At 32.8% G+C, this 226,331-nt stretch overlaps 3 protein-coding genes and 1 long non-coding RNA gene across 7 annotated transcripts; all 4 read left to right on the top strand.

Annotated features, from left to right (window-relative positions):
• The first annotated feature begins 46,961 nt into the window (after positions 1-46,961).
• LOC127716700 (sodium- and chloride-dependent taurine transporter-like) lies at positions 46,962-86,628 on the top strand. 3 transcript variants are annotated; one of them, XM_052222932.1, is made up of 14 exons: positions 46,962-47,341; positions 65,382-65,630; positions 66,330-66,461; positions 68,304-68,580; positions 70,556-70,688; positions 71,625-71,759; positions 72,030-72,133; positions 73,129-73,253; positions 74,167-74,279; positions 75,083-75,220; positions 76,086-76,185; positions 80,441-80,562; positions 83,659-83,838; positions 84,226-86,628. In XM_052222932.1, the coding sequence occupies exons 2-14, from the start codon at positions 65,384-65,386 to the stop codon at positions 84,418-84,420; spliced, it is 2,001 nt and encodes a 666-aa protein (XP_052078892.1). In that variant the 5' UTR covers positions 46,962-47,341; positions 65,382-65,383; the 3' UTR covers positions 84,421-86,628. The 3 variants fall into 3 exon arrangements, 2 of the variants coding, with proteins under 2 accessions (XP_052078892.1, XP_052078891.1); XM_052222931.1 differs by lacking the exon at positions 46,962-47,341 and adding an exon at positions 61,780-61,866; XR_007989085.1 differs by lacking the exons at positions 46,962-47,341; positions 76,086-76,185; positions 84,226-86,628 and adding an exon at positions 61,757-61,866 and having other exon boundaries at positions 83,659-83,807.
• A 15,965-nt stretch (positions 86,629-102,593) lies between these two features.
• LOC127716699 (eukaryotic translation initiation factor 5B-like) lies at positions 102,594-193,497 on the top strand. The gene is made up of 26 exons (XM_052222930.1): positions 102,594-102,767; positions 109,993-110,103; positions 115,970-116,075; positions 116,724-116,888; positions 118,362-118,542; positions 119,824-120,140; positions 120,493-120,568; positions 122,115-122,227; positions 123,271-123,387; positions 124,084-124,234; positions 126,113-126,205; positions 126,741-126,953; positions 129,055-129,254; positions 132,049-132,156; positions 132,704-132,814; positions 133,643-133,710; positions 136,516-136,657; positions 142,090-142,221; positions 144,129-144,311; positions 164,676-164,837; positions 165,525-165,656; positions 166,365-166,496; positions 168,104-168,180; positions 168,829-169,132; positions 181,725-181,886; positions 190,875-193,497. The coding sequence occupies exons 1-26, from the start codon at positions 102,721-102,723 to the stop codon at positions 190,980-190,982; spliced, it is 3,711 nt and encodes a 1,236-aa protein (XP_052078890.1). The 5' UTR covers positions 102,594-102,720; the 3' UTR covers positions 190,983-193,497.
• LOC127716711 (uncharacterized) lies at positions 155,287-157,231 on the top strand. 2 transcript variants are annotated; one of them, XR_007989090.1, is made up of 3 exons: positions 155,287-156,531; positions 156,567-156,637; positions 156,708-157,231. It is a non-coding gene; the product is annotated as an uncharacterized LOC127716711 (long non-coding RNA). The 2 variants fall into 2 exon arrangements; XR_007989091.1 differs by having other exon boundaries at positions 156,567-156,672.
• An 11,036-nt stretch (positions 193,498-204,533) lies between the features above and the next one.
• LOC127716708 (protein sprouty homolog 2-like) lies at positions 204,534-216,383 on the top strand. The gene is made up of 3 exons (XM_052222958.1): positions 204,534-204,656; positions 205,146-205,246; positions 215,110-216,383. The coding sequence occupies exon 3, from the start codon at positions 215,181-215,183 to the stop codon at positions 215,955-215,957; it is 777 nt and encodes a 258-aa protein (XP_052078918.1). The 5' UTR covers positions 204,534-204,656; positions 205,146-205,246; positions 215,110-215,180; the 3' UTR covers positions 215,958-216,383.
• The last annotated feature ends 9,948 nt before the right edge of the window (positions 216,384-226,331 follow it).

Raw genomic sequence — 226,331 nt, 5'->3', positions numbered from 1 at the left:
AGCAAAATTCATACACAACCTTTCAGAGACAACACGAAAAACCATCTAAAGTTCTTTAATTTCAGTTTCAGATATATTGATGATGTTCTGTCTCTCAATAATTCACATTTTAATGAGTGCTTACAACTCATATATCGCAGTGAACTGGAGATTATGGATACTTCCCCAAAGAAGAAGGTCTGCTTCATATCTTGATCTTTTTCTCGATATTGACACAGACGAACGACTTCAAACTAGAATCTATGACAAACGTGATGATTTCAACTTCCCAATTGTCAATTTCCTACTTCTCAGCAGTTACATACTCTCTTCTCCATCGTATGGCGTTTACATATCTCATATAATACGTTACGCTCGTGCATGTTCACACTATACGGACTTCATTAACATGGGTGTGCTCCTTACACCAAAACCGCTCCAACAGAGTTATGAGGGAGAACGAGGGAAATCGACACTACATAAGTTTTACGTTTTATCACGAATTGGTTGACCAATATGATACGAGTTTTTATTGTCTTAGATACCAGTGTAGTCGCCTGATCTGTAATTTTACCGATTGTGCCCTAATCCCGATTGTGACATCTTTTCTGAGTGTGGATTAGCATGGCGGGTGATGCATCTTAGCATGAAACAGAAGCTTGCCCGGTCTCGCTCCTTTTGGAGTTTATGCACTACCCGAAGTTTCTGTTTGTTACCTTGATTTGTCTCTTCCTAATCGATTTATGAGATTTGAACGTCGATACACTACTGTTTCCTTAATTTCTACTTCTTTTGTAAACTTTAGGAAAGAGTAGCATTGTTTTGGGCATTTTAAAAGTCCAAGATCGCATCGCCTACCCAACTGTCACTCCCTTCCTAATAATATAATGTAAGATTTAAGTCTTTTGTCAGTTTGTTTTCATGCCTTTTTCCTTTTTGGAACTAATTTTTGTACTTTGTTGAACGTGGGTTTAAACGACTAACAATGAGGCTACCGCACTGTCGATTGAACGTGCATATATTAATCACTTCATGCCTTGTATAAAATAAAATTGAGAATGGAAATGGGGAATATGTAAAAGAGGCAACAACCCGACCAAAGAGCAGACAACAGCCGAAGGCCATCAATGGGTCTTCAATGCAGCGAGAAAATCCCGCACCCGGAGGTGGTCCTCAGCTGGCCCCTAAATAAAATCGTGTGCTAGTTCAGTGAAAATGGACGTCACACTAAACTCTAAAACATATGTATATATATTTATCCTGTAATCAGCCAACTATTGTACAAATAATAGGTACACAAATTTTTTTTCTTTATTTGTACTTGTACAAATAAATTCTTCTGTTACTCGGCTTCCATATTGAGCAAACAGTAATGTGGATATATCTTTTTGTGTGACAGTTCATACTGGGGGCCTCTTCGCGGTCCGCGTTTAAACTATGTCGATTTCTTTGAAAAATCAGAGACAACTATTTGGATTTAAACAGGATAAAAACAATATATGTACATTGTCGGAAATATAAAATGTATTTGTTCTCGCTTCGAAACAGGAGAAAAGCTCGATGAGCATTGTTTTTCGTCCTGTTTCTGAAGCTCGTACACATAAATTACATATTTTCCGACAATGTACATATGTTGTATATACATGTATGTATATATATATAATGCATGAAACCTTTGTCCTTTGGCGAAAAAAATGAACATCAGGCAATTTAAGAATAGTAATTTCTATAATGTATGATAAAATGGAACTTGCTATTTTGTTCGGAAAGTACCATTAGAGTCAAATTTCAGAACCACTGTCGAATTTTATTGCCAAAGGTAACGGGCTTATACCAGAAACTGAAAAAGAGATGCAAACGAACAATTGAGGACTAATATTACAAATGCATTAGTACAGAAGTCTGGAGTCGGAAAAGCAGTCGTTGACGTAATGAGTCAGGATCAGGGTACGATGCAAAGGATAGGTGTAAATGTAAGACAGGAATTTTGAGACATAGTGTACAGCAGAATAATAATTTTCATGTAAATATTGAAATAATAAAGATAATGTTTGTTTACAAGTGAAGTGATATAAGTTTGAGTCACAAATAAAAATAGTCATGATTTTTTATTGCATCAAGAGACCAAAATATCCATGAAAAACGTTAAAGACATGATACATGCAATGATCTAATGTGAGCCATTATTTATCATAAACAACAGTTATAAATGATAGTAAATTGGAAACACCAAATATTCGTCAAATGAGATTACTCTTTATATCTTACAACAACTAGATATAATGAATAAAAGAAAGATACATTATCATGGAGAATAATGTATGCAATTAGCACTGAATTATGCTTATATAATCTTGGTATAATAAACAATAAAAAGTTAGATATTACACAGTCGATTTTTTAAATGCTATTTTTTATCCAATGAGTTCAAATCGTTAACATGGTGATTATGATTAATCAGTATAGAGGAACTATTGATAAACATTTAAAACAAAAGGTTATTTTTTAAATCATGAACCATATGACTAAACACGATATAGGTGCTAATGAAATACCCTTAAAATACAAAGATTACATGTATTATTTAACCAAATGTTTATTTAAACAAAATCTCTTGATCAAGGATACTATAAAGTCCATTTGGTGCTTATACTTATGAAAACAAAACTGTATCGAAGGAAAACTGCACCTGTCATTTTTAAAATATTCATATTTTTTTTCAATCAAAACATTACAAATGCGAAAGGTATCAGTGATCTCAACCCTCATGAATGTAAAATACAAACCTCCCGGTTGCTCTTTTTAATCGTCTCAATACAAATATATTCCGACATGCATTAAATGAAGCCATTGGGATAATGAACAACTTAAAGAACTAGATCTTCCATCACTGTATTGGATACCTAAATTACATAAGTGTCCTTACAAACAACGTTATATTGCTAGGTCTTCCAGTGCTCCACAAAACCTCTTTCTAAATTACTAACATCAATTTTATCAGCAATCAAAACGGGGCTTTAAAGTTATTGTGAAACTACTTATTCAAGAGGCGACGTGAATCAGATGTGGATACTGAAAAAATCCTAAGATATGTTAGGGTACATACAATCTAAGACTATTTCATCTTGCAATAGTATTAAAACATTTAACTTTTCTACACTTTAAATGAATATTCCCCATTTCAAACTAAAATACAAATTCAAAGAGTTGATCCTGCTTTGTTTCATGTGAAAGAATGACCAACGTAGATACAAGTATCTTGTCTGAGGGAGAGATAAATCGTACTTTGTAAAACATCACTCCGATTCAAACAAAAAATTCTCTGAAACTGACATTATCAAGTTGCTTGATTTCTGATTGAAAAAATATGTGTTACGTTTGAAGGACGTGTTTTTCAACAAACAATCGGCGTTCCGATGGGAACCATCTGTACTCCTCTTCTTGCCGATTTGTTAATCCATTCATATGAAGAAGATAAGCTAGCATTATTCTTTAACTTCACTTTCTGCTATAGAGATGATGTCTCACTCTAAATAAATCAAAGTTTGGTGACTATGTTGAACGCATCTATACCATCGAACTTGAAATAAAGGATACAACAGATACAGTTAAGTCTGCTTCATATATTGACTTACAACTAGAAATTGCCAATGATGATCGGTTGAGAACAAAACTTTACGACAAAAGTGATGATTTCAGCTTCCCAATTGTAAACTTTTCCTTTCTATGTAGCAACATTCCAGCAGCGCTTGCATATGGAGTATATATCTCCCAGTTCATACGATATTCTAGGCCTTGCGTTTCCTATCGAAGTTGCTTTGATAGAGGGTTGTTGCTTACGTGGATGCTATCAAATCAAGAGTTACAAATGATGTATTTGAAATTATCGTTTCGAAAATTTTACTGACTCACGCCATTACGAGTTGGTTGATCGTCACACAGATGACGACGGATATGTTCCAATTGTCGTTACCACAATCCCGTGCTCCTTTCCCCGAATTGGACCTACCGAATTAGACTTACCACCAGGTTTGTACTTACATGAGCAACACGATGGGTGCCACATGTGAAGCAGGATCTGCTTACCCTTTCTGAGCATCCGAGATCACCCCCGGTTTTCGGTTGGGACCGTATGAGTTTGAATGTCCCTCTGGTATCTTTCGCCCCTCTTTTAAAATGATTTGTCAACATTTTATTTGTACAATCATAAACTATTGCCATAGCAGGTGAAAAAACTTTAAAACTTATCTTTATTTTGATGTAAAAAAATCATTTTATGTTATGTTAAAGTGGTGTCCCTAGTGATTTGAAAATTTCCCATGAAAAGATACGTTTTTCCTACATGACTCAACCAAATTCAATGATGACTAGTGGTAGGAAAAAAATCATATAAAGTTCATTATTGGAGTGACATTATTTCGCCATGGCCCATGCTGTTTCTGTATTATTCCTCTTTCTGAGGGTGCAAAAACAAATATTTTAAGTTTACATTTGACGTTTGAATATGGCGATTATTTCGTTATCAAACTTCAGTTCATGTATATATATACGTATATTGTAAAGAACTGAAACCGATATCTATACGACGTACCATATCGGGGAAAGACGGAAAGTGTTTTATGTCAGATAGCATCGAAAACTTTAAAAAATAATAATAATAATAATATTTATCATAATTTGATTATTTTTTAAAATAAATTCATGATGACGAAAATGTTAGATTGAATTAAAGTCCTGATTAAAAATTGTTGAAATTTTAAACTTTGTCCGGATAATTTAAATATATATATAGATCTAAAACACATTTTGTATGACTAGAACTTTGCTAATGAATAATAAAGAACTTATGCCTAATGACAAAAGCCACAATGTGAATTTGAAATACTAAAAATTGGTTTATGTATTAATTCCAAATGCAGAGCATTTGTATATTACTATTAAAGATTTTTAAGGTTCCGGAATATTTAATATTAAGTAATATTTAAGTGTTTTTCTTTCTCTTAAACGCCTATTATGTATAAAACATATTTGATTTATTTGAATAAATGTACAAGTATCGTTTATAGTGTTCTCATGATAACCATATAAAGGTGTGAATTTAAACAACCATCCCGCTGTTTTATCATCTGCCAGCTATTGAATTAATGAAAGATGTAGACCGACATTCATGCTGATTCTCTATATCATTTTACAATATCAAAAATTTAATGAAAACTTAACGGTGGTATACATCCGTCAACTTCTGTACTCTGGGATGTTTATACATGTACATATATAGCTCAGTCTAGAGTGCGTGAGAGATTTAACTAATATGTTGAATGTTGAAATCTTAGATGGCAATATGCCAATTGTAAATCTAGAACATTCAAATGTCCAATGATATAAAAAAAACACTACTTATTTTAACAATAATCTCCGATTGACAGTTAAATCATAACAATAAATTCACAAACAGTTGCACACTCTCTTTGACATATTATTTGATATGTGCAACAGGTTTTCTGATATTTCAAAAATAATATTACTTTGCCTTTCAACACCAGTGAAATCATTTCTATCAGACCAAACATTTTATGAATAAAAGTGGATGTGGGGTATAAGTAGATGAGATAGCAACCCAACCAGAAAAATAATCTAGACATCTAGAGAGCAAAATAACGTCTTCTCCAAAAGACAGGCCCTAACAGGGCAACTTGAATATACAACAATAGGCATGCCTTTATAAATATATCAAGGTTTAAATCGCCCCGGGCAGAGTCTTTAGGTTCAATGTGAATTTTAAAAAATGTACGTGGTGTTTGCTTACATCCTCGTTCTTCAGTCTCTGGTGGATTGTTGTCTCATTGGCAGTCATTCCACATCTTCTTATTTTTTCTTAAGGTCTGTCATAAACACAAACATTCTCCAAATAACGAAAACATATAAGACATGACATGCGACAACTACTTACGAGGTTTCCATGCAAATTTTGACAGGTACTAGTACATGTATATGGAAATATGATCTGGTTAAACTAGCTTTTGTTTCTCAACCCTCCCCCATTTGAATCTTAGTTTAGATTAACAGAACGTGCATAAAAGACAATACAATAAAGACAAGTACTAGAAAAACACTTTACTCTTGTTTGTATAAGGTTATGCTAAACATTCTATTTTTGGTACCGAAAATATGCTATCCTATGCCATTTTTTCACAGTTAACCGTCTAAGTCACAATTGGCTACTTATTGGTGTCTATATAAAAATGACCGCCCAACATGAGTATATATTAAATATTTTTAAAAATCTATTTTGCCTTTCTACCTACCGGGCTATGTGATTACAAAATAACATAAGGTAGACATGTTTTGTTTATGCCTAAGATTAAATGAAAAGTACCCTCATACAATGGTTGTATATAGCAAACCTATGATGCTTTTTCGTATTTAGCGATTTTGCAGGTTAATCTATATGAAAACATGTGTTCTCTTCGTCAATATGAATTGCCTTTTAAACTTGCTTGAGAAAGGACGGAAAATGATCCAGGATACACAGGTGAAGATTAAGCTCTATAGTTTATTAAAAAATTATAATATATATATAAGTTTTTATATGAAATTTTATTGTGTCTTTTTTTTTTGCATATCACTCCTATCCTCTCTTTTTAATATGGGTTTATGTTAAGAATAAACATCATTATCTAAAGGTAATACAGATACAGCAAAAATTGACAAGAAAAAACGTGAGACTGCCTTTTTAATGTACCTCTAAATTATTGTAGCCTTAAAATTGTCAAAACCTATCAAATCGACTTTCTAAAATTGATAGGTTTAGCTTTTTCACCCAAATCTTCTTTAAAGTGTCTTAAAATCTCGAAAATGCATTTTTTAAGATTTGAAAAAACCCACCGAGATTTTAAATAGTTGCGATTTAAATCTTTCTGAACTATATTTGAACATAAATTAAGCCATTGGTTTTCTCTTTTGAATTATTTCTCATTTTGTCATACCGGGGCATTTTATAACTTATAACTTTTTAAAAACATGTATAACTGGGTTTTACTCATTGTTGAATGACTTACAGTGCCCTATAGTTGTTAAAATCCTTGTCTATTGTTTTTTTTATAGATGGAAAGGTTTTCATCATACCACATCTTCTTATTTATAAGCCAATATATCCATTTTTTGTTAGAATTTAGTGGACCCATTTTAAATGTAGGACAGAAAGCCCCGGACACGCAGAAGGTACCAGAAAAAGTCAGGTTTGAGATAGTTTTGTCTCTAATTTACAATGTGAAAAACCTATTTAAAGTTATATTTTTTATTTTCTTGAACATAATATATAAAAACTAATTTGTAAACAAAATTAATTGTAAAAGAATGCATAAGGATCAAGTCATTATTAAGAAAATAGGCTGTGAAAATTGGTTGTAACTTGAATGGCTTTATGGTGCTAAGAGATCATATATCCTTTGCATGAATAAAATTTGACTCGTAAGACTTCATTTATCAATTCTAACGAACATACCCAAAGCTGTTAAGTGAATTTATGTGATAAAAAGAAGGTACTTCAATAATTTCAAGTTCCCTTATATATTCAAACGATAGTAAACAGTTTGAAATATACCCAAAGGAACTTACTTTAAATAAATCAAATTTAAACTGTAATAACTGTCCTTTCCTAGATTTAGATATTTCAGTTTTATACCGGAAACTCCACACTAAAATTTACGACAAAAGGGAAGATTTTTCGTTCCCTATTGTTAATTTTCCCTTTTTGGATGGTGATGTTCCTTTGGCACCATCTTACGGTGTTTATATTTCCTAACTCGTTCGCTATGCCCGTGTCTGTTGTGACGTTTTTTATTTTAACGAACGTGATCTATGTATTACTGGTACATTATTGAGCCAGGGATTTCGTTACCACAAATTACTTAAAACATTTACTACATTCTTCCATAGATATAAAGATTTGGTTTTGAAGTTTGGCTGTACCTGTAGAAAACTTATTTCAATCGGGAAAGCACATCCTCATTTTAAAGGAGATGTTGTTTATCGTGCCAAGAAATTTAGAAACGATCCTGGTAAACTTATCGATCCTTTGAATAAACTTATTCTAAAAGGTTACCTATTCAATACTGTAATTAGATCATTGATTATTGTTTTTATTGGTATTAATATTGATTTTGTTATCAGTAAATTAAAAGGAAACTAAATATTATTTTTATATACATATACACATTCATGGATCTACAATCTATCGATACCTGTATCTTGGCATTGCACAAGGTCATGTTTTTCTCTGACTGTTTATGACGTCTTTAGACTAAATTCATTGGATGTTGGATGTGTACTGATTGATAATTTAGTCTTAGATGCATGATGTTTTATTAGTTGTTAGTGGCTTTGAACTAGCTGTCAGTAACTGCGAGTACTCTCAGATCTGTACTTAGTGCTTTTTGTTGTTGGGATATAGAAGTACCCGGCCACGTCCACTCTGTGTTGTTTTAGATGTATTTCTATTTGTATCCATCTGATGAGTTAAGCCTTTTTCAACTGATTTTTATAGTTCGTTCTTATGTTGTACTGTTACACCACTGTCCCAGGTTAGGGGGAGGGTTTGGATCCCGCTAACATGTTTAACCCCGCCACATTCTGTATGTATGTGCCTGTCCCAAGTCAGGAGTCTGTAATTCAGTGGTTGTCGTTTGTTAATGTGTTACATATTTGTTTTTCGTTCATTTTTTTGTACATAAATTAGGCCGTTAGTTTTCTCGTTTGAATTGTTTTACATTTGTCATTTCGGGGCCTTTTACAACTGATTTTGCGGTATGGACTTTGTTCATTGTTGAATGCCGTACGGTGATCTATAGTTGTTAATTTCTGTGTCATTTGGTCTCTTGTGGAGAGTTGTCTCATTGGCAATCATACCACATCTTCTTTTATATATTTACTATTTAACTATGTTGAATTGTGTGCTATTTACTATCAACTCGGGACTGTGAAAATTACTTTTAATTTTGACATCATAACATTGTAAAGTTAATCGTTTACAGTTTCAGAGGACTATAATTCAGAATAGTAAATGCTTTTTTTACAGAAAAAAGTTTTATTATAATCAAGAAGGACAAAGAAGATTCTCTTGAAAGAAAGATTTGTAATCATGAAAAATGAAAATTTTACGATAAACTTTTTTGTACATAGTAAGTCGTGAATTCTTTCTATTACTGCCCTATTTATTTTTCTTTCCCTTTGTAAAAAATCCACTGTCTTGCTGATAGCAAGTATTAAAAACTATACAAATCCTTGCTGATAGTTAACATGTTAAACGATTCCCACTGATTAATCAATAAACACATTAAGAACATGTAGCGACTTCTATCGAGCGTTGTCTTATCTTGCGAACTGGACACCCGATGAGTCAAGGAGGTTAGAAACCCAGTTCAAAAGAATAACTTCTTAATTTGAGTTATCTCCCTCAAAAGTGTCCACAATTCTTGTACATAAATATGTTTCACTAACATTTCTTTTCATAATTTCTTTGCATTTTTGTAGAATAAAGATAATGTCAGAATCAAATTTTGAAAATATTTCTTTTTTTCAATTTTCTGTATTTTACTGGTAAATGAACTTAGTTTTTTGGCATATTTGTGCTATTTCGTGGCGGTCAGTTTTTATTGGTGCAGGTGGCTGAACTGCCAAGAGAGAACAACCGACTTTCATAATGAAAGCAACAATCATAGGAGAGAAAGAGGGTTCTTTTATGATGTGTTTTTGTCAGGAAATAAACAATTACAGAATATTTGAAGTTTTGTCGGCTACAATGACTTAACATTGTTTCGATGTATGAAGCTCTATGTTCTTTTCGATGAATACTATATAAATATTCGTATATAGTTGTTTAATGATTTATGAACGTCACCCTTTTTGAAATTACCTTTTAGTTCGGTATTTTGTGAATACTTTTTTGTAGATTTTGTGAAAAAGAAGAACTGTTTTGGGCGCTTAAAAAGGCTAAGAGATCACAGCGCCTTATCAACTTTCACTTCCTTTCTAAAGTTAAATTAAAGTATTTTGTCTGATGTTTTCATCCGTTCTCTCATTTTGGAACAAGTTTGTGTAGTTTGTTGAACATGGATATATCAAAAGGTGATAAACGAGTACCAATGACACTATAGCACGGTTGGTTGAACGTTCACATATTAATCAATTCATGTCCTTATGAGATAAACATAAACATCAGTCAATTTAAGGCTAGCAACTTCAACAATGTGTGATAAAATAGAACATGCTATTTTGTAAAGAAGGTATCAGTAGATTCAAATTTTAGGCAAACAGTCGAATTCTGTAGACTAAGACACTCACACCAGTACCTGAAAATGGATGCAAACTAACAGTATCTCAATTGAGTACTTAAATTACAAATGCATTAAATGTTCGTTTACAGGTTAAGTGATAAGTTTGAATGACAAATAAAAACACACATGATTTTTTATTACATCAAGCGAACAAATATATCTGTGAATGACGTCAAAGACATGAAACATGAAATGATCAAATCTGAGCCATTATTCAACATAAACAAAAGTTATAAATGTTAGTAAATGAGCCTTACAATAATTAATTAATGAACACCAGTTGTCATTTTCAATATTCATGGATTGTCAAGATAACATTTAATATAGAACAATTCATGGAATTAGCGCTAAATTATGTCAATATTCTCTTGTTAGAATTAACAATACACGTTACAATGTGAGGTCAAATTGTTACAAGTGATTTTGATTACGCAGTATAGATGAACTATTGATAAAACTTTGAAATACAAAGGTTAGCACGATAAAGATGCTAATGAAATACCTTTGAAATACAAACGTTATATGTATTATTGAAGAAGCAGAAGTTTTAAGTGCATTTGGTGCTTATGATAATGTGTAATGCTTTAAAAAAAATGTATTGAAGGGAAACTGCATCTATCATTATACATATATATATTTATATGTTTTTAAACGAAAACATTTTCTAATCGCGAAAGGGTAACAGTGATCGTAACTCTTACGAATGTAAAATACAAACCTCATGATTGTGTTCTATTTTTTTTATAAATAAAATGGAGACATTGAGATAACATACCCCTATCGTATAGCGTTTGCACGTCTACGTTGGTACGTTAAACGCGTGGATGCTCACATTATACATAATGAATAAACATGGGTGTGTGCTCTTTACGCAGAAAATCCTCCATCAAGGAGGAGGATCGACTGAAATCGGCTCTATATATACGTTTACTGCCAAAATCAAAAATTGGTTTACCGATGCAATGTGTTTGTCCCAATTAAAGGGGAGACATGTTTTCACAGTCTACGATTTTAAGACATCAGATAAAATAATTAAGAAACTAGGGTTTCAAATCCCTCAGGCAAAGTTGAAACTAGATGGATTTGGCAATTATTGTAGAGCCTTTTGGACGTACAGCTCTTTAACTGCTTCGGTTCTTATACATCATTATCATTGAAATATTCAGCTTTGAGCATTCCTGGTGAAGGTAAATCAAGAAAAGCACTTCGGACGCATGGAATTTATAAAGTGTTGTTTTCATTTTTGCCTTCGAGTCATCTGTAAATATACCAATGGTGTCCTAATCGCTATCGTGACATTTTAGATTTTGGAGTTTGGATTTTCACGCAGTAGTTGATGCTTACATTGCTGAAAACGTTTACCTTGTCGACGTACCAGGTTTCTATATTCAAATTAGAATAACGAGTTTTCAAAAGCGGCAAACTAGAGTTACATATACTGTTATATGGCTTTGACACATAAGTCGTGCTCCAGTGGTCAGTTTGGGCTTACGGATTTTGTCTGTTCCTCAATAACATGGTCAAAAAATATTTAGTTCGTGTATTGATTGCAAGAACTATATATGTCTGTCTTTCATATGTATTATATCATTGACCTAAATATCAGACTTGCTTGCTTGGTTGAAAATTGTCTATACATGATTGATAAATAATATTTCGAGTGTAGTTTGGTTGCATGAAGTAGATTCGAGTCTTAATTATATCGTATGGCATTGTCCTTTAAATTTCATATTCCAGTGGTTAGGCTCAATTTTTTGGATGAGATATGTTCCTCAGTAATTATGAATTGTATTTAGAAAGGTAAATTAAAACTTTGTATAAACAAAACTCCCCAATTCGACAAATTATTTGAGACTGTCATCATCAATATGCACTACCTATGATAGACGTGATTTCAATAGAAAGTCGACAATCCTATGAAAATGTTCTGTTCTCCCTTTATCGAGGACTTATTTCTTGTATTCTTACATAAAAGACTTAATAGATGGGTTCTCAAAACAAATTAAAAGACGCTAGCAATTTTCTTTATAACTTCAAGTTTCGCTATTATGACGATATCATCACAATTAATAATTTAAATCTTGGTAACTTTGTTCATCGTATCTATCCCATTGACCACTGGACATTAAGCAAACTACGATAGATCTACCCCGTTGACCACTGGGTATTAAACGAACAACGATCAATATACAAACTACGATCAATATATCCCACTGACTACTGGACATGAAGCAAACTACGATAGATCTATCCCGTTGACCACTGGGTATTAAACAAACAATGATCAATAAATCCCATTGAACGCCAAATAAATGACTTACAGATACAGCTTAGCCTGTTTTATATTTTGACTAACATCCAGACATTGACAGTGAGGGTCATATAACTTAACTGCGAAAAAAGAGAGTATTCCAATATTTCCATTGTAAAGTTTCAGTTTAGTTTTGGCAATATTCCAGCAACATTTGTATTTTGATTGTATGTCATCCAGAAGATACGCTTTTCCATGGCTTTCATTTCCTATCATGGTTTCTCAAATAGAGGACTGATGTTATTCAACCTATGGTTGTTAATGATAAAGTAAGCTCTTCGAAAATTTTATAGACATCATCAGGAATTAATTGACCGTAATCGAATACTTTTGTCCCACATCATCATTAGTATGTTCCAGATTTTTTTCTTTCCATGAGCAACATGACGAGTGCATTAGTTAAATATTACTAGTAACTACTTAATTCTTCCGGATCACATGAGCTTTTCCCATCCGCTGTAATGACGTTCGTATTGCCAAATCACTAGTTTTCTGATGAGAGCCAGGATGACTTATTTATTTGTCTTTTCGTCTTTTTCCTATGGTTATTGTGTTTTCTGTCTTTCGTTGACTTACTGTTTCTTCTTGACCAATTGCTATCTTTACCACCATTTTTATTCATATATGCGCGTCTTGCGCAAATACAGAGTTTCAATCCTTGTATCTATGATGAGTTTATTTCCACTAATATGTGCCAAAATTAAATCCCTCGGATTCAGTCACGTCAAATTTGTCCCGTAAATATTTTCCTTTCTCAAGCATCACTAAAACATTCAAGAAAGATCTGTTGAATAGAGCCGAATAAACAACATGTATTGCTTGCAACAACATCAAACATGTGAAGTCATCTCTAAATATACATGTAGTCTGTTGTTTAGTGTAGTCAAATCAAAACTCTTTCCAATGTATGTTATGGCATAGAACAGTTCCGTTGTAAGGTGTAGCTCTCCAACCCCTAATTAATTTGTCATACTATAACTAGACTAATTCTATCTATCAGATGGAACCAAAATGCGTTAATTTGTAGTGTTTCATTAAAATCATCTGGCAGGAACATTAAATATAATCTGATAAAACTGACAGAAACCATTAAAGATAAGATGTAATTTATTGGTGTTTAAATTGCATTGAACTCATTTTTACACTTTATAGAATTTATTGATGTTCAAGACATAAACTTTAAGTGAATGTTTTTGTTTCATTGAGGTTTGCATTTTCGGAATACAGATGACTTTGATGTAAATTAAAATATATATGATTATGTCTATATTGTCTATTTTTAGAAAAAATCGTGAATGCATAAAACAAAATACAAAAAGCTTTCAAATATTCTGCCAAGTTCTGAGCTTTTGTTTATTATTTCAATTGAATGTTTTACAAACATTCAGACAATGGCATGTGTTTTACATTTGTTTTCTATCATCTCGAACAGCTATTTGAATATACAAGTATATCGTTTGACTCGTACAATATACCCCGTTCTGGATTAAAAAACGGGGGAGGTACCTCGAAGGAATCAAGAACCACAAGTCGAAGAAAGACAAGCAACAGACAAAAACAGTCGACTAAAAACTTAACAGATAACAAATGATTCACAAAAACAGACTCCATAGATGTTACATCAACAGGTGTAGCACTATTACATCTAGCATAATGTGATAATTGAGAAAAAAATCATAATTGATAAAAAAAACCAAACATGAAGATGTCTGATAATTTCTTTAAATGTCCTGTACCAAGTCAGGAAAATGGCTATTGTTATATCATAGTTCGTTTCTGTGTGTGTTGCATTTTAGTGTTGTGTTTCTGTTGTGTCGTTGTTCTCCTCTTATATTTGATGTGTTTCCCTCAGTTTTAGTTTGTAACCCGGATTTGTTTTTTCTCAATCGATTTATGAATTTCGAATAGCGGTATACTACTGTTAAATTGAGAATGGAAACGGGGAATATGTCAAATTGTTCCTTTTATTTAATTAAATTGCCTTTATTTAATTAAATTCAAGATATTAAAACGTGGAAAAATAAACAAATTGATGTTAGTCTTTTTATCAATTTACAATACTTTTGATCGGGAATGAGAAAAAGCATTTGGTGTTTCTCAAGAAATAAGAATATCAGGCTACAAATGAAAATCGTGTCCAATGAGTAAAGTTACTTAACCTGGATAATCACTTCATGAAATCAAATATTCCTTTTTGTAAGTTACAGACCCTCTTCATGCAGTGACAGCTACAAGAGTAGGTCTTCTTTCGAAATTTCAAGTCCCCTGTACGTTATTTAGGACTACTAAATAATAGTTATTATTAGACCTTCTCCGATAGGATCACCAAGCGAGAGAGAAAAAGGCCAAGGGAAGAGGAAAAATATCAAAATTAGTAGGATAAAGATATTATCTGATTGTATGAGTATATTGGGACTCCCAGCAGATATTTTATAATATCAAGGTACTGAAAAACCGAATCATCTATACACATCAGAGACATATAATACCAATGTTTATTTTTCAGATGTTGCAGACAGACTGAATTTTGGAAATTATTTAATGATGAATTATTCGAAACTCTACGGATTTTTCTACTCCTATGTATAAATTGCCTTAGTCGTATTTGGTTTTTAAGGCTCCACAACTTCGTATTTGATTTGGCCTTCCAACTGTTTTATTTCGAGCGCCACTTATGAATCTAATGTAGACGACACGCGCGTCTGGCGAACAAAATTATAAGCTAAGTATCTTTGATGAGTTTTACATGATATTGATGAAACGTCCAGTCAAGTTTCGTATTTCTAGTCATAGTAGTTTTGTCCGTAACCTCTTGTAAACATTACAACTGTAATATCATTATATGGACGTTGCCATTTACCCTTTTTGTCAAGTTTATGTGTGCCAACCTACTTAAAAGTCTTATTGTCATTGGTTTATATATGCAAGCCCCTTGTGTAATACTTCATAAAAGCATTCATTAATTACAATATATATGTTGAAGACCGTACTTTGACCTATAATGGTTTACTTTTATAAATTGTGACTTGGATGGAAAGTTGTCTCATTGGCACTCATACCATATCTTCATATATCTATATATCGTAAGAAAAAAACATGAACACATATTTCATTTGATGTATAATGTCACAAATGACAAAATAATCTACATTTTTATTTTATATGACCATTTGGTGACGCAACTTTATAAAAACACAAAAGCAAAAACGTCGTTACTTCGAAATGGATTACACTAAAATATCTTATCAGACTAGCTTGATAAATCACGTAGGTGTTTGTTTGTGTTGGATACATTTTTTAATCGATGGAATGTACTAGGTCTACTTCATTACAGTTTTGTATAAACTTTTATTGATAACGGTAATTACATTTTAATTATAAATACCAATTAATCATGTAAATGGTGAAATTTGACGTAAAAGCTCTGATAAAATAGTCTTTAAATGAGTCAACCAGCAACCCCATGTGAAAAAATGATGTAATGCTTCAGATGTGAGAGTTTATATGAAAACAACTTTATTTTCCATCATGTTCTAGTCCATATGGATAGGGAATAAATATTCGTTTAAAGAACGTCAATGTTTAAAAGTACAAATTTGAAGAAAAAAAAACACAATGAAAATATGCGGATTGATATGTAAATAGACATTTGGCAATTCTGTATATACTACAATTGAAACAATACATGCTCTTCGGTTTTTAAAACAAATCGTGAGTTCTATCTCGAAAACCTCGAGTTTATTCAAATTGTAAATGAGAGAGATGTACAATGATCTGATGTTAGTCAAATTTCTAACAGACCAAATCAAACTTGGTATTGCATTAAAAGGACGTTGTCAGACGCTTTAAATGGCAAATGTGTCGTTTACGAGCTCGATTTTATGAATTGGTACAGAAACAGTGCCTACACTGGTATTGAACATGCACACATATACAAACCATTCCATAAATGCATGCACATTGTTTTAACAGTTTAATGTGTATAATTTCGGGTGAAATGCATATTTCAGCGGATCCCAATAATCATAATTTGGGACAATTTTAAGAGCTATAAACAAGTGCCTTCCATTCTATTTGTTTTCGATTCCGATCAATACGTGATAAATTTAAATCCAGTGTTGAATAATTATAAAATTTTTTTTTTTTTTTGCTACATTGATAAGATCGACATGAAGTTGAACTCTTAACATTGACGATGAAGTTTCCATCCACAAAAATTGTCTACCATCACAAGAAAATGAGAAAACCAATTTTAAACATATAAACACTGTGAAAAAAAATGTTGTTTTATCAAAATAAGATCAAATAAGAAGGCAAAAAAGCAAATGTTTCCATGTAGTCAAATATCTAGGTGTTTCTATAACATCAGATATGATGTGGATCGGGCACATTAACATTATAAGCATGCAATAAAACCAAAGACAATGAGGTTTTTAAAGAAATATCTAAACATCAAAAACCCTCAAAGAAAAGACACATCCTAGGAAAGCACTAGTTTACCCTGCTGTAGAATATGCCTGTTCGAATTGGGATTTATATCAGAAGGACGATATAAAGATAGTTAATTGAAGGGCTATCAGTTACGTTGGAAACAGATTCCACAATATCTCATCTGTCACAAAAATTCTAGACTAATTAAAATGAGCATCCCTTGAAAAGCAAATAAAAAGGTCTACACTACTACTTATGCACACAAGCGTAAATAGAAATAGTCAACATAGATGCATCAGATATAAAAATTACACCAACAAAATATAATGGAAACATTCATAGTACTAATAGCTCCTTCTGAGTACCATCCTACAGCACAGTTGCTCAGACTGAATCATTCTATCGAAGGACTATTCCAGACTGGAATTATATGCCCACTGATACTGCGATTGCCAAGAGTCTTGAATCATTCAAGAATCGTTTACTTGATAAAATTTAAAACAATTCATTTTACTTGAACATTTGAAATATACAGCCGTGTTTTAGTTTATTTGTTATAAATTTCTTGTAAATACGCGTGGTGTGTCATCGTTCGTTTCATCAGTCCTAATACTTATGACTAGGAACAGGCATGAAGATACCAAAGGGGAAATCAAGACTGTTAACTAAATACAAGACAGAAAGCATCAAGGCCAAAAGATAGTAATATATATATATAAAGAAAACATACAGGCGATTCATTACTGTAAGCGAATAACATAAGAAAAATACGTTTAAGAATATATATTCTGGTCCACTTATATGACATCATCTTTACTAAAATCATTTAATGTGTACAGAACTGCGTTTTTTTCGTAATGGATGTTACTACGTCCTAAGTAACTTACATTTTTATCAGTTACAATGCATCCCAAACACACACAATGATATATGTCAAAAAAGTACCTACTTCGGTGATGTAATTACTAGCGTATCTGCATATTCCTATGCATAACTATTTTGACAGTCTGAATTCGAATCGTGGAGGATGCAAGAATAACAATAGACACTTATCCTGTTGACGCACCCGGCCTCGATTTGTTTGGAGTTAATGCGATCTCTCATGTGTTATTTCCCTCATGCATAGTTCTGATTCCTTGTTTGGATTTAGCTTAACGTTTGGTTCTGTTTGGTGTTATAAGCTCTTTTACGTTTGTATCAGGTTTTGGACTTTCAAATACTTCGGCCTTGAGTATCATTGAAAATACAGTAATTGTCGAAATGCGCATCTGGTGCAGTAAAACTGGTACCGTTCATGTAATTATCTCATTGTTTCTTTATGTATATTTCAAATAGTTTTACTCGAAAACAATCATTCAAACTAATAACGCAGCACTAAGTGATACGAGTAAAATGAATGGCTCTTAAACAGTATAATATGCAAAGTTACAATGAAATATCTCCTGGCAATAGTTATTATCTATTGAACCCGAACATGAAACATCCAGCAGAGCGTGTCCGTCTAGAACATTAAAGGTGGGACTGCCATCATATCAAAAAGATAAATGTTGAAAAACGTTTGGGACATCAAACAACAATCGTAATGTTGTTGTTTTTTTCCGTAAAAGTTTCAATCCCTCCTTTTGGATGCAGTAGAGCATGACCTATCGCATGATTCAATTTTCAACCAAAAAATATACTTCTTCTGGTTTCTGAAATGTTCTTTCAGTTGCTAAAAATAACTAGCAACCATATATTTAGGGATTTAGTAGGGTAAATTAGGGTATATGGTACACTTTTTAAACTAACAGGAAACTTTGTAACTTGCGGTTTACTAGAGTAACTAGTAACCAAATATTTTTGAGATCATGAAGGAACATCCTTTTACAAATTACCATTCTAAACATGAAAAAAGGCCTATTATTTGTTGAACAACATTATTATTGGTTAAATTGTACTTTTGTTTTGTCATCTAATATACTGTCATTCTGTGCTTTATCAATCAGAAAAATCTTTTAGAAGTTTCGAGTCCTCAATGCTCTTCGACTTCGTTCTGGATTTGGCATTTTACCTTTTTTTATTTGAGAGTCACTATTGAGACTTTTGAAAGCGAACCGCACGTCTTGCGTACAAAATTATAAAGCTGGTTTCTTTGATGAGGTATTTCTTTTACCTGGAATGATTCCTATGATCATGATTTAAAGAGGAAGAGTTGGGATCCCCGCATAAGTTTCATGTATCATTTCAAAGTCAGGAACCTCGTAAGTGTTTCTCTATCGTATATTTAAATATTTTGATGTCATTTGGGGAGTAGGGTAATGATGGCAGATCTTTGATAGTCTCTGTTAAATTCATTCATAACTTGCTTAGACTTGGGACGATTAAGAGTTTAACATATTGTGGGGTTCATGTTGCTCAGTCTTTAGTTTTCTATGTTGTGTTTTGTGTACTATTGTTTGTCTGTTTGTCTTTTTCTTTTTTAGCCATTGCATTGTCAGTTTTTTTTTTGACTTTGAATGTCCCTTTGGTATCTTTCGCCTCTCTTTTTGTACAGATACATGTCATTTATTTAAGACCGTATCTTGACCTCTTGGTTTTTTTTAATGTTATGTGTCGTTGAGTTCACCAGAGACCAAAGGACGAGAATGTAAACAAATATATATAGGGCACTGTACGACTTGCAACAATAAACCCATACGGTACAGTAAGCTTTGTTGATCAAAATTAATTTATACAGAAATAATGATTTTATTAGCTTTTAAATGGTCTAATATTATATTGACCTCAGAAGTGTCCTTTTATATAAGCTTTTATCATAAAAATCAAAGAATGGTATAAGCTTTTTTCGCTAAGTTAAACTGAACTGCACTTCTCTTTGTTCCTGATTTCAATCACGGTTTTAGATCATCTGTGAGATATTGTTTTCAATTTGCCGTCCTTTGTTTAAATATTTGTTCACTAACATTAATTGGTCAAATGGATCCAAAGGTTGCTTGGGTTATGCGATGCCTTTTTCCAGTTTTCTGATTAATTTCCCTGCTAAACATCCAACATTACCGTCGTAACTATAAACAAATACATAAGGATCAAATAGGCAAAACACGAAGTTTGAAATCCTATCCGTGTGTAAATTAAGATGATTGAAATGTTATCTGCTTACCCTTCCGGAGCACCTGAGATCACCCCCAGTTTTTGGTGGGGTTCGTGTTGCTTAGTCTTTAGTTTTCTATGTTGTGTCATCTGTACTATTATTTGTCTGTTTGTCTTTTTATTTTTGGCCTGGCGTTGTCAGTTTGTTTTTAGATCTATGAGTTTGACTGTCCCTCTGGTATCTTTCGTCCTTCTTTTATCTTGTTTCAATGCGTACTCTTTCTTATTAGCTAGCGTGTTAGAAATTCGGTTCTGAATATAGATAAAAAATAACACATCCTTCACATGTGTATCACATGAACTTCTACTTTGTCCTGAATGATTGAAAGATTATGAGCTTTGCTTTGATATTACTTTCTACTAGTTAAATCAAGTAATCTTAATAACGATTGGTTTCAGAAAACGAAAAAAAAGATCTGTGTATACAGAGAAACGATAATGATGATCTAGTTATGAGAAAAGAAAAAGACTCTACCATTTATGGTTTAAGTCAATAATTCAATAACATTTCTGCATTATTGCACATTGCATGTCAAATTAAAGCCTAGTATCGTATTTGTGAAAATGTATTCTAGCTAAAACGTATGATACCTGACATATTATATATCAAATTTGTGTCTCGGGTATCTCTTCAAGATCAATAACATATTCTATTGTTATTACCTATGATGTTTATGTCTGCCATATTTCTATCGACTTGAATAAGCTATGACCGCAAAGATGTGGCTGAGTATTTAGGAATTTTTCAAAGCAGGATTTGCTTACCCTACCAAAGCACCTAAGATTATCCCCGGTTTTAATGGGTTTTGTGTTGCTCATGATTAGTCTTTAATATCCTACGTTGTGTTGTGTGTACTGTTATTTGTCTTTTGGTCGTTTTTCGTTTTTTGCCATGGTTTTTTCCTTGAATGTCTCTTTGGTATCTTCGCCCCTCTTTTTCAAATATTCTACTTATTTCGTTAATTGAACATATTTAATATTCACTTCTCCGTTTGCATAAAACACTTCTGTCATTATATTTTGCGAAATTTTTACTACTTACAGCGCCCATACAAAACATTATGTACTCTTTACGTTTTTGATAAAAAAAAAAGTACATTCGAATATTTAATGATATTCGTCTCCAATTTGTCGATTTATATAACACTGTTGGCAAAAGCGGTTTTCTCTTGATACGTTTTGCCACTTTCCTGTTTCAATCGGCAATTTGTTTTAGTCGTTCGAAATCGACAGAGAACAATATAATCATTAAAGACTGTTTTTTTCTGCTTACATAGAATATTCAATGATTCACTGATGGGTCTTATGTAGACAAAACGCGCGTCATGCGTACTAAATTATAAGTCTGGTACCTTTTGATAGCTATTATTTATGTGTGTCTCTGTCCTGTATGTTCTCCCATTTATTTGTATTGTAGTCCTGTCATGTAATCTTGTCATTTTAATGTTATATTTAACATTGCCATAAAAGCGGGAGGTTTGGCTAGCCACAAAACCAGGTTCGACCCACCATTTTTTCTTAAAATGTCCTGTACCAAGCCAGGAAAATGACCATTGTTATATTATAGTTCGTTTCTGTGTGTGTTGCATTTTAATGTTGTGTTTCTGTTGTGTCGTTGTTCTCCTCTTATATTTGATGTGTTCCCTCAGTTTTAGTTTGTAATCCGAATTTGTTTTTTTTCTCAATCGATTTATGAATTTCGAATAGCGGTATACTACTGTTGCCTTTATTTATTCTTTCTTTTTGTCATGGGCCTGTATTATCAATGCATTTTTGTTTTCTTTTTACTTTTCCCCTATCATTTATGTCTGTTAGTTACATAATGAGTCAAAAGTATACCAAAAGCGCAATTAACTAAACATATCATATAATTACATATTAAAAGCGACAAAATGGAACGATCAAAAGGTATCATTTACCTTTAAATTCGTACATTAATGAAGTGTTGTTTTTTCATTTTCTTACAGCACTGAGTCGATACCATTGCTGATGGACTATTAGGTCCCGAGAGCTCAGTAGTCAGTACATCCGTAATTACATGATTGATAACAAACATTTCTTAAATGGTGCGTTTATAATTGTTTTAAATTATGAAGAAACTAAAGTGTCAATTTCTACAGGCAAAGTTTACTTTCAATTGATTAAACTAAAAAATTTAAGTCCTTTTTGGTCAAATAGCTCTTCAATTGTTTCGGTTCTTATTCATCCTTGGCTTTCTAATATTTGGCTTTGAGCTTTGCTGATGAAAGTAAATCCAGATTTTTTTGTGCTTATTGTACTTTAATATTCTTTACTATCGGATCATTCCATGGCCACACCAATGACGAGAAAAAAATTTTAAATGTATATTTGGTGAATCATCTTTACTTCTTTATCTTTTAATTTTGCATTCAAATGCTAAAGTACATGTACCTCGTTATCATTTTTAATCGTATATTATTTGTCAGCAGACGTACTGCTTCTAAATGACGTTGATTTTGTTTTTGATTTGTTGCCATCATTATATGTGACATATAACATTATATTTATCATATTTGTTCCGTTTTTTGTACGTGTACTTTTATTTATGTGAGACAACTTACCTATACGCGTACTAGGGATAGAAGAATTTACAAATCATTAGTTTAATGTGCCCCTCTGCACCCGCTGAATTTAAGTACTACAGGCCATAGTGGATAATAGTGACCTACCTATTGCTCTGATGCTGACCAATTTCTAACACGAGACATCGGATTAAACGTCCGCCGCGATTTCTACAGACCTTAGCTTCGTATTTATACAGCTCGCACAGTCAAATAAACTCCCTTTTTAGCATAGATTTTACTGTCGGGTGGAAGAAGTCCAGAGGTGACCATATTTCTATACACCGGTAATGTCTGGGAATATGTATAATTTTAAAAGATTCAGTATTTTGTCCAACATACGGCAATATCTTGTTGGGTAGAAGTTCCCAAACCTTCCTCAGTACTTTACACAGTTGATTTTTTTTTCGCAAAGAGAATACAACTGACGACTGTCATAGCAGAATGGTTCAATCAAAATTGTGAACGACCCTGGACTAAATATCGGAAGAATTTTTAAGATTGTGATGTTATTTCACTAAACATGGGGGTTTTCAATTCCAAGCGCTACTTCTGAGCTATAGTGGTCATCCTAATGTCTGTTGTCCCAGCTTCGAAGTCGAACGTAATAACATTATTGATTAAAAGCTGAAAAATGATTGATTTACAAACAAAAAGGCATACAACACGGACATGAGTAGAAGTAAACAAACTTATCAGAAGGTAAACAAAAAGACAAACATTTAGTCGATTTATAATAAAGTTTCATCCAGTCTAAACCAGAAGTTTCCAGTTAAATCTGGTGACTTCAGTCAAGATTGACTTTCAAAAATGACGTGTCATTGACGTGAACCAGCATGAAAAATACCTTGCAATTACACATGCAAAGTCGACTAAATAATGAGACATGTCAAATAAGAATGATGATAATTAGAGAAGCCGGAACAACAAACACCAAAAAATAGCTTCTACTCCTTTAAAGAATGGATTGACGCCAATATTAGGATTTTATGATTATCTATCATTATGACTATTAAAACGACATAACTATAAAAATAAAAACAACATATACACCATACTGTCATTAAATGTAATTGAATGTCCTACATGCAGTTATTGTGCTTTGTCCTATGATATAGTCACATTTCTGAAAGCCCATTGAAAATTCTAATGACTTTAATGTGTACGTGTCTCGGATGACATTTATGTCATAGCCTTTTCTCACTAAGAAAATTTTGCTAACAAGGAATATACCTTTAACTCAAAACTACTCTAGCAAGGCTATGAGGAAGAAATAAAACAATAAACTTATACATCAGTTCATTTGCTCAACTTTTTAAGTGCTCTTCTTAAATGTCTTTAAAAAGATTTTCTTTTTCATTTATAGTGTATATTCTTTTATGAGAATGCATTTTCCTGAATTGTAGATAACAAATTCCTAGTATTATTGTAGATATGTAGATTTCCAGTTTGATTTTCTATGCCATAATCTACACATTTCCTTCTCTTGCTTACTTAACTATCACTAACCCTCAAAATCTAATTAGACAACTATCTACCAGAGATCAGATCACGTAGAAGTTAGCAACTATAGGTCACAGTACGGCCTTCAACAAAGATCAAAACACATACGGAAATGAAAGCTTTAATAAAAGGCCCCGACATGACAAATTGTGAAACAAATCAAAAGAGAAAACCAACGGCCTGATTTATGAACAATGCAACAAACGAAAAACAAATATAATAAACAGCAACAAACGACTACAGACTCCGTACTTAAGAAAGGTAACTACAGAATATAGCCGGATTAAACACGTTTGTGGCCGCCCAACCCTCCCCTTGCCTGGGACAGTGTTGTAAAAGCACAACATAAGAACAAACCATAAGAATCTGTTGAGAAAGGCTAGACTCATCAGATCGATACAAAGCAAAAAACAACCAACAAAAGCGCAAAAGACACAAAGTACCGATCTGAATATACTCACAGTTACTAAAAGTTAGTTTTACTTTTTAATTTATTTTTCTTCAGAAATGCTGTCTTTGTAGTTAAATAAGATCATTGCGTTATGACTTCGAAGATTGAATTTGTAATATAAAAAGGCGAAACTATACAAATCTGTTGAAAAGGCCTGACTCATCAAATCGATGCAAAGCATAAAAACAACTAACGAAACCATTAAAGACACATACTGCCGATTTGAGATTACTTGCAGTTTCTAAAAGTTTTACTTTCTGAATTTATTTTGCATAAAAAAAATTTGAGATTTGACAAATGACAATAAGCAAACAACACATTGAAGATTTAATACACGCACGCCATTATAAGGCAAACGATACCTGGTTATCAGATTGAGCAAACTTTCCTTGCTCACCATTCGATGCACGTCGAGTCACACGGATAGCTTAAGTCAGTTCAAAGCTTGGTGGTACACTGCTTCTTTTATATTCCCCAAATAAAACATCCCGTATCTGTCTCAAGTGATTGTAATAATAATCCACTTTACCTGTCGAACTGCGAAATGATGAGTATTTGCTGAGAGTATTTGTGTTGTGAACTGATTCTGAAATTGACATAACCTTTTATTCTTAGGAAACTTAAAGGTGGAACTGTAGTATTTTCTAGACCATGGAGTTAAATGTACTTATTTTATATTTTAACCCTTTCTAGCACGATCACACTTGTCGCAACTTAGGCCGAATTCATACCTACAATCTATGGACAGGAGGACAGCACTAGATTCACCAGAGGTTTGCAAATCGCGCGAATACCGCAGAACCTCCGGCTAATGTTGACTGAATTATTTTCATTAAGATTGTCTTTTGTTAGAAGTATAAATCACATTATATAACTTCGGTAATTTGTTGTGTAAACATATATCTTTGCACTGTTGCATTCTTAGCTGAAAATAATTTTCCCTAACTAAACATAATTTTGTTACATGTTGTGTACATGGTCTACAGTGATGACGTAATTACAACCCGGAAGTATAGTGTATTTCTTTTCTATGTAATTTGTGAAATTAAGAACAGCAACGTTTGCGTTTTAAGATTTTTTAAAATATGTACTTGAGTTTCATATTATCATCCAAGGCCAATTTAGTTGTAAACATAAACACTCATATACCAGGTAGCAATATATGAGATAACTTTTACATGAAGTGAAAACAAAAAGCAAAAAAATAAATCAAATAAAAATTCATCTTCACCACTATACTAAATTCATTATATTCTTATACATCTGATTCATCAGTTAATTTGGAAATGTGTGTTCAGTAGATGTTGTATTTAAGTCGAACCAAAGTGATCAGTTATATATCGACCCAAGTAGGGCACACAAAATAGCGACATTGTTCTCGGAAAATAAAATACTATCGCTCCCCTTATGAGGTAACAGTAGTCTGCCAATCCAGTGTCGAGCATGCTTATCCCTGGCAACAATAATCTGCCAATCCGGCGTCGAACATGCTTATCCCCTTGCAACAGCAGTCTGCAATCCAGTGTCTAACATGCCTACCCCCTGGCAAAAGTAGTCTGCCAGTCCGTTGTCAAATATACTTATCCCCTTGCATCAGTAATTTGCCAGTCCGATTTCGAACATGCTTACCCCCTGGTATAAGAGTGGTGTTAATGAGATTAACTTATGTTTTGTCTTTTGGGCTCTGATCTTTTTCTTCTTGCTTATTCCCATTTCTACTGAATGAATGACAAGTTTTCTCATTCACCCCTTTCTGTGACCTAGCTAGACCTTAACATCTGACATGGATAAAAAATATCATTATCTCACTTTAATCAATAGTTGTACAAAGTCTGATAAAACCTAAATGTAATCTGGGGATGTAATATTCAAACCGTTTTTCAATTAATGTTATCCCCAGACTACAACACTGTCCTTCATCAGAAATATAAAGCACATTATATAACTTTGGTAATTTGTTGTGTAAACATATCTTTCTTTGAACTGTTGCATTCTTAGCTGAAAATATTTTGTCCTTACTAAAAATAATTTTGTTACATGTTCGACATCTTACATATTGTACATCGTCTACAGTGATGACATAATTGCAACCCAGAAGTATAGTGTATTTATATGTCATTTGTGAAATTAAGGTCAGCAACGTGTGTGTTTTTAGATTCGTTAAGTGTCTCCTTGAGGTTCATATTTTCATCCAAGGCCAAGTCAATTGTAAACAAAAACATTCTTGTACCAGTCAGCAATAAATGTGATAACTGGTATTTGTTACGTAATAATTATGTTATTTATATTTTGACAACGTTTGCCGATATTTCCATTTTCATTAGTGCAAGAAAGGCAGAAAATATTAACGTTTTTCTGACACTGTTTCACTGTCCCTGTCTTTTGTTATTATAGCCCACAGTGAGTTTATTAATAACTGTCTCGTCTGTTTTTGTCCACTGATCTCACTCGCTCAATAATTGTTATTTCGATTGATTGATTATATAGGGGGTTTATTGATGTTTGCCTAAAGTCCAACGGCAATTATTTCTAGCAAATTTAGGACAAATTCACAATGAATTTAATACGTAGTTTCTGCGAAGTGGGTCGACCGGAATGCAGGGCAGTTGAATGCATGGATTCCACTGGAAGAAGAGGTAGGTTTGATAGGGGCATATTTTGCCTTTCTTCATCTACGTACCCTCAACGAAAGGTTTTTCTATATTTCTTTTACTGCAAAGAGCGTGGTGCTTTCTTGACAAAAGGCATTGGATTTTCCGCTACCATTCCGCCAGAACGTGGCTCCGTATTCATACATCCCGCATAACAAAGCTCACATCCTTTGTGGGGTATGCGAACCATATTTCGGGAAAAACAAGGACCACAATCTTTACCCCCGGGATGCTCTACAGGTTTTGGTACTTCGACGCTCACATAATATATATGCGATAGATTTATGTTATCCGGAATGTGGTGCACACACTTCAGACATTTTACTTAAATGTTCACTTCACGAGGCTCAACACATTCCTGTATGTAAGACATTTCTATTTGTTTTATTCTCCTTTTGCCGGTTTCCTGGCTTTCGTGCTCGCTCGAATCAAAAATGGATAACACTTGCCGCGCGAAATAAAATGGATAAGATTGGTAACTTGTATTTTAGTAGTGTAAACAATGAAACCATGATTTGTTTCGACTAATGTCGCTTATAAGCATCATTTGGTAAATGCAATTCCCAGAGTGATCTACTGTACATATAAAATTTGATTAGAATATGGTATAGTGAGACGCATGTTAATTTTTAACTTACATTGATAAATTTGAATTTTGTACAATTTCACAATACATTTTGTTCAAACAGGTATTTTTTTGTGATGTATCTATATACGGATATACATTCTGTGTCTGAAATAAAGATGATCTTACTTTATCTTATCTTTACCCTATCTACTATTAATTTGAGAATTTTAAAGTATCGTATTTTCCGCCCTATGACAAAGTCACCTTTGTAATTTGTTATTGAGTGCGATACGAAGATTTGGAATGTACTTGTAAATCATTACGCTGTGAATTACAAACACTTTTTTCTAACTTTAAATGTAGAATTATTGCTCAATGCAAAAAAAGATATGAGGCCAGAGAAATAACAGGAATGAAACAGTATGTTTGTGTGTTGTTACTTAAAACCATCACAATAAAATCATAACCTTTATCAATAAACATGTTGAGCAAGTAAGAAAGAATGAAGGACACATGCTTTGTGAATAATTGTACCGTTAAACGATGAGTGTGAATACATTCTTTTATTGAATTCCAGCAGGTGGAACTATACCTTTTCAAAAAGTCAACATATTTGTAATAACATTAATTAAATGTTTCAAAAAATTATTATATATATATCCTTCGTCTCAAATTTAGCCCAACAATGTTAGCTCTGCAAATTTGCGTTTGCAAATATTAGTTCTTCCTCCAGAGGGATTTGATCCCTGCTTCTGTGACATCGTGGCAAACCGCCTGCACTGTGTCCAGCGCCCCAGATCACTCGACCAACACTGCTTTACATATCCCTTGTGTAACAATGTTTTGTTATAAGGGACATAGTTACAATTATCGATTCTTTATATATAGGTTCAGTTTCCGACAGTGCTTCTTTTATGTCTAATTCTTTGGACAGCCGCCTCGGTGTTCTCGTGGTAGCGTGCTTGAACCGAGTTCGATCCCCTTGCCGGTCGGGTCAAACTTATTTTTATATTAGCTGTTACATTGTGATTTAGCACGTATAAAGTTCGGCTTATCGTGTCGGTCTTGTACAGTACACAGCAGGGTTCATTTTCAGCATGTTCTCGTCCTGAATATGCATTTAATTTGCCACTGAACGTTAAACAGTCATACATCATCCGTAATCATCGTTGGTGCATTGTCTTTCCATTTTTAGTTGTATGTAAATCTTTGCCACTATTTTTTGGTAATGCATTGTCAAATATTCCATACTTAATGTTTTGAAATACATTATGTTGATAAAGATTTTAAAATTACTTATTGCAAAGAACGTTCACATATTGTTTTTCTCAGAAAATGTGTGGAGGAAGGTTGTTTTCAACAGATGCCGAAATTAATCGGCAATTTTCTCAATCAACTTGTTACTTATTCAGTTTTCAGCTTCCCGTTTTTTCTTATTCAGTTATCAACTTCTTGTTCTTTTTTTTATTCAGTTATCAACTTCTTGCTCTTTTTTTTATTCAGTTGTCAATTTCCCGTTCAAGTTCAAGTTTCTTATTTATGCATCAACTTCCAGTTTTTTCGTATTCAGTATCAACTTCCCATTCTTATTTTTTATATAGTTATCAACTTTCCGTTCTTTTTCTTATTCAGTTATCAACTTCCCCATCTTCTTTGCAATTGTTTGTCTGTTTTATCCGGATTTGCTAGATATATAAGTGACCTTAGTATAATGCTTTACATTTGTTTTGATTAAACTACTACCACAATGTAATTTTTCTGATTATCTTTCAATATATTATTTTGTGGAATGAACATTGTGGACCTAAAGAATTGACGGGAAAACTTATATTTAAAGTGTTGTGTGAAATTTTTTATCATCATTTTTACTCGATTTGATGTCTTATTCTTAAATAACACTTTTACAGTAAACTGTATGCATTTAACATTTAGTTAAAAGAAAAGAAATTAAACACAAGGAAGTTAGCGTATCGATTAAAAATGTCATAGTAAATGATCAATGACAAATTTATTGTTTTGTAAAAATTTTGTAGATGACATTCCAAGGATTTAAAAATTCACCACAAATAATTCTTGGAAGGAGTTTTTCATATTACCGTTAAAACATCGCCATCTTCAAATTTGAAAATATGTTAACAACAAACCCAGTGCAAAAATGTAAGTAACAATGTCACAGTGACTTGAATTCAAGTGTCATAATTTTCATATTTAACCAACAAATTTCAATGTAATGAAATTTTGTTGGAAAAACAGTCCAAAAAATATGTTTACATTTAGTCTTGTTAGGGTCATTTCAGAAACTCTCGTAGAATGCACTCGAATCTGAAATTTCGAATGGTAACAACTGTCAATATAATGGAATTCTATGCGACTGTCATACAAGTGAGAGTTTTAGCTAGCTATAAAACCAGGTTTAATCCACCATTTTCTACATAAGGAACTGCCAGTGCCAAGTCAGAAATATTACATTTGTTTTCTATTCGTTTGATGTGTTTGAGCTTTTGTTTTTACCATTTGATAAAGGGCTTTCCGTTTTGAATTGTCCATGGAATTCGGTATCTTTGTTATTAAACTTTTTACTTACATTTAACATCACATACAGATTACATGATCGAGTGGACATAATCAATTGTTTGCCTTGACTAAAAATGATTTAACAACTATTGTAGTCGTGATAGGCCGAAGTAATATATCAAATATTGCTGAATAAACCAACTCAATATAGGAGCATAACTGCTTTGGACGTTCTGATCTCATTCGGCAAAGATCGACAGATTATACAAAGTTTGATGTAAGGTACCAGAATCTACCAATGTTGGCCGATTGGTTTTGATCGTCTCGACGTCATTTAGATCTTCGAGGACGCTGAACATTTATCATGGTCAATAAGCAAGATATGCCAATCAGCAGATGCGTATTTTCTGAAATGAATATGTTTTCGGTCTTACTTGATCTTTTCTTTCTGTTTGCATAATCAGAGATATATAACTTTTAAAACGGTGCTATGATGGTTTTCCATTGGGTATAAGCATAACTTATCTGTTATACTATCCTGATCATCAACTAATTAAAATGTAATCAACTTTTTAATATTTTTCGTGGAATCTGAATAGAAACGATGATTTTTAATATATTTGCCTTCATTTACTTTCGATATGTATTAGTTTTGTATTTGATGTTATTATCACTCCGATGTAGTTTTGTTATCTAATCTATTTTTGTTATCTATAACTCTAATCTCATACTGTTTGTTTTATTGTTTGTTACCTTGATTTGCATCTTCTTTATTGATTGATGAGATTTGAACATTAGTAAACTACTGTTGCCTTAATTTTTGAGTATATGAAGTAAAATAAACTGTATTCAGTGTATTGCCTTAATTTTTGCAATTTTGTCTAAATTTACTTGCTGTCGTTTGGGTGTCTCAAACATTTACTATAGCAATATTCATATCATCTCTCAATGCGGCCAACATTCGACAGAAACAACGTCATATTTATATTTAGTGTCTGTAATTTTCTTCAGCGTCCCGAAATCATATTTTTAAAAAGATTTTGAACTCTTCTGATCTCAATTAATGTTTCACATCCATACTCTATAGTATTAACAAAAGTATCAGGGTCAATTTTAAGTTTGAAAACCCAAAAGCGGTGGGCGAGTGGTAGTTCATCTTCATTATCACAAGCGTGTCAACACTGTGATTGTGTAAACTACTTTCCCCTATTTCATTCAATGTAAAAACAAAACATCAACAATGAACTGTGCTTAATGGAACAAACAATTCAATTTCTGTGTAATACAAAAGTACGCAAACGGTAAAAGAGAGGAGGGGTATATATGTATATATGATTGTCATAAGCTTTGTTATAAAGCATGAACATATTATAGAGACAATATAGTTTTAATTATCATTCATATTGTCATATTTACAAATCAATTGTTAACAAAACTTTGAATTTTTCGAAATACTTATGATTTTCTACCCAAGGAATAGATTACTTTAGCTGTATTTGGCAAAATCTTTCGCAATTTTGGATCCGCAATAGTGCTCTTCAACTTTGTACTTTATTTGGCCTTTTAAAATTGTTTGATTCGAGCTTCACTGATGAGTCATTTTTGCTGACGTACAAACTTTTTAACCTGGTATCTATAGAGTTTATTTCCATTTGTCCCCACAATGAACGGACCTCTGATGAATAATAAAATAACATTCCACAAATGACTAAGGTGTTTATCTCGTATAAACATATCGAGTGCATGATAGTTAGATAAATAATACGTGTATATATATCATCATATCATCACATCATTACATGATCATCAGTGAAGTTTACTTAAATCATTTGTGAAATTAGCACCTCCACTCCTAAAATCAAATTAGATACAATGAAGTGCAGAAGAGACATTTCGTACAGTATTATTGAAAATAAACTCTTCATAGAAACCAAGACCGAAATTTTGTACGCCAGACGCGCGCTTCGTCCAAAAAAGCCTACCAGCGACGCTCGAATCAAGAAAGTTAAAAACAAAAGCCAAACAAAGTACGAAGTTGAAGAGCACAGAGGACCCAAAATTTCCAAAAGCTTTGCCAAATACAGCCAAGGTAATCTATTCCTAGGGAAGAAAATCCTTAGTATTTCGAAAAACCCAAAGTTTTGTAAACAGTCAATTTATAATTATGACCATATCAATGATAATTCATGTCAACACAGAAGTGCTGACTACTGGGCTGGTGATAAAATTATACGAATTGATAATGTAAAATTGAGAATGGAAATGGGGAATGTGTCAAAGAGACAACAACCAGACCAAAGAGCAGAAAACAACCGAAGGCCACCAATGGGTCTTCAATACAGCTAGAAAATCCCGCACCCGGAGGCGTGCTTCAGCTGGCCTCTAAACAAAAATATGTACTACTTCAGTAATAATGGACGTCATACTAAACTCCGAAATATATAAAAGAAACTAAAATTAAAAATCATACAAGACTCACAAAGGCCAGAGGCTCCTGACTTGGGACAGGCGCAAAAATGCGGCGGGGTTAAACATGTTTTTTGAGATCTCAACCCTCCCCCTAAACCTTTAGCCAATGTAGAAAAAACAAACACACAGCAATACGCACAGTAAAACTCAGTTTAAAAGAAGCCCGAGTCCGATGTCAGAATAGGTAACAAAAGAAACTAAACAAAATGACAATGATACATGAATTAACAAAGGACTACTAGCAATTACTGACATGCCAGCTCCAGATGTAGACTGCATGTGACATCTTATATCATAGATTTATTTTCACAATGCATTATCGTTGCACTTTTATTTTTCATATATGATTAATGGCATTTGACAATGTACATTTTCTTATATAAATACCTTTTTCGGTAAATAGATTAACCTTGATGGAAACCGCTAAAGGACTGAAAACGAGACATCTGTAATGGAAAGAAACCAAAACCATCTATATCAAATACTGTTGGGAGAATCAAGAATCTATGTTTTGGTACGAAAAAATATTAGATCAACTAATTTATCGAATAAAGCAAATATGTCTACACAATAAGAGGTTATCTCATATAGAGAATCATTACTTTAGCAAGCCAATCCTTTGTATAAATACATTTTTTATGAAGTACTAAAACTACTGTATTCCCAGAATCCAAAAATATTCTGTGGGGTAATCAAATCAATCATACTGTGTGGTATAAATGTCTTATTCTTGAAATTGAAATGTGTATATAAACTCATCATAGATACCAGGATAAAAAGAATTGTACGCCAGACGTGCATTTCATCTACACAAGACTCATCAGTGACGCTCAAAAAAGCTACAAATTAAACAATACAATTATTCAAAATACTAAGGATGTTCTACCTCATTTATAGATTACCTAAGCTGTATTTTGAAAAACCTTTCGGAATTTTGGAACCTCAATGCTATTCAACTTCGTATTTTATTTGGCCTTTTTAACTTTTAGGATTCGGGCGTCACTGATGAGTCTTGTCTAGACGAAATGCACGTCTGGCGTACACATTTTTTATCGTTGTATCTATGATGAGTTTATATTATATACATATTTCAATATAAAGAATAAGACATTTATACCACACAGTATGATTGATTTGATTACCCCACAGAGTATTTTGGCCGAAAAAAAAAATGAAAAAAACACTAAATTGTATGCGTCCAACGCGCTTTTATTGTCTTACCTTCATTTGGGTACGCTAGCGTTCAAAGCCGGATATTTGAAAGCCAAATCATGATCAGTATACCGAAGTATTGACTACTGAGTTGATGATGCACTTGACTGATAATCTAAGAGCAGCGGTATCGACTCAGTGCTGTAAAAAATGAAAACAGCACTTTATAAATTTCATGCTTCCGAAGCATTAAAACCCGAAAATTTGTACCAAATGCGATAAAGACAATCTATGCCTGCGAGTAGAAAACCTTTAGTGTTTTGAATAATTCAACATTATATAACTGTAATTAATTTACAGAAAATGAACAATTCAATTATATTTCATTTCCACACAAAAGTGCTGTAATAACTTAAGGCCGGTGTAAGACAGTGTTAAATGCTTCAAAAGCATAATATTGATTCATGTTTGGCCATATTCCATCTTCAAATGCATTTTCAAGTTTTATTTCTCTCTGAAAAATATTGGCCAGAGGTGACCAAATATCATCAATATTATCAGTACAAATTCGTACTAAGCTGACGATTTATGGTAACCACCAATTGTCTATAAACTTTTGACGGATTACATATTACAAAGTGTTTCAAGATATCTTTAGTCATATTTCTTAAATTTACCGATCATGTCTTATTCTCTGTCGTGCCATTTTGATTGAGTCTGGATTGGCATGGCGGAAGGTGGTGCATGTGTGAGCCAAAATTTGTTCCTGTGAAAAAAGTTCCAGTGGAACTAATATCACAGGAAATATGTTCTGGGAGAACTTTTTTCATAGATAATTTCCATATAATTTGTTCCATCTCTATAAAATAAGTTCCACACTTTACCTGGTGAAATAAGTACCGGGTTGGTGAAATTTGTTCCTTGCCTAGTGAAATAAGTTCTGGGTTTATGAGATTTGTTCCTTACCTGGTGAAATAAGTTCCTTGTCTGTGAAATATGTTCCACTGGTTAAACAAGTTATTTTATATACTGAGCATTTGTCATCAGTGAGTTTAAAGTTATCATTCAAGTGCATTATAAAAATAAGTATTACATAATATAATAATAAAAAGTGAAATTTGGATCCTGCGGATTATAGCAAATGTTTAATTTATATATACTCCATAAAAAATATCAAAATGAAACTTTTGAGCCAGAAAAGAGTAGAATAAAAAAATCATTCAGAAAAAAAGTATAGTTAATATGAACATATGTACTAATTTGAAAAGGACAAAATGACTCAGATCAATTGTATCAAAAGACATGTAGAAACAAAAGACACACTATTTTAAAACTGTGCCATGACCTAAGTACATGTATGACTAGAACACGTGGCTATGACAGTTAACAGGAACCAAGGAGGAATACCACATAAAACATAAATACAAATTATGATACATTATCATCGCTTTTATTTCTTATCTTCATCCTATATAGTTAGTCATGCCTTCAATTGCAAATGTATCCCATGCAAGCACAATCAGTCATCATTAAGCTTGCGTTATTATTTAAGTGTAACAAAAAAATGTTTTGCTGTGCAATATGCTGCAAAGGTACTTATTTTCTGTGAAAATAGGTTTGAGCGGAACTTATTAATTGATTTCGATGAAATATGTATATGTTTGTTTAAAACTAATATCACAGGAACTAATTTAACTTTTTTTAAACTTTTAATATTAATTGGAACAAAATTCATGGAGCTATGATTTTTGTTCCGGAACTTATTTCGCATTTGGTCAAAACATTAGTTCCGGAACAAATTTTACAGAGCTGGAACATATTTTCTGTGATATAAATTCCGGTGGAACATATTTCCTATGAAATTTGTTCCAGCGGAACAAATGTCACGCCGGAACAAATTTTTTGTTACACATGCGTAGCAAAAGGCACTTATTATGTCAAAACAATCGGTTTCGCTCTGTTTGGAGTTTATGCTATGCCCTCAGTTCCATTCATCTTTTATTTTTATCTTAGTTGGAGTAGTAAAAACGGATTAATGATATTTGAACATCAGTTAAATACTGTTGCCGCTTGTTTCAACTACATTCGATATGACTTATTGCCAGCTTTAACAAAATTGATTGTACTAATGATTAGTCCGTACCGTTCCCGATTTAAAAGGGAGATTCAGCTATGGGTTTTAACTGCTGTATGTTAATAGTTGAGTATTTAGGACCAAACTTCTAAAGTAAAACGTACTGGGAAAACATTTGAAATTGTATTTTTCCGAGTCATTACAGTCTAGAATCTGTCTGATGTCTCGGTAATTGTCTCAAATTATGCGAAAACAGGTGTAAGTGTTTTACACGTTCTGTGGCGAATTACTTCTTTAATAAAATAAAGCAAGAAAATACAAAGAATTAAGTACAGTTTAGACAAAAGAAAATAAGGCATAGGTATACCTAATTCCCTCCTCAAGTCCATGTAGCTGCCATTCTTACGATCTCTTATTTAATGTCAATTCATTACAATACACAGATATAAGTCATTTTCAAAAAATGTCGAATTTTAAAATTGCAAAATTGAATCAAAGTTTCTAATTCAAACAACCCTCTTCATAAGCAAATCAAAACAAACAGTACTTATGGAACACCATATAAAAAGATGTAATCTTGATAATGTTCTACAAGAATATATTTTGTCTCTCCTGTTACCATGTTGAAAAGAAATTTCGGGTTATTTAGAAAAGGTTTCGATAAAAATTTTAAGCTTGTTTTTCATAGCCAATAAGATGGTTTTTAAGAGCAAAAACTTCTATATATTTCATTCTGTGTAATGAAAGAATGTTTATCAATTTTCCATGTTGTACTGAAAAATACCTCTTAAAATTGGTTTTCAACAGTTATAAAAATAACCACCAGCAACGCAAGTCCAAGATAGTAATTCATAATGTTCAGAATTTGTTTTCTCTTTCCAACAAACCCAACATCAAGTAATTCCCTCGTTTACTTTTGTCTTTCTTTTGTTGGTAACAGGAACGTACGTTAACAATATATCACCATATTAAGTTCTATCCTGTTACCCGTTTTGTCTATCCTGTTACCGATAGCAGTATTGCATGTGTATATGCTGAATTGCGAAGGTTAAGACGTTGTAACCTGTAAATGAGTTCAAACAACCAAACATTTCATTATGTGCAAAACTATATGTAATTATAAACTTTTTAAAGACGTTTCTGTCAAATATTGTCTATCCTATTACTGTACCATAGTAACCATAGTTACAGGATAGACATAACAGGATAGACAAATTTCTTCATTTATGAATGCTGTTGTGAAATAACTACTCCCTTTGATGAAGTGATAATGTTTTTCTGCTGTGATTTTGGTTTCCAACACGTAATTGCACTTTTTACAAGTATAATATTGGTGTAATTAATATATATGTTGGTAACAGCATAGACATGACAAAAGGGTACCCATTATTTTTTTTCACTAAATGTCTTGAATTTTCTGTTCTCTACACTGTTATGCAAGAAACTTGCGGTGATAAATTTTTAGGATGCTTTGTGCTTTTGAAATAACCACTCAATAGTTCCATATTCATTGGGGGAAACAATTTAACGCTTAATTTAGTAGCGGTAACAGGATAGACATGCACTTCATGTACGCCGATTGAATTTAGTTTGTAGAAAAAAAAACATTTGAAATGTGTTACCCTGACCATGTACGCACATAAATTACGCAAAAATCTGACTTGAATATATATTAATCTTATCAAAATGGATATAAATTGTGTTTATTATTGATGTTCCGAATTATAAATCCCACAAACTTTCATTTAAACACTTACCACTGCATTTTCTTTTAAAATTAAAAAAGCATAGGTTTACATTTTTTTTAAAATGACCCATATAGCAGTGAAGTTCCTGTGAAGTTGGGCAGTTTATACTAAGTGAAATGATCTCAATGGTGTTTAAAAAACAATATGTATATCTTGACCTCCATCTTTCCTAAGCCTTTATCGGCATCGTCATAATTTGGATTGAATCTACTGTTGAGTATCTTGAGAAAAAAACATAAATCAGAGAAAGTAATATAAAATAATTATATATGTAATAGTATAACAGACACGCTTATCATTTATATGCTGTTTAATCATTAAATGTATATGTTTCAGTAGCATTTCAAAGAAAATTCAATTACAAAAGGCGCTGTAATGTTATTCTTACGATTTCCATCTGATAGTGCTCTTACGACGACAAGCACCACATCAAATCAATGAGAAATCTAAGTATATAACTACATTCACATTAATTAAAAGGTATTGGCCTAATGGTACCATTTTAACCGAAAAACCAGCGGTTTGGAGTGATACTTGTAAACATCTAATGCATTTATCATATACGAAATCCACCTTTGATTTATAAAAGCTATTATATCCGTGCAATGCACTGCTCCCACTATATATAAGTTTCTGTATCAACAGCACAAATGTATTGCATACACATTGATATGTCTAAATCAACTATTCGACGTTATAACAGTTATAACATTCTATTTTACTCTAAGTCCTGGTATTTTGTTCGTCCCCAAAAAACTGTGGAAAAACATAACAATGTTGTGTGTCCCCCATTGTGTTATATGGTTTTAATAATTCAGGTTTGTGATGGACAATTTTTTATTTTTTTTATGAAGTGTTTTATTTTTGATTGTTGATTGTCTTTTCCTCTTTTTTTCTTTTTGTCATGGTAACAACTGTTTTTCTTTTTGTCATGGTAATAACTGTTTTTCTTTTTGCCATGGTAATCATTGTTTTTCTTTTTGCCATGGTAATAATTGTTTTTCTTTTTGCCATGGTAATAACTGCTTTTCTTTTTGCCATGGTAATCACTGTTTTTCTTTTTGCCATGGTAATAATTGTTTTTCTTTGATTTATGGTTTTTGATTACCCTCCTGGGTATTTTCTCTCTCCTGTTAATACAGATTTTTAAAGGGAAAATAATCCTCAACATTTTTTTACTTCGAACACGTCGTCATGTTACCTTCCTAATCTTTTCTTTCTTAATGAACTAATGCGCTTAGTACCTAAGCTTAAATATTTCTTATCCAAAATCTCAGGATTAAATTTTAAGTACAATAATGTCTACAATGGAATACTTACACCAATTTCCCGCCTCAGTCAGATTCATCGAAAGCAATACGAAAACGTAATGCATATGTGTATATCGTGTCCTTATAATGTATATAGTTATTAAATTTCACGTCTTGAATCAAGTTTTACCCCGGAAAAAAACGTATTTTTCACATATATCTAAACAGGAAGATGTGTTTTTTTCATGGCTGATTTTACTCGACATCAATCTTTATGAGACTGGTATGATGCAGTAATTTAATTCTTCTTTTATGGAATTCGTAAGGAAATTTTTGTTGAAATATTCCCTTCCCTTATTCATTTAAAACAAAGAGAATGTGTAGCCTTTTCAAAGATCTTTTAACATCTTTTTAAAAAGAACTATTATTTTCCCAATCAAATACAGGAACAAGAAATGTTTTTGAAACTTAATTTTCTATGGAAACAAACTGTTTCTTCTACTTCCCTTCTATGCATTTTTTCAAGAAATTTAGAATCAAACTAATTAAAAAAAACATAGCCTCCACAGAAAATTTGTTGGTAAAGTAGTTATTATCTTAATAAAAATGCATTGGAATTTAGCGGGTGGTAAAATTAATGCATCTTGCACCTTTTCTTCTCATACTCTATTTGAACAAACTATCTTCATAACCTAAAACTACTTTTTAAGCCATCTGTTCTCGTGGTCCGCTATTTTCATATATATTCTATGCCCTTTTCTTATTTATTCATTATAATCTATATCGTCACGAAATATTTAAAGGGAATATTGACATTATAAAATATAAGTAGTGGTCTTTCAGTTTTCAGACATTTCAGAACTCTGACAAGAATTAATATAAAAAAATGAAAATTTGAAACAAAATGTCATACGAAACAGTTAATAAGCGTCCATGTCATAATGGAAGAAGACCTCTCAGTTGAATTCTTACAAATAAGCAAGTTTAGGATCAAAGCTTCGTTCCGAAAAAAAAACGTTTTCTTTATGAATACTATGGAATACACTGCAATCTTCCCTCTATTTGGATGAATAGAATGTAAAAAAATTCTGTAACAATTCCAAAAACATTCTCGGTTAAAAATCAAACTATATTTTATGCATATAAATCGTTGTGTGCTTTCTGATAACAAAACTTCAGAAAGGTTATGTGGAATTTGACAACGCATATTTGCAAAGATATCTAATCTGTATATGAATTCAAATTCAAAATATTTAATGTAACGAAACGATTAACACAATGAATAAAAATGTATAGAATAATACAATACAAATTGTTTTGATATTGTATATTAATACTTGTAATAATTGTTTTGACAAACTAACTCACAAATGTACTGTTTATATAAGTACAAATATATACTGAGTGCCAATAGAAACCAAACCCTACATGTATTTTCCTTTTAATAAAAAAAACGAACCGACGTATCGTCTGTGGAAATTGACCAATCACATTTCTTACCCCAAAAAAATGAAATTTACACTTTGGATGGCACATTTACACCATAATTAACTCCTATAGCAAAAGTTATCAAAAAGTAATGCAGTTTAACAACCTTATTTGCATTTGGTCCATGGGATCACATTTGAATGACAATTAGTGAGTTTTTATATTGATCCCCGTAGGACTTATCGTATGTTTCTGAATTGAAAAATGTCGATGCTAGACTAAAGTGTTCAAGTAACATGAAGCCAATCATTGATGACTAAATTGAAAGAACATTTCAGTCCTGCTATTAAAAAAGGACAAAAATAAGTGGAAAATAAGTGTTGTGTTTCTAAAGGCACTCAGTATATTTGATTAAATATTCAAATATCTATATATTCAACCCATTCAATTATTCATTGCATATACTTATTTCTTTAATACAAATTTTACTTAAGTCGTAGTCAATACAAATTAATAAATCTACTACGTGTGTGTTGTTACAAAACTTCCGGCTTTGTTGGGTTGTAGACAATAGTGGATAAGTTATGACCACATTTTTTTGCTACGTTGACTAAAGTAAACTAGATAAACTAGAATATTTGATCGTTTGTGATAATATCGACTTTCTTAAAGCTTAGAACAAATATGTTGATAAAAAAGAAAAGCATCCATGTTTTTCTTATTGTTTTATGTTCTTGCATGCGATTCAGAAAATTGAAATTCAGTTTATAGGATTGGCATGGCTAACTTATAATTACAAACATCAAAACTATATGAAAAAAGGACACGAAGATTACTTTGACAAATACTTTTTTAACCCATGCAAAAGGGTAGAACTGATAGATAAGTAGAAAATATATCGATTCACTGATTGAAAGAAAAGGAAGAGGATTATATGACTACAAAATAAGTTGAACTCCGCCACTTGTTTTAAAAAGTGCCTGTCCAAGTCAGGAATCTCGTCAATGGTTTTCGTTGTAATATTGTTTTTTTTTTTTCATTATTATGCCCCACCTAGGGGCATTATGTTTTTCGGTCTGTGCGTCCGTTCGTCCGTCTGTCCCGCTTTAGGTTAAAGTTTTTGTTCAAGGTAGTTTTTGATGAAGTTGAAGACTAATCAACTTGAAACTTAGTACATGTTCCCTATGATATGATCTTTCTACTTTTAAGGCCAAAATAGAGTTTTGACCCAAATTTCATGGTCCACTGAACATAGAAAATGATAGTGCGAGTGGGGCATCCGTGTACTATGGACACATTCTTGTTTCTTTTGACGAAACATTTAGCTTTGAAGGCAGATATTTGGTATTCTATTTTGAATTCATTAATTAATCATGGAAATTTAAACCATGTATTGTCAGTTACTGAAATCCAACTGTTGCTCTTTATAGATGCCATATTATTTGTGAAGAATGTGACGTTCTTTATTTTTAACACAAATAGTCAAATTGACTTTAGTTTAAAAAAAAGAATCGTCAACAAAATGGTCTTTTATAGCTTGCTATGCGGTATGGATTTTGCTCACTATAGAAGGTGACCTATTATTGCTGACATCTACGTCATTTGGTCTCTTTTGATAGTTGTCTCATTGGCTATCAAATCTCCTTGCTATCATACAAACAACTTTTTTTTTCGGAATAAGAAAGTTTACTTCATAATAAAACCTCTAATTCCAATAAAAAATTATCTTTAAAATTGACTTCATAAAAATCTAGTGTGTTTGATTGACAAAATATTCTATTAGGAATGACCATGGTTATGTTAATTTTTTCGTTACATCTTCAATCCTGTACTGTTGCCCTCGCACATGACTGATCATCTGATACATATTATCACACGAGTTTTGTTTCATCATGCAACAATACGACTGGTACCGCTAGTAAGACAGGATCTGCTTACTATCTCAAAGTACCTGAGCTCACACCAGATTTTTAATGACATCTGTGTTGCTCACTTTAACTTCAATAAAAGGTAAAAAAGGATAACAGGAGTCGCCAAAAATACCGTATGGCACAACAGACCACATCAACTACCAGCATCCGACTCCTCCGAAGAAAAACATTCATAAAAAAACAACAAAGAACAACGCAGCTCCCAGATCGCATATCATGGTACCGGCACAAAATGCGGAGGGGTCAAACTATTTAAATGTGCATAACGTGAGGGTACCCAACTTGCACCTATTTTGACAGTTTTTTCACCTACGTTTTTTTATGACCCAGACAAAAGTTTCCATTCTGTGTTTATTTTGTAGATGTATCCTTATTTACTATATAGTTACACCAATTTAATTTTGAATCCATCTTGAATCACAGTAAAATGGGTTTGAACCAACCTCCAAACGATCCATGATTCTGTAATGAGGAGTACCCAAATTGCATCCATGCTTAAATTCACATCCTTAAAAATCGAATTACAGATGTTTTGTTTTATTTCTTCAAATATTCAAAACAATTTGACATTTGTCCATGTTTATTAATCATTTTTTAAGAAATGGATTCTTGTAACATATTTTATTTGCTCATTTTTAAAAGATGACTTTTTGTGGACGTCGCATGGCATCGTTCCGTAGATTTTACTTTTTCTAGTGAATACATCATCTGTTGATATATACTGTGAACGTTTTGTGTATATTCAGATATAGCCTACCTATGTTGAAAGACGTGTATAATGTCAAATCATGAAAATACAAATTGTTAAGCCTCAAGGAAAACTTGTAAGATTCCCGCTGCTATTTTTGCTGAATAGGTGCAATTTGGGTACTCGATGCAATTTGGGTACTCGATGCAATTTGGGTACTCTGACGTTACAAACGTCCCCGTTTGTCTATAACTGTACCTACCTATTTGTCTTTTCGTCTTTTCTCTTGATCAGGGTGTTTTTGTCCTTCTATTACAAACTCTGAAACAATGCCGACGTCGATACGCTAACTAATCAGTCAGTGTCGCGTAGCAGAGACAATGTTACAGCTGTTTCGGAGTTTACTTTGACGAGTGATGAATTGTATTACCACTTACTAATAGAGAGAAAAAAACATCTATACAAAATGTTGTATCAATAGAAGATTTTGACGAAGAAAGAATCATCAAGGTTTCCACAAGAAAGTGTTCGGTGAAAAGTATAGAACGGAGTTCAATGCCATAACACTTCTAAAGAGAAAACTCCCTAAGACGTCATTCTATATGTGAACATTTTTATTATATAGTATACTTAGGCTTTTTAAAATTTTCGTTAAATTGTATGTCTTAAATGCCTTATTTACATAATGAATAAAATAAGAATACAAAATGATTCGTCGGATTTTAACACAACTACCTTGAATTTAAATAATGGCATATATATATAAAAAAAGTATAGGACATATACGTAAATATTCAAATAATGATGATATGATGATATAAAAGATCCGTGCTTAATGTCCTTCACATGCTGGCTGGAATAAAATAAGTTCAGAGAAGTTGTCATTTGACTATTCAAGTGGATAATTAATAGTTGCTAACATTCTATGTCATTTGGTCTCAGGGTGATTGGCAATCATACCACATCTACTCATTTTTAAATAAATCAACTTCTTTAAAAATAATAAATATGCCAACATTGTATCTATTTACTAAATGTCCGCCGATTCAAAATAAACTGGTGTCTGATAACGGATTAACTTAAATAATGATATTTTTGGAACCAAATTACTGGAGCGACTAATTAGTTCTTATATATAATTAATGACGTAGCGTAACAATCCTCATAAGTTTTGAAATTTAATATGTGGGTGTTTACTTGTATTGACAATTGCATACGTACCGTTATTCTGTTCCAAAGGAGAACAATGGCTTAGGTTCGTTAATAAGGCATCGTCTGTTTAAACCTGTATTTTGGATCATTGATATCATTAAATCTCATTTATAAATCTATACAAAGTATTATGCAGACAATGTACTTCCGAATCACAAATCAAAAATATATATCAAACCAAACATAATATTGAAAATACAGTGCAGTCGCTCAGTACTTAATTAGTTTAAACATGTTTTTATTTGCTCAAATACAAATTGGATAAGACACAAGCCAACGCTTCTGAAGTCTTCTCCATTAAGATAATGTATATTACATTTCATATTATTTTACATTTATATAAGTTGGGCAGAAAATCAGTTTGTTAGAAGAAAGAAAGGAAAAACAAAGATACAAAAAAAAGAAGCTTAACTTTGTTGACGGTGTGTATATGTGGTCATGTTTTTTATGGTCTTGATGGGGTTTACAGAATAAAGAATAATGGGCAAAAATATTAAAAATAGAGAAAAACAGGTCAAAAAATTAAGAATGGAGAATAATGGGGTGCTTAAATATAAAGAATAGAGAATAATGGGCAAAATTTATAAAGAATAGAGAAAAATGGCTTAAAATTAAAAAAAATTTAAGGAACCCTAATCCAGACCCTCATGTTTTACCATCTAAATGATAAGGAATCTTTTCGATCCTCTATAATAAACTAAAACATGATTAAAGACATTTTCATTTTGCTCCTGCATAACAACTAAGAGCAGTAAATAGTTTTATCAGTGCTAAACATTTTGTTCTTACTTAGAAAAACGTTGTCGCAGTGATACAAAAATACGTAACAAAGTAAAATTCAACTGAAATAAACTTCGTACCTACGCCAGTGACATTATCTATAACAAAAAGTTCTTAAATTTTCTGCGCTAAATGAAGAAATAATTTAGAAAGTAAGGTCCAACCTCTCAGGCAAAATCAGACAAAATTAAATTTAGATGGCTTTGGCTATTGTACCTTTAGGTTATATAGCTCTTCAAGTTTTTACACATTCTAAACTTTCAAAAACAAATTTCAACCAAATCTCTTAAATACAAAGAAGTGTTTGTTTTGTTCTTTTCTGCATATTAAGTCCGTACCCATTCACTTGGGCGCACCAAAGAAGATCTTGTTTTCCTGCATTTTTGATGGCGTTGCTGTATGGCTACTTTTGAATACATCCGCCGATGTTACACTGTTGGGTGGCATGATTTCATGTCATAATTGTAAGTGCTTCGAACATGCTTTCAATGACTGTAATCTTTCTTTCATACGGTATTGATTTGTTTGTTTTATAGTTGTGTTTTTTTGTCTTTGATAATGCCGATAATATAGGGTTCAGTGTTTTTTTCTGCACTGAATTTAATTGAACGTTTTATTTTTTACCAGGGGGTCGGTTGAGATAAAAAAAAAAAAAGTAGTTTAACTCCTCCCCATGATCATGTTCTTGTCCCAAATCAGGAACCTCGTCAATGGCTGATTTAGGTTAAATTTTAACGTTTTTTTTTATTTGTTTCTTGGGTATTCTCTGTTTAATTAATTCACAATTATCCTTGAATCTAGAGCGTGACATATTGTATAGAAACTTGTCTATTGTTGAAGAACATAACGTGTAAATGATGACCTATAGATTTCTTGTTTTGTGTCGTTGGGTTGCCGTCTCATTGTCGTTTACCCCACATATTATACGTCAAAGACAATTACTGACGGGGGCTCCTAACTTAGGACCTGGACACTGATTGTTGGCGTGGCTATATATATTTTCTTGTAGAACTTAACTTTGCCTTTTTTTTTAATTCAAAAAGCAGAGATGGGCTATCGTATTGGTGTGGCATAGTTCTAAAAGGGGACCATCAATTGATACACCAATGGTTGACGGGTATGTAGAAATATGATCAAATATGGCCGTATTCTTCCATCCGGCAGTAAAACCCATGCCATGTCTGTTCGGAATGGAAATGCCTTATTAAGGAAGAGTGTCACACTCTCTGCACGTTGTAAAAATAATCATTACAATTCTTCGAGAGTCCGTAGGTGGCCTGTTGTAAGGCAACTTGAGTGCCCCTGGCTAAACTAAACTACTTTTGGAGTGGAACGATCCACTTTACAGAATCTACCTGCCGGATGACTGTTAATTGTTAATCTTATGCATACAATATTTGCCGAACGTTAAGCAAACAACATTCAATCAATCAAAGGATTGATACCCTAATATTCGGCTTTCAAAGACCATTTAACTGCTAAGCAATTGATCAAAATCGCTGTCAATCATTTTCAAGACTATTTACGACAAGCGGGCAGCTGGCGGTAGATGCGTATAGCTTAGATAATTTTGAACATATCTTGTTTTAAGCAATGATAGTGTAATGTTTGTGTATGTGAATTTCTTGCTGCCCATTAAGAATCCTTAATTGGAACAATAAACATTCGTATTCTTACTCTTGGTTATGTGATCTGGCATTGAATACAGAAATGTTCCAAGCTAAACCAGTGCAATCCAGTTCGCAAACCAGTATCTCACCAAAATCGTCTGCATTGGATCGATAGTCTTCTTCCGTAACTACTCAGACATTGATTTTGTGTGTTTTGTTGTTTGAATTCGTCGAAATATTGTGTATTTTTAAGAAAATTTTACATTCTTAGTGTTTAAAAAATTATGTTTTGAATCAGTCGACCGTTTCAAAGAGCGTGTCCATGTTTTTCTACCTGCTAAATAATAGCCAATAGCGTTAACTGTCTCATTATCATTTATTAAATGTACATGAGAACACGGATTGTTTGTGAAGGAGCGTTTTTTTTCATTCATACTTTACTGTGTCTCGATAAATTAAACATTTAATCGTTAGAGCAGGCTTTTATTTATTCGGCAATACTAGTTCTGTAGCAACAGACGACTAATTACAAACATACTCGGAGCGGTAAGTGTATTTTTAAGTTTATAGCATTATGTTAATATCATCATGATTTGCTACAATGTAGGGTGAATAATAAGCGATTTTAAACATTTATTTTACAATTTCCGTTCATTTTTCCTCAATTAAATTTAATATGTCGCCATGTCTTTATTGATTAATTAAATCTAAAATGTTACAAAAATCGATTTCATGTAATGAAGATTTCTTCCTTGTAACCTTCCGTAGCTGAATAGGAAATCCCACCTCCCATGTGTTTTGTGTCAGTCAACGTTGAAGGTTATAATAAAGATACCGGCAAATGATCAATCAAACTCGTGCATGTCAGGGCCAGATTGCGGAAGGAGGACCAAGCTAGAAAAAAAACTTAACAATATATGATTTTCACACTTTTTGAAAAAAAAGGTTTAATACCTTTGTATTTCATGTGCTTTTTTGCATGTAGAAAAATAGAATTTTATTACCTTCTTGCCTTCTTTTCCTCGGCCAGGTGGCAAAGACATAAGTCTATATATGTTGGCCTACCGAAAAATAAAACTTTCACGTTCTTTTTGTACACCGCCACGCCACGTGTTTGTATGTGTTTCTCTTTGTTTATTTGTCATTGAAAATATCTGTTTGTTTTTCGGTGTTTCTTTTCATTATTCATTTGCAAATATGTGTGTAATTATTATCTACATGATATTGACAAGGATTGTATATATCTGCATTTTGGGCGTATATATTGTATAAGCTCAATCGGGCTATACAAATTATCTCCCTTCGGAAAAAAAATCATGAAATTTCATTTGTTCGATAATTATTCGGAAATGCAATCTGAAAAGTTACAGTATAAAGAAACAAACTTAAATATTTCTGTGTAAAAAAATCAAGTTGTATCATGACTTAAAGATTATTTACACGGTAAAATTTTTAAAAGTATTTCAAAATTCTATTCAGCGGCACTTTTGAAATGCCTGTATCATGTCTGTGAAGTGTTATGAATCTCTTTCAAATAAAAAGTGAGAAAATAAAACTTCCTTAAAAATTTGATTGAGTTTTTGACTGAGCGAGATATGTATACAAGTTCAAACTGAACTTGATATAGAGAACTTGATTGATGCAACCATTAAGCATACTGTAGTGAACATGTTATCAATATATCATATAGCTAACTTTCTCATACACTATCATAGAGACTTAATTTTTGGATTTTTAAAACTTTTAGAAAATCGCTGACTGGAGTTTTTACCGCAATCTCAATTAAATCGATTACTTGAAGAATATTTTTCCAGGTAAACAAAATGTATTGAAGAGTAATACTAGACTTTGACTAGATAATAGCTTCAGACAGGGGAGGGGGGTCATGGTTTTGAATTCTTTCGTATGTCAGCAACTGAACTGATATTTACAAAGATGAATAGTACCAATGGTTTAGTTTGTTTGGGATAAAGTTTACAAGTTTGAAAAATGACAAAAATATATTCTTTTTTGTTATCTCCTGGAAGACAATTAGAGAAGGTAATGAAGCAAAATCATTTCAATCTTTTAAATTTTTTATAGACTTTAAAGGGAAATGTTCTGAACTTAATCGTACTTTACCTATCATGTTTTGACTTTTAACTGTGCTTAACAAAAAATGTCATTAAAATGTGTTAGGGTAGGCATGAACATTAATATTAGGTAGGAAGTCAGAAAAAAACAACTTAATTTTATGGAGGCCTACTTAGAAGGACATAATCATTTCAATAATAATGCGATAAAGTACAGAAATGAAAATACTATTTTTCCACTTAATTTAGTATAGGTAAAATAGAATAATTGATATTCTACATCATCTAGTGGAAAAATCTACTTCTCTTATTTCGTAATGCACTAGGCAGATTTCATTAATCTCGTCTAACGTCTTTGGGATTAAAGTTTGATAAACCTATTGTTTAGAGCAGATCCTTCAATAGTATCAAACTGGATATATATTGTATTGTTCAGATGTTATCGCGTCAGGTTTAGTCGAGCTGTTTTTGTTGATTCGCGTTGACCGACATAGCTTCACGGTAAATAGTAATGTAGACGTTAAATTGGGTTTTAGTCATTAATCTTTCTAAAATATGAATAGGTACTGTTTTTACCTGGACACCAAATAATATATATTGTATATGCGAATGGAGTCGTTAACAGTGTTAAATGGAGCAAGGCTCGCTTTAAGGATTCTAATTGAACGAATGCTACACATACACTGACATATCGCCGTGTTATTTTTCCATAAAAGCAGCCAAAGAGATGTAAGATGTACTATCAAAACGCAACACAAGGATATCAAAGAGTCAAAGAAAAAATATTAAATAGAAAAACATAATCAAATCAAACGAGTATTCGAGAGTTATCGATTCAAAATCAATAAGGTTTATTTCTAGTGGTACTACAGACGACTGTCAACGTTAAGATAGATAAGATTAGAAGTTTTTTTTTTATTTCAGTTAAAGGGCCCATGAACAGCAAAGTAATTTATTACGATGATTTTAATAATTGAGACAAATAATTTTGAAAATCATATATAAATATGAATGATTAACTAAATTTTAAGATCTTAAACCACAACAAAACCAGAGCCATAAGCATATAAGTAAAAACTTGGCTCTTGTGTTTAACATTTCGAAATTTTTACAACTTATAAAATTTTTATCATAGAACTCTTTTTTCTAGGGATTATAAAGGGGACATTGGCATATAAAATGTACATGTGTACCGCCCAACAGAAGTTCCCCTGGAAACTTATTATAACCATGTCATGATATCTGTTCCTGTTGGAACAAAAATTCTATACAATTTATTCTGTTAGGAATTCAGTGGAAATAATATTCCAGAGTATATATTCCATTTGTAACAACTTATATTTTATGACACTTGTGAAAAAAAAATTCATTATTTTAAATTTGGTCATGCGTTAGCAATTAAACATAAGCCTACGCTTATCTCTTCACACTTACGAATTCTTATTTCTGGAAAGTTGAAATATTTATGATTTTAGATTTGATATAATTATGGTCCTGCGTTAGCCATTACACATTAGCCTATCTCTTTATGACAAACATGTGAATTTTTATTTATAAAAGTTGATTTAACACGTAGAGTTAAATACACATGTTTCTTTTGGAAACATCTGCGTTTTATTGATTGAAACTATCATGATTCAGATGCCCTTTCGCACCTAGCTTGAAGTGACCTATTTCATTTAATATTTTGGCACAACCTATGTTCTGTTTTAGAAATAATATACACGTAGTCGACAACATACGTTCACTAAAGTGCAATTTAGGAAATGAGTAAACGAAAATTACAATTGATTTGAAAGCATTAAAAGGTTTGAGAAAATATGCATACTATTAATCAAGACAATGGACGAATCACGGCATAACAACCCTGGGAATGGCTAGAATCTTAGGATTTCTCCGCAGAAACGTTGAACGTTGTTAACTATCTGGCAATGCCACTGCATCCTGCGTACTGATCGATCAATCGATCGAATACGCCACTACAGGGTATGATCTTGATCAAAGGCCTTAAACAAATAAAGCACATAGCGGTTTGTTTCGTGTTTAACTATATAGTACATGGATTATGAACCATCTCCATTTGGACACCTTACAACAATGGCGAATAAACAGCGACTTTCCTTCCGTTGCAAAATTCAGAACCATCTCGGGGAGATCCACACTCGAATGTAGAGACATTCAGTAGATCGAGGCGAGGCCGTAGACTAAGACGGATATGAGCAAATCCCTTTTCCCGTGTTTTATAAGAGACTGGGACCATCTCGTGACAGTTATGAAATTAAGATTGTCATGGAAATAAAAAGGAGTATGGTAGAAATGAGAGACATCTCAAAGACATATTGCAAGGGTTGCTTTACGGGCAGAAGGCTTTGCATTCTGAACAAATGACACCGGATTTAATTTTCAAATACCGGCTTGCTTAGTATGTATTATATATCTAGCACAATTATTCTGATAAAGCTGTTGAACGGAAATGACTTCATGCGTATTTTAAAAAAAAATAATGTTTTGTGTACCAATATACACTTTTATAGCTGACTATGCGGTATGGGCTTTGCTCGTTGTTGAAGGCCGTACGGTGACCTATAGTTGTTAATTTCTGTCATTTGGTCTCTTGTGAGTTGTCTCATTGGCAATCATACCACATCTTTTTTTATATAAACTGTACAACACGGAGATACGCTTGATTGTTTATCTAGATACCAGTCTTCTTTACGACACTAAAGATTGTTTACGCCAGAGCCATGCTTAATTAATCAATCTGTTATATCCATCAACATTGAACGCCAATGTTTGAAAGCAAGGTATACTGCAATTACCTATATACCCATTATATATTAATGATTTTGTTCTAAGTCATTGAACTTAACTACTAGAGTGTTGTTAGAAATCAAGAAACATAAAAATATATAAAAATAAGGTGCGTCATAAAGAGAACTTGAAAATAAATTCTATACAATATTTAATGGACTGATAATGAGCTAATATCAGTTTTCTATACAAAAAAAAAAACACACAAAAAGCAAAGGACCAGCGTTTTTATTGCTGTTCTTCATCTCAAAGTCACAGTGAGGCTTCAAAAGGTTGTTATTATATTTTGCCACATAATTTGAATGAGATGAAATATGTCGTTTCTCAGAAATTTTGATAGTTAATACAGCTCTTACTGCTCGGTTGAATTATTTATTGAATTTTATAATACCAGCATTGTACATGTTGTAAGTTCTAAGTAACTGATTAACTTTCTTGCTGACTTCACTTCTTTAAATCCAAGTATGCAATTGCGTTTCAACGTGGTCGTAAATAAACTAACAGCGATGCCATGATTCCATCCCACATTCAGACTCATGACGACCTTTCATGGCCTCATGCTTCCATCATTTTGAGGTAAAAGTAGTGTTTGCCATACTGACTCCATTGAACAGTTGACCTTAACAGTAACTGTACAGAAGAACAAGCATCCTTTTAACCTCCAGGAGTCGCAGGCACAATGTCTTCCATTGCAATTTATTGACGCCGAACTATAAATGATATTAAAGGGCCTGTGGGAGTCAATATAGACACAGATGCACATGCAACATAGATTAGCAGGAATCTGCAACCGTCATTTACCTGCCTTATTTCGTCTTCTTTTGGTCTTTGTTGGTTATCGGTTTAGTTGGTAATCATACAATATATAACAAAATTTTGTATCAATCAATTTCTTTTTTTGTTAAACTAGAATACCGGTGTCATCAACTTGTTTGGTGGCACACTTTGATTGAAACCTTTGCTCAGTCTTTGGTTTTCTATGTTATATTTTGTTACTGTTGTTTGTTTGTTTGTCTTTTTCTTTTTTAGCCATGGTATTGTCAGTTTATTTTCGACTTATGAGTTTGAATGTCCCTTTGGTATTCTTCGCCTCTTTTTTGTCGTTGTTTTCGCATGTTACAGAAAATTAGTTGGTTCATTAAAAAAACAGATAAGGAAAGCCAACCAAACCAGAACATACACTTATCTGTTATGTAATAGTTGTCTGTTTTGTATTATCGTTGTTGTTGGTTAGCTGTCTCGTATAATCCATAAGTTTTTTATTCTAGGCAAACCTACGATGCAAATATTTCAACTGTTATCTATTTACTGTAATATTGTCTCTGTTTGTGTTAAGTTATGTTAATAATACAGGAGACATTAATTTATTTAACAGAAAACAAATAGCGATTTGTTACAGTGTTTGACTACCAACATTCATTCAACAATGAAGACAAATAAAAGTAGAATATCTTTAACAAAATCAATATCAATGTACGAGATCCACAGCTGTATAGGATTGTGTTCATATTTACCTTTAAAATATACAATAAAATGTAGAAATCGCAGACAGCCACCACAAACATGTGTTGCAGTACCCCGCAACTTTGTTTTGTGTCTGTCCCAAGCCATGAGCCTGTAATCCAGCAGTTGTCGTTGGTTGCTTTCTGTTATAATTGTTTTTTTGTTTGTTGTTGTATAAATTAGGTCGTTGGTTTTCCATTTTGAATAGTTTTGGACTCAGCCATCCCTGGCCCTTAAAAGCTCGCTCAATGGTACGAGTTAGTTTTTATCCATTGTTGAAGGCCATACGGTTCCCTTTATTTGTTGTCTCATTGGAAATCACCTCACATCTCATTAGTTATATATATGTTACAGGCATTTTCTAAATTTAGGCATTTTGCATAATGACTAATTTTTCTAGGCATTTTACAAAATGTCTCGAAAAATTGAATGGCATTTTACAAAATGCCGGAAATTATTTTATAGAATGTTATGTTAAAAAACAATTGAAAGCTTTGAACAACAGAGCAGTTTTATTTATCATAATTACTGAACGTTAAAGCTTGCATTTTAAGAGTTTTAATAATCAAAATAATTTTACTGAATTATTGCAAATTCACACAAGCACAGAACTCGACAATTATTTGTTATTTCATAAAATGTTTGGATGGCAGAGCTGTTACACAATATTTGTCCTGATTTTTGGCAAATACATTGTTTGGCGTAAAATCTGGTTTTAGCACTTCAACCACATTTGGAAAAACCTGGACCATGACACATTTAGCTCTTTCATTACCTTTTCTGATAGAACATCAACACCATTGGGTTTCTTAATAAGCACACACGTCACACACTGCAAACATGGATATCTTATTTTTCAGATGTTACCAAAAAATTCAAAGTACATTATCATGATTAGTTTGACTTACATCTTTTTGCTTATAATAGCTTTTAACGGACTAAAGCAGATCCGCCCATGACAGGTGATGCATCTATAGCAGGAGACGATTAACCTCTCAATGCACCGTTATTTGTCTCTTCTTGATCGATTTTCGAGACTTTAACCACATTTAACTACTGTCATATTAATTCACCAGAATGCAAAGACTTAGAAATTCCCTTGAAGCAGTGAAAATGAAGGGGAATTTTTTTGAATGTGGATGTATAAATTCACATTATTTCTGAACGGGACATTAAATATGTTGCCGCATGTTATTAACTCTTTGACCGTTTTGCTTGTGGAATTTTCTGTACCTATCCAAAATACCTTCATTTCTTGAGTTATGTCCCTTTACAAATGGAAAAATTGCTGAATATATATATATATATTATATGCAAGCGGGGGCAACATTTGTGTCTCACATTCCCATTTGTTTTCAACAATGATACTACATCGTTTGTAAAAAGGTAACTTCGTTTTTTTTTATTATGGAAACGCGTTTCCGATTTCTGTTGCCTTTCCTCGGACGATGATATTTAAATGAGATAATATACATATGCATGAGCTGCATTAAAGATTGCGGATAGATTTCTACCTCTTAGTTACCAATGGAAACTTGAAATGATAACAATTACCCCACTATTAGTTTTCAATTAAAAACCGTGCGACTGTTTAATATCACTGAAGGAAACTAATAAAAGATCATGTTAATAATATGGTATTAACTGAAATCTAGAGTGATCACTGTTTGTGAATTGCGACCGTCAACAAAGTCTCAAATGCCATGGCTTTCACGCCTCTCACTCTACCTAGTTTTAACCAACAGAGCAAGAAAGCTTAACAGCAAAAGCCAAAAAATCGATAGATATCTTCCATAGCGAACTAATGAAATTCTCAAGGTCAACATTAATATAACAAATTGTTATTATCGTTTTCTTACATTTTGTTGTCATAGCAAAACAAGTCTTGTTCTTGGTAATATATATTTGAGGTTACGTAATAATAGAATGTTAATTCATGCAGGTACATTATGGATAATAGCTATTTCTCTCCCTGTCTATTACTTTATTTAAGTTAACTGCACCATATAACCGTTTAAAGCTTTACAAATACAAACAAACACATATTTAACGTATCGAATAAACGTCATTCACCGGAAATATTTTTCAGTTGATAAATATTAAATCATGGAAAAAACCCACATTATATATGGAAAAGTACCAACAGTCCTACTATCGGTAAACTTTCAATCGAGCTTTAATATGCAGTCCTACACATGTATGGACCTGTTTTCTCACTGAACGGTGAGGGTTATATCTGAGAGAGAATATCTGTTGAATATGTAGGGATCATAAAAGATAAAAGCATATTTGAAAAATGTGTCCGGTGTTCTGCACATGCAAGTCAATCATAAATCAACTCTGATTCACTTTATGAATTTAGAAAATAATTATATATTTTCGAATCTCATTGGCAACCATACAACATCTCAACAAAGCTGAAAGTCCTATGAATGGTCAAGCTGAGATGAGCAGACGTCATCTAGTGCTCCCCGCCACTGCATATGACATGCACATATAAAAACCATCATATTATCTCGAGACTACAAGAATGCTTTGGAAGCCTAACAAAAAAACTTTTGAGAGCACCGACACATTAAATGAACTCAAGTGAAAATCGTCTAAGTGACAGAATAAACTTGAAATCATTTGTTTTATTCACAAGTTACCAATTTTTTAATTAGAATATGCCTTTTTTGTAATGCCAGTATCGAAGTAATGGCTTTTTATACGACCGCAAAAAAATTTTGTGGTCGTATATTGGTATGACGTTGGCGTCGTCGTCGTCGTCGTCGTCGTCGTCGTCCGGCGTCGTCGTCGTCGTCGTCCGGCGTCGTCGTCCGAATACATATTGGTTTTCGCACTCTAACTTTAGTTTAAGTGAATGGATCTTTTTGAAATTTGACCATAAGGTTAAATACCACAAAAGGAAGGTTGGGATTGATTTTGGGGGTTATGGTACCAACAGTTAAGGAATTAGGGGCCAAAAAGGGGCCAAAAATGAGCATTTTCTAGTTTCCAGACAATAACTGTGGAACGGTGTATGGATCTCTCTGAAATTATACTACAAGTTTCCATACCACAAAGGGATGGTTAGGATTTGCTTTGGGGGGTTATGGCTCAAACCGTTTAGGAATTAGGGGCAAAAAAGGGGGAAAAACAAGGTTGTCCTGGTTAATGGACAAATACTTTAGTACAAAACATAATTTAAAGCAGTGTAAGGGAGATAAATCAAATACATCATTGAAATTATCTCCCTTACACTGCTTTTAAATTATGTATAAAGTAATGGTTAATGAACAATAAAGATAATCTAAAACAGTGTAAGGGAGGTAATCCAAATACAACGTTTTGGTTACTTCCCTTACACTGCTTTTAAATTATGTTTAAAGAAATGCATATTTATAAAGGAAGACCAGTAAAAATATCTGCAAATGTTTTCATCTTTTTATTTTACAAAAAAATCCATATGAAAGATTTGACACTATATTTTTATTAATTCTATTATAAAATAGATTAAGTTAGCACTATGGTAAATTTAAATGGGTAATTATGGTTGCCAACTCCATTGGAAATTTGAATTGAGATTATGACCATATCTTGAGGGAAAGAATTTTTTTGGGGGAAAAAGGGGGGGGGGGATAAAAAGAAATTGTGGGGGGCCAATTTTTTCTCATTTCAGATTTCAGAAATTAAAAAGAATTATTCTTCAAATATTATTTTTTTTTCAAATTTCAAGAAGTAATCTTTAATTGCACAGTATGGCGCATTAGATTTGTAAAATCTTTGATCACATTTATTTATTTGTTATGCCGAATCTAACAGTGTATTTAGATTTTTAATTTTGGGTCAAGTTTTCAAATTGGTCTACATTAATGTCCAAAGGGTCCAAAATTAAACTTTGTTTGATTTTAGCAAAAATTGAATATATGAGGTTCTTTGATATGCTGAATCTAAACATGTATTTAGATTTTTGATTTTTGGCCCAGTTTTCAAGTTGGTCCAAATTGGGGTCCAAAATTTAACTTTGTTTGATTTCAACAAAAATTGAATATATGGGGTTCTTTGATATGCTGAATCTAACCATGTATTTAGATTTTTTATTTGTGGACCCCTTTATCTAATTGGTTCATATTGAGGTCAAAAGGGTCCAAAATTAAACTTTGTTTGATTTCATCTAAAATTGAATTATTGGGGTTCTTTGATATTCCAAATCTAACCGTGTATTTAGGTTTTTAATTTTGGGTCCTGTTTTTTAAATTGGTCTACATTGAGGTCCAAAGGGTCCAAAATTAAACTTAGTTTGATTTTAACAAAAATTGAATTCTTGGGGTTCTTTGATTTGCTGAATCTAAACATGTGTTTAGATTTTTGATTATGGGCCCAGTTTTCAAGTTGGTCCAAGATAGGGTCCAGTATTTAAACTTTGTTTGATTTCAACAAAAATTGAATATATGGGGTTCTTTGATATGCTGAATCTAAACATGTATTTAGATTTTTGATTATGGGCCCAGTTTTCAAGTTGGTCCAAATTGGGGTCCAAAATTAAACTTTGTTTGATTTCAACAAAAATTGAATATATGAGGTTCTTTGATATGCTGAATCTAACCATGTATTTAGATTTTTTATTTGTAGGCCCCGCTATCAAATTGGTTCATATTGAGGTCAAAAGGGTCCAAAATTAAACTTTGTTTGATTTCATTGAAAATTGAATTATTGGGGTTCTTTGATATGCCAAATCTAACCGTGTTTTTAGATTTTTAATTTGGGTCCCGTTTTTTAAATTGGTCTTCATTGAGGTCCAAAGGGTCCAAAATTAAACTTAGTTTGATTTTAACAAAAATTGAATTCTTGGGGTTCTTTGATATGCTGAATCTAAACATGTGTTTAGATTTTTGATTATGGGCCCAGTTTTCAAGTTGGTCCAAGTTGGGGTCCAAAATTAAACTTTTTTTGATTTCAACAAAAATTGAATATATGGCAATGTATGGGGTTCTTTGATATGCTGAATCTAACCATGAATTTAGAGTTTTTATTTGTGGGCCCCGCTATCAAATTGGTTCATATTGAGGTCAAAAGGGTCCAAAATAAAACTTTGTTTGATTTCATCAAAAATTGAATTATTGGGGTTCTTTGATATTCCAAATCTAACCGTGTATTTAGATTTTTAATTTTAAGTCCCGTTTTTTAAATTGGTCTACATTAAGGTCCAAAGGGTCCAAAATTAAACTTAGTTTGATTATAGCAAAAATTGAATTCTTGGGGTTCTTTGATATGCTGAATCTAAACATGTGTTTAGATTTTTGATTATGGGCCCAGTTTTCAAGTTTGTCCAAGTTGGGGTCCAAAATTAAACTTTGTTTGATTTTAACAAAAATTAAATATATGGGGTTCTTTGATATGCTGAATCTAACCATGTATTTTGATTTTGGACATTGGACCATAATAGGTAAATTAAAAAAATTCAAGTTCTTAGACCACATTCTTTCTGTGTCAGAAACCTATGCTGTGTCAAATATTTAATAACAATCCAAATTCAGAGCTGTATCAAGCTTGAATGTTGTGTCCATATTTGCCCCAACTGTTCAGGGTTCGACCTCTGCGGTCGTATCAAGCTGCGCCCCAGCGAAGCATTTTATTGGCAAATGGTATCCAAGGGGAGTGACCTCGATAGACTGATAATCCATCAGCAATGGTAAAGACCCAGTCCAAGTAAACGTATGACACAGAATGTACGACATGATCTTTTCTGAATAACTTCGACAACCACATCAAGCCATAAAAGTGTGGGACGCTAAATAACTGTTTGGACGATCACATGTTTCGAACAATCTGACAAATGTTTCATTGGTGTATTATTGTTCTCTATTGAATTATTTCACAGTTTGTCATGTCGGGGTCTTTTATATAGCTTTACTTTAAGGTATGGGTTTTGCTCATTGTTGAAGGCCGTACGATGACCTATGTTGTTTCATACCCTCTCTTCGGTCTCTGGTGGATAATTCTCTCATTGGCAAACCTACCACATGTACTTAATGTTTTAATGACGTCTGTTGATGTGTACAGCTTATTTATGTGGTTAAGGTATAAAACTTTACAATTAAATGGCAACAAAGAGACACATATTATTTAGGTAAAGATATTTACTTTTAATATCCACTGGCAGTAAATATTTTTCTAAACCAGAAATCTGATTATGAAATCAACTTGTTTAAGGATTTAGCATGGAATAATATTTAAATATTTACCGCATTTGTATAGCTTACTTAAAAATATATATAAAACCAAGTTTGTAGACTGGATTTATAAAATAATGTTTTCTTACATTTCTATGCCCTACTTTAAAATAGTTAAAATCAAAATTAGACCGGAGTTATGCAAAAAATCTAAATTGTGATATGATAATGTCTATATTATGATAAAAAATCTTTCATGGGTATGCCCTACTTTAAAATGTTTAAAACCAAAATTTAGACATGATATATTCAAATGTCTACATAATTTTATGAAAATTATTTTCATTCGTCTCTAATTTTGTATGCTTGTTATAAAGTGTTGTAAATAGTTTTTTTACTAGATCGATGACTGTTAGTCACCGAAGGTATCATCAGTCCAGTAGTCAGTGATTCGGTGCTGACATTATTTATTTACAAATTTAAAATTCACCGTTTATATAAAAAAGTGATGTTTAAGAAATAAGGTTCCAACTCACTCAGACAAAGTTGACCTTAGATGACATTGGCTGCTCTGTTGATGTCTTCTTTGGTCATATATCTCCTAACGTTACAGCGTATTTACGCATCACTGGCTTTCAGATATTTTGCTTCGAGCGTTCCTGATGAAGGTAAATCAAGAAAAGCGCTTCGGACGCACGAAATTTGTAAAATGTGTATTTCATTTATATCCATCTTATTTTAAATATATATAGGACAAGCATAAACATTTCATAATTTGAATACAGGATGTGAATACGTTAACGAGACAGCAACTCGATATATTAAAACCAGAAAGATATTCCAAGGTCACCATACGACCTTCAACAACTGAAAAGTGTCCATATACGCTAAAGGTCAAAGTCGTCCCGCGTTTAGACAAGCATAAATATAAACAAAGAAAACAAACAACGAGGTTCCTAACGTGGGAAAAGCACGTTAAAACATGTTGCCGGGGGGTTAACTATAGTCATTATAGTATTAAAGTCCCCCTTCTTTAAATCTTGATTAATATAATGAAGAACGGTTCAAAGGTGAACGTACAATGAAGCAGCCCTGACTTCATTGACTTGGGTATGCCTATATTATGTTTGTAAAGTTAAAAAAGTATATTTGACATTGGATCTATGAAGAAGCAATAAGATCAGTGATCGGATGTTCTCATGATAGAATGGTCAACTTGAGTGCTGGAGGTAGCCGATCCGATCCTCTGCTTTGTGAACCCAATAGTTTTAAAATATGGATTATTATCCTTCTGTACTAATCACGGAACATTTTTAAGGAAGGACGTGTCGGCTTAATTAAGTCAGAATATTAATGTATCCTAAATGTCTTTCTGTCGACTCTTACCGTAAGTTAAAAAAAAAAACCGGCTAAACGTGTATCTCTATTACATGCTGTAAATTGTGCTGGACGTTGAGCACTCATTCGTTATTATCTTTCAATTGATAGTAGAACAAGAATATGGGTCTATAGGACACCATGCTCCATTCTCACTATTTTTCTATGTTCAGTGAACCGTGAGACTGGGGCCAAAACCGTATAATTTTGCATATAATTTTAAAAGCTCAATTCATAATTAACATGTATACTAAGCTTCAAGTTAGTGTGACCACAACGTCATGGGAAACTACCTTTAATCTGAGAATTTCTGATTTCACACTATCACATTTCTATGTTCAATGCCATGAATTCGGGGTCAAAACTTTAAATTGGCATAAACGTAAACTTTAAAAAGTAAACATGTAGATGGAGAGTTGTCTCATTGGCACTCATACCACATCTTATATATATCGTAATGACCAAAGTTAAGGTTGATGTGACCACAGCTTCATGGTTAACTACTTTAACTAAAAACTCAACCCGGGACGGAACAGACGGACGCATAGACCAGAAAACATAATGCCCTCTACTATCGGTGGCGAGGTATGAAGTGAAGGAATTGGCAGAAATTAAACAAGTTAAATGATAAGGAAACTAAAACAATCTCATGGAAAGGGCCAAAATCCTATCAAATTTTAAGAGATTTCCAAAATGTCAAGAAAATACAATGCATATAAAACAACCAGATTTTGACATCGAACTTGGATTAAATAAAGCAACAGGTCCTCATAAAAAATTGCATCAACTCATGTGATCCGAAAGGATTGATTAATTTTTGGTTGTGCTCCGAACGGACAAGCAGTTCTTGCGCCACATGGATAAGTCTCTCTAATATGCACATCACTTGTTTTTACAACGACAGAATGATACAAATTCGTCAATGGCGTTTTAATAATACATTGTACTTCTAGAAAGTAATGTGTGTCAATACAAAGAATGATAACAAACCATGATGATGATACATTGTAAATTGGCATGCGCAGTCGTGGACACACTTATATATAAAGACTTCAACGTTACAATAATAAACAAACAGCGAACAAAACAAACAACATTTTGTACAAAAAAGAAAACAATTTCAATAGAATGGATGAAGTACATACACTGACAGGTACGTTATATGCTAGTCTTGTATACATGTATAAAAAGGTGTGGATAAGAGCTTGTCCTCGAATACTACTTTGAATGAATGGAAAAATCATCACATATATAAATTTGAAAAAAAAATGTTCAGCCGTTAGAATTAATTCAAAATGTGTCCTTCAAACATTCAACTATTAAGAGTTCTAAACGATATTTCGAATCGATATTGCACAAAATAGGAATACTTTTTGTATAGACAAAATGTATTTATCTAAGAATTCTGATGAGACAAGGTCTAATAATCCATACAATGTGTTAACACTAATATCCATCTGCAAGCGGCTGTGTCTTCATTATGTTTGTTTGATTTTAAAAAAATCGTCGATGAAATATTTTATTGTTCTATTGATTTTGACAGACAGATCGATATGAATGCCTTGCTGTTGTTCTCGGGACATATGGAAAATTTTAATCTAACAAATAACAATTGTTATGTAAATTGAAGCTTGTATGAAAAAGATCTCCTGGTGTAATGTATTATAATTGAATGCACAATACTAAATTTGAGTAATTGAAACGAATTTCTATTCACATAGACTACCAAATAAATGATGATATATATACATTCGTGTTTCTTTTCAACAAAACAAAACAAAATATTAACAAAGTATTCACATGCTTAACCGCAATACAACTTTATGTAGGAAGCGTAGATCTATGTTTACATTAGGCCAAAAAAAGAAAAAAAATGTTTTTAGGGTTGCCTGACCTACCCTATTTTTTACCCCAAAAATGCCTATTCTCAACCTACCCCAAAGTTTTGATGTGCAATGATGGTAGTATATCTTGAAAAAAATTGCAGGTGATCCTCATATACTCAAGGTTATATACCCAACTATACCCTTTTCTAAAGGAGGAAATCCTAAACGCACAAACATTTTTGTTTATCCTTAATGGTGTATATATAGAAATTTACTATGTCTTTTAAATGAAGCATGCTTATGAATGCCTTAACACATTATATGTTGTATGTAAACACGTAAGCATCCAATAATTATCGTTAGTGTACGTGCCAATACAATTTTTCGGGTGTCATTGACTCTTTGTTATTGTGTTTAGTTTGGTTACGATTGCGCAATGAATTAATTATCTTTGTGCAACTCATGCAGAATACAAGTTTTCGTTTCGAAACGCAATTCATCATTGTTTTTCCGTTGACATCAAAATAGCCCATCTTTTGTATTATCAATTTTTGAATAACACATAGTGGAAATGGTACGTCAGCAGCCGTGAAGTATGATCTTAAATGTAAACATCATTTAGCTGTATTTGCCAAACCGTTCTGAATGTTTGGTCCTCAATGCTCTTCAACTTTATACTTTATTTGGTCCTTTTAACTTTTTTGATTCAAGCATCACTGGTAGTCTTTTGTAGACGAACCGCGCGTCTGGTATACACAATTTTAAGCCTAGTATCTATGATAAGTTTATTTATTAACGTACATGTTTATTGTTTTTTCTTGTTCAACATGCACTCAGCCTTATTTAAGTGGACATTTCCTATTTGAATATTAATTATATAGAGAATATAATTATTATTACGTCTGATGACAAAACCGGTAATCCGGTACTTTTACGAAGGACTTAATTCATTTATCGGTAAACTGTAAGTTTTGTGTTATATAATGGTTTAAATAAGCAATTTATTTTCAAATTGAGTCTAGACAAGTTATGAATAAATTCAAGATCTAAATCAATAATTACGATCTAACATATGATAACCGCATGAAAAACAAAATAACACAATACACCATCTAGTAATGCTCGCTCTCATCAAAGTTGTTTTCATTCGAATATCGACCATATGATCTTTTGCATTGTTAATACCAAGATATTAATGTTGAGTTAAATGATTTTAAAATGCATCACGTATGATTCATTTTAACATAATATTTTCTATGCTAATTCTGTGTGTAATGAATACGCTTGTTCTCTCCACTATCCGACCAAGTACAGAGTATTCATGTATACCGAACTTCTGAAGCAATATATAATCATTTGATTGTTGTCTCTAGACACAAACAAACCAGACGTAGTTCCATGTTTTGGAGAAATGATCACTTTTCTATTCATTATTATTAAAACTGATTAGACCACTGTTGACTGTTTTTGAAGAAATCATAGCTAATTTGAATTGTCTTTTATATATAATTGGTTGTATGATTTGATTGCCAAAACTTGCAACTTTTGCTGATAAATGAAAACACTTCTTTGTTAATAGGACAGGGGTGCTTGGGCAGCAACCATTTAATCGTCATTCTTTTTAAATCGTAAAAATGTCAAAATGCTTTGTATCTTACTCAATCGGATTAAAATGCAGGTTTGCTTACAAGCTTGGACACAGATCTGTATTTTAATCAGATTGTGTCTTACTCCTCTCGGGCAGGACTATATTGCACCACCGTTTCCAAACTCTGAATTCTGATCTGCGACTGTAATTATATAATTTGTGTTTCTTTTATTTTACCATGTATACTATATGTACTATAAAAATTCTTTATTGAAAAATGTCGGTTGACATGTCACATATGCTTATTGGAAAAGTTCAGGAACACCTGTAATTAATGTTCGGACGTCATCGTGCAGATCTTTATCACCAAAAACCGCACAAACAAATTCCGAGAAAGAAATATTGTTTAACCCAGTATATTGCCACAATTGAATAAAAGCTTTAAAAACTATTTACTTGGGGAAAAAAACTCATCAAAGATACCAGGCTTATCAATTAGCTTGAAAATCAATGTTCCAATCGTAGTAAGGTTAACCAGGGGTGAAATTTGTTTACATCTTCGTGTCGAGGTTTATCGTAAAAAGTAACACTAGCCAGGAATATCGACAGACTTGCCAATAATCTATTTTCTCTTGACATTGACAAGTTATCTTGTATTTATTTTGCACAAGTACACAACAACGGCTATACAGCTCACACCAGCAAAAAGATTTATGAATTATCTTCCATTCTACTGGTAAAACTCATTATGGCATTACATTTAACTACTACAGCAGAGCCTGCCAGAGCACATTAAACCCGGACGATTTTTGATGGGTTTCGTGTTACTCGAAAGAGAGGCGAAAGATACCAAAGGGACATTCAAACTCATAAGTCGAAAACAAACTGATAACGCCATATGGCAAAAAAAAAGATCGACTAAAGGACAGACAACAGTATACGAAACACAACATAGCAAACTAAAAACTGAGCAACACTAATCCCACCAAAAACCGGGGTGATCTCATGTGCTCCGGAAGGGTAGGCTGATCCTGCTCCACATGTGACATCCGTCATGTCATTCATGTAAGTACACACCTGTTAGTCAATCGTTAGTTTTCATTGAAGTTGGAGTTTTTTTTACTCTTTTACTTCAAAATAACCTTGGTATAAAATTTTGAATGTTAAAGTAACAATGGAATATTGTATAAAATTACAAATAAATTTATCTGAAGACTTAATTTATGTTGATATATTTGTGTGTTTTTTCTTCAGAAATGGATGAACAAAAAGAAGATACAAGCTGGATTCCTGAAAAACTTCCCTCAAAAGTCGATAATCCGGAAGTGACGTCAACAGATACTACTGTTACATCATCGTCTGGAAGTGATCGATTGAAACCAAAATTAAAGAAAAGAGAAGTTTGGGGAAAGAAGATTGATTTCCTTTTAGCATGCGTTGGTTTTTCCGTCGGCCTTGGTAATGTGTGGAGATTCCCGTTTCTGTGTTATCGAAATGGAGGAGGTAGGAATTCACGATCTTCCAATTAATCAATTTTCCGGGAAAAATTTAAATTCATAAAGCAATTATCTTACCTTTGAAGCTGCATTTGTTAATAAACTAGTTTAAGCTGATTCTGCATTTAAACAAAATATTTTTGGTGATGTTTTGATCCATTGTGTATGAAGATTCCTAATATAGGTTATTTTGATGTACAGATTGACAAGTTTTAAGATTTTTTTTTAGATATATGATATTTCATGTTGTTTGCATAAACTTCCAAATATAGAGTGGTGCCAGGTGTGTGATGAATTGTTATCGCTTTACTTTGTAATTCAATTGAATTTTGGGAGAAATTTTACCAGATATTAATGAACAACCGTTAAAATACAAAAGAAATGGGCACATCCTTTTAATTTCATATCTCACATAAAATTCTCCAGTAGATAACCATAATATAAAATCGTTCGGTGAAAATTGTACAAAAGTAAGACGACTGCAGCAAACTAGTATTGTTGCAATTAATTTTAACCTCTTAGACATTTCTTGCTGAGGTTAATCAATAGAAATGCCCTTTCAGGAATTGTTTGTCTGTGCTCTACATTTTGGAATCCAAACTTCATATTTGATAGTTATCACATTCTTCAACTATTTTTTTGCAGTTTTGGTTTTAAATAAAGTTTACCTGAAGCACTAAACAATATTTAACATCTTTGTTTTTAGGAGCATTTTTGATTCCCTACTTCATAGCAGTTGTGGTATGTGGTATACCATGTTTCTTCTTGGAGGTTTGTTTGGGACAGTTCATGGCTCAGGGAGGAGTCAGCGCCTGGAAAATAACTCCTTTGTTTCAGGGTAAATGTTATTCATTATAAATTGAAGATAGTTAGCATACACTTTGGTTTAAACATTTCATTAACAGAATTGAAATAGGTAAACGAGCAAACTTCTTTTTCTTTAACATTTTGTCTTCTGGAAAAAGGTGAATAATACAAGGTTGTCCATGAACAATGTACTGTCGAATCTTTCGAGGTAACTTTTAAAGAAAGCACACGGTACTTTAATTCGTGAGATATATCATGCTTAGAAGTTGTTTAAACAAAACAATCAATGCAAAGTTAGATACCTTGGACACTGAAAGATACTTTTTCTAGGCTGCAATGGTAATATTTTTGACAGATAATTAAGTCAAGCACACGTTGATTATAAAAAAAAATATTTAGCCGTTTGGGAAAAGTAAAAAAAATCGGCTACGAATTCGAGAAAAGATTTCATTAATCGGAAATTGTAATAAAGTGCTTCAAGAAATATCCAGCCTTAACTTTTTATACAGGTAAAGTTCATTTAACTTTTACACTTTTTATTATGATTAACTGATACACTCTTTTCTATGTGTTTTGTCACTCGATCATGTAACGTAAAAAACCCAGACAACTATTTTAAAACAATCTAAAAAAAAGTTAGCTTTAGCTGGCTATTGACATTTAATGGAATGAGCTCGACCACTTAAAAAGCACAAAAGCCATCCAATCGTCGAGGTGTAAGCTTGTAAATTATGAACCTGCATATTGTGTATTAATTCATTTCCTTTGTAATGATCATCAATGCTGGATACAGTGTAAGGGATGTTAGCATTTTTACCGCCTTCTAGATAATATTGGTGAATGACCCGCTGTTTTCCTTAGTTAATTTTTTGGTCAACAGTACTTGAATGTTCCAGTTTCTCCTTACCTTGTGTGAAATATCTATTACCTTCAATTAGGTTCTCTTTATGAATAACAAATTATATACTGTATATATATATTAGAAAAGAAGGCCATAGATTGTTATTCTTTTTTTCCAAACGTTATTGCTGATTCCATAGATTTCCAAAAGTTAGATCAGATCAATTAGCAAATTGAATCTTGATTCAACAAGGTCCCTACTTATAAAAAGCTGGATAAATTGTTTTCAATGTCAAAATAATGTTATATACATGTCAGTGAAAAGATCCAACACTTTATTTTTCCATTTCAAAACATATTGCACTTTGTTCTACGATTATCGTTCGTGACATACAATCCAGGAGCTCTGGGCTTATTCTTGAAACAGACAAAACATGCATGTTATTTTCCATAATCAGTGCACATAACGACAAATGTATGCAACAGAAATTTATTGATGTTCAAATCTCATAAATCGACGAGAAAATACGCAGCAAAGTAACAAAATCTGAGGGAAGCGCATGAACTCAAAACGGAGCGAGACCGGGTGCGTTGAAAGGATATGCATGCATCAACTGTCATGCGTATCCACACTAATACAAAATGTCACGATCGGGGAGAGGACACAATTGGTAAAATTACAGATCAAAAACTATGCTGGTTTCAAAAGATCTAAGTCCGCGAAAAGATAAAATGGTTAAATCAGAAAGCCAGATGTAAAATAAAAACCAAACGTATTTACTATTTCCGTTTAAGTTTAAAAAAAAGAAAAGAACAAACACGCAGAAAATTATGCTATAAGACGATTGCAGTTGGTTAAGGGTAGATTTAAATAATAATAAAAAAATAAAAATATTTTGATAATTTCGCAATCAGATTAAAGCTTAAAAGAAAATAATCTTACACGTTGAAATTCTAATTAATCACATATTTCACTGATGGTAAGAAAGAAAGAAAAATCTTTATTATCATGGTAGTCCTTTTTGAATTTCAGGCATAGGATTTGCATCTGCTATCATTGTATTCCTACTCAACTGTGAATACAATATAATTCTGTCCTGGTCGCTTTATTACCTGTTTTCCTCCTTTACTGCTGTATTGCCTTGGTCTCATGGAAATAATGAATGGAACTCTGAGAACTGTACTAACCTTTACAAGGAAAAGTCAGTGAATTCCACAATTTCACTGCTTGCCAACGTCACTGCAGACGTTGAGGATGGCATATCTAATCTGTCAAAGAAGTTATGTGATCCTGTCACAGAATTCTGGGAGTAAGTAATTTTAATTTTAATTTTTTTTTAATTGGAAAATGTATTATGCTGAAAAAATGTCTTTCCTAATAATTATTTTTACAGCTATAATATTCATGAATATATTTATCAGGTAAGCTTGTATACATTTTAAGACTTTAGTTCTAATAATCCTATATTCATGATATTGTTCTCTTTAAAAATATATATATACATATATAGATATATTTATTAAGAAATGAATTTGAAATCTTCAGCAAGAATACATGTATTCTCAGCTTTTTCTCTACAAAAGGCATTTTATCATAGGTTTAAAACATAAAAGTTTAACAGGAAAAAATGATTTTAGACAATTTGAATCAGTAAATATGTGTGTCAAAAACATATGAATATAGAAAATCAATTGTTGATATATTTGTTTGCTTTGAATCCTATTTTGTTGATCGTAAACATGGCAAAAGACAGATTACAATAGATAGTTTTTATCACACCATTTTAATCTATTATGACTGTTTAGCTGAATTATTCTATTCATGTAGATCGACTCGTTACTATGCTGTGTGTGATGTTCATTGTCTATGTAATCTGCATACCTATTATTTGTTTGAAAGGGTCAATGCAGTTGTACTTTTAAAATGCCACTTTCAAAAAGCTTTGTAATCTATTTATATAATATAAATACTGTATATTTATACATATTTAAAGGTAATAATATATCGAGTTCGTACATAATGAATAGTTTGAGTTTTAAAATTTACTGAAGATTTAAGTGCAGTGTTTTATTCTGTTTTGCTTGGCTATGCATTTGTTTATGATTCTTAAAGTTCACATTGTAATTCAAACCCTTTTGTTAATTTTTACGATTTAGTCATGGTGAATATAAAGTAAAATCATAAACATAAGCGTGTAAAATTATCCGGAATTTGTTGATAAAAAAAGGTTTGAATCTACCAGAGATATACTGTATTATATGTCTCTGAATCTACTAACGAAATATAATGACAAGAACATCTTCAATCGTTTAAGGGCCCTATTCAGCCAAAGAATTTGGCTGAACCTAAATCAACATTAAGGTTTCAGACACCCTTACGAAAATAATATTACAATAATTAAATGTTTTTCATGAAATTTTTGTAAAACATGTAACGATGACAAGTACATTTCGGCCTAATAACTTCATTCAAGAAATGTATTTTTCAATGTACTTGAATTATCTATCGTATTGTATGTGGTATTATTATTAGAAGCATCAACCTTTCATTAATAGACATAATATTTGCAACGAGACAGCATAATGTAACATTATCGTTTGTGAAAATACCCTTTTGTTGATCCATATATAAGCTGACGGTTTCAAAAGATAAATATGTCAGGAAGTAATCATCATATGCAACTTCCGGTGTTTTTATTTTAAAAATCGTTATTTCAATAAAAGGATGAAAACAGCTGACCTAATACAAACTGGATAAAACATACATACAGCGGATTAATCAAGTCCCTTGCTTCGTTAAGTTTTAAAATGGAAACTAAATTGAGTACCCGTTAAACATTTTTGGGTCAAGAGTATATCTTAATATTTTTTAAAATAAAAAATGTAGTTTTATCATCATGATTATGTCACAAAAATAAATAAGCTTAAAATTAAATGTTCCTTAAACACCTACATACTCCAGACATCAGAAGGATCTCAGTAATTGTGGCTGAACTAAATCAATGTTCACGACAGAAATAGGCGTTATAGCACATTGTCCTTTTGAACAATATGTTGTGGTGGTATAGAATTTGATAATTTGAAACAAAAGGCACATTATTCATTTAATGTACTGTAGACACAAGTACTATTAATGTTGAAACTAGAAGCATTCTTAAATAAATGCTAGGGTGCATACTTAAATTTGAGGTAGATAATAGGTGAATGAACATGAAGTTCCAAAGTAGTGACCGGATATGACGATCCGGAATCAACCATATTATTCTTAGCAATACATTTCTTCAGGAGAAAAGTGCTGAGTCTGTCCAGCGGTGTGGACCACCCTGGAGCCATCAAGTGGGACCTAGCCCTCTGCCTTTTACTAGCCTGGATCATCGTGTATTTCTGCATTTGGAAGGGCATTAAATCCTCCGGCAAGGTGATTTATGTGGCGATTCCTCTGAAATGGGGATTCTACCCACACATTAGAATTTACAGAATCTGTTAATATTTTTTTTGCATTATCTTTTTGGGAGCATGGATATGAGTTAGAATAAATATGTTTTATCATGTACAAGGCAAATGTTGCACGTGAATTTGTAGTCGGTAAAGGAATTCAGGGAATAGTTCTGCTATACTCTGAAGTAAGAAAATGGATAATTCGTATATCTTACGTTTTTAATCCAGCAGTCATAGTGTTTATAAAAATGTTACCTACCTACATGGGAATAGGTAAACGAGACAACTGCTAAATCGAAAATCGTCAACAGTAATGCATACATTAAGAAAACTAGTGCTGTATTGTAATTCTAGTAAGAGGAATCAAAGCGTGACATGTTTGTGAATATATAGTTGGATGTTGACGATGGGTTTTAACTGAAAGAGTATTCAAGGAAACAAAGTACACAGCACTTCTTTAAAAATATTCGAAAAACAACTTCCGGATAAAAGGATGAAATACGAGATACGGAGCTTTTCCCTGATTCTGAGAACGTTACCCCAAATTCACGTAAAACATTGCCTATCATAGTTGTTTAATGTTAACTGCCTTTTTTATTTGTTAATACAGGATAAGGCCAACGTTGGATGTCATCACCACCTTTATTTAAGTACTATAAAAATAAAGATTGCTTTTTTTAAAAGCGAAAATTAAAATTTAAAGATAATGATTATTTGATTATGCTAAATATTTATAACTTTTACTCGATAAATGTGTTATTTTATTTTATGTTAAAACAAATCTTCAAACAATAGACATTTCTGATTTTAGTTTCATATAACTTGATAAAAATGAAATTTTGTAAAGCATGAAGATGTGACCTTTGTCTTATTATTTATCAATTAGCTTTATCCAGTTTGTTTATATTGATTGTAGGTTATGTATTTCACGGCTACTAGTCCTTACATATTTATGTTGATATTGTTAATCAGAGGAGTAACACTAGATGGTGCAGAATTAGGATTGAAATATTATTTACTTCCTGATTGGTCAAAATTACGTGAACCACAGGTATGAATTAATGTACATATTATAAAACATAATGCACGACTGCAATATAAAAGTAAAATAACATTGATACATGTCATGCAACATTCATATAGTCTGAGAAATCACACTACATTTGCTGCTGTTCTGTTCAGTAAAAACAAGCAACATTCAAAAGGACAACAGTTAATTCTTATTAATTAGTCACGATACATTTTGTCATCGAAATCGTGAAATACAAGACTAGGAATTACATGCTTTTTACTTATCTCTATACACTTTGCTGAATTTCAGGTGTGGGTGGATGCAGGAACACAGATTGTATTCACGTATTCATTGGCTCTTGGTACTCTTACAGCCCTAGGGAGTTACAACAAATTTCACCACAATGCTTTCAGGTTTGTGCTGTTTTAAATCCTTTGGTAACTGTTATAAAAATAAGACGAAAGTTATTTGTTTGTTGTTTCTTTTTATAAATTCCTTTATCAGAAAACCAAAAGTTATTATATTTGTAATTTGTCATTGCTACTTTTCAGATGCAATTACACAATCTGATGCTGTTTTATGGTAAAGGTTTTGGAATGAAATTGTAATTGCTTACATTTTTCTGCCGTCAATATATGAATAACCTTTCAATCGTTTTAATTATCAAAACTTGTACCTTTTATGTAAGTCAATAGGTACAGTCGTTTGTATCTTCTCGTGTGTTCTTTATCAAGTTATTGTTGCATTACATTGGCGATTTATACAAATAGAATAAGATTTTATGATACAACTGGAGACGGTATGGAGCTTTATTTTGGTATTCAATAGTTTTATTATGTTCACTTAAAAGGAATATTTAGTTTGTCGATTATCTTACAAAAGGAGCTTACAAATCAATTAAACTGTGTACCACTTTGGCAATTTTATAATGAAACAACATCGATCTTTTTCCCCAACAAGGGAAATCAATTCGAAAACTATTTATCATTTTAAACGGGTAAATAAGCATTGATAAACTTATTATGACTGATAATGTGTAAATTGTAGTAGTAATCGACCCTGCTTTAATCACAACTTGACGTAAAACACCAAGGACACTTGAATGTACTACAAGTAGTAATTTCTTTTATTATATGATTATTTGTATACTCATTCTGCATTGAGCTTTTTTAGGTACCTACTGATATTTTGACAATTTAAAGCTTATTATATTCACCTTATCATATACACCTATCATTGGCTTTATATTATGACTATTAATTACCACCTTACCAGAAGCAATGAATACTTCAGGTAATCCTATTTTATCGAACATTCCTAAATAGAAAAATAGTAGGAATATGTTTTGATTTCATGAATAAAATATATAATTGCATTTTGATTTGCATTCATTGTTTTGTACTTGCAGAGATTCGATTATATTTTCCTGTATTAACAGTTTTACTAGCTTGTTGGCTGGTCTAGTCATATTTTCTGTACTCGGGTTCATGGCTAAACGACAAGGAGTCTCAATTGCTGATGTCGCTGAATCTGGTATGTATATCTGCGTTAATGATAAGCTATTGAAGTTTCATTTCATTATAAATATTTTATACATTTATTTTTAGTTTAAAAAGAAATAACAAGACAACCTAGTAAATCCTATGTTCATCTATCTTTCAATTAAAATGCTGTCCAATGTTGTAAACAGTTCGTCTTTAACATTAAATGTAAGCTATAATGGACAATAAATAAAATATAACAAACCAAAATATGAAAACTTCACAATTTTCATGTTATATAAAGGTGAACTGCAACTCATTCCTGTGTCATTTGTTAAGTTTTCCATAATCGACACAATACCATATCACCATGATCGCACGTTCAAGTAAGAAATACATTGCATGTAACAAACTTTGCTGTTTAATATTCATTTGATAGTAGAGATGAACACATATTAGTCAGAAGTGCTTCTTCTGTAGGATTAAACCCATTTTTCCAAAAGAGATTATTGATGTATAAAAACTCTTTATAGCAACCAGACTTACAATTTAGCACGCTAGACGCGTTTAGACTACATACGACTTATCAGTGACGCTCAAATCAAATAGTTTAAAACTGGACCAATGAACTCACAAACGGATACGTCCAAAGGACTTTTCTTTAACGTTTGTTAGTGAATTGCCCCAATTTACACATCTACAACTTCGGAAAATGCTTTTAATCCTGATAATTCTTTAACTTTTTTTTTGTCTTTGTCAACAACTGTCGGTTGCAAATAGCGTTTACATTTTTGTATGTGTAACGTGAAGTCACACCCCATGTTGCTTATACTGGTTACGAAAGTAGTCAGTAGGAAGCTGAAATAAAAATCGCTGCTGGAAGTGCTTGTAACCATACATAGTAAGCCATTACTAAATGTGCAAATCTTATGACAATTATATAGTTATGCATTTTTTTATCAAAGGTCCTGGATTGGCCTTCATTGCATATCCTGAAGCTGTTGCACAGATGCCTGCCGCTCCATTCTGGTCTGTTCTGTTCTTCGTTATGATTCTACTTCTTGGACTTGATAGTCAGGTAATTAACTTTTCAACTGACCTTACAAGTATCGTTTATTATCAACATTTGGAGTCCACAGAGCTACATTAAGACAAAAAGGGTAAAAATAGTAATCATGAATGGCTTTCACAGTAAATATGTATTTCAGCAATGCCGTTGGCGTCGGCTGAATAGCGTTTTAAATTCTATTCTAAACTGGTTGCAATAAAATAAACAATCTGTAACACATTTGTTTACTATCTGTATAAATGGGTGCATAATGTAGATGATATGGTATCAATGTATTAAGTTTCTCCTTTGAAAACATGGATCAGTTAAGACGAAACTGTCTTAATCCTTTTATGGTAAACATAGCTCTTGGTGATTACTTGCATGTTGCGCAATTCAGGCTGCTGGGAATATGTAGTTTGATTTTAATTAAGGGGCATTTTGATTTATTCTTGTTTTTCGTCATCCACAGATCAATGCTGCAATATCTAATGACATTATTATTTAGTATATTCTAACCTATTTAATTCGTTCAGAAAGAATCACATTTTAACTGCATTTTTAGACGTATACTGAAAACGGCATATAGAAAAGTTATTTTTGAAATATTTAAAAATCGAAATCTTAAAAGAAAACTGCTGCGTATTGATAATAATAATATATCAATTTTAGCCTTTGTATGAGGTCGATACAAGGATATATACTTCTTTCATGTCGATATATCCTCGCATAGACCTCGTTCAAAGGCTATAATTGTATATGATTTATTCTCTCAATGAATAATACTGCCTCGCATCATACTTGGTGCCTAATATGGGAAATATTTTCTTCAGTTTGTAGGTGTAGAAGGTTTTGTAACAGCAATTGTCGACTACTTCCCTCATCAGCTTAGGAGAGGAAAACGGAGGGAAATTTTCATTGGATGCGTTTGCATCTTCTGCTTTACAATTGGGCTGTCCATGGTTACAGAGGTAAATATAACGCTGTTTGACATTATATTTATTGCATTATTTCCTTTCCTCCTGCAGACAGGAGTCATAAACCATTAATCTGAATGGAAGGTCTACATATCTGCAGTAAATTGACGACTTCTCATATTACATCCATGAATACAGGTTAAAATGCCATGTAATATAAAATCCCACGTGATTAAACGAATGGAAGTATGACTGTATGAAATCATCATTTGAATGGATATTTTTTACACGTTTATGATCAATATTGCTGATATATATAAGATGTTGCATATAATTAGTTCATGCTGATTATGCATGCAGACGACACACCTGCTTGGAATTCGTCACTTTTATCATTAGTAGATGATGGAAAAGACCAATTTAAAAAATCTATGATTTATCAGAATGATCAAAGAAAACTTAAATCATACAAAGGACAAATCCTTTCAATGTTATATTCTAATATTGTCTCTTTTATTGCATGTTTAAATATCATTACTATATGCTGGTGTTATATATTTGTAACAGTATGCAGTAGTTATTTAAAGGGAGGAAAGGCACATTTTAAAACACCCGTTTCTTTCCTTGATTCATAAGATTAAAAATTAAGCTATTTAAAAAGTAAGTATCAAATCTTATCCTTTCTTGGAGTACTATAAAACTTCAATAAAGTGACACAGTATAAATCAATATAAATATAATTTAATTTGGTTTAATTTAATGGTAAGTACAATCCCGTAAATTTAATTTCAGAACATTAATTCCTTCAAATTCTTATTATTTGAAAAGATCCCCTTTCTCTTAACAAAGCATGTAATGTTGCCTTTTCTTGAATAAGATAATGCTTTTTCTTGACTAAAGGATTACTCCGTCCTATTAGGGCGGAATGTATGTATTTCAGTTATTCGACTACTATGCGGCCAGCAGAATTGTTCTTGTAATGACCTTCTTCGAGTGTGTGGTGGTAGCTTACATCTACGGTATGTTTCCTGAGAAAGGGATCCTTCTTACATTCTAAAATTCCCCATTGCCAGTTAATTTGAATTTTTTTTGCAATATATTTTTTTCTTATCATCCACAACATTTGGACGTCTAAATTGAAGGATCTCTTTAAGAGGCGGCAACATTTATTTTCCTCCTTCTTCAAATATACCCATTTCGCCCGCCGCCCCCTTTCCCAAGGTAATTATCCAGTTTTACAGTAAGTATTGAATAATGTGTGATTTATTTGCCCTCTACATCCCTTTGGTTCAGTAAGAAGATATAATTTTTGAAGAACATATTATGCATCTGAGTCTACATTAATTTGTGTATTATCAATCCCCTTTTGTAGACCACTAGACTCCATTTGTAGTAATCAGATATTCCAAAGAGCTTATCATCATTGGAACATGGGACTCAAAAGTTATATCTAGCTAAGGCATTCCTCTTTCGGCCACATTTCAAAAGTTTCCCATTTCGCCAGTTTATTTTATGTTTAACCTGAACCAAAGGGATACAATGATTTGAATATATAATATGTGTGATTATTACTATGTATGAGCGAAAGAAGATTGAAAGAGTAACAGTTAGGTGCAATTTCTTTTTATGTGCTTATACTAACATCGAGGTTCTGTTTGGCTTTTTTTCAGATATATTCACAAGATTTTTATAAGATACATGTTTATATTTGAACACCTTCGAATATGTCCATCCATATTATTAAGTGTTTCTTTTCAGTCTGATCTTAACTTTGTATAATAAATTCGTTTTCAGGAGTATTTACTGCATCCAATTTTTAGATTTTAGATTTCGAAAATTATATATGATATACCCAAACAAAAATATATATGATTGGTCTGTGGTCACAACATCCGTCTTAAAAGTTTGGACTATACGAGTAGATTTTACGTTTTTTTAACAGTATGAAATGGTAAAAGGTTAAAAAAGATTACTGCATGCTTATGGAAGGAATTTGTATCTGTATGTGTTACAACTTCTTAACAACCCAAGAGTGATGCATAAACAGGAATATCTTTATAAAAATGTCTAATCTTAGGGTTAGTTGTTATATATCAGCCACATTGTCGTAGAATTCCTTTCCAGTTTGCCTAATGGAATTTACGAAAACAACAATCAATAAATTTTGCCCAGTATGCCATTGGTATAATGTTGCCTTGTGGAATGTTTCCATTGTTTTCATTTGTGTGTTCTTAATTCTTTCATGAATAAATTGGTTTATATTTATATGTTATTACATCTGACCACCAAAAGAAAAAGATAACTAAATAGCCTATAGTTGAAAATAATTTTGAATCTGGACATAATTATTAATATTCACATTTTGTCACCTTCACTTTGTTTTATATTATTGCATGACACATATCAAGATAAGAGAATCATAGATACTTTTAGGATTTTAATTTTTAATTATAAACAAGGTAACCGAAGAGGACCTCAACTTTTTTCAAAACTAATTCTGAGGTGAGGGTCTTTTGTTGCACACTTCACTGGACGAAATTTACGTTGCTGCTAAGGAGAGTATTTTGAAATTATTATGTACTTTATGTTTTGTTTTAGTTTGATTTTCATCCTTTTAAATAAAGTCATTGTTTTTATCCTGCAGTCTTTTTATCTTGTATGGATTATAATATAAATAGTAACAAAATACTACTGGACAATCAAAATTTACCTGTCTAAGAACAGTATTACCGAGTATACCCTGATCTTTTTGTTTCTTCATCTGTAAAAGATTTTTCTTTACTCCATCCAACATTTTGCTACTATATGCCATAGTTCTTTGCAACTAATGAGTATGTATGGGATTTATGGGATAGAAATAAATAATGGGCCAAACCAAATAATGAACAGATAATAATCGGGTGCTGAAATATAAAGAACAGAAAATGATACGCAAACATATAGATAACAAGGAAGAAAAATGGCATGAAAAATTAAAAAAAAAACTATATCGATTGGACGCAAACCTGGTGTGGGGTCTTCAGAATGTATGTGTCGTTTGCTGATGATATACATGTAAATAAAAAGATATTAATGCTACATTCAATGAATTGGAACTGCATGATTATTAATATTTATTCTCATTTTTTACGTTAAAAAAAATTGTCCTTGCAGGATGAAAATTGTGACTTTGAAACGCATTAAGACTGTTACAACCAAGGTCAAACATATTGGGTATATTTTTTATTCTGTAATTTCTAATTTCTGCGTAGTCAAAAATACAGTTTCACTTACAATATTTAAAGTACTCTGTTTTGCAGTTTTGATGTTCTTAAATGTCCCATTTCATAATTTTTTCGAAAGAGTAATTGTATTGGTATGTTTGTTTAAAGTAGATAGCAAATCTATATTTATAACCACAATATTTTTTCTTCTTTTCGGTATTATACACACATTTCTTTAGCAATATTCATATTTTTAGAGCGAATGAGAGACTACGAGAGAGAACACATTTTAAATGAGATAAGAATTAACATTGTAACAAGTAAATTATGAGATTGTTAAATAATAACTTTTTGAATGTTGCATGCATGCACATTATTATTTTTCTAAATATAATGTGTATATCCCTTACCTTTATAATCTTTGCATTTTGCGATGCGCCCAATAGATGTCGGGGATCTCCATTGAAATGTTTGCTTTCCGGATTACCAAGAAGAACATTGTAATCAGAATTATATACTTCAATGTATAAGAGTAAAAAATTATGTTACAAATCTACTAGCATCCAAACAATTGAAATTAACATCCTATAAGATTCGTGGGAATAACTACCATTTAATTCGGTATTATATAAAGGTTTTGTGTAGAATAATTCAAAAAGTTAAACTGTTAAAGTAATTCATTCATAAACATATTCGTCAAATATTATTTAGACATGGTCATACATTATGAGTTTTTCCCTGGGAGATGGGATTTCCAATATTTTCAGATTAAAATACATTTCTCATAAAAAAAAACTAAAAATGTATAGGACTGGGTCTCTTGTTGTACTGCTTCCGAATGACACCAAAGATATTTCCAAAAATAACTTGACCTTTCAACTTAATATTGTCTTTAAATCATATATTCCTTTGGTATGTATAAAAGCATGTTCAATACGTCACGTTAGCAGGTTGCGATTTTATTGTGAAATGTAATTAATGTAGGCTATAAAGAGAAGTATGGGTGAAAATAACCATTTTATTATTATTCACTTTAAATAATCATCTTTAACAGATTTGTTTGTCATTTTTGACAAGATGAACTTCAAATGTGACTATTTATTCGCAGTATGCAAGACACAGGGATTACTATCCGGCGGCGTAAACTATTTGTATATAGCTTTATATTTCAAAAGGTAAAGTCCTGTATGCTTCATACTTTGTATGCAGATACCTTATGTTACGAAGTTTCCGTCTGCCATATGTCAATTGTCCTTAACATTCAGTGACTGCTTGAAAAACATTATATTTTTTTGTCATGTGAATTTCTCACTTATTATGAGTAATAGGATAACTATATTTGGTATATGGGTTACTTGCAACGTCTACATGTCCGTCAGACAGGGTTCACCTGGCCTCGACCTCATTTCATGGATCAGTGATCAAGGTTAAAGTTACGTGATTAGGTCCGTTTCTCAGATACTATAAGCAGTAGGTCAACTATGTGGTGTATGGAATGATTGTAATGGGTACATGTCGGTCTGGTAGGTATTGTCTGACATTGACCTCATTTACATGGGTCATTGGTCAATGTTAATATTTGTGTTTTTGGTCTGTTTTTTAATTACCATAAGCAATAGGTCAACTTTATTTGGTGTATGGAATATTTTTAAGGTGTACATATCTGTCTGACGGGATTTATCTGACTTTGACCTCATTGTCATGAATCTTTAAAAATGTTAAGTTTATTTGATACTTGTATTGAAACCTATATCTTTAAGACTTTAAACATAAAATCAATGGTCAGTAAAGCAGGCGAGACATTTCAGCGTGTGCACTCTTGTTTTAGTTTTAACCTGACGTTATGAAGACTGATATATGCTGATTTGTGCCAATGATTCATCAGCAACCTTTTCCAAAAATATATTTACACACGAGAGAAATCTTTATGATCATGTCATTAGAAAACAAAATGTTGCCAATACTTTCTGAATGATAAAACATGCTGACGTGACGTAACCATTATATTTGACCTGTGCAATTAAATGTTATATTTTATTTGTTTATTGGGTTTATTTTCTTGTTCTTATAGGTGTTAATCGTTTCTATGACAACCTTCAGATGATGTTTGGCTACAAATTGTCACCCTTCATGAGTCGACTTATGAAAGTAATGAAGTACATGTGGGCGATCTTCACTCCCCTTTTCAGTATGGTAAATATGCACTTAATTATTTCTGTAGATGTCAGGAGGGTGGAATTCATTGTAGATTATACTTACTTCTGTTTTTAACAGGAATTATGGTTGGTATTTGGTTGATCAAGATTATTGTTATATAGATATACCAAATTTCTACATTCAAGGAGATTATAAGCCTTTAAAATAATTAATTATTTCCCTTAGTCATAACATTTTGTGTCAGACAGAAAACAAACAATTAAAACCTTGGGAGACGATTTTCAACACCAGAAACTATATAAAGCTCATTATAGCCCAGACATTAACAAATCAAAAAAAGAACACCACAAATATACCTTCAACATCAAATGTCTTAAAGGAAATAAATAACTAAAGAAAATACAACAACACAAAGATAAAAACAAAGCCAGCTTTGATCCAACAATAACCAAGGATATCTGACATTTCCTATACGCTTTAGACTATAACATTACATTGATCTCATTATTTTCTGTAACAAAGCAAAAAGAGCAAGCTGAAATATAGAGGATCAATATTTCTATACCGTCCATGTTATTTTAAGTCCCCTACCGACAAAGTCGAAGGGGACTTTAGGTTTGCACTCCGTCTGTCTGTCTGCCTGTCTGTCTGTCTGTCTGTCAGTCCGGCAAATCAGTTTTCTACACTTTTTTTCTTCATGCTTGAAGATATTGATTTGATATTTGGTGTATTGTTTTATCATGACAAGTTGCAGATCAAGTTCGAATTATGTTTCGGTCTGACGATTTTGTGCAGAGTTATGGTCCTTGTTTTTTAACTAATCTAGTAAATATTATTAGTGTTTGCCTTAATGACGAAATGAACAAAAGAAGATAATGGAGATCTATAAAATTGCTTTTAGGTTTCGCTTTTCATCTGATATAATTTATTGGTAAAGATTGTCTGAAGATAAAATGGTTAACTTTAGTAGACCGTTGTCTTTTCGTAGTTTTTCACCAGGCGTTGTCAGTTTTTCTTTTCATCTTATAAGTATTGATGTCCCTTTGGTTTCTTCCACCCCTCCGTTTTAAGGGCAGATTGACCAATCGTTTCAAATCAAAGGAAGTACTCAGACATATGTTATTTTAACAAAAACCATGTTATCCAAGATAGGTTGTTTTTTATCAATTACTTCTTCAAATGCCTATTAAGAATTTTCGTATGTATCAATTGATTATTGGTTATTGAACGACACAATACAATACAATACAAGAAGTGCTTATTCCAGTTAAGGTTTCTGGGGGTACAATCACGATTCAGTTATATCAACACAAACAAACAATACAAATTCAATACTAGAAGGCAATGTATAATACCGGTGTCGTGATAACAAAAACAAAATAAAATGATTTGAAAGTTCGGTTCTATGCAGCAAAGCTGTTTGCTGCAGTGCGACCAAAGGGGAGACAAACGTAACATATGAATAGGTGCCTTTTAGTTGGTTGCTTAGCTGGAGAGACACCATGGGCGGTGCTTAAGAATCGTATGAATATAATTATCCATATGTCTAAACCAGACAAGCAAGCAGTTACGAAAATATGAACTTAACCATTTTGTTTTCGCAGTATTGATGAAAGCATTAAACTATCTACAGTAAGGATAACCAAAATTTCTCAAATGTTTAAATACTGATATGTGCTCACATGTCATTAACCAAAAGAACTGATCAGGAGGAGACACCTTAGCAATGTTATAACACGACTGTAATATAGTTTTAAACAAATTTTTTACGATCGTCGTTAATGCAGATGTCTCAGTGTTTACTGATACAAATATTACTAGTTGATTGATTGATATACAGATTCCAGCGATAATAGATCCACATTGGCAAGAATAATAAAAATTAAAAAATAATTTGATGAAACAGACTCTACTTCAGACAATTGTAAATGAGCTGATTTGTTATCCAAGTTTAAAAACTAACTTGATTTCTATCTTCTTAATCGTTTTATAAGAATTAAAGATCAACAAAGTACTGTTGCCTTTATTGGACATTACTCATTTCATTTCATATGGTGTCATAATTCGATTAATCATTCTATTGACTGAAGTATTTTGCAATTCCAAAGCTGTTCGTTTCCAACAGAATATTATACTGACCCTAAATCAAATAAGGAAATATTCATAACACTTTGTGTATTTGAACCTTTTCAATATTCACTTGGTATTCAGTAGGTCTACGTGGTGGTGTTACATATACCAGATTTGATGACAAGCCGCTAATCACCATCACTGTGTAACAAGTCCTGTTTAAACAACACAGGCGACTGGTGCATGTACCGTCTTTATACTATATTCTGTCTTACGCATAGGGTGCCTTTAATTTCAGGATATCTCCTTTTTAAACATGTTCTTGTTCATTCAAAAACAGTCTTACATTGGAACCAGTTTATGTGTATCGCCCCTGTCCTAAGAGAGGTTCGAACATAAAAACTGCATCCACTACAGAATGTTGTTTGTATGAGAGTTTAAACCGGTTAAAGCAAGGGCAATACGTGAAGTAATGAAGAAGCTTTGATATTGAAAATATCTTGTAACACAACTGATAATGAGAGATCAATACCTCTAATGTTTGTTTGGGAAAAGAGAAAATATGAATTATTGTTTTTGTGTATATGATAACTACATTGACATATAGGATTTATCTATCTACTGTAGTGGAAAAAAAAACTGCATAATAGACTTGATAATTATGTAAGTTATTGCAGACCCCTGGAATTTATTTTGGTGAAAAACATTTTGGGGGTGAAAATTGCACATCAAAACCTTACTGTCACCGCTACATTTGTTGACAAAGAAAACTCCAATTCAAAATATTGCCTAAATTTGTTCCATTGCTTAACTAAGTCCAAAATAAGAGGAATATGTACACCTCAGTGCGCACAAGCGCTTTGATTAAATTATAAATAATAAACACTCTTTTAAAACAATGGAAAGGAAAAATTCTTGTCTATGATACAACATGACTAAAAATAGATATAAGATTGTAATATTATGTATCAAATATATTCATAATTAGTTTGTTACAATTTAACTCTGCATTAGGAAGCATGCACACATGTTTTAACAATAACGATCAACATTTTATTTTAGATTATATTCATAATTGGAGCTATAAGTTATTCTGAATTGGACTACAAGAGGAAGACATTCACGTACCAGTATCCTCAATGGGCTATTGGAGTGGGTTGGATATTGGCCTTAAGTTCAGTGATATGGGTGCCAATAATTTTCATCGTCAGACTTATCCAGACACCAGGAACATTGAGAGAAGTACGATTGTTTCCCTTCTTAGCATCTTTTTGAAAAGCATATATATAGATATATAATCCATTGACAACATGGTATTTTGTTCTATTTGAATTTCTTCTATACCGGTATTATGTACAATTATCTATTAATTGGTAGGATTAGTAAATAAATGAAACATGTTCCTGATTCTTTTATGAAAAAAGTACAATGTTCAATTCATGAGTCCATAGTCATTTACAAAAGTTTGAATCAAGGAAAAAAGTAGTAGATCAAGTAGGAATGTCATCAGACGATGATTAACGATAAGGTAAACATTATCTGTTGTGCTTACTTCACCTTCTAACTCATTCCAACTCATTTTGTTTTGGAAAACATAAAATTTGTATTTTATTTTAAACTATTTTACAGCGTTTTGTCATTAACACAATGCCTCGCTTGCAAAGACATCAGATAAGAGAGGGAGAAAATATGAGTAAGATATGTGTTATAGATGACGACGGAGTAGAAGAAAATCATATTGCCACATCTTCAAATACAGAGCCAACACTTTTGTCCAACAGCATGGAGTACGAAAAATTCTTACAAAAAGACTCAAATGTTTGATAACGGCTCTGATAACATTGCAGTATTTGTATTGTGTTGGAACTTCTTTTCATTTTATGATAGAAGTGTAAATGGAAGAAGAAATTGTGACATAATCAGGTTTTACTTGGGATTTTAATCTATAGGTTAGACTAATTTAACCCAACTGCCATCATGGCATGTATTAATAACAAAATATAGTGTTGCAGTTAGATCAGTAGCATTACAAAGGATGGTAGTTTTGTAATAGTTTTACTTCTGGAATCATTAACAATTTTTTTTCAGAATTAGCTTATATTTTAATTGAATAAGTGATAATGACCACTTAAACAGTAAGGATGAATAGGATTTGCTTCTAGTGTTCACGAAAGAGTAAACAAAAACAACAATACTATTTTATCATGTCATTACATAATTCTTAGAAATAATACTACATTTCATTTTACTTTTTCATGCTGACACGATTTGCAACCTATCTTCTACCTTGTCTTTGAAATTTCAAAGGTTATTGTCAATACATTGATATTTTATGTGTTTTAAGAATATTAACTTTTTTTTTATATTCCCAATATCTATGTAGCCTTGTACGGTATAAATGTGTCTTTCTAAGGTTATTGTGATAAATATCCAATATTTGATACTTTTTACATTGGGACAAATTAATAAGTAATTTGGTATAACGAAATGTCAAGGTCAGTAATGTTTTAAATATGTACGTCTATCTTGTTAACTTATTTTAGGGCATGCTGTAAATAGTGATTTTTGACATTTCATACTTTATTACATTGTACCTTTTCTATTTTAGTTGTCCCACTATAAATGATAATGACACTATTTTAGTTGTCCTACTATACATCATAATGACAGAGAGTAATTATGGAAGCAGATCTGAAGTATTTGCATGCGATTTATAAATGTTCACCCATTTTCACTAGATAGTCATGTATACATTCCAATGCCATATAAGAGATTTTTATGTTTTAATACTTTTATGAATTTTTTTTATCATTTTGTAGGATAACATTAACATATTACCCTCTGTGTTGAACAAAAAAATAAATAAATGCTATATCTGATGCTTTTTTACTAAGTATATAAAAAAAGGTTAAAATGGGAAAAAAATATTTTACTATTGAACAAAGATTGAAGGTTGCAGTAAAAGGTCATCATTCAATAATTTTTATATTTGTTTTGATATTGGAGGTTAATGTTTTTACTTATCACCCATAATGATTATCCAACAGCAAATTCAACTTATTAGCTAAAAATAGTAATCTCATATATTACTTATAAAAGTTCATTACAAGAGTTGGACTGACTTGATAACTCAAAAGGAATATCCAAACAGAGAACAGAAGTCGTCAGTATAGCATAGTAAAATATTGGCAAGTTCGGATTAAATCAATGCAATGAGCTTTTTATTAGTATCAAAATCAAGAGGTGTGGTAGGATTGCCACTCTTCATTAGTTTTTTTTTTATATTGAACTGTTCCAAACAGTTTAACCAACTCTGTGAAAATTGTTTTTATATTTCATCAAGTCATTAAAAAATGGGAAAGTTGTTTTACATGTAAATTGAAATATTTACGATGATTCATGTTTCATTGAAAATTATTCATCAATATGAACAATCTGTTGCAATCTGCATGCCTGGTGAATGTATGTTATCATAATATTTTAAAAGGTTTACATATCAAACAATCACAATAAAATAAGTTATTTGAAACTGGGAATTTGCATTAGAAATATTTTATTTGAAAACATCCAGAATTATTGGTATAATTTTAGATACTGTTTAAAAACATTGAAATTTAGCTCGAAATGAAAAAAAAATATTCATATCTGTTTGCATAATTTGAAATTAGATATAATAGTAAGCTTGTTTTCAAAACTTTTCAGTTTAACGATGCATGTATCAAAAGCACATGCAAAATATCTTGTCCTGATAATAGAATTAAAGCTTTTTATAGTTTTTTTTGTAAATTTACAAGGAAATTGCAGTAGGAAAGAAACAGCAGCAATATCAAAACTGTTCTTTTGGTTATAATTGTTGAATAACAAATACTATCCTAATGAGTGTAATTTAAATGTTATTTCTTTTGTATCAGCCATTCAGTTTTATATTAGTTTTATGCTCAAGGTCATGCTTTTGAATGTTTGCAAATGTTCTTGTAAAATGTTTTAGAAGCGACATCGAAGAAGTTGTTTGAAATAAAATATGAGTTGGTATTTGGGTTTTATTGTCAATTACTTTAGTACTGAATTCTTTTTTCACACTTACTAATGATCCACGTCAGTTGCAGAATGCGAGGAATTCAGGAGTATTGCATTGATTTCTTTTAGATTGATACTATTTAAGCCCTATTTGTTCTTGTTTTGATTCAAAAGTTCCAACTTAAGCAATATATTGACATTTAAGTGAGTGGCCTTGCGTTTTGAATTTAGGTAAGACATAAAATTTTAGGATAAAGATCGCTTTCTCATGACCCAAACCGTCTTTTCAAGTTTCTGCGTTTTAAATCGATACCAAACTTGACATATGAAAATCTTTAACAAAAAAACGACAATGTTTTCGAAAATCAAAAACTGTACATGTATAAAGCAATAATTTAAGACATTTTCACTGTGACAGGATGAACATGTGTCCCTGTTTAGCGAGTTATCAACTAACATCTCTATTCTAATCAATAACTTTGGTTAGAAGCAGAACATTGGAAAAGAAGAAAACGTTTCGAACATACTGATAAAACCACATTATAACATAAAACTTAAAGATATGAAGACAAATCCCACCAACCTGATTTTGAATGGTAGGTTGTTTATCAATTATGAAATTAACTGCAAGGTAGATCAAACTACTCAATCTGCAGACAAAAAAGCAGTGTTCATCTGGTCGGTAATTAATCAGAAACGGTTTAATATAACTTGATTTGAAATTTGAAATCAGTATAAATGCAAGCAAAATATGATTTATATCGCAGTTTGCGGAATGTATGTGCTTAATATAACACCAATCGACAATAAAGAAGAACATTTATACCGGTTTTGAAAAATCCCAAGACCATCATATTTCCTCATGAATATACAATATACAGTGATTTAATCATTATAGTTTTACCAGAACTTTGTCAATAACATGCATTTCCCTTCTCCCGTTTATATATCCTTCCTTTATCCTTTTTATCGCTTATATAAAAAGCTAGAATGACAACATTTATAGGTTTTCAAAGTTACCAGGCTTATAACTTAGTACGCCAGATGCATATTTCGTCTACAAAAGATTAATCTGTCTCTGGCGCTCGGAGCAAAACGTTAGGAAGACCAAATCAATTACGAAGACGAAGAGCACTGGAAACTAAAATGTCCCCAAATAAGTTGTGCCTAACTCTGACTTAGGTTATTTAGGCATGAGGGTAGAACAACTTAGTGTATGGAAGGAATTTTAATATTTAGGAACAGTAAATACACAGAATGACCGAATCTATGATATGTCATATCCTCATATAGGTGCCGACTACTGGGTTGGTGATACCCTCGTGGTGGAAAACATATACCAGCAGCGATATCGACCCAGTGGTTTTAAAATGTCCCCAAAGATACGTATACAAGGCTTATAATTTAGAATAGCAAACGAGCGTTTCGTCTTGATCTACACATGACTGATCAGTGGCATTTAAATCAAAACAAAGTTCAAGCACAATCCATTACGATGTTGAAAAGGATTGAAAACCCAAAACTCCAAAAGGTTGTTCTAAATTTGGCTTCAGCAAAAGGCTATCTGTGCCTGAGAGTGGAGACACTCAATTGTTTCCAATAATAATTTAATTTCAAGAACAGAAAATTTACAGAAAATGACCGCATCAGTGATATTTCAGATCAGCACAAAAGCGCTGACTACTAAGCTGGTGATAGTCCACAAGCAGCGGTATCAAACCAGAGGTTGTAAAATTTCCATGGATACCAGGCGTGTTAAGGGAGGCAGAAGATAATACCAAGGGGACATTTGAATCTCATTAGTCAAAGAAAAACTGACAACACAGTGGCAAAAAACGAAAGAGGACGAAATATAAAGACAAAACAAGTCTACACACACTACATAGAAAACAGAAAAACTGAGCAAAAGCTGGAGGTTATCTCACATGTTCCGCAAGGGTAGGCAGGTTCTGCTCCACCAGTGGCACTCGTCATGTTGCTCATGGTAAGTACAAATTCTGTGACTATTCTTTGATGTTATAAAATCGAGGGAAAGAGAACGAGAATGTGATCATTTGTGATAGATATTCAATAACGGCTTCAGTAATACTTTTAAAGGCATTATGTGTAATTTAGTAAGCCATACGCGAGTATCGTCTAATTGAGTACAAATCAATTTCAAAACCGAAAAGAAAAAATGAATGAAACTGGTATAAGCCTTTAACTTCACGTTGCACTATATAGATCATGTCTTGTCACTGAATAATTCAAATTTTTGAAACTATTTTAATTGCTTATATCCCATATAATAAAGGAGATCACAGATACAGTTAAGTATGTTTCATTTCTCGACACATCTATAGCTAAAAATGACGGTCAGTTGGGAACGTAACTTTACGAAAAAAGAGATTATTTCAATTTTATCATTGTGAATTAACGTACCATTTCAGTGTAGCAACTTTCCATCTTCAAAAACACAGATTGGGAACATAATTGTACCTCAAATTCGATCGATATTGCCTACAGAATTTAAAAAAAAAAAAGACCCCAATGTTGCAAAACACCTGTCCTACATACATGACAAATATTTTGTTGTCCCCATAGATATAGCCCAAACGACATTGTTTTTGTGTGTAAATCACATTACATCAACTGCTTGATAAATTAATCAGGTATTGACAATTCACTTGGAAACTCAACATATACCCCCATGACACTTACCAAGGAGGAAATCCTGATACATGATTTTTGTATTAGTTGTTATTGGCTTTGAACTAGCTGTCATTAACTGCGAGTACTCTCAGTGTCTTTTTTGTTTTTTCAGGGATGTATGAACACCCTGCCACGTCTGGTCTGTGTTTTTGTTAGATGTTTTTCTGCTTTGTATCGATCTGAAGAGTTAAGCCCTTTTCAACTGATTTTTATATTTTGTTATTATATATATAAATAAGATGTGGTATAATTGCCAATGAGACAACTTTCCACAAGAGAACAAAATGATACAGAACTAACAACTGTAGGTCACCGTACGGCCTTCAAAATGAATAAAACTTATACCGCATTGTCAGCTATAAAAAGACCTGAAATGACAAATGTAAAACAATTCAAACGAGAAAACTAACGGCCTGATTTACGTACAAAATAATGAACGAAAAACAAATATGATATACAGCAACAAACGACAACCACTGAATTGCAGGCTCCGAACTTGGGACAGGCACATACAGAGAGTGGCGGTGTTTAACTAGTTTTAAAGCGCCAACCATCCACCTAACCTCGGACAGTGGTGTAACAGTACAACATAGGAACAAACTATAAAAATCAGTTCAAAAGGGGTTAACTCATCAGATGGATACAAAGCAGAAATACATCACAACAAAAAGACACTAAGTACAGATCTGAGAGTACTCGCAGTAACTGACAGCTAGTTCAAGCCAATAACAACTAATAAAAAAATCATGCATCTAAGACTAAAATATCAATCAATACACATCCAACAATCAGTGTATTTAGTGTAAAGACGACATTAACAGTCAGACTGTAATTGAGTGGTTGTCGTGTTATTGCGGTTTATCATATTTGTTTTCGTTTAATGTTTTGCATAGTTTGTTCTTGTGTTGTGTCGTTACACCACTGTCCCAGGATAGGGGAGGGTTCGCGCCTTCAAACATGTTTAACACCACCACATTATATATGTGCCTGTTCCAAATGAGGAGCATGTAGTTCAGTGGTTGTCGTTGGTTCATGTCTGTCATATTTGTTTTTGTAAAGTGTTTTGTTGTAAATAAGGTAGTTAGTTTTCTCAATTGAATCGTTTAAAATTTTTCATGTCGGGGTCTTTCATATCCGACTCTACGGTATAGGTTTTTTCATTGTTGAAGGCTGTACGGTTGCCTATAAATGCTTACATCCACTTCATTTGAACTTTAGTGGATACTTTTCTCATTGGCAATCATATCACATCTTCTTATCTTTATATAGGTCTGTTCTATTTTCCATTGGAATTTCAACCAAAGATGAAGACACGGTTTTGGATACCTAAATTACACAAGTGTCCTTACAAACAACATTGTATTGATGTGTCTTCCAAGTGCTCAACGAAACCTCTTTTTAAGTTATTAACATCAATTTTATCAGCAATCAAAGCCAGGCTTCAAAGTTATTGTGAAACTATATATTCTAGAGGTGGCGTGAATCAGATGTGGATACTAAATAATCCAAAAGGTCTTCTTTAGAGACTGAGTACATATAATCTAATAGAGACACAAAATCCGTATGTGCACAGCAAAATACGCAAAAAAGCAAAGGAACAGCCCTTTTATTGATGTTCATCATCTCAAAGTCACAGTGAAACCTTCAGCACGGAGCCAAAAAAAACCTCTCATCTCACTGCAAGTTTACAGCCCCTATCACCGGTTTGAGCGGAATACTTTGCAAACTGACGATCACGTCACAACTGTGAATTGAAGAACAAAGCCATGGAGTATAATCAATAAAAAAACTCTGGCAAAGAAATCAAACATGTACTGTCATAATTTATCCCGACAATCACATCGAGGCGAGCAAAAACAAAACAAAGATTTAGACAACCACGGGCACATCGAGATATATGTTAGGAGACTTGGCAGATAATAACGCATGTATAGGGCAAACAATTCGGGTAGACAGTGTAAGATGTAACACCACCAACTTGGGCCTGGTCCAAATGAACATACAGGAAATTACTACACATATAAAACAAAATAGTTCCTGCGCATAAGTGTAAATATCGAACTATGTAGAATTTATTTTGGTAATTTAGGTATCAAATGAAAGGTGAAGGACTGGTGGTCCTTGAAGAACACTTTTTGAGTGGTGATTTTGAATAAAACAAAACAGCTATGTTTAAAGAAGTTGCATTTATATTTTATCCAGTTGTATCTAAATATCAAACTGGCTGTAGCATTCAGTCGATTTCCTCTTCAAAACAATATGACAATTTGAAATAATATTACATTTGTACTAGGAAATAATCTGTATAGAGTTTTCTTTCTAAAAGAAGTAAAAGTTGAGATTTTCTTCGATACTGACTAGGAAGGACGACTTCAAACTTAAATCTATGGCAAACGTGATGATTTCAACTATCCAATTGGCAACTTCAAATTTGCCAGTAGTAACATACCATCTACTACATCGTGAAGTGATTACATATATCAATTTAATACGTTACGCTCGTACATGTTCACAAAAGAGAGGTGAAAGATACCAAAGTGAAATTCATCTCGTAAGTCGAAAATAAGCTGACAACGCCATGGCAAAAATAAAACTAAAAAAAGACTAAAAGGTCAAACGACAGTATACAGAACACACATAGAAAACTAAAGACTGATCAACACGAACCCCACCTAAAACCGGGGGTATGTAAATACAAACCCGGTGATAAGTCTAATTGGTAGGTCACATTCGGTGAAAGGAGGACGGGATTGTGTTTACGACAATTGGAACATATCCGTCGTCATCTGTGAAACAGATATTTAATAACAGTCAAACAACTCGTAAGGGCTTCCGTAAAATTTCCGAATGGATGACTTCAACTTCACCACTTGGCCGGAACACTTGGTTTAATACCTTCCTGTAAGAAGCAACCTGCTATCAAGGAAATCTTGATAGAAAATGCAAGCTCTGGAATATCGTATCATTTGGGACATATATAATCCATATGCATGCGCTGCTGGAATCATGTGTTGCTATATAGAAATGGAAAGCTCATAATTGTCAGGCGTAGCTACCCGGAGGCACGGCAGCACGTGCATCCACGTCGTTTTCACAAAAAAAAAAAAAAAAAGAGAGAGAGAGAGAGAGAGAGAGTGAGTGAGCGAGGGATAAATTTAACATATAGGAATTGGTCTTTCTATGTATGCATTTTAAAAACTACTCAAAGAATAAAAGCAAGAGGAATACACATGCAGTGGAATTTTTAATCCTGTAAGACATGTATGTGTACGATAAATACATACAACTGGTGTAAACTTAGAGGATTTTTTTATATTACGGGCATTGTTTAGAAAATACCAGCTACATAGTTGTTGGTAGCACAACCATGCCGTATACTCGCTTTGAGTGCAAAAAAAAAAACATAATCCCTTTAGGGTTAACAAAAAAACTTGAAAATATTATTTTCCGCTTCGCCCCAAAGCACACATCTTACTAGAATGAAGACTCTTCAACTCGTATCGATCCGGGAATAATGACTGTTACCTTGTGAACAGTTCAATATTGACTAAGTATGTAGGTCTTGACAACACGAATAGTTCATTTTCACATCACGTCAACGTATCTCGTCCTGTGTGCATGTAATATTTGCTACCGGACATTAATAACCATTCAATCAATCAAAAGTTTTCGTATATTAGTAGATGAGAAGTTGGAACTGCTGTTATCATAAAAAAAAGGTACACATTATCCAGTACATGCTTTACGTTTTTATTTATTTTACAAAAAAAATCTTTTATATAGATTCGATAATTCGAAGTCGTTTCTATATGGGCCGGCTATACGAATGGTTGATTGTAAAACCATTTAAATAAATTGTTAATTCTAACTCGTTTTACTGGACTATTAGGTCATTCAATTTTAAAAAGAACTGTCTGTCCGAGTAGGACACTAAACTGCTGATTCTTGTTCGAAAGATACACCAAACTTTTATTACACTTATCTCCACTGTTATCATCTAAATATTGTCATACAACTGGTCGAATGCATATGCATTTGTTAATTAGCTGGCTAATTAAAAATGCAGATCATGAAAAAGATCGTGAGCAAAGTACCATTTACTCTGAAAAAGTTCATTAATTTCAACTTCGAATATTCCTAACTAAGTAAAATTCGAAAAACCCATCTCTCTCTTGTAGAGTTTACCCACAAAATTTTTAAACACCTAAATACATATGTTAAGCAAAATATATGAGAATGTGTCCACCAAGTATTTGGTATCCAATGATGTTTATGCTAACAGAAATTCCACATATAGTATTGTGTTTATGTTTATTGTTTGTTTTTTTAAATCTACTGTGCTCAATACAAATACTAGCATATGGAACAAATCTCCGTGATTTTAAAAGCTTTCACGTACAAAAAACGCAAGCGACAATGTTAAGTCTTCATTCGACTCGAAGTTAAACAAATAGTGGACCAAAAAACCACAACAAAAATGTCCAAGTTTTATTTCGGTTGTGATTGTTTTGAAACGCTATATATGCGGAGCTTCCGGGGGGCTTCGCCCCCTGGACCTATACTTGGGGCCTTAAGCGGCTCCCAGACACCTCGCCCTATAGTTTGTGATTCCACTTCATTAAGAAGGTAGCTACGCCCCTGATTGTGGGTCTTATTGGGGTCTAAGCGTGACGCGGGATTGGTCGATTTTTGTAAGCGTGACACGTGAAAGTCAAATTATTGTCCGTGAAAACGGGAAATAAAGTCGGGCGGGACACGTTAAATTACCAAAAAATGAGCCGGGAATCCGGGAAAATCATCATTTTATTAAGCGTGAATCAAAATTTGTTGTCAAAAAATGAAAAAAGGGATGTGGATTGACTGCCAATGAGACAGATGCCCACCAAAGTTCAAATGAAGTGGATGTAAAGCCCCCATCACACTAGACCAAGACCATGAATAAGGAGTTGACCTCATACTTGAGTGATTTACTAACTAAAATAGATAAGATTGCAGTGAGATCGTGGTATGGTCGGCTTGAATATTCATTAATTTATTTCATAGTTTTCACGTTGATACTGCGATCATGCTATGATCCTGATAAGATCCTGCTACGATTTCGCTACGACAGTAACACGTTCCATAGTTACATGTACTATCTTGTCACGCTCTTGCTGCGTCTAATAAGATCTTACCACGACTTACACGATCTCTGAACGCTTCTTCCAAAACCTTCCCGATCGCATTACGATTTCAATACGTATCTATTACGATCGAAAAACGACTCCACTTCGTTGTCACTACGCTCTTCGTCCCTATAAATATCTTGACTTTCCCATTGTACACATCAGTTTCCTGGAGATAACTTATCACTAAAGGTATTGAAAACACTTAGAGATCGGGGTGCTAAAAAAAAAGCAGAGGTCTCAAAAAAGGTATGCAATTTTGAAATTTCCAATTTGCAAATTAGGAAATATAACACAATTCTCGTGGCTAGGACGTAGTGGAATCGTAGTGATGTGGACGAGGAAGACAAGGGCAAAGTAGCAGCGCATTATTGTCTTCCTCATCGTAGAATAATAAAAGCGTAATTATGACGTATAGTGAAATCAGGATAGTCGCAGTGAAATTTTATAGGCCTACCTAAGGTTGCAGCGAAATATTTTCCATTGGCTACCCCGATTGCACCACGTTTCCAATACGATGCTTCTACGCTCATCCCGATCTAACTACGTCCTTACTACGATTGGGTTCATACGGTTCTACTCCAACTAGTTTTGGCCATGACTACACTACGAACGTTTTGAGCATATTCACGATCATGAAGACTTGGCATGTCCTCATAACGACCTTACCACGATCTTACTATGACTTTCAAAATTTTATAATTTCTGAGATCGTAGTGGGATCGTGGTCCTAGTGTGATGGGGATATACGTATTTTTTGTTTGTTTATCATATCAAATGTATTCCGTTTTTTCTCAATCTAATCTTATGACAGTCAGGGGCGTAGCTGCCGTTAGGCACTTTAGGCACGTATGTAACAGCCACTATGTTCCGTCAGTTACTTTGTTCCGGCGGAACTTTTCAACTAGTTATTTCGTTCCGATGGAACTTTCCAACTAGTTGTTTTATTCCGAGTGCAGACGAAAAGTTCCGGAAAAAAATAGCTAGTTGAAAAGTCCCGGAACAATATAGCTAGTTGAATAGTTAACCGTAAACCTAACCATAACCCTAACCATTACCATTACCCTAACCTAACCCTAACCCTAACCCCTAACCCTAACCTAACCCTAACCCTAACCCTAACAAAGTGGAACTTTGTGACTAGTTGATAAGTTCCGTTTGACTTTTGTGGCTAGTATCTTTGTTCCCCTTTGAAAAGGTTCAAAGATAATATGTTGCGCTTTTACTTTGCATCAATTCTCCAAATGGAACTTTGTGACTGGTTGATAAGTTCCGTTGGAACTTTTGGGCTAGTTTGTTAGTTCCGGTTTTGACTTATTTACCAAAGAGGAACTTTGTGGCTAGCCTTGAAGTTGATAAGTTCCTTTTGACTTTTGTAATCAGTATCTTGGTTTCCCTTTGAAAGGTTCAAATATAATATGTTGCGCTTTTACTTTGCATCAATTCTCCAAATGGAACTTTCTGTCTGGTTGATAAGTTCCGTTGGAACTTTTGGGCTAGTTTGTTAGTTCCGGTTTTGACTAATTTGGTAAAAAGGAACTTTCTAACTAGTTGATATGTTCCGTTGGAACTTTTCAACTAGTCACTTTGTTCCGGTGGAACTTTTAAACCAGAGGAAGAACAAAGAACTAGTTAATAAGTTCCTTCGGAACTTTTCGGCTAGTTAGTTCTTTCCACCCGGAACTTTCCAACGTCGGAACAAAAGAGCATTTACACGTACCTATACACATATTTTTTTCACAAATATTTTTTTTATATACAAAAAATAAAAACAACATTATCTGTAGATACATGTGAACTCGGTAAAACTCTTTAATTATCAAATGTCATGTGTACACTAGTCTATCATCCTTAGTGAATTGAGTATTGGATAGAATGTCATCATATTCCACCTTATATAAACTAAAAACTAGATCTTTGGTTCAGATCATTTCATTTCTATCAACAAATACTTGAATTAGCCTCATCATGCTCAAAACCCTGCCTTTTTCGTATACATGATTTATTTTTTATTAATTGTTGTTGACTTTCAACTAGCTTTCCACTTGGTCATTATCCGACCTACAATAAAATCCTTGCCGAAGTTAGGCGTTCTTTTGGTTGTGCGTAATATATAATTACACAGTCACGTCTGGTCAGAATGAGGACGTTAAATCCGATGCCGCTAGTGTAGAGAGAATGACACGCTCTCTACACATTAAGCAACTTGCAACAACTCTTTGAGAGGTTCGTAGGTGGTCTACTGAAAGGCAAAATCTATGTTCCTATCCAAGAAGACCACATTTTCTATGCATTGCATTTCTAAAATTCCAGACCTTCATCCTCGACGATCAGAACCTAGCTACCTGTTGTATTTATTGTAAATTTGTTTTTGTCCAGAACAATCATGAACTATTTGCCATTTTTATCAATCAATCAATCAATCAATCAATCAATCAATAATCAATCAATCAATCAATCAACTAGCTTTCAGCAACTTCGAGTACTCTCACATCTACCCTAGACCTGCTGGGTGCATCCAGCGGCCCCAGATCCCCTGCCGCAATTTTTACCCACAGTTTATTGGACATGTAGTTACGCTTCTCACAGTCTTGGCGCCCAGAGTACCACCCACCTTTGGTGAGTCACTGACAAACTTTTTGTATCATTCCTAAATTTGTCGGTTCCCTGATATCTTGCCAATGGTAATACAAGTGTGATATACCGATAAGAGGGCTCTTGCAAGGCGACCTCTTATAGAAAAAAAATATAAGCGGGAAACGAGAAACTAAAAAATGATAAGCGGGATACGGGAATCTGACAAAACAATAAGCGGGACCCGGGATTAGACCCCCTAATGAGACCCCCATAATTGGAATGCTGTAATCATTTTAATTTCTTAAAATTTTGTTATCAACCAACCCTTATTGTCATTTCTAGATGTAAGTCAAGATATGAGGCAGACTTAACTTTATTCTTTTTTTCTATTTCAGTGGGATGGGTGCGATTGACGTAGCCACTAAACTGGTCCTCTCTCTCTCTATATATATATATATATATATATATATGAGGGGCCTGATGGGTGGGGGGGGGGAGGGTCTCATCACAATTCACGAGTTGATTTTTTTGTCAATCACGATTCACAGAAAATAAATTTCCATGATCACGGATCACGAAAATATAAAAAAAAAATCTGTAGAAAAACGGATCACGATAGCGAAAATGCGCCGATCACGAAGAACGAAAATAACCCATCAGGCCCCTCATATATATATAGATTGTTTGATGAAAGACACGTCAACAAAACGTAACAAATGTCAATCAAGAAATAAAACATTCTGATGATATCAGTTCAGTGACTTATTTTGTTTCAGTTAGAGTGTTTTTTTTTCATAAAGTATGATTTATCCCTCCCTTAAACAAGTTATGTATATCTACGTTGACCATGTTTTATTAAACAAAGTATGACCCTGGCGCGGATTTAGGGGCAGGGATTTAGGTTGGGGCCCCGGGCTCCCCCTTGTTCAAAATCTTTGATCCGCATCTGTGACAAATATGTCTTTGAAATTGGAATTGGGCAATACTTGTTTAAACGGTAAAAAAGTCAAATGTTTTATTCTTTGACAGATTTTTTTTTTCAGGAACCACATCTCATCATCACACCGCCCCATAGAGTAGGTGGATTCACAATAACAATGAATCCCGGCTTCAGATTATCATTGAGAGTTCTGGACACTCTGGGTAATGTCGTTCTCTCGATATTTCTAAAATTTCTCATTCTCAATGCTTTTTGGTATCGGAATTCACGCTTTAAGGGGACGACCATTTAAATTCGGTAGGTTGGTAATATATGATGAAAATGAATTCAAAATTTTTATTTTTCTGAGAAATAAATTCATTAGATTGTATTTAAGTAGTTCATGTCATGCCTTTAAACTTTTCTAGGTGAACAGGTTGGTCTGTACGCCAGTTAATATGGTGCCTCAATGTGGGGTCACTGGGGTATGTTTTTGCAGTAATGCTGTAAAAAAAGAGAGCAATGAGATTTTTTATTGGTGTTTGAAAATACACCCCTAACTTGGCTTTATATGGAGATATGGGTTGGATGCCCTGTATTATATCTCGGTGGAAATGCATTTTTAGAATACGGTCTAGACTTACTAAAATGTCTCATAGTAGAGTAAATAAAAAGATTTTCTTATGGGGAAATAAATATTGTAATAGTAGAATTTAAAATTGGAACCATAAAGTCCATGTGAAATTTAAAGAAATTAATATGGATTTTTTTTTTATGTAATACTGATATAACTATTGATAAAAAAATACCCGGTAAACAGATTGGAAAGGATAATTTTTGTAGATATAGGGAAGAAATGGTTCTCCGACTAAGTCTAGTAAATTTAAGAGTGTATTTGTAAAATTTCGGTGTGGTGTTGGGCCTCTGAGACTAGAAACTGGTTGTTATAAAATTGAGAATGGAAATGGTGAATGTGTCAAAGATGAAGGTATTGTGGTTGAAAATAGATTGTTTTATGAACAATGTAATGAAAATAATATTATTGGAGACGAGAAACATGTTCTATTGAACTGCCCTGTATGTACAGATGTGTGTGCTATTTTATTTAGCCATGCTAGGTCTTTTAATTGTGATTTTGTGAATTTGTCCGATGGTGCTAAATTCAGGTTTTAATTCACCGATGAAAGCGTGTTATTTTTTAGCCAAAGTCTGCTATGTATTATTAAAAAGAAAAAGTATTTTATATAATTGTAAATAGTTGTGTGTTTTGTTGAAATGATATTATAGTCTCTCATAACTCTTTTTAGTGTGGCTCTTGTTGTTTTCAGTGATACTGTGATTCTATCAATATGTGTATGAATATATGTCAATATTGAGGGAGACTTTAATAAAGTATTTCTCTTGTCTTCTCTACAGATACCGACCATGCAAGACCCCCATGGGTATTGTCAAGGTCGTTAAAAAAAACTCGTCCTCGTACAAATACAGATAATTTTATTAACCAATCAAGGTGTCCATTGAAGGGCAAATTAATTACAACTAAAAGCATAACATAATAAACAATCAACTAATAAGACAATAATGGTTCATTAGAATAATTATTATATTGATTGTATAAAAACTTTTAACTAAATTTATCATAAAATAGAAATGTCAACATAAACGTTTTTTTTTGACGATATCGACTTGGACAAAGAGAGACAACTCCATTATTATATTTAAGCCGTATTTTTTCAATTTCTTTTAATCCTTCATGTTCTTGGTTTATTAATAAAAATAGTTGGATCAGACATGATTGTTGTTCATAAATTAGCAGCACATGATTATGCGCGCCCATTTCATATATCCGTTCAATTTCGTCATCATGTCCAACTTAATTTTGTGCATGGCATCATGGCATATGCTAGCCTGCGATTCTCATCATTTCAGTAAAATACTGATCAAATAAGAACAAAGTGAGCAGTAAAATAACAAGAGAGAAATCATTTTAAAGTGTTGTAAGTGTGTGTATGCGACAGAAATGAGTAAAAGCTAAGAACAGATGAGAAACGTGTTGTTGTTGAGAACAGTGAGTACAGAAAGGAAGTAATAGGTTGCGTATAATTACACATAGGATCAGACAAATATGACACACCTTTAAAATTAAAATGAAGTCGGTGAAAAGACGTATTTGTTTCGTATCTTAGTGAGATTTATGTAAAGTTTATTGATACACATTTTAAAATTACTCCAGATTCAATCTTTCTAACGTTATACGAATATATTATCACAGTAGAATTTATAAGTGCCGGTGTCAATGTATATCTGTTCCGCCTAACAGAAGTTCACCTGGAAACTGTTATAAACAATGTCATAATATCTGGTCCGTCCTGTCGGAACAAATATTCTAACAGAGGCGGATTTAAGGGGGGCGGGGCAGGGTGCCCCCCCTTTTGTGGGCAAAATTTGGTTGATTATTTAGGGAATCACTGAAGCATGACTAAGCGGGCCCCCTCTTATGGTAGTCAGTGGGCCCCTCCTTATGAAAATTTCTGGATCCGGCGCCACTGTAATCTATACCCTTTATCTCGTAAGGAACAAATACTTAAATATTTGTTCCAGTTGATATCGTATTACAGAATATTTCTTCCACTTAGGACTTATATTATGAAGGAACTTCCATTTCATTACACCACAGTAGTATTTTTCAAGCCACAAGTCGTGAAAATTGCCCAAATTTGCATAGATTATTCATGAAAAAACACTTTTTTGTGAATAAAAAAATCTATGAGATAGAATTTGAAATAAAATATGAGAAGATAGGTTTTTATATGCTTCAAGAAAATAAAAATAAAAAATTGTGTCACTGAACTTGCTACAAGTAAAAAATGAAAATTTCTCAAGTAAACATTCCTTTATAAAAAAATTACTTTTGTAGTTATCTCTCCTTAAATGGCTAAGTTGAAAAAATGATTAAAAAAACAAATATTTGGTATTTCTTAAAGCGATCTAAATAATTCAATAAATCACTTGTTATTCTTTATTTAGATAAAAATTCTTACGCATTAAATGCCTATCTGCCTCAAAAGTTGTAGATGTAAGCAAGGAACTAGACCGATTGTGTACTGCTATTTTACAATCCAAGATGGCGGTATACAGTTATTCTACCTAACCATGCATTTAATGGCCAATCTATTGTAGATTGTATTGAAGAAATGTTCAAGTATTGTTCCATTTAGTGAACTAACAATACACTAATTTCTCTGCAAACCATTTTTAATGATGATCGAGAGTAAATGGTGGAGAGTTAAAATCTAAAATAAATAATTCACGGCGCCCTTAGTGTTTTCCCTTCTTTTAAGTTCACCTGTCTCAAAAGGCCAGCGTGAGCTTAACCTTCACTTGGCGTCCGTCGTCGTCGTTGTCTACTAACTTTAACATGATTGTTTAAGGTAGATTAACTGTATACCACTATCGTGGATTGTAAAGTATCAGTACACAATCGGTCAAGTTCTTTGCTTAAATCTTCAAATATTTAGACAGATTGTCAATTAATGTGTAAGACTGTTAGTTTGAATAATGAAAAGTACGTGATTTATTACATTATATATACTGTTTTAACAAATACTATTTTTGTATATTTGTTTGATGCAATTTTTCAACTTAGCCATATAAGGGGAGACAAAACTCATACAGTAATTTTTTTATACGGGAATGACAGTGAACTTTTCATTTTCTTACTTGTATCAAGAAAACAGATTCTGTGACACCATTTTTATTTTTCATTTTCTTAAAGCATATTATAAATCCATTTCTATCTTTTAATATCTTATTTCAAAATTCTATTTCATAGATTTCTTTTTATTGAATTAGCACGTTAAAAATCCGGGTCAGCGTGTCGGTCTAGTACAAAGCAGGGTTAAAATTCATATTACATTAACATGTTCTCGTCCTGAATATGCATATTAATTTACCGCTGGACATTAAGCAGCAATCCATCATCATCATCTTTTTATTGACAAAAAGGTGTTTTTTCATGAATAATCTATGCAAATTTGGGCAATTTTGGATGACTTGTAGCTTAAAAATAGAACAGTGACCCATACTTTTGATTATATTTATTTAAAAAGTATGGCAAAATCTCCATTTTGGCAAAGTATAAGAAAATTTGATCTGAGGAAATATATAGTGATGATTCACCTTAACTTACATTATCAAAATCGTATCGTTAATGCGGCCCTTTAACTTGCTTTTCTAGAAATCGTGCCTACTGTTCAGAACATCTAGACAATAGACATGATAACAAAAACACCACTTAACAACAACATATCAATTCATATCATGAGAGAAGTAGAATTATGCTGACATTGACCCAAGTACACCAGGCAAGTGTATTTTGACTATCATATAAACTGAGAAGGCATAAGTAGTTAGTGCCTTAATGAAAATCTCTACAGATAAGGTATATAGCAAATCACATTATTATATTTAGCAGTCGTTGCTGGTCAAAACTTATGATTCAAAGCCCTCATATCACAACCACAAACATGATTTATTAGTTTCGGCATTTTTTTCATTCTGGAACGTTATCTAACGTTGTTGAAATTACTTTTCCTTTGGGTTTTTACTCAAATGTTTTATTATTCCCATCAAGCGTATGTTACCGGAAGACAGCTGTACATGCGACACAGATTGAGAAATTTTCGGAAATATTTGACACATGTTCGAGTCTGAAGCCTGTTTAAAGCATTTCTTTGTCAAACAAAAAAATACGAAATGGGCAAACCAAGAAATAAAAACCGAAAAGGTCAAAATGACGACTTGTAAGTCAAAATTGAGTAAAAAATAAGAAGAAAAGAAGGCTTTCTGTTTTTTTACAAATCACAAAACAAATAATAACAAATATTTAAAAAATAAAAAATGTCTTTGTAATGCTCTTTTTGATGAACGAACGGAATATTAAGATTTGTAGAATAATTTAAAATGTAGCTTATAAACGGGAATCGCAAGATGAGGTGGTCATGATCTTATGAACTGATGTCGGTGATGAATGTCTACAATTATGTCAGACTTTTTTGTCAGTCAACATATTTTCCATTTCTATGAATTGATTCTGTTTCAATTTGAAAGCCTCTTCAATATCCATGATTTTCTTGCTAGTAAGGAGCATCAAATTTATGTTTAAATTATATATCATAAACTAATTTCACTATATGAATACTACATTTATATATACATTGTACAATGTATTAGTTGTAAAAGATTCTGATCCATGAAGCATTGACTTCATATTAGACAACTAAATATGGAAGGATATTGATTTGGTTGGTCCATTAATATGATTGGGTTCTTCTTACCTAAAGTGTAAATATAGATCTATGTTGGGTATTTAAGTATTGCACAACTATTTCATCATTCACTGTACTATCTTAAAATTGACTACAAACCACAAGTTCTTGTAAGTTAATATATATATGCATCTATTTAGATTATATTATACTTTAATGAGAAAAGTTTAAATTCAAGCAAGTGGCTTTCTTGTCATCCCAACACATCTACCCTAACAGCTGTGGATACGCCACACATAGTTTTACAACACTTCAGACCTTTTCAATGAACTATCACAAATTAACACAGTGTTCCCGCCTCCCCTAAAAAGAAGGGCAGCCCGCCCTTGGTGCCCTTACCCCTGCCCTTCTGCCCTCCAAAGTAAAAGAATGCACCCCTCTGCCTTTTCAAAAAAATAAAATTTCCAAATTTCATGCCTACCGGTGTTTCCGGTAAAATTGTTACCTGATTCAGTGATTGTGTAACACTAATTAACTGACAATGGGATTAAGTTAAATACCTAGTGCTTTGGCAGTTTTATCACCTTTGTTAATGATTGTTTACTGCTAATTAGCGGATTTAAGATAATTGAACAAATACTAGATATTTAATACAGAATGAAATGTCCACATGTTATCCATTTGTAATGTTTATGTACAGCATGTACACCTGAAAAAATTTATTTCAGTAGGCATAACATAAAAAATAAAATCTTAAACAATTTTAAAGGTATACATAGTATTGACTTAATTGGTAAAAAAATTTTGTTTCATAACCATGAGTATGAAATTTAAAGAGGAATCAAAGAAATTTGTAGTACTTTGAACATAACAAGATTCACTTCCTGTTTTTTATACTTCTTGTATTTTATAATCCTCCTGACATAGGAGCACTCAACAAATTTATTTTTAACAATGATGGAGAAAAAAGTAACTGTTTATACATTCTGCAATATATTATTGCATCAATATAAAATATGATCATCTCCTGTCTCACCTGTTATATTTATAAAACACCTTACTGAGGAGCACTTTGGTGTGTACTTAAAAATACTTTTTTGAAACAATTCAAATGATAATAAATAACTCTCAGTAACATATATACTATATGTTTGAACAAGTAATTTAAATGTAGATAATTTAATTACATTCAACATTCAATTTTGCATGTATAACTCCATCTTTCAAAACTACTTGTTTATTTTGGTATAAGTTATAAAACATTGAAATTTCTGATGATTATTTTCCATACCAAATGTACAAGTTTATTTAGATTAACATCAAAATGATATGCTTTGCTTCATGGTATGATAATTTGATGAAAAAAAATTCTTACTGGAACCAACATCAAGAACACATTAATTTCTGAATATGGTTTAAATACAACTAATGTTCTCCAGCTGAGCCTAGCAATATTCAAGGTAATTTATACACTGTCCAACATTGCCCTTAAAATCTGGGTTATAACGCTAAAGTGCCCTTTCAGACAACTAGCACCCTTCTGCCCTGAGATTCAAGCTGGAACACTGTAACATGCAAAGTGTTTAGATTTGTTTAACATATATGTAGGACTCGGAGGTGCGATGGGGACGCTGAAATGCGATATTTTAAAAGACGCTTGTTGGCTAGTTTAAAATTTACAGGTGTTCAGTTATTATGGGAGCTCTATTTTTATCTAAATTAGTACATGTATATAAATACCAAACATTCAATATTTTCTCTAGTTGTAATCCAAAAAACATCGGTGATTTATCTTATTCCTTGTTCTTATTCACAGCAGACATATACATTTTTCGATTATTTTGTTTCGTTCTGACTAACCAGGAAGTATCTGCATTTCAAATAACTACCACATGTTTTTCAGCCAATGAATTAATACTACTTTTAAAGGAAAACAGCTTTTGTATGTAATGTTAATTTATGAAAGATCATATGAACTACTGCTTTTTGTTGTCCAAGCTATTGATGGGTGCTATTTACCAAGTACCGTATAATGTACACTATAACGTTACAGGAATGACTATGTATCTCGACTGTTTTAAATTAAAGGAGTTATACCCTTGATGATTTACATAAAAAACGAAAAGCTTCTTCTAAAACAGAAATTGACTTCTACATCGACATGTAAACTTAAAAAAACATTAAACATATGATTTATGTAATCCATCGTACTTCAGCGTAACCACAATCACACTTCGGTGTAGCTAACATCAAGATAGCGTCACAATGCCACCATCGCACTTCGGCGTGATCAAAAACACACTTTAGCTTTAAACCATCACACATCAGCGTGACCATCACGGTTCGGAGTACCATCGCGGTTCAGAGTCCTATATATCTATATTGGATATCACAGATATTCTTTTGATTAGTTTTAGACTTTTTATACGACCGCAAAAAAATTTTGAGGTCGTATATTGGTATGACGTTGGCGTCGTCGTCGTCGTCGTCGTCCGGCGTCGTCGTCCGAATACACAATGGTTTTCGCACTCTTACTTTAGTTTAAGTGAATGGATCTCTATGAAATTTTACCATAAGGTTCAATAACACAATAGGAAGGTGGGGATTGATTTTGGGGGTTATGGTACCAACAGTTAAGGAATTAGGGGCCAAAAAGGGGCCGAAAATAAGCATTTTTGTAACTTCCAGACATAACTTGTGTGTTAGCATATGGATCTCTTTGACATTGTACCACAAGATTCCATATCACAAAGGGTCAATGCTGGGATTGATTTTGGGGTTAATTGCCTCAAAATTTTAGGAATAAGGGGCCAAAAGGGGGCAAAAAACAAGCATTTTTCTAGTTTCATGACAATAACTTGTGTGTAAGTGTATGGATCTTTCTGAAATTTTACTACAAGGTTTCATTTCACAAAGGGAAAGCTGGAATTGAGTGTTGTGGTAATTGCCCAAAACGTTTAGTAATAAGGGGCCTAAAAAGGGGTTTAAAATAAGCATTTTTTAGTTTCTAGACAATAACTTGTGTTCAAGTGTATGGATCTCTCTAAAATTGTATTACAAGGTACCATACCACAAAGGCAAGGCTGTTATTGAGCTTGGTTTGGGGGGAAAGGGGGGTGGGGGTGATGAATCATAAGGGGGGCGGGGGTCAAAAAAGGGGTAATTTTTTTTTTTCCTTTTTTTTTTTGTTTAAAATTTACATTTTAAGTTAGTTATTTTTTATCACGAAGAGAAAGTAGGAATTGAGTTTTGGGGTTAATTGCTTAAACATTTATGAATAAGGGGCCAAATATTGGTAAAAAATAAGGATTTTTTCAGTTTGCAACAAAAACTTGTGTTCAAGTGTATGGATCTCTGTGAAATTGTATTGCAATGTACCATACCACAAATTGAAGGTTGTGATTGAGGTGGGGGATGATGAATCAAAAGGGGGTTGAAAAATGTGTGGGAGGTAGGATTTTTTTTTCTTCATTTTTTTTTCTTTAAAATTTTCCATTTAAAGATGGTTGTTTCGGATTTATATATGAAAGAAAATAATAATGATACGGTTATATATCATGAGGAATTGAAATTTAAAATTATTTATATTGGAAATTTAAGTTACATTGGAAAGTAATAATTGGCTTTGGGGGGGGGGGGGGGGGGTGGTTATGGCTCTAATGTTTAAGGAATAAGGGGGAAAAAGGTTAAAAAACAAGGGTTTCCATTTTAATAGACAAATAATTGAGTAAAGAACATTATTTAAAAGCAGTGTAAGGTTGGTAATTCAAACTCATTTAAATATCTCATCTACACTGCTTTTAAATTATGTAAATTGGAAATTTGCCAATAACTTTATTGTTAATAAATGCGTTGGAAATTTGCCAACAATTTTAGTGTAATAAACTTCATTGGAAATTTGCCAATATAAAATTTTGCTGATGAAGGTTTTTTTTTTACCTTTAGCCTTGACTATGAAGTCATTTTCTATTTTATAGCCTTATGATGTAGTTGAATTATTTAATACTTTTATGATGTGTTTAAATGGGGTTTTATCATGTTTATGGTTGCAAATTTATTGTTTTAGTATAATAAACTCCATTTAAAATTTGCCAATAAAAAAAAATTTTGTTTATTTTTAGCTATGATTATGATGTCATTTTCTATTTTACTTTTATGGTTGCAAAGAAATTTTTATTTTTAGATATTACTGTTAAATGATGCTGATTAAGGTTTTTGCTATGTTTAGCCATGACTATGATGTCATTTTCTATTTTAATATCTGTTATGGTGTATTTAAATGGGCTTTTATGGTTACAAAGGAATTTTATTTTTAGATATTACTATAAAATGTTGCTGATGCTGATTAAGGATTTTGTTTATTTTTAGCCATGACTATGATGTCATTTTCTATTTTAATACCTTTATGATGTAATTTCCATTTTTAGATATTACTGTTAAATGATGCTGATTAAGGGTTTTTTTCTATGTTTAGCCATGACTATGATGTCATTTTCTATTTTAATATCTGTTATGATGTATTTAAATGGGCTTTTATGGTTACAAAGGAATTTTATTTTTTAGATATTACTTTAAATGTTGCTGATTAAGGATTTTTGTTTATTTTTAGCCATGACTATGATGTCACTTTCTATTTTAATACCTTTATGATGTATTTAAATGGGCTCCCATGTATTTAGATTTTTGATTATTTATACATGTTACCGAATTGGTCCACATTGAACAAAAACGGTCCAAATTTCAACTTTATTACATTACATCAAACATTGAATTCTACATATTCTTTGATATATTGAAATTAACAAACAATTTAGTTTATGGATATTCCACCATAATAGGTAAATTAAATTTTTTCCAGTTCTTACACCACATTCATCCTGTGTCAGAAACCTATGCTGTGTCAAATATTTAATGACAATCCAAAGTCATAGCTGTATCAAGCTTGAATTTTGTGTCCATACTTGCCCCAACTGTTCAGGGTTCGACCTCTGCGGTCGTATCAAGCTGCGCCCCAGCGAAGCATTTTATTATATTAAAGACTTAAAAGATATATACTTGACATGTATTGAATTAGGCCAAAAATGAAATAAAAGTATATGTGTGGTTCCAGTTACCCGCCTGACCTTATAACTTTTTTTCCATTTCTGAAAAATAATTTTTGAACCATCCTGTTTTCTGGAATGTGAATTTAAATAATTAAATTCACAGACTTCTGTCATCTGAATTTCCATTAGAAGTATCCACTACGGCTAAAAATGCAACAAATTCTTAACAGAATGCAACAAAATTAACTAAAAAAGTAACATGTCTTTTATTTTACAACCAAACATATGGAAAATGGCGAACTTCCGGTAGGGATGTGTATAATACCGGATTCTGACTCGGTGGACACAAATTTTTTTTCCACATTATGACAATCCAAAAAAAAAAATGCCAACCTACCGACCCTTTTTTTTATACGACTGCAAAAAATTTGCGTTCGAATATTGCTATCATGTCGTCGTCATCCAGACATCTGGTTACCAGACAATAACTTTAGTATAAGTGAATTGATCTCTATGAAATTTAACCACAAGGTTCAATAGCACAAAAGGAAGGTTGGGATTGATTTTGGATGTTATGGTCCCAATTTTTTTAGGAATGAGGGGTCAAAAAGGGGCCAAAAAGACATTTTTCTAGTTTCCGGAAAATAACTTGTGTATAAGTGTATGGATCTCAATGAAATTGTACCACAAAGGGAAGGTTGGGATTGACTTTGGGGGTTATGGTTTTTCTGGTTTCCGGATAAATACTTATGTATTAGTCAATGGATCTCTATGAAATTGTACCACAAGGTTCCATACCACAACCAGAAGGTTGGGGTCGATTTTGTGGGTTGTGACTTTAATCGTTAAGAAACTAGAGGACAAATACATGTAGGAGCCAAAAAAAAGACTTTTCTAATACTGGCTAAGCTGGTTCTAACATAAATTATTTCTGATCTATATAAAGAAACAAAAAATACTGATACGGCAGGAGATACACACCAAACAGGGTGTGTTAATTATTATATTTAGTTTGTAAACAGATTTACTAAGTATTGCACAACAGCAAGAAATTAAGTATTGCACAACAGCAAGAAATCTTCAATTGAAAATAAATACAAATCTTATAACCAATTTTAATGAATTGTCTTGAATTGTTTGAGGTTTTTACTCTGTATTACTATATTGGATATTTGGACATTTTTAGATGGGTCTACATTGCGGTCCAAAGGCTCCAAAATTAGACTTTGTTTGATTTCATCAAAAACAGAATTTTGGTGGTTCTATGATATGCTGAATCTAACTGTGCATTCAGATTTTTAATTTTGGGCCCTGTTTTCAAATTAGTCCATATTAAGGTCCAAAGGGTCCAAAATTAAACTTTGTTTGAATTCATGGTTTTTTTTCATATGCTGAATCTAACCGTGGAATTGATTTGGGATATTGGATCATTAAGTAGATTAAATGTCCCATTTCAAATTTTTAAGTTATCTGACCACATTTATTCTGTGTCAGAAATCTATAATGGGTCAAATATTTAATCACTATCCAAATTCAGAGCTGTATCAAGCTTGAATATTGTGTCCATACTTGCCCCAACTGTTCTGAGTTCGACCTCTGCGGTCATATCCAGCTGCTCCAGGCGGAGCGCATTTTTCAGGATGTAACTGGAGCCACACATGTACTTTTATTTGGTCTTAAAGAGCAAGTTTCAGACTCAATTTTCTGTTTTGTAGTGACGACGACGAAGTTGATTTAGATCCTTTAGCTAACCAGGAATTAGATGAGCCAGCCACATCACAGAAACCTACTGGAAAACATAAGAAAAAGAAAAAGAAAGACGATTGGTAAATTTATATATTTACAGATATAGAGAAATTTGTATATATGTTTTGCTCAAATGGATGTCTGGTCTCAATTCAACATTCAATGCTGAAATTGGAGTCCAACCTGTTGTCATAAAATAACCCTTTCAGATCACCCCTGGCTTCTGTCATGTCTCTTAATCAACATCCTTTTTCTTGACTTGTTTAGACATACATGTATTTGTTGAAAGGAAAAATATTTAAACAGTAATTTAAGATAAAAAGTAGGAACACCAATTATATTAACGGTCTGTGAAATTTAGTTGATCCTGCATGAAAAGACAACACAGACATATATTCTCTTAATTTCCATTTTTCTTGTAAATTTATATGTAGAAATTTTATTATGCCAAAAACATGTTTTATGTTAGAAGTAAGGGATAAGTTGCAACCCATTATAATTAACCAAACTTTAAATCTGACAATCCCAGTATCTCCACGACCTGTATTATGATGGCGCACCACTAGTGTAAATATCTTCCGCCATTGTCAAATGTTCCCCTCCATCGTCAAATGATCCCCGCCATTGTCAATTTTTTTTAGCAATCATAATCAAATACATGTAATTGCATAACCCTTATTGTATTATAATCCAAAGGGTGTTCCTGATTACAGTTTTTAAGCCATGAGGATATCCAGCTAAAGATCGCAAATAACTTGTATAGGAAGATCGACACATCTGACAGGAGAACACTTAATCTAGATGAACAGTCGATTGCATTATTGAATTACGTTTTAGCAAATCCTAATGAAAATTTAGATTAAAAAATAAATTTTAAATTCAGTTATGTAGAAATAAGTTTAACAAGTCGAACACATGCTTTACGCAATCAGCATCCCCCTTTTTTTTAAAACAAGTACAAAATAAGACGTAAAACAGAACATAATTTCATGCCAAATAACACGAGTACAACAATTATAGATAATATTGAACCAATGTACAAGTTTAAAAGTAAATACTGTAAATTCAGAAATTATTGCGATGTTTTTATTATTGCGAAAAATGCGACAGGGTTATAATCGCAATAATTTAAACTCGCATTTTGAAATTTTTTATATGAATTAAACAGGATTTTTCTCAATATCGCAAAAATTAAAATCACATTTTGTCTAAAATGACAAAATCGCAATAATAAATACACGCAATAATTTCTGAATTTACAGTACTAGAATTTTAATTTCAACTTGATAATCTGAAGAAATTTCGTATGGTAATTCTGAATTCATTTCGTAGTTTGCAATTGGGTTTACATTCAGAATCGAAAGATGCATGATGCATTGTCTATTACTATGAAATTTGAAATTTAAAGTCATTAAAACCGTTTCAGTTGTAAACTTTTACCCTCCAAATCTTTCTTCAACGTTTTATAAAACGGGTACGAAACTTCTTGATGTTGATGCTGCAATTCGTCGATACCAGTTCATGACTTCTGAATTTGACAGAGAAAAAAAGATCCCCCCGATTTTTAAGCCCTTAACAATTACCGAAATAGCAAGAAAACGAATTGGGAACTTTAAGGACAGCTTGTTGTCATTCTTGATTAAGGGGGAGCCATGCAGGCTTGACATTTGAATTGTTACAAATAACAATTAATAAAAATATTGGTAATTCTTTTATGAAATAAATATTAAGCAATATATCAGTCTGTTCACCATTCCTTACATAGAAATGAGGAATGAAATACTTAAGATCATGACACGCTGTAGACGCTGGGTTTTGTCATGGTAAAAGTTCCTCCATTGTTAAATTTTCATCCATCATGTGTCCATGGAGATCCATAAAATTCTTTTGAAGTGTTTTCTTTCCCATTGCTTCAATATTTGGTTCAACTATTCTTTCCTGGTCTCCTCTGTACCTCAATGCTTTTTGTCTCACCTTGGCGGCAGCGGCAGCAGCATCAACAATGTATTAGTTTGTGATTAGGTCTAGTTTATGGTGAACCACTAGTGGAAGGTCAATGGAATTTGGTATGCAGTTGTATTAGCATTGGCACATCTCATTACCGTGGAGATTATTTGGCCCCACCCCCTCAGTCATGGTCTATTGAATTTAAAACTTTGCTTAGTTTGCATGTATTAGTTTGTGATTAGGTCAGTTTCAGGGGAACCACTAGTGGTATGTCAATGATATTTGGTATGCAGTTGTATTAGCATTGGCATACCTCATTTACATGGAGATTATTTGGCCACGCCCCCTCAGTCATGGTCTATTGACTTTGAAACTTTTGCTCAGTTTACATGTATTAGTTTGTGATTAGTTCAGTTAAAGATGAACCACTAATGTTAAGTCAATGATATTTGAAGTTTCTTTTCCATGGAGATTATATAGCCCTGCCCCCTCATCATAGTTCATTGAATTTGAAACTTTTACATAGTTTACAATTTAATGTTTGTGTTTATGTTTGTTTAAAGGGAACGACTTATGAAAAGTCAATGGTATTCGGTATGCAGTTGTATTAGCATTGGTACATCTCATTTCCATGGAGATTGTTTAGCCCTGTACCTTCAGTCATGGTTCATTGACTTTGAATATTTGCATAACCTACATGTTAAAGTATTGCTATTTTAATTTCAACATTTGTGTTATGAAGATAATAAATAGGCGAGACATATCTCTGCATTAACAGTTTATTTTTTAATGGAAAACACTGATTCTAGGTTTGATGACAAAATGTGGGCCATTAGTTTTCTCAATTGAATTGTTTCATATTTTTCATGTCAGGGCCTTTTATAGTCGACTATACGGTATGGGTTTTTCTCATTGTTGAAGGCTATACGGTTGCCTATAATTGCTTACATCCACTTTATTTGAACTCTGGTGGCAATCATACCTCATCTCCTTATTATACGACTGCAAAAAATTTTTGCGGTCGTATATTGGTATGATGTTGGCGTCGTCGTCATCTGAAGAAACATTGGTTTTCGCACTCTAACTGTAGTTTAAGTGAATGGATCTCTATGAAATTTTACCATAAGGTTCAATACCACAAAAGGGAGGTTGGGATTGATTTTGGGGTTATGGTACCAACAGTTAAGGAATTAGGGGCCATAAATAAGCATTTTTGTAACTTCCAGACATACAAATGTAACTTGTGTGTTAGTGTATGGATCTCTCTGACATTGTACCACAAGGTTCCATATCACACAGGGAATGCTGGGAGTGATTTTTGGGGGTAATTGCCTCAGAATATTAGGAATTAGGGGCCAAAAAAGGGGCAAAACAACAAGCATTTTTCTAGTTTCATGACAATGACTTGTGTGTAAGTGTATGGATCTTTCTGAAATTGTACTACAGAGTTCCATATCACAAAGGGAAAGCTGGAATTGAGTTTTGGGGTAATTGCCCAAAATGTTTAGGAATAAGGGGCCAAAAAGGGACCAAAAATAAGCATTTTTCTAGTTTCCAGACATAACTTGTGTTCAAGTGTATGGATCTTTATGAAATTGTACTGCAAGGTTCCATATCACAAAGGGAAAGCTAGGTTTGAGTTTGGGGGTAATTGCCCTAAATGTTTAGGAATTTGGGGCCAAAAAGGGGCCAAAAAAAGAAGCATTTTTCTAGTTTCCAGACAATAACTTGTGTTCAAGTGTATGGATATCTCTGAAATTGAACTGCAAGGTACCATACCACAAAGGGAAGGCTGGGATTGAGTTTGGGGGTGATGAATCATAAGGGGGTTCAACAAATTTGGATTTTTTTTTCCTTTTTTTTCTTTAAGTTCTTAGACCACATTCATTCTGTGTCAGAAACCTGTGCTGTGTCAAATATTTAATCACAATCCAAATTCAGTGCTGTATCAAGCTTGAATGTTGTGTCCATACTTGCCCCAACTGTTCAGGGTTCGACCTCTGCGGTAGTATCAAGCTGTGCCCAGCGGAGCATTTTATTTTTATATAGTCATACATTTTAAAGGGATTGATTTTGCTTGAACGTTAATTGATATATATGTCATATGGTATTGACCCTTTATTAGCAGTATGACAGATTTCAACCAAACTTCACATGTACAAAATGTAGTTAAACTCAACATATATAAATATTTGCATGATGCAAAATATATTTGATCTCAAAGCTGAGCTGATTATTCGGTGAATCAGGATCTACCTACCCTTATAAAGCACCTGATATCACCCCTGGCTTTTAGTGTGATTCCTGTTGCTAAGTATTTTTTTTATATGTAGTGTTTGTGTTTTTGTATTTTTGTCGTCTTTCGTTTTTGCCTTGGCGTTGTCAGTTTGGTATTTCCCCTTGGAATCTTACACCTCTATTCGTTAACTTTTTACATTTGGAACTTCTTTTAGAGAACCACTGAATGGAATGAAACCAAACATGACATGAATGTTCCTTATGAGGTGCTGACCAAGTGTTGTTACTTTGAAGCTGATCCATCATCCAAGATGGCCGCCAGCTGGGGGCTTCCTTTAACATAGTACCTATGGACAATACATACAAATGTCTTCTTTTAGAGGACAACTGAATGGAATGAAACCAAAAATGGCATGCATGTTCCTTATGAGGTGCTGACCAAGTGTTTTTACTTTGAAGCCAATCCATCATCCAAGATGGTCGCCAGCAGGTTACTTTGTTTAACATAGGAGCCTATGGACAATACATACGAATGTCTTCTTTTAGAGAACCACTGAATGGAATGAAATCAAACATGGCATGAATGTTCTTAATGAGGTGCTGACCAAGTGTTGTTACTTTGAAGCAGATCCATCATCCAAGATGGTCACCAGCATGGGACTTCATTTAACATAGGACCTATGGACAATACATACAAATGTCTTCTTTTGAAGAACCACTGAATGGAATGAAACCAAACATGGCATGAATGTTCCTTATGAGGTGCTGACCAAGTGTTGTTACTTTGTAGCAAATCAATCATCCAAGATGGCCGCCAGCGGGGACTTAGTTTAACAAAGGACCCTATGGGAAATACATACAAATGTTTTCTTTTAGAGAACCACTGAATGGAATGAAACCAAACATGGCATGAATGTTCCTAATGAGGTGCTGACCAAGTGTTGTTACTTTGTAGCCAATCAATCCTCCAAGATGGCTGCCAGTGGGGAACTTAGTTTAACAATGGACCCTATGTGAAATACATGCAAAAGTCTTCTTTTGAAGAACCACTTAATGGAATGAAACTAAACATGGCATGAATGTTTCTTATGAGGTGCTGACTAAGTGTTGTTACTTTGTAGCAAATCCATCAACCAAGATGGCTGCCAGCAGGGGACTTAGTTTAACAAAGGACCCTATGGGAAATACATACAAATGCTTCTTCTAGAGGTGCACTGAATGGAATGAAACCAAACATGGCATACATTTTCCTTATGAGGTACTGATGAAGTGTTGCTACTTTGTTGCCGATTTACTATTCAAGATGGCCACCAGGATTTTTTATAAAATTACGGGGCCAATATTAAACCAAATTTGGCCTTAATCATTACTAGGGTATCTGTTATGATTTTAATCTATTTTTACATGATTTCCAAAACCAAAGTAGAACCAGGTAAGCGACACAGGCTCTTGAGAGCCTCTAGTTTTCTCTAGCAGACAAATATCTTGTAGAGGAGATTATTGAACGCATTACTTTATTGATTTATCATAGGGTCATCAAGGAGTGGATTTATGCAGCAGCCCCAGGTAATTTTGATGTAGGCCAGTAAAAGATATTTTAGACTGGCCCTATGGACCAGAAAAGTTTAGATAAAATTGCTCTCAGATATTCATATCAAAAAGCCAACCTAATGTCAATTCTTATGGCTACTCCTGTTTAATCCAAGTTAACATTTTTTGCGTTACATTAATTTATAAATGTGTATTTATTGTGCATTTTAGGGAAGACGATGTTGCAGCAGAAATTGAGACATTATCGATTGAATCAAAGAAGGGAGTTAACTCTGATACAGTTAATGAGGACGATCCACCTCCACAAAAGATAAAAGTAAAAATTGATTAGTACTTTTTATTAACCACATATTTTACAGAACAAATATGTTCAATTTGCTGTTTCAGAGTGTAAAGGACTATTGGTAGCTTCATTGTTGGTACCCCTAAATGAAAACAATGCCATGCCATTGGTTATATTTCCATTGTTTAGAACATTGTTTAGCCAATCACAATGTTCTTGTGTATGCTTTTGAAAATTTTACCCAGAATGCATTAGATTCTGAAATAGCAGTTGGGTTTATAGGAATTGAAACTTATATTTACATTAAATCTTCATTTCATGTGGAAAATAACAAAACAGAAAATTACTTGTATCAATTAATGAAAATAGCCAAAGTTGTATAAATAGAAATAATGAAAACTGAAGAAAGAAAAGTAAATAGAGATTAGACACAAAAAATAATGGTACAACATATGCAACGTATAAATGTTATAATAAGGCAATAAAAACAATGACATATAACTTGAGGTGATTTGATAGTAAAATATTTTTATATGAGTGAAGATGATTTTACTATATTTCAACAATTAAAATTTGTTGTGTTTTCACTATGAAAACAAAGTGTATAAATGTATATAGAACGTGGCATAAATTCAAATCAAGCAACTAAAATACATTTAATTGATATTTATTTTACTATAGTCAAAAAAGAAGAAAAATAAACACAAGAGTGACTCTGAAGACGACGGAGAAGAACCAGAAGAAGAAATGGTACAAGAGACGAAAGGAAAAAAGAAAACAAAACCAATGGCAACATTTGATATGTTGATGATGGATGATGAAAGTGGTGATGAGTTACCTTCAGATGTAAGGCTATGATTTATTCCTGAAGCATAAATATATATATATATACATAGATTCTACCACTGCATCAAGTGTGATTCGATATGTATCCATTGGAGACAGATAAATTTTCAAATTTAAAACGTGAGGCATGCCAAGCATTTTAAATATTAAACTTTAACTGGAGAGTGGATAAATTTTGTAGTGGAATCTGTTTCTCTAAAGATTTTAAGGCAATATATACAGCCAATCTTAATCCTTCTTTTCGAATGATTTGCAAAAATAGGTGTTCTTTCTATGTGATGTCATCAGGCATGGCTGCCTTTTTTCATGACGTCACAATAGGCAATTCAGAGGAAAGCAATATAATTTGATGTCATAATTGAATTTTGACCAATGAAGAACTAAGATCAAATGAACCACACTTTGATTAAATAAAAATAATCAACTGGTTAGGAAAAGAATAAATCATGTAAGAATTAGAGAATATATATAAATATTTACTTGACTTTAGCAAGTAGAAAAAAAAACAAGAATAATAATCATCTTCAACATGTCAAAATTTTGATATTCTTTTTCTTTATTACATTAACAAACATGATCTCTGTTACTAAACTTAGAACATATCTGTGAATTGTAGTTTATGGCTTATATCTGAAAAACTAGTTGATTTACAATACATGGATTTTAAGAGAAAAGTCGTGGTTATAAAGGTATGCGAAGAAATCACTTTCACCCGAGATTTTTCTCAGATATTTAAGTTACAAAATGATGTGTATATGTATAATCATACTTTACCTAGAAAACTGTTTTATTAAAAATAATACAGTAAAGTATTGCATGGCATATGAATCTATCTGTTTGATTTGATTAGTTCCATTGCTTAATATAGTGCATTTCACAATGCAGAAGAAAGAAATGTTTACCCATCAGTGGTCACAAACACTTTGATTATTTTATTGAGGTTGTATTTATTCCAATCAATCATCAACAGTATAAAATCTTGACCGCATACAAAATCTTTATGACAGTTCGATAATTGGAAATTGATTAAGATGGCATCTGTTAAAATTGTATTCAGGTTCAAAGGGAAATAATTTGAATTGCAGTAACGTTCATAAAATGCAATATGGCCTTAAATAGGACCAAAGGTGGCATGGCACCATATATTTCTACTAAAAAGTGTAGGTTGCCTAAACCTCCTGTATGAAACACTGTCTGCTGACTTGCAAAAAGCAAAGAACATGCATATTTAAACAGTTGTTTACATTCTCATCCTTGATGTCTCTCCGTTTATGAGAACTTTAGAAGTACAGTGCATCATAAGCCTATGAAGGCTGGCTGACATTATAAAATATGTTTTATATTTGTATTATTATGTTATATCAGGTTGCACTTTAATAAAACAATATATATATATATATATATATATATAGCAAAAATGTAGTACACCTTCATCCTTGAATTGTTTGTGCTAAATGATAAACTTACTTTCAGAATGAAGAAGAGGAAACTCCTGTGATAGAAACAAAAAAAGAGGAAGTTGTTGTAAAAGAAAAAGACAAAAAGAAAAAAGATAAAAAGAAGAAGAAAGACCAGGCTGAGGAAGATATTGATGCACTTTTAGCAGACATTGACAAACCTAAAGAGTCGAAAAAGAAAAAAAAGAAAAATAAGGGTAAGGGAAGAGTATACATGAAATGAAATACAATGAAACTCATACACAATGCCAAGAACCAAAACTCAAAAACAGAGTTCGAATTTGGGCAGTGAGTAACTTAGTGTTCTAGAGTAATGCCCCATTATAACTTGGAAAATTGAAAAAAAAATCGTTTTTGCACTCTTTAAGTTTGTCTCATTTCAAATTTTATGAAACTCATACACAAAGCTAAGAACCAAAATTTACAGACAGAGTTCAAATTGGGGTTGTGAGTCATTTACCATTCTAGAGTTATGCCCCTTTTTAACTTGGAAAAATTGCAATGCTTGAGCGGGGGAATGCGTGTCCTCAGAAACATTCTTCTTTAATTTTCAACTTAATTGCAACATTTAGGTATTATTTGTGAAAAATTAGCACATGTTTCAAATATTTAATTGCTATCACTTTAGGTATTATTTGTGAAAAATAAGCACATGTTTCAAATATTTAATTGCTATCACTTTAGGTATTGTTTGTGAAAAATAAGCACATGTTTCAAATATTTAATTGCTATCACTTTAGGTATTATTTGTGAAAAATAAGCACATGTTTCAAATATTTAATTGCTGTCACTTTAGGTATATTTGTGAAAAATAAGCACATGTTTCAAATATTTAATTGCTATCACTTTAGGTATTATTTGTGAAAAATAAGCACATGTTTCAAATATTAGATTGCTATCACTTGAAAGCTTATAAACATGATAATAATAATATATAAATTATCCTCTATAACATTGTGGTTAAAAATTTTTTATAGTGCTTCTAGAATGAAAATGAGCAAATTTGATATCCCTAAATATTTTGACATATTAAAATGTATCTGGAATGGAAAAGAAAAGATATGGTGTATTCATGACACATAATTTTTGATAAGCATGTGGCAAAAGTAATATCAGTGCTTTTATTGCTGTTCTCCCTCTTAAAGTCACAGTGAGACTTTCAATACGGATTAAAAAAATTTCCCTCACTGCAAGTTAAAGATAGCCCCTAGCATGGTTTTTAGTAGAATATATTGCAAGATATCAATTGGACTACACCTGTACATTGAAAAACACAGATGTGGGATAATATCAACAATTTACAGAAAATAATGGGCAAAGTCATCTAACAAATACTGTCTCTATTGCCTAACAATAAGTCTAATGCAACCACAGGGCATGTTAAGATATATGTTAGATGACTAGCATGCCAAACAACAGGAATTTGTTGTACAGTTTCAATTACCTCAATGACTTCAAGTTTCCACATTTGCCTTCAGATTTAACAGGTGAAGAAAATGAAGAAGGCAATGAAGTAAACGAAGAAGAGCAGTTAGCGGCTGAAATTGAATCAAAGATGGCTGCTGTCAAAGTGGTCACAATAGATGACTTATATGACGATGATGAAGACGATAAAAAGAAAAAGAGAAAAAAGAAGAAAGGAAAAACTGAAGAAAAAGATGGAGAGAAGAATGAGGAACAGGAAGGAGAAGAAGGAACAAAGGAAGAAGGAGATGATGATGATGAGTCAACAGTAAAAACTGCAGCACAAAAAAGAAAAGAAAAAAGAGATAGAGAAAAGCAGAAAAAATTATTAGTAAGTTTCATTTTAATAGTGTTTAAGTCTTTTCAACAAAAATAATAGTTAACTCTTTTAGATTAAAAAAAGATGATTAATCTATGGATTCTTATAAAGTTCAGGTTTGATTTAATATTTGCATAAAGTTCCTTTACATTGTAAAATATTCTGTTAAATAATGATAATGTTTTAAAAACAATTGTTTTACCATGAATTCAATTAGCAGAACAAAATGTGAAACGTTCTTACAACTTTTCATTCTCTCATGTTCATAATGGAGAACGTTGATTTCTATAAAGTTGCTTGTATTAGGTTAAGAAGGGGGAATGCAGGAAAAAAATTGAAAATATGATTGTTATATCTTTTAAAGGATAAGAAAAAATCAAAAGGTAAAAAGGAACAAGAGACTGGAGGGGAGACTGCAGCAGATGAGGCTAAGCCAGAAGGTTAGTCAGATAAGTACAGTCAAACCTGCTTTTAAGGTCAACTCTATTAAGTGGAAACATGTCTTATCAGGTCACCCTCTTCTTGTCCCGCTGAAGTAATATCTATGCATTTTGAACCTCAAATCAAAGGTCCCCTTTCTTGTTAAGTAAATTTTCTATTTTTCCTACTAGGAAGACATTTATATGCAGGTTTGACTCTAATTGAATGACAAAAGGCGTAAAGGACCTTATTTGTTACAAATTTTCCTACATTTCAAAAATAAAATTTGATTTTTTAACAGAATAAACTTATGGGTTCCAAAGCAAAAGTTTTGAACTTAATTATTTTTATGGGTTTCCTATAGCAAAATATTACTTTGTCATATCTGCATAAGGGGCTAGGCATCTGTAATCAATAACTCCTAATAAAGACGATATCAATAAATTTTTAAATGTAATTTGTAATCATTATTTTGATAGGACAGCATCACATATTTTGTAACCAATGGAAACCGCCATTTTGAATTTTAAATACATTTGTATGTGATTTCTTTAATTATAAACAAACTAATCAGCTGTCTCACCTGAAACTTTTTTTTTATTTTGAAGCATACACAAGGCCAATAAATGTCTAATATTTTCTTAATGCTGGAAGCATGTCTATGTAGCCATAGTTAGAGTTCCATGGACAGAATAATGTTCCGCTGAATTTTCGAATTATGAGACTAAAACACTGAGGTTATGTTAAAAATAAATCTAATTGAAGCATTTATATTTGATACGAAAAGCCACAAGTAAAAAACATCAAAAGTCTTTGAAACTTTATGCATATTGATTGTGTTGTCCATTAACTTTTGGATTAGCCCTCATATACAAATAATAGCATGCAAAAGGAAAAGATATGAATATATTTACTAACCATGCATACCCTTTTTTAATGGAAATCCTTATTGTATATTATATTGAAAGCTGAAATAGAACTTTTTAAAATTATTTTCTTATTTGTGGCCTCAAACGCAAATAAAGTATTAATGAACAAAAACTAAAAACACATATCTATGGGAAACAGCTCTCCTAGACGATTGCATAAAAGCTTTATTTTAATCTAAAACAACTGTCCTCAAATCATTTTGCAAACAAACTCTGAAGCCACTGCATCATACATGTCTTACAAACATATCTACAAAGAAAAATAAAGGAATAGAATAAATTCGTTCATATCTATCTATAAAACAGTATTTAAATGATGTTCTTTTAAGATCTGTTCAAAAAACTTAATGCGTTTACAATTATTGATAAATTAATACAAAAAGTTTCACATGGGTGGGAAGGTGGGGAAACTTTACTGCACTAAGGCTGAGCTTGAAATGGTCAAAATATGAAAATATATTTTCAATGTAAACTTTTACCGCTAATGACCAGTCCGTGCTATCATTCAAAATAAACTTTAAACTCTTAACTTTGTTAAGGTGACTTATTGTTATGCTAAAATAGTTTAAAAAATTTCACAGTATAACAACAAACCCATGTGCTTCTGAAAGTTAATGAATACATTTATAAATTGCAGGAGAAAAAGGTGAAGATGAAAAAGCAACAGAGGAGGAGGAAGAAGCAAAACCAGGAAAAAAGAAGAAAAAGAAAGGAGAAGATGAAAAGGAAAAGAAAAAGAAAAAAGCACCAGTAAGACTCTTGTTCAAATTGAGAGAAAAAAAGTTTTTGTAATGTTTGAATTGAAACAAATAACAACTTTCCTGTTCAATTATTTAGTCCCCTACTGACGAAGTTAAAGGGGACTTAATGTTTGCACTCCGTCAGTCGTCTGTCTGTCTGTCTGCCTGTCCATCCGTCAGTCAAGCATATCAGTTTTCCACACTTTTTTTCTTCATGCTTTATATAAAGATATTGATTTGATATTTGGTGTATTGTTTTATCATGACAAGTTACAGATCAAGTTTGAATTTTGTTCTGGTCTTATGATTTTGTTCAGAGTTATGGTCCTTGGACTTAGAAAATTCACTCAAATAATCAATTTTCCACATTTGTTTTTGTCATGCTTGAAGATATTGACTTGATATTTGTTATATAGTTTACATCATGACAAGTTATAGATCAAGTTAGCATTTTGTTCCAGTACGATGAATTTTTAACCGGTAGGGGACTATGTATTGCCAGGCAATACTCACAGAATGCTTGTTAAATTATGATTGAAAATAAATCTCAAAAGTATGTTTTATAATGAGGTATTTTCAAACTTAACGGGGAAAACATAGTGCAATAACATTAATTATTCCATATTGATAGAACCTTAGTAGGTTTTTCTATATGAATTGGATTTTGAATAAATAAGCATATTCACCTGCGGATAAAGTATATTCACCGCGCAAAACGTCGCGTGCTTTTACGTTATGTTAAAATCGTTTGCTGTACAATTGGTTTTGGTAAATAATTGTCATTATATACATTTCTCTTGGTACTCTCTCGGAATATGGAATAAAACAATTACTGTCTTTTGTTTCGGTAAATATGTGGTTTAAATGACTTTTGAAAAACTGATATTCACTTCGGCCGCTGGCCTCAGTGAATATCAGTTTTTCAAAAGTCAATAAAACCACATATTTACCTCATCAAAAGACAGTAATTGTATAATGCAAGTTTTTTCCATGACATCATCAAGATGAAATCAGATATAGTAATTATTATTAACATATTCTGTTATTTGGTAGGTTGCTATAATTAAAGCACAATTACAAGCACTGAAGGAGGAACAAGAAAGACTCCAAAAAGAAGAGGAAGAGAGAATCAGACTAGAAGAAGAAAAAATAGCACAAATTGAGGAAGAGGTATGTTATTAGATTTACATGATAGAAGTGTTATCATTTATTAACAAAAAATTGCATGTTCTGCATAATTAGACGACACAAAAGTCATTATTTAATAAACAGTGATTCGTCCACATGGTCTGCACTCTGCAGTGATCTAGATTCATATGGTCGTCAGTCATATATCAGATGTAATGACAAAAAATTTAATAGTGAATAATTCTTTGATGAATAGTACATCAAAATAAAAAAATAATTGAGAAAAAAATTTAATTACATCTGGTTTGTTGGAGACCCATGATAAAATTATCATTTATTTCTTTTATATAAAATTGAATATATTTGTTCTCTCATCTATCATTGGTTGACTCAATCTCGGATAGGATAAAGAGAAATCTGCATTTCACATATGTATGGACCCCAAATGTAGCTTTTGTAGAATTACAACTGCTGTTTATTTATTTATTTTTTAGGGGGTATCAATATTTTAGGCTTGAGGAAAAGTTGTATTTCATGGATATTTGATTTGGTAATTTTGCCAAAATCTATATACAAGCCTACAAAAATTTTGTTCTCCATTGAAAATTTGGTTCAACCTTTACCCATGAAATCAACGAAATTTGTTATCCCACAAATAATAGCGAATCTACAGTATTAGCATATTGTAGAATCTTTTTAGAAGAATGGGTTTTCTTCATTATTGTTCAATTTACATAGAAAAAGAAAGAACAAGAGAAGAGAGAAAAGAAGAAACTGAAAGAAAAAGAGAGAAAAGAAAGATTGAGAGCTGAAGGAAAATTATTAACAGATAAACAAAAACAGGATAAAAGAAGAGCACAAGACATGTTGGAAGCAATGAAGGCACAAGGTTTGTATACAAAATTATTGCATCATTTGAAAACTATCAAAAAGGTGATAGAGAGTGAATATTAATTAGAAAGCAACACAACATTTTAGAATAAACTACAATGGCCACATTACAATGTTTAACGTTGAGTAGGCATATGCACCCTGTAGCAAGCTCTGAATATCCTAGTCTCAAGTTATAAATGAATTAACCAGTAATGATCAAATCAAACTGAATACCTTTAGCATGCTTTCAGAATTGTGTGTAAGAAAATCAAGATCAAGCGTGAAGAGTATTTTGCATATGTCAGAGTGAAAATATTCAACCTTCATGGAATTCTTCACTGAATTTTTTTCAGCTAGTGACATTCATTTGAAAATTCTGAATACTTTTATATTTTTTGTTTGTTGGTATTTAACACCACTTTCAGGAATATGAAATTAAGAAGATGTGGTATGATTGCCAATGAGACAACTCTCCACCAGAGACCAAATGACATAGAAGTAGGCAACTATATGTCATCTTATGACTTTCAACAATGAGCAAAGCAAGCTGTAAAAGGCACCCAAATGACAAATGTGAAACAATTCATACAAGAAAACTAACAGCCTGATTTATGTACAAAAGCCTGATTTATGTGCAAGACAAAAAAAGAAAAACAAATGTGATATACAGCAACAAATGACAATAACCTAAACTTAGGCTCCTAACTTGGAAGAGGCACATGCAGAATGTGGCGATGTAAAACATTTCCCATCAGGGCATGCAACCCTCCTCGAACTGAGACAGTGGTAAAACAGAACAACACAAGAAGAAACTGTACAAGACATTAAACGAATAAAAATATGATAAAAGCAACAAACAACAGCCACTCAATGGCAGACTCCTGACTTGGGACAGGCACATGTTTTGTCTAATCATGGTGGCCACACTTTTTTTCTTCATGCGTGAAGATATATTGATTTGATATTTGGTGTATTGTTTTATCATGACAAGTTACAGATCAAGTTCAAATTTTGTTCCAGTCTGATGATTTTGTGCAGAGTGATGGTCCTTTGACTTAGAAAATTCACTGAAATAATCAGTTTTCCGCACTTTTTATGCCCCCGCTGTAGCGGAGGGGGCATTAAGTTTTACCCTTGTCCGTCTGTAAGTACGTACTTATACACAACCGTTCTAGAGTTATGCGTGTTTACAAATAGAAAAATTGCTGAATTTTTAGTTTCTGTTCTCTACTTAAGTTAGCCTCAACCAAATGTTATGAGACTTACACACAATGCTTATTACCACAAAACTCAGATCAAGTTCTAATTTGGGTAGCGTCACTTTTACTGTTCTTCAGTTATGTCCCTTTATAACTATATGATATGCAAGCAGGGGCATCATCTGTGTCCACATGTGGACACTATCCACATTTATTTTTGTCATTCTTGAAGATATTGATTTGATAATTGGTATATAGTTTTATCATGACAAGTTACAGTTCAAGTTTTAATTTTGTTCCAGTCTGATGATTTTGTGGAGAGTTATGTTCCTTTGACTTAGAAAATTCACTCAAATAATCAGTTTTCTGCACTTTTTTTCGTAATGCTTGAAGATATTGATTTGAAAATTGGTATATAGTTTTATCATGACAAGTTACAGATCAAGTTTGAATTTTGTTCCAATCTGATGATTTTGTGCAGAGTTATGGTTCTTGGACTTAGAAAATTCACTTAACTAATTAATTTCCACACTTTTTTTAGTCATGCTTGAAGATATCGACTTGATATTTGTTATATAGTTTACACCATGACAAGTTATAGATCAAGTAAGGATTTGTTCCAATACAATAAATTTTTAACCGGTAGGGGACTATGTATTGCCATGCAATACTCACAGAATGCTTATTTATTATAGGATTTGAAATTCCATCTAAAGATGATGGGCCTAAGAAAAGACCTGTTTATGACAACAAAAAGAAGAAAAAACAACAACAACAAAAAGCAGCAGGTAGATATATCGAAATTTTTTAGAGTTATCTCTCTTACTTCATTCAAGCGATAGTCTAAATCTAGGCAGTTTTAGTTTAAGTTGATAATTTTTTTGTTCTTTTTAGAGCAGACCAGACATTATGAATTGAATATTAAAGGAGATTAATTTGCAGTGAGCTTTTGAAAATTCATTGGACCATGAATGTCTTATGTTACCTTTGAAAAAAATATCCTTTTCTGTTTAACCGTCTTTTTTAAACCTATGTGTGTAAATATATTTTAAAGCTGGGGCTGAGCTTTATTCTATTTCTTGTATGTGTAGTGTTATAGATATGATTTTGTGTAAATTAGCTTTTATCCAAATTTACTGTCATTTCATGTCTGTATAACTCATGACATCGATATCGTTTTAAAAAAATGTTTTTTTTATCTATAGATGGGAAAGGTTATTCTGAAAATTGTTTAAATGGTAGATATGCATAAGATTCTAATATTGTAAAATAAAAATATGACCCAAAATAGTTTCCCTTCACCTTTGTTTATTGTTGTCATAGAAACACAAGAAGAAAGAACACCATCTCCCACAGAAGAGACAACAGTAGAATCAAAGGATGAAGCAACTACGCCATCTTTAGAGGAGGAGAAACCAGTAGCAGATACCAGTACTCAGGAAAAAGAAAACGAAGAGGAAGGAAATGATATAAAAGATGATTGGGCTGCTGACAGTGAAGAGGAAGAGGAAAAACCAACCAAAGAGACTGAAACAGGTACAGTACACATGATGATTCAGTTAAAAATTACTTTTGGGGATGATTTATGCTGGTGATTGTTTATTATTCACTCTTGAAAATATATCTGTATCTGTATATCAGTAATAAATGACTGAGTTGTAAGTCTAGGGTGTTTAACTGCAGTCATCAAATATCACTGTATTTCACCGCAAGTTACCAGCAACCACGCAACAGAACTTTTGTCAAGCCTGCCAAGGCAAAAGTTGGTGTTTCTTTTACATTGTTGTTCTCTTTATAATTATTAACACTTAATATTGAGTTTACTGATACAAAACTAAGTCTGGTGTCGAGATAATTGAAGAATAAAACAAATTGATCAGTTATATTTTCCTCTTTATGTCTTTTGTCAAGTTTGCTGGTCAGCAGTTCTTTTTCTCCCTATATGCATTCAAACATACAAGCCATGTCACTCAGTACTCTTTGGTTACTTTACCTCCATTTATTCGACAAAATGAATTCACAACAGGATCATACATAATACATTGATCAATCTTTTTACCTCTAAATATTTTCATATCTATAAATGTTTTTACATCTCTTTCTTCTTTCTGCAGTTAAACCTTAAAATGGTTAATTGACCCCCGCGCAACGCATTGCGAGGGACATAGAAACACCGGGCGCCCGGTCTTATTAGCGCTCTCACGTGTACAGTTCTTGCCAGATTTTTATGAAACTTTTATCATAGGTTTATATCAGCAATGTTTGGATGAGTTGGAAAAACAAGGCCGATCAATTATTTTTAAAAGAGTTATGCCTCTTGGAAACATTAATTATATGGAAGATTGCATTGTTAGCGCTCTCATGTGTACAATTCTTGCCAGATTTTTATGAAACTTATATCATAGGTTTATATCAGCAATGTCTTCAACGAGTTCAAAAATCAGTGCTGATCCAGTTATTTTTAAAAGAGTTATGTCCCTTGGAAATATTGATTGTATGGAAAATTGCATTGTTAGCGCTCTCATGTGTACAATAGACTTTTTTCATATTACGGACTTTTGACTCCCAAGTTTATATTTTTTCGACAGGTTACCTACTCTGTGGTAGGACATCTTGGTATCAAGTCAAGTAAGAGTAACATAAAGAAGTAAAATCAAGCTTTCAATCGGTACAATTTTTGAGGAAAATTAACTGCTTCATATTTACTTAGCACGACAAAATCATCGGAAAACAGGAACCTCTCCCCTCAAATTACACCGATTATATGTTTGATTTTACTTATTTTGGTTGCTCTTACTTGATCGAGTACCAGGATGTCCTACCATAGAAAAGGTAACCTGTTGAAAAATTATATAATCCGGAGTCAAAAGTCGGTAATATGAAAATAGTCTATTCTTGCCAGAATTTTATGAAACATATCATACATGTAGGTTTATATCAGCAAAGTCTTTGGCACTTTTGAAAATAAGTGCTGATCAAATATTTTTATGCCCTTTAGAAAAAAATAATTATAATGGAAATTGCATTTGCTCTGAAGCCTTCATTTCTCTTAAGATATTTATAAATTGTTTTAAAGAACAAAAAAAAAAGAAGTGTTTTTTTAATTATTGCCCTTGTGCCTTGGAAAGATGAAATATGTGCAATGCGGGGGACATTGGAACTCTTTTCTTTTATTTATTAAAGACCTATCAATTTATAATTTTACTATGAATACTGTGGATTCATTTATTTTTGTGGGTATCAATTTTCGTGGATTGAGGAAAACTTGCATTTTCGTGGATATTTGATTTCTTTGTTTTGCTAAAATCTTCATACAAGCTTATAGAAAATTTGAAATTCGTTGAACATTTGAATTCGTGGTTCCCCTGTATCCACGAAATCCACGAAAATTGGTATCCCACAAAAAATAGTGAATTCACAGTAGATGAATTTCAAATTTTTGCCTTTTCCTGTACATTTCCTATGTCACAATGCTTATGTCATTATATCGCAGTAAGAACCCATTGAAAGATAAAGCATACAAAATGATGTCATTTATTTCTATTGACCTTGTAGCTCATTCATAAAAAACAACTTGAGATTGGTTTAATGAATAAAATAGCTGGATATTGAAAATCTAATCCTTTTTTTCTCTCAGAGAAACCCAAACCAGCCCCAGTGACAGTGTCAGTGAAGGCAGATGAAGAATCAGAAGAAGAAGATGAAGAGGAATCGGAAGAAGAGGAGGAGGAAAGTGGAGAAGAAGACGAATCAGAAGAAAGTGAATCTGAGAGTGAAGAGGAATCTGAAGAAGATGATGAACTTACCCCTGTGGAGAAAGCTAGAGATAGAATTATGGTAGTTATATTTGTAATCCTTAGCTTATTGTTGATGATTACAGTTGCTGTCTTTCTATTATTGTTTTGAGATATCAAGCAAAAACATAAAAATTGGTCGGGATCCGTTATTCAATGGCGATAACTCTAATAATTTTGGTAGAAATGCAAATTAGGTGGATCTTAACATTCTGAGTATTTTTTCTAATAATATTTTCTCTATTATGGTTTTCAAGAATTACTGCAGTACATGATATTGTTCTAAACATAACGCCTTTGGAACTACAGTCGCATACCGCTTAATAGCATAATTTGGTTAATTGCATAATTTTCTCCTGCACAAAACCATTTCCCATTCATCTAATGTTAAATTATTCGGTTATATGCATAGCCTTACAAGTGGCCTCTCGGTTAATTGCATAGAAAATAATTGCCGGCTAGATATGCTTAGTTCAAACTGACAAGATTTTTGACCAGAAATGGCAATTTGGTAAGTATATTTTTCTTGAATGCATCATTATTTTCGTTATTATTTCATATTCGCTTTTGTGTTATTAAAATAAAGTTTAAAAACAGTTTCTTTCGTGTTTATATGATGGAGTTTTACTTTAAAATAACCCTCAATGTGTACACAGGTGAAGTTTCCCATTTTCTAATTTAAGCCTCCAGGTCATAAAATGTCAAAACAGGTAATTGTAAAAACATGACCATTCTATCCCAAAAGGTGTTAATTATTGATTGGATTTTAAGCATTGTCCATAGATTACATTTGGGGTGAATTTTAAAAACAATAACGCCTGCTAATTTACTTTGAAAGACCATCCAATGTGTACTCTCGCAATTCTGCTTGGGGTGATTTGCATTTATGTTAAACATTTCAGGGTATTTATATATGGTTGAAGAATTTTATTCGTCAATCATTTATTTTTATTATTTTTGGAAAAGAGCATTCACTTCTAATTATTATATTTTCACACGTTCAACACTTGTGTCCAGCAAATAACCCGTACAGGGCCCCTTTACCTGTTTACTGCTTTGCATATACGAAACTAACGAGGTTAAAGAAACAGTGTTACATCACTGTGCAAGCGGTAGATACTGCATATCAAAGGCAGTTCATTACACATTTATTGTTAAAAATGATATTAAACTGTGTAGTATAGTTGAACAGTTTATTTTAATCAAAGCGTAATGATGTACATTGTACCTACGGGTCATAGAAACAAATCTATTTTTAGAACAATTTGTTCTAATTTTGTATCCCAGGTAAAGGAAACGTCGGTACGCAAATAAACTAAAACAAAAACAAAATGTGTTTATAAACTTTATTAAGGGCATACGATACAGTTACAGGGGAAGTAATGACGTTGCTAACGTAAATTGTTATTTTCGCGACATCAAACTGTGACTTATCATGAAAAGATGCAGTTTTCGACTGATTTTTATCATTCAAACTGATTTAACTTGAAAACGAGTTCATGGACCCCTCTTTTTTAAAATGACATTTGGTTTGATTACGTAGGAAGATTATGTGTACCAATTTTCATGAAAAAGTCAATAGTGCAATTTTTTTTAATTTGATAAAATACAGCAAAAAATGATGTTTTTTTCTACATTCATGAACATTTGATAAATATGAGTTATTTGTAAAAATAAAATGTACAAATTTATAGAACATTATATACAACAGAAATTACAAATAATTTAACAAAAAACAGCTTGTGTTTATCTTTTAAAACAAAAAAGTTATGTATTTCTGTTGAAAGGAAGAATACATCCACAAATCCGAATTTTTTTAGGAAATATCTGAAATTTCAACCTCAATTTACTCAAAAAGTAGCACATGATGGTATATTTTTTATTACATATTTGATTTAATCAGGTAAAAAATAGCCTATATGCAAATTTTCATCAAAATTTCATTATGGGATCAAAACTGTATCGTATGCCCTTAAAAGAATACAAAACACAATAACATGAATAACACTAGACTTATAACTTTTATTAGAATAAATCAACATTCAACATGTTGTAAGTGGATTATGGCCGTTCATCTTTCTTCAGGGATTTCCTTTACTGATCTTTACTATCAATGTTATTTCACTCCGTAATTTGGCATTTCGGATATAAGCATACTCCGCTTAATTGCATAATTTTGTCTGACAAATAGGCTATGCAAAATAACTGGAATCGACTGTATATTTATTTTGATTAAATTCCTATGGGATTTGCAGCTATATTCAAATACACAATAAAATCTACATGGGGCTTATAGGAAAGTGTTTGGTGTTTTAAAATAATATTGCAATAGCTGATGATATTCATGTTATGTCTGTTATAACAAAAGGTGCTATGCATTGATGAAAAAATGCATTATCAAGGAAGACACAAGCACAATTCTGGAGTATGTAGTATTATTATAAACCAATGGTAGCACCATTTTTATGCCCCATCTAGGGGCATTATGTTTTTCGGTCTGTGCGTCTTCGTTCGTCTGTCGGTTCCTCTGTCCGTCTTTCGTCCGTCTGTTCCGCTTCAGGTTAAAGTTTTTGGTCAAGGTAGTTTTTGCTGAAGTTGAAGTCCAATCAACTTGAAACTAAGTACACATGTTCCCTATGATATTATCTTTCGAATTATAATGCCAAATTAGAGTTTTGACCCCAATTTCATGGTCCACTGAACATAGAAAATGATAGTGCGAGTGTATTATGGACACATTCTTGTTTGTTGTGAAATCTGCAGTAAGAAGATCATGATGTACTAAATTGCTTTTGCATTAAATATTTTAAGTATTTAATAATCAATGTATCTTTCAGAAAAGAAAAGAAGAAGCAGAGAAAAATAAATCAATAGACAATCTGAGGGCACCTGTCATCTGTGTATTGGGCCACGTAGATACAGGCAAAACTAAAATCTTGGACAAGGTAAAGTTTGCTGTTGAAGTACATATGAACTGTGTACAGATAGACTTGTGTCTGAGTATTTGATCATGTAGACACTGTCAAATAAAAAAAAAATCCAACACTTATCATTCATCAGTAAGATTAAATACAAATTTTTTCAGCCTTTATTATATTTTCAAGAAATCAAAATTTAAAGAAAGTAGTTCATAAGAATGATTTTAACATCAACTACATCAAACAATGAATATATTGTGCAGAATGCAAACTACAGTAAATTCACAAACTATTGGGATGTTTTTATTAATGCGAAAAATGTGACAGTATTCAGTTTTCCATAGCAATAACTTGCATTCATAATTTCAGTAGATTTTCCTTCACATAAGTTTTGCAATTGCATTAATTAGATCTCACATTTTTACCAGAATCCTGTAATAACTAGTAAATGCACACATTAATTTCTGAATTTACAGTACACAATTCCCAATAAATTTCTAGGAAATCAATTGAAATCCATATTAAATAAACAGATTAAAGAATTTCATTGTTTATATAACCTTTTAATTTTCAGTTACGAAGAACAAATGTACAAGATGGTGAAGCAGGGGGAATAACCCAACAGATTGGTGCTACAAATGTTCCTTTTAGTGCCATTAAAGAAAGCACAAAAATGTGTAAAGAGGTGAAGATCAAATTTTACAAATAGTTTCGATCAGATTACTACGCGATTACAACGATCACATATACACTAGACATGTTTGGAACAGACCGCTGAATGTTTGGCAAATATGAAAACATTTATGGCTAGCACAATATTAGAAGGAATTGCCTTGGTGGTCTCGTAGTAGCATGTTTGCCATAAGTGTGTGAGGTTGTGGTTTGAACCCTGGCCAGTTCAAATCAAAGACTTTAAAATTTGTATTTGCTGCTTCTCCACTAAGCACACACCATTAAGGAGTAAGAGCAGAGACTGGTCTACTAGGAGTCAGAGTAATGTGTCTGTAAAGTGTGACATGTCGTCCTGCGGACTGTTACCTTGTAAACTAGCAAGTTAAAAATCTGGCTCAGCCTGTTGGTCTAGTACAAAGCAGGGTTAATATACATATTACGTTGACATGTTCTCGTCCCGAATATGCATTTAATTTGCCTCTGGACATTAAGCAGCTGTCTATCATCATCATCATCATCAATATCAGAAGGCATAAACCACTGTGTCATGATACAATTAGTTATAATTGTAAATTCATTGTTAACAGCTGCTTTTGACTAAAATTCATCAGGGATAGCAGGCTGATATTATTGTCTGCCAGATCAGTGTTTGCTCCACATAAGACTTATATGTAGCTTTCAAAACAATAAATACCAAAAAATTGCACGTAATTTGTAAAGCATTTAGTAGGATGTAAATTTTGCAGCTTTAAGTCTTCTACAAATTTTTCTGCTTTAACTGATATTTATTGTTTAGACTAACTAATGCTAATACATTATTTAAGTCCCTTACTTCTTTTAGTTTCAGAAAGCTGAATTGAAATTACCTGGAATGTTGATTATTGATACACCTGGCCACGAGTCTTTCAGGTAAGTAAGCTAAATTTAAATCTGGCTTCCATTTAGATATATTTAGTTTGCTTAACTATAATGAATACAACTATAAACTAGGTTGGATTTACTAGATATTCAAGAACTTTAAGTGATGCTATCATCAAACAAAAAGCCTTGGAAGACATAATTAAATTGGATCCCTCCAGATGAAAAAGGCATCAAATAATTAGTAAAATCTATTTTTATATCTCCGCCGCAGCAGTGGGTGCATTAAGTGTAACCCTTGTCCCTCCATCTGTATGTCTGTATGTCACAAAATTAATTTCCGTTCTCTTTAACTTTAGTTTGCCTCAACCAAATGTTATGAAACTTATACACAATGCTTATTACCACAAAGCTCAGTTCAAGTTTGGATTTTACCGTTCTTGAGTTATGCCCCTTTATAACGTTATATGCAAGAAAGGGGCATCATCTGTGTCCCATGGACACATTGTCTATTTATTTAAAACAGAGATGTTCAGATTTCTTAAGTTTTAGATGATCTTTCACAGACTTCTTAGCCAACATTGCATGCCTGTGTCAGTTTCTGTTGTTCATCTGCCAGGCATTGATAAATAATAAACTACATATCCTTATGTGAGTTTTTCAATTAATTTGACCACACATATATCAGACAGAGCGTTGCCATTTAAATTTACCTGAATTTGGAACTAATGAATTTTCAGAACACTCCTTTCCCAACAACAGAAAGAATTTTTTATCATTTAAATTTCCTAAATATCACTCGGACCATCAAAAAGTGTACTCCTACCCTTCATATTAAAATTTCAAATGTATGTTCCCCCTCAATCCAGGATCTGAATAAATGAAATGGCCCTATCTTATCTGTGTTTGCCTCATTTCTCATTTACATCCTTCAGGTTATAAATATCAAGGCAATTTACACTATTATATTTACCCTATGCACAGATTCAATTCAATTTTTTTTTTCACATTTTACAAAATTTGTTGTAGATCCTAATTGAGTCTTTTTATAGTTGGAATTTCACTTATATGTAAATTAGTGGACTGATTTTGTTATCTATTAAGGGATCACATTTTTAACAAATTCCATCTTGCAATTATGTCATTTATCTCTTATTAATAGAAGATAATGAATAACAAACAGTTATGGAATATTCAGCAGGCCATAATCTTGCCGGCGAAATGAGGATTTAAGTCGCCAAAGAATTTTGAAAATCGCTAAATCTCGCCGGCCGACTGACTTCATAGGGAAGTCAAATCGCTATCAAAATCGGTAAAAGGGAGACAACTTGTGATTGACAAGTCTCACAGGTAAAAAAAATGGCGTCTGACAAGGAAATTCGAGATTTTCGAAACGACCCAGGACTTATACTGTAAACGATCAAATTAAATAAATACAACGGTGACTTTGAACATCCTCGGATATAACTTTTAAAACTGTTCAAACGGAAAACTGACCGTCTGTTTAAGTTATCGTTTTACGACGATTTTCATCTGAGGATGTTGCGTAATCACTCAGCTGATTTGTTTTATTTTTATGACCTATTTATGATCAATTTTACTATTCGGTAGGTAAAGGGTGGCAGCCGGGGTGGGAGTTTACGGTGGATTAATAATTTCATTGAATAAAAATTGAAATATAAAAGGTAGAAAGACAGCTGATGGATAATGTGATTGCAAACGTACTACACTCGACCAGATTGTGATCAGCAGTGGATTTTTTCTCATGACCACTTCATTGATATGGATGATATTTTTAAAAAATGATAGAAATTAGCTATTTATCGGATAATTAACTTGAGATTGAAAGATATTTTCATTTATAGATTACAATCTTCAACGATAATCTCAAATTACTACAACTAACATAAATGTCCTGGACATTCAATAATGTTTTACAAAACAATGACAAGTGGTGATATAAATTAAATTCCCAGTCATGTGAAATTCATCATATTTTTCTGGAGTTTTAAAAATAAATTGAGGCAGATGCACATGAATTTAATGCATCATAATCTTGATAATATTACTAGGCTACTCCATCATGTCCCGATCAACAAAGTTTATTTAGAACACATTATGGTTTCAATAAATAAATAACAACTATATATTGTCTAAACCTTTTTATTAAGAACTTTCTATATATACATTGTGTACAATAACATATCTTTTATTTAATATATAACAATTTCCTTAGTGATAAGCTTGAAAACACGATGCAACCGAAACGGTAATGGAATCTCACTCCTCCCTTCTCTCTCATGGAAGGAGAAGTCACTTCTCCCTCTTCAAAATACTAGATTAGGCCCTGTATTCAGAGGTCTGTTGCATAAGAAACTGCCATAAAAATTTGTACTTTGATGATTTTATATTATATGTCATAAGGATATTCCATATGACTGGATTTGAAAGGGTAGGAAGGGAGATAAAAAATCCTCAAACAACCAACATACTTTCTTTGACATTTTGCATACATCAAATGACATACAACAAAAACAATCCACAACCTACTTCCATTACAGTGGATTCATCATTTTTCGTGGATTTTGTGGGTACAGTTGAACCATGAATTATAATTTTCAACGAATTACAAATTTCCTTTAAGGTTGTATGCAGACTTTGGCATAACAACGAAATGAAATATCCATGAAAATACAAGTTTTCATCAATCCACGAAAATTGGTACCCACGAAACTAAATGAATCCACAGTAACCAAAATTCAATTTCTATCCTCCCGCCTCCATTTATAATTGCCCATATTTTATCCTGTCATTAAATACTAGATTTGCTAATTGAGATTTTGTTGTATTTTTCAGTAACTTACGATCTAGAGGATCCTCCTTATGTGATATGGCTATTTTAGTGGTAGATATTATGCATGGATTAGAACCTCAGACAATCGAGTCTATAAATCTACTTAAACAAAGAAAAACTCCTTTTGTTATAGCTCTGAACAAGGTAAAGTATTGATAAATCTCCTATATGTTGACTACTGTAAATTCAGAAATAATGTGTGTATTTATTATTGTGAATCCTTGACCACTGGCAAATATGAAAAATCTAATTGATGTGATAGTGAATAAAATTTATGAAGGAAAATCACTACATGTACTAAAATTATGAATGTGATTTTTTATTATTGCCAATCTGATACTGTTGCATTATTTGCATTAATTAAGCCATCATAATAATTTCTGAATTTACATTATTCTAACTTGTGATTGTTTATCAGGATAGTGACGAAGAGTCAATTAAATGTGTTGGATTAGTTCATGATTTAATAACATTTGAAATTTAAACATTGTTTACATTTAATTGATGTTTGTAAAAGAATTTAATTGACTCTTCAAATTTAAAAATTGTTTAACTTTAATTGACATTTTTATACGACCGCAAAAATTAAAAATTTTTTGGTCGTATATTGGTATGACGTTGGCGTCGTCGTCGTCGTCCGGCGTCGTCCGAAGACACATTGGTTTTCGCACTCTAACTTTAGTTTAAGTGAATGGATCTCCATGAAATTTTACCATAAGGTTCAATACCAGGAAAGGAAGGTTGGGATTGATTTTGGGGGTTATGGTACCAACAGTTAAGGAATTAGGGGCCAAAAAGGGGCCAAAAATAAGCATTTTTGTAACTTCCAGACAATAACTTGTGTGTAAGTGTATGGATCTCTCTGACATTGTACCACAAGGTTCCATATCACAGAGGGAAGGCTGTAATTGATTTTGGGGGTAATTGCCTCAAAATTTTAGGAATTAGGGGCCAAAAAAGGGGCAAAAAACAAGCATTTTTCTAGTTTCATGACAATAACTTGTGTGTAAGTGTTTGGATATTTCTGAAATTGTACTACAAGGTTCCATATCACAAAGGGAAAGCTGGAATTGAGTTTGGGGGTAATTGCCCGAAACGTTTAGGAATTGGGGGCCAAAAAGGGGCCAAAAATAAGCATTTTTCTAGTTTCCAGACACTAACTTGTGTTCAAGTGTATGGATCTCTCTGAAATTGTACTGCAAGGTACCATACTACAAAGGGAAGGCTGGGATTGAGTTTGGGGGTGATGAATCATAAGGGGGTTCAAAAAATTGGGGGGGGGGGGGGGGTTGTCTTTTTTTTTCTTTTTTTCTTTTTTTTTTCTTTTAAAATTTTCCATTTTAAGTTGGTTATTTCTGATTTATATTTAAAAGCAAATAATGATATGGTAGGAGATACACACCAAACAGGATGTGTAAATTATTATATAATAAGTATTGTGCAATAGCAAGAAATTTTCAATTGCACAGTATTGCACAATAGCAAGAAATCTTCAATTGCACAGTATTGCGCAATAGCAAGAAATCTTCAATTGCACAGTATTGCGCAATAGCAAGAAATATCCAATAGCACAATATTGCGCAATAGCAAGAAATTGTCAATTGTACAGTATTGCCCAATAGCAAGAAATATTCAATTGCACAGTATTGTGCAAAAGAAGATACTTCCTATAAATTGCTTATTTCTTGACCAATTTCAATGGGGTTTTATTCTTGATTTCATGGGGTTCTTTAATATTCTGAATCTAACCGTGTATTTAGTTTTTGGATTTTGGGCCCCGTTTTTAAATTGGTCCACATTGAGGTCCAAAGGGTCTAAAAATTAACTTTGTTTGATTTCATCAAAAATTGAATTATTGGGGTTCTTTGATATGCCGAATCTAACCGTGTATTTAGATTCTTAATTTTTGGTTCCGTTTTCAAATTGGTCTACATAAAGGTCCAAAGGGTCCAAAATTAAACTTAGTTTGATTTCAACAAAAATTGAATATATGGGGTTCTTTGATATGCTGAATCTAACCATGTATTTAAATTTTTGATTATGGGCCCAGTTTTCAAGTTGGTCCAAATCGGGGTCCAAAATTAAACTTTGTTTGATTTCAACAAAAATTGAATATATGGGGTTCTTTGATATGCTGAATCTAACCATGTATTTAGATTTTTGATTATGGGCCCAGTTTTCAAGTTGGTCCAAATCGGGGTCCAAAATTAAACTTTGTTTGATTTCAACAAAAATTGAATATATGGGGTTCTTTAATATGCTGAATCTAACCTTGTATTAAGTTTTTGGATTTTGGGCCCTGTTTTTAAATTGATCCACATTGAGGTCCAAAGGGTCCAAAATTTAACTTTTTTGTTTGATTTCATCAAAAATTGAATTATTGGGGTTCTTTGATATGCCGAATCTAACCGTGTGTTTAGATTCTTAATTTTTGGTTCCGTTTTCAAATTGGTCTACATAAAGGTCCAAAGGGTCCAAAATTAAACTTAGTTTGATTTCAACAAAAATTGAATATATGGGGTTCTTTGATATGCTGAATCTAACCATGTATTTAAATTTTTGATTATGGGCCCAGTTTTCAAGTTGGTCCAAATCGGGGTCCAAAATTAAACTTTGTTTGATTTCAACAAAAATTGAATATATGGGGTTCTTTGATATGCTGAATCTAACCATGTATTTAGATTTTTGATTATGGGCCCAGTTTTCAAGTTGGTCCAAATCGGGGTCCAAAATTAAACTTTGTTTGATTTCAACAAAAATTGAATATATGGGGTTCTTTAATATGCTGAATCTAACCTTGTATTAAGTTTTTGGATTTTGGGCCCTGTTTTTAAATTGATCCACATTGAGGTCCAAAGGGTCCAAAATTTAACTTTTTTGTTTGATTTCATCAAAAATTGAATTATTGGGGTTCTTTGATATGCCGAATCTAACCGTGTGTTTAGATTCTTAATTTTTGGTTCCGTTTTCAAATTGGTCTACATAAAGGTCCAAAGGGTCCAAAATTAAACTTAGTTTGATTTTAACAAAAATTGAATTTTTAGGGTTCTTTGATATGCTGAATCTGAACATGTATTTAGATTTTTGATTATGGGCCCAGTTTTCAAGTTGGTCCAAATCGGGGTCCAAAATTAAACTTTGTTTGATTTCACCAAAAATTGAATATATGGGGTTCTTTGATATGCTGAATCTAACCATGTATTTAGATTTTTGAGTTTTGGGCCCCGTTATCAACTTTGCCCACATTGAGATCAAAAGGGTCTAAAATTAAACTTTGTTTGATTTCATCAAAAATTGAATTCTTGGGGTTCTTTGATATGCTGAATCTAACCATGTATTTAGATTTTGGATATTGGACCATAATAGGTGAATGTCCAATTTGAAATTTTTAAGTTCTTAGACCACATTCATTCTGTGTCAGAAACCTATGCTGTGTCAAATATTTAATCACAATCCAAATTCAGAGCTGTATCAAGCTTGAATGTTGTCCATACTTGCCCCAACTGTTCAGGGTTCGACCTCTGCGGTCGTATCAAGCTGCGCCCTGCGGAGCATTTTATTGCAATTTAGTCCAGATTGAATTTGAAAATTATATCATAGTGGGTTATTGTATGGTTTAGTGTATTTACAGTTAAAAAGAAAAAAAAAATGAATAAAGTATACACATTAAAAACAATAGTTGAGCATTGTCAGATCTAGAGATCCAAAAGGAAGAATTTTTCATAGACACAGATAGGGTTTTAGCCCATATTTTGACTAACTGTGTCTTATCACTGATGACATTGATGCCTATAATTTTTCAAAATTCTGCAAACTAATCATAAATCTACCAATGTTAACTATGAGATGATAGCTTAGTTTGATGGCGCAGATGATAAAAATTTGTTGTGAAAATGAATTTAATGGTTTAATAACACAAACTATTTTCAGGGAGGATCGCATATGAAATCTTTTAAATTTTTAAGTGGGTCTAATACACCTTATCGGTACTATTTGTACTAATGACTTCATACAACAATCACTTTTCCTTTGTGGCTTCAGTTGTTTTCCATTCGTTTGATGTTTGAGCTTTTGATTTTGCCATTTGATGGGGGACTTTCTGTTTTGAATTTTCCTTGGAGTCCGAAAATCTTACGAGAACCATTGTGATGTCCAGTCATGGCAGACAATAATAAATAGCGATAAGGTGTATGGCACCTATATAAAAAGAATTGAGAAAGAGTTGTTTTTTTCCAGGAAATTGACTGTAAGAAATAAACGAAACAATCATTTGAAAATTTATTCCTGGTAAGATAAAATAAAAACTGCATTCTAACCCAACCCCAAATGCACCATACCTTAATTATACCCCACGCAACGGGTTGCGGAGGGTATAAGGTTTTTGACCCGTCTGTCCGTCCGTCCGTCCGTCCGTCAGTCCGTCAGTCCTGTTTCTTGTCATCGTAACTCCTCTCAAACCACACAATAGAATTTCATGAAACCTTTTTAGATAATAAGGACATACTATGTAGTTGTGCATATCGACAGGAAATTGCGATTCAATTTTTTTTCTAGGAGTTACGCCCCTTTGAACTTATTTACTTTAATGTACTACTGCAACAGTTTGTCATCGCAACTCCTCTGATACCACACAACAGAATTTCATGAAACCTTTTTAGATAATAAGGACATACTATGTAGATGTGCATATTGACAGGAAATTACGGTTCAATTTTTTTTCTAGGAGTTACGCCCCTTTGAATTTATTTGCTTCAATGTACTATTGCAACAGTTTGTCATCGCAACTCCTCTGATACCACACAACAGAATTTCATGAAACCTTTTTAGATAATAAGGACATACTATGTAGATGTGCATATCAACAGGAAATTATAGTTCAATTTTTTTTCTAGGAGTTCCGCCCCTTTGAACTTATTTGCTTCAATGTACTACTGCAACAGTTTGTCATCGCAACTCCTCTGAAACCACACAAACAGAATTTCATGAAACTTTGTAGATAATAAGGACATACTATGTAGATGTGCATATTGACAGGAAATTATGATTCAATTTTTATACGACCGCAAAAAAATTTAATAGGTGAATGTCCAATTTAAAATTTTTAAGTTCTTAGACCACATTCAATCTGTGTTAGAAACCTATGCTGTGTCAAATATTTAATCACAATCCAAATCCAAAGCTGTATCAAGCTTGAATGTTGTGTCCATACTTCCCCCAACTGTTCAGGGTTCGACCTCTGCGGTCGTATCAAGCTGCGCCCTGCGGAGCATTTTATTTTTCTAGGAGTTACGCCCCTTTGAACTTATTTGCTTTAATGTACTTCTGCAACAGTTTGTCATCGCAACTCCTCTGAAACCACACAACATAATTTCATGAAACTTTGTAGATAATAAGGACATACTATGTAGATGTGCATATTGACAGGAAATTATGATTCATTTTTTTTTTCTTATACAATTTTTTTTTCTTACACATATTTTATTTCTCCAATGACAATGTGGGGACGTGGGGTATGTGAGCGCACTCACTAAGGTTCTTTAATTTCTTTATGAACCCTAACATGTTTCCTCTTACAGATTGACAGGCTTTACCAGTGGAAACCTATGCCACAGACTGATGTCTCTAATGTCATAAAGAAACAAACGTCTCAGTGTAAATCAGAATTTGATGAGAGGTCCAGAATGGTCATGACAGAAATGGCTGAACAGGTATAAATATATATATATATACAGGAAATTGAAGAGTAACAACAAATAGATGTGTGTCTATTTTAGGTAAAAGAGAGACTAAAGATACCAAAGGGACACATTCAAACTCATAAGTAGATAGAAAACATACAATGCCATGGCAAAAAACAAAGAAACGATCAGAAGACAAACAACAGTATGCAAATCACAACATAGAAAATTAAAAACCAAGATGAAAGTATACACAAAAACTGATCGAATGCTTTCCATACCTTGACAAAAATCTTGTTTTTATAAATACAATAAGATGTATAGGACTATTCCATTAGAATGGACGGTGGAGGGTAGGAAGGGATTTCTAAACTTTAACCCAAACCAACTAGCTTTCTTTGAATAATTTTGCATACATGGTCAAAAGGTCATACAAACACACATGACCCACTACCCATGTCTTAAATTTCCCTTCCTACCCTATAATGTTCATTTTAATGGAATAGCCCTGACTTTCAATCTTCAGGTTGTTAAATGCAAGGATTATGCATTGTAAATGCACCATTAATAATATAATGCTAAAATGAAATATCCAAAGACAGGACTTATCAAATGCTTTTAGAAAATAGAAGATAAAATGGTGTCATCATAAATGTTTTGTTGCTGCATAACAAAATAAAACAATTGACAGTGCATTTTACTACTGAATTATCCGAATTATCTCCCCTTATAAATCAGAATTTTAATTTTTATGCCCCTGCCATAGCGGAGGGGGCATTAAGTTTTACCCTTGTCCGTCCATACATCCCAAAGTTGGTTTCCGTTCTCTAACTTTAGTTTGCCTCAACCAAATGTTATGAAACTTATACGAAATGCTTATTACCACAAAACACAGATCAAATTTGAATTTTGGTGGCGTCACTTAAACTGTTTTAGAGTTATGCCCCTTTACAAATGGAAAAATTGCTGAATTTTTCGTTTCCGTTCTCTAACTTTAGTTTGCCTCAACCAAATGTTATGAAACTTATACACATTGCTTATTACCACAAAACACAGATCAAGTTTGAATTTTGGTGGCGTCATTTTAACCTTTCTAGAGTTATGTCCCTTAACAAAGGGAAAAATTGCTGAATTTTTCATTTCCTTTCTCTTAAGTTAGCCTCAACCAAATGTTATGAAACTTATAAACAATGCTTATTACCATAAAACACAGATCAAGTTTGAATTTTGGTGGCATCATTTTAACCTTTCTAGAGTTATGCCCCTTTACAAAGGGAAAAATTGCTGAATTTTTTCGTTTCTGTTCTCTAACTTAAGTTTGCCTTAACCAAATGTTATGAAACTTATACACAATACTTATTACCAGAAAACTCAGACCAAGGACAAATTTGGGTAGAGTCACTTTTACTGATCTTCAGTTATGTCCCTTTATAACTTTATATGATATGCAAGCGGGGGCATTATCTGTGTCCCATGGACACATTCCCCATTTATTTTTAATTTATCATGAAAAATTCTGTTTTTGTATTGCCTGCGACGAAAGTTCACAGAATCTTTTTTCTCCTGGTGATCCTTGAAGAAAATTGACTGGTCCTCACTATTATTTCTATTGCAAAATACCAAAATTAAGTCTGTCCTTTGCCAAATTTTGGTGGTCAGGACCTTCCCACCACCACATTTTGGGAACTCTGTCATGGTTTTCGAAACAGTCATATATTGATGATGACCATTTCAAAAAATAAATGTGAGGGTAGAACTCATTAAAACAGCCAATACCTATATATTTTGGTTTGCCTTGATGTCTGTAAATTGCAAATGAGATTAAAAAACGGATTGAATAAAAAAATATCCAGTCAATTGAAAAGTTTTCTAGAGACTCTGTCTCAATATATATTTGAAATGAATGTAAGTTATGGAATATGTTTTTTCTTTTCCAGGGATTGAATACAGCTTTATTTTATGAAAACAAAAATCCAAAAGAATATATTTCTCTAATACCTACATCAGCCCACTCAGGAGATGGTATGGGAAATCTTATAGCATTGATCTGTTCCCTTTGCCAAACTCTGCTGGCCAAACGTTTAGCTTACTCAGAGGAACTGCAAGCTACTGCTATGGAGGTAGGTCATATTTTTAGTTTTATAGAAAATTCTACTGTGTTATTTATACAATCTTTGAAGTTTGTTGTGTTACTTGAAAAACATTGTAGTATGAATGTGTCAATATGGTTTTTATACGACCGCAAAAATTAAAAAATTTTTGGTCGTATATTGGTATGACGTTGGCGTTGTCGTCGTCGTCGTCGTCGTCTGGCGTCGTCCGAAGACACATTGGTTTTTCGCACTCTAACTTTAGTTTAAGTAAATGGATCTCTATGAAATTTTACCATAAGGTTCAATACCACAAAAGGAAGGTTGGGATTGATTTTGGGGGTTATGGTACCAACAGTTAAGGAATTAGGGGCCAAAAAGGGGCCAAAAATAAGCATTTTTGTAAATTCCAGACATAACTTGTGTGTTAGTGTATGGATCTCTCTGACATTGTACCACAAGGTTCCATATCTCAAAGGGAGTGCTGGGATTGATTTTGGGGGTAATTGCCTCAAAATTTTAGGAATTAGGGGCCAAAAAAGGGGCAAAAAACAAGCATTTTTCTAGTTTCATGATAATAACTTGTGTGTAAGTGTATGGATCTTTCTGAAAATGAACTACAAGGTTCCATATCACAAAGGGAAAGCTGGAATTGAGTTTGGGGGTAATTGCCCAAAACGTTTAGGAATAAGGGGCCAAAAAGGGGCCAAAAATAGCATTTTTCTAGTTTCCAGACAATTACTTGTGTTCAAGTGTATGGATCTCTCTGAAATTGTACTGCAAGGTACCATACCAAAAAGGGAAGGCTGGGATTGATATTTTGGGTAATTGCCTCAAAATTTTAGGAATTAGGGGCCAAAAAGGGGAAAAAAACAAGCATTTTTCTAGTTTCAGGACAATAACTTGTGTTCAAGTGTATGGATCTCTCTGAAATTGTACTGCAAGGTTCCATACCACAAAGGGAAGGCTGGGATTGAGTTTGGGGGTGATGAATCATAAGGGGTTTCCAAAAATTTGGGGGGGGGGGATTTTTTTTTTTCATTTTTTTTCTTTTAAAATTTTCCATTTTAAGTTGGTTATTTCTGATTTATATTTAAAAGCAAATAATAATGATATGGTAGGAGATACACACCAAACAGGATGTGTAAATTATTATATAATAAGTATTGTGCAATAGCAAGAAATTTTCAATTGCACAGTATTGCACAATAGCAAGAAATCTTCCATTGCACAGTATTGCGCAATAGCAAGAAATCTTCAATTGCACAGTATTGCGCAATAGCAAGAAATATCCAATAGCACAATATTGCGCAATAGCAAGAAATTGTCAATTGTACAGTATTGCGCAATAGCAAGAAATATTCAATTGCACAGTATTGTGCAAAAGAAGATACTTCGTATAAATTGCTTATTTCTTGACCAATTTCAATGGGGTTTTATTCTTGAATTCTTGGGGTTCTTTAATGTGCTGAATCTAACCGTGTATTAAGTTTTTGGATATTGGGCCCCGTTTTTAAATTGGTCCACATTGAGGTCCAAAGGGTCCAAAATTAAACTTTGTTTGATTTCATCAAAAATTGAATTATTGGGGTTCTTTGATATGCCGAATCTAACCGTGTATTTAGATTCTTTATTTTTGGTTCCGTTTTCAAATTGGTCTACATTAAGGTCCAAAGGGTCCAAAATTAAACTAAGTTTGATTTTAACAAAAATTGAATTCTTAGGGTTCTTTGATATGCTGAATCTAAACATGTATTTAAATTTTTGATTATGGGCCCAGTTTTCAAGTTGGTCCAAATCGGGGTCCAAAATTAAACTTTGTTTGATTTCAACAAAAATTGAATATATGGGGTTCTTTGATATGCTGAATCTAACCATGTATTTAGATTTTTGATTTTTGGGCCCCGTTATCAACTTTGTCCACATTGAGGTCAAAAGGGTCCTAAATTAAACTTTGTTTGATTTCATCAAAAATTGAATTCTTGGGGTTCTTTGATATGCTGAATCTAACCATGTATTTAGATTTTGGATATTGGACCATAATAGGTGAATGTCCAATTTAAAATTTTTAAGTTCTTAGACCACATTCATTCTGTGTCAGTAACCTATGCTGTGTCAAATATTTAATCACAATCCAAATTCAGAGCTGTATCAAGCTTGAATGTTGTGTCCATACTTGCCCCAACTGTTCAGGGTTCAACCTCTGCGGTCGTATCAAGCTGCTCCCTGTGGAGCATTTTATTGGCACCTGTCAGGAGTTAATGCTGCTTCTATTGTCTGTCTTCAAACAAGAGGCCCAAAGAAACAAAAATGTTTCTATGATATTGAATGTTAAAGCCCAAAATTTTGATTTTAAAGACTATCTGAATGTTTTTATACGACCGCAAAAAAATTTTTGTGGTCGTATATTGGTATGACGTTGGCGTCGTCGTCGTCGTCGTCGTCATCCGGCGTCGTCGTCCGAATACATATTGGTTTTCGCACTCTAACTTTAGTTTAAGTGAATGGATCTTTTTGAAATTTGACCATAAGGTTAAATACCACAAAAGGAAGGTTGGGATTGATTTTGGGGGTTATGGTACCAACAGTTAAGGAATTAGGGGCCAAAAAGGGGCCAAAAATGAGCATTTTCTAGTTTCCAGACAATAACTGTGGAATGGTGTATGGATCTCTCTGAAATTATACTACAAGTTTCCATACCACAAAGGGATGGTTAGGATTTGCTTTGGGGGGTTATGGCTCAAACCGTTTAGGAATTAGGGGCAAAAAAGGGGGAAAAACAAGGTTGTCCTGGTTAATGGACAAATACTTTAGTACAAAACATAATTTAAAGCAGTGTAAGGGAGATAAATCAAATACATCATTGAAATTATCTCCCTTACACTGCTTTTAAATTATGTATAAAGTAATGGTTAATGAACAATAAAGATAATCTAAAACAGTGTAAGGGAGGTAATCCAAATACAACGTTTTGGTTACTTCCCTTACACTGCTTTTAAATTATGTTTAAAGAAATGCATATTTATAAAGGAAGACCAGTAAAAATATCTGCAAATGTTTTCATCTTTTTTTTTTACAAAAAAATCCATATGAAAGATTTGACACTATATTTTTATTAATTCTATTATAAAATAGATTAAGTTAGCACTATGGTAAATTTAAATGGGTAATTATGGTTGCCAACTCCATTGGAAATTTGAATTGAGATTATGACCATATCTTGAGGGAAAGAATTTTTTTGGGGGAAAAAGGGGGGGGGGGGGGATAAAAAGAAATTGTGGGGGGCCAATTTTTTCTCATTTCAGATTTCAGAAATTAAAAAGAATTATTCTTCAAATATTATTTTTTTTTCAAATTTCAAATACTGAAAAATTTCAAGAAGTAATCTTTAATTGCACAGTATGGCGCATTAGATTTGTAAAATCTTTGATCACATTTATTTATTTGTTATGCCGAATCTAACAGTGTATTTAGATTTTTAATTTTGGGTCCAGTTTTCAAATTGGTCTACATTAATGTCCAAAGGGTCCAAAATTAAACTTTGTTTGATTTTAGCAAAAATTGAATATATGAGGTTCTTTGATATGCTGAATCTAAACATGTATTTAGATTTTTGATTTTTGGCCCAGTTTTCAAGTTGGTCCAAATTGGGGTCCAAAATTAAACTTTGTTTGATTTCAACAAAAATTGAATATATGGGGTTCTTTGATATGCTGAATCTAACCATGTATTTAGATTTTTTATTTGTGGACCCTGTTATCTAATTGGTTCATATTGAGGTCAAAAGGGTCCAAAATTAAACTTTGTTTGATTTCATCTAAAATTGAATTATTGGGGTTCTTTGATATTCCAAATCTAACTGTGTATTTAGGTTTTTAATTTTGGGTCCTGTTTTTTAAATTGGTCTACATTGAGGTCCAAAGGGTCCAAATTAAACTTAGTTTGATTTTAACAAAAATTGAATTCTTGGGGTTCTTTGATTTGCTGAATCTAAACATGTGTTTAGATTTTTGATGATGGGCCCAGTTTTCAAGTTGGTCCAAGATAGGGTCCAGTATTTAAACTTTGTTTGATTTCAACAAAAATTGAATACATGGGGTTCTTTGATATGCTGAATCTAAATATGTATTTAGATTTTTGATTATGGGCCCAGTTTTCAAGTTGATCCAAATTGGGGTCCAAAATTAAACTTTGTTTGATTTCAACAAAAATTGAATATATGAGGTTCTTTGATATGCTGAATCTAACCATGTATTTAGATTTTTTATTTGTAGGCCCGGCTATCAAATTGGTTCATATTGAGGTCAAAAGGGTCCAAAATTAAACTTTGTTTGATTTCATCGAAAATTGAATTATTGGGGTTCTTTGATATGCCAAATCTAACCATGTTTTTAGATTTTTAATTTGGGTCCCGTTTTTTAAATTGGTCTTCATTGAGGTCTAAAGGGTCCAAAATTAAACTTAGTTTGATTTTAACAAAAATTGAATTCTTGGGGTTCTTTGATATGCTGAATCTAAACATGTGTTTAGATTTTTGATTATGGGCCCAGTTTTCAAGTTGGTCCAAGTTGGGGTCCAAAATTATACTTTTTTTGATTTCAACAAAAATTGAATATATGGGGTTCTTTGATATGCTGAATCTAACCATGAATTTAGATTTTTTATTTGTGGGCCCCGCTATCAAATTGGTTCATATTGAGGTCAAAAGGGTCCAAAATTAAACTTTGTTTGATTTCATCAAAAATTGAATTATTGGGGTTCTTTGATATTCCAAATCTAACCGTGTATTTAGATTTTTAATTTTAAGTCCCGTTTTTTAAATTGGTCTACATTAAGGTCCAAAGGGTCCAAAATTAAACTTAGTTTGATTTTAGCAAAAATTGAATTCTTGGGGTTCTTTGATATGCTGAATCTAAACATGTGTTTAGATTTTTTATTATGGGCCCAGTTTTCAAGTTTGTCCAAGTTGGGGTCCAAAATTAAACTTTGTTTGATTTTAACAAAAATTGAATATATGGGGTTCTTTGATATGCTGAATCTAACCATGTATTTTGATTTTGGACATTGGACCATAATAGGTAAATTAAAAAAATTCAAGTTCTTAGACCACATTCTTTCTGTGTCAGAAACCTATGCTGTGTCAAATATTTAATAACAATCCAAATTCAGAGCTGTATCAAGCTTGAATGTTGTGTCCATACTTGCCCCAACTGTTCAGGGTTCGACCTCTGCGGTCGTATCAAGCTGCGCCCCAGCGAAGCATTTTATTGCCCTTTAGATTTCATATGTCAATGCATATTTCTAACAGATTTGATATTTTGAGATCCATGGGGCTAGGAGGACTAAGAGTCTTGATTTTTAATGTTGCTTCTTTAAATTCATTTTCAAAGTTCTGCCTCATAATGAAGGACTTTTGCTAAACAATTACTATTTCATACGAAATGGTTATGGAGCTACCTGCCGTGTCTAAATTATCATACTTTGTAAGTTTTATATGAAGGTATAAAGGGCATCCAACATGATTAACAATAACTATTTTGTTAAAATAATGTTAATGATAAACAGTTTCCTCAGTTTGATGTTACTGGTAGCTATAAATTACCATATAAACATTAACACTTTTAGGCTCTATGGCACTAGTATAAATCTCTATTACCATTTTTTTACCAAGTTTAACACAAATAGTTGTTAGACAATTTTCCCTCTTGAAGTTGCCACGACTGTATATGATATGGCATCCATGGAGCAACTGATATGGAACCAGTTTAATAAAAATAGTAACAATGTCTTGCATGGTTTGTTTTCTTTAAAACCTTGGGAAAGCTAGGGTCAATCTTTTGTAGACAGCACTCAAGCTGTAGATAAAAGAGTGGATGAGAATGAAAAAAGATGACAAATTCAAATTTATGCTAATTCTGTAGCATACAATATATTAATGGTCTACCATGAATACTTCTTTAATGTCACAATCAATCAAAAGCTAGAATGTGTGAACAGTGTAAAATGTCATTCAGCATGACTGAGTAGATTTTTAAGCTAATGCAGCTGCATTCCTGTTATAAAATATCAATGGTCTATTATGATAAAAAAAGGGGGATCTTATCAAAAAACTGAACACAGAGGTTTATATCAAGTCACCAGAAATGTAACACTTGTCTTTACTTTGCAATGTGCATGGCAAACCAAACAAAACAGGAAAATGACAAATTCAAATTAATTGATGTAGTTTTACCCTAGTGCCTCTGATTAGTCCATAATTTAATCTAAAAATGCATTGAAATACCCATATGTTCTTTGTTTATAATTAAAATTGTTGTTAAGAAGTTCTAAGGTCAGTGAGGTCATTGTCATTAAGAATTTTTAGAATTTAGTGTCACTGGTGAAGTCTTGACCTTGGTGTTAGGATGTGCTTAAAGTTCATCACTTAAGACCTTCTAAACATTGCTAAGATAAAGAATAACAACAAAAACCATTTTTGACTCGCCTGCGATGAAAGTCACAGTATGCGAGACATAGATATTACTATCTGGCAGTGGCGGAGTAAACTAATTGCATAAAGCTTTATATTTCAGAAGGTAGAAGACCTGGATTCTTCATACCTTGTATGCAGAAACCTTATGCTACGAAGTTTCTGTCTGTAATATGTTCATTGTCCTTGACGTCATTTTCATGATTCAGCGACTGCTTGAAAAAAAAAATTTAGTTTTTTTGTCATGTTAATTTCTTACTTGTTATGAGTAATAGGATAACTATATTTGGTATATGGGTTCCTTGCAACGTCTAAATGTCCCAACAGACAGGGTTCACCTGTCCTCGACCTCATTTCATGGATCAGTGGTCAAGGTTAAAGTTACGTGATTAGGTCCCTTTCTCTGATACTATAAGCAGTAGGTCAACTATATGTGGTGTATGGAATAATTGTAAGGGTTAGATGAAAGTCTGGCAGGTTTCATCTGACCTTACCCCATTTTCATGGTTCATTGGTCAATGTTAAGTTTTTGTATTTTGGTCTGTTTTACAAGTACTTTAAGCAATAGGTCAACTATATTTGGTGTATGGCATGATTATAAGGAGTACCTGTCAGTCTGGCAGGTTTCATTTAACCTCAACCTCATTTTCATGGTTTATTGGTCAATGTTATTTTTTTGTGTTTTGTTCTGTTTTCCAAGCACTATAAGCTATAGGTGAACTATATTTGGTGTATGAAATGATTGTAAGGTGTACATGGCTGACTGACAGGATTTATCTGACCTTGACCTCATTATCAGGGATCTTTAAAAATGTTAAGTTTATGTGATACTTGTAGTAAAACCTTTATCTTTAAGACTTTTAACATAAAATCAATGGTCAGTAAAGCAGGCGAGACATTTCAGTGTGTGCACTCTTGTCTTTTAATATATATTATAAAAAAGCCCAAGTGTGATCACATTTAGACTGCACTACGACAGAAATTGCTGCATATAAAAAAAGCGTATCAGTGCAATATTTGCTATTATGCAGGAATATAAATTCCAGTATGATTCCAATATCATACAATTTCAATCAAATCTTGGAACCTGCATTTTGTCAGGTGTTTAGACAAAATTAACAAATACCAATAAATATATGTCTGAATATCAATTATACAATTCCAAATTTAGGCTAGGATCAGGCTAATATAGTTTATTGAAAACACTACCATCAAGTAAAAATGTGTGATGGAATTAATTGTCTATACTAATGGTACAGACTGATGTGTGCTGCAAACTGCTGAACATAAAGTGCTGATTTATTTGTAATTCATGAGATTTATGTTGTGTACATCCTATAGGTAACACACCAACAGACAAACAAACAATAAAACTTACTCATATCATTTGTATCCTTATTCATTAGTTAGACTAATAGTTTTGTTTTGAAGCAAGAGGAGACATGTCTTTTTTGTCTTACTATGGACTGATTTAGAGTATCCTAGTGTATGCATCATAAAGTATAAAAGATACAATCCCTTGATGGGCCACCATTTCTGAATATGAATTCATTGTAGTTATGGAATTATGCCATCTTTGATGACTACCTTGTATCTTTAAAACTACAGTTGTGGTATCAATTAGTTCTTTTTTAATTTCATTTATGATTGTCTACCTGCCAACACAGACATTCAAAGTAAGAAATTGAGATAGAGTTGCCTCCCTTGTAACATGTTACAGTATTAGCAGTTTCTTTTTTAATTTATTTTCAGAGGATTATAATTGCTATTTCCTGTGAATACAAAATTACTTGAGATAGGAGTAATCAAGTTGGAAATCATTTTAAAGCTTTTAATGATAAATCAAATTCAGGGAAAGTCAACACCTGTACCTGTTTCCTGAATATCAAAAGGGAAGAGATGTACCTATTTCATGAATATACGTTTAGCAATACAAATTTTCAAAAGAGATATTTTTATAGATGTAGAGGCATAAGAAATTTTACTTTAGATAGATTGCCATGTCAAAAAAAATGATTGTGAAAAATGCCTTTACATTTTACATCATGTTTTATTATCATAGACTGTTGTGTGTTTTCAACCCCACCCCCTTTTTGTTTTTCATCATGTGTGTATGCTGGAGAAAAGCATCAACTAGAATTGAGTTAGCTCTATACAAATGTTCTTATGTTATCCATTTCTGACTACTACGAATCTCATGTAATAGTGCAACATTTGAGTGACTATAACCTTCATTTGATGCTCAAGTGGGTTTGTTCGAGTGCAGGAAGTCATGATTTTGATCCCTGTGACCTAAAATTGGTTTTTGCTGCTTCTACACCAAGCAGTCAGCATTTAGGAGTTAGAGCAAAGACTTTATGATTCAGAATAATCTCTCCGGTGAGGATGACAATTCTTGCTGCAGACTGTTGCCTTGTAAACTAGTATATTAAAAATCTAGCTCAGCATGTTGGTCTAGTTCAAAACAAACATATCTCATTAACATGTTCTCATCCTGATTCGAATGTAATTTTTGCCCCTGAAGATATAAACACCAACATCATTGTTCTCAGAGATACATCATAGTATATGTATGATGTTTCAATGCTACAGTCCTCACATATAGTATAGTAAATTGGTCATAATGACCTACATTCACAAATTTCCGGTAAAATAATATTGGGTATGAATTATCTTAAAGACAGAGCGTCCATGTCTTACATGCACATTCCATATTTTTTAGTTTAATAAAAAATCAACGTGTACTAGAGATGAACCATTTTCAAAGATCTTTTACATGCTCAAGCTGATTGCTTGTTTTGATTTTTCTTTTTGACCAAGATTTAGTTCACTGTCTTTTTTCATCTGTTTGTGTCTAGGATTTTCAACTGTACTTGTTAACAGTCAGTGTTTGATAAAATCTGGGATTTTTTGTAACATATTTTCATGAAATTCTGAAAAGTTTAGGATTAATTATTCCCAGATTTCCCATATTATCGCAACTGCACAATATGTTTCAGGTTTAAAGAGTTTTAAGAGACTCAAGGTGATATTTGAATTTCACAATTCAGCACTTAAAGAGGATTTTGTACTACGTACATCAAATGTGTACTTCCTGTTCGTTAAATTGATAGTTATAATTGGCCTGATTTTACATAAGTCTCCCTACTCCAACAAAGAGTGTTTCCTAATCAAATTAGCATGACTATGAAAAGGTTGACATTAAAGTGAGCTAATCAGCCAAATTTTCTCTCACTTATAGGGACCCCTCCAGGAAGTGGATGGGGAAAATTTATTGGTAAAAAGGCTTTAATCTCATTTTAAGTATCTTCAACAATATTATTTGAGTGTTAGTATTATGTAATAGTTAAGGGGGACATCAAAGGTGTTTTTTTAATAATATTTACAAAATGGTTGCATGAATGTGTGAAAGAAATGACGAAATAATCATTTCCTTGCAAAATTAGATTTTATATAATGGTTGAAAGAGAGATTGAGTATTCAAGTGATTTTGACAGATGAAAAATGAAAATATATAACCTTTTGACCCCTCTGACAGGTGATAATCAATACTGAATGAGGTTTTTATCACTTTTCCAAGGATACCTGGGTGTTTTAAATGAATTTTTCTGTTTGTATGAGTGAACCACCTTGTACACAAACAGGAAATGGGAAGGGCTACTTGTCCTACTTTTTTTTTTTTTTTAGATTCCTAACTTTTATCAAATCAATAATTCTATTTACAATAAGATCCAGAGAGAATTTTACACCATAGTTAATCATGTATTAGCAAATATAAATGTAGAGAATGTACAGCTTCAATGAGAAGAATTGATTTTTATGTCTGTAAGGTGCGGTATTTAATGAATGAAACTAGGCTCCAATCGATTAATGTAACTTATGAAATATTGAATATTAGAAAAACAGTCCAGGAGATGCTGGCAGGATCAAAATCTAGTAGTTAATTCAGTTAGGAGTGTCTGCAGGGGTACAATATGGGTTTTCAATTTATGTGAAAGTATAATAATTATAATTTTTTTTTAAATGTAATTAGTTGATTACATATTTTACCATCTACTATTAGAGTCAAAGTTATTCCCCTGTAACTGTTTTTTTTTAACCTTTTATATAAGTACTTTTATCTAGGTTTCTATAGATTTTACTACTTTTAATACCTAGAAGTCAAAACTCATGAAAATAAGGTGTTTTACCTAAAAATTTATACTTTGAGGACGATCAAGTTCAAAGACAACAAAACGTTTGTGATATATCATGTATCGTAAGAGGGATGGAAGTATCAGTTACTCTGGAGAAATTTGTTCAGAATATTTCATTTGGTGGTATTACCTGAGTGTCTTTAGTTTGTACTTTTAATATTCTTGTGATAAAAGTCATAAAGTTAAAAGGCTTTATATCTAAAACTTCTAAATATATCAGACCATTTTCCAACAAATAATTTATGAGAACCATAATTTATATCATATGTGTAATCTGGTTGTACTTTAAGGGCTTATTCCATTATCAAAAAGATGGATACTAATTACTTATACATTGTATATGCATTTTTCTGAAAATTTAGATTTGGTTAAAAAGAAAAAAGAAAAGAAATTAAAGAATGAATGAATTTATATGAGAAAATGACAAAAAAAAATAGAAGATTAATGGTCGACTGGAATCGATTGTAGTCATAATTTTCCAAATCAAGACATTATTAAAGAGAATTCTGTGGGAGGAAGATTTATATGATAATACCAGATGTTGGTAGAGAAAGTACATAGATCATTGGACTTATATTTTATCCTCAATTACACTATTATTTGCATTCTGTCAAAGAAATAGTGAAGAAATCGGTCATTGGCTGAATTATTTTGAAATATCCCTTTAGGGAAGAAAATAATCTTTTATTGTGATAATGTGGTATTTTGTTGTATTAAACTTTGTTTTATTTGCTCTTTCCCTCCATATGTTTCTGAATACTAAGTCAATAACCAAGTCCCTGGATAATAAGTTTAGGAAGTCTGCCCTGAAGTGTCATTGAAGGGGGATTTAAATTTTGGTAAATTAAACATCCTAAGTAGGTCAACTAGTGGATGATCCACTTATATTTGAATGGACCAACATTCAATTAAATACTTCACATTCTCTTCTGGGTTTTATTTATGGCCTTATCCAATCCTTCTATTTATATAAAAGGTTTGATGACTTTGGGATAGAAAATTTATAGAAATTGTTCTGTATTTTGTAGAATTTATGCACTTGCTGATAGCTTAGATTAACATATTCTTTATGAAATTAGTTTATAACTTAAATATTGTGTAATGGAATTTCTCCTGGTTAGATTGGCAAACAGATTGTAACAAAATTTTTAATGGGAAAAGTTAAAAGGCATTTAAGAAACTACAAATCCTTGACCTGTATCACATGCAGATTTATTAACAATGAAAATAAATTTGGTGAGTCCTAAGTACTTTTCTGGAAATACCTTCATCACGAAAACACGAAACCAAAAATTTGAAAGCCAGGAATGAATAAGTACTTTAGGAGCTATATGACCAAAAGAGAAGCAAAACAGAATAGCCCTAACAATCTAAGGTCAACTAGGCCTGAGGGAGCCCAAATCATCGAGGGTCAACTAGGCCTAAGGTAGCCCAAACCATCTAAGGTCAACTAGGCCTGAGGGAGCCCAAACCATCTAAGGTCAACTAGGCCTGAGGGAGCCCAAACCATCTAAGGTCAACTAGGCCTGAGGGAGCCCAAACCATCTAAGGTCAACTAGGCCTGAGGGAGCCCAAACCATCTAAGGTCAACTAGGCCTGATGGAGCCCTAACAATCTAAGGTCAACTAGGCCTGAGGGAGCCCAAACCATCTTAATGTCAACTAGGCCTGAGGGAGCCCAAACCATCTAAGGTCAACTAGGCCTGAGAGAGCCCAAACCATCTAAGGTCAACTAGGCCTGAGGGTGCCCAAACCATCTAAGGTCAACTAGGCCTGAGGGAGCCCAAACCATCTAAGGTCAACTAGGCCTGAGGGAGCCCAAACCATCTAAGGTCAACTAGGCCTGAGGGAGCCCAAACCATCTAAGGTCAACTATGTCTGAGGGACCCCAAACCAGCTTAAAGGTCAACTATACCTGAAGTCAACTAAGGCCTGAGGGAGTTGGATCCTTATAATTACTTTCTTAATGATTTCTTAATTTACCAATGGAAAATTTAGGAAATGTATAATATGAATCATGTCAGTGGTGTATCTTTATTTAGTGAAGGTTTTACAGATAAAAAAAATAAAGCAAAAGATGCAAATGTTAAGGAAGGAAGTTGTTACTGTTGTCTTTAGGAAGATTTTTAAGCAAAATGTGTTTTTTTTTATTATAAGTTATATCTGTACTGGAGACAGAAGTTGTCTTTTGATTTTGTTGGTCTTCTAATGTCTGCACATATGGTTGATGTAAGTGATCTTTGATCATCTGTTGTTCCAAAGTACAGAATACAGACTTATTGTTATTTAAACATTTAAACCTCCACCGGAAATGAAATCCAATAATTAAGGTTAGTAGCATTCGACCTGCTGAACTTGACTCAATCTGATCTAGATTTAGATATCTGTAGGAGTTTTTCATTAAATCAAATTGCATAGCAAACCACTATTATATAAATGGTTATGATAATATTTTCTGTAAACCACAGAAATATTCCCTCTGGAGTCTAGAGTATTGACACATAATCATGTGATTGAGTGGAAATTTTCAGAGTTAGGCCATTTGAAAGAAATTCTTTGGTTATCGCATGACAGGAACTCCAGATACTGATCTGGGTTAAATTAACTTTAGAAAATTGTATTAAATTCAAGGCTAATCTTTGGTCATTATTTAGGAGGGTCTTTGAGTTTGGATATTAATACAATTTTTTTTATGTGTATGGGGGTTTTATGAATTGAGAATAATGTTTGTAAAATAGTGAAAAGAAATGGATAACCCAAAAATTATTGAATTGATGACCATAAGGCTAACATAGAAAGAAATGAGACTTAAATGTCAAGAAATGTTTTTAAAATGAGATGAAATAAATTTTCAATAATGCAGACTAAGTGGTCTTTTCATCAAGACCCTCTTTCATTTTTCTTTTAAATGAAGTCTCCATAGTCAGTAAGGTTGTCATTTTTATTTATTTTTCTGAAAGGCAAATATACTTTTGAATTCCTTGAAGGACATTATAGTTATGTTATTTGATATGGATATTTAGTATCACAAGAGCTTGATGTGTCATAAAAAAGGTTAAATTGTCTTTGTTGATGGTCAAGTTAACATTTACAGGTTAAGATGCACATGAATATATGATACTGTCATGTTAAGATGCACATGAATATATGATACTGTCATGTTAAGATGCACATGAATATATGATACTGTCATGTTAAGATGCCCATGAATATATGATACTGTCATGTTAAGATGCACATGAATATATGATACTGTCATGTTAAGATGCCCATGAATATATGATACTGTCATGTTAAGATGCACATGAATATATGATACTGTCATGTTAAGATGCCCATGAATATATGATACTGTCATGTTAAGATGCACATGAATATATGATACTGTCATGTTAAGATGCCCATGAATGTATGATACTGTCATGTTAAGATGCACATGAATATATGATTCTGTCATAACAAGATGCCCATGAATGTATGATACTGTCATGTTAAGATGCACATGAATATATGATTCTGTCATAACAAGATGCACATGAATATTTAAAGTTTAAGTAATTGCATTTGTTAAGATTTGTTGAATTCTAACTTTCTTATTTACCATCAACCTCAGTTGTTTTCCAGTTCATTTTTTTCTTCTTCTGTCAATAAAATATGCTACAAATATTTTAAAAGGTTTATTTGTTTATAAGATCTAACAAAAAATTTTCTGGTATTAAATTTCAGTATTTAGAGAATAAAAATGAGGTACAAAATAATATCCTCAGATATAACCAGATGTTTTTATTCACAGCTTGAACTTGCATAATTTCAATGATGAGCCTTGAAAAGATTTTTTTTGTGATATATTTATGTCACTTTTAATGATATTTGATTCTAACTGACAAGATGTTACAGAGGATTTCTATGTTGTTCAGTACAAAATTAATGAGCATCTTTCATTTCCCTAATGTTATGGAATTTTGTTTGATAAATTGATGCGATTTCTAAGAGTGAAAATAATTTTATTGATATTTACTATGGCATGCTTTTATACAATTTGTTATAGATCGGGTCATGTACGTACATGTATTCTTATTCGCTCTATTTTGATTTGTCCTTGGCTTCATGAAAACTTTACAATTAAATCCACAGTTGGTTCTACGAAAAAATGCAATAAAAGTTTTTAATGTACCAAAGTTAGGTGATTGTTGCATTTTAATGCTAATAAATTACCAACTTAGTACTTTTTATGCCAACTACCAGTGTTGTTTTGTGTTAGCCTGCTAATCTGGAATGCTGGAGGTCAAAGGTTCTATTCCTGGCTCTGAAATCAAAGACTCAGTGTGTTGTTTAAGGGCTAAGCAGGGTTTTTTTTATCACATCAAGATTTGCTCTTCTCCAGAAGATTACCAGTACAAGCCCTAACTTCATGTATCCAAAATTTATCAGAACTATGTAACACATGTAATGCAAAGTTTTCCTATAAACTGCCAAATTTGATACCACATACCATGTTCTACATACCTTAAGCAATGGTTTCTCATATCAATAGATTTCTCATCAATATCCTAAATTGCTTCTTTTTTTTTATTCGCAATGAACATCAGTAAGTTTATTAGTCTGGATATGGCAGCAACATCTATTATTTGTACAAAGTTTAGTATTCAGATAGTTATAGGAAGCTACATAATCCATGTCTTGCATATAAAGTCTTATGCTCTGAAATTACTATTTGGCATGTATTTTCAGTTGTACTTGACCTCATTTTGATGGTTCATTAACTTATTAGAATTTAGGTCAGCTTATTAGTTAGTATAAGGAAAAGGACAACTATACTTAGTCTAATAAATCAATGTATGGTGAACATGTCTGTCTAACGTGAATAATAGGTCAATTATATTCTTTCTATAGTGGTACACATGTCTGTATGACAATTGTTACATGAACTTGACATCATTCAGTAGTTCATTGGTACCACATGTCTGTATGACAATTGTTACATGAACTTGACATCATTCAGTAGTTCATTGGTACCACATGTCTGTATGACAATTGTTACTTGAACTTGACATCATTCAGTAGTTCATTGGTACCACATGTCTGTATGACAATTGTTACATGAACTTGACATCATTCAGTAGTTCATTGGTACCACATGTCTGTATGACAATTGTTACATGAACTTGACATCATTCAGTAGTTCATTGGTACCACATGTCTGTATGACAACTGTTACTTGAACTTGACATCATTCAGTAGTTCATTGGTACCACATGTCTGTATGACAACTGTTACTTGAACTTGACATCATTCAGTAGTTCATTGGTACCACATGTCTGTATGACAATTGTTACATGAACTTGACATCATTCAGTAGTTCATTGGTACCACATGTCTGTATGACAATTGTTACATGAACTTGACATCATTCAGTAGTTCATTGGTACCACATGTCTGTATGACAATTGTTACATGAACTTGACATCATTCAGTAGTTCATTGGTACCACATGTCTGTATGACAATTGTTACATGAACTTGACATCATTCAGTAGTTCATTGGTACCACATGTCTGTATGACAATTGTTACATGAACTTGACATCATTCAATAGTTCATTGGTACCACATGTCTGTATGACAATTGTTACTTGAACTTGACATCATTCAGTAGTTCATTGGTACCACATGTCTGTATGACAATTGTTACTTGAACTTGACATCATTCAGTAGTTCATTGGTACCACATGTCTGTATGACAATTGTTACTTGAACTTGACATCATTCAATAGTTCATTGGTACCACATGTCTGTATGACAATTGTTACTTGAACTTGACATCATTCAGTGGTTCATTGGTACCACATGTCTGTATGACAATTGTTACATGATCTTTACATCATTCAGTAGTTCATTGGTACCACATGTCTGTATGACAATTGTTACTTGAACTTGACATCATTCAGTAGTTCATTGGTACCACATGTCTGTATGACAATTGTTACTTGAACTTGACATCATTCAATAGTTCACTGGTACCACATGTCTGTATGACAATTGTTACATGAACTTGACATCATTCAGTAGTTCATTGGTACCACATGTCTGTATGACAATTGTTACATGATCTTTACATCACTCAGTAGTTCATTGGTACCACAGAACTTGACATCATTCAATAGTTCATTGGTACCACATGTCTGTATGACAATTGTTACTTGAACTTGACATCATTCAGTAGTTCATTGGTACCACATGTCTGTATGACAACTGTTACTTGAACTTGACATCATTCAATAGTTCATTGGTACCACATGTCTGTATAACAATTGTTACATGAACTTGACATCATTCAGTAGTTCATTGGTACCACATGTCTGTATGACAATTGTTACATGAACTTGACATCATTCAATAGTTCATTGGTTCCACATGTCTGTATGACAATTGTTACTTGAACTTGACATCATTCAGTAGTTCATTGGTACCACATGTCTGTATGACAATTGTTACATGAACTTGACATCATTCAGTAGTTCATTGGTACCACATGTTTGTATGCCAATTGTTACATGAACTGACAATTGTTACTTGAACTTGACATCATTCAGTAGTTCATTGGTACCACATGTCTGTATGACAATTGTTACATGAACTTGACATCATTCAGTAGTTCATTGGTACCACATGTCTGTATGACAATTGTTACCTGAACTTAACATCATTCAGTAGTTCATTGGTACCACATGTCTGTATGACAATTGTTACATGAACTTGACATCATTCAATAGTTCATTGGTACCACATGTCTGTATGACAATTATTACATGAACTTGACATCATTCAATAGTTCATTGGTACCACATGTCTGTATGACAATTGTTACTTGAACTTGACATCATTCAGTAGTTCATTGGTACCACATGTCTGTATGACAATTGTTACATGAACTTGACATCATTCAATAGTTCATTGGTACCACATGTCTGTATGACAATTGTTACATGAACTTGACATCATTCAGTAGTTCATTGGTACCACATGTCTGTATGACAATTGTTACTTGAACTTGACATCATTCAGTAGTTCATTGGTACCACATGTCTGTATGACAACTGTTACTTGAACTTGACATCATTCAGTAGTTCATTGGTACCACATGTCTGTATGACAATTGTTACATGAACTTGACATCATTCAGTAGTTCATTGGTACCACATGTCTGTATGACAATTGTTACATGATCTTTACATCATTCAGTAGTTCATTGGTACCACATGTCTGTATGACAATTGTTACTTGAACTTGACATCATTCAGTAGTTCATTGGTACCACATGTCTGTATGACAATTGTTACTTGAACTTGACATCATTCAATAGTTCATTGGTACCACATGTCTGTATGACAATTGTTACATGAACGTGACATCATTCAGTAGTTCATTGGTACCACATGTCTGTATGACAATTGTTACATGATCTTTACATCACTCAGTAGTTCATTGGTACCACAGAACTTGACATCATTCAGTAGTTCATTGGTACCACATGTCTGTATGACAATTGTTACTTGAACTTGACATCATTCAGTAGTTCATTGGTACCACATGTCTGTATGACAACTGTTACTTGAACTTGACATCATTCAATAGTTCATTGGTACCACATGTCTGTATGACAATTGTTACATGAACTTGACATCATTCAGTAGTTCATTGGTACCACATGTCTGTATGACAATTGTTACATGAACTTAACATCATTCAGTAGTTCATTGGTACCACATGTCTGTATGACAATTGTTACAAGAACTTGACATCATTCAACATCATTCAGTAGTTCATTGGTACCACATGTCTGTATGACAATTGTTACATGAACTTGACATCATTCAATAGTTCATTGGTACCACATGTCTGTATGACAATTGTTACATGAACTTGACATCATTCAGTAGTTCATTGGTACCACATGTCTGTATGACAATTGTTACTTGAACTTGACATCATTCAGTAGTTCATTGGTACCACATGTCTGTATGACAATTGTTACATGAACTTGACATCATTCAATAGTTCATTGGTACCACATGTCTGTATGACAATTGTTACTTGAACTTGACATCATTCAGTAGTTCATTGGTACCACATGTCTGTATGACAATTGTTACATGAACTTGACATCATTCAATAGTTCATTGGTACCACATGTCTGTATGACAATTGTTACTTGAACTTGACATCATTCAGTAGTTCATTGGTACCACATGTCTGTATGACAACTGTTACATGAACTTGACATCATTCAATAGTTCATTGGTACCACATGTCTGTATGACAATTGTTACATGAACTTGACATCATTCAGTAGTTCATTGGTACCACATGTCTGTATGACAATTGTTACATGATCTTTACATCACTCAGTAGTTCATTGGTACCACAGAACTTGACATCATTCAGTAGTTCATTGGTACCACATGTCTGTATGACAATTGTTACTTGAACTTGACATCATTCAGTAGTTCATTGGTACCACATGTCTGTATGACAACTGTTACTTGAACTTGACATCATTCAATAGTTCATTGGTACCACATGTCTGTATGACAATTGTTACATGAACTTGACATCATTCAGTAGTTCATTGGTACCACATGTCTGTATGACAATTGTTACATGAACTTGACATCATTCAGTAGTTCATTGGTACCACATGTCTGTATGACAATTGTTACATGAACTTGACATCATTCAGTAGTTCATTGGTACCACATGTCTGTATGACAATTGTTACATGATCTTTACATCATTCAGTAGTTCATTGGTACCACATGTCTGTATGACAATTGTTACATGAACTTAACATCATTCAGTAGTTCATTGGTACCACATGTCTGTATGACAATTGTTACATGAACTTGACATCATTCAGTAGTTCATTGGTACCACATGTCTGTATGATAATTGTTACATGAACTTGACATCATTCAATAGTTCATTGGTACCACATGTCTGTATGACAATTGTTACTTGAACTTGACATCATTCAGTAGTTCATTGGTACCACAGGTCTGTATGACAATTGTTACTTGAACTTGACATCATTCAGTAGTTCATTGGTACCACATGTCTGTATGACAATTGTTACTTGAACTTGACATCATTCAGTAGTTCATTGGTACCATATGTCTGTATGACAATTGTTACTTGAACTTGACATCATTCAGTAGTTCATTGGTACCACATGTCTGTATGACAATTGTTACATGAACTTGACATCATTCAGTAGTTCATTGGTACCACATGTCTGTATGACAAATGTTACATGAACTTGACATCATTCAGTAGTTCATTGGTACCACATGTCTGTATGACAATTGTTACATGAACTTGACATCATTCAGTAGTTCATTGGTACCGCATGTCTGTATGACAATTGTTACATGAACTTGACATCATTCAGTAGTTCATTGGTACCGCATGTCTGTATGACAATTGTTACTTGATCTTTACATCATTCAGTAGTTCATTGGTACCACATGTCTGTATGACAATTGTTACTTGAACTTGACATCATTCAATAGTTCATTGATCAACATAAAAATTTCATAATTTTATCAGTTTCTTGGATGCTATATAGATTGATTTTGATTTAATATATCGATGACAAATTGAAATATTTTATGGGTATATCTAGCCTTCATGTACCCAGAATTTCAAAAGATTATTTTTCTGTTTTTTTTTCAGGTGAAAGCCTTGCCTGGTTTAGGAACTACCGTAGATGTGATATTGGTTAATGGAAAACTGAAAGAAGGTGATACAGTTATTGTACCTGGCACAGAGGGTCCAATCGTTACTCAAATCCGTGGACTTCTGATGCCACAACCTATGAAAGAGTTAAGAGTTAAGGTAAAATGATTTAATTGGCCTTCACAAGACACTGTAAATTCAAAAGTGTTTGTGTTATATTTTATTATTGACACAAATAAGAGATTAATTATTGCGCATTCAGTATATGTTGTACAAAAAATGTTATCAAAACTCAAAATGCGTTTTTTATGTGAAAACCTATCCTGTGAATCCTATCCTGTGAAACCTATCCTGTTGCAATTCTTGCAATAATAGAATCATCTAAAATAATTTTGGAATTGACAAGGTAAAAATCCAAATTTGGAAAGAAACAAGAAGCAGTATTAAAATAAGAGCAGTTTGAAAAGGCAAATATGTTTAAGATTTTTCTTCTTTTCATTGCTGTTTAACTTTTTACATCCAATACTGTTGATTCATTATTATGCAAGGAATACCAATTTTTCATGGATTTCATGGCTAAAGCTGAACCGCATATTTAAATGCTCAGTGCAGTACAAATTTTCTATACGCTTGTATGCAGAGTTTGGCAAAACCACAAAATCAAATATCCACAAAAAAAATTTTTTTTATTCCTGAATCCAAGAAAATTGGTACCCACGAAAATAAATGAATCCACAGTATTCTTAATTTCCAAATAAAAGAAGAACTGAAGATAACTGTAATGAAAACAGAATCTTGATTAATTTAGTAATCCTAGTAATAATGATGTTTTATTGTTATTTGTAGTCTCAGTGGGAACATCACAAAGAAGTGAAGGCTGCCCAGGGTGTTAAGATCATCGCCAAGGACTTAGACCATGCCCTGGCTGGATTACCAGTGTATTCAGCCAATAAAGACGATGAAATAGAATATTATAAGGTATGGCAGTGTCTTTGAAAGGTTTGGATAGGGATGGGACTGGTCCTCAGGTAGCAAGGTTAAAATATTATAAAAATTTTGACAAGTACTAAGGACATAAATTGGATATATAAAGCAGAACATTAATGTAAGTTGAATTCAACATGTTGTTAGTGGACGTACAGGAGAAGTGATGTCCTGGAATTAGATGATACAAATTGGTTTACCATATATATGAGTCTGGATTAGGTTTACAGAAAAGAGAACAATGGACCAAAAATAAAGGAAAGAGAAAAATGGGGTGTAAAGAATGGAGAATAATGCACAAAAGAATAGAGAGAAAAAAGAAAGAAAATGATGAAAACCCTCCCTCTATCCAGAACCTCCAATAAATGAAAAGAACAGTGTGATTATTGCTACTGTTCTTCCCCTAATTCTTAGTAATAACAGGGAAATCTTCCCCTAATTCTAAGTAGTAACAGGGAAATCTTCAATTAGGAGCTGGACAGTTTTGTATCATAACTGAAAACATAAGCAAAACAATTATCTAGAAATCTTGTGGCAAAAGTTTTCAGTCAATTTTGGGTCCATGTTGAAAATGCGACAGTCTGGTACAAAGCACAATACATTCATATATCATTAACATGTTCTTGACCTGAATTTGTGTGTAATACTTTCTACTTGACACAAAGTGACCATCATTTAATTCAAGTTTATCTTATTTTACAGGAAGAATTATCAGTTGCTTTGAAAGAAGTATTAGGATCTATAAGGTTGGCAGAACGAGGGGTATTTGTCCAGGCTTCAACTCTAGGGTCCATGGAAGCTTTACTAGAATTCCTTAGAACTTCTAAAATTCCTGTAAGTCATTTCAATTTAGGACTGACATTTATAGAGGAAATAAATAAAATATTAACTGATTTGGGTACAATAAATTTCACACATGAGAAGAAATGTGTCACATATATATTAAAGCACCTGCTTGTACTTGTTATCATGTGTCTTGAAGGATGCATTGTTTTGTCAAGTATATAGACGGTCTGTTGGATATCTCTGAATTGTGTAGGACCACTTAACATTATTTAAAATATTTTTAAATCTTGACAATTAGAGTGGGGCTAAAGTTTAGATTCAAATTAAAAAGAAGTGAAAATTATTATTATTGAATTTGCTTTACTTTACAATATATTTTTGTAAGTTCAGAAAATTTCATTTTTATACGCCCGTTTACGGGACGTATTATGGTATACCGTTGACCGTCTGTCCGTCCGTCTGTCTGTCCGTCCGTCCGTCCGTCCGTCGTCAACATGTCGGACATTAACTCAAAAAAGCTTTTACCAATATGCATGAAACTTTGGTGAATTGTTTATATCTATTGACGTGAGCTCCCTTTCGTTTTTTATAAATTTCAGATTTACCGTTTCCAGTTTTCAGACGATAACTAAATAATGCTTTCAGCAGTTCTCATGAAACTTTGGTGAATTGTTTATATCTGTTTATGTAAGCTCCCTTTAGAATTTTATAAATTTTAGATTATACATTTCTGAGTTATAGGGTTTTATTCATTAAAAAAGGGGGGATTTTCCAGTTTTTCGACAATAACTCAAAAATGCTTTCATCAGTTCTCATGAAACTTTGGTGAATTATTTATAGCTATTGATGTAATCTCCCTATTGATTTTCATAAATTTCAATTATGACATTGAGGAGAAATTGAACTTTATTTGTTTATAGTCTGACAACAGATTTATTTAGTATTGCGCAACAGCACAGTGTATTGCACAACAGCAAGAAATCTTTAATTGAATATAAATTCAATTCATATAACCAGTTTCAAGTTCTTTGACTACATTTATACAGAAACCTTTAATATGTCAAATATTTAATTACAATCCAAATTCAGACCGGTATCAAGCTTGAATATTGTGTCCATTTTTGCCCCAACTGTTCAGGGTTGAACCTCTGCGGGCGTATCCAGCTGCACTTAGCGAAGCAGTTTATTACTGAATATGTGTAAATTTATTCTAAGAAAAGTTGACTTAATGCTTGGCTGCTCTGCAATATTATTGACATTAGAAAACAACAGAGAAAAAATTCCTGTGAATATTTGTTGAAATGGGCTCATTTTGCATTAACTAATTAGCAATATTATAAATGTGGCAACAAATTAGTTAAGGTATATAATTGTTCTATGTAAAGTACTCTGAAAATTACAATAGAATTTACTGGGAATTATTTTATTTTTCGTTGGTAGAGGAAAAAATTGCTATTTCCAGGGTAACTAATTTTGTGGTTTCAACATTTTGTCCTATTGCAGTACCTGTAACTGAAAATTTCTGTTTAAGTATTTAATTCTATGGTTTTTCTCCATGCATGAAATTACAAAAATTTGGTATCCAACATTAATGAAAAGTGTATAAATATAATACATGTACTATTTAAATGATACATGATATTGCATTATTTCAGTATGCTGGTATTAATATAGGACCTGTACATAAAAAAGATATAATGAAAGCATCTGTAATGTTAGAACATGACAGTCAGTAAGTATAAGTATACGAAAATACGTGAAACAGTCCTTCGTTTCACAAAAAAATCTTACAAAAAAAGCGTTAATCATGACCATTCAGTATACTTACAATCAATTTTAGTCATAAGATTTTATGTGAAACACAGGTAAGGACAAAATCCATTAGCATAGGAGAAGTGGATACAAACTTTCAATGTACTTTCATGAAAACCTAAATGGTAGAACATTTTACTGTCCATTATTTACGAGAATTTGAAGGGGTGTAGAAATATGGTCTATAACCATTGATCAACCATCCGTTATTCACCAAGATATGTTAAAACGTTCTTACCCAATTGCAAACAAATTGTTTTTTGTTTTTATGCGTCGTTGGGTTGTTGTCTCATTGATGTATTACCCACAACTCTTTCATCTGTATCACATATCTTTGGAGTAACAATGAATTAAAATATTTTATGAAAGGCATATTTTAATCATTTTGTTGATTTCATGCATGATATATATTTATTTACCCAATTAGTATTCCTTGATATTAATGTAACTAGAAAAGTAACTTGCTGACCAAAAAGTACAAAATGTCCTATAGTGTAAGGGATGATGATGTAATTGATAAACTGGAAACAAATTTCTATATATATATATATGAGAATTCCTTTTGTAGATATGCTGTAATCCTGGCATTCGATGTGAAAGTGGAGCGTGAAGCACAAGATTTGGCAGATAGTTTAAATGTGACAATTTTCACTGCAGACATAATATATCATTTATTTGACAAATTTACTGCCTATCGTGATGAACTTAAAAAGAAAAAACAAGAAGAATTCAAACACGTAGCAGTGTTCCCTTGCAAGTTACGTGTGTTACCGAACTGTATATTTAATTCTCGAGATCCTATTGTGTGTGGAGTTAGTGTGGAAAGTGGATTTGTTAAAGTTGGAACACCAATCTGTATACCGTCACAACAGGTGAGTTGTTGAAGTGTTAATAAGCTTAAGATTGTTGGATGTTTGAATATAGACATTGGTTCTGACCATCAAGGGTTAAGAGATGCATCTCAAATAAATTGATGATAATCATGTATACTTCTTACATATGTTACTGATGGGTTACATTTAAAACGACTTATGTTTAATTGCATGACATGATTTTCAGTACAAAAAAATTAATTGTTGTCTTATCTTAACAGCTGCTGGATCATGGCTGAATTGGCATTTGGAATAACCAGTAAACTTTGAATATGAACCATATATGTTAAAAGTTACTTATTTGGTCAATTTCATATGAATTTTTCATTAATCATTTGAAAGATGTACATATGTGTCATATTTGAGCAATTAAAAAAATCAGATGCATTTTGAAAAACTGTTGAAATTTTGCATTTGGTGATATGTTTTATAATTATAAGCCTGGTTTCTGTCATGAGTTTTAATGAAGATATTTAACTGTAAAAATTGTCCCCACTTCTTCAAGGTTGTTACTGTTAGGCATGCTCTACAATAGCACATCAGTTATCATGAAAAAGGTCTCTTGAACACTTGTATTCCATATGAACTCTGTGTTTTGACTTTGGTAGTTTCCTGGGGTTGCCTTTGAAGTTCTCTCCTATTCATTTGTGATATGAAAAGAGAGGCAAAAGATACCAAAGGGATATTTAAACTCATAGTAGAAAATAAACTGACACTACCATGGCAAAAAAACAAAATCAACCAAAAGACAAACAATAGTACATAACATAGAAAACTAAACCATATTGATTTAGAAGATCATTTCCTTGATGGCTGTTGGAAGATTCCTGGGTTCAAAAACATTACATATATGAAACAATAATATCAGAATACATTACTACAATAAGGTTTCTTTTGGAATTTATACACGAAAATAACACAAAAGTCAGATAAAATCTGAAAATTCCCAAGCCTTTCTTTGCAGAGTAGTTCCTAAAAATGGTTGCTACCAAATCAGATTGTAAAATTGTCAGTCGATGGAGGCAGAATAATTATGTTTACATTTTACAAGTAATGTCAGATGTTTTGTAAACAAGTTATCTTACTGATCTATACTTGGATCCTTCTAGTCAAACAGGTGATCATTATTATAGAGATAGATAAACAATAATGTATATACAAATGATTATTATTAGAAATTTGGTCAAGGGTGTTTGCATAATTATCAAACTTTTTAAGTTTTGAAGATTTCCTGTAGAATGGTAAAGTTTGTTTATGCTGAATCTACAATATCTTGTTTTAACTTCAGTCAACGAACTTGGTCAAGGATGGCTGTCAAAAAAAGTTTGAAATTTTTGCTACTAAAAATAGGAAATAACAGACGGTTATGAAGCAAAGAAAACAGTATCGAGTTTCAAACAAAATAGTGATGTCAGTCAGATTTTTACTAAAGAAAACAATAGAAATCGGCAGAAGGTCAAACAAATTTGCAAAAAATGTATTATTGATTCTGAATGCACTTTTTTTTAATTTTTTATGGTATACATCTGTAAAGGATAAGGTAAATGAATCAGGCATTGATATTGTACCATTTCAATATTTTACAAGTCGAATTAATACAAATTCAGCAAAATCCTGCATGATGCGAATAAAAGGAAAAATGGGAATATGTTATACAGGTTTGAGTATAGAAAAAATATAGTAAAAATCTGAATGAGTGTCGATTATTAGTTTATAAAAAAAACAGGGATACTTTGAAATTCCTAAAAGATTTGTATGACATAATAAGTTTTGGCATAGATGATGGAGCACCTTCTCTGCCAGACTTTTATTAAACTTTTAGACATTAGATATTTTGTCTATTGTTGAACATCTAAATGTTTTTTTCTAGTATCAATAGTTGTTCTTTATAAAAAAGTTCATTCAAGAGATGTTATATTTTCACAATGATAGCTTTGATATTTTTTTGTTTCTTCCCAAAGTTTTGAGGTAAATTTGTGAAGTTTTACGGAATTTTAAACAACAATATTAGTTTTCAAAAATAATAACAAAATAATTGGTTTTGGACATCATGATTAGGAAAGAAAAGGGAGGGGGGAACTTCAGATCTAATGTATAATTTTCATTTGCATGTGCCTTATAATAATGGCTCATTTTTTTTTTACAATTTAATGAACAGGTACAAGTTGTATAAGATATCAGCCTTGAATAAGACTTCCTTATTTATTGGTGAAGCTATAAGAACTGACATGAAAACCAAAACGTGAAAACACTTTCATAAATTAGGATGATGTAGGTAATGATTTATCATCAGACAAGATGAAGATCCCCATCCACAGGTGGCAGAGATTTTAGTTTATTGCAGACAAGATAATTTGTCACAGGTGTAAAAACGATTCCAACGGAAGTTCTTTGATGTTTTCACACAAAATATAATCCACATTAAATCTTCATTCTGCAAAATTGTCTATCGCTCAATCAGTAGCGCTGATGGTTGACCTCCGGTGCATCTAAAGTGAGGCATTTTGGGTAATTAATTGCGTTTATTGATGAGGAAAACAGCCAAGATAGGATTGGCACATCCTCTTATGATGAAGAGATAGTTTTTTGTATAGATATATGTTAGTTAATGACAAGATCAACATCCTTTGATTGGTGAATGAATTCATTTCTGATTCATTAGAATGGGGAGGGTTCTTTTGTATAATTAAACCCATATTTTTAATTGCTGTCTTATCAAGCAAATCTTGTACATGGAAATATTGGTATATTAAAACTTGGCACATTTGCATGTATATTCTCTTATCTGCTTGAGATAGAGGCTAAAAACCAGTTGTCTGTGTGAACCATTGTATGTCTGTGCATACTTGAGTTTTTTTTGAATGGATAATGTTATTCTTCTACTGCAAAATATAAACATGTACAAAATGTAATCATACCCTAGCTGGTGATAACTAAGGTATATAATGAGCATGGTTTGAGACCCAGGGTGTTTGTATACCCTCAAATCATATATCCTGATCTCCCATAAACAACTCATTAAAACCAATGATATTCTAAGAGATATCCTACAGTTACCTGATGCTAATGTCCATCTATTTTAATTTTTATTGGTATGAATTATGGGGGTTCCATTAGTAATTTGCCACTGGAAGATAAACAAACAACAATCAATCAACCAATGTTAATTTTTTGTGATTTGGTTCTGTCTGGCAGGGTTTATCTGACCTTGACCTCATTTTCATGATTCATTGGTCAATGTTAAGATTTGTTGATATGTCTGTTATTTATACTATTTTTCCTTTTGTGCACTCCTGTGTTATCTCCCATAACAAAACATGGTCATACTGTTTTGAGGTGTAAGCATCTGGAATCTGCTAATCCTTTTCAACCATGGTCTTTTGTAACTAAACCCAACGTTGGGCACCAAATGTAACAAGAGAGTACAATTCTTGCTAGAAAATCATATTGTCACCTCCAGGAATTGAACCCACGAACTTGATTGATCAAAGTCACCGTTCTAACTGATTGGGCTAATGAAGTACAGTGCATTTTGCTTTTGTCCTAATTTATCAAATAAAAAAGTTGTCTTCAAAAAGATTTTTTTGTTTTCCATTTTGTTTGAATTTACCTTCAAGTATGAGTGAATTATCAAAATTCAAACTCTTCTAACAAAATAATTGTTTTGCAACAAAAAACTACAGTAAAAAGGTTACTAAGGATGAAAAATCAAATAGGAATTGCACATAGGGATCATGTACTTAAAAAATTGTAAGAGTTTCATAGACAACCATTCGCTGGTAAAGAAAATTAAGATGGACTGTGGAGAGTACAGACAAACAAATTGAAAAAAGTACCTGAACACTATCGCTTATGGAAAATGAAGTACAAAGATCATTCATACAGGAATATTTGTAATGTGATTTTCCTTGTTTCAATTTCTTTTTTATGAATGATTGTTGAGCGTTGTACCAAAATGAACCCAAGTAGCCCTGCCTAAAATACTTGTGTAATGGCTTCAATCAGCAGCTGTTACACTTCATAGGTTCTGACGTCAAACAGCTGAATTCTGTGCCAAACTGCATCAGTACAATTGGCACGTTCCATCTTATAAATAAAGGGGAGAAAATCTTCGCTCTTTAAAAAAAATACAGTAGCTGGAAATAATTAAACTCATCAATCAACTTTTCTTTTTTTTTTGTATTTACATATCAGGATTTTTTTCTATTAGCAGAAAGTAATAAATGATTAGATATGATCAGAATGAATGTTTTCTTGGTATTTTTATATCATCAAAAATTTGTGATCACAGTTTTTAGGACATTAATATTTGTCAGGTTAATACAATGATCTGTAATGTGTATCAGAACATCGATGTTATCTTTGAAATAATGATCAATTGCCTTGATTACATTCTCTTCTGTCAGTTTTCAATGATCACAGCATTTGACTTTTCTGTGCCTAGACTTTTTCCGTTTTACATTTTAAGTACTGATTTTTTTAAAGAATTTGAAATTTTCAGGAATTGGTAGTTAATTTGTAGGTTTCAGTTCAGGTATCAACATTAGCTGTTGATTCTGGTTTATTGTTTGCATTCAAATTTGCAAATACTTTGATAGAGGCAGGCAGAACTATGATGAAAATCATAAAACATGATATAAAAAAAAGTCCTTAGTTGTTCAGATTCTCTGTAGAAATCAGTTACCATTAAGAACTTGATTCCATTTACAGATGCTGTTGAAACAGAACTGCCATTTTTAAGTTTTCACTTTTTTCTCTTTATACTTTTTACCTATACAAGGAAGTTTGAATGTGAAAAGAAATACTTGTAAGAGTCACAGGTGTTGTAAGGAGTCAGAAAGAGAGGTGAAAAAATTGAAGAAATGCTTAGAATAAATTGCAGGAAATATTTTATGCACTTAGGAAACAGTTGAATTGAAAGAATGCTGTTGTAATGGTTCAGTTTTGGCTGGGTTGCGCAAAATGGCTCATTATGGTGATGAATGGTGTGAAAAATGGTACCTATTTTTACCTTGCCTTGACAGAGTCCAAAAGTGCTGTTTCCTGCGTCGGCAAAAGCAGGGTCAACAATGTATTAGTTCGTGATTTGGTCAGTTTTGTAGGGAACCACTAGTGGTAGGTCAGTGATATTTGGTATGCAGTTGTATTAGCATAGGCACATCTCATTCCATGGAGATTATTTGGCCCCGCCCCCTCTGTCAAGGTCTACAAACTTTGAAACTTTTGCTTAGTTTACATGTATTAGTTTGTAATTAGGTCAGTGTATGGGGAACCACTAGTGGTACGTCAATGATATTTGGTATGCAGTTGTATTCAGAGTTCTCGATAAGTGGTGGTCCTAGGGATTTGACCACCACATTTTTTGGAAGGACCAACACAATTTTGGTAATTTGCAATAGGAATGATAGTGAGGACCTTCATATTTTCTTCAAGGACCACCAGGCAAAAAAAGATTTTGAGAACTCTGTGTATTAGCATAGGCACATCTCATTCCATGGAGATTATTTGGCCCTGCCCCCTCTGTCAAGGTCTACTAACTTTGAAACTTTTGCTTAGTTTACATATATTAGTTTGTAATTAGGTCAGTTTATGGGGAACCACTAGTGGTACGTCAATGATATTTGGCATGCAGTTGTATTAGCATTGGCACATCTCATTTCCATGGAGATTATTGGGCCCTGCCCCCTCAGTTATGGTGTACTGACTGAAACTTTTGCTTAGTTTACATGTATTAGTTTGTGATTAGGTCAGTTTATGGGGAACCGCTAGTGGTAGGTCAATTATATTTGATAAGCAGTTGTATTAGTATTGGCACATATCATTTCCATGGAGATTATTTGGCCCTGCCCCCTCAGTCATGGTCTACTGACTTTGAAACGTTTGCTTAGTTTACTTGTATTGTTTGTGAATAGGTCAGTTTATGGGAACCACTAGTGGTAGGTCAATGATATTTGGTATGCAGTTGCATTAACATTGGCACATCTCATTTCCATGATATTTTTTTACCCTGTATCTTCAGTCATGGTTCATTGACTCTAAATATTTTTGCATTACTTACATGTTAAAGTATTGCTATTTTAATTTCAACATTTGCATTTTACTATCGAAATAACAAAAAGGCAAGACATATCTCTGTGTTAACAGTTTATGTTTAACTCTATTTATAAGTATATTTTTATACATTTTTAATAATTCTGTCTTGTCATTAGAGAAACATTTTAATCATATGGCACACCACAAGATAACAAAAGATGGCTGTAAGCAATGTTGTTTGCTCAAAGAGATGACCTCCCTTCAAAAATAATTTAGACATGTCTGATGCAGTACTTAGTCATTGCAGATAGAAACACATTTTGCACTCATGATATATTATGTAAAACAATTGAACCAGCATGTATTTCCCTATTGCCCGAATTTTAGGAGATAGTCAGTGTTCTTTGATAAATGAGGATATTTTTGCACTTGCAGCATTATCTTGTGTAAAAATAATAAACAGATGCATCCTGAGAAGTAAACACTGACTTCCTACTCTGACTGGTTAATAGTGTTTTGGCACTGATGTAAGGTATCGATAGGCTCAATTAAAACAAGAAATCAGGGTTAGGCATTGTATCAAGATAGGCATGCATTTCTCTATCTAATAAATTGTTAAAAAATATGAGAATTTCTCTCTTTTTTTGTCCTTGGAAGATTTGGAAACATTTTGAGTCATTAATTACAGAATAGACATATGTCATGCATTTTAGTTCACATACTAGACATGCCAGCCATAGTAAGATATAACAAGTTATAGCCTTTATTCTATATTTTGGCTTCGGAAAAATTTCTGTCAAGAACCCAAGATTTTGTTTGAAAGTTTGAAAAGAAAAACCAGGAAAGTTAGGCATTGACCTATCATCTTTTATCTTTTGCGTGTGTGTGTGTGTGGGGGGGGGGGGGGGGGGGGGGGGGGACATGTTTTTATCCCACTTTAATCAGAAAGAAACTACATGTATTTGCTTCAATAACATACAGGAACAAGAAGAAAAACTCAATGTTGCATATTCCTAAACAGTTACTTTGCCTACGTGCAGCTTGCTGCAGAAAAGGGATTATTTTTATTTTAATTGAAAGAAAAACATGCTTTAATGACTGTTTTATTTTTATAAGTGGTTACTATAGTAAGGTATGATAATTATTATCACATTCATGTTATGACATTAACACATGAATGATATTTTATGGTGATTTAAGGAGTGCTTTACTGTTTTAGAGTATGGGGAGGGGTTTTACAGGAGAAGAGTTACTTTATAGGACAGTCACCTGACAATTAAAGTACATGTCATCCAATTAACAAAGAACTACCAATGAATATTAGTATTACAAAAGTACTTATTACAGACAGAAATTGTTTACTATGATAATAGTATATCACTTCATTAAGACTTACAAGTACCAAAGTATTATGTAAAATGACTGTAGCTTTCTACTGACAAATGTATTCTGTACAATACCACAAGTTATTGCCTACTTGTTAAGTGGTAAAGTACCCCTTACCCTTCTATTGTGGAAGTGCCAATCTCAGTACAAATGTCTTTTATTTCTGGAAGTGATTCCATATACTACTTCATTGACAGATTTATATCATTCATTGTTTTTGGTGCATTGTGCAATATGTATCCAAACACATAACATAAGACATCAGACATGATAAATTTGTGAAGGTCAAAAGCTAATGAATGTGTCTCTACCTAAAAGAAGTTTCTCATTATGTAATATTGCACCACCAATACCCTCAATACCCCCAAGAAACTCTACACACACATGATTGACAGTGTTTGGTATGTTGTGTAAGACCACAAATTAATCTATATTGACATGTAGATGCATTTAGTTTTTTTTATGCCACGGTGGGGGCATTAAGTTTTACCCTTGTCCGTCTGTACGTCCCAAAGTTGGTTTCCGTACTCTAACTTTAGTTTGCCTCAACCAAATGCTCTGAAATTTATACACAATGCTTATTACCACAAAACACAGATCAAGTTTGAATTTTGGTGGCTTCACTTTAACCGTTCTAGAGTTATGCCCCTTTTCAAATGGAAAAATTGCTGAAATTTTCGTTTCCGTTCTCTAACTTTAGTTTGTCTCAACCAAATGTTATGAAACTTATACACAATGCTTATTACCACAAAACACAGATCCAGTTAGAATTTTGGTGGCGTCACTTTTACTGTTCTAGAGTTATGCCCCTTTACAAATGGAAAAATTGCTGAATTTTTGGTTTCTGTTCTTTAACTTAAGGTTGCCTTAACCAAATGTTATGAAACTTATACACAATACTTATTACCACAACACTCAGATCAAGTACAAATTTGGGTAGCATCACTTATATCGTTCTTCAGTTATGTCCTTTTCTAACTTTATATGATATGCAAGCGGGGGCACCATCTGTGTCCCATGGACACATTCCCCATTTATTGTCTTTGGGTTGCTGTCGCATTGACAATGACTGTGTTTTAGTATTGGTATTTTGTGTGTGTAAGACCACAAATCAATATTTGTTGACCTAGATGCTTTGAGGTTTTTCTTGTGGTTGGGTTGCTGTCTCATTGACATTAACTCAACATACTAAAATGTTACATAGGTGTACAAGGAAAGAGTAACTCTTTAAATCTGAAATCACATCCCATTAACAGAACAAGAACTTAAATGGACAAGTCCAGCAAGCTGCAATATATCAAAATAAATATATATATAACTGTTGATATAAATAAATGAAAATGAAGGGAATACAATAATAAGTCAGCAACCCAACCACATGTATACCAAAAGAATTTGTAGAAGGTAACATACAGGCAACATTCAGTAATCAATATATAAAGGTTTAAATGGTCCTGAGTATATAAAACTTAGGAATAGATTGAACAGAAACTATCAAAAATCAACAATCTCCTTATTTTCATATGTTTGCTTAATTTTTGTGAATACACCATGCAAAATACACATTACTGGTATTCTATGCCAATGTGCATTGATAATTTAATTAATAACTACTGACAGTTGGACTAAGAAAGAATGCGGTGACCACTGACTTCAGATTTGACAAAAGTACATACAAATACAAGTTTCAAGGTCTGCTGTATCTTCTACGTATATATTCTTCATTCGCAAAAGTACATCCTGCTAATTACTGTGGGAATTTCTTACATCTGCAGTTACGGAACCGTCGATGACAAAATTCTGTGTTACTTGATATTACATCACAATAAAACTTCCTGTTCTACAGACCTAGTGTCCAATAGTATAATTGATAGGAAATGTCTCTCGATCAAGTTACAAAAACCTCGTGTCATAGAAGCACTTCACACAAGTCCTTGAGTAAGGTTCTCAATTAGGTACAGTTGACAAGTCAAAACAATGTTTGCTACATTTTAATAAAAAGTTTATCATTATCTTAGAGGCGTTTTTGTACTGTGGATTCATTATTATTCTTCCGTACCAATTTCGGTGGATTTCATGGGTTAAGACAAATTTTTATGCCGAAGAGATAAATTTTTCATAGATTGGTAAGCAAACTTTACCAAAACCACAAAATCAAGTATCCAGGGAAATAAAAATTTTATTCAATTCACGAAAAATTGCCACCGACGAACATAAATGAATACACAGTACATGTTCTTATGTCTGCCCATGTATGTCATGAGTAGTTTTATAATGAAAATTTAAGCTCCATGTGTTTTGTTCATGAATATTTGAAGAGAAAATAAATGAAGATGAGAAATTTACCTAAGCACACGATAATTGAATCATGAAAATGAGGTGAAGGTCAGGTGACTCCTGTCAGACATACAGGTATTTCTTACTTAATAAACAAAATATGGTTGTCTTGGTTGACCTATTACTCCTTGTTATTGAGAGACTGTGTCATTTGTCATACATGGATAATAAGAGTCTCTGGTTGCTCTGTTTCAATAGTCTGCCTGCAATAGTAGAGGGACCTTATGTCTTTCTGTTAGTCCATCTTTCCCATATCAGGTTAAGGTTTTAATTTAAGGTCAGTTGAAGTTTCGTTTAGGGTAGTTTGTGGTCACATCAACTTATAAATTAGTATATGTGTTCATTCTGAAGTGAACTGTTTGATAAAACATGGAAATGTAATAGTACGAGCAGAGCATGGTGTCCTAAGGACAAATAGGCAGTTAAAGATTTTCCTACATACTAAGTAAATGAAAATACATTTTGTTGTGTTTTGAAGTTTGTACTTGAAAACTGGTATCTTTGAATAAAAGTACTTTTGAGGAAGTCAGTGTCCTCATTGTGTAAGATCACATTCCATTATAGAAAATTAACCTAGTATTACTATTTTGAATAATAAAGACTGCTCCCATGGTAAATATGGCAGACACACTGTGTGTAGCCGTTACATTTTTGTCACAACAATATGCAAGTTATTTAAGTAATAAGTGAGGCATGTCTTTTGATTTTCCAAGTTAAAAGGAGTTGTATTCAGTTAGTGTCATGGTACATTTTCTATATGTATAGTGAAGGATAGGGTGTGTTTGATTCCTTTCACAATCAGAGAAAGTTTGTCATGATCAGCTATTTGTACTTTCAAGTTCCTTCAACTGATCTAGATAATGGAAGAAGGGTTGAGTACCCTGACCGAAATTTAAGTACATGCACAAAGTCAAGTTTCTTGTCTCTTGTTGTTGTGGTTGCATTTTTAGCTCACCTTGCCCTTATGGGCCGGGTGAGCTTTTGTGATCATATGACGTCCACCATCAACTTTTTGTAAATCCTCCCCTCTGTACCCAACAATTTTAAATTTGTCAGTAATTAGGTATGGCATGTTCTCCACAAATGATCCTCATTTTGTTGATATCTGATGAAAAAATGGCTGCTGCAGGTAAAACGAGGAACATAGGGGGGAACTGCAGTTTTTGGCTTTATATATCTCAAAAACTAAAGCAGTTAAATCAAAACTTGACAAGAGTAAAAATGATCAGTAGGTCTAAAGGGATGTGTTACAACTTTGACCAGCCATGAGGTTTCACAAGGTATGTAATCGAAATATATCTACCTTGAAATGTTTTGAGAAATTTGACATTACTCCTTCAATGCCAGTGTTTTCTAATGAATGGATCAGTAAATGTCATAATGTGAAGTCCTAGTATATAGGATCATGAGATGGTAGGTTAAGTATAAAGTAAGTAAAATTTTAAAAAGTTCTGTTGATGAAAACTAGCTGAACACTAACGTGAATAGGTTGAAAATTCATTGTGTCACATTACTGTAAATTCAGAAATTATTCGGTGCATTTATCATTATGATTTTTTAAGAATGGAAAAAAATGCGAGTTTAATTATTCCAATTTCGAAAAAAATCTGCATTCAGATCTATCTTTCAGTTATCGGAATGTGAGTTCTTATTATTACGATACTCACCCAGTTGCATTATTCGCCTTAATAAAACCTCGCAATAATTTCTGAATTCACAGTAACCTATTTTGTCTGGGAAGTCAAAACAGGAGTGTCAGTCTATTGTAAACAATGGTGATCTGGGAATACACTATGTTTGGGACATGTTCAGCATCATTTGTCAGTGTATAACAAACCTTTATTTATTATTTGAACTTGTCTTGATAGATTTACCATCAAATCTTCCATTCCTGCGGCCAAAGTTTTACTGAGAAAGACATAGCTGTGGTATACCAATGCATGAAATCTTCTGTACTAATTGCCCTTGACTAATTACTGAAATGACATCATTACTTTGATTGTACTTAGTCTAAGACATAATCCATAGATCATACAATCTCACTGTTTTTATGATGTGATGATGATGATGATGTTGCTATTCTGAGTTGGTGGTCATTTGAGTACAGTTTGAATGGAAATTATCATGGATTTGTCTGTAGATATTAAACTTATTCAAGGTGTTATAATCTCTGAACCTTGTTTCTTAATCTCCGAACCACAAACATTTTTAGACGTCTACTTGCAGTGTTAATGAAAAGGTTGGATTTGGAAGGGGATTAAAAGAGTGAACTAATATATTTTTTCTTTAAGACTATTTGTATTGTAGAATAAGACAGTCATCATAACTTGCATGGTCAATTGAAACCAGAAATACTGCAAGATATTTGTCAGACTCTCTTAAAGAATGGACCAAGGCATCAATCTTTTTGTGCCTGTTCCAAGTCAGGAGCCAGTAATTCAGTGGTTGTCAATGGTTGTCATCCGTCCTATTTGTTTTACATTTATTGTTTTGTCATAAGGCTTTCTCATTTGAATTGTTTCACATTTTGTCATGTCTGGACCATTTATAGCTTACTGTATGGTATTAGTTTTGCCTCTTGTTGAAGGCTGTACAGTGACCTATAGTTGCTTACTTCCATGTCATTTGAATTCTGGTGGATTGTTGTCTCATTGGCAATCATACCATATCTCCATATTTTGATATACACTGTAGTTAAGAAATGGTGTTGTATTATGTGAATATCATTTAACTAGAAGGATGCTGAGATTGTTGTGTTATTTAATCAAATGACCATAATAAGTTATCAAGGGATGGATTTGTTGTGACTAAAAATTTTTAATCTTTTTTTTTTCAGTTTCTTGATATTGGCCACGTATCCAGTATAGAAAATAACAACAAACCTGTGGATATTGCCAGAAAGGGGATGGAAGTGTGTATAAAGATAGAAGCTGTATCTGGGGACTCACCTAAAATGTTTGGGCGACATTTTGACCACACAGATCTGTTGTATAGTAAGGTAGGTAAACTGGTAAAAGTATATGCTAACTTGCCTATTATGATAAGTGGCATTTTGACTATAAATCTGCTGCAAGGTAAGATATTTTAATCTACCAGAGTGTATAATCTTAGTGACTCTTTTGATTAATTTGTTCAATCCCTTAGCAACTTGGAAAATAACAATAGTTAATGATTTTCTTGTAGAAATTTCGAAATTTAAATGTTACATTAGTTCAACTGGCACATAGAATATATATATATTGCAAAACTTTTGTTTCACTCATAATTTGTTTGTTCTCAGGTAAAACACACTGGCATTAACTTCAAAATTCTCATAAAATGGACTATTTTGTCATGTTAGGGTTTACTTTTTCTTACTATATGGTATAGGTTTTGCTCATTATTGAAGACCTTCAGTAACCTATAGTTGTTTACATCCGCTTCCTCTGGTCTCTGTTGTAAAATTGTCTCATTGACAATCGTAGCACATCTTCTTAATTTTATATCAGACTATTTTAACAAAATTAAAAAAAATGCATTTCATCAAAATGAATGTGTAAGAACCTGATGTATAAGAATTTTTTATCAATGTAGACTACATTCTTATTGCATGTTTGTAATTGTAAAACATTGAGAAACAGTACAAAAGAATTTAACTAGACCTTGTTAGTAATGTTCTAGTTAGTGAAAGGGATTGACAGGATAATTTACACACTAATTTACAAAATTGACACCGTTTCTAAATGTGTTAGATATTTGATTATAAATTTGGACTTCCTTACAAAAAATATTCTTTCAAAAACTGACCAATCATTAAATATTGATAAAGAAAAATAAATTTACTCTGGAATAAATTTTGATAGATTTTTGTTAGCTGATCTTGATAATATCAGTTTCATTCCATGTATTCCCTTACAACTGGATACTGCTGTTAACTGTTATCCAATGTTTTATTCCTAATAACAGAATTGTATCACAGGGATCCATTTGCAATACCTAATCACATTTTTCTCCTGTTCTGTGACATTGGTGTTGTATAGAGTTTTCTCTGTGAAATATTCCTTTGTGTCTCTGATGTACTGTGTTTCATATAGTGTTCCTATCTGGATACATAATTCTTCTACTCGAAGCTGAGCCAGTCTTTACTCTTACTCCTAAATGCTGCAGGCTTAGCAAAAAAGCAACAAATACCAATTTTAAAGACTTTGTTTTTCACCCACCCAGGCTTCAAACCCATCACCATTTCATATGAATTAGTATTTTAAGTATTGATCTAATTCTCTTTCTTTCAATTTTATAAAACTTTGAAAGTAAAAACTTTGATGGCCATGGAAGATTTCCTGCTGAACGAAGAAAACATGTTATGAGAGCAATAAAGGTGAATTAGTGAATGGTCTTAAATGTGGAAGTAAATACAGATATTGTTAATAATTTCTATTGAATAAAATTATGACTAATGAAACTCATCCAAACTTTTGTCAAATCATATTGTCTAGATTAGCATAAATCAGAAAATTAATAAAATCATGTGGTTTCTACAAATTATGTAAGGCTAAGATTGACAGGTGATTGAAGGTTTCAAAATTACACATGGTTTCTTAAAGGCAGGATCTATCTTTAAGAATGACAGTTTTGAATGAGACTTAATCAAACAAGTGGTTAATTAATTGTTAACGAAAATTTGATGACACGGCATGCCAGGCAATTTACTGTGTGTACAGGTAAAATAGGAGGAAATGACAGAAAAACTGTCACCATATAGTAGGATAATGGAGTCGTCTTTACTACATGTTCGACACATGAACGCTCCTGTCGAATTTAATTATGTGGAAATTAAACACAAAAACGCCAATAAAGAACTATTTATATACCTGATTAGATTTTTTTTGGGGTTCGGTGCGGAAGTCTGAAGAATACCACACTTGTTGTCAAAGGTTTTGCAGTGTCATATTAAGATGATTTGTGAAGAAAATATATTTCATTGAATATTTTATTTTTTTTATTTTACATCTCAATAGTCAGGATATGAGCAGGCTTCTTTGGTGCATGCAAAGCTAGAATTACAATGTGCAAAATATTTTATTTTGAAACTGCAATGCCCCTAATTTAGGGATCTTTTGGATCTGCCAATGAAGACCGAGTTCAAACACTTTAAAATACCAAAAAGATTATCAAGGGCCAAAGGCTCAGTCACATGTATATATTTATAGCTTATTGAACTTGATGAAAGGACTATTTTAAATTCTTATTATAGTCTTTTCATCAAAGAAGCGGGGGTATATAGTTCTTTAACCTGTCTGTCCATCATTCATCTCTGTTTCTTGATGCTAAATCAAATGCTACATATCGGTTGGTAATCTTACTTGGATATATTATAGGGCCACATTTAATTAGAGGAAGGTCCCTATTGATTTTGAGGTCACTTTGTATAAGGTCAAGGTCATAGTAACTAAAAATTGACTGAAATAAAAGGGTTTTTGGAAGCTAATTTAAATTTTTTTTTTAATCTAATTGTAACCTAACTTGAGAGGAAGGTCCCTACTGGTTTGAAGTGACAACTTCTAAGGTCAATGTCATAGTTTCTAAACATAGACTCCTCAGTCCGTCCATCAGTCATCTTGATGTCTTTGTACTATGACAATGGTGTTGTTATTTCATGTCTTTGTCATACTTTGGTGTCATATAGAGTGTTCTGTGTGAAATGTTCTTTCATGTCTTCGTTATAATCTTTGTCATACTTTGGTGTCATATAGAGTGTTCTCTGTGAAATGTTCTTTCATGTCTTTGTCATACTTTGGTGTCATATTGAGTGTTCTCTGTGAAATGTTCTTTCGTGTCTTCGTCATACTTTGGTGTCATATAGAGTGTTCTGTGTGAAATGTTCTTTCATGTCTTTGTCATAGTCTTTGTCATACTTTGGTGTCATATAGAGTGTTCTCAGTGAAATGCTCTTTCATGTCTTTGTCATACTTTGGTGTCATATAGAGTGTTCTCTGTGAAATGTTCTTTCATGTCTTTGTCATACTTTGGTGTCATATTGAGTGTTCTCTGTGAAATGTTTTTTCATGTCTGTCATACTTTGGTGTCATAAAGAGTGTTCTGTGTGAAATGTTCTTTCATGTCTTTGTCATAGTCTTTGTCATACTTTGGTGTCATATAGAGTGTTCTGTGTGAAATGTTCTTTCATGTCTTTGTTATAGTCTTTGTCATACTTTGGTGTCATATAGAGTGTTCTGTGTGAAATGTTCTTTCATGTCTTCGTCATACTTTAGTGTCATATAGAGTTTTCTCTGTGAAATGTTCTTTCATGTCTTCTTCATACTTTGGTGTCATATAGAGTTTTCTCTGTGAAATGTTCTTTCATATCTTTGTCTTAGTCTTTGTCATACTTTGGTGTCATATAGAGTGTTCTCTGTGAAATGTTCTTTCATGTCTTTGTCATACTTTGGTGTCATATTGAGTGTTCTCTGTGAAATGTTTTTTCATGTCTTCTTCATACTTTGGTGTCATATAGAGTGTTCTGTGTGAAATGTTCTTTCATGTCTTTGTCATACTTTGGTGTCATATAGAGTGTTCTCAGTGAAATGCTCTTTCATGTCTTTGTCACTCTTTGGTGTCATATAGAGTGTTCTCTGTCAAATGTTCTTTCATGTCTTTGTCATACTTTGGTGTCATATTGAGTGTTCTCTTTGAAATGTTTTTTCATGTCTTTGTCATACTTTGGTGTCATATAGAGTGTTCTGTGTGAAATGTTCTTTCATGTCTTCGTCATACTTTAGTGTCATATAGAGTTTTCTCTGTGAAATGTTCTTTCATGTCTTCTTCATACTTTGGTGTCATATAGAGTTTTCTCTGTGAAATGTTCTTTCATGACTTTGTCTTAGTCTTTGTCATACTTTGGTGTCATATAGAGTGTTCTCTGTGAAATGCATTTTCATGTCTCTGATGTACTGTTTCTTTCTGGATGCTAAATCAAGTATTTTTGATATATGATCATATATAATGAATTGATTTTTAGGTCACTACATCTGAGGTGAAGGTCATAGTTACTGCCTTAAAAATAGACTGAAATTTGTGCAGAAAAGGGGTTTCTCCTATAACTCCTGGAGTACCGTGCATTGAATTGGTACCAAACTTGAATATATTTGTTAAAATATATGGGGAGGCAGATTCCTATTAACGTATAAGTCTAAACATCTGAGGTCAAGGTCACAGTGACCACAAATTGAGTATAATTTTAAATCTTGTCACTAGGATAAGAATTTTATCTGTTTTTAGACATGGTTATGTCATAAATCATAACAGAAAAGACTATGCTAGCAGGTCACAATAAGCTCTCCCCTTTCATAGGGGGGGGGGGGGAGGATATGTGAGCTTTCTCATGAAAGGTTCTTTAAATTGGCATGTTTGACTTAATTTTATTTCTTCTTAATATGATCTCGATATGTGAGCTTTCTCATGAAAGGTTCTTTAAATTGGCATGTTTGACTTAATTTTATTTCTTCTTAATATGATCTCGATATGTGAGCTTTCTCGTGAAAGGTTCTTTAAATTGGCATGTTTGACTTAATTTTATTTCTTCTAAATATGATCTCTAGATATGTATGCAGATGAGTGATGGATATGTGTTGTCACTATAAAATTATATCAAATAAAAAAAGCAAACATTTATACTTGACTTGATCATCCTGGTACATAACAATTAAGCTGATCAGCTCTGCATTTGCTCAAGCAAAACTTCACAATAACTTGTTAAGATGTGGTTTAATTTATGGTACCAATTCCACTTTACAGTTAATCAGAATATTGCTGGAGATTCCAGATAATTTCATCAGATGATAGTCTCAAGGGTATATGATCTATAGTTATAGCTAGAAAATATTTTGTCCCTGTTTGCCTTTTGCACAGAAATAGCAATAGGAAGTGAGATATTATGTTGATTATAATAATAATAGTACTGAACTATGATTTGCCACTGATATGAGCCATGTGTGCTGAGTAGTAAATTGCTTCAAAATGTCAAACAACTATATATTAGTACATGTACAGGTACTTATCGAACTATTGGGTGCAGAATGATAAAAGACACATCAGGAATATGTCATTTATCAACTAAGTTAAATTAGGATGTTTACTAGCGTATACAAATCTAAAGATATATATGTACACTTGGGATGTGTTACTAAATATAATTAGTAGTGGCAGATTCAGGGAGGGGCATAGAGGATGTAGGCCCACCTTTGACTGGAAAATATATAATTTTAAGCATAAAATTGTTCATCAAAATTTTTAGTTAAATATACAGTTTTCTACATTTATGCCCTCCTTTCAAAAACCTGGATCTGCCTCTGAAAGGAAATTTGTAGAAGCTAAAAAGTCCAAAATAGGGACAGAAATGTCAAGAGTAAGCAGAGTGTTTTCTCCATTAATGGGCATTAAACCATGTTTAATTAGAAAATGAGTAATGATTTTCGCTGCTAAATTATAGAACAATCCTCCTTTTCACATCCTTACCAGAGACTGCTTTGGCATTATCTGCCATTATTTTTAGTTCCTGTCCACAAAGTTACCTGTATACATGAATATATTAAGGTATTAAGGTATATAGGTAATTTTTTCTCAGAGACAAGTGCCTGTGTGTGTGTCTGTTGAAAGTCTACAAAAATTGTGAGTTGAGTTTTTCCCATTTATTGTTCACAACATTCAAATGATATTTTGTGAATCAAACTATCCTGGTCCTTGCTGTGAGAACTCACTCATCTCTTTCTTTACATTAAGGAAACATTAATAATGATCCGCCCTTATTGCCCTCCTATAGTGTACCTATGGTGTAAATAAACTATAACTTAAATATTGGTGCACAAGCATAAATTATATCTTCCTCCACCTTAGTCCCAAGCACTTTGTAACCTTTATCCTATATTAACTAAAGGCTACCTGCACTGCTTGTAATTTTGTTGTAATCTTATTCACATGTCATTCTTCATTGAGCAAAACAGACAATTATCTAGTCTAAGTTTGTTATCAAATATTTAAAATTGAATAATTTCTGATATAATTTAGAGACATTTGTATAAATTTTGCAATATCACATGGTAGCATTAAGTACTAAGAACTTTGAAGGGAGTGAGTGGGTGTGTAAAAATCTGTTGATTAGTAAATATGAAAAATTGATTGTTGCTCTTATTTGATATGGTTAAAGGTAAAGTAAAGGAATGGTACTAATTGATTTTCATAATCTATAGATGTTATTGGGCATTAGCAAATTAAAAGAAAAATTCTAAAAAATAAATATGAGTAGACTAGTATTTGATAAATAAATATTCCTTCATATTAAATAATTTGATCATAGTACAAGGTAGGGCCCTCCTGAGAGTGACTTGCAAAATTGTGCAGTTTTCTTCCCTTATAGATATATATCCATAAGCATGAAAATTCTTGATTTATGTCTATAAAACTGAGTGATACATATAGATAGAAGGAAAGGGGATTGAGCTGCATTAATTGTCCCATTAATAATATATGAACAAGTGACGCACTAACAATGATCTTCTTAGGCAAGGAGTGGGAGCCAATTTAATACTTGATAAAATGTACAGTAAATATGTCGTACTAATGTAGTAAATAATTCCACTTTTTATCTTCCATATGCTTCATTTTAACACAGTTATGGAATTTATACATAAATTCAATCTGCTGTGTATGTGATGTGTTACATACAATTTATGAAGGGCATTTCCCTCAATTCAAACTACCTGAAAAATAACACAGTCTTAAAGGGTTCTTTGGTACTTTTAGCAACGTTATTAGATTTTATTTAAGATTTCATGATCTGTTGGATAATAACACATTACTATACAATCTGTTTAGGAAAATAAAAGTTCGCTGTGGAAATTATTCAAACAGGATTAGGGTTTATAGGAACTTTGTGGTTTTCTTCAACCCACAAGTAATGATGTCATTAGAGTACTTCTTGTCCAGGATTTAGTCCACTTAAGAAATTTGTGTTCTAAGAAGAATAGATGTGACACTGGTGATGATATCTGGGGTGTATTTGATGGGTCCTTTTTCTGCACCTGTGGTCTTGAGTGTTTATATTCTGAAGCTGTTCAGCTTGAGTAATTTCATATTGAAAAGTACTATTGAAGATATGATTATGTAATGTTTAGCCAAAAAAATCCTTGTGATAACCTTTCACTATAATATTACCTTGTGGTTTTCGAATGTAATATTTAAGAGTTCTGTAATACAAAGCATGAATAGGATCTAGCATTGAAAATTTTATCTCAAATTCAGAGACTCCAACTTTCTGTATCCCATATAAAAATATTGACATTTGGTTTGATTGCCATGGAGACAACTATCCACCATTGTCCAATCAATTCCAGTATAAATCACTGTACTGAATGGTCAAGCTGAATTCATGTAAAGTACCGGAACGGTTTACTCTATTTTTGCTGTTATTTCATGGCATCACCGTCCATTCTCATCTAATCCACTGTACTTGAAGTACATGTAATATTTTAATACAGTCCATTTTTTGAACCCCAAAAAATGCAAATGATAGATTTTTCTTTTATCTTGAGAACTGTTTCACCAATTGGTTTGATCCTTTGAAGGGGTACAGCCCAAAATTGTTAATGTTCATACCGGTAAATTATGAAAGTAAAGGGGTGTGGGGAATTTTTCTTTACTTTTTTTCTCCAATCACAGAGTCAAAAATCAAAAGTTAATGAATGTCAAGTGAAATTTTTTTTATCAGGTTTTACAATGTTAGGTCATGTGTGTTTCATATTCTTATCTAAATACCAAGATGGCCATCAAAGGACCATGAGGGTTCCATTTAGGATAAATGTTAGGTTAGGGTTATGATTTAGGACTAAGTCTATCGTTAGGAATAATTGTGGGTTAGGGTTAGATTTTGATCAATGGTTAGTTTAGTATAACCCTATATAGCTGGATCCTTAAAAGTAAATGAAGGGCTGTCAAAAAGGACATTTTGTAGCTATATTCAAAAATCTTTTGCATAAAATTTATTTTACAGATTGAATTGATATTAAATGAGTTCCTCAGTGATGAAATAGTGTGATTAGTAGATACAAAATGCCTGCATTATGCCTTAAAACTAAGTCACTAAGTATTTGGTAATATCTGAATCACTTGTGGTTTTTTAATGATCATGGTTAAACTTGTATATGTTTTCAAGTTCAAAGATATGATCTCACCAATGGCCTAAATGCACTGTTTGGAGATATTGTCCTTGATAAACATAACAATATCAAACCACAAACCATCATTTTGTCTTTAGGCTTTTTGGTTAGCTTGCAGGGGGACATCACATTCAGTTTTGTGTATTCAAAACATGTTTGTTAGAGAATTAAAGTCCGATTAAGTCAATGTAGCCTTTTAGCTTGAATGTACGAGTCCGGGTGTTTAAATAAACTTAAGAGATTTTACTATTCATCGATGATATTGACACAGATCAATATTTACACATTTAGGATTAATGTCATTTTAATGTTTACAACCCCCGCTGCTTTACCTATCTAAATATAGGGACTTTTATTTTGATTTAAGAATAGTTTGTTATTTATGTGACCTGTATATCACTGTATGCTCATATTGAAGCAATTTAGTGCAGACTGTAAATTCTAAAAAATTTGTGATGTTTTAATAAGTGCAAAATTCATTACCAGATTGGTGTTGCAAAAATAAAGACTCACATTTAAAATTTTTAGAGCATTATTTGTATACTGCGTTTCCAAAAATCACAATACTGTTGATGCATTTATTTTGGTGGGTACCAATTTTCGTGGATTGAGGAAAACTTGTATTTTCGTAGATTTATAATTTCTTGATTATGCCAAGGTCTGCATACAAGCTTATAGAAAATTTGTTATTTGTTGAACATCTAAATTCATGGTTCACCTGTACCTACAAAATCCAGGAAAAATGGTATCCCACGAATAGTAATAAATCCACATTAATTTGTATTTGTCTTTTTCAGATATCAAGAGCCTCCATTGATGCTGTTAAGGACTATTTCAGAGAAGAAATGCAGAAGAGCGACTGGCAATTAATTGTTGAACTGAAGAAACTCTTTCAAATTTTGTGATTAATAGACATAACATCAAATCTGTAAAAACATGTGATCTTGCATCTGTTTTTAATGAATTTCTACAGATATTCAAAACTAGGATTTCAGATTCGACGGGAAAAAGAATTGCAGGGGCCCAGTAGCTAAGGCTACTAATTATTAGGCTGGGGCCCTGAAGTTTAGTTGAATATCATGTCCAAAGTGCTTATGTGAATCTTTCATATTCTCGCAATTTGGACTGCTGGATGGAAAATGTTCAAGTTTTTTTTCCCTGTTCAAGCATCAAAATTAATCTTCAAGCAGTAAAATTAATTTGTAATGATAAAAGTGTCACTGTATAAAGTCCCCTTCCTTTTTTGTTCTGTCGGGTCATTTGATTTTGCTTTGAAATGAAATGTTGGTCTAACATATTGATTGATAATGTCAATAGAAGACTGTAGCCAGGGATTGTGAGCACACACAGGACTTTTTTTTTAAATTGTTGATGGTGTAGTCTCCTCATTCAAATGACTCATTTGCTTAGCAAATGGTTTTGTGTCTTCTAAATGCTTCCCCCCTCTCCAGGCCCCAATAGACCCTTACAAATAATATTGCACCTCCATTCATGATTCCTGGCTACCACCCTGTAATTATTATCAGTGTATTATTTATTATATAAGATCAGACAGTTCTTCAAACGCATCACAATTTTTCTGAAATCTTTTATCAAAGTGACAAAAGAAAAAAATAGACTAACACATGAATCAACTGGGGCATTTACTAATCTTTAACATACTATTTATTTTAACATCAGACTTTTCAGAAATGAATTATTATACAACTTGTCGTTATTATGTAGACAATTTTTGTTCCTCCCACACCCAGTGTTATGACGTCTAATTTTCCCTTGGGTTTACATAATGAATATTAAAATATTGAATATTTGCTATATTTGACTTAAAGATCGACAGTTAAGAACTGAGCTGAACTCTGTGGGTTGTTGGCCTGCAGTACTAATTTTAATGAGTGTGTTTTGTGTTAATTTATAAGCTTTTTCAAAAACAGAGTATATCAGATCATGAGCCGGAAATGGATTTAGAGATACATTTTTCATATTTTTTTTTTTGTCAAAATGTTGTCAAATACAGCTCTTTTCATCATAATCATGGAAAGTTAATATTTGTTGAACTTTTTACTACTAATCTTGCATTTAGCCTTGTAAGCCTCAAAATATATAATATTACATTTTTTCAGAGTCGATATATCTAGCTGGTTCATGTTCTGTAGTCTTGCTCACTATCAATAAGATTTGAGCTCTTTTCACTAAAAAATTGACAATTGGATTTGACTGTAGATTATACTTAAATTTCACACAACACAAATACTTTTTTTGTGGTATTGGCGAAATGTCCTTATTTGTTTAGTAACCAAATGTAAATTTTACAAGTTTCCGTTTGTTTTAAAGATGGTTTTTGTCAGTTTGTTTCATGAGTGACAGTCTTTGTGTTTAGGACTGAAAGAAATCATACTGGTAATCATTGTACTTAGTGTCACAATATATGTATATCTTGAATGTCAACTTTTGTGAAAATTCTTACAAAAAAAACAAACATGAGTTCAAAATTGTACTGTAGCTTTGATTTTGGTCATGATTAATTTTTATCTGCTCTGACGACATAAAACTATCCCAATCATTTTCTGCTGCCAAAATGAATTATTTTTTATAAACGGAATTAGTGTTTAGGTAAATAGGACACACAGCATATGTGAAATTAAGTCAGTGTGTGGTTAACTATACAACCACCACACCCATTTCAAAATTAATTATTTAATGATTGTTGATTTTTGTCCCACATCTAACATTGGTTGCTTCTTGACGAAGATATTTTTTCTTATACTTGCATGAAGAATTGAACCTTCAGTGTTAAACAGTGCCAGCCATTAGCTTATCCCAAGTTAATAGCCCATCATTTGGAAGTGGGCCTAAGTGGTACATCTTAAGTGATGTATTTGATTTCTTATAACTATATATACATTTTTAGGGCCTGAAAACACATTATTTATGAGTGTCACAGCTACAGGGAAAAAGATAAGCTGAATTTATTCTTCACTTTTTATTTATTTTTTTTTAATAATTATCCTCATTAAAATGAGAAAATAAAGTTCAAGAAGTGTTACAAGTTATTTCTAAAAAGGTGTCATACAATTTTTTTTTTTTTTTTTTTGGTAATTTGTGTACATTTACTTACTTGAGTGGAACATAAATGCATAAAATGCATTTTGAATAAACGTGTAAAATCATACTGGTTCGTAAAAGTTCAAATGATCATACATAAAGTCCTGTATTTTGTTACCTGACAATATTAACACACGAAACCTTATTTTCTTGGTGTCTGGAATAGATTTAAATATACACATGGGTCTGTTTTTGTTAATCATCCTGAAATTGCATGTATACATTCTGATAGTGAAAAATCAGTGTTATTAAAATTATAAGTGCTACTCCTTATGTCAATGACATTAAAAATATATGAATAAATTTATTTTGTTGAAAGCTGTTCTTGTTATTATTGTGTCCTATTAAGGGTAGAGTTGAAATATAGAGAATTCTATCAGTTTAAGAGACCAGGACACAGTTGAAATATAGTATTTATCTGTTGTCTAGTTCAAGATAGAGTTGACAAACATATTCTACTCTCTGTTTTGTAGTCCAAGATAGAATTGACACACAGAGAATGCCATCTGTTTTGTAGTGCAAGATATTGTTGACACACAGAGAATACTATCTGTTTTGTTGTCCTAGATACAGTTGACACATAAAGAATACTGTCTGTTTTGTAGTCCAAGATAGAGTTCATTCATGGAAAAGAATAGTTACCATCTGTTGTCCATAGCTAATCTTAGAGTTGACACTCAGAGAATAATATATGTTGTGTAGTCCAATATAGAGTTGACACAAAGATAATATTATCTGTTTTCTTGTCCAAGATAGAGTTGAAACAGTATGTTTCTGTTGTTTAGTTTAAGATAGATTTGACACATAGAGAATACTATCTGTTTTCTATTCCAAGATAAAAATGACACATAGATAATACTGTTTTCTAGTCCAAGATAGAGTTGAAACATAGAGAATACTATCTGTTGTATATATAGCTAATATATAGCTAATCTTAGAGTTGACACATCTGTTGTATAGTCCAATATAGAGTTGACACATAGAACATACTATCTGTTTTCTAGACAAAGATAGAGTTGACATGAGAATACCATCTGTTTTCTAGTCCAAGATAGAGTTGAAACATAGAGAATACTATCTGTTGTATATATAGCTAATCTTAGAGTTGACACATCTGTTGTATAGTCCAATATAGAGTTGACACATAGAAAATACTGTGTTTTCTAGTCAAAGATAGAGTTGAAACAGAGAATACAATCTGTTTTGTAGTCAAAGATAGAATTGACACCTAACGAATACTATCTGTTGTCTATAGCTAATCTTAGAGTTGACACATCTGTTGTATAGTCCAATATAGAGTTGACACGTAGAAAATACTATCTGTTTTCTAGTCAAAGATAGAGTTGAAACAGAGAATACAATCTGTTTTGTAGTCAAAGATAGAATTGACACCTAACGAATACTATCTGTTGTCTATAGCTAATCTTAGAGTTGACACATCTGTTGTATAGTCCAATATAGAGTTGACACATAGAAAATACTATCTGTTTTCTAGTCAAAGATAGAGTTGAAACAGAGAATACAATCTGTTTTGTAGTCAAAGATAGAATTGACACCTAAAGAATACTATCTGTTGTCTATAGCTAATCTTAGAGTTGACACACCTGTTGTATAGTCCAATATAGATTTGACACAGAGAATACCATCCGTTTTCCAGTCCCAAGATCGAGTTCAAACATCGAGAATACCATCATCCATTTTCCAGTCCAAGATAGAGCTGACACATAAAGAATACTATCAGTTTTCTAGTCGAGGATAGAGTTGACACATAGAGAATACTATGTTTTTCTAGTCCAAGCTAAAGTTGAAACACAGTATGTTTCTGTTTGCTAGTCCAAGACAGAAGTTGACACACGGGAATGTTATCTGTTGTCTACAGTTAGTCCCAGTATTAAAGATTGAGTTGAAATATAGTATATATCTGTTGTTTTGTTCAAGATAGAATTGACACCTAACGAATACTATCTGTTGTCTATAGCTAATCTTAGAGTTGACACACCTGTTGTTTAGTCCAATATGGATTTGACACGGAGAATACCATCCGTTTTCCAGTCCAAGATAGAGTTGAAACATGGAGAATACCATCCGTTTTCCAGTCTAAGATAGAGTTGAAACATCGAGAATACCATCTGTTTTGTAGTCCAAGATAGAGTTGACACATAAAGAATACTATCAGTTTTCTAGTCGAGGATAGAGTTGACACATAGAAAATACTATGTTTTTCTAGTCCAAGCTAAAGTTGAAACACAGTATGTTTCTGTTTGCTAGTCCAAGATAGAAGTTGACACACAGGGGAATGTTATCTGTTGTCTATAGTTAGTCCCAGTATTAAAGATTGAGTTGAAATATAGTATATATCTGTTGTTTTGTTCAAGATAGAATTGACACCTAAAGAATACTATCTGTTGTCTATAGCTAATCTTAAGAGTTGACACACCTGTTGTATAGATTTGACACGGAGAATACCATCCGTTTTCCAGTCCAAGATAGAGTTGAAACATCGAGAATACCATCTGTTTTGTAGTCTAAGATAGAGTTGACACAAAGAATACTATCAGTTTTCTAGTCGAGGATAGAGTTGACACATAGAAAATACTATGTTTTTCTAGTCCAAGCTAAAGTTGAAACACAGTATGTTTCTGTTTGCTAGATCAAGATAGAAGTTGACACACAGGAGAATGTTATCTGTCGTCTATAGTTATTCCCAGTATTAAAGATTGAGTTGAAATTTAGTATATATCTGTTGTTTTGTTCAAGATAGAATTGACACACAGAGAATACTGTCTGATGTATATAGCTAGTCCTAAATACAGTAGACAAAGGGAATTTTATTTGTTGTCTGGTTCAAGATATGGTTGACACACATATAATACTCTGACTTGTCCATGTCGAGTTGACACACAAAGATTACTATATGTTGTCTATAGCTAGTCCTGAATGAGTAGACACACAGAATACTACAGGTATGTTGTGATTGTTTAACTAACCACAATGACTTTGGTATCACCGAAAGAGACTACTTCATACCATGAGTAAGTTGCATTCGACGGGTTTCAGTAGTTGAGCAGAAATTGCTTTACTCTTCCAGAGCACATGAGATTACTCTGCGTTTTTTTGTGGGGTTCGTGTTGCTCAGTGTCTAGCTTTCTATGTACTGTTTTGTAAATTTGTTTTTCTTTACTATTTTTCATGAATTAAACATCTCGCCATCAAAATTGCCGGTGACGGAAACAATATTTGATATGTTATAACCTTGTTGCTTAATTCATAAAGTTTAAGTATAAAGATCATAATTTGATATACTTGTTACTTATGGCAACCTTTTAAAGTAATTATAAGGATAGACCTATACTGTAACTATGTTTGAGAATACGTTTTAAATCTTATGATTTTTAAGTATTTCATTATATTTTATGCACGACTTAGTTATCCGCTTGACACGTGGAGTAATATTCAGCACTTTTTAATAATCTTGGCGGTATAAAACGGACAAACAGGTCATCAACCTACAATTTATAATTTATTTTTCTTCAAATGTTATTTCATTACTTGTGATTCAATTCCCTCAGGCATCGGTTTAAAGGGTGAAAGTCCTGTTCTTAGTTTATATTTAAAAAGTGCACGGTCAGATAACTCACCACAGTCGCATGTCACTAAAACCGTGGGAAAATGTAAATACTACTTTTAACTCAAGATTTACTAATTACCTAGGTTACAAAGTTAAGCATGTACCCTCGTCCATGCTCACTCTATCAAATCAAAATCATTTTTCTTATTAATCGTCTGCTGAGAGAAGCAGGTGCACGCGTGCTTCCTTAACCATTCGCCCAAAGTTCTGCCACGTTCCATTCCCACGCCACTCTTTCCGACCTTCTCCTCGGTTAGGCACCTGTCTCGTGAACTAATTGAATGGAAAAAGTCAACAATGAATACTGCCAAAGGTAAAATAACTTGACAGCCATCTATTAACTGATATTATAGTTATTTCTTTTTAAGGTAAACCAACGAAAAGTCACACGAAAAAATCAATACCAACAGATGTTATCCGCTGCAGTGTTAGTCTATTGAATCCATGGGAACATTTGCAAAATTTGTCGCATGAAATTAATGATAAAGAAAATTCAAATTTCAATTTTCAGTATTTAGTTAGACTTAGGACAAACATTTTTGGCGTCCTTTTGTAGTAGAGTCGATGAAGTGAACGTGGGAAAAGTCTACTTTTTCGATATAACGCATTACAGCTGGCAGAGATTTTCTTGGTAACTTCAATTTAAATTCAGAAAGTCTTGAATAATTCAGAAAATCGCTTCGGACGCATGAAATTAACAACGTGTTGTTTTCATATTCTATACAGTTGTTAACACTGTATTGCTATTTTCACAATAAATTCCGTTTTTTTTTTCTCATACGGACCAAAGTGCGAGTTCGAGTTATTACTACTACTTAGTTATTCTAGTTCATCCATCTTTTTTAAAAGTATTGAAAACAACCATCCTTTAAGGTTTTTAGATTTGAATGCTTCTGATTAATCTCCAGTTATCATCGAAAATTAGTGTAGATCCGCACTTAAACATGTAAAACCAGAGATGTAAAATAAATATTTTAAAAAAAGGCGAGTCTAAATCACCAAAAGGGTGTCTTGTTTCAAAATTATATTTGTATGATGATTGCCGCTTTTTCACTGTGATTAGAAGAAAGTGGTCGATTTTGATTAGTTTCATTGCAATTATGCAACCTGCATGACATGAGGTATGATCGTCCGTTTAAGACTTGAGCTAGATGACCTCCCGCTTTCTTAACAAAAAAAAATAATATTATAAACTGAAAGAGGTAGGGCCAATTTCCTCTTATTTATTTCAGCCCAGGGGCATTTTTCTAAAAATCCCTTAATTCTTTTCTTACTTGAATTCATCACCCTTATGAATATTTTTTTGGATATTTTGGCATATTATTTCTGCACATGTAATCATAAAAAAATGAACTATAAAAAAAATAAAAACAAGAAGGAAATTCTTTGCCAAGACCAAACATTATGTTGTTAGTAAATTTATTTTATTGTTTTTCAGATACAACTTAATTTAATTTGGTTAATGATTTCCTTTGATACAAATTTTACAAAAGCATGAAAGTAAAATGTATAGTATTGTCAACAGAAACATGTTGGTTCTATAGAAGAATGTGAAATTGTTGATACCGTTTCTGGTTATCTAGACTCTTTAATATTCGTAATCAAGTAGGAATTAATAACTTTATGATTTTGACACTGTGATAATAGAAAAACAAATAAAGAAAATTGCCCCCACCTATTTAGAGAAAAAGAATGTCTTCAGTACTAGTATTTGAAGGCTAAAGGCTGAATCAACATCCATCCTGTCGATTTAAGCAGAGACATATAATGCAATATGCCTCTGAAGTCATCTAAGTCATAGTTTACAAAATTAATAAGGACAATAAATTTTCAAAGCACGTGCTGGGGATTAAAAATTTGTGATTTATCGTAACAAAGGTGACGAGGTCAATTTTGACAACAATGCATATCACTTTTTGTGATCATAACCCCTATACTCCTAATCAAAATGGTACGCTAGGTCAAAATAATAATGTAATATTTTTTCTCGGCTGACAATTTTGACAAGAGAAGTCTTTTCAGAATAATAACCTTTTATGTGGAAAATTGCAACGACTTCCTGTGAATTTGATCCGAACGTGGGATAAAATAATTTTAAATTGTAAGATAAATTGGGGCCTTCTCGTCTGCATTGTTATTATATAACCTAAGTTGTCACACCCACAATTTATAGGTTCCGGGTATCCGTCGGGCAGGTGTGTTGTAATTATACAGGTGTGACAAACACATTTGTTCTTTTGTATATTAAATTTGAAAGGAAGTAGCGTTTCGTGTTCTTGTTTAAAGTCATCACTCTTTTTTCAAAGGTTTGTTTTTAGTCGCACTTTTTTAATAATAATGTAGTTAGTTCAAGTATAAAAGTTTCCAACTTAATTTGTAAACTTTAAACCGAGAAGTTTTACTGAAGAAAATCAGTCATTACCTCAGAAATTACCAGCAGACTTTCAGTGTAGTTGCTGTCTGTGTTTCAAACTAAGGCAAAAGGGAAATCGAAATTCTTCTGGTCCTTTATGCGTTGAAAAAATTACAGGTTCGAAGCCAAACAATCTTATAAGAGATGATTCTTGCAACATAACATATGCTCTTTTCCAGTTTGACAATCAAATTCTGGATTGTCACAACAACCGACCATTTTTTGTCTCATTTACACGTGCTCATTCGTGATATTAAGTTCCAGAAATTATATAAGTGGCTTGATAGATATAAATAAGAGCTGTAAAATGGGAATCCTTGTCTCGACATTTTCCTGCAAGGACAAAAATGTAATAGATTCCCACGACTTAATTTGCTATTGAGACACCACCTGAATCAACATACATATAGATTGATACGAGTTGTTAAAACACACAGGGACGCTTAAAAAGCCTTGTATCAATAAAATTCGATGGTGGTGCGTTGTTTTATTACTTGTGTAATGGTCAAAGTTTTTATCAACGGCTATTTCCAGGACCAGGGCGACCAGCTGGATAGCCCGCTAACCGTGTGGATGCAAACTGGTAGATGAGTCGACAGTCGTAGATAAATACAGGAAGCCTGGACACATCATTACAACATGGGATTCTTCATCCAACTGCATGTTACATAGAAGGCACATTCTATTTTCTAAACTCTGTTTAACGTCGAAAAGACGACAACCCAACGATCCAAATAAGAAACTTTTACAACGATATCTGGAGGGCAACATACAGTCTTCAACAACAGGCTGCTGTCTATGTAATAGTAAATTTTGTCCAGTAGTAAAAAAGTGTTCCCCGGACATTGTTTCCTAGGTAAGCAAGTCCAATGTTTAGAGTCGGCAATACCGGTATGTTCTGCTATATTTCGCTTAACAGAAATGCATTTTCTTCTTAGATCTGTACATGTGCCAGCTGCTAATGCAAGTTCGGGGGACATAAGGAAATATCTGATCTTCAAAGAAAAAGGTGGCAAAACACAGTTGTATGATTCCGTACGAAAAACAGCCTTCAACCTTACCATTGCTAAAAAACTCACTCTATCATTAAGATTGGTTGACTCTAGTTGGGAATATCATAGCCTTAATCAGAAAAGAGGGGCAATCGAGAGAATGGAACCATATGTTTCTTATGGTAATCCGGCTGCATCACATTTAAAAAAAACATGCATGTGCAGACTAACGCTAGCATTACTGTTAAACAAGCGCCTCAAGTCACAGGGGCGGATCCAGCCCAGCCATTGATAAAAGGGGGGGGGGTTCCTAACCCAGGATAAAGGGGGGGGGGGGGGGGGTTCCAACAATATGTTCCCGTTCAAATGCATGGATCGTCCAAAAAAAGGGGGGTTCCAAACCCGGAACCCCCAACCCCCCCCTTGAACCGCCACTGAGTCAATTAATGTTTAGGGGATGACCACTTAATATTCTGGGAGAGGTTTTTGGAAATAAATATTCTGGCTTGGTAATAACAGGAAAAAAACTTTGTCAAAGGTGAAAATGAATAATTTTATCCACAAAAATCCCGATTCAGAGGGAATTTTTGTGATTGGTAAAGTCGCTACTTTGGGCTTAGACAATTTACGAGTTTACTTACTGTTTACTTACTTACTTACTTAATTACAATTCATACAAGGAATGTAAATGTATCTGAGGAGAATGAGTTCTGACTTTTACCAGTAACTATTTTTAAGTTTCCTTCAAAGGATTCTGATATTTGTCCTTTAAAAAACTTCCGAAAATATGTAGCCGTTCGGCAAGGAATTTAAGCACCTCTCTTATTGAGGGGTATATTTTCCATATATGAGCCAAATAAAGGATCGTGCACGTCAAATAGTCTATCCCTTACATCGTCTTGTATGGCATTATAGACTAAAAATTCCCAGAGCAGTATAAGAGGATAAGCCTTCATTTATTACCCAATTTTAACAAGGACACGTGCATTGGGTCAGTTCTTCCCACGGGACGGGGTGCTAAAAGCCTCTTCAATCCAAGATATAGGAGGGTCTGAATGAGGGTCCTTCATTTCTGTACTCTTTAATTTTAAGATAATTTTTCTCTATTCTTTATATTTTTTGCTCACTATTCTCTATTCTTAAGTTTTTATCCTTTTCTGTAGTATTGGTCCAGTATTCTCCATTCTGTTAACCCCATCCATACTCTCATATAGTGTCTTTCTGCGCTGGTACGCTAAATTAGTACATGCATGTTTGCACTAGGTTTACAGTATGCATTTGTCAGTAGTGGTTCTCTTCCCGACTTAAAGAAAAGACTTATACTTTTCAGGGGCGTAGCTAGGTATCCAATAAACTGTAGGCACAAATTGCGGCTGGGGGTCTGGGGCTGCTTTAGGTCCCCAGCAGGTCCAGGGCTCGCTGCCCTGGTAGGGGATCCAGGGGGGCGAAGCCCCCCGACGGAAAACGGTTTTCAGTATTTTTAGTAACATAAAACTTACTGGTCATTTTATCATAATATACATGAAGAAAAGTTCGAAGAATTATGAATAATTTTACAACATCTGACTGATGAATTAACGCAGTACACTGAATCGGAAATCTAAAATATATTTTTTGAATTTACAATATGCATTGCCCAGCGTAGATCAGCGTAGCCCTTTGATTAAGCAGTACATCCTGTTTGGTATTTTCATATCTTTTCCTTTCTGTTTAAGGATACTAGTAACTGATATATACGTCAATTGATAGCACATATTGACGATCCTTCATTAAAGAAATAGGCACGTAAACACTGAGACTATTATATAATACTACTATCCTTTGGGCTAGGCATAGATCATTCATCTTTTGATTCTTATACCTTCACCCTCCCCGGCCACACATACCAATACACACACACAGTCGATGCCTCATGCAGAAGTTCGGTTCTGTTCATTCTATCTAACAAAATTCAAGAAATTCATATTTTCTGATATCCTGTACTGTAAAATCCCAACCTGCTTAGGAATTTGAATAATTATGGTCATTACACGTAGATCTGAGAGTACTCGAAGTACTTAAAGCTAGTTGATTGATTGGTTGATTGCTAAAAGTCCAGTGACAAATAGTTCATGCATGTTCAGGACAAAAACAAATTTAAAATAAATACAACAGGTAGGTCCTGTAATAGGGGTCAATGACTCATCCAGGATGAAGGTCTGGAAATTTGATAATGGATTATGACATTGGAAAATGAGGGTTTATTGGATAGGGACAGAAATTTTGCCTTTCAGCAGACAACCTACGGACCCCTCAAAGAGTTGTTGCAAGTGTTCTTAACTTTCAGAGATTAAGAGCGTGGCATTCTCTCTACACTAGGCATTGGATGTAACGTCCCATTCTGACCAGCCATGATTGCGTATTTATAAATCCCGGACAGCCAAACGGACGACCCACTTTGGAAAGGGTTTTATTGTAGGTCGGATGAAGACCAAGTGGAGAGCTAGTTGAAAGCCAACAACAACTGTTAAAAAAATCAAAGGTATCTAAGAATAAAATGTCAGGGTTTTGAGCATGTTGTTGAGGTTTATTCAAGTATTTGTTGATAGAAGTGAAAAGATCTGAACCAAAGTTCTAGTTTTTAGTTTCTATATAAGATGGAATATAATGTACATACAATTCTATCCAATACTCCATTCACTAAGGATGATAGACTAGTGTAAAAATGACTTTTGATAATTTAAGAGTTTTGACGACTTTACAGATAGCGTTGTCATTATTTTTTTTCAATAAAAACAAATATTTGTGAAAAAATTATGTGCAGGCACGTTCCCAAAGTGCCTAACGGCAGCTACGCCCCTGCTTTTAGGGATTGACGTTTTCAACTTAAGATTTGTTACTGGTAAAAGTCAGAACACATTCCCCTCAGATACATTTACATTCCGTGTATGAATTGTAATTAAGTAAGTAAACAGTAAGTAAATTATTTATCAAGCATGTCTCTGATTATAGCGACCTGTGTAATGTGTCACGGTTTTGTCTATCGAACTTTACAAGGTGGGCATTATTCGTGAGCTTACCAAAAAGGAAAAGTTATTTATTGAACATGTTTACATTTCTTATTGATGCTAAATTTAGATACACCTACCTTCCCCAAAAGCCAAATATGATATTAAGCCAACAGTAATTTGTTTTCGGAACTGAAGTCCACGATTAGGTCAAGAGGTCCGGGTTACGGTTCTGAAATGCGCCTTCACAAACACGACCGAACTCCTTACCGTATAATCTATAGTTATAAGATGTATATAAAATGTCTTTATTTTACAGAGATATAGGACCGTGGCCTCAAGAATGAGTGATTTGGTTGCGAGGTAAGTTGAAAAATCCACTGCGATCAATTTATCAAAGTCCCAGAAAGTAACTCGTCTGATTCCTTTTATTCCATTTTTCCAACCACACATAGTTTGTCGCGTCCATATAATGTTACATATGAGAGGAATTGGCGTGAACTTGTACTATTCCGCTATTTCAGATCCGTAAATTAAGTAACTACCTGAAGATTTTTTTTATTATTTCATAAATGAATCAAACCATACCTTATTATAACATTGAATGAATATCCAGAACAAGGAGTTTATCCTTTAGTAAAATTAAAGACATGGAAGTTTTACGTAAAAAATAACTGATGGACCTTTTTTACATACACCAGATTCACATTACTGGCATAGAAAGTAATTCTAGTTTGTTTCCGCTCGGACAGAATTTTCCCACTTCTAATTTATCGGTCTCATATCTATACAATATGGCAAGTTCTAAATAGTCCCGAGTTTATTAAAGTGATTAATTTTATCAGTAACAATCAAAAGATTTGCTATTTACTCCCAAATAGCGAAAAAAATAAAGAGATGGCATACGGTAACTATTCTGATGAGCTACCTGACTTGGGACAGGCACATGTAGAACTGTCGGGGTTTAACTAATTTTTTTTGATGCTGAAACTCTCGAATGGGCAGTAAACATCACAAAAGAACCGACGAATTTCGAATAAAAAGGACAGACGGATATGATTTTTGACATGCGTAATATACGTATTAAACTGTCACCGCATCTAAATACTGACTAGCAATAAATAAACTCTTCTTTATTGAGCGGTGTGGTCAAATAACTTATATCTGCTGCCTGGGACCCAAGTTCATTGATAAATGGCTGTGCGAATCACAAAATTGAAACGATTGGACAAAATCAATATGCTATTGAAAACTATTCTATAGATATTCATTCATGCGAAAATACCTTGTTTATGGTTCGGATATTAGTACACACAGCGTATGAATGAATGAATGAATGAAATGAGATCACGTGTTTAGGCTGTTCCCCCCTACGCTAATTTACGAGTAGACTGTTCCAAGAGGTCAACGTGTTGGGTTACGACTCAATAGCCAAATAGGGATTTTTCATGTGTAAGGTAAGATTTTGTCAAAAAATACAGTTTGAAAACATTGCTATTGACAAATATGTAATGCATGATAATAGTTGGATGTGAATAATTTCTTCGTGCAGAAGATTTTATGTGTGAAAAGTCCGGTCCATTTCTCGTTCATTCATAATTACGTTGTAGCTGGCTGCGGCTAAAATTATGTGTATCGTGTATCGCTGGTTGAAGCAGTGATGTTTTACTGAGCGGGAATATACTTTCGACAAGGATTTTTTTCGCATGTGATTTTGTTGATCACGTAAATGTGATTTATAGGATTGACTTTCGGACGGATTTTAAAAATTTCCGATAAAGGATGGTTTACAATTTCTACCGGATTATAATCAAGTGTTGGAAGTAGGCTCAATATAATAAAGAGGGTCATTCTCCAGAAACATATGTGGATTATATTTATGTGATCGACCTGTATTTATTTCACAGGATTTTGTAAAATTATTTCTTCATTTTCTATGATTTCAGAGATTGGATTTATTACGTAAAAACAAGTTTTGTGAATGGATTTAAGATTGATGTGTGTGAAATCAAATTGGATTTATTGTGATGTTTATCACTAATTACAGGTAATTGTTTATTAATGCTAATTCACCTATTGTTTATTTGTCAATTAATATAATTTGAATATACTTTTACTTGATTAAACTATAGAAGTCGGAAGTCGCGGATCCCGTTGTTTAATGATTAAGCTAAGCTGTAAATTGAATCAATTTCGTTAATTGAACATTGGATTCGGCATGTACGTCAGGTTCAAGTTTGTAAAAATAATGTGTTTGGTAGGTTATAAATTATGTGGAATTCCGAAATATCTATGAACTTTAAAGCATTTGATTTGGCCGGTTTACATGATTATATTGAGTTTGGACGCTTTATAGAAAAATGTATTAGATTTGACATCCTAATAGAACTTTGGATGATTTTTAACTTGATTTTAAAATGTATGCAGAATTAAAGTTCACGAAGCTACTATTTCTATAATAAGTTTAATATGACATCCACCTGTTCTTTGAAACTTTTTGACCTTATTTAATAAAATGTCAGTTTCAGATCACACTCTAATTAATTATCAATCATAAAAGTTTTGTAATTTAAACACATTTTCATTGGCACATACATGTACATGTCTTAATCATTAAAGATGAACTTGTTCATTAATGTAAGGTTGAAATTTTTGACACTCTGGAGGTCAATCATAAATCCATTAAAAAAACTGTATATTTTCTACCCAAGGAATAGATTACCTTAGCTGTATTTGGCAAAAGCAGCCTTTAAACTTTTTGATTCGATCGTCACTGATGAGTCTTTTGTAGAAGAAAAGCGTGTCTGGCCTACAAAATTTTAATCCTGGTATCTACATGTATGATGAGTTTGTTTGCTTAGGTTCTTGATTAACATGGTTATATATATATTATCTGAATTATAAGTAGAAAGAAACCGGCACCCTCCATATTCATTATTTCTTGTGTTCTCAAAAAGAATCTTTTTCTTGGACAAAGATTCATGTCTGAAAAATAACCTGTTTTTACTGCCATTCTGTAAAAAATAGCCCAAATACATGTAGGTTGACAAGATTATTTTTTTTCAATTGAACTTCAATAGGGGTCCTGGGAGGGGACATGTTTTGATATTGAAAAAGAAAGGCAGAAGATGTAAAAGTGACAGATATAAATTTCACTGAACTCACATGTCAAATGAAAACACCTCAGCATTTCCGAAAAACGTGAAAAAATGGAAAAACAAACACCTCTACAAAACACAACAAAGACTGAGCAAAACTAACCCACAAAAAACCTGAGATGAAATTGTTGAATAACTGTAGTAAATTGTTTTATTTAAGAAATAACAAAACTATTGAATCAGTTAGCTAAAACTTAGTTCTCTAGGCCTCGGTGAAATTTAGATTGGTTAATTTAAGTTTGTTCACAACAGTTGCTTGCTTAAAGTCTATTGGCATTAGACAAATACAGCTAGGATGAGTGAAAATTAGAAAACCTGGTGAAATATCAGTGAAAACTGATTTGTGAAACTTTCTTTACATCCAAAATTTGTTAAACTGGGTCATAGCTAATATTTGGTTGCTTAACCCTCTGCAAACTGTAAAGAAAATCCAATATCAATTGTAGGGATGAATACTGTATACATGTACAAAACAGTGATTATAATTTTCTCCAAGTGAACTAAGTTTTGGCAGATAATGAAAAAACTTTGGTATAAAATAAATAAAACTAAACATTTCATGCTTTTTGGGGCAAAAAAGAATAACGAAAGCAGTACACAAGCAAATATCATTAATAGTTTTAACACAAATGTGACTGAACTTATTCCATAATACAAAATCTTTACAATGCTAAATAATGCAATTTATTAATTACTGGTATATCTTGACGTTTTGCCTAAAACTAATAAATTCTGTTGAAGAATTTTCAGTTTCATTACCCAGTGCATACAATAGAAAAACATACAAAATACATGTATTAAGGTACATGTATCATATTAAAACAGTTGCTCCCTAAAATGCTGTACTTTTAAAAAAAAAATTGTATGTTGTGTAAAGTCAATACACTTCGCATAATCAAGGATTTGTATAGTACAAATCCAAATTGGCATAATATAAAAAATTGCCACATATTTTTACATAGAAATAAGAAGATGTGGTATGAGTGCCAATGAGACAACTCTCCATCCAAGTCACAATGTGTAAAAAGTAAACAATTATAGGTCAAAGTACGGCCTTCAACAGGGAGCTTTGGCTCACACCGAACAGCAAGCTATAAAGGGCCCCAAAATGACAACATGTATTAAAAATCATGAAGATTATTACTGCATACATTGTATATCTCATGTTTGCGGTATACCATCTTCTCCGCAAGTTTATTGTTTTCTGTTTGGTATTAAATTAATAATTAAGATCCATGTTACATCTCTTGATCAATTTATTTGGCAATCGTCAATGGCAGTCAGCAGGGTTTAAGAACATCAGTTGTTTGACCTGTTAGTCAAATGCGATTTGTTAAAATATACTTTTCACATTTTTTGGTCTTTTGGAAAATGTTGTTTGTGCTGTATTTAGACCCCTTTACCAAGAAATTTGTTTTCATGCACACGTATAAAAATTGCGGTTTTTATCCAACGCAATCATAGGTTTGAACGTTGTTTTCAATTTAGACTTGTTTATATATACATGTTCATATACTGAACATGATACATAACCATGGAAATAATTTTACAATATCTCATGATCACTATAATTCTTTTATCATGTTTATTCAAAATGTGTTTTTGAAACAATATGAAGTACATATCATTATGTAGTATTTTGTACATGTAGTAGTTGAAAAAAAACTCAGGTATGTACTATGTCAGTAGGAAATTTAAATAGTAACTTTTTAATGGAACATGTTCTACCTTTGACTCCCAAAATTTTATGGATGAGTTTTTAGGCAATAAAGAATTAATATTCAACAATGACACACTATGAATCTATCAAAATCTGTCTACAGGGAGCAAGATGCACATGTACATGTATATACATGTATGATGCGTTGCTTGTTTTTTTTAGTTGTATCTTATTTAAAATTTTGTTTAAACATTATTGAATAAGAATTATTAAACTGAGGTGATGAGAATCAAGAAAAAAAAAATAGATGAAATAAGTATTTTTTATTTCCTAAAAGTTTATTCCAGATACTGAGAGTCTCAGAAAAAAATGTCAATTTCCATCACTTGTTTAATACTTATTGTACCGCATATATGTAAAATATATATTTTACATTTTTGAACTTTGAATGTTCATTAGCGATTGATATAGCCCTTCATGGCCTTTATACATTTAAGAACACTAGATTTGTGGAAACAGGATTTTGACTGCATTTATTTTACATTTTACATGTTTCTGGAAGACCTTGAGAAAATCTATAACATATAAATTTTAGGTGTCCAACAACCTAATGATAATTAATAAGAATATAGAGTTGAATAGGCTTAACAGTTAAAAATTACCAAAACCTACAAATTGAAGAGATACATGTAAAAGAAATTCAAAGCCATTTTCTCATTTGAATTAAAAAGTTGTTTAATTGATGTTTTTGGATATGTATATTTGTAAGTGGTAACTGTGGCAACGATGGATATCACTTGAGTTGACTTTGCTCAGTTGAGTTGATGAAAGGGACTGTGTTGACTTTGCTCTCTTGAGTTGTAAGGCTTGTGTTGACCTTGATTAGTTGAGTTGATGTTAGGGACTGTGTTGACTTTGCTCAGATGATGTGATGTTAGGGACTGTGTTGACCTTGCTCATTTGAGTTGATGTTAGGGACTTTGTTGACCTTGCTCACTTGAGTTGATGTAAGGGACTGTGTTGACCTTGCTCACTTGAGTTGATGTTAGGTACTGTGTTGGCTTTACTCACTTGAGTTACGGTAAGGGACTTTGTTGACCTTGCTCAGTTGAGTTGATGTTAGGGATTGTGTTGACCTTGCTCACTTGAGTTGATGTAAGGGACTGTTTTGACCTTGCTCACTTGAGTTGATGTTAGGGACTGTGTTGGCTTTACTCACTTGAGTAAATGTAAGGGACTTTGTTGACCTTGCTCAGTTGAGTTGATGTTAGGGATTGTGTTGACCTTGCTCACTTGAGTTGATGTTAGGGACTGTGTTGGCTTGACTCACTTGAGTAAATGTAAGGGACTGTATTGACCCTGCTCACTTGAGTAGATGTTAGGGATTGTGTTGTCTTTGCTCACTTGAGTTGATGTTAGGGATTGTGTTGACCTTGCTCACTTGAGTTGATGTTAGGGACTGTGTTGACCTTGATCAGTTGAGTAGATGTTAGGGAATTTGTTGTTTTTGTTCAGGTTTGTTGATGTTAGGGACTGTGTTGGCTTTACTCACTTGAGTAAATGTAAGGGACTGTGTTGACCTTGCTCACTTGAGTAGATGTTAGGGATTGTTTGTCTTTGCTCACTTGAGTTGATATTAGGGATTGTGTTGACCTTGCTCACTTGAGTTGATATTAGGGATTGTGTTGACCTTGCTCACTTGAGTTGATGTTAGGGACTGTGTTGACCTTGCTCAGATGAGTAGATGCTAGGGAATTTGTTGTCTTTGTTCAGGTTTGTTGATGTTAGGAACTGTGTTGACCTTGCTCACTTGAGTTGAAGTTAGGGTTTTTGTTGACCTTACTCAGATGAGTTGATGTTAGGGATTATGTTGACTTTGCTCACTTGAGTTGATGTTTTGCTTAGATGAAGGGATTGTGTTAACTTTGCTTAGATGAGTAGATGTTAGGGACTGTGTTAACCTTGCTCACTTAAGTTTATGTTAGGGACTATGTTGACCTTGCTCACTTGAGTTTATGACAGGGATTGTGTTGACCTTGCTCAGATGAGTTGATGTTGGGGACTGTGTTGACAAAGCTAAGTTGAGTTGATGTAAGGTACTGAGTTGGCCTTGTTCAGTTTGGTTGGTGTTAGGGATTGTGTTGACTTTGCTCAGATGATGTGACGTTAGGGACTGTGTTGACTTTGCTCAGTTGAGTTGATGTTAGGGACTGTTTTGACATTCCCAGTTGAGTTGATGTTAGGGATTGTGTTGACCTTGCTCACTTGAGTTGATGTAAGGGACTGTGTTGACCTTGCTCAGTTGAGTTGATGTAAGGGATTGTGTTGACCTTGCTCAGTTGAGTTGATGTAAGGGACTATGTTGACCTTGCTCAGTTGAGTTGATGTTAAGTACTGTGCTGACCTTGCTCACTTGAGTTGATGTAAGGGACTGTGTTGACTTTGCTCACTTGAGTTGATGTAAGGGACTACATTGACCTTGCTCATTTGAGCTGATGTAAGGGATTGTGTTGACTTTGCTCAGTTATTGATAGGTTTGAGGGTTTCTCTGTGAGTGACTGGACTTTGCCTAGTTATTGATAGGTTTGAGGGTTTCTCTGTGAGTGACTGGACTTTGCTCAGGTATTGATAGGTTTGAGGGTTTCCCTGTGAGTGACTGGACTTTGCTCAGTTATTGATAGGTTTGAGGGTTTCTCTGTGAGTGACTGGACTTTGCTCAGTTATTGATAGGTTTGAGGGTTTCTCTGTGAGTGACTGGACTTTGCTCAGTTATTGATAGGTTTGAGGGTTTCTCTGTGAGTGACTGGACTTTGCTCAGTTATTGATAGGTTTGAGGGTTTCTCTGTGAGTGACTGGACTTTGCTGAGGTATTGATAGGTTTGATGGTTTCTCTGTGAGTGACTGGACTTTGCTCAGTTATTGATAGGTTTGAGGGTTTCTCTGTGAATGACTGGACTTTGCTCAGTTATTGATAGGTTTGATGGTTTCTCTGTGAGTGATTGGACTTTGCTCAGTTATTGATAGGTTTGAGGGTTTCTCTGTGAGTGACTGGACTTTGCTCAGTTATTGATAGGTTTAAGGGTTTCTCTGTGAGTGACTGGACTTTGCTCAGGTATTGATAGGTTTTAGGGTTTCTCTGTGAGTGACTGTGTATATGTATTGGTTAGTTCTTTGATTAGAATTATTTTTTTTGGTCTTTTGTTCTTCCCTTTTCCTTTCATCAGTGTACATTATATCTGTATTGTATTGCCTTTGCTGCAGTCAAATTATTTTTTTTTTTGCTATAAAAATATATTTACATAATATCAATTCTTACATATATATGAATAGAAATTAAAGTGTCCTTGGGTATACATGTAACTTATACAATAAGATCCAGAGGCTAAATTGATGACCTCATATGCTAAATTTTGACAAAATCGATTATCATGTATCTCCTTTACTGCAAGGACATTTTAGAGCTTGTATGGACATTTTCTACAGGCAAAATGTACTATTATTACATGCATTGTCTTCAAGCAGCACATTCAATAAATCACTCACATGCCATCTACTTATATAATGTTGACAGAGAAGTTAGGCACCGACCATTCATTTTTTTTTGGGGTAGGGATGGGTTTTTTCTTGGGACAAACATTTTTTTTTCAACTTTTAAATAATAAAAACTTACTGGGACAAGAATTTTTTTTTGAAACTCAATGTCACATTGATATTTTTCTTTAATTTTCAATGGAAACGTTTTTTCAATTTACTTTTGAAATAATTTTTTTTCAAGACATTTAGAATTATAACATTTTTTTTTTTTTTTAACCAATGCCCCCCCCCCCCCCCACAAAAGACAAATGGTCAGTACTTTAAGGAGTACCCATACATTATACAAATTTATTAAACTTTAAACTTGGAACAGGCACTCTGCAGTGATGGATTGAACCAGGTTGTATGGCATACCAAAACTGCCACTCGGGTTATGACATGTCATCTCCATTACAATCTATTTGTGTATCTTGAGCAAAACTTATACTTAAAAAGGAGAATCGTTCACAAGCATATTGATTTAAAATGAACTATAGGAGTAATATGTCAAAGTTTTTAGTGGCTGAGTGGTCTAAGTAATTTAACTACTGTATCACTATCCTGTCAACACTGAGGTTGTGCGTTCGAATCCTGCAGGTGGCAGGTGCGCTGGACTCCAATTTTAATTGACTAGGACTCAGACTGTTAGTTTTCCTGTGGAAGGTCAGTGGTTCTCTCTAGACGATCTGGCTTCCTTCACCAATCAAAACTGGTTGTCACAAAATAGCTCAATAATGCTGAAAGTGGCATTAAACACCAATCAATCCATGAAAGATTTCTGAAAATGTCAGATAGTGACTCAATTCCTGTGATGGTCTACATGTATGCAGTATACTGACTTTAAATAGTCAATACCCCACCATTGATATGTGCTGCTTCTCGGGTAAGCATGCAGCATAAAGAGTTGACCAATCCATGTGAAATAAGGTCCTGTTTAAAAATAGTTTCACTGAATACATGTAAATGTATACATAACTATATGTTGCAGTACAACATTTCTAACACTTGAAACTTAGAAACTTCTCACATTATCTTATAATTTGAATATATAAGCTGTTAACAGAAAAATTTACATGTTAGAAACATGACACTGGTTGATATTTATTGAGGCAATGAAATGGCTAAAAATCCTGAAATGCATTCTCTGCAAGACTATTACTATATGATTGAGCGTTACCAACTGTGCCAAAGTCACCTTCATGTATAAAATGAACACAAACTTCAAAGTTTTTGTACTTTAAAACTTTGAAATATTGTTAAATTAGATGACTAAGGTAGTTTAGAAATTTCTCTGAGTGTCATAAACATTGTTTTTTTACCTGGTACAATAGACTACAAGTACATTACTACAAATATTGATCAATAGTTAAATGCTCCATCAGTGTTTTTGCCAGCATGTGTCCTAGAGATAAATTGTTTCAATTCATGGATCGTACCAAGCAGATGGCAAGGCGATTTGAGTCACAAAGTTTTATATATATATGTATGAATTTTTACTAGAAAATCGATGCTGAATAACTGGTGGCAGCTTGAATACAAATGAGATTATTTTTACACATCAGTTGAATGGCACCACGATTTAGCTAAATATAACTTGGTAACAAATTTCTTTTTTTTTCTTCATTCAATTCGAAAATCAGGCTGTATATGCATGAAAGGGATTAAACCAGTGGGGTGCACAAAGATTTGATAGTTGGTTATTCAACACTACTGTAAATTCAGAAATTATTATTGCAAGATTGTTAAACATTTATGAACAAAAATGCAAGATTAATATTAAGATTTCTGGAAATAATGCTATCAAAATTTAATATGCATGTTTTTATTTTTGCAAATTAGTCTCGGCAAAATTTTTTGGTACTGCATGTATATAACATGGATAAAAATGTCTATAGCAACAGTAATTTATTGTTAACAGCAATACATGTACATGTAAATTATATACCTGCACACAAATTTAAGTAAGTGCCAATTACATGTTTCCTTTTTTTTTAAAGGGGAGGAAATTTTAATGAAGTCGGAATATTGGTCTTTGGGCTAGTGGTTTGAAATTTTTTGGTGCATACTGTAACATTGAAAAGTAGCTAAACTTACACCCTAGTAAGTTAACATGGTTAATATTTATATAATTTTTTTACTTATCCAGAATCTACTCATCCAGTCCAAAATGTATGCATTAATAAAGTCGAAGTAAATTGTAACACATGATGAATTTACTATAAGCACCAATAAATAGCTATATATTGTGTTGTACACACTTGAAATTTCAATTTAATTTAAAGTTTGTTTTTTTTTTCCTCTATAAGATATTGATAGAAGTCTGGGCAGTTGCACAACTCACTCCACTTCAGTGGCAAACAGTTTGTGCCTCCCTCCCAAAATCTCAGAACTTCTCCTTGGCTCATTAATTTCAGCCCATCCTTCAAAATTGATATATGACTCATGACCCCCAGTCTCATAACATTTTTAGAGGAAAAAAACTGTGCTTAATTCAAATTTTTAATTTGTCTCTATATTTTAAAAATCCTGTTGTTGTATATTTCTGACCTCCAAAACAATATTTACCATGAATAACAGTTTCAAAAATAATTTGTCTGAGATTTGGGGTAGAATTTTTATGACTTTGGCCTCATTATAGCCTTTATGCAATCATTTTTTTTGTATTTTTAACTGTATAGAAAGAGGTTAACCATTTGTTAATTTTATTCTATACTTCTGTACATATTTAAGATAACAAAGGGGAGGAACAAAGAAAATTGCAGAGATTTCATGACATCAAAACTTATCCTAACTGTTGTAGACTGATGTTGGCTAATATGCTGATCATTTTGACAACAGTTTACAGCTTTGAAGTTGTTCCAATGCAGAGTATTTATGGACATGTTTAAAAAAAATTATATGAATATCATGGCTAGCTGTAACATACTTAAAATCGTTTTTAACCGGATTTTCAAAGGAAAAATTGGTTATTGATTTGGGGATGTATGGCGGGCCGGCGGCTGCCAAAAAGTTTTGGTTCATTAACATGAAAACGCTTTGTCGAAATCTTTTCAAATTTAGATATATTGTTTACTGTGACTAAATGAAGGTCAAGTTCAATTTTCATGATTTTAGCTGTTCTCGTTGTTGAGTTGTAGACCTTTCAGTAGCAAAAGTGATCCTTATTATAGCCTTTGTTAGTCTTGTATTATTTTTAATTTTAGTTTCTTGTGTACAATTTGGAGTTTAGTATGGCGTTCATTATCACTGAACTAGTACATATATTTGTTTAGGGGCCAGCTGAAGGACGCCTCCGGGTGCGGGAATTTCTCGCTGCATTGAAGACCTGTTGGTGACCTTCTGCTGTTGTCTGTTCTATGGTCGGGTTGTTGTCTCTTTGACACATTCCCCATTTCCATTCTCGATTTTATATGATTTATTTATTTTGAGTTATTTCCCTTTGATTTATTTCTCATATTATTTGTAAAAAAAGGTACCATTTTATGGCAATTTTATGACCTATTTCTTGTTTTCTTTCAGATTTAAAGAGAGATCATGAGCTGAAATCTGTGATCAAATACTTGAAATATGACTATAAACTCAAATATGTTATGAGATCGAGTCAGCTTCGTCAGCCTCGCCAAACTTTACCACCTCCTGATGCAGGAGGATTTATAACTCTTGATCAGATCAGACCTCACCCACGGGTTCAAAATGACTATATAGACAGTCCACCAAGACCAAAACCCCCTGGCAATTTAAAAACTATTAGCTCAGGGGGAACTGGTATTGTTTCTACATTAAGAGAGAATCAGAATAACCGTACACGAGGACTACGCAATTTGAACACTCATATTATCAGTGCACCACCATTGACTAATGTTTCGCCTCCATTGAAAAAAGAACTTGTTACAAAGGAGGATGATTCGATTATTTGCAAAAAATGCCACAAGTGTCGATGTGGAGCATGTACAGATCCACAGGAGTTACCTAGTAAGTGGCTGTGTGGCAATAAATGCCACGTCAGTGGACAGTGCTGTATAGAGACAGCATCATGTTATTGTTGTGTACAGGCAGTGTTTTATCACTGTGGTGGGAAGGATGAACAAGACGCAGATTATGACTGTTTGGCTGATCCGTGTGCATGTTGCAGTCAGCCTAATTGTGTAAAGAGATGGACGTGCATGGCACTAATGGCTCTCTGTTTACCCTGTCTCTGTTGTTACTGGCCAATGAAAGGGGCCCTAAAGTGCTGCACAATGTGTTATAATAAGTGTCGAAAGAAAGGTTGCCGGTGTGCAAAAAACTCAAAACCTAAAAAAATTGAAAACGGGTCACAGTCTCCTAGAAGACTTTTATTGATTGAATCAGACTCGTCTAGTGCGTGATAATTGTGATATGTTGTATTTGTTCTATTGCATTCTAAAATGCTGCATGGTGAAGGTGATGGACACATGTGATGATGCATTTTCAAATAGCGTCTGTGATGTGATGTTCATTGAGAAATAAATCCTTGAAATCTGTTTTCCAAGGCTAATCTATACAAAATGGTGTTGTGAAGAATAGTCTTGTACCTCATTGGCTTTGATCCAGAATCTGTTTGACACAAAAACCAAATTTAACCACTTGAAAAAATTTTTTCTGAAGAAGAAACAATGCAACTTTATAATGAATTCATTGTCATTTTATTTCCCAATTCTTAAATTTTTAGAAAATCCATTAATATACATGTACTAATGAACTATACATGTTCAAATTAAAATTTCATTCAGAAACCATATTGAAACACCAGATATTCCAAGTTTTACTCAGAACTTTTTTCTAAAAATTTTCATCAATTAAGAATGAAACATTTATTGATAGAACATCCAGATAAGTGAATTTGCATCATTTTTGAAGTGTCATATCAGAGAATAAAATGATTTAGTTTGTGTTTCAAATTAGTTGATAGTTCTGATTCAAATGGCTAAAAATATGGTCATACTGCGTGGACCATCAAGATGCACTGCAAAATTATCGTTTAAAAGTCGTATCTTTTTTTTAAATAAATGGATTCAAATTGATTTATATATTTTATTTTTTTTTTAAATCATACAGAAGTACTGTTTTTTTTTTTTTAAATTAATTACTTTATTTTAACAAACATCCAGATAAGTGAATTTGCATCATTTTTGAAGTGTCATATCAGAGAATAAAATGATTTAGTTTGTGTTTCAAATTAGTTGATAGTTCTGATTCAAATGGCTAAAAATATGGTCATACTGCGTGGACCATCAAGATGCACTGCAAAATTATCGTTTAAAAGTCGTATCTTTTTTTTAAATAAATGGATTCAAATTGATTTATATATTTTATTTTTTTTTTAAATCATACAGAAGTACTGTTTTTTTTTTTTTAAATTAATTACTTTATTTTAACAAACAAATTTTTCAATTTTTTAGACATTACATTTTAGGAATTTTATGTTTGTACAATCGTTATATATCTATTAGTGAAAATGAAATTGAATCCAATTATTTAAAAAAAAATTGACAAAATGGCATATACTGTGATTTGTTGTTTTTTCTTTTTGTTTAATTGTTGTCTAGTGTTGTCTACATTTTCAGAGTAGAAACTGCAATTTTTTTACAGCAAATGTACGTAGAAAAGATCTGTTTAACTGCACAGTCATTATTTAAAGAATCAGAAAACATCAGAATAGTTGTTGATTTGTATTGAGAAAGCCATAGGTGCATATATATATATTGCATGTCATTCCCCTTTCCTGGGTCAACCTTTCAGCAAACACTTGTGGTCTTTCAAAGACAAGAGGTTGTCTTATGAAAGGGGAACAAATGAAGCCTTTTGTGGTTAGTAATTCTCTGTACATTGAAATTCGGGTAAATGTATTGTTTTCATTCAAAATCTTTTTTTTTTTGTTATTAAAGGCGAATGTTACCAATCCTGTTTTGATGTACAGATATGCATATTACTGCACTATTTGAAAGAAAAGGGATTTAAATAAATAATCTAGTCTCAGGTACAGTTACTCGGTTGCATAAAATATGTTTTAGTTTGTCTATTTTTATATAAATAAAAAATATGTAAAATATTATATAATTCTTTTTTTTTTTTGGCGAGAACATATTTCTGTGCGAGCTTAATTTTTTCCTACTAAAAAATGTAATTTATTTAAATTCTCATGGATCTAAAATCAATATATTAGTTGATTTCAAAAAAAGAAAAGGACTATAAAAATAGTTACTTTAAACCTACTAAAAATCACAATTCTGCAGGCATATAAAAATGTGTCATTCTAAAATAAACCCATAATTTATGCACAAAAATGTATGTGTTGGCCAGCAGAGCCTGTTAGGAATTCACTGTTTCATAATTTAAAGAGTATGGGTAATTTCATTGCTTAGAAGTTCAACACCAGAATAAAGAAAATGTTACCCCATTGGTTGAATAATTGTTTAAGACATTGTCAACCAATCACAACCTTTTAGGAAAATAATTTTACAACCATTGGTTGAATAACCATTGTTTAAGGCATTGTCAACCAATCATAACCTTTTATGAAAACAATGTCACACCATTGGTTATTTACCTATTGTTTAAGAAATTGTCAACCAATCACAACTTTTTATGAAAATAAAGTTACAACCAATGTTTGAGATGTTGTTTACCAAGCACAAGTTTTATGTGTATTCTTTCTAAATTATTACCTAGAATATGCATTAGATTCTGAAACAATGAATTAAGGATTCTGTTTTCTGTTATTAATGTTAGCTTTAATTCTGTGAGACCAATCTTGTGTTCAGGTTGTTCTTTGTGGTTTTTAGTTGAATCACTGCCATGTTTTTCTGAAAACGACAGATTATAAATTATTTTATTAATGATTATAAATTTTTTTTTTGTTTCAAATGTGATCAATTATAAAAATGGTGTACATTTTCTTTGAGAATATTGTAAATATATCTGTTAGTTTGTACATAAGAAATGCAGTAATGTTGTCTCTATGGATGTGCCAAGGAGTGCGATGTGTGCTCCTTAACCATGCTTACAATGCACAATTTAGTTGTATTTCTTTTTTGAGTGTGCTGTAGATATAAATGTTATGACTTAACAGATCATGAAATATAAACTGTACAAAATGTCATGGTTAAATTTATTCATGTATTGCATCTTTTTCATTTTGAATGCAAAGTTATATATGCCAAAATGTATTTGTAATATTATTAAACAAAAACACCAAAACTTTGACTGAAATTTATATACTGAAACTGCAATGAGAAATTTCTTTAAATACTAATACAATGATGAATCTTGAACTTGATTGAAGAGAAAAATGAATAGTTATTGAAAACATTTCTTTAAACAAATGTTTCTTATAATTGTTATTCAAATGGACAGAAGAATTTCAAGACTAATGTCCTACAATTTAAGGTTTATAATTTTGCTGCTGTAAACTGTATTAGGTGATTAGCAGTAACCTTTCACTGGGTATTAAGTACTATCATTCAAAAGTAACAAAATTTACAAGTAGGTATTTAAATTGTTATTGTATCAAGTATTGGACCAAATCAATAGAATCAATTAGATATATTTAAATAAGAAATTAACAAATTTGCTGAATGAGAAAAGTAAATGGTGGTAAAATGATTTGGCACAAAAGTAAGTTGTCCTTTTTGAGTAGAGTGGGTCTTTCCTTGTTGCAAGGAATTCCCCCTGTCACGATCCTGCATTTTGACACTTAAGTTCTAGGTCTAAGTTTTTTACTGCCAACATTTGAGTAGGGCAATCCAAAGATATACCTCACATCAGGAAGATTTATCATGTTAATATGGTGTGTAAATTAAATATTTTTCATATTTTTTGGTCCAATTTAAAATTACCGAAAATATTCCAAATACTGTATGTGTTTTTATTTCAGTAGACATGGTGCAATATTAGTGCATAGAATTTTAAAGCTCCAACGTATCAGAAATTTCAAAAGTAACATTACTAGTATTTTATTATCTTCATTGTTACATCAAATATATGAACCAAAATTGGAAAATAAATTTGACCAGTTTTAGGTATAAAAATTCATGTTTTTATGTCATATACCATACACAAATTGTAAAGCCATGCTTTATATTGTTAAGTATAAAGATCTGTGGTTAACTGAAGGTTTATTCAATGATTGCACAATGTATTGTTTACATGATAGGAATTCTCATTGTTGACTTTGATGTAGGGGGGAAGATAAGTTTTACCTTTGAACTTTTATTGCATTAATAAAGAAACTAATTCTCATTATTCATAATAAAAAGAATAAGAGATGAAACTGGTTCCGTTTGCTTCATAATTAAAGCATTCAATAAAACTTGCTGGTCTCTCCGTCGTTTATACTTGATCATGAAGGTACAAATTAAATATACCTCCATGCTGAAGATTTACTTAACAATTTACCGTTTGACTAGCTAGTCTTTCCCTGAAATTGACCTACAGTGAACCACAGATGCCTCCTTGTTTGTTAGAATCAAATAATTGTTATATTGTTATGTACTGTACATACTATAGTGTTTGCTTTGTTGTACAGTCAACACAAGTCATATGATGAAATTGTGGCTGTATATAAAGAGAAAATATAAAGTCGTATCATAAAAGCAGAATTCGTGTTTATTTTTATATTGAACATTTACTACACAGCTGAAGGGAATAGTTGCTGTATATGCCTCTCAAACAAAAAAGTCTTGATAATTGTTTTGCTATTTTAGAGGTTTTTATGCCCCACCTGACCTGCAATAGTAGAGGGGCATTATGTTTTCAGATCTATGCGTCTGTTGGTCCCATATCAGAAAGTTTAAGTTTAAGGTAGTTAGTGGTCACTTTATTGTCCCTTCAACTTGAAACTTAGATGTTGTATGATTGCCTATGAGACAACACATGTCCATTATGAAGTGATTTGAAAAAATATAAGCCAAATTAAGGTTTTGACACAGATTTTATGGTTCACTAAGCATGAAAATGTGATGGTGTGAGCATGGCTGCTTGGCATGACGTCTATGGCCGTTAAGACTGGTCAGTACGAGAGGTAATATAGGAATATGAAAAAATAAGGAGATGGTCGAGTGCCAATGAGACAACTATCCTTAAGAGACCAGAGGATGAAGATGTCAGTAAATGTGTGGCACTGTATGACCTTCAACTGTATAGTAAGCTATAATAGGCCCCATCACGCCAAAATGTGGAACAATTCAAAAGGAAAAACTAAAAGCCTGATTTATGCACAAAAGAAGAAATTGGGAAAAAAAGACAGACATTAACCAATGACAACCATTGAATTATACAGGTTTTAGCTTGCTGTTAGTAAATAGAAGCATCCTTTTCTCAAGTATAACATATACAGTTCTGACTTTTTTATGTATTTGCATGGTGTGAATTAAGGGCTTTTTCTGATTTTATTGTTATGAATAAAAACCATCCTTTACAGAGAAATGTAATAAAGGGGTGGTAAAGTAGTTACAATATAAAAGTAAGGAGATGTGCAATGATTGCCAATGACACAAATATCATCTAGAGACCAAAAGAAGAGGATGTAAACAACTATACAGCACTGTACTACAACAATGAGCAAAATCCATACTGTATCGTTATACAGCACTGTACTACAACAATGAGCAAAATCCATACTGTATAGTTATACAGCACTGTACTACAACAATGAACAAAATCCATACTGTATAGTTATACAGCACTGTACTACAACAATGAGCAAAATCCATACTATAGTTAGCTTGAAAGACCCCAGGGTAGGGCAGCAACAGGGATTATGAGCCCATATCCCATTCTGATCTTTGTTTTTTGTTCACATGGGATATGGACTGGTCAAGGTTACCAATCAAATTTCAGGATTAGACTACGCTTTATAGGAAGACATGGAATAACAAAAAATCTAGTATGGAACACAACAGTAATACATTTAACACCAAACAGAATATCAAAAATGTAATACCAAACACAGCAGTAATACATACATCACCAAACAATACAGAAAATGTAATACTAAACACATCAATAAAACATACAACACCAAACAGAATAACTAAAATGGAATACCAAACAGTAAAACATGCAACACAACACCAAACAGAATAACAAAAATGTAATACCAAACATAACAGTAATACATGCAGCACCAAACAGAATAACAAAAATGTAATACCATACACAACAGTAATACATACATCCCTAATCGGAATAACAAAAATGAAATACCAATCACAGAAGTAATCCAGAAACAGAATAACAAACTAGCTAGACATGTAAAACCAAAGAGACTAGTTAGATATGTAATACCAAACAGAACAGCGAGACGTGATACCAAACAGATCAGTGAGACATGTAATAACAAACAGAACAGTGATACATGTAATACCAAACAGAACTGATAAACATATGATACCAAAAAGAACATTGAGACATGTAATACCAAACAGACAGTGAGGCATGAATTAACAAACAACAGTGAGACGTGTAATACCAATCAGAACATTGAGACATGTAATTCCAAACAGACAGTGAGACATGTAAATCCAAACAGAACAGTGAGACGTGTAATACCAAAACAGAACAGTGAGACATGTAATACCAAGTAGAACAGTGAGACATGGAAAATATCAAACAGAACAGTGAAACATGTAAAATCAAACAGAACAGTGAGACGTGTAATACCAAATAGAACAGTGAAACATGTAAAATCAAACAGAACAGTGAGACGTGTAATACCAAACAGAACAGTGAGACATGGAAAATCAAACAGAACAGCGAGACGTGTAATACCAAATAGAACAGTGAGACATGGGAAATCAAACAGAACAGTGAGACGTGTAATACCAAATAGAACAGTGAGACATGGAAAATCAAACAGAACAGTGAGACGTGTAATACCAAACAGAACAGTGAGACAGATAATACAAAACAGACTAGCGAAAAATTCATTACCGTATTAAGACTTATCACCGGGTTTGTACTTACGTGAGCAACACGAAGGTTGCCACATGTGGAGCAGGATATCCTTACCCTTCCGGAGCACCTGAGATCACCCCAGGTTTTTGGTGTTGTTTGTGTTGTTCAGTCTTTAGTTTTCTATGTTGTGTTTTGTATACTGTTTGTTCTTTGATCGTTTTTTATTTTTTGCCATGGCATTGTCAGTTTGTTTTCGGCTTATGCGTTTGAATATCCATTTGGTATCTTTCGTCCTTCTTTTTCCATTCCGAACATAACTGCGAAGGTGTAAGATTTCATTGGAATACTAAAACCAAAACCTTAAAACATAGAAGTACAGTCGAACCTCGTTATGTCGAAGTCGAAGGGACCGGACCAAAGTATTCGACTTATCCGAGGTTCCACTGTATACAACTCAAAGCCAGCCGTATTAACCAATCTCCTTAACGAACAAAATAACAATCGGAATATCTTTTGTCGGAAGCTAATCGGATATAATGAATTAGTTATCTGTTAGCAAAGATTCTGCAGTCGAATGTTAGACATATTACGGACACCAGACTATAAATACTAGCATGTGTTTTATAAAATCAAAATTGAGGTATAATAAAACAAGCATAATTTGCACAACAGTACATGATATGGTGTTTTATGTTAAAACACCCAAGGGCGGTCTTCCTTCTTTCTAATTAGAATACTTTTAAAGGTATTTCCATGAAATATCTGCTTGCCTGGTTCTTGTTGGTGACTAAGGTCAAGTAATAACCTATAAAGACATCTCATATTCAAGAAAATAGATGCGATTATCCATTGCATGATGTAACGATCTCCTTTACAATAAGGACGAACCAGAAGGCCAGGGAAGGTCCACAGTCCAACTAGCAGAGCTACTGATACTAGAATTATACAATTCCTGGTGCGGACACTTTTATTCATGCATGCCATATTTGTTCTAACGATCTGTATATTCTCTCCATAATTTAACACACATTTGAGTTAGCTCCCAGTATGAACGGAAATAGAAATTTGAAGCAAAAAGATTAATTGAAAATTTTCTTGTTTTTCTATCTTGAAAATAGAATAAAACAGACCTAGATATTGTACACTCACTAAGTTTTCCTTTTCCCGATCACTTCATCACCATGCAGTTAGTCTGTGTCACCATCTGTGCAAAAAATCGTGCAAGAAAATAAATTATATATATGAACAAAAAGGTCTACACAGCTGTAATATACAATGATTTTCTGTATCAATTGTTAAAAAGCAAGTTGGTTTAGTGACCTGGGAATGACTACATCATAATATGTCTACATATTTATAATATACAAGACAGACTTAAAAAAGTAATAATAAACACAGCGTCTCGGAACTAGTCTGTCTGGGTTGAACAGCTTTCGAGCCCCAGACGAAGATGGTCTGAAATAATGAATAGATATAAAAAGATGTGGTATGAGTGCAAACGAGACAACTCTCCATCCAAGTCACAATTTGTAAAAGTAAACCATTATAGGTCAAAGTACGGCCTTCAGCACGGAGCCTTGGCTCACACCGAACAGCAAGCTATAAAGGCCCCAAAAAATGACTAGTGTAAAACCATTCAAACAGGAAAATGAACTGAAACCAGTGCATGTATTTGAGGCATAACAGCTAAAGATATGACTGAATGTTACTCTGTACCATGGATAGATGGAGTAATTATTGGATTTTAGCACCGACAACAACCGAATGCAGAATTTATTTGTTGGTCCTGTAAACTTAAGCAGAGGCGGATTTAGAGGGGGGCCAGGGGTCTCGCCCCCTTTTGTGGGAAAAATTTGGTTGATTATATAGGGAATCACTCTTATGGAGTCAGGTGGCCCCCACTTATGAAAATTTCTGGATCCGCCACTGTTAAGTGACGTTAAGAAAGTAAATTCAACAGAAACACAAAAGAGGGAGGGTTGTTTATTCTTCGTCCATTCTGAAATGTGTAGATAATCTGATATTGTTCTTAGAATACACGTGGAGTTACAGAGTAAATGCTTTTCGGCAATATATTACGTAGTTTTTCAGCACAAGATTTCGAATATATACCTAAAACGACCGGATCTTAATGACAGAGTAATGAGTGGACTTTTATACTCACAATTCACGTTCGAATAAAAACTTATGAATTTATCAAATATCCCGAAAATAGGTATATGATATGCAATTACGAATTTTTAACTTTTTCTTTATTAAATAAGGAGTGTGGTATGATTGCCAATGAGACGACAACCTAACAGAGGCATAATGACGGGGATTTAAGCAATTATAGGTCATCATATGGCCTTCAACAATGATCAAAACCCATACCGTATAGTCGGTTATAAAAGGCCCCGACATGACAAAAAAGCGAAACAATGTGAAAAAAAAACCAACGGCCTGATTTAAGACAAATAAAAAAAAAACGATAATCAAACATAACACTGACAGCAACCAACAATAATCACTGAATTACAGTTTCCTGACTTTGGACAGACACATTTAGAAAATGGGCGCTCAACCCCCTAACCTGGGAGAGTGGTGTAACAGCACAACATGAGAACAAACTGTAAAATCGGTTAAAAATGGCTTGACTCGTGAGATTGACACAAAACACAAAAAAAGACAACTAACATAACGACAAAAGACACAACGTACCGATCTAAGAGTACTAGACTAGAGTTAGTTAGGTAGCTGCGTGCACGGTTGTGTTGCATGAGCTGTGTTGTGTTGTGTTTGTATTGTTTTAATTTTGTTTTCATTACTTATTTTGGTTTTGGCTCATGAAAGAAGTAAAACAGTCATGCTCCCTTCAGTTCTCAAAACGATTTCCCGGCTTCAATTAAACGGTCGTTCATTCCTGAAACAGGTAGTGTCAATATATGTAGCATTTTGTTGAATGAATACATCTTGAAAATATCAAAAGAATAGCAATTATTTTTTTTCTGCTGAAAATCCAGACTCCATGCAATAAAGTACATAAATTATACATTTCCAGACGAGAAGTAATTATAACTAGAGCCGCTCCAAAGTATTATTGATCACATACATTGATTTTATAATTCACCAGGTGAAATGTGTAGGCGTCTAACGTTTGTCATTCTTAATTTGATCAAACAAGGTCAAATATCCTAATATGACAGCTAGAAAAATATTGAACTTTATCAAATATGAATGAATACATTCATGTATAGCACAGAGGAGAAAAGGGGAAAGATTGACTAACATACACACAGTAACGCTACAGAAATTAATACGTCAATGTATAGGATAGCGGTGAAAAAAGATAAACACATAAACACACACACACGCACGCACAGATTCTCTCTCAGTAGAACATTTCAAATCAGTATTTTTAAACAGAGACCTGTTGAAGATGGAGAAAAAAATCAAAATTTACAAGTGTTTTTCTAAATAATAAAGAATCTAAAACAGGTTTCTTGTTATTCCAAAATTTAAAGAAACTTGAGTGAAAACAGCTGTTTAATATCAAGTTTCCGTTTCACAAAAAGTTCATTACTATTTACGAGATAGTTGGTATGCTGTATGAATTGAACACGTGCATCCAATATGAGCCATGATTTATTTCTAATACCCGCACAGACAATATACAATAAGAGATGAAAACTAAAAGAAAGGACTATCCAATTTAAGGTCTATTACATCAGTTACGATTCAGACCGTTCAAGAACACAACAGGGGAATATTCAACTAATTTATTCACGATTGGCAGATCCAGAATTTCCAGGAAGTTGAAAATGGAGGGGCTCAACGAAAACTAAGGA

The sequence above is a fragment of the Mytilus californianus genome, unplaced genomic scaffold (genome assembly GCF_021869535.1).
Source record: "Mytilus californianus isolate M0D057914Y unplaced genomic scaffold, xbMytCali1.0.p SCAF_9, whole genome shotgun sequence".
Lineage (NCBI taxonomy): Eukaryota > Metazoa > Mollusca > Bivalvia > Mytilida > Mytilidae > Mytilus > Mytilus californianus.
This window is presented reverse-complemented; position numbering and strand designations above follow the sequence as displayed.

Excerpts from the sequence above, each read along its gene's own strand:
- LOC127716708 (XM_052222958.1), top strand. The coding sequence starts at position 215,181 with ATGAGATCGAGTCAGCTTCGTCAGCCTCGCCAAACTTTACCACCTCCT.
- LOC127716700 (XM_052222931.1), top strand. The coding sequence starts at position 61,842 with ATGGATGAAGTACATACACTGACAG. Across the intron at positions 70,689-71,624 it reads GCATTAAATCCTCCGGCAAG|GTTATGTATTTCACGGCTAC; the intron begins GTGATTTATGTG and ends TATTGATTGTAG. Across the intron at positions 75,221-76,085 it reads GGCTGTCCATGGTTACAGAG|GGCGGAATGTATGTATTTCA; the intron begins GTAAATATAACG and ends CCGTCCTATTAG.
- LOC127716699 (XM_052222930.1), top strand. The coding sequence starts at position 102,721 with ATGGGCAAACCAAGAAATAAAAACCGAAAAGGTCAAAATGACGACTT. Across the intron at positions 122,228-123,270 it reads AGAAAAAGAAAAAAGCACCA|GTTGCTATAATTAAAGCACA; the intron begins GTAAGACTCTTG and ends GTTATTTGGTAG. Across the intron at positions 165,657-166,364 it reads ATGAAATAGAATATTATAAG|GAAGAATTATCAGTTGCTTT; the intron begins GTATGGCAGTGT and ends CTTATTTTACAG.